Source organism: Globicephala melas, chromosome 10 (assembly GCF_963455315.2).
Source record: "Globicephala melas chromosome 10, mGloMel1.2, whole genome shotgun sequence".
Taxonomy (NCBI): Eukaryota; Metazoa; Chordata; class Mammalia; order Artiodactyla; family Delphinidae; genus Globicephala; species Globicephala melas.
The window spans coordinates 101,730,315-102,018,672 of record NC_083323.1 but is presented as its reverse complement, the minus strand read 5'-3'; the positions used below and the strand labels follow the sequence as shown (position 1 = coordinate 102,018,672).

General features: G+C 46.9%; 4 protein-coding genes and 1 long non-coding RNA gene across 18 annotated transcripts in view; 3 read left to right on the top strand and 2 right to left on the bottom strand.

The window, feature by feature from the left end:
- BCL2L13 (BCL2 like 13) overlaps positions 1-30,774 on the bottom strand; it is an 85,892-nt gene extending 55,118 nt beyond the window's left edge. For 8 of the 9 annotated variants that reach the window (XM_060306656.2, XM_060306657.2, XM_070046570.1 and 5 more), the window contains exons 1-2: positions 30,511-30,763; positions 19,277-19,447 (exon numbers count right to left, since the gene is read on the bottom strand). In XM_060306656.2, coding sequence (XP_060162639.1) covers positions 19,277-19,397 — 121 coding nt within the window. In that variant the 5' untranslated portion in view covers positions 19,398-19,447; positions 30,511-30,763. Of the gene's footprint in view, positions 1-19,276; positions 19,448-30,510 lie in introns of all 9 variants that reach the window. The other variant, XM_060306658.2, reaches the window with a different exon arrangement.
- Positions 30,775-36,924: 6,150 nt separating this feature from the next.
- On the top strand, positions 36,925-56,653 carry ATP6V1E1 (ATPase H+ transporting V1 subunit E1). Its single transcript, XM_030834847.2, has 9 exons — positions 36,925-37,084; positions 42,600-42,665; positions 44,392-44,501; positions 44,904-44,970; positions 50,913-51,002; positions 51,571-51,639; positions 52,759-52,853; positions 54,834-54,921; positions 56,090-56,653. Exons 1-9 carry the CDS (start codon positions 37,052-37,054, stop codon positions 56,150-56,152), a joined length of 681 nt encoding a protein of 226 aa, XP_030690707.1. The 5' UTR covers positions 36,925-37,051; the 3' UTR covers positions 56,153-56,653.
- A 15,507-nt stretch (positions 56,654-72,160) lies between these two features.
- Positions 72,161-226,615, bottom strand: CECR2 (CECR2 histone acetyl-lysine reader). 4 transcript variants are annotated; one of them, XR_009565572.1, is made up of 19 exons: positions 226,460-226,615; positions 136,067-136,161; positions 119,274-119,457; positions 118,098-118,237; positions 117,114-117,218; positions 114,544-114,593; positions 113,548-113,717; positions 102,715-102,868; positions 90,648-90,777; positions 90,160-90,197; positions 89,982-90,073; positions 89,638-89,764; positions 88,621-88,997; positions 88,027-88,155; positions 87,083-87,899; positions 77,646-78,948; positions 76,382-76,493; positions 74,976-75,777; positions 72,161-74,471 (listed from the first exon to the last, which is right to left on the bottom strand). XR_009565572.1 is itself a non-coding variant. In XM_030834844.2 (18 exons), the coding sequence occupies exons 1-18, from the start codon at positions 226,583-226,585 to the stop codon at positions 75,772-75,774; spliced, it is 4,155 nt and encodes a 1,384-aa protein (XP_030690704.1). In that variant the 5' UTR covers positions 226,586-226,615; the 3' UTR covers positions 72,161-75,771. The 4 variants fall into 4 exon arrangements, 3 of the variants coding, with proteins under 3 accessions (XP_030690704.1, XP_030690705.1, XP_060162631.1); XM_030834844.2 differs by having other exon boundaries at positions 72,161-75,777; XM_030834845.2 differs by having other exon boundaries at positions 72,161-75,777; positions 77,646-78,945.
- LOC115841114 (large ribosomal subunit protein eL42-like) lies at positions 216,061-216,448 on the top strand. The gene has a single exon (XM_030834846.3). It carries the CDS (start codon positions 216,084-216,086, stop codon positions 216,402-216,404), a length of 321 nt encoding a protein of 106 aa, XP_030690706.1. The 5' UTR covers positions 216,061-216,083; the 3' UTR covers positions 216,405-216,448.
- Positions 226,616-277,504: 50,889 nt separating the features above from the next.
- Positions 277,505-283,743, top strand: LOC132597923 (uncharacterized). Of its 3 annotated transcripts, XR_009565431.1 has the most exons (4): positions 277,505-277,610; positions 279,480-281,972; positions 282,603-282,948; positions 283,317-283,743. It is a non-coding gene; the product is annotated as an uncharacterized lncRNA (long non-coding RNA). The 3 variants fall into 3 exon arrangements; XR_009565429.1 differs by lacking the exon at positions 283,317-283,743 and having other exon boundaries at positions 282,603-283,184; XR_009565430.1 differs by lacking the exons at positions 277,505-277,610; positions 283,317-283,743 and adding an exon at positions 277,624-277,750 and having other exon boundaries at positions 282,603-283,184.
- Positions 283,744-288,358: the final 4,615 nt, after the last annotated feature.

Genomic DNA, 288,358 nt, shown 5'->3' with positions numbered 1-288,358 from the left:
CTGATTACAAACTACAAAATATTTGAGGTAGTCCCTTTGTCCTAGACTTGGGTCAAGTAAGGACTAAAAAAGTACACGAATACTTGATAGCAATAGCTATCACTGTCACTGTGATGAAGACTCAAAGCATTACGATGTATAACACAACAACTCTGCTGGAAAGAAAGGACACAAGAAAAAGACAAAAAAAAAAGTTATAAATAGATTCAGAGGAATTAAAAAAAGTTATCAGTATATTCTGAGGCTACCTCAAATGACAAAAGTTAAAAGAAATAAAGAAAATGAGTAGTCATTTTATGTAAGAGAGTAAGAATACAGAACAACTACCTACACAGGACGGTAATGAGAACATTTATTTATGGTGATGGATTGTGATGGAGAACACTGAGGAGGAGGAATGGAAAGAATAAGACCTCAACCGCCATCTCCAAGCTTATGAGAGTTTTCAGAAATGACTTGCCCAAGCTCAAATAAATTATACAGAAAGAAGATTAGAAAGTAGATATTCTGATAAGTAAAATTATTACTGAATTCAAAAACATACAATTACAATTTTTGAAGTACAATGAATGAAAAATAAGGAATATATGAATGTTTTATCTGCCATCTGCCCCTTTCAGGAAAATCTGCACACCTAAGACACATACACACCCTCATACCCATCACAGCACCACCAACACCAACACCAGGCCGCAAAGTAAATGACAGGAATGTCTTGGTTACCGCATGCCTCATCCTGCCCGATTAAAGAAAAGCAGCTGATTAAAGGCGTACCTATTCTCATGAGACTAATGTGATGCTAATTACACACGACAAGTTGTCATACTTGATAATAAGCCATGTGGAAAACCTAAACCAGAAAAAGTCTACTGCTGTCAGGATACAAAAGGCTATTTCTTTAATAACCAATGACACAGACAGATTCACTGCTTTTCATTCAACCAGCCCCCACCCCACCCTGATTTTCAAAAGCACAGAGCTATGCAGTAGTACCAATGCAGCATAAATCCTGCACTATAAACCCAGAAAAATATCTCAAAGATAAACAGACTTTAGTACACTAAATCCCACCCACCTCCGTGTCAAAGGAAGGGTCAGGTGAGTCAGCAATCATCATACTCCAGCCCTGAAATGCACTCAAAACGAATATCAGACCAACAAGCTGAGAACAGCTCTATGTATGGCCTAGACCTTCCAGAGCAAATGCTTTCTAAATCTATGGTTCCCCAAACTGGGGCACATTAAAATTACTGAGAGAATATTAAATAATAATGAAGTAATAATTAAAGATACAGATTCCCAGGACCCAGTATGGAGCATCTGGTTCAGTAGGTCTGGGGCAGGGCTCCATAACCTTTGTTTTAGTAAGTGTTCAGGCAATTAGACTTGACAAATACTGCTCTTGACAACCCAAATAATTATAAGTAAATAATTATAATCAAATTATAATCAAATCAGATTATAATCAAACATCTACTGAATAGTACAGACAACACAGTTCAATTATTCATTCAACAGAAAAAACAAATACTCCAAATGATACCATACTGGACGAGTAAGAAACCAGATTTTTAAGAAACAAATTCTACACTTCCCCAGTGGTGCAGTGATTGGGAGTCTGCCTGCCAATGCAGGGGACACGGGTTTGAGCCCTAGTCTGGAAAGATCCCACATACCACAGAGCAACTAAGCCCGCACGCCACAACTACTGAGCCCGCGTGCTGCAACTGCTGAAGCCCACGTGCCCAGAGCCCATGCTCCACAACGAGAAGCCACCGCAATGAAGAGTAGCCCCTGCTCGCCACAACTAGAGAAAGCTCACGCACAGCAGCGAAGACCCAACACAGCTAAAAAAGAAAAAAAAAAAAAAAGAAACAACGAAATTCCAAAATAGTCAATCATAACAGTAGTTTTCAGGCTCCAGTGTTACCACATCCCCAGCTATCCTGCAGATTAGGGGAGAGATTTGAGGAAGGACGGATCTAAAGAGAAGAATGCAAAGAAAATCCAACGAGCACCCACTCAAACTCTGGGTTCATAGTAGTCAGGATCAAACATCTCCTGTTCCTGATAGAAAGAATGTAAAACAATTAAACAGTACACATCTCTGGAAATAATGAATTGTGAACCACTATTGGGATCGGGTTATGAGAACCTGTCTTGAAAAATTGATTTGAGATGGTGATACTCCCCAAAGTGATCTACAGATCCAATGTAATCCCTACCAAAACTTCCAACTGCAGGGCTTCCCTGGTGGCGCAACGGTTAAGAATCCGCCTGCCGATGCAGGGGACACAGGTTCGAGCCCTGGTCCGGGAAGATCCCACATGTCGCAGAGCAGCTAAGCCCGTGTGCCACAGCTACTGAGCCAGAACTCTAGAGCCCACGAGCCACAACTACTGAAGCCCATGCACCCTAGAGTCCGTGCTCCACAAGAGAAGCCACCACAATGAGAAGCCCGTGCACCGCAATGAAAGTAGCCCCCGCTCACTGCAACTACAGAAAGCCGCACACAGCAATGAAGAACCAACGCAGCCAAAAATAAATAAAATAAATTTATTTAAAAAAAAAAAGGATGTTCAACATCATTAGCTACTAGGGAAATGCAAATTAAAACCACAATGAGGTGCCACTGCACACCACCAGTATAGCTATAATAAAAAACATGGACAATAGCAAGTTTGGCAAAGATGAAGAGAAACTGGAACCCTCATACACTGCTGGCGGGAATGGTACAGCCACTTTAGAAGACAGCTTGGTAGTTTCTTACAAAGCTAAACATACTCTTACCACACAATCTAGCAATCATGTTCCTCGATATTGCCCAAATGAGTTGAAAACTTATATCTACATAAAAACCTGCACATGAATGTTTATAACAGCTTTACATACAATTGCCAAAACTTGGAAGTAACCAAGATGTTCTTCAATAGGAGACTGGATAAAAAAACTATGGTACATCCACACAATGATATATTATTCAGCAATAAAAAGAAATGAGCAACCACAGTGAGATACCACTTCACACCCATTAGGATGACTGTTACAAAAAGAGCAGGAAACAACAAGCACTGGTGAGGGTGTGGAGTAACTGGAACCCCCGTGCATTGCTGACTGGAATGTAAAATGATGCAGCTACTGTGGGAAAAAAGGATGGCACGTCCTCAAAAAAATTAAACATAGAATGCCCCACCAATTCTACACCTGGGTATATGCCCAAAAGAACTGAAAGCAGAGACTCAAACAGATTATTTGTACAGAAATGTTTATAACAGCATTGTTCACAATAGTCGACAGGTAGAAATAATCCAATATCCATCAGTAGACAAACAGATAAACAAAATGTGCTTATGCATACAATGTAGTATGATTCAGCATTAAGAAGGAGTAAAATTCTGAAACAGGCTACAACATGGATGAACCTTAAAGACATTATACTAAGCAAAATAAGCCAGACGCAAAAGAACAAATATTGTGCAATTCCACTCAAATGAGATTCACAGAGACAGAAAGCAGAATAGTGTTTGCCGAGGGAGGGAGAGGAGGGGAGAATGGGGGTTAGTGCCTAACGGCTGAACGAATAACAAGCCAGCATCACGACATGTATTTGACAGTCACATTACTAATTAACAGACATGAACTTACTCTCCTTCCTAACCTAAGAAATGTCTTACTAAATCCCTATTAATGACTACAACATCAAGGTGCTCTATATTAAAAGATGCAAAGTTGAACATAACAAGTTACCATCTGGCATCATATATGCAAGTCAACAGGACTTCTACTAGTCAGAATATATAATCTTGAACGTATTCAACAAACTAACACAGTCTGGAAGAACTGACAACTTCTGGAAAAGTTCAGAGTTAACTATTTATGGAAAAGTACGTACCCAGCACATGACTCACTTAGGAAAAAATGAAAGACATTTAACGTGACAGAAATCTTGAGTCACGAATAGGGTCACATCCTTTAGCCTCTTCTTTTCACACCTATTGCTTCATGAATTTGAAACCAAACCCTAACCACGTTGCACCAATGCATGCTACAGCAGGCCCTATTTATAACAGCATGGCATAGAAGGGAGTTCTATATCACATTTTAGATAACAAATCGGACAGCAAAGCAGCAAAGACAGCAAGTAGAACCTAATTTTTCCTTCTAAGAAGTTAGCATACACATTTGTATTTATGTATTGACGTAATACTCTGTACTTAGGCTTAAGGAAACAATACAAGGATAACAACCAAATTTCAAAAACAAAACAAAAACGTCAAAGCAGGTAAACTCCTCAGATCCTACAATGTTCAGGTAGAAAAAAATTCTATGCTCAAGCAGGGGGGAAAAAGTTGATCAACACAGGTTTATGTAATTGCTTAAGGTCCTCACAAACTTAATAAACCACAGGGGTTGAAAAGGCCTGGTTTTTTGTGAGCATGAAATCTGTTACAGTTAAGAAATATCATAAATAAGTGGAATTTGGGTAGATGGGGAAGTACTTTATGTATTAGGGTGACCAACTCACCCAGTTTGCCCAGGATTTTCCCAGTTTTACTCACTCCTGGGCAAACTGGACAGCTGGTCACCCTGATGTGTAAATATGGGAGATATGTTAATTAGGACAGGGTAGTCTATGCGGCAGTGATAAATAAAGCCAGCAATTTCAGCAACTTAACCCAAAGGTCCCATCTCTCCCTTGTGCTCCATATCTAACCCAGGAAATTGGAGGCGAGGAAACTGTCATGCAGTCACTCAGCAATCCTGCCTGATGGTGGTCCTGCCCTACTACAGCTATGCCCTTAGGAACGTACATCCCCCTTAAATCCACAAGGCAAGGGAAAAAAAACGGGGAGGATGCATACTGGCTCTTAAATGTCACAGCCTACAAGTGCCACAAACCCCATGCACTCACATTTCACTGGCTAGGACTAGTCGTATGGTCCTGCCTAAATGCAGTTTCCCAGGGGCCCGGGAAGGAGACAAGAACAGACAGAGGAAGCAGCAGGAACCACTACCAGAGAAGTCTACTATTCTAGAGCAGCTCAGCTCAAGGGGAAAAATACAGATAGGAATAAGCATAGCTTGTTTACAGTCCAAGGCAATGACAGACATGAGACACAACAGGTAATAGGATCAGGAAAACCAGCGGAAGTCTCTTCTGTAGAACAGCCTGAGGGAAAAGGGAGGAACTGTGGGTTCTCCATGTAAGAGGCAATATGAGGAAGCTCAGTCTGCTTGTAGCATGCAAAATACATGACGGAGAAAACATGAAATGAAGAAGAAAAATCAGGAGACATTTGCAATACTTTGAGGCAGGACCTGAAGGATAATGGGAGAATCGTCACAAAATTGAAACAGCTGATAACAGTCGACAAATAGGGAAGGAAGCAGAGATAAGAGTTAAAGGATGACCCCTGTGCTTCAAGCCTGGATAGCAGGTGGTACCCTTAACAAATCACTGTAAGAACAGGGGCTAGCTTAGAGAGGAAGATAAAAAACTGAGTTCTAGACCTGTGTGTCTAATAATATTACAGCCACTAGCCACATGCAGCTTTTTAAGTTTAAATAAAAATTAAATAAAAGTAGGGCTTCCCTGGTGGCGCAGTGGTTTAGAATCCGCCTGCCAATGCAGGGGACACGGGTTCAAGCCCTGGTCTGGGACGATCCCACATGCCACTGAGCAACTAAGCCTGTGCACCACAACTACTGAGCCTGCACTCTAGAGCCCGTGCTCCACAACAAGCGAAGCCACCACAATGAGAAGCCTGCGCACCGCATCGAAGAGTAGTCCCCACTCTCTACAACTAGAGAAAGCCCACGCGCAGCAACGAAGACCCAACACAGCCAATAAGTAAATATTTTTTTAAAAATTAAATAAAATTAAAAATTCCGTTTCTCAGTTGCACTAGTCATATTTCAAGTATTCACATGTGACTTGTGACTGTAATACTGAAAAGAGCAGATACAGAACATTTTCATCACTGCATAAAGTTCTATTAAATAGTGTTTTTCTAGACCTATCAGGCTATAACTAGCAGGGGAAGGTTATAGAAACGTAAATGAAGCTAGAACTGGAAAGAAAGTCTGCAGGCTGACAGATTGCCTTCTACCAGCAAACACTGGTGAACCACCTCCTACAGTAGGAGACCGTAGATATCTATTTATTGATGTGGACAGATATTCAAGTCTATTGTTAATTTTTTAAATGTTACAAAATGGCATGTACATGATCTCAGTTTTGTAAACCATAAATTCAAGTTTATATGTATCTATAAAAATGGGAAAATGTTAATATTTCATTATTTCAGTTACTGGATTATAGGATTTTTTTCTTTCACTTTTTTACCTTTCTGAATACTTTCAAATACACATATATAACTTATACAATTAAAAAGAATTATTTTAGTAAAAAAAAGAAATATGATTAAAGGAAACGGATTTGGGCTTAATACAAAAAAAGAACAGGGACTTCCCTGGTGGTGCAGTGGTTAAGAACCCGCCTGCCAATGCAGGGGGCACGGGTTCGATCCCTGGTCCAGAAAGATCCCACATGCCACGGAGCACCTAAGCCTGTGTGCCACAACTACTAAGCCCATGTGCCACAACTACTGACGCCCGCGTGCCTAGAGCCCACACTCCGCGACAAGAGAAGCCACCGCAATGAGACGCCTGCGCACCGCAACCAAGAGTAGCCCCCGCTCGCTTCAACCAGAGAAAGCCCGTGCACAGCAACGAAGACCCAACGCAGCCAAAAATAAAAGAACAAAAACACAGCATTTAGTTTTGTGCATAAATAGACTGAGCTCCTCAATAATGAGAAGAACAATGTTCCTTCTGCACTGTCATTGGGGGTTAGCAAATTAGGGCCCATCAGCCAAACCTGCCCCCTGCATATTTTTACACAGCCCACAAACTAAGAATGGTTTTTACGTCTTTACATGCCTGAAAAAAAGGCAAGATTAGTACTTCGTGACATGTAAAAATCACAGGAAATCCCGTGCCCGAAAATAAAGCGTAACTGAGCCACGCTCACCCAGCCGTGCATTCCCCACGCAGCTCCAGCGACAGTGGAGACGAGCCGTCCACAAAGCCCGCGCAGCAGGGACACGGCAGGGGCACAAGGGCACTGTCGCACCCCCAGACTCACTGCACCTGTGCACGAGCACATGCCAACACAAGAACAGAGCTGGACTTGGGACGTCGCGCTCCTCAGACACAGGGGAGCACAGATCATCCTGTCACCACACGAGACGGCACAGTCCTGGGTGGCCTGACTGTGCGAAGGAGCACGACGTGCGCCACTGTTGCCAGGCTGAAGGCGCTCATCACCGGATTCCCAACTCTGGACAGTCCATCAGAAAAATCAGAAAATTTTAAATGGAACACCTCATCACAAATTTCCTTGTGAAATAAGCAACGAAAACGAGGCCACAACCAAAGTTCCTAAGGGGCTCCACTGTTAGCCAAGGAAGGAACTTGTGTTTGACTGCAGCAGCTGAAGAAATGTGTCCAGAAAAAACAAAAGTTGAGTACTATTCGTCTTTTGAAGAGAACAGCTGCTCCGTGAGTTCAGGACACTGAGAACAACATCAACAATTAACTGAACTACAAGGCGACGACTCTGAGGGGCCTTCCTCGGCCCCGACAGATGGCTGAGGCTCAGCGGTCACCTGTTCTAGGGGCAGCGCCGCGCCGGAACCGACTCAAGAGCCGCCACAGCCTGCAGAGAGCAACCACGCACGGGACGCCCGCAAAGAAGCCGTGGAGACGCGGATTCACCACACCCCGGAGCGGAACCCGCCAAGCTGTGTTACTGATAGTGGCAAAACTGTGTGGAGCAGAAAAAGACGAATTTACAAGGACTGAAAATGCAAGGTATTTAACACCTATGCTCATTCACTGTATTCCTCAGTAGGTACTCTGGAAAATATTTAAATCCATCCTGTATAATGAACCAGGAGTTTCAACAGTGAACTTCACTCGCTGTCATGGACTTAATCATTAGCTTCATGAATTTTGGTCAGAAGTCTAAGCTGGATATCCTGACATACCCTATCACATAGCAGTTCAATGTCTAAAGAGTGGTAGCATTTCACTGCAATTTTTTGAGCTCAAAAGTGACACCAAGGTTTTTCTGAGGAAGAAGAACTGCCCTCAACCACTATTATCAAATGATGAGTAGCTTTGGAAACTAGCTTTCACTGCAGACTTGAAAATGTTTCTTAATGAACTAAAGCTAAAATCACAAGGCCTGCTGTTTGCCAACCCTGCCCTGGACAATGTCCCTAAGAGTCAATGGCACCCCCATGGACTGAGAAGGCCATCCTACCCAGGGACACGCTGACTCCTGGGTCCACTGTTCCCTGGTGTGGGAGTTCATGTCACACAGGTAACAACCAGGAACCTATCCTTATCTTTAGCTACCACAGCCCATGAGACGGCAGCCCTAGGAGATCAGGTTAGTCTAAATGCCCTTGTGTGGAGTACAAGAGACTGGTCTTGGCCTACATCCTGGATGAAGAGGGAGGAGGACGTGTGGCTACCAATACCTCCTGCTGAGTTGGATTATTACTACTGGTTAGGTGGAGCAATCCACACATGCTAAGGAAGAAAAATAAGTGATTATCTGAAAAAAGTCCTGCTAGTCCCTGTGGGACTTACTCGCTTGGCTGAATCTGGGGTCCCGAGGTAGATGGCTGGGATCAACACTGCAGAATTATTCTCTCCATTACGCTCATTTGGGTTCTGTGGATGATAACCTTAATCAGGTGTTACATGAAACAAATGAATGGATTTCACTGCATGTAATCTGAGGGGTGGATGGCTGGGAGCGGCAGCCTGCTGTGAGCCCCAAGCATCCCTGTACGGCCTTGCTGAGCATGGCAAACTGAAGGCCTGACTGCCCTTTGACCCAGCCCTCTCCACAGCTGGCAGTGAAGGCAATCAGGCAGCTCCAACGACCACGTGACTGCTCACTCCTCGGCAAAGGGAACTTGACTTGCTTACTGTCTGCTGCAGAAGGTGCTGAGCCCTCAGGACCGGGTTCCTCAGCTGCACCACGACTCCTGCTTGAAAGGCCACCACGTGGGTTCATGGCATTGCCCTATGGTCCTTGAGGGCAGGGGAACCACTGCCGCCACAGTAACACTCCTGCTGTTTGCTGGGCTAGAGTATTAAACTGTCTGGCTCTAATCCACTGAGTCCCGATGTCTACTCTGGGCATCTACGGAATTAGGAGGTTGAAGTATAAAAACCACATATGTTTCATAAAATTAATTCCCAGAATCTTTCTCCCAAGCTGAAATATTGAAGACATAATCCCTGCCTCAGGGGACCTAACCATTTACGGAGTAAACACTATCAACACAGCTACTCAGCTGGACGCCCAGCAAATCTATTATGATGGATGCTCACTGAGTCTAAACACCTGAGTCTTAAAACAACAGAATCCAGCATTCTCAGAAGTTACAGTTAGTTCTTAAGACAATGTTTAGGGACTTCCCTGGTGGTCCAGTGGGTAAGACTATGCACTCCCAGTGCGGGCAGGGCCCAGGTTCAACCCCTAGTCGGGGAACTAGATCCCGCATGCATGCCGCAACTAAGAAGCCAGCATGCTGCAACTAAAGAGCCCGCATGCTGCAACTAAAGAGCCCGCGTGCCGCAACTAAGACCTGGCACAGCCCAAAAAAAAAAATATGTGTAAAAACTTAAAAAGATGTGCTACATGGTATGACAACCTATAGGACACATTTATTTTAAATGGCAAGCTCCTCATAAAAATATTACTCTGATTCAGCAGTTTGACTCTAGACAATTTAGAAAAGTAAGTAACTGGGGAATAGTAAAAAGCAACACATAGAACCTCTCTTAACTACCCTCCACAAGTGATGTGCTGAGTTACAAGACCCACTGCGGGCTCAGCACATGTGTACAGGGCGTGTGCCTACCAAGAATCAGTTATCGTTCTCCCAGCCTGTTTAGGAAAGTTATACTGGGAATACTGGGACTTCCCTAGCAGTCCAGTGCTTAGGACTCTGTGCTTCCACTGTAGGGCGCACGGGTTCGATCCCTGATTGCGGAACTAAGATCTCACAAGCTGCACAGCACGGCCAAAAAAAACCCATTATACTGGTCACTGAAATTCTGTAATTTATTTAAAATCACAGATATCATTGAAAGATGACATGCAAAGAGGCGTGATATTTCTATGAAAGCTAAATTAAATGTTTTGAGAAGTGGCTTTAAAAATACCACATCAAATTGGGTGTGACAGAAACAACTAAAAGACTGGGGAGAATCATAAAAGTTTAGAATGACTCTTCACAGAAACTGCTTCACAAGTGTCTCTATGTTCTTGCTCCACTTTAAATAAGCATAAATTTAAAACAATAGGTAATAGATATAGAGGTACGGTTTATGGTAGAAAGATGACATGGACTTCCAATCAACAGACCCATATTCAAAAACAAAAAAGCCTTGGCTGTACACCAAAATTGCTATGTACATTCATTAACATTTTAAGTTAGAATTTCTTATGATAAACTCTTTATTTAGGATACCCTTTTGCCTTGACTTTTTCAATTAAATTCCTACTACCACTGTTAGTCACCTAGGTGGCCCGGTGGATAAGACTCTGAGCTCCCAATGCAGGGGTCCAGGTTCAATCCCTGATCAGTGAATTAGATCCCACAAGCCGCAACTAAAAGATCCCACACGCACAAGGAAGATCATGTGTGCCACAACTAACACCCAGCACAGCCAAATAAATAAATAAATATTTTTAAAACATTTAAAAAAGGGGGCGGTGCTCTGTGGTAAACCAAAAACTGTACACAGCAGTGCTACTGATGTTTAAGATGACACAAACATGCAACAACGGAGATAAAATACACAAACACGCAAACATGTTTCAAGATAAAACAGTGAAAAAAATCGCAAATAACTGACTACAACTATTTGAAAGCCATGTGCATATACTGATTAATATCAGAGGACAACAGAGAGTAAAATAGCTGCTGTGTGAGTTTGCTGAAATAATCAATGTTTCATATCACATTTTCTTTTATGAGTTTGTTTGTTTTGCGGTACGCGGGCCTCTCACTGCTGTGGCCTCTCCCGTTGCGAAGCACAGGCTCCAGACGCACAGGCCCAGCGGCCATGGCTCACGGGCCCAGCCGCTCAGCAGCATGTGGGATCCTCCCGGACTGGGGCACGAACCTGCGTCCCCTGCATCGGCAGGCGGACTCTCAACAACGGCGCCACCAGGGAAGGCCCTTTTATGAGTTTTTAAAGCCATTTTGAAGTAATTTTGTTTAAACAGCAGCCTACCTCGGGGTACTTAAAATATGATTCGAAGTTTAAAAACAGAACACACCCACTAGTTACAATGTCAGCATTTCAATGAACTTTCTTAGGACATCTTTGGTCATCCCTTCTGCTAGAAAGGTACTGGAGCCCATCATTTCTCAATCTCAACATTACCCTTTTTTACAAATTTTATTTATTTTTAAAATTTTATTATTTTTTAACATCTTTATTGGAGTATAATTGCTTTACAATGGTGTGTTAGTTTCTGCTTTATAACAAAGTGAGTCAGCTATACATATACATACATCCCCATATCTCCTCCCTCTTGCGTCTCCCTCCCACCCTCCCTATCCCACCCCTCTAGGTGGTCACAAAGCACCGAGCTGATCTCCCTGTGCTATGTGGCTGCTTCCAACTAGCCATCCATTTTACATTTGGTAGTGTGTATAAGTCAGCGCTACTCCCTCACTTCACCCCAGCTTACCCTTCCCCCTCCCCATGTCCTCAAGTCCATTCTCTACGTCTATGTCTTTATTTCTGTCCTGCCCCTAGGTTCATCAGAACCCATGTGTTTTTTTTAGATTCTATATATATATGTGTTAGCATATGGTATTTGTTTTTCTCTTTCTGACTTACTTCACTGTGTATGACAGACTCTAGGTCTATCCACCCCACTACAAATAACTCAATTTCGTTTCTTTTATGGCTGAGGAATATTCCATTGAACATATGTGCCACACCTTATCCATTCATCTGTCGATGGACACTTAGGTTGCTTCCATGTCCTGGCTATTGTAAACAGTGCTGCAGTAAACATTGGGGGGCGTGTGTCTTTTTGAATTATGGTTTTCTCAGGGTATATGCCCAGTAGTGGGATTGCTGGATCATATGGTAATTCTATTTTTAGTTTTTTAAGGAACCTCCATACTCTTCTCCCTAGTGGCTGTATCGATTTACATTCCCACCAACAGTGCAAGAGGGTTCCCTTTTCTCCACACCCTCTCCAGCATTTATTGTTTGTAGATGTTTTGATGATGGTCATTCTGACTGGTGTGAAGTGATACCTCACGGTAGTTTTGATTTGCATTTCTCGAATGATTAGTGGTGTTGAGCATCTTTTCATGTGTTTGTTGGCAATCTGTATGTCTTCTTTGGAGAAATGTCTATTTAGGTCTTTTGCCCATTTTGGGGTTGGGTTGTTTGGTTTTTTGATATCGAGCTGCATGAGCTCCTTGTATATTCTGGAGATTAATCCTTTGTTACTTTGTTTGCAAATATTTTCTCCCATTCTGAGGGTTGTCTTTTTGCCTTGTTTATGCTTTCCTTTGCTGCGCCAAAGCCTTTAAGTTTCATTAGGTCCCCTTTGTTTATTTTTGGTTTTATTTCCTTTTCTCTAGGAGGCGGGTCAAAGGAGATCTTGCTGTGATTTATGTCATAGAGTGTTCTACCTGTTTTCCTCAAAGAGTTTTATGGTGTCTGGCCTTACATTTAGGTCTTTAGTCCATTTTGAGTTTATTTTTGTGTATGGTGTTAGGGAATGTTCTAATTTCACTGTTTCACATGCAGCTGTCCAGTTTTCCAACCACCACTTACTGAAGAGGCTGTCCTTTCTCCAATGTATATCCTTGCCTCCTTTATCAAAGATAAGGTGACCATATGCGCGTGGGTTTATCTCTGGGCTTTCTATCCTGTTCTATTGATCTATATTTCTGTTTTTGTGCCAGTACCATACTGTCTTGATTACTGTAGCTTTGTACTATAGTCTGAAGTCCAGGAGCCTGATTCCTCCAGCTCCGTTTTTCTTTCTCAAGATTGCTTTGGCTATTCAGAGTCTTTTCTGTTTCCAAATTGTGCAATTTTTGGTTCTAGTTCTGTGAAAAATGCCATTGGTAGTTTGATAGGGATTGCACTGAATCTGTAGACTGCTTTGGGTAGTATAATCATTTTCACAATGTCGATTATTCCAATCCAAGAACATGGTATATCTCTCCATCTGTTTGTATCATCTTTAATTTCTTTTAAAAGTGCCTTATGGTTTTCTGCATACAAGTCTTTTGCCCCCTTAGGTAGGTTTATTCCTAGGTATTTTATTCTTTTTGTTGCAGTGGTAAATGGGAGTGTTTCCTTAATTTCTCTTTCAGATTTCATCATTAGTGTATAGGGATGTGAGAGATTTCTGTGCATTAATTTTGTACCCTGCTAGTTTACCAAATTCATTGATTAGCTCTAGTAGTTTTCTGGTAGCATCTGTAGGATTCTCTATGTACAGTATCATATCATCTGCAGACAGTGACAGTTTTACTTGTTCTTTTCCGATTTGGATTCCTTTTTCTTTTTCTTCTCTGATTTCTGTGGCTAAAAGTTCCAAAACTATGTTCAGTAATAGTGGGCAACCTTGGCAACCTTGTCTTGTTCCTGATCTTAAGAGGAAATGGTTTCAGTTTTTCACCATTGAGAACGATGTTGGCTGTGAGTGTGTCATATATGGCCTTTATTATGTTGAGGTAGGTTCCCTCTATGCCTACTTTCTGGAGAGTTTTTATCATAACTGGGTGTTGAATTTTGTCAAAAGCTTTTTCTGCATCTTTTTCTGATCATATGGTTTTTATCCTTCAATTTGTTAATATGGTGTATCCCACTGATTGATTTGCATATATTGAAGAATCCTTGCATTCCTGGGATAAACCCCACTTGATCATGGTGTATGATCCTTTTAATGTGCTGTTGGATTCTGTTTGCTAGTATTTTGTTGAGGACTTTTGCATCTATGTTCATCAGAGATTCTGGCCTGTAGTTTTCTTTTTTTGTGACATCTTTGTCTGGTTTTGGTATCAGGGTGATGGTGGCCTTGTAAAATGAGTTTGGGAGTGTTCCTCCATCTGTTATATTTAGGAAGAGTTTGATAAGGATAGGTGTTAGCTCTTCTCTGAATGTTTGATAGAATTCACCTGTGAAGCCATCTGGTCCTGGGCTTTTCTTTCTTTTTTTTTCTTTTCTCTTTTTTTTTTTTTGTGGTACGCGGGCCGCTCCCGTTGCGGAGCACAGGCTCTGCACGCGCAGGCTCAGCGGCCACGGCTCACGGGCCCAGCCACTCCGCAGCATGTGGGATCTTCCTGGACCGGGGCACGAACCCACGTCCCCTGCATCGGCAGGCGGACTCTCAACCACTGTGCCACCAGGGAAGCCCCTGGGCTTTTCTTTGATGGAAGATTTTTAATCACAGTTGCAATTTCAGTGCTTCTGATTCATCTGTTTATATTTTCTATTTCTTCCTAGTTCAGTCTCGAAGTTTGTGCTTTTCTAAGAATTTGTCCACTTCTGCCAGGTTGCCCATTTTACTGGAATATAGTAGCTTGTAGTAATCTCTCATGATCCTTTGTATTTCTGCAGTGTCAGTTGTTACTTCTCCTTTTTCATTTCTAATTCTGTTGACTTGAGTCTTCTCCCTTTGTTTCTTGATGAGTCTGGCTAATGGTTTATCAATTTTGTTTATCTTCTCAAAGAACGAGATTTTAGTTTTATTGCTCTTTGTTACTGTTTCCTTCATTTCTTTTTCATTTATTTATGATCTGCTTTTATGCTTTCTTTCCTTCTGCTAACTTTTTTGTTGTTCTTCTTCTTCTTTCTCTAATTGCTTTAGGTGTAAGGTTAGGTTGTTTGAGGTTTTTCTTGTTTCTTGTGGTAGGATTGTATTGCTATAAACTTCCCTCTTAGAACTGCTTTTGCTGCATCCCATAGGTTTTGGGTAGTTGTGTTTTCATTGTCATTTGTTTCTAGGTATTTTTTTGATTTCTCCTTTGATTTCTTCAGTGATCTCCTGGTTATTTAGTAGTGTATTGTTTAGCCTCCATGTGTTTGTATTTTTTACATTTTTTTTCCTGTAACTGATATCTACTCTCATAGCATTGTGGTTGGAAAAGATCTTGATACGATTTCAGCTTTCTTAAATTTACCAAGGCTTGATCTGTGACCCAAGACATGGTCTATCCTGGAGAATGTTCCATGAGCACTTGAGAAGAAAGTGTATTCTGTTGTTTTTGGATGGAATGTCCTATAAATATCAATTAAGTCCATCTTGTTTAATGTGTCATTTAAAGTTTGTGTCTTCTTATTTATTTTCATTTTGGATGACCTGTCCATTGGTGAAGGTGGGGAGTTAAAGTCCCCTACTATTATCGTGTTACTGCCTATTTTCCCCTTTATGGCTGTTAGCATTTGCCTTACGTATTGAGGTGCTCCTGTGTTGGGTGCATAAATATTTACAATTGTTAAATCTTCTTCTTGGATTGATCCCTTGATCATTTGTAGTGTCCTTCTTTGTCTCTTGTAATAGTCTTTATTTTAAAGTCTATTTTGTCTGACATGAGAATTACTACTCCAGCTTTCTTTTGATTTCCATGTGCATGGAGTATCTTTTTTTTTCCATCCCCTCACTTTCAGTCTGTATGTGTCCCTAGGTTTGAAGTGGGTCTCTTGTAGACAGCTTACATATGGGTCTTGTTTTCGTATCCATTCCGCCAGTCTATGTCTTTTGGTTGGAGCATTTAATCCATTTACATTTAAGGTAATTATCAATATGTATGTTCCTATTACCATTTTCTTAACTGTTTTGGGTTTGTTTTTATAGGTCTTTTCCTTCTCTTGTTTTTCCTGCCTAGAGAAGTTCCTTTCGCATTTGTTTTAAAGCTGGTTTGGTGGTGCTGAATTCTCTTAACTTTTGCTTATCTGTAAAGGTTTTAATTTCTCCATTGAATCTGAATGAGATCCTTCCTGGGTAGAGTAATCTTGGTTGTAGGTCTTTCCCTTTCATCACTTTAAATATGTCCTGCCACTCCCTTCTGGCTTGCAGAGTTTCTGCTGAAAGATCCCCTGTTAACCTTATGGGGATTCCCTTGTATGTTATTTGTTGCTTTTCCCTTGCTGCTTTTAATATTTTTTCTTTGTATTTAATTTTTGATAGTTTGATTAATATGTGTCTCCGTGTGTTTCTCTTTGGATTTATCCTGTATGGTACTCTCTGTGCTTCCTGGACTTGACTATGTCCTTTCCCACGTTAGGGAAGTTTTCAACTATAATGTCTTCAAATATTTTCTGAGACACTTTCTTCTTCTCCTCTTCTTCTGGACCCCTATAATTCGAATGTTGGTGCGTCTAATGTTGTCCCAGAGGGTCTGAGACTGCCTTCAATTCCTTTCATTCTTTTTTCTTTATTCTGCTCCCTGGCAGTTATTTCCACCATTTTATCTTCCAGCTCACTTATCTGTTCTTCTGCCTCAGTTACTGTGTTATTGATTCCTTCTAGAGTATTTTTAATTTCAGTAATTGTGTTGTTCATCACTGTTTGTTTGCTCTTTAGTTCTTCTAGATCCTTGTTAAATTTTTCTTGTATTTTCTGCATTCTGTTTCTGAGATTTTGGATCATCTTTACTATCATTACTCTGAATTATTTTTCAGGTAGGTTGTCTATTTCATCTTCATTTATTTGGTCTTTTAGGTTTTTAACCTTGCTCCTTTGTCTGTAACATATTTTTTTGTCATTTCGTTTTTTTTTTTTTGGATGATTGGTGCTGTATTCCTGTCCTACTGGTTGTTTGGCCTGAAACATCCAGCACTGGAGTTTGCAGGCAGTTGGATAGAGCTGAGTCTTGGTGCTGAGATGAGGACCTCCAGGAGGCCTCACTCCAACTGATATTCCCTGGGGTCTGAGGTTCTCTGTTAGTCCAGAGGTTTGGACTCGGAGCTCCCACCACAGGAGCTTGGGCCTGATATCCAGCCTGGGAATCAAGATCCTACAAGCTGCATGGCACAGAAAAAAAAAAAAAGAAAAACAAAAGGAAGAAAGAAAGACAAAAAGGAGCAGTACAATATCAAAAAATAAAAAACAAAATAAAATTAATAAGATAAAAAATGTATTAGGACAAATAAAACTATAATTGAAACAACTGCAATAAGGTAAAATAAAACCACAGCGGAAAAAAGAAAGAAAAAAAAAGTGCCTTGGCCTTGGGGGGGTAGTTTAGGCGGGGCGTGAAACTTAGGCAGGGCTGGGGTTTAGGGTAGGGTGGGACTTAGGCGGTGGGGGGTGGGGGTGTGAGCATGGGGCAGAGCCTAGGCAGGGCGACCTTCAGTGTGGGGCGGGGCCTCTGCTTAGGACCTGCCCAGAAGGGGAGAGGCAGCATGTGGAAAGGAGGGCCTCTGGAGTGTGGGGTTCTGGAGTCTGGAGGTAGGGCCCTGAGTGAGCATGTGTGGGTGGGGCTTAGGCCCAGCACATTGGAGGGGGTCTCAGGGGGGGTCTCTGAGTGTAGAGGTGGGGCCCTGGCTGGGGGTGCAGGGGCGGGGCTTGGGCTCTGCACGGCAGGAGGGAGGCTCCGAGGGCAGAGGATTAGGCCGGGAGCCCAACAGGCTCCCCAGTGCCTGAGTAGACAGGGAAAGTGCTGGCCCCGTTCCCATCCATTCCTTCGTGCCCCTCCCCCACCGTCTCCCCCAGGGTCTCCCCAGTTGCTGCTGGACCCCTAACCGTGGGTGGGTCCCGCTGGGTGGGTGGACCCCTAACCGTGGGTGGGTCCCCTCCCCCAGCCGCCCCTCAGGGGTGCCCGTCCCGGAGGTCCGGCCTTTACTTTTGCTCCCCCTTCCCTGCCTCCCACTCCCTCAGGACCCGCGTGGCTGGAGGGGGCCTGGGTGGGCAGAGGATCAGGCTGGGGACCTCAACAGCTTCCCAGGGGCCCAAGTGGACAGGGGAAACCTGGCCATGCCCCCTTTTGATCCTCTGTCCTCCCAATGGTTCCCCAATTTCCCCCTTCGGGCGTGGGATCCCTTCCCCTCCCCCAGCCACCCCTCAGGGGCTCCTGTCCCATCCGGCCTCCACTTCTCCTCCCCCTTCACTCCCCCTATGCCCACGTCCTCCCCAGTCGCTGGGGGTTCCTCTCGTCCCCTTAGGTGTCCGTGGTCCCCCACTGGTGCCTGGTAGGTGCCCTAGTTGTGAGTAGACATGAATTCCGTGTCGTCCTAGTACCAACACTACCCATTCTTGAGCTAAAATAGCAGCAAATAAATAAGAACTACCTCCATGGCTGTAGTAAAAATCTATGGATAAGAATATTTAAGATGATGATGTTGCATCTTAACGAAGAAGATTAATTCAGCCTCTGGTAACTGTTTCAAGCTTCGTTTGGCAAATTATTTAAAGAAGGACATATACAACTTCGTGATACAAAGAACTGCGCTAAAAACTCTCTAAGTCTGATCGACTGTTTACATCTAATATCCCTATTACTATATATAAAATAAACAACAAGGACCTACTGTATAGCACAGGGAACTCTACTCCATATTCTGTGATAACCTATAAGGTAAAAGAATCTGAAAAAAAAAGATGTATATATATATAACCGAATCACTTTGCTGTACACCTGAAACTAACACAAGATTGTAAATCAACTATACTTCAATTAAAAAAAAATAATAGCCTTGAAAAAAGGTAATTTGAGGAACTCAACTGTGTTATAAACTTTAAAAATAATTATATAATTCTAATCTATGGCTTGCTAAGTATGAAATCTCTAAAGGCAGATGGGTTTCTGTTTATTTACATTCTTCCCTGTACCAATGGCAATCATTTAAAATATGGAGCTCTTGGGAATTCCCCGGCAGTCCAGTGGTTAGGACTCCAGGCTTCCACTGTAGGGGCCATGGGTTCAATCCCTGGTCAGGGAACTAAGATCCCGCAAGCCGCATGGTACGGCCAAAAAATAAATAAATAAAATATCGAGCTCTTAAAAAACATGAAAAGTCATGCTTGTGGGAATGGATGAGGGGATGGGAAGGGATGGAGTGGCTCTTATTCTTTAAGAGCCTATTAGTATTATTCAATCTTATAACCAGAGCTATAAGTTACTTAGATACATATAATTTTGCACACATGAAGTAATTATTACTACTTAATACAACCACCACAAGCCAAAGATAGTACCTTGGGGTGAGGAAAGATGTTGCTCCTGCAGCTTCTCCAGAGAGAGGAGTCCCAAGTAGCTGAGGACAACATACTTTGTTTCATAGTGAAATCCTAGAGGCACAGTAGTAGAGGACGCCATGGGGTCGGCTGGCAGAGCTCCGGAAAGGTCTACTTACAGATGTGTAAAACCTAAAAACATAAAAGTATTTTTTCAGTTTAAAGTTTATTACAGGGGCTTCCCTGGAGACACAGTAGTTAAGCATCCACCTGCCAATGCAGGAGACATGGGTTTGAGCCCTGGTCCAGGAAGATCCCACATGCCGCGGAGCAACTGAGCCCATGCGCCACAAATACTGAGCCTGTGCTCTAGAGCTCGCGAGCCACAACTACTGAGCCCACATGCCACAACTCCTGAAGCCCGCACGCCTAGAGCCCATGGTCTGCAACAAGAGAAGTCACCACAACGAAGAGTAGCCCCTGCTCACCACAACTAGAGAAAGCCCGTGCATGGCAATGAAGACCCAACACAGCCAAAAATAAAGTAAAAATAAATAAACGTATAAAAAAGAAAATAAATAAAGTTTATTACATGCCAGTACATTTTCCCATTGACTCCAACTATTCAACTAAATACCAAAATAAATATTTCTTGGCCTTTTTTTCCTCAGTAATCTTTAAAAAACATAATTTAATTTATTGACAAGTAGGAATTTATTTATTCGGATATCAAATCAAAAGCAAATTTCTGGGCTCCCCTCATGAGGCAGTAGTTAAGAATCCGCCTGCCAACGCAGGGTACATGGGTTCGAGCCCTGGTCCGGGAAGATCCCACATGCCACGGAACAACTAAGCCCGTGCACCACAACTACTGAGCCTGTGCTCTAGAGCCCGTGAGCCACAACTACTGAAGGCCACGTGCCTAGAGCCCGTGCTCCTGAACAAGAAGCCACTGCAATGAGAAGCCCACACACCGCAACGAAGAGTAGCCCCTGCTCGCCACAACTAGAGAGCGCCCACATAGCAACAAAGACCCAACGCAGCCAAAAATAATAAATAAAAATAATAAAGTTCCCTTAAAAAAAAAAAGAAAATTTCCCTTTCTACCTCTCCCTAGTTACTCTATTTTCACCTGTGTGGCAAAAACACTAGCTCTGCCCTCTCTTTACCTTCCCCCCAGAGCCAGCATATGTTCTCTTATTTCTTTTACTAGTAAAGCCTACTAAATTTCAGCTACGTCCATGGCCACACAGCTGCAAACAACATTTCCCTGTTTCCTTTACAGCTTCGTGTGCTACAAGGTTAGCCTGAGCCTGAGGAAGAAGAGCAGAAGTTACATGTGCAATGTGGTGGTGGCGGGGGTCTCTCCTTGAAGACTTCCTCTTTCCTCCTCTCTGGGTTTGAAATGTGCATATGGCAGACACCTCACTCCGACATGCAAACAAGGACACCACTCCAGGGGACAGCACGAGACAGAAGGGACCTGGGTCCCTGAATGACCCCGTGGAGCAGAGCTGCCCTGCCCGCCTTGACCACTAGCCTCTGACTCCTATTCAAGCCACTTTATTCTGAATCTCTTCAATAGGTACTTTAACTTGTATCCTAATCAATGCAAGTAAAATTCACTTCTCCATGTGGACTTAACAGCTGTTTTACATACCATGTACCCCCCTTTTTAAAAGACATACTCTCTTAGCAACTTTCAAATATGCAAGGCAGAATTGTATACTATAGTCACCAGACTGTACATTACATCCCCAGGACTTATTTATTTCACAATGAGAAGTTTGTATCTTTTGACCCCTACTACGTACCTTAATAGTTGTTTCAAACCAAAATGTCTTATTAAGAAGTTTCCAAATAATTGTTTTCTACTGAAAACAATGATACAGACTGTTTTAAGATCTTAAGAAATATCTGTGCATTGGGCACAAAGGCTTAAGCTCAATCGCCTGCCCTCAGGAGTTTTCTATCAAGTAGAGGAAAACAAAAGCATAGAAACAAATAAGAACAATAAAATTCTGTGATACGAGTCAGTATACATGAGTGGGAAGGGCAACCCAAAACAAGGAACAGGTAATTCTCTCGAGAGAAAGAAAAAAGAAGTGGAGGGCTTCCCTCGTGGCACAGTGGTTAAGAATCTGCCTGCCAATGCAGGGGACACGGGTTCGAGCCCTGGTCTGGGTAGATCCCACATGCCGCAGAGCACCTAAGCCCGTGCGCCACAACTACTGAGCATGCGCTCTAGAGTCTGCGAGCCACAACTACTGAGCCCATGTGCTGCAACTACTGAAGCCTGCACACCTAGAGCACGTGCTCCACAACAAGAGAAGCCACTGCAATGAGAAGCCCATGCATTGCAACGAAGAATAGGCCCCGCTCGCTGCAACTAGAGAAAGCCCGCACACAGCAACGAAGACCCAACACAGCCAAAAATAAATAAATAAAATAAATAAATTTTTTTAAAAAAAGTGGAAATCAGGAAAGGCTTTATAAGGTAAAATCTGAGCAGATCTTGGAACGTGAGTGATTAGTCACCAACTGACCCAGCTGGGGAATGGGACGACGTGAACTTTAGATGTCAAGTAGACCCGGAAAAGGCACAGAAGTGTTTTGGAACAGCAGGGAACAACACAAAAATTACCCACTTGACATGGCAAAGTCCTATGATACAAGGATGGGGCTCACAGTAGTCAGCATGTGGCCTGCCTCGTATGCTACAGGATGCTTGGCAGCTCGGGTTTTATCCTGTAAGCTGGAAAATTATTTTAACCATGTCCATTAACGAACCCGCAGAACTGTATGCAAATTCTGTGCGCATGAGCATTTTTTCTGGAGGGAAAAAAAACCACTCAATTTCTTTCGGTAGCCTCTCAGATTAGATCATGATGCAAAAAAACGCTAGGAACTCTGTAGAACACCAGTAGGAATCACTGAAGGGTTTTGAGCAAGAGAAGCACATGAACAGATTATATTCTAGAAAAATCATCCTGGAGGCAGTGTGGAAGCCAGAACGGAGACTGGAGGCAAGGACACAAGTTAGGGTAATACTGGAAAAACCTGAACAGGAGCGTATGAAGGCACGACCCAGAGCAGGAACACAGGGAAGGAGAAGGGGACACAGGGAAAACTTGCAGATGCGTTTGAAGATCTGTGAACCAACTCAACGGCACTCACCAGGCAGCTGTACAGAACGTGGCGCTGCTCCTACTGCCCAAGTCACACAGTACAGCAAGAGCTGCTTGGGGGAGAGGATGACCAGTTCACTTGGGGGCGTACTGAGCTGTAGAATGCCCACAGCCGGCAAGGTGGAAATGAACAAAACGCTAGACATACAGGTCTTCAACTCAGAACGAGGTCTGCACTGGAGATAGAAAGCTGTGGCCTGCGTAGAGGCGGGTCTACAGCATCACCTACGGAGAGTGGACGGACAGCAGCGACGTCCAAGGGGAGGAAGCGCCAAAGTTTCCAGGAGGTGGGAGAAGGGGTGGCTGGGTTTGAAAAAGCATATTCATGCTTGGAAAAGCAAACATTACCTACTGTTTTCAGATTATAAGGTATAGAAAATAAATCTGAGTAAACCTTCAATCTTCTTTGTATCACTGACTCTCAGTGAGAGGATGGGAGGGAAGAATCACATACCCCCCGCCCCAACCCCGAGCACCACCAGAAGAGGAGCCAGAGATTTTTATTTATCAAAGGGAAAAAGCGTTTTTAAAAAACATGTTGAGAAACACTGGTTTAATCTGAAAAAGAAACCCAATTAGAATTCAAGGCAAAACTACCATTTCAGGGCTGGCCAAAAAGATGAGAAGCTGGCAGAGGAGCCCGCTAAGGTCTGCAGTGGACAGGCAGAAAGGCATAAAGGGGACAGGAGGGTGTGCTCAGAGTCGGGGGAGGCGCTTCGGGAAGAAGGCAGTACAAACAACACACCAAAAAAAATGCAACGTCAAGATGATGTCCCCGACAGGATGGGCTAATCTGACTGGCAGGGCAACGGCAGAGGCCAGGGACGTGATGAGCGAATGGAGGACTTCCCTGGTGATGCAGTGGTTAAGAATCCGCTTGCCAATGCAGGGGACACGGGTTCGAGCCTGGTCTGGGAAGATCCCCCATGCACCACAACTACTGAGCCCGAGTTCTAGAGCCCGCAAGCCACAACTACTGAGCCCACGTGCCACAACTACTGAGCCCAAGTGCCTAGAGCCCGTGCTCCACAACAAGAGAAGCCACCTCAATGAGAAGCCCACGCACGGAAACAAAGAGTAGCCCTCGCTCGCCACAACTAGAGAAAGCCCGTGTGCAGCAACGAAGACCCAATGCAGCCAAAAAATAAAATATAAATTAATTAAAAATAAAAAGGAAGAAATGAGCAGAAAAGAAAAAAAAGAGTGAATGTAAAGTGAATCAGTAGAGAAAATGGGTTTTAGTCTATTCTTTCATGGTTTGAAGGGAAGACAGGAATGGAGGCTGGGGAGAGAGACAAAGGGTCTGAGAGTTCATTAATTTTGTTTTGTTTTATATACAATGAAAGAGACTTAAGCACGTTTACATTCAGTGGAGAAGCCAATGAGATATAAATAGAGAGCAAGGAATAAATGATTAAGTTCCAAAAGAGAGGAGAAAAGAGCAAATCAGTAACAAAATTTAACGTATAAAAAGTCTCAGAATTTTTTGGTAACAGGAAAAAAGAAGTACTCATCTTCTGAATAATGCTTTATATTTTAAATATATTTTATATTTAAAAAAATTGATGTTCTAGAATTTGTTATAATCAAATTTCCTGTATTTATCCATGCACCCCAATGTTGGCTGCGTACTATTTAAAGTAGCCAAGACATGGAAACAACCTAAATGTCCACTGATAGATGAATGGATAAAGAAGATGTGGTGGCAATAATGCCATTTGCAGCAATATGGATGGACCTAGAGATTATCATACTAAGCGAAGTAAGTCAGACAGTGAAAGACAAATACCATATATCACTTACACGTGGAATCAAAAACAGGACACAAATGAACCCATCTACAAACAGAAACAGACTCATAAACATAGAAAACAGACTTGTGGCTGCCAAGGGTGAGGGAGGTGGGGGAGGGATGGATTGGGAGCTTGGGGTTAGGAGATGCACACTATAATATCAAGGATGGATAAACAACAAGGTCCTACCGTAGAGCACAGGGAACTACATACAATTTCCTGTGATAAACCATAATGGAAAAGAATATGAAAAAGAATGTATATGTGTGTGTGTGTATATATATACGTATAACAATCACTTTGCTGTACAGCAGAAATTAACACAACATTGGGAATTCCTTGGCGATCCAGTGGTTAGGACTCGGCGCTTTCACTGTCGTGGCCCAGGTTCAATCCCTGGGTTGGGGAATTAAGATCCCACAAGCCTCGCAGCCAAAAAAAAAAAAAAGAAAGAAAAAGAAATTTACGTAACATGTAAATCAACTATATTTCAATAAAACAAAATTTTAAAAAAATTTCTTGTATTTATCAAAAATCCGTACCTCTTAAGACACTTTTAGTTACACACCAATCCAGATGCTACAGACAAAGCACAGTTTACCAAGTATCCAAACTGGATTTTTAACCTAGTGCTCTTCAAATTTTCTTACAAATCCCTATCAACTAACCATAAATACCATCTTTTTTCCCTTAAATTTTATTTATTTATTTATTTTGGCCGTGTTGGGTCTTCATTGCTGCACACTGGTTTTCTCTAGTTGTGGCGAGCAGGGCTACTCTTCATTGCAGTGGCTTCTCTTGTTGCGGAGCACAGGCTTCAGTAGGTGTGGCACGTGGGCTTAGTTGCTCCGTGGCATGTGGGATCTTCCCAGACCAGGGCTCGAAGCCGTGTCCCCTGCACTGGCAGGCGGATTGTTAACCACTGAGCCACCAGGGAAGCCCCATAAATGCCATTTTAATCATGGATTTCATAATTCTCCACTATAAAGTCCTCAGCTCTAGTACACATGTTACTATCCATACGTCCACACAGTTGGTGACTGCTTCCATGACACTCAACCATTCTCAATGACTCACACTAATGGAGAAGCTGACCATACATACTTCCATCATTTAAGTTTAGTGCATGGTCTTTAGGCTTCAAATTTGTCTCTGACGTTCCAGTCATAAACAAACGAGACCCGCAGGACATAACATCCTTCCAACTCCTCTAACTTCACCTGAGCTGCCAGCTTATAGCAGCGAAGCAGCTCGTTCAGGCCTGTGTTTAGGTGATGGGGCAGGCAGACCTCAGAAACACTACTATGTGTCTACAACACAGGGAATATAGCCAGTATTTTATGATAGCTATAAATGAACTATAACCTTTAAAAACTGTGAATCACTATGTTGTACAACTGTAACATACAACATTGTACATCAACTATACTTCAATTAAAAATAAATAAACAGAAAGAAATGCTATCACAGGTCTCGTGCATTTGTATTAAATTACAATTTCTCAAAGGCACTGAAAATATGCCAAGTGTGAACTCTGCAGCACTGCTGCAGGGTATTCTGGGGAGAGAGGGCATCACTCCCTCTGCATACTCGGTGGTGACTAATCTGCATATTGCACAAAGAGCTCTTGCATTTCTATAAGATACCATAAATAAATCACCTCTGCACGAGACCTCTATTTCTGAAGCACTTTTCCACGTGTTGTCACAGTAATCCTGCACACCAGAAGGAAAAGATAACAGTCTCAACTTTATTGATGGACAAACAAGAATAGACAATTTATTTGCCCAAAATCGTAACAGCTAGTTAACAGTGCAACCACTTGGTTGAGTACATCCTCTTCCGCTCCGAACTCTTAGGCCTTAACTGTATTCATTCAATACACATCTCCTGCAAGCCAGGCAACGTGCTGGGTGAGAGGAACACAGAGGTGGAAACACTAACACTAATGATAACAGGAAAAAATGGTAGAAAAACAAGGCAATTTCCCAAATATCAGACACCCACAATACCAAAAGAAGCAAATTTGTCAATTTTCAGAACGGGACAGGGGGGCAAAAAGGAAAAAGACAGGTTAAAGAAAAAGTAAATATGATCTGAGACCACCACCCAGAGCTTTCCTGGAAGCAGGGGACCAGGCTCAGGTCCACCCCACTACTTACTCACCAACCAGAGGACATTTCATGCCTAAGACAGCTCAAGCTTCCTTTTAAATGATGAAAAAGACATAGCTACTTTTACTCTTTAAATTTTATCTAGAACCCTATAGAATTCAAATTAGGTATAAGTGTTCTTGGTATCAAGAAGTGATTAAATACAAGAGTGATCTTCAATATAAAAACTCCTGCTTTTTACACAATTCTAACAACCTACTGAATACAGCTGTGTTACCCAGCTGTTTCTTTCTCTGCCTTACACCTTTAATTTGCTCTTCTCTCAAGTTACAGGTAGCTGTCAGCCAGATGGACAGCCTGAGGAAGCTCTGGGTAACTTAATCCTGTGTTTATACACACATTTGGTGGCATCTCCGAAACATCCATGAGCCTTCAATAACAAATGTAATATCCACAATCTTACAATAAATCGTCTTTCTTTAAAACCAGATTTCTATTCTGAGTACCAGTGCAAATCCCAGGATGTTAATAGATAGTACTGTGGGAATTAGGCACATTTTATGAACGGTAACCAGAAGGTATACAGCAACTATTACATTCTACTTTAAATTCTTATGAAAAGCAAATCCGCAGCAACATGAGTTTTTTGTAGTTGTTTCCCAACCTTGTCTGATCATAATCATCTTGGAGGCTATTAAAAACAAATTTCTAGGGCTTCCCTGGTGGCGCAGTGGTTGGGAGTCCGCCTGCCGATGCAGGGGACACGGGTTCGTGCCCCGGTCAGGGAGGATCCCACATGCCGCGGAGTGGCTGGGCCCGGGAGCCATGGCCGCTGAGCCTGCGCCTCCGGAGCCTGTGCTCTACAACAGGAGAGGCCACAGCAGTGAGAGGCCCGCATACCGCAAAAAAAACAAAAAAAACAAATTTCTAGCACCCACATCAGAAATACTAACTTAGAATATCATACCTATATTCTATTTCTTAACCCCATAGAACCACAGCAGAAAAATATTACAATCTAACATGATGTAATTATTTCAAGAAGCTTTGTATTTAGACTATCTCCTCCCACTAAAATAAAATTGTAATAAGATTGTTAAATACTGCAATAATGTGGAGTTGAGTAGATATACAATCCCAGTTTACAAAGAGAAAAGTGAAAATCTACAGATAATTCAGTCACAAATGAAAACTCTGGAGTTTTAAGCACGGACAAAGTTTTTGATTCCCCGATCCCAGTCTCCAGACCCACTGGTGGTTTTAGCAAAGAATTTTTAAGCTCCACGAAGTAGCATGAAGTCCAATGACTTTATTTCTTCAATCTGTACTTTATTAGGTATCATACAATTCTAGGGCTTTCTGCAAAAGAAAAGTTACATAATCCTAATTAAAATTGTGAAACTGTAAAAATTTCACTGGGTCCAACTGAGAAATGCAACTAAGCATTTGAAAACTCAGCAGACACTAACTATTTCAGTGTCCACTGTCCCTTTCCAACTGGAACGTGCCTAACTGAAGACGCCAGTTCAATCCTGTGCTAAGGGCCGTCCAAAAATGTTTCCATTCAGCAGCTGGCACTCCAACATAATGTACTTAAAGAGAAATGCCTCACTCTCACTCTCCCCACAAACACATAGTCAGGCTTCCCATATATGAGTAGATAACGCACATAAAAGGGAAACATGAAAGTCAATTTCTCTGTTCCACTCCTACGTATGTGCCACAGAGAAATGAAAACACATTGTCTATGCAAAAACGTTCACATGAATGGTCACAGCAGCATTACGTATAACAGCCAAACAGTGGAAGTAACTGCCCGTCAACTGATGAATTTTAAAAACGTAGTCTATTCATACAATGCAACATTATGTGGCCATAAAAAGGAAAGCAATGCCACTACCTGCTACAACATGGAGGTAAAAGCCAGTCACAAAAGACCACATATTGTATAATTCTGTTCATATGAAATATCCAGAACTGGGGGATCTACAGAGAAGTAAAACAGTGGCTGCCTAGGTGGGGGAGTGTGGGAATAAAGAATGACTGCTAATGAGTACAAGGTTTCTTTCGGGAATGAAAACTGCAGTGATAGGTGCACACTCTGTGACTACACATGTGAACAACTTAATGGTATCTCAATAAAACACTACTTAAAAAAAAATCAGCAACTCTGAAAATAGCCCCCTTCCTTCAACCCTGTTAACATATATTAATTAAGAACTCTTGGGCTTCCCTGGTGGCGCAGTGCTTAAGAACCGCCTGCCAATGCAGGGGACACGGGTTCGAGCCCTGGTCCAGGAAGATCCCACATGCCGTGGAGCAACTAAGCCCGTGAGCCACAACTACTGAGCCTGCACTCTAGAGCCCACGAGCCACAACTACTGAGCCCGCGTGCCTAGAGTCCGTGCTCCGCAAGAGAAGCCACCACAATGAGAAGCCCGCGCACCCCAACGAAGAGTAGCCCCTGCTCGCCGCAACTAGAGAAAGCCCGCATGCAGCAACGAAGACCCAATACAGCCATAAATTAATTAATTTAAAAAAAAAAAACAAAACTCTTGGGGGGGGACTTCCCTGGTGTCGCAGTGGTTAAGACTCTGTGCTCCCATTGCAGGGTGCCTGGTTCCATCCCTGGTCGGGGAACTAGATCCCGCATGCATGCTGCAACTAAGAAGTCCACGTGCCGCAACTAAGACTTGGCACACCTTAAACAGACAAATAAATAAATATGTTAAAAAAAAAAAAAGAACTCTTGGGAATTCCCTGGCGGTCCAGTGGTTAAGACTGTGCTTCCATGGCAGGGGGCGGGGGTTCCATTCCTGGTCCGGGAACAAAGATCCCGCATGCTGCGCAGAGCAGCCAAAACAAAAAAGAACTCTTGGTGACCACTTATTTGGAATAACATATGCATCAAAATCAAGTTTGAAAAAACTATGATTAAAAAGCAGGATGGTGGTACTGTGATTGGTTAAAACTGCTGCTTTGTATGTCTAAAATGTTTCATAAGAGAAACATGTTCTTAAAAAAATACTTATTGTTGCAAATCACTTGTCCTAAAAGCTGAGCAAGATATGTAATAAATATTGACTAACTGACGGGCTAACGAGCACCTTTTCTCTACAAAACGCCTTGGACTCAACCGTCTGTATCCCTCAACCGAACTCAATTACTGGGGTACGGTCCTCCGTAAGAAAATCCATCCTTTGGAAAAAAAAAAAAAATACTGAGAATGGTACCTGACCAATCAGAGTAAAAGAATTTTCAAAGTCCCTAACGGCCTATTATCAAACGAAGAATATTCCATAGTGGTTTAAAGATTTTCAATTTACAGTGTACATTTATTTATCCCGCGATGTACGTGAGGTATAAGCAGTTCACCACCTACACGAACACTTGCTTAATTTTCTGCGAGACTGAAGACAAGAAGGTACTAGAAGGGTGTGGCAACTCATCCAAGGTCACACAAGTCAGGGCAGAGACCAGCATTCTGGTTTACACCAAACCTCCCGGGGAAATCGCACTGACAGTTTCGCTGGAGGACTTGCTTGTTTTGCCCCATGTCGCAAAGAAACAGGGGAGAGGGGAGACCGTCAGTTTCGTTAAGAACTTGTACAGAAACCGGGCGCTGGCTGCACGGGTAACCGCGCGCTCGTGCGGGCATCGGGCCGACTCCGCAGGGCGGCGGCCAGGGCCCAAGATAGCGGGCCCGAGGCCCCGGCTCCCAGCGGGGAAGCCCCATCTCGGAAAGTCCCGGCACGAAGGAGAGACACTCGGGGTCGGCCTGGGATGGTGGAAGAAAGACCAAAGGAAGAAACGACCTAGCGCGAACCGTGCCTCCTCTAAGGGTGGCAAAAACGAACACGTGAAATAATAGCAACAGCAATGACAGCGGCGTCGGAGCCGCCGGGAGGGGCACCGGGAACCTTGGGTTGAAGCCGCGGCGCGGCCGGCTGGCGGGGACCCAGGCCGCGAGCCCCGCGCACGCACCCCTCGCCCGAGGCCCACGCCCGCCGACCCGCGCCCGGACGCGTCTGAGGGGCAGCGGAACGGCCTCGCGCCCGCAGCCTCTCACTGCCCCCCATCTCCCGCGTCGGCCTCGGGACGCCTCGGGCGAAGCTGGGAAAGGGCCCGGCGAGGCCTGCCCGCAACCCCGCTCCCCTCACCTGGTCCAGGCCCGTGTCCCCGAAGAGGTGAAAACGCGGCGGCGGCGGCGGCTCCGCACAGGATCCCACAGCGGCGGTGGCGGTGGCGGTGGCGGTGGCGGCGGCGGCTCCGACCCGCGGTCCTAATCTACCGCCGCCGCCATGTTGGCGGGTGAGGTCACCCGGCGTGCTTCCGTCAGCGCCGGCGTCGGGGCGGGGAGCCGGGCGCGCCGCCAGGGCGGATCCGCCTTTCCAAGAGGAAGCCCGGACCACGGAGTCCCGGAGGCCTCTTGGCGCAGGTGTGAGCCGGAAGAGCCGCTCTCTCCCGGCCTGCTCGCCTCTTGGGGAGCAGCTCTATGGTTCCGGGCGGCGGCGGCCGGGGACCGCTGGGAAAGAGGTGGACTCGGACGGGCCCACCGTCGTGGGTGCGGAGGCTGGCGACGCTCGCCGGAGGAGCTGTAGGCGAGCCGGCTGACCGAGCGTGGAGTCCCGGGAGCTGCGGCGCCGCAGCGCCGGGTGGGGGGCTGGGCCTTGAGGGTACGGAGCGGGCGGGGGAGCGGGGCGCCGTAGCGCAGCGAGGAAGGAACGCATCTGCAGCTGCCACTGGGAGGCGGGGCGGTGTCGCCTCCGCGCCCTGGAGGAGCCACTGTGTCCGGGCGCCTGACATGGTCGGGCGGAGGAGCTGAAGGCTGCCTGAGGACAAAAGGCCGATGGCCAGTGCCTGCTAGTGGGGTCAAGGGTTCTTTCTGGGGTGACGAAGATGTTCTCAGGGTGATTGTGCTGGTGGTTGCGCAGCTATGTGAATACAGTCACTTGAAGCCATTTAATTATACTCCGTTGTACATTTCAAAAAGGTGAATATCTCAATACAGCCGTGAAAAAAGAAGTGATAAAAACCTGAACTGATAATGAGGGTGGGTGGCGGAATCCGAAAGAAGGTTGGAGCTCCGAAGCTTTGGGCCCGAGTGACTGAGAACTCGGGTGGTGCTGTTCATAGTGAAATCGGACAGATTTGCCAAGGAGAGACTTAGTGAGCTAAGAAAACTATCAATAGTTCCCTAATAGTACCTATTAACCAGGCCATATTAAATCCCCCCGATTCTCCAAGTAATGGCTCTTATAGTTTTTTTTAACATCTTTATTGGAGTATAATTGCTTCACAATGGTGTGTTAGTTTCTGCTGTATAACAAAGTGAATCAGCTATACGTATACATATATCCCCATATCCCCTCCCTCTTGTCTCCCCCCTCCCACCCTCCCTATCCCTCCCCTCTAGGTGGTCACAAAGCACCGAGCTGATCTCCCAGTGCTGTGAAGCTGCTTCCCACTAGCTATCTGTTTTACATTTGGTAGTGTATATATGTCAATGTTACTCTCTCACGTCGTCCCAGCTTACCCTTCCCCCTCCCCGTGTCCTCAAGTCCATTCTCTATGTCTGCGTCTTTGTTCCCGTCCTGCCCCTGGGTTCATCAGAACCTTTTTTTTTTTAGATTCCATATAGTTTTTGATTTAAACCAGGATCATGCATTGCATTTGGTTGTTAAATCTTTTAACAGTCTTCTAGTCTTAATTTTTAAAAAGTTGACTTTTTGAATTATACAATGGAAATTAGCAATAAAAGAGAAGCTGACCGTTGTTACATGTGACCATATGGATTAATCTCAAAAGTGTTGAGTCAAAGAAGCCAGACATAAAAATGTACCTACTGTGTGGTTTATATGAATTTCAGGAACAGGCAAAATTAATCAATGGTTATAGAAATCAGCACTGTCGACTGGGAGTGTGGGATTGACTAGAAAAAAGCTTTCTCTCTAGGGTGATGGAATTAGTCTATTGTGGTGATCACACAGGTGTCGGAACTCATCTAATTGTACTTTGTAGGTCTATGCAGTTCATTGTATGTAAATTCCAAAAAAAAAAGTCATACGGAATAATTCTGTGTAGTTAGGTTGCCAATTTGATATATGGTTAAGTAAATTTCAGATTGCTTTCAGTTTTAGGGTTTGCTTTTTCCCCCTTTTTTAATTTTTTGAATAAATACCACAAGGATAGCATATGGCCCAATGGAACAGAATAGAAACTTCAGAATGGTCCACTGATTTTCAACAGAGACAATTCAATGAGGAAAGAGATAGTCTCTTCAGCAAATGGTGTAAAATATATAATGCTTTTACAAAACTTAATGACAAGCAGTTCGTGGGTTTTGGGGTTTTTTTTTTTTTTCTGACGGATCTTATGAGTGACACAGAGATCTAGACTGTAGCCTAATGTGATAATAAAATCTAAACTCTAGATTCCACTCATTCTCATTCATCAGTTATTGAATGCCTACTATGTATGTACCGGGCAGTATGCTGGATGCCGGCAAAAACCATGACGTCCCTCTTGTGAAGCTGACGTTTTCGTTGGAAAACCAGATAAGAACATAGAAATGAAACGAAAAAAAACAAAGTAGTTTAAAATTGTGGCATGTCCTGAAGTAAACAAACAAGGGACAAGAGTAGAAGATTAAGGTGACAGGGTGTTGATGCAAACCTCTCTCCAAGGAGGGGATATTTTAAGTTGAGACCTAAAGACTGAAGAACAACCCAAGGGGCAAGTGCAGGAAAAGATCTCAGGCAAAAAGCTAGAGAACAAACCAGTAAAGCTTGGAGCTGGTGAGAAAGGGAGGAGTGATGAGGTCAATGGGCAGGGCCAGCTCCTCCAGAGCACACAGGAGCCACCAGGGGTTACAAATTAGGGAGTGATTAGAGACCAGCTAGGTTTTAAATTACTTTCTGCTGTGCGGAAAACTGGTTGGAAAAGGCTAAAAAGTGCAAAGCACGTAAGGTAGACTTCCACTGCTTTCTGCCACCATTTGTCTTTTCTTTTAAAAATTAATTCCTCAACATTCAAAGACATGCTTTTCATCTACCTCCAGTTTCTGCACTCCCCAGCAGACAAACTGAAGCCTTACCTTATCTATTCTAGTGACTCAGTTTCCAAATAAACCACAGACTGAGGCCTTAGCTTGGGAGCAGGTAAATCCAGGAGCACGCAAACCTTCTCTTAAGTGACTAACCTGAAAGGAATTTAGGTCGGCAGTTTTGGTGAAGCCATAGTCAACAGGCTTATCTGGGAGTGGGATTTTCGGAATTTCTCTGAAAAGCTGTTTTAGTAAAACTTCTTCACAAGACCTAAGCTAGTATAGGAGGAAATTGGATTTGGAAAACTACTAACTAGTTAATCTTTGCATGGGCTCATGATAACTTTTTCAGTTGTGCTTCACTCTGTGAAGCTTACCACGTTCTTACCAGATAGCACCTGGCCTGTTCCTCGGTGAGTCAGCAGAATACTGCAGAAAGCAGTTGTAAGAGCGCTGGCATGGGGGAGAGGGAAGCAGCACAAAAGGCGATGTTAAGTGTGCCTGTAACACTCTTGTATTTAAAAAATGAAGTCCTAAGGCGGATGTGACAAATGGTCATTGTCAACTCTGGGCGGTGGCACACGGTACATAGACATTTGAATTCTTTGTACTTTGCTGTATTTTTTAATGTCTGAAAATAATGATAAATCATAAAAATCAGCACTGTTTTCCAAAGAAGCAGAAGCACATTGATCTCTGGATAGTATCACATCTCTTCCAGACATTGTTTTCATAAGTGATTAGACATGTATCAGATTGAGGCTCCCAGTCTTCAGCCTCAGATATTTGCAGAACACTGTAAAAATGAACAGGAGGAGGACTTCCCTGGCGGTCCAGTGGTTAAGAGTCCACGCTTCCACTGCAGGGGGCATGGGTTTGATCCCTGGTCGGGGAAATTCTGCATGCTGTACGGTGCAGCCAAAAATAAATAAACGGGAGGAAGGACTGTAATCCAAACGAGTGAATACCACCTCATCCTGACCTAGCTTGCTGGAGGCATGCATATGCCTGTCTTCTGGGATGATGAATGAAATCATTAGTGCAAAAACTAGTTAGATGAGAGAAACAAGCCTACCATCTGGTTCAGTTGATTAGACTACCGATCAAATTGCGATCAAATGCATGGATTTCTGTCGCCCTGTTAGGTTTACTGTTTTGTGGCTGAACCCTTCCCTTATCCAACACCACCACTTTTCTCAAATACGTGTACCAACTTGTCATACGCTACAAAGAACAGTGTCCACTAGCACAGCTGGACAATAATTTGGCATCTGTATTAAGAGCCTTAAAAATGGGTGTGCCATTCCCATTAAAAGGACATGCAATGCAGTGAGGACACGATATCACACATGTACTTCTCCTGTAATGCAGCACCTGAATGTAATTATGAGGAAACTATCAGATGAAACCCAATTGAGGGACTTTCTACAACTGGCCAATTCAAATGACTAGTACTCTTTAGAAACGTCAGTATCAGGAAAGACAAAGTTTGAGGAACTATTCCGTATTAAAGGAGACTAAAAAGACAAGGTAATTAATACAATAGGTGATGTTGGATTGGATCCTGGATCAGAAAAGAAAATATTGCTACGAGGAATACTAATGGAACATATGGCAAAATTTGAATATGGACTTACTAAATTTCCTGAATTTGACGATATACACCCTTAGTCTTATGAAACACACACTGAACTATTTATTGACTCATGCAATTTTATATATATATATACATATGAAAGTGATAAAGCAAATATAGAAAAATATTAATAGTTGGTGAATCTAGGTGATGGGAGTTTATTGCACTATTCTTACAACTTATATTTGAAATTCAAAATAAAAAGCTAGTAATAAAAATGTGTGTACCCTTTGGCCCATAATTCTATTATTAGGAATCTATCCTAAAAATAAGTTTTCAAAGTATTTTTTCTTTATAAAACGTGGGCTCGAATTTCTCCCTTAATTTTCTGAATAATTTTCTGTAAATGGATCCTGGTAATGATGTTGAAAAATTCACATGCTCATTCAGAATTACAAATAAATTCTGTAGGTAGTCCACCCTAAAGAAGGTGGAGCATACCTCCTCACTCCTTAAGTGTGGGCTGCACATAGTACATCTTTCCAAAGAGTTAAGTATGGAAAGGGGAAAAAAAGAGTAACTTTACAGTGGAGAAACCTGACAAGCACTGCTTCAGCCAAGTGATCACGGTCAACAGCAACAGTCAGAAACCAGGCTGACAGCATGAACCCTTGATGTGATGTGATGAAAATGGCTTTCCCTCCCCAAAACCCACAACCCCTGACCAATTATGTGAAGATCCCCAGAGGTGCATCTATAATATACCTAACAGTATCCCTCAAACTGTCAAGGTCAACAAAGAGGGAAGTTTGAGCAACTGTCACCCCCAAGAAGAACTTACGAGACACGTCAACTAAATGAAAGGTGGTAACCGGGCTGGGGTCCTGTAACAGGAAAAGGGCATCAGGGGTGTCACTGAGCAGGACCCTGTGAGGCCTTCCCAGAATAGACCCTCACCCATGTCTTCCGCCTGCCCTTTGTCTGCAGAAAAACTTCAGTCAAGGAATACATTTAATCAGACAAGTGGGAAAATGCAGAAAGGCAAACAGTCAAGCAAGCCAAAATAATAATACGTTAGCCATTACACAGTCAGGACCTTTAGCTCTCCCTCAGGGCTATACAGTTAATGTTCTCAGCCGGGTCCTTCCAGCTGTTCTGCAGACACTGAAGCCCCCACCAGGTGGGAGAGGTTAGCTGCTCGCTGCCCACAGCACACAGGCCTCAGACCGGTTGGAACTAGAAGGTTGATGATGCTGATTCCCGATTACCTCACCAGCAACCAATCAGAAGAAGCTCCACGAGCTAATCATGCCCTGTTCCTGGAACACTGTAAGACTCCTCACCACCCTCTTCAGGTGGGACACACTGTTTTGAGGGCATTAGCCTGCCGTGGCCCCCTGTGCCTGGCAAAGCAATAAAACTATTGTTTTCTACTTCACCCAAAACTCCGTCTCCAAGATACAATCCGGCACTGGCGTACAGAGGCCGAATTTCCGCAAGAGGGAAACTAAGGAAATTGGTTAAACTGTGGGCTTTTGTCAACACATTAGCCTCGGTTAATGAAATGTAACAAATGTACCCCAGAAAGGGAGGAGGCTAACAATATGGGAACCTGAGCTCAATTCCCCGTAAATGTAAAGCTGCTCTAAAAATAAAACCTGTTAATAAGTAAAATATTGACGCATTTGCTTCCATTAGGGCCAGGAAAGTAAAACAAATTCTGGTTGGCAGAAGTAAACTTTTTTAAAAAACGCAAGGGCTACAAGTCTCAGTTAAAGTCAGGGGCACGACAACAGACCTTCCCTCGCGCCTCGGAGCGGGCTGCTGGGGAAAAGACCGGGAGAGTCACGAGACGTCACGAGTGAGCGACAGGAGGCGAGGCGGGGCGTGGAGGGGCGTGACTTCCGGGCCGCTCTCTCCCCACTGGCTGGGCTGCCCGGCGACCTGCGCAGGAACCGGAAGCTGCGCTCACAAAACAGAAGAGGTCGGAAGCGCGTCTGGCTTTCGTCTCCCGTTCGCCTGCTGCCCGCGTCGGTTCTGAGCTTCGGCCGGTCACCCGCTGCCTCCCGTCGCTTGCACCATGGCCCTCAGCGATGCCGACGTGCAAAAGCAGGTGAGCGCCGGCCTGGACCCCGAGAGGTGGGCGGATGCCGCCCCGGGCCTGGGGGAGCTCTGCGGCGGCCTCGTTGGCCAGATCTCCCCGTCCCCGGGACCCCGCCTCGGGGCTGTGCGGGTCGGGGCCGCGTCGGGCTTGGCGGGCGAGCGGCCGGCCTGGGGTCGCGGCGTTGCTCGGCGCTTTGGAGTTCGCGGGCGGCGGGCGTTGACCGCCCAGGCCCGGACTTCGGGGAAGGGCACTCAGGCCGCAGTTTAGAGAACTCGTCTCTTTCTGGCAGAAGTTCTCGGAAAACCCTGACTAACGCTCACTCAGTGCCTTGTGAGCCTTCTTAGATGAGCAGTACGGTGTTTTTTCCTTGGATGTTTCCAGTTCCTTTAAAACGATTCTGCACTTTATTCGTCAGGTGATATGCTCTCGGAAGCGTGGTGGTTCTTCCGTTTAGGGGATCTTAGGCTGATCACGGAGGGTAACAAAAATAGCGTCTGTGCGGCACTGTAGGAAATCTTACCGCATGCTTACAGAACAGCGCGGGTTTTGAACATTAATCAGCGCTGCGTCTGAGTTTTACTGTAGGAAAAAGGACGCAGTGCGCTCCACGTAGTCCAGCGGTCACACCCCTAGTACCAGCTCTCGTCCTCCTCTTCTCCTTCGTTTTCCGCCTTGTGATGTATTGAAAACTAGGGCTTCCCCAGTTAGAATACACGGCAAAGGTAAAGCAGTGAAACTAGGCCAGAACCACGTTTTCTTTCTGTAAAATAGTAAGAACGAGGAAATGTATCGTCTGTACTCCTCCACGCTACGCGCGGTCCCCATCAGGGCGGTGCCTGTTTTCCCCGTATTCCCGGCAGTGACCAGGCCTGAGTATCGAGCACCGAGTAGACGTCTAGAAATCTGGGTTTCCTTCAACTTCTGGCTCTTTAGGAGTTAGTAAAATCTTAATATAGTTACTTCCTGCTTTTCATCACAGTTGATTTCTGGAAACTACATTGCAAAGCCAAATGGTGAAACTGTCTTTAGTCCTCATGCACTTTGGGTCAAGTCAAATCTTGTTACTCTCTTTGCTGTCAGATGTCTGCTTCAGTAAAGCAAAGTGCTGATTTCTGTAAACATCACTGCTTTTAGAGCTGGGAGAATCTGCAGACTTCCATGGATCCTGAGACAAGGGGGAAACATAGATGTTTTTCAGGCACCATTAGGTGTGGGTCAGTGAAACCCTAGGACGCTCTGTGAGATCGCACTGGAGCTGCCAAGAGTGCTAAACCAAACAGTCTCCTATAGGAGATATATTGTGTACATACATCAGAAATGGAGTGCTCGTTCTTGTTGGTTCTTCCATCACAAGTAGGTAATGTATTTAAAAAGAGCCCCCTAGAATCTACTAAATCTTCTTAAGGATGAACTTGAGTGCTGGAAATAAAACACTAATACTTAAATGTAAAAACAAAAAGAAATCCTGGGCTTCCTGATTTCTTCCCCCCTGTATTAAAGTATTTGTGTATGTTGCTTTTTTTGTCTGAGGAGTACGGTTATTTATTTCATCAAACTTTGAAAAGAATCTTGACTCCAGAAGTGTAGAACCCAGTAGCTTTATCAGGAAGAAGAAAAGTATATTTTAAGGGCAGATTTTTCTGCCTTAAGGGTGGAGTTAAATGTCCTGAAGGGGTTGACTTTTCTCCTGTTGGAACTCCTAAAGGCAGAATGTGTTCTTGTTGACTGTAAACGGGTTTCTGTGACCTGGGCTACAATGAGCGTGTTTTGCTCTAGGCTGTGCTGATCTCGTCAGATCTGGTAGCAGAGGGTCCGGCCTGAGAGATACAGGCAGGTAATGCAGGTTTGAATGAGGGCTCCCCTCTAGAGGCCAGTGTCTTGTAGCATTTGTAAGCACCTGAGTTGATTACTGTCTTTAAACTACTTTTAAAGTTCCAGACAGTGCAGTGTGAGTTTGATCTGAGCTTGTGACGATTCCATTCCACAGCACAAACAGAAACACACACACAGGCACAGATGTGTGGAGGTTGATCCATTTAGCAAGTTCACTGTGGTTTTTCTTAACAGTGTAGATTTGGGTTAGGCACCCCAATTTTTCAAGTCTTGAGATTTTATAAGTATTGCATGACCTATAAAACGGGCTCTGATTGTCGTCATTATTTTGGCTCCTCACTGGTAGGGAGCTCCTAAGAATTTTGACAAAAAATAAGTCTTCCCTTCTAAAACCGTGCTGTGTGTTTTCCTCAAGACTTTGATGCCATGAGGTTGTATTCTTTTTTTTTTCTTTTAAAGCACCTGCTCTTTATTTTCCCTTTTTTTTTAATATATTTATGTTTTGGCTGCATTGGGTCTTCATTGCTGCACGCGGGCTTTTTTCTAGTTGCGGCGAGCGGAGGCTACTCTTCGTTGCAGTGAGTGGGCTTCTCATTGCAGCGGCTTCTCTTGTTGCAGAGCACGGGCTCTAGGCACACAGGCTTCAGTGGTTGTGGCTCGCGGGCTCTAGAGCGCAGGCTCAGTAGTTGTGGTGCACAGGCTTAGTTGCTCCGCGGCACGTGGGATCATGGGCTCGAAGCCGTGTCCCCTGCATCGGCAGGCAAGCAGATTCTTAACCACTGAGCCACCAGGGAAGTCCCTAGGTTGTATTCTTAACTCACTTTTTTTAATTGTGTAAAACACATTACGTGAAGTTTACCTTTTTAACCATTTTTTGGAGTATAGTTGCCTTACAACGTTGTGTTAGTTTCTGCTGCACAACGAAGTGAATCAGCTATACGTATGCCCATATCCCCTCCCTCTTGGACCTCCCTCCCACCCACCCCCATCTAGGTCACCACAGAGCACCAAGCTGAGCTCCCTGCGCTATACAGCAGGTCCCCACTAGCTATGTCTTACACGTGGTGGTGTATGTATGTCAAACCTAATCTCCCAATTCATCCCACCCCCCCTTCCCTCGCTGTGTTCACATGTCCATTCTCTACATCTCCGTTTCTATTCCTGCCCTGCAAATGGGTTCATCTGTACTGTCTTTCTAGATTCCACACATACGCGTTAATATGCGATATTTGTTTTTCTCTTTCTGACTTACTTCACTCTGTATGACAGACTCTAGGTCCATCCATGTCTCTACAGATGACCCAATCTTGTTCCTTTTTATTCCATTGTATATATGTACCACATCTTCTTTATCCATTCATCTGTCGATGGACATTTAGGTTTTTTCCACATCCTGGCTATTGTAAACAGTGCTGCAATGAACATTGGGGTACATGTGTCTTTTTGAATTATGGTTTTCTCAGGGCCTTTTTAACCATTTTTAAGTGAATGATTTAGTAGTGTTAAGTATATTCACATTCTTGTGAAACAAATCTTAACTCACTTTTGTACAGACTCTAAAAAGTAGTTGGGGTACCTCAGAAGGCTTGAAACTCCCAACAGATTCTCACTCATTCACAAATGTTTATTGAGCACCTACTGTGGGGGAAGTAAACCCTTAACCCCGTGTCCTGGGTTTACAGTGGTGTTTACCTTTATGCGGGACAATTAATGTGAAATGAGTTAATAACCTAGAGGCTCTACATTAAATTTTTTTAAGCTGCTTTTTTTCCTTTTTAATTCACTATTCCTTTCAGGTAGAGCCCCTATGAAATGAAACTACCAGTGAGTTTGATTAGCTCTGTTGCTTGTATATTCATTTGGGTATATTTTACATCTGCCATTAGAGACAGTACTCTGTTTATGAATATAAATTAGATCAGTCACCCCAAGCCCCATTCAGAAGACTTTGGGGACTTCATTCTCCAATTGTAGCCAGAGATCTAAAACCCTTTAGCAAGTTCCTAGCCTTATAGTTTAGTTGAGGAGAGGCACAGGCAAGCAGGCAATTAGGACTGTGTGTTTAGGCGGAGAAGTGCAGTGTCCTGGGTGCAGATAAGTGAGAGGTTCAGGAGATTTTCCAAAGGAGGTGACAGTTAAGCGGGCTGAGGCTCGAGAAGAGAGCTGAGCTGGGGGTGGGGGAGTGTTCCAAGTAGAAGGAACAGCATGTTTGAAATCTCCAAAGTGGAAAGAATGGCGAGCTCAAGGAACTGAAAACCTGAAATGAGAGTAGCATGGGGACCTCCTTGGTGGCACAATGGTTAAGAATCCGCCTGCCAGCGCAGGGGACATGGGTTTGAGCCCTGGTCCGGGAAGATCCCACATGCCGCAGAGCAACTAAGCCCGTGCGCCACAACTACTGAGCCTGCGCTCTAGAGCCTGTGAGCCACAACTACTGAGCCCGCATGCCACAACTACTGAAGCCTGCACGCCTAGAGCCCGTGCTCCGCAGCAAGAGGAGCCACCGCAATGAGAAGCCCGTACACCGCAACGAAGAGTAGCCCCCGCTCGCCACAACTAGAGAAAGCCCGCGCGCAGCAACGAAGACCCAACACAGCCAAAAATAAAATTAATTAATTAACTTTTAAAAATGTATGATGACAGAAACTAGGAGTCTGAGGAGTGGCCAGTGGTGGAGGTTACATTTCATGTGATGCTGGAGAGATGAGCAGTGACCACATAGCAGACCTTCTAAAATCTCTGCACTTTATCCTAAGGGGGGGTGTGGTACGTGATAAGAGGGACATTTGTAAAGGATCTTCCTGGTTGCCAGGTAGAGCTGGTTAGCAAGGGAACAAGACTGAGGGCCCGGAGAAGATATGGACGCTGTTGCAGTAATTCCGCCAGGAGATGATGATAGCAAAGATGAGATTGTGGCTGTGAAGGTGGAGAGAGATGGACAGATTAAAGAGGTGTTAGAAGAGAGAGCTCGTAGGACATGGTGGTTGGACCTGGGGCCTGAGATACGGGAGGGGACTACTTGTTGTTGGTGCTGGTCATCAAGGCAGAGGTCAAGGGGGACATGGGAGCAGAGCCGTCAGTGTTCCTTACGGAGCGTGTGGGATTTCAGTTGAGCGTGTGGGATTTCAGTTGCCGTGGGTAGGGTCTCCTGAAGGAGCTGTCTGGGAGGCGGAGGAAGAAGCATATGGCCTCAGAGGAGGCTAAGGAGGAGAGCAAGGAAGTGGCGGGAGCAAAGGGAAGCATGTGCTCAAGAAGGGTGGTGGTCAGTGTACCAGGAGATGCTGCAGATGCAGTAAGATAAGGGCGAGATGGCCGTCATCTTACAAGTGATTTCACTGGGTTAGGGGGAGGGGAGTCAGGCTGGAGTGCCTTGAGAGTAGGAGGCTGTCTGGTACACTCCAGTAGAAATGGAGAAGGGGGAAGGACGGTCTGGCTGAAGGAGGCCGGAAGTAGAGGAGGACGTGTATTCAGTCCTTCCTCCCCATAGACTCCAAGTTCCTTGAGGGTAGGATAATGGCCTATTTACCTGTGTTGTTGAATATTGCATCTGGTCCATTTGCTGGAGTAAATTCCAGATTGTAAGTTACCTGAGAACAGAAAGGCGTTCCATAAATGATTGTTGGAAGAATCAGAAAACATAGATATTTTTTTCTTGTCATATTCAAAAGTAACCTTTTCCTTCTCCTTCTAGATTAAGCACATGATGGCTTTTATTGAACAAGAAGCCAATGAGAAAGCAGAAGAAATAGATGCAAAGGTGAGATTCCACTTGCTAGGTTTAAGAAGTTATCAAAGTTTCGTACTGTCTTGCTTTGCTAATTAGTACTTAGTAAAATTGTTTAACAGAGCATTCATTGCATAGGACCAGTAAGAATTTCTTTAACGTTAAAAGTAAATTTTCCTTTCTAAACATTCTTTAATTTTTTTGCCTGTGCCACGTGGCACGCGGGATCTTAGTTCCCCAGCCAGGGATCGAGCCTGTCCCCCTGCAGTGGAAGCATGGAGTCCTAACCACTGGACCGCCAGTGAAGTCCCAAAATTCTGATTGTCAATAAGTGTCCTGAAATTTTATGGTAGGGAGTAGAAAAGTAAGGGATGGATTAATTTTCTCATGGAATCCAAACTCAGACATTTAGCAACCGCAGCTAATTGATAGCCGGTCAGGGGAGGATGTAGTATTTTTTCATTGTTATGTTGCTTTTTTATTTGTGCTTGCTGCCAAAAAGGTAAATACGCAGTTTGGTGTATGTAAGGCATAAAATGAAAGCCCCTGTCCATCACGAAGGCGGCAGTCAGCATCTAGAAATTTTACAGATATTTCGAGTTGCACAGTGTTTCTGTACAGTATATAAAATTGTTCTTTTTTCTAGGTATAATCATGGTAGGTCAGAATATATCACCTAATACTTTATTTTCACTGTCCTTTTACTTTATTCTACAGTGGTTACATTTGTTACTTAACGGTAAAGCCTTAAAATTGTGTGTGCCTGGTATCCTAGGGCCAAAACTAAACCTTTGAACTGTTTGAGTAATTTATCATCTAAGAAAGAAAAGACTTATTTTGCCTGTCACTGAAGTAAAACAGTTGAGAGAGTATTGTTTTATATATTTATTGAAGTATAGTTGGTTAACAATATTATATTAATTTCAGGTGTATGGCATAGTGAGTCAATATTTTTATAGATTATACTCCATTTAAAGTTATTACAAAATAATGGCTGTATTTCTCTGTGCTGTACAGTATGTCCTTGTTGCTTGTTTAATATTGTTTTGATGGCCTTAGGAGCACTGCAGTTTCTCGTATGACTAGTTTCCTTATTTCTCTCTGGGACAAATACAGAACTTCTATTTCAGTTGGTAAATGCATTTCTATTTAAAGTAGTCTTATCTCATGTGATAGGTATAGAAACAAGCTGTTAGGCATTTATTTTAGAATTTGAAAGTTCCAGTGTCTGTGCCAAGCATTAAACATCTGAATCAGTCACTTTAGCTAGCTTCCAAAGTCATAATTTCTTACTGCCTGAAAATCACAGATGGCTGATACACTAAGATACCCTTTGTAAAAAGTGACTGCTCAATAATTAACACTAATAAAACTAATAACTCAAATTTATGTAGTTTATAATTTAAAAGGACTGTTAGATTTTGACCTACAAAGGAAAGAATACTATTTTTATTTTCTTATTTTATAAGGGAGGACACTTAGACAGATTACTTGACCAAATTTTTTAGACAGTAACTCATATCTTCTGACTCCAAATTCTGTGTCCTTTTCATTAGCCCTCTATTAAACAGATGGATCAAATTTAAAATACATAATTTTTTTCATACACAGAATCTTCTGATTCTGTTCATTGAAACTTGGTTAGTGGATACTAGACATAGAATAAGGTGAATATAAGCAACTACCCTGGTCATCAGCTGCTTAAAATAAAACTGTCAAAATCTGTATAATGAAGTAATAATAATAAATTCCTTGGTAGGCAGAAGAAGAGTTCAACATTGAGAAAGGTCGTCTTGTGCAGACCCAAAGACTGAAGATTATGGAATACTACGAGAAGAAAGAAAAGCAGATTGAGCAGCAGAAGAAAATGTGAGCTTTGAAAATCACTGGGACGAGAGGGTAAAGCAGGTGCTTTGGAGCCCAGGCAGTTACGGGTTCCGGTCTGAAATGGACCATTCACTGATTAACTAACCTTGGTCAAGTTACTTAACTTCTCTTTCCTCATTTGGGAAAACAGAAGGCTCACAGGATTATTGAAAGATATAGTTGAAATAGCTGATAAGAAAGTCTTGCCACTTCATAAGCATTCAATAAATATTTCCTTATCTTTGAAAATAAGTGGATAAAAACCGCTACATGTATTTCAGGGAGTTCTCTTTGGGATCTGTACAAAGAGAAGTGTTTGCACATATGTAGGAGGTTGTACCTTTCTTTCTCTACGTTGGTTGTTTTTTATGCTGTAATGATACTACTTTTCTGTGCCTTTTGCAGTCAGATGTCTAATTTGATGAATCAAGCGAGGCTCAAAGTCCTCAGAGCGAGAGATGACCTTATCACAGTGAGTAATTAGCCCCTTTAGTTATAGAATTATAAAATGTTTATTCATTTGTCTGTTATAGAGAATTCACTAGTTAATGTTAGATTAAGGAGCTGATGAATGATTTTTAGAGAGAAAACATTTGGTCAGCAAATCATTACACTAGGTATTGTAATAAATACAGAAATGAATAAGATGTGTGTCCAGTCTTCAAGGACCTGCTGCTCTAACAGAGCATGTAGCTCCTGGGTATATAGCACATGATGGGGGGACCATACAGTATCTGAGGGCGATGGGGACTAATAAGGCTAGAAAGGTAGGATGGAGTTACTGTGGGGCCATGAGTGCAAGTGAAGAGCTTTGCTTGCTTTCAGTAGAAAGCTGTTGAAGGTTTCATTTTATTTTATGAGGCATATCATAAATAGGGTTCATGATATGAGTACGTAGACTAAATTTAACAGAGAAGAGGTTAGACAGAAAACCATCTGGGGAGTATTGTCACCCAAAGGAGAGGGCAGAGACATACGTTCGGGCCCTGGTCGGGGAACTGAGACCCTACAAGCTGTGTGGTGCAGCCGAAAGAAAAAATTTAGAAACCAGGCGGAGGCCTCTGTTTCCACTGTTACTCATTGTTATTGTGGAGGCCCTAGATTTCTTACAAAATGGAGAGACAAGTTATATAAATATTGGGAAGGAAGAAACAGTTATTTTTTTGAAGATACGACTGTATATTAAAAAAAATACAACATCTCAAAAGAACTAAGAACTAGTAATTAGTTCAAAAAGGTGACTGGCTACAAAGAGAATATACAGAAATTGATAGTTTTACTACATGCCAACAGTAAGCAATTAGGAGTAAATGTTGGTGAATAGGAACTTTATGGAAAAGCTATAAAACTGAAAATATAATACTTGACTAAGCAGAAGACATACCATCTTCTTAGATGACTAGAGAAACAAACTAATATTGTAAGATATTGGTTCTTGTCAGGTGAGCCTGGCATGGTGACAGCAAGGACTGAGTTGGGTGTCAGTGGTGACATGTTTTATAGGAGGAAGCCCCGGACGTTGGCTACTGACTCCTCCACCTCCTCTTCTTTTTTTAAAAAAAATTAATTTATTTTTGGCTGTGTTGGGACTTCGTTGCTGCGCGTGGGCTTTCTCTAGTTGCAGCGAGCAGGGGCTTCTCTTGTTGTGGACTGGCTCTAGGCGCGTGGGCTTCAGCAGTTGTGGCGTGCGGGCTCAGTAGTTGTGGCTCATGGGCTCTAGAGCACGGGCTCAGCGGCCATGGCTCACGGGCCCAGCCGCTCCACGGCATGTGGGATCTTCCTGGACCAGGGCTCGAACCCGTGTCCCCTGCATCAACAGGTGGATTCTCAAGCACTGCGCCACCAGGGAGGCCCCTCACCTCCTCTTCTAAGGCTGACGCCAAACCCCCTAGGAGGGTGGTGGCTCTATTAGCATGATAGGAGGTCAGGAGGGCGGGGGCTCTTTTAAGAAGAACCACCAGATCACGTTGGACATTCTTTGAGGGGCCAGGAAGCCTTCAGATGGAAGTGTCTGCCAGGAGGTCGAGTGTGAGGACACACAGAGGTGACTCACTAACATAACTCCCATAACACTTAATAGACCCCAGAGTACCCAGAGTTGATCTGCTTCTAAAATTGTCACAACTAAATGTCTCTCTGCTTTCGATACTAACTTGATCTTTTAGTTTTCACTCTTCTATTTTCATTTCATAATTAGCTGGGTTCCTTTGGCAGTCAGCTGTTTGGACTGCAGGGTTTGCCTGTATTGGTCCTGCATTGGTGCTCAGTGCTGTAGGAGTCTGCTGTCTAACTGGGTCTAGACCAGAGACTGTATCTATACGGCAGCCTTTTGAGTGTGACTGTAAAGAATGTCATTACCTTGGAGACGGAATGGAAAGAGCAGCCTGAAACAAAAACAGAGGCCTGGAATTGACAACACGGGCAGGAAATGGAATTGTCCAGGAGAGCGGGGAGTGTAGGAACTGAGGCTGGAGAGAGACACTAGGGTTCAGTTGGAAGAGCCTTGAATGCCTGCTGAAGAGTGTGGGACAAATCCTTTGACCAACTCTCGTAACTCTAATAGGCATAGAGATGACCTGGAGGGCCTTGTTAAAATTCAGACTCCCGGCCCCATTTCCAGAGATTTTCTGTATTCTCATCAGGAATAAACAGCCCAGAGTAATCTTGTTGCAGGAGGTCTGAGAACCACACTGAGAAATACTGCTTTAGCCTTAGATTTGTTCTGGAGAAAGAGAACTGGTGACTTGGGGAGAGGAAATGAGGTTATGGCTTAACTTTGACTTGAAGGTCAAGACCACATGGCAGCAGAGGACATGAAGAGACGGCATCCACAGATGCTGAAAGGTGTGGTCTGTAGGACTTGGTGACTGCAGGTTGTGAGGCGTCAAGAAAGACCTAAGCTTTCTCACCAGGTCGCTAGGCACTTGGATAGGTGATGAGGGTTAGAAATACAGGGGGAGGAGCCGGTGGGGAATGGTGATGAATCTTGGCATTTGAATCGCCTTCGGAGTCCAGGCGAACTTAGGAGAGGCTGGGGCTTCCACTCAGACAGCACACAGGTCCCACGTGGAGCTGCGTGGCATGGGTGAGATCGCAAGCTTGTGGATGTAGAACTACAGGGCCAGGGGAGCAAACCGAGCAGCCTTCAGCTTACGGCAGGAAAATTAGAGACTGCTAAGGAACATGGGGGGAAGCAGTCGTGTTGGAGGAGAAGTCGTGAAGGAGAAGCCAAGGGGACAGAAAAGTTGAAGAACAAAATGGTAATCGAATACAGTGTCTCATGCTTCGGCGAGTCCAAGGGGGAAGAGCGCAGTGGTCTTTGGAGTTGGGGATCGAGGTTTCACTTCTGACTCGTACTAGAGCAGCATCGTTGGGCTGGTAGAGACAAAGCCTGGTGGTGAAAGCTGGACAGGCGAGCATGCGGTGAGGGGCTGAAGGCAGCGGGCGTGTGAACTGTCGGGGTTTCTTGTTTTTCTTTTATTTTTTCTCATTTTGTTGAACTGTCCGTGTTTTGGTAGACGGCAAAGCCAGTTATTCTGTAGCGTGCAACTCGGTTTCAGAGCACAGCCTGAGCTTTTGTTTTGCTAATGTATAATGAGAATTTTGTTAAAATAAACATTTCTATAATTTCAGTTGTTCTAAAGCGCTTCTTTCCTTAGTCCTTTGCAGCCTAACATCTTGCCGTCAGGTGATTTGCGGTTTAGTGAACCCCAGTAATGAAGCGGCACGGAGGGTGAGGAAACCGGCTGTGAGATGATGGGGGACAGGGCTACATGTGCATGTTTCTGTGGATTTGGCTCTTTTAAAACGTTTCTTTCTCCAGCTTTATCCGTAGAATAAGAAACTATGAAAGGAAGGGGATTTGTCAAGCAGTTGGCTAGAAAAGGATGTTGACAAAAGATAGAAGGAAGGAGGAAATACAGAACCAGGATGAAAATGAAAAGCAAACAGGCAAGCTATTCTGCTTCCAGAAGTGCACGGTTGCCTATAGTCCTTTAGTTACTTTTCTCTGCTGTCTACCCTTTTCCCCTGCCTGCCCTGAGGCTCTCCAGGTGTAAGAGCCCATGCTTTGGAATCCCTGTGAGGTGTGTTTCTATTTCACCACAATCTGCTGTTTGGTGGGCGAATTTTTTTTTTCCTAGTATTTCTTCATTTATTTATTTGGCTGCATCGGATCTTTTTTTTTTTTTTTTTTTGCGGTACGCTGGCCTCTCACTGCTGTGGCCTCTCCCACTGCGGAGCACAGGCTCCGGACACGCAGGCTCAGCGGCCATGGCTCACAGGCCCAGCCGCTCCGCGGCATGTGGGATCCTCCCGGACCGGGGAGCACATGGGTTCTCTAGTTGCAGCGTGTGGGCGCTCCAGTTGTGGTGCATGGGCTCTAGAGAGCGTGGGCTTAGTTGCCCTGCGGCATGTGGGATCTCAGTTCCCAGACCAGGGATCGAACCCGTGTCCCCTGCATTGGAAGGCTGATTCTTTATCACTGGACCACCAGGGAAGTTCCGGTGGGTGAATTTTTTAACCCTTTGGAACCTTCCTTTTATAAAATGGGGAAAGCATATACGTGAAGCTTCTTTAGAATTAAGTTGGTCCACATAGGAAAAGTGACCGTGCAGTGCCTCACACAGGACAGGCCTGGGGTAAGTAACAGCTCTTTACCGTCACTTCCTAAACCTCACACTGTGTAAGGTGTTGTTGTTGTCATTTAAGGGAGATAAAGAACAGACCGACCTTTAGAAATTCTGATTTGCTGGTCCTGAAGTAGAGATTTCTGGTGCTGCGGTTAAAGAGACGAAACAGAAATGTCTCTGCGGGAGGCCCCCTGACTCTACACCGGGCACGAGCAAGGAGACGTGATTTTGATGTTGTCGTCATAATCGGGTTTTAGTTTCTTGCTTTCCAGGAGCAGAATCTAATATTTTCAGGATCCTAGAGGCAGTTAGGTTCAGGTGGACAGATAACGAAATGCCCTTCCAAACTCTCAAAATACTGATCTGTAGGCTAACACGTGAGCGGCAGTAACCTACACCCCTCCCCACGGGGAGTCAGACTACAGCCAGAAAGCTGAGTTTAGAATCAAAGAGTGTCACTGGGGTATTACTTAAGTGACCTTCCTGACCTGTGGGGCATGTCTCTTAAGTGGACAGGAATGGTTTAGACAAGGGACAGTGCAGTTTATGTCGACTCGGTTCCAGCTTCCTTGGCTGGAGTTCAGTTTATTCCAAGTTCCTACTCCGTTGATTGGAGTTCTGGGTGGTGGTAAGAGTCCTCATTTGTCCATTTCCAGACTTCTCGTGGGTTATTTTTACCAGTGGCTGGCATCCCTCGGTACAGCTCCACTTGATGCTCACTCTTGTAGAGTAAGCCTGTCTCCGTACTGTTCGTGTCCACCCCGACCGGCATGACCAGTGTGGACGGTCAGTTCCAGCACAAAGAGAACTGTGCTTGAGGGGTCTCTTGGTGAGGAGGGGCTGAGGTTTCTTTCAGCCAGATATCTTATATCATAAATGCTTCAAATCTTCGTGCCGTAGCGTCCTAGATTCTAAAGGCTTCAACTGCTCGGGAGTCGTTCCGGGCTGGGTGCGGGTCCAAGGGAGACTCAGAACCAAATACAGGACCACTTCCTTCTCTCCACCCTCACTCCTCAAATTCTGATTGGTTTCTGAGCGAGCATGTATGTTCTCCCTCTTTAAATCCCCCAAATCATTCCAGAGATCATATTCAATAAGGGAGACACGTATGTGGAAGATTTACTAGGACGAACTGTTCTCAGCGGTGTTGGGTGGCCAGCAGTGGGATTGAGAGGCGCTCTCTCTGCCATTTAAAGGACCTCGGTCCTCTTTTACCAGTAAGCCTGTACGTGCTTACCACTTACGAGTAGATGCCAGCGTGCTCTTCTCAACCATGTGAGATTTGTCTCCGGAGTCCCTTTCAATGTCTGCTTTAGTTATAGAAGCCAGCATTTATTATAGACCATTGGAAAATACAAGCTAACATTAAGAAAATTGAAATCATTGATAGTCCAGCCTCCCGCAGGTAAACATTGATGACACTTTGTTCTCTGTGCAGAGGCTGCTTTTTCTAATAAAAAATGGAAGCATCTTGCCCAGCTGCCTCAGTAGCTTGCTTTCCACGGCTGTGTCACGTGGCTCTTTCTGTGTTGGTCACTCATGATCGGTAACCTGGGCGCTTCTGCCTGAGCGCGAGTCCCCTGGGAGCCGCGGTAGCGCTCTCGCTCGCATCTGTGTCCTTCGGGCAGCATCTGCTTTATCGTACCCCTCAGAGAGCGCGTGTGGAGAGAAAACACGGCCGTAAAGTGAGAAGTGATTGGACACGGGCTGGGCCAGCCCCACGTGGGTTCCAAGCTGACTACCCAGGTGTGTAGATAACTTTTTCTTTTTCCACTCTTTGTAGGACCTACTAAATGAAGCCAAACAGAGGCTCAGCAAAGTGGTAAAAGATACGACCAGGTACCAGGTGCTGCTGGATGGACTGGTCCTCCAGGTAAGCTTGTAGGTCGGATGCACCACTGAGAGCCACGTCCCTGCAGAGTCGACAAGATGGGATAGAAGCCGGCTGTTTCTCCTGTGTTCTCATTTTAGCTCTTTTCCTTGTCTGGCCGGGAGATGTGTGGGAGGACGGTGGTGTCTGGCTGGTGGATGAGACTGCTGTTGTCTCACTTGCCCTTTGTAACCTCCAGCTGTAAACTTTCCTGATTAAATTTTACCACTAAATGCTTGCTTTAGATACTGAGGTTCAGATCCCAGGCTGTGTACATTTTAACTGTTTGCTGTTCGGCTGTTAAGTACAATGCTTGTCCTCAACCTAGTTGATGTAAGACTCCCGTATGAATTTCATTCCATCACCAGAGCATTGGGTATATTTATCTGGTTTGTGATATGAAGATCTTGCCATGTTCTCATACTATGTAGGCCATCTTTGGGGGAACTTAATTAAACAAGAGGACTGCTTTCCCAAACTAGATGAAAGAGTTATGAAGACATTTTATTTACTGTTGTTTTATTTTATAGTTTGCAGTTTTTACTAATGGTATCTGATTGTGCGTTAATAGGGTTTGTACCAGTTGTTGGAGCCCCGAATGATCATTCGTTGCAGGAAACAGGATTTCCCTCTGGTGAAGGTAGAGCTTGAAGAAATCCTTTTTCTTTTTAAAGATCAAAATGTTAGGGATGAAATGCATGCTGTAATAAATGACAGCTCAACTATGGGGACTAGAAGAGTCTTAACATGTTATAGATACTAACTTAAGTGTACCTGAGCCTCTTATTTATTTTCTTAAACAAATCAAGTTGCCCTCTGAGTTAGTACCCTCCTCCCTTTCTGGAGAAAACAGTACCTACTGGATTGGAGCAGAGGATAGGCAATACCATCTAAATAAGAGACAGAGGCGGGGGGAGGGGCAGGTGGAGACCATGTTTAATGGAGACAGAGTTTCAGCTTGAGAAGGTGGAACGTTCTGGAGAGGGATGGTGGGAACAGTTGCACAACAATGAACGTACTTAAAGCCACAGAACTGTACACTTAAAGCTGATCACGATGGTAAATTTCATGTGCATTTTACCGCAGTTTTAAAAAGCAGTGAGCTGGGGGAAGTGGAGGTGTAGGACAGATGGAGGGGGGTTTCTCACGCTGCACTGCACTGTGTGTGGCGTGGAAGTCCCATCTTCGGACAGCACTGTAGGCTTCAGGAGACACGTGAGAATGTTTTCTTGAAGGAACTTTAGTCTTTTTCTGACACGATTACTAGTTGAACAGATTGACACATACATTGGGGCTCAGACAGTATCCGTGCTTTTGTGACGGGCTTATTTCACTTGGCAGTAATGTCTTCAGGGTTCATTCACCTTGTAGCGTGTGCCAGGATTTCTTTCTTTAAGGCTGAATTATATCTATAGACCACATTTTATTGATTCATTTATGTGTTAATAGACACCTGGGTCGTCTCTACCTTTTGAGTATTGTGAGCAGTGCTGCTGTGAACACGGGTGTACAAATATCTGTTGGGTCTGTGCTTGTACTTCACTTGGATAAGTATCCAGAGGTAGACTTGCTGGATCCTGAGGTGATTTTGTGTTTGATTTTCGAGGGACTACGATACCATCTGCCACAGCGGCTGTACCGTTTTACATTCCCACCAGCAACACGTCTGTTCTTTTACTTGAAAAATGCGTAGGAATATCTTTGTTTGTACAGACGGTTGCTTTTCTGGATACAACCTCTGTGTTTTGTGTTTTTCCAGGCTGCGGTGCAGAAAGCAATCCCCGTGTACAAAATCGCCACCAAAAGAGACGCTGATGTCCACATTGACCAGGAGGCCTGCCTGCCTGAGGAAGTGTAAGGGGCGCCTCTGCTTTTAGCCCCTGGGCTGCTCTGGCCGCGCGAACGGCCGTCCACCCGGCCTTGCGCATGTCCTCTGGGCGCCCCGGGCAGGATGGCGGTGTGGCCACCCAACGCGTGCCTCGTGCTGCCTCGTGCTGGCGCCTGTCGGTCTCCCCCTTGTTAACCAGCTTCTTGTGGCTCAGCTTGCCTAGCAGCAGCATGGATTCTGTACCCAGAACTTGAACGTGGGTCCACGTGTGTCCTAGGTACTGAGAAAGGTGATCACTCCCTCTGACAAGGAAGTAGCCATGTCTGGCTGGCAGATCCCTTGGTGTGGAACGCCAGCACCCGTGGTGCTTCTGCTGAGTGCGGGGAGACTCGGCGTGGTTGGGAGGGGCGGTAGGAGCTCCTGGCCAGGGAGAGCCCGGGGCATGTACCCTGTGCGCCTGCCCACTGGTCCACCCCACGGGCCAGCATTGCGGAGGCCTTGGGACACATGAATTTAGGATTGCAAGGCCTAGTTCTGAGTCCCGATTGGCCTGTTGCTCGCTGCAGGACCTCGAGCCCAAATCCCATCATCTGTAAGAGGGATCAATCTTGCTTGCTTCATAAACTGAGGATCAGAGATAGGGTGTGTGTGTGACGGTGCTTTCAAGCTGAGGGCCTGTGGGAGCCTAAGCATTATTGAGCATTACTGTCAGATCGAGGTCTGCTTCTCCACTCTGCCAGGTGTTGGCCAGGTAGGGCTGGACTAGTTACTTAGTCTTCCTCATCTCTGACCTGGGATAACAGCACCCGCCTCACTGAGCTCTTGGAAGCTGAAGTGGGGTCGTGTCTGTGCACCACTGACAGCAGGGCTCAGGATCCACAGTGACTCTGCTGGTGGGTAGTCGGCGCGTGGAGACCATGCGGGACTCGGCAGTTCCAGTCGGGACCACCGTGCCGGGTGCTTAGAGCAGCAGTCCCGTGCGTGCCCTACGTGTTTGAACGGAAGCAGGAGCGCTCACACCCGAGGGGTACTTACGCAGGGACACCAGCCGTTTGCTGACAGGTCACTGGAGCCCGGTTCGGGCCCTGGAGCCACTTGAATTAGATGGTTCTGTTTTCAGAGCCTTTGAGATTCAGGATTGCAGGTGAAGGACTCTGCAGATTTAAACTGGAGTTTTAGTCAGTAAATTGGTCCTTTTATCCACTCTTAAGCCTGTTTCCTGCTTTATAGGTCCCTGGGGAATAGGAGACACGGAAGGGCCTGGACTTGGCGTTCAGGAGTGCTTGGTGCACAGCAGACACCCCCCTTCCCCTGCTGCCCGCATGGGGACAGGGGCTGTTCAGAGAAACAAAGAGGAAATGGGGGAGGAGGATGGAGTAAGAAAATAATATTCACGTCAGAGCCCTTTGAAATTTTCTAGAGAAAATTTGCAAAATTTTTCCCAGCCTTTGCCTCAGAGCCTGCTTATTTCAAGAAATATTTTGTAAAAAGTAGAATTGTAATGTAGCAAAATAATTTCATACCTGAGGCTCCTTGTAGTAGGATGTGACCTATCGGCCTTGCACCACTGAGGACTGGGTTTGGCACCTGCTGGGATGGAGCCTTTTATCTGAGACACAGGCACTGAGGAGGACTGCCTGTCAGCACCCCTGGTCCCTGCAGCACTGGCCTTTAAGAAGCATTCAGATGAGGACTGTATGTATTGATCTGCAAACTGGGACGCAGTCTTCCCCCTTTTCGTCCAGTTGGGGAGGGCTGGTTGTTAGAGTAACGTGAAATCAGATTGGCACATAGTCGCTTGGTAATGAGTTATTATCAGCCTCTTTACCTTGAAGCTTCAGAAGCTTCTGAATTAGTTTCAAACTTATTGCATATGTTTATTGCCCCTAAGAGTGTTGAGACCATCCACACACCAAGACAGCTATTCTCCAAGGGAAGAAGGTAATTGTACAACGTGTGTCTGTTTCCCTCAAATCTATGAACGTTGTTTCCGGTGTTCTTTGTAGAGCTGGCGGGGTTGAGATCTACAACGGGGATCGCAAAATCAAGGTCTCCAATACCCTCGAAAGCCGGCTGGACCTCATAGCCCAGCAGGTGAGTGTGGGGACATGTCTCATCAGTTAGTTGGCCTGTGGTTACCTTGAGGAGGTGCTGCGGAGAACATGTCAATTGGCCGTATTTGGACTTCATTGATTCTTTCTACGTTTTTTGACATTTTCTTAAAAGGAGCAGGGATTCAGGCATTTAGTGCCATTTGCTGGGAGGATATGTTTACATGAGGGTGGCCTTGGGGTCAGAACGAGGGCTTTGTGTGTCTAGGTTTTTTTTTTTTTTTTTTTTTTTTTTTTGCGGTACGCGGGCCTCTCACTGTTGTGGCCTCTCCCGTTGCGGAGCACAGGCTCCGGACGCGCAGGCTGAGCGGCCATGGCTCACGGGCCAAGCCGCTCCACGGCATGTGGGATCTTCCCGGACCGGGGCACGAACCCGTGTCTCCTGCATCGGCAGGCGGACTCTCAACCACTGCGCCACCAGGGAAGCCCTGTGTCTAGGATTTTAATGTATCTATTTTACTGCATGTGGAGATGCTGACCCAAAGCCCCAGAACCCCAAACCGCAGCAGGAATGATGGAAAGTCAAGCAACTGCTCTTAAAGGAATTGCCACAGGGCGCCAGGCTCTTCAGGTGTTTCCGGGTTTGCAGGAAACCAGCCAGAAAACTTGAGTTGTCCCGAGTGCGGGGCCTCTTCCAGAGGTGTGGTCTGCTGCCCCGACCTTGACCGGCGTCTTCTGGTAACTTACACCTCAGAGCCATGCTACCCACCAGCCACACGTGGCTAATTAACTAAAGCTAGGTAAGGTGTGCAGTTTGCCGCCTCAGTTGCACTGGCCGCACGTGGCTGGTGGCTGCGTCCCGAGGTTGAGTGCTTGGGCTTTTCCAGTTGCTGCGGCGCGCCTCAGCGCAGACCTGTGCTGTCAGCTTTCCACCCGGCGTGCGCTCAGCACCCGTTGAAAGAACGAGTGTAGGTGCTCCAGAACGTCGCCTCTTCTCCCCATATCGGAGTGGGAGGGAAGCCTTACGGCCATGGCGCCCGTCATTGGTTCTCTTTCCCCCTAAGCAGTGGCCTTAAGCCCACGTTTGCGATCGCCGAGTCTCTTGGTCGGACTCGGGCGGTGCTTGGCCAACTACTGGGCTTCGTGACTTCGGGGCGGGGTTGAGGCGCGGGGGACGGCGCCGCCTCACGCGGGAGCTTCTTTCTTCACAGATGATGCCCGAAGTGCGGGGAGCCTTGTTTGGGGCAAATGCCAACAGGAAGTTTTTGGACTAAGCCTGAGGGAGGTGGCGTCCACCCACTGCGTGACGTGGACGTTTCTGACAGTTGAAGAGACAAGATGGCCTGCGTAGCTTCCTCTTTGCTGTCCTCCTGTCCTGCCCTGCATCTATCGGTGGAAGCCCTGCTGTAGCTAACACCCCGGCTGGTGGGGACCAACGGGCGAGAGTCTCACTTAGTACGATCAGGAAACCTTCCTCTAGCTTGTCTCAAAGTAACACAACTTGCCGCTGTTCTGCAGCACAGAGGCGAGGGGTCAGGTGGTGGGTGCATGAGTGTCCCCAGGCCTCCTGCTCTCCTGGGGTCCAGCCTTCGGGGGGGCGGAGTGGTGGGCTCTGGGGTCAGGTCTCCACTCTTTGGGCTTCAAGTGCATGTGGGGCCTCATTTCTTCCAGCAGCAGCAGCTTCACTGTTAACCTGTTTGGGCCTAGAAATGTCTATAAATGTGATTTAAGATCTAAGCCGTGAATATGCTTTATTTATTAAAATGTAACACGTACGTGGATGTCACTGATTTATTACACAAGGTGCTCGCTGCAGGTTGTGGTTTGAGAGGGTGAAGTTCTCGGGAATCTGGAAAGAGGAAGCATTTTCCAAACCCCTGGAGCATTTGCGGGTTGACAGCCATCAGCACTTGAAACCACGAACCCTCTCTGTGTCCCTCAGGCGCATCTGCCACTTTCTACCAAAGCCTCACCTAGAGGCGCCCTCCCAGCCCCTTAAGACTGTCCGCACACAGGTGTTCCCTTCCTTCCCGGGCCCCAGAGCACCTGACAGTCATGTGGGCCCGGTCCCTGCAGAAGGGCCTGGACTACTCTCCCAGGCCCGACCCTGCAGCCCTGCCCGGTTCTGCCATCCTGAGTTTGAACATCCTAGAAGAGCACAGAGGCCCCTTGGGGAGCCGTCCCTCTGGCCTTGTGTTCCTCTCCCTGTTCCCTGGGGCCCTTCTGTGTCCAGCTTGGGGAGAGGCCTCACCTGAGGAGGGCGGCTCTCAGCCCCCAGTAGAGCCCCACCAGGCCCTGGGTGCGGAGCAGCTCGCTGGCGATGAGGGCCGCGGCCGGGCGCCTGCTGGGGGAAAGGGGCCCCGCGGGGCAGGGCTGGCAGCGGAACCCTGGCCGCGGGCTGCGGGGAGGGAAGGCAGCCCCTCGGGCCCCGCCCTTCCTAGAGCTGAGGGTTGTCCTAAGGTGAGGACATCAGTTCTTGGCTCCAGGGTCTATATTATGTAATTAATAGGATGTCCCTGCTGCTTAGGCTGCTTCCCAAGGGCACGGCCACTGCCTGCCCGGCTTTCTTTATAGGAAACTGTGGTAGGACCCCCTCCTCCGCCACTTCCTTATCCTCCTGTTAAAACTGTGCTTTTGATCCTCCTTCCATTCCTCAACCGTCTCTCAACTTACCTGCAGAGTTTCACGGGGCTTGTACTTTGGGACACAGGAATGCCCGTATATCTTCTGCGTAATTTGTAGACCAGCAAATTATCTTTGTTCAAAAACTGCCCTTCAGACTTACTTAAGGGGCGCCTCCTTTCTCTAGAATTCCAAGACTAGGGGAACATGTCCCATTTTATGGAATTAGGTTCCGCAGACGTCAGCCCTTTTTAGTGGAGTAATTCAGAGCACGCGATCTGATGAGTTGAGCATCTAATAAACAGAACCGAGTTCTTCCCCTGAAAATTGGTTATTGATGCAAGCGTGTTGAATGTGGGTGAGTCTCACTAATGACCACAGCATTCGATGCACTGAAGTTGTGTGAATATTAATTTTTTAAATTCTCAGTGTTTGAGACACTTGGCCTAGATTTTAAGCCCTAAAAGGAAGCTACTTCTTGCCTCAATTTTGACTGGTATCCAGCAGAGAAACAATGCATACTAAGAAGGTACGTGCTGCCCCTTTTACCGTATTTCATAGGGTAGAAATCTAGGCACAGGTCTCAAACGAGCAGCTTTAAGAAGGTGGCCAATCAGTGAACATTATTTTCCGCATGGTCTGCCTTAGGTGTACATAATTTACCCATCCATCCATATCCTGAGTTTTACTTCTTTTTGAGTGTTGGAGGAGAACTAAGACTTCTCGTCCAGGTTGAAAAACGAGACGTGACAGAACCTTACCCTTTGCAGATCAAAACACAGCAGGGGCTTCCAGTGTCTGGACTTCACTCTCTCCGCAGTTGTTTGTTTGCTTCAGGCTGGTCTGATCCAGCCTGGAAACCTGGCTAAATTCCAGCTCAGCATGTGTGGCCAGCTGGTTGGAGGGGAGACGCACACCCAAGGCCTCACAGGTGCTGTGTCAGTCCCGTGGCTGACACGCCTCGCCCTGGGGAGACACCCTCTGTGCCCCCCGCTGGCCTCCTTTCATGGGACACACCCCTGTCCTCGATAGATGCTTTGATACCTGACCAGTGTGTCTTTGAGAGGACCCAGATTTAGGAAAGGGCCAAACTCCTTTTCCAGAGAAAAGCAAAAGAATAGGAATGGCCCTCTTCTCCCTTTCACTGCCGTCCCACGGAAGGCCAGCTTCCATAGCAACACTGAAGTGTGCATGAGCAGGCCACTGACGTTGCTTAAAATCGTTAGGAAATCGGGCCTACATGTTAAGGCAGCAGGACAAGAGGTAACAGGGAAACATTCTCTCCCCCTCCAGAACTGAGTCTCATCCCTGCTGTCTGTCCTACAGCTGGAGGTGTTGAAATCCACAAAAGACTTCTACTGACCTGGAGCGCTGACTGGGCCCCAGTCTGGCGGATGAGTGAGAACGTGGGGAAATCTGTTCTGACAGCCCCTTACCGATCCTGCGTGAAGGTGGGAGAGGCCTCACCCAGGCGCCCAGCACGCTGCAGCTGAATCTTGAGCATTTCCAGGGGACAGGTGACCACCGCCTGGCACAGCCCAGCTCCACACCCGGCGAGCATCACCAGCTTCAGATTCCGCTGTGCCCTGTGGGCCGGAGTCAGGCTCCCTCGGCCACAGGCAGCCCTGCTGCCCCACCCTGGCCCGTCTACCCTCCCCTAGGTATTTAGTCCCCCTGGGCTGGCTGCCACTCACCCCACTGGGTAAGTAGTCAAGCTCAGTCTCCTTAATGACGAGAGACTAAATTTAAAACAGGCTGCCAGGGAGGCTGAGACCAGGACCATGAAACAACCCATTGCAGGACTGCTTCCTTCCTGATCCCCCAACAACTGTCACTGGGGCAACGGGAAGCACAGAGAGAACTACAAAGTGTCTGCAGTTGATCTGTTTCAATTCATCAGCATAAAAACAGACACAGAAAGATGGACCAGAATCCAGAGCCCAGAAATGAACTCCTGCATAGACAGTCACCTAATGTTCGCCAGGGAAGCCAGGGATACTCGATGGAGAAGTGACAGCCTCTTCAAGGAACGGTGCTGGGAAAATAAACTCCTGCACAGATGGTCACCTAATGTTCGCCAGGGAAGCCAGGGATACTCGATGGAGAAGTGACAGCCTCTTCAAGGAACGGTGCTGGGAAAACTGGATATTCACATGGAAAAGAACGGAACTAGACCTCTATCTTATACCACTCACGAAACTATCAAAGTGGATTAAGGACTTACACGTGAGACCTGAGATCATTAAACTCCCAACAGCGGGAGAAGTTCCTTGACATCGGTCACCTAAAGCACAAGCAAGAAAAGCAAAAATAAACTAAAAAGCTTCTTCACAGCAAAGGAAACCATCAACAAAATGAAAAGGTAGCCTACTGAATGGGGGAAAATAATTGCAAAAATATACCTGATAAGGGGCTAATATCCAAAACATACAGAGAACTCATACAACTCAATAGCAAAAAAAAAATCCCAAATAATCCAATTTAAAAATGGGCAAAGGACCTGAATGGACATTTTCTGAAGAAGATATTCAAATGGCCAACAGATACGTGAAAAAATGCTCAGTGTAATTAATCATCAGGGAAATGCAAATCAAAACCTCTCAGCTATCACCTCACACCAATTAGACTGGCCATCACCAAAGACAACAAATACCAAAAGTTGGTGAGGACATGGAGAAGAGGGAGCCCTCATGCACTGCTGGTGGGAGTTGTTTAAGTTGGGTATTTTCCCAAAGAAAACAAAAACAGTAATTCAAAAAGACTTATGCACCCCTGCGTTCATAGCAGCATTATTTACAGTAGCCAAGACGTGGCAACAACCAAAGTGTCCATGGATGGACGAATGAATAAAGAGGACGAGGTGTATATCTATTTATTTATTACATACAACGGAATACTACTCAGCCATTTAAAAAAAAGAAGGAATTCTTGTCATGTGCAACAACTTGGATGGACCCTGAGGGCATTACACTAAGTGAGATAAATCACACAGAAAGAGACAAATACTATATGATCTCACTCATGCGTGGAATCTATAAAAATGCAAACTCATAGAAGAAGAGTTTGGATTTGCGGTTCCCAGAGGCAGAAGATGGGGACTGAGTGAACTGGGTGAAACGGTGCAGAGCTGCAGTTACAAGGTCAGTGCGTCCTGGGGACATGATGCACAGTATGGTGACTGGAGTTAACGACACCGCTGTGTATGTGAGGGTTTGCTAAGAGAGCAGATCCCAGGAGTTCTCATCACAAGAAACACATCTTTGTAAAAAACAAAAGGGTACTTCCCTGGTGGTCCAATGGTTAAGACTCTGGGCTGCCAATGCAGGGGGCCCAGGTTTGATCCCTGCTCAGGGAACTAGAGCCCACATGCAAGCTACAACTAAGGAGCCGGCGTGCCACAACTAAGACCCAGTGCAAATAAATATTTTAGAAAATAAAAGAACTCTTAAAAAAAACATTTTTGTTAACTCTGTGAGCGGATGGGTGTTAACTAACATCATTTTGCAGTATATGGATGTCAGGTCGTCAGGCTGAACACCTTAAAGGTACCCAGCGCTGAACATCAGTTGCCCTCAATAAAACTGAAAAGGGAATTCGTCTGCAAAGCCACCGCGATGAGAAGCCCACGCACCGCGACGAAGAGCAGCCCCTGCTCACTGCAACCAGAGAAAGCCCATGTGCAACAACGAAGACCCAACGCAGCCAAAAATAAATAATTAAAAAAAAAATTCGTCTGCTGGTTGATGACGGAGCATATAGATCCTATACGGCCTGTCTTTCCAGGTTAGAAGTCACCTTCCATCTGCCAAACCACACCAGCGCTCAGCCACCTCTGCACATTTACACACTTGCTGACAGGTGAGCCAACGCGTGGTTGCCACCCGCTCCCGCCACCTTCCAGAAAAGAGCGCGATGCACCCGTCCTCCAGGAGCTGCTGCCGGAAGTCACTGGCTGCCAGCTTGATGGCCTTCTCTGGGGTGACCACGGTCAGGTTCACCGCAGCTCCTGGAAGGAAACCGCGAGGGTGGGGCGTCTGCAGCCATAGGGACCCCTCCCCCAGCCAGTGAGCTTCCGGGATGAGTGAGGCCCCTGGGAGTCGGGGGGCTCCTCTGCCTATTTCACAGAAACGCCCTTTCTTTTCTGCTGCCCCGCTAGGACTGCGTGTGCCCAACGGCTCCTTCGTGCACTTCCCACAAGTCACCTGCGTCTTGTTCGTGCCACCCACCCCCCGACAAGTGACCAGTTCCCCAAATTCAGCCTGATCGCGAGGTCCTGCGGGGCAGGGCTGGCAGCCGTGTGGGTCCCAGGGCTTTGCCTTTACGCTCAGGGCCACTGGCGCATCAGCCTCTCTCAATCCAGCCTCGTGTCCATCTTGCAAGGCTCGACAGCCACGGTGTGCGGCCCTGGCTGGGGACACTGCGGGGGCGGGACCAGCAGGGGCTGGTGCCGGGGAGGAGCCCCTCCCTCTGCAGCTGTCCCGGCTCTGGGGCGGGGGGAGCAGAGAAGGTGAGGCTCACTGGCCTCCACCGCCACACACAGTGGTACCAGGACGGGGCCCCCGCGCCTCACCACATGCAAATGTGTTCCCGCTCCCCTCGCAGAAGCAAGGTCAAGCCCCCCAAGTTTGTGCCAACCCGGGTCCTGAGGAGCCCGCTTTGGTTCGTGCCCAGGAAGCCCTCCCCCCAAGCTGTCTTCCCCGGCAGCCCACTGCCGTGGAGGCGGAGGCCAGCAAGGTCAGGGTGAGCAGGCAGCCGCCTCGCCCTGCCCAGGCCTGCGGGGCCCCGCACCCCGACGCACCCCTGGCCCCCAACATCCATTCCTTTGTAGATTTCCTGTCCACGCTGGTTCTGTAGCCGAGCCTCGGCCAAGTCGATGGGAAGGTGGGTCACCTGGGGGATGGGTCACCCCCAGGAGCCCTGGCACGCCTCCGTTGATGAGCGTTGCTGTGGCACTAGGCCCAGGGTCGGGGGTGGGCACAGTGGGGGAGGCTGGCCGCACAGCCAGGATGGGACCAGGGGACGGAGGGCAGGACGGAGCGGGGAACGGGCACGAGAGGCTCCTCGGCCCCTGCCCCACAGGAGTTCAGAGGCCCCTCTCCTCGGCCCGACCAGCCCTGCAGGGCGAAAGCACCGCCCCCAGCCCCACGGAGAGCCAGGAGGCCGGGCGGGGGCTTCTGGGAGGGAGGCCAGCTCCGCACCCAGGGGGTTCAGCTCCTTCAGGGCTGCCTCCGGGCTCTCTGGCCGGTCCCCACCCTGGAACCACGTGTAAAAGTTTCAAATGATTTTTCAAGCAGTTTTATTTCCAGCTTAAGGTCAGGACTGAGTGTGAATCCTGGCCGTGCTGTTTGCTTCAAGCAGTCACCTGCCTCTGATCTCTCACCCCCAGTCCCCCAGGTGAGGCTGGCCTCACTCCAGGGTTTGTGAGGATAAAGAGGTTATGTGTTTGGTAAATGAGAGCCACAATCAACAATAAGAACACACGCTTCTGATAAAGGAAGAGAACCAGGGTTAGAGCTTGAGATGATCTGATTGTGGCCAAAAGGAAAGAAAGTCACACTATATACATCGTGAGGTCCCTCGTCCTTGAGTTTGGGAGACTGAAAATGGAAAACAAGGCTCCTCGGAACCTAGCACAGAGTCCCTCTGTCTCAGGCAGAGGCAGATCCTTGGAGGTAGATTACCTGAGAGAGGAGAACAGGACGTTTTTCTCAGGAGTGGACCTTGATAAACAAGCCAGAAACTGAGGCAACAAACAGACTGTGACTTAAGTTTTGCAGCCTGAGAAGATGCAGGGCCAACAATTACCAGTTCCATGGCGTCCAGGGCACCGGGGGACAGATGCTCTCCTTGGGACAGGGAAGGGAAGCCGTTCACCTCAAATCCTGGTCGGAGATCGTCGGGAAGCTCCCAGGGCCGCGGCTCCAGAGCAGGGGGAGGTCAGTCGCCTGGGAACCCGTGACAGCTGCCCACGTGCTCAGTCCGCTCTCTTCCTGGACCTCTTGGGCCTTGGGATCAAAAGGTCAGAAGAAAGCGGGTGAGGATGCTGGCGCTGGGAGTCCCAGCATCTGGAAGGCCCGTCCTCGTTCCCGGGCAGCCGACACGGCTCAAGCGTCTCCAGCGATTTTGTTTTGGGGAAGAAGAGATCAGCATCTCTCTTGGTGTGTATTGTCCCTTTCGGGAAAAATGGACTGAGTGCTAGGCGCTGGGTGCCCCAGGTCCGGGCGAGAACGCTGGTTATCAGGAGCCGCACGTGAAGAAGGAGACAGGCGGTAGCCAAAGCAAATCCTGGGGGACAGCCAGTGACCTGCCTCTGCCCAGAAAGACGCAGCAGGGAAGGCGGAGACTCCGGGACGGGGAAAAGGCGACCTGAGGCCCCAGAGGGCATGAGGGCGAGGGCTGCGGGTGTCCGGGAAGAGCATCCAGTGGGGCAGGCGCCGTCCCTGCGAGCAGGGACACCGAGTCACGGAGGTGGCGGGGCCGAGGCCTGACCTCCTGAGGCCTCTTGCCTTTGGCTTTTCTTCTGAAAGAGTCCACTGAAGAGTGCTGAGTCTCAAGGTGACGGGACGACCGGCCGCTGCGTGGAGAGCAGATGGCGAAGGTCAGAGGTGAGGGAGGACAGAGAGGATCCAGGCTGCACGGGAAGGTGGGCGGGGTGCGTGGGTCGGAGCTGGGACAGGGAGGCTGCAGGCACCGGGTCTGAGCGCTGGCAACATGGGAAACTGGGTCTGTGGGAGGAACAGGGCTGGAGGAGACTGGTGGGGGGGATGCTCGATCCCTGCCCTCAGGATCCCTCAGCAAACGAGGTCATTAGCACTGGTTTGCAGTGCTCCGGCCCCAGAGCCTTCATCATCCCCGACATCAGCAAAGGGACTGAGCATCTGCCAACCGCAGACCCGGGCCTGGAGTTGGGGAGAAGAGGGGGCCGGCGCCAGACTGCAGCCTTAGGAGCCCTAAGGCCAGGAGATTCGTGTCCTGGCTGTCCTTCCAGACGCTTGCTAAGCTGTGGAGAGGACGTGTTGAATTCCAGCTGCAGGAAACGACGGGCCGCACGGAAAACCCTTCCTGTCGGAATCCAGACATTCAAATAACTGAGAATCTTGCAGCCGTATCCCCTGCTGTTTGTGGAACTAAATTACTCGTTTATAAATTGTGGTTCACTGCCCACTGGAAGAAGCCAGAAAAACCAAGGGCACCCGGATCCCAGGGCCAGTGGAGCTGCAGGTGCCCCTCCACCAGACGACGGGCCCATGTCCCCAGCCACATGCCAGGTGCTATGGCCTGGCATCGCCCTCGAGCCGTGAAGGCAAGGTTTGTGGGTGGTGAGTGGATTCTCAACAGTCAGCAGAAAGAAAACCGGCAGCCAGGCTGCCCTGGAGTCACGTCGCACAGATGCTCAGCCCAGGGCGACCGAGGCCCGAGTGCCTGCCGCTCTGCCAGAGCTTGTTGGGTGCCTGCCGTGTGCAGGGGGAACTCAGCTGAGAACAAAAGCAGCCCCCCCCCACCCCGGCCCCAGGCAAGGGCAATTCTTCCAGAAAGCAGGCCTGAGGCACCCAGGGGCTCAGTGTGCACTGCAGGGACAAGGCCGCCCGGGTGCAGGCGCCTCCCTCACGAGAACCTTTCACCCCTTTGACTTGCAAGGCCCCCCACCCTCCTGGGACCTGTGTCGCTGGATCCCAGTGCCCTAGAACACCCCTCCCTCCGCACACCGCCTGTGTGAGCTGCCCGGCTCCCCCGTCAGCATCCTCCCCGCCTTCTGGTCATTCCCTGCCACTCAACACCCAACCCCCCAGCCCCTGGTGGCCTCTCCCTCCCGTCCCCAAAGCCAAGCAGTCTATGCCTTCACGCTTCCTCCGAAAAACAGGGCCCCGCACATGCTGGGCGGGGACTCAAACAGAAACTGGGTCAGTGCTGAGAAACCATTACGGCACCTTGAGTAATTTCATGTTTTAGAATCTAACAAAGATGTGCGCTTTTGTTTTCTTAATTCTATTTTTCTAGTAATCCATTTTTGCTGTATCTCACAAAATTACTGGTCCACAGTAGGCTGGGGGGAAACAAGCCCCTCTTCATGGGTAGAAATGCTGCCCAGAGGCCAGCTCCCGGCCTCCGCCCGGCACCCAGCCTGCTGCTCCCAGGACCCTGACCCTGCCTGGGGTCCACCTTATGGCACCCCCGCACCGTGCCACCCTTGAGCCCCCCACTCAGTCCCCCTGATGGGACGGAGGTCCTTTGGGCCTCTGCTCCCCGCATCGGCCCTTTCAGCCGCTCCCACCTTGGCCTCTGCGGGCCCACCTGACACCCAGGTACAGGCCCAGCCCAGGGCTCCAGCCACAGTCCGTGGCTGGCATCCCATCCAGATGCTTGGCCTGGGGGAGTGCCCCGAGCCCCATCCTGTGCCCCCTCCCACGGCCCTTGGCTCCCCAAGCATGCGAGGCCCTGACCACCTACTGGAGGCCTCCAGGATTGGAGCTCTGGCGCTGCAGCCCCCAGGGCACTGCACTTCCACGTGCGTACGGTGCCCGTGCAGCAAAGGAGACGAGGCCGTGCCACAGCCTCCTGTCTGGCAGAAGCAGCTTCTCTCCTCCTCACTCTAAGCTCGACATGGACAGTCACCCACCTTCAGCCAAAGCTTCTGCCTCTCTACTCCCTCGATAGAGGCCAGATCCCCGCCCGCTGTGGGACGACTGCTTTGCGAGACCCCCACTTGCCTACAGCAGCCCCTTCACCCCGAGCCATCTCCTCTCCTGTTTCTCCAACAGGCGGGCTTGAACGAAGCCCCAGAGGCTATTACTCGGGGGCAGGGGGCGGGGGGGGGGCAGCCCCACCTCCCCAGAGGCCTGGAGTTCAGGGAGGAGGACGAACAGCACCGGCCTGCAGGCCTGTTCCGGTGCTCTCTCCGCACGGATACCTTCTGTCCGTTTAGGGGGAGAGGGCGCTGCAGGCTGGTTTGCAAGGTCCCTGCACTTTGAAGAACATCACAGCTGAGCTGGGAACTCAGTGCTGCCCTAAGGATTCTTCCAACTCAGGGGCCGGAAAGCTTTAGAGAGGAATGTGATGGTCTTAAAGACCAGCTTCCCGAGCGGTCAGGCTGCGGCTCCGGACGCAGGGGACTTGTTGCTCAAGTCAGCACCCCCCGCTTTAGCCAAGTGATCTCACTCAGTGCGTCTCGTCTCCACGTCACAGCCTTGCTGAGGACCACGCAGGGCAGCGGGGCAGAGTAGGCTTTGCAGTCAGGCTGCTTACGAGCTGCATGATCTCATTTACCACTCACTAGCTGTGTGACCTTAAGCAAGTTACTTAACTTCTCTGTGCCTGTTTCCTCAACTATGAGACATACTCCGACGTAGAGAACCTGGCACAGCACCTGGCACATACGAGGCGTCCACTTAATGGTACTGTCCCTCCCCTTCCTGGTGGCAGTGGATGCTGACACAGGGTGTGAAGCTGGGTCCAGAGGGCACAGGCCAAGGACATTACGATAATCCAGGAAGAGTCAGGAGAACCTGCAGTGGGAGGGAAGGGATGCGAATGCTTTCTGTGAAGCAGCAGCATGGCCAGATGCCATGTGTGAACCCCCAACCAGCAGGAGGGGCATCAGGAGGGCTGCGGCGGTGAGGACACGGGGGCAGAGAGAAAAGCCTGGCTGTTGGCATGAACTTAAAGCATCGCCACAGAAGAGACACCATCGCACACCAGCTAGGGTGCTACAGACAGAGCTGGAGCTACTGGCTGGGCCTGGCGCCCTGTGGGTGGGAACGTGAAGTGGTACCGCATCCGTGGGAAACAGGATGGCAGCCCCACACGAAGTTAAAACCTGCGTTACCTTATGACCCAGCACTTTCACCCCTGGGTGTGCACCCAGATTTGAAAGCAGAGCCTCGGACATTAACTGTGCACCATGTTCACTGCAGCATTATTCACAGTAGCCAGAAAGGGGAACAACCCAAACACCCATCGACGGGTGGTGCATAAACACGATGTCGTCCATCCACACAGTGGAGTGTCACTCGGACTGAAAAGGACAGAGCTTCTAACACCTGCTATGACACGGATGCACTGGGAGGGCACTGCGCTCAGTGAAATAAGCCAGACACAGAAGGACAGATACTGCATGATCCCACTTATCCGAGGAACCTGGATCAGTCAAAATCACAGACACAGAGTAGTAAAAGTGGTTACCAAGGGTGGGGGGGTTAGTGTTTAATGGGGACAGAGTTTCAGTTTGGGATAAAAAACTTCTGGGGCTGGCTGGTGTAGTGGTTGCATGATGATGTGAGTATGCTCAACGCAACTGCAGCACACACTTACCAATGGTGAAAATGGAAGATTTATGTGTATTTTACAATAAGAAGCAAAACAAGAGGTGAGTAATGAAGGTCTTAAATTACATTTAAACATGAATGGGGGGCACTGGGGAGCGGAGGAAGGTGTCCACATTAATGTGAATTACAGTAAAATGGTTAAGAAAGGGTTTTATAAACAATATACAAGGTGTAGGAAATAAAGTCTGGAAATAAAATTGCCAATTGTTTACTAATTGAGGAATTTAAAACACTGGCAAACGAAAAATTACCAAACAGCAGCAGGACACATGGGTGTCAAAGTCCAACAGGAATTTGGAAAGGGGATCAGCGTCTCAGAATTGATGGAAGCGCCAGTCGGCTGCAGTGACAACTGAGGTTACAGGTAAAAAAGTCTGGTCGTCTGGAGGAGGCGTCCAGAGGAGAAGGGGTGGGAGTGGGGTGAGATGCGGCAGTGGGACAGGCCTGGGCCCTTCCGGGAGGGGCTGATGCACTGCCAGGGGCCACGAAGGAGCAGAGGGCTGTGAAGTAGGTGTGGCCAAGGCAGCAGCTCAGTCCCCACCTCCAGGAAGGGAAGGAGGAGCCAGATGCCAGGAGAAAAATGCCAGGTGAAGAGCTGGGATGAGTTGGGATGAAGGTAAAGAGAGGAGACTGGGGCAACGTTTATGGGGAGGGGACCCAGGGGAGGAGATGGGTGTGGTCAGAGGACTTGCGGGGCGTGGGGGGTGGAGCGAGGACAGTCCGGCCCCATGGACCTCGGGACGTTCCAACCCAGGGTCCAGGGTCTGATCTTAATGAGCCCTCACAGGATTCCTGTGCACACCGAAGCTGCAAGTTGTGGGGAGTGGTTTGCAATGCTGACGGCACAAAGGTCACCAGGAGAGCTCTGAAAAACCCCGGTGCCAAGGCTGCGCCCCAGACCAGGGAAAAACTGTGGGGAGGGCCCAGGCATCTGGTTTTTTTAAGTCCAGGTTTTTAAACCCCTAATGGGTGGCCTAGATTGGCAACCACTGGTCTAGGGCATTGCAAGGCCGAACATAAGGTCACTAAAATTTGTTGGATCAATCACAACAGCAGCGGCGGGAGACGCCACGGGGAGTAAACGGATGGACGGCAGAAAGGACTGGACAGCAGGTCTGCTGGGTTTAGACCCCAAAGCACCCACCAGTCCAAGGGTGGGACTCGAAGCAGAGACAGGCAAACGGGGGCAGGTGTCAGGAGGGCAGGGCTGGGGATGCAGGGGCGGCGAAGGGCTCATCAGCCCTGAAGCCACGCGCACTCGGCACCCTGCCTCAGGCCCACAGGTGCTGGCTGAGGCCCAGCTCGCTGTGATTTCTCAGGTCTGGGACAGGAAGCCGGAATCCGCACTTCTAACGAAGCCCCGGGCAGTGCTGCAGCCCAGAGCCACACTGGAGCCCCCTCCCTGGGCCAAGGGACACACAGGACTCCTCCCAAGGCCAGCTCCACCCCTGCGCCTTGGGGATCACTTCCAGAGGCTGTTTTCTGCACTGTGTCACCTTCACTGCAGTTCAGCCTGGCCGGGAGCAGAGCCGGGGTGAAAGGGGAGAGAGGGACTCAAGCCAGAACAGGGCTCAGAAGAGACAGAACGGAACAGGCCTGAGAGGGCCTGAGACCCTGCCCCTCAGGGTCTGGCCCTGCGCCGGCGTCTCTCCTGACCCACCATGGCAGCTCAGCACTGCGTTCTGCTCATATGTTGCTCTCGTGCAGCGTTTCTGCCCTGTTTTTCTCCCTTTACTGTGAAGTCTGCAGACAAAGTCGTATTTTTCCTTCTGTCCTGTTAGTAAGTACGTGAGCGCCAGGCACACAGAAGGGATTTAATAAATACTTACTGAGAAGGTGACTGCGAGTTAAGTCTGTTTTCATCTTAGTTCCTGGGGCTGGGCCACGTCCTTGCCTTCCTCCTGCCGACTCAATTCCTCCCCAAAGCAAAAGCTGTGGACACGCTCCAAGGAACCAACTGCAAGGCTCTAAAAAATAATAGCCAGCCTTAATTGGCCAGAACAGCTCCGCCATCCTGCCACTTGCTGTCTGGAATGAGGTTCAGACCCAAGCAGCTAGGAGCGGGCAGTGCTTTTCCAAGTCGGAAGACATCTCAAAGGCACCTGAATTGGTACCCACATCAGGGATGCAGAGGGGGTGGGGCTTCAGAACACAACAGCCAAATCGGGAGACTTTCCAGCTGCCTCCTTGGCTAGTATATCACCGTCCATCTTTCACTCGAGATTTTTGCTAGAATTGCCTAAGGAAACTAAAGGAGTGAACCCTGGTAGCAGAAAGGGAACAAAAACAGGAGCACATATGTTCCCCTTTTAAAAACCCAAAGGAAAACCATAAGGCCAGGAGACAGATCTCCAGGATGCAGTTGGGGGAGGGGACAGGGTGGGCTGCGGCAGCCTGGACACTCAGTCCGGACACTCGGCCCAGAGGCATTTCTCCCAAAGTCCTCTCCACAAAGTTTCAGGGTGAAGGTCGCCTCCAAGGGCCCGACCCTGGATTAATCTCACCCTGGAGGTGCCACTTGTTTATAAAATTAAGACATCTTCCCTCCCAATGACAGGAATAGGTTTAGAGAGAAAAGCCATTACTGTCCAAAAAGACCTCTGGATGTTTCCAAATGTCAAAATGGAAAGTTCCGGGCTTCCCTGGTGGCACAGTGGTTGAGAGTCCGCCTGCCAATGCAGGGGACGTGGGTTCGTGCCCCGGTCCGGGAGGATTCCCACATGCCGCGGAGTGGCTGGGCCCGTGAGCCGTGGCCGCTGAGCCTGCGCGTCCGGAGCCTGTGCTCCGCAGCGGTGAGAGGCCCGTGTACCGCAAAAAAACAAAAAACAAAACAAAATGGAAAGTTCTGTCAGTATTTTGAGACTAACCCGCATTGATCACTCATGGCTGGCTTCCTTCCTTTTCCCTAAATCTTCCCCACCAGCTTTCTTTTCACGCTCCCATCTATCTAAAGTAAGCACGGGTATGGTACCCATGGGGCTTAACAAGTGTAAATGTCAAACAATGATTCTGTAAACAGGGATAGATTAACACCATCTGATGGACCAGGTTTTGAAACAGAGTTGACCAGTGGAAGACACTTTGCTTTGGTCCCAAGGAGATAAATCTGGGAAACACCCTAAAGGCATTCAGCTAAGAGCTAAGTTCCTACTAAAAAGTCAATCTCTGGCTAAAACTGTCAGAACATTCTGGCCTTCATTTGGTGAGGAATTCATGTCATAGTAGGAGGGGTTCCAGTTGGGAATCCAAAAGTTAGAAATCAAACTTTACACGCACGTACTCATACGAGCACACACAGGTCCACACATCAGGATGCAAAGGGGGCCAGGCCAGGGTCCTGGCCACCTGCCCCCAGCCCCGCCCAGGCTGAGGGGACTGAGAGTCAAGCAAGACAAACACTCCGACTGGCATCACATCAAATTCGGGGTTTACTAACAACTTCCATTTTAAAGTTCATTTTTGGGGGGTTTCAAAAAAACACATGGAAATGCAACTACTCAACTAGAAAATGTGATTGACATAGTGTCTTATAGGATAAGTGTTTTGTATGGGAGACTGACTGCACTGTGAACACAGTTCTTAAAAAGGACAAGGGCTGAAGTCTCAAAAATATATACCAATATATCAATGGGGATAATGTTACAACAAACAACTGAAGGTCATGAAGGTCACGGCCCAGAAAGTGATAAACCTGAGGGGGAACAGATCTGGAAACTGGGGCTATCTGTGGTAGCATTTCTACTGAAAGGTATTACTTACAAGGATAAAACAGGCCAGGAATGTTTGTGACCTAAGACTCCAGCTAACTGATAACAGGCGGCTCCTCTTCATCTCTCCTCCCCCTCCCCCAACAACAAACACCCTCCCAGGAACTGGGAAGGAAAACTAACTTGGGAGGGAGGAGAGCACCGCCTAGGCTCCAAGCCTCCAGCCCAGGCGCAGGCGCACACTTCACTTACGGGACGGGTGGTCTGGGTTTGGGTGAAGCGCTGTTTGTGCAAGCGCCTGGGCTGGTGAGGATGGCCCTGGGCTAGGCGCAGAAGGTGGGGCCCACAGGCCTGGTGGGGAAGAGTGTGTGATCCCCAGACGCCGCCTGGACCCACCAGCCAGCTTGTTACTGCTCAGCTTCTCTGCAGAGTCCCCGTCACCGGTGCGGGGCCCACCCCGTCCCCGCCCCGTCCCCGCCCAGTGCGTGGCCCGCGGGGACCATGTGGGCTGAGATGGGGCTGCCTTTTTAGGTGACGGCCCTGGGGCCTAATTCAAACCTCTGTCCTGATGGGAGTTTGCCCCATGATGAAAGTGACACAGGACACACACAACTCACACGTATCACCTTGCTATTTTAAGAATGTACTTTATACAAAATAACCAGTTCATATGGAAATAAATCTACAGACCTCCACGGATCAAAAAGCTTTTGAAAAAGTTCTTTTAAAAAATTATCCAACACACAGTATAGAACTAACTATTGAGGTAAGTGTGGCTCTCAGTGAAACAGGGAATCAGCAGACCAGACAAAATATACACAATATAAAAATAAATAGCATTCCCCTTTCCAGTACTGGCCAGGAAAGCCCACGGGCTTCTGCAGCAGGGGAGCCGGGCACGAGCCCCAGCTGGGAGGGCAGCGTTCAGTAACTCACTCCCGAACCCACCTACCCTTTTCAAAACCACAGGTCAGCTAGCTGGTTTGAGGCGTTTCTACATCAGCCCCCAGGGCAGAACGAGGGAGAGACCAGTGTGCAGGCAGCCCGCCGCGGACGGACTGCTCGGCAAGGGCCTACAAAGCAGTGGGGATGAAGAGCGGCCAGCCTCACGCGAGAGGACGCAGGGCAGGGGAGGCCCGTGTCCCAGCAGAGTCCAGTCACGGGCTCAGCCCCTGGCTGGGGACCCCGCACCCCAGCAGCCGCGGCCCGACGCCCCAACTCCCACACGACCCGATTTCTGAGGTGGGCATCCCAGTCCTTCCGCTGGACTCTGAACGCCCTGGATGCCGCTGTTCTGTGACGGTCCCTGCCTCGGGGCGATTGGGTTAGGCTTTCACGGGACATTTCAAACCAGGACTTGAGAGCAGTGTGTAGCTGTAGATAGGAACTTCCTTTAAAAAGTGAGAAAAAAGCTCAGCCCAGGTGACGCTGGCTGTCCTGGACAGCACGCAGCCCACTCCCGGACCGGCAGGAACTAAGACAAGTGATGACCCAGCAGATAACCCGCGCGACAGAGACCTGGATGCCCAGTCTCGTCTCAGCCCAGACCTCTCACGCCCAGTCAGTCTCAGCCCAGTCACGAGAACGCTGCCAGGCTCTGTGGGCCAGGCTGGCTGAGGGCCGAAGGCTTTCAAGCAACATGTAAGTTTTCCTGTTCAGAGGCCCCCGGGGCCCCAGGTAGGGCGTCCTGCTGACAACAGGCCAGTGTGTCCCCCACCCCCACCCCCTGCAAGGGAGACGGTGCAGCAGCTTTAGTTCCACTTTTAAAAGGTGGGATGAGAAAAGTGTTACCAACAGGATCCTGTGTGTCTGTCCTTACTTAGTCTTATGTTTTTACTGTAATAAATTTTAGCCAAGAGCTAATTTTAAATGGACAGACTCTGAGGGGAAAAAACCCCAGGCCAGACACCTCCCCAAAGGCTCTACTTTTCTCTCTGGATCTTTTATTTCCCTGGGTCCTGGGGAGATAGTTTCTAACCAAGGTCAGCGGTGGACGTGAAGTCCTCCTGGCCCCTGACAGGCGGCAGTAGCCCCAGGGGAAGGTCCCTCTGGGACCTCCTCCCAAGCCACGTTCCAGCTGGGAGGAGCGCAGGGGCCCGGCCGGGGACGGCCCTACCGGCCAAGGGACACAGCCAGCTCACCACAGTATCCATGTGGGGCTCCACTCCCTCCACACCCCCTCAGTGTCCACTCACCCAGAAGGGAGGCTCCTGTCCTGTCCACAGCTCCTGGGGCAGCGGGTGATGGGGGAGGGGCTGCGGCGGGGGGAGCAGAGCGACCCGAGGCTGCGAGGCCCCCAGGCGGAAGGAGAGGGCGGAATCGCTGTGGTCCCTCCTGGCCCTGCCCCGGGCTGGTTCGGCTCAAGGCAGGGGTGCCCACAGCCTCGCACCCAAAGCAGCTTCAAGGCCGGCGGGGAGAAGGCTCTGGGCCCAGACCAGCTACACAAAGCTGCGGTCTCCCCTCCCAGCTGGCGCACAGACACGCGGGGAAGCACAGTGTCCTGGGCACGGTCCTTCACAGCTCGGGGGCCAACCTGGACCTGCCCGCAACCCTACCCCATCCTTCCCAAGGGGCGACGCTGACCTCCCCACCCTGAACCACATCACGCCCGTGACAGGGTTCTAACAAGAACCAGGATCCAATGAGAACACAGCCCCCAAACTCACTCCATCTAAAAGCACGCCAAATTTTAGTCTGGTAAGGAAAAATTCGTGTTTCTGTGCAGCGTGTCTGGGAGGCGTCCGCGTTCCCAGGGCTCAACCTGCCCAAGCCTCGTGCGCCCCGCAGGTCAGCATCCACGTGTTTGGAGCTGGTGCCTGGGTTCCACGTGGACAACAGGGATGTTTCCAACTTGTTTCTTTTCCTACTGAAAGCGCAGGTTTATTCCAGCTTCATCAAGGACGCTAGGACTGGAGGCAAGGTTTTCCCGGCCTCTCACACAGCTGAATTTATAAGAAACAAGTGCAAATCAACCAATCAATGTTTTATGGAAGCTTTTCTACTAACCGAAAGGCATGCTTGAAAAATACACTATTCTTTACAGAAACCTGTTAACTTGAGGGCATCTTCCTTAGTTGTTTTTTTTTTTCTTTTTTCCTTTGTGGGATATTCGAAAGTTTAAAACGTATGAGTCCTAACTTTGGTGGCACCTCAGCTAAAATCAAAGAATGCTAAACAGGGAGAATCCAGTGTCGTTGGCTTCTAAAACTGTAATAAAGTAACTTAATACTGTAAAACTGTTTCCTATCACAGACAAACAAGTGATTTCAAGAACTTGCTCTTGATAGCTATTTTAAATCACCATGACTTATTTTACTATGATTCACATAAAATGAATAAAAACTATATATACTGAAATATTCCTAAATTCAAGCTGTAAATCTATGGAATACATTTTCCTATTAAAAACTGTGCAGCTTCTTTATTGATACTAAACATATACAAACCTGAGTAGTCACTGCCACAAACTGGGATTCGTGCCAGGAAGCTTGTGGCGTCTTCTAGACCACAGTCCCGGCAGGCCTGTGATGGGGACAGGTCACCTCACCTTCTAACGAGCAAATGCCTGATACTGGTTCACAACTACCTGGCGGGGCAGCTGGCCAACCAGGAGGGGCGCCGCTGTGTTGGATCAGGACCTGGGCGCCAAGCCAGGGGGCTGCCCCTCATGCTGACAGGAAGAGCCCGTTAGAGGAAACACGGCGGCCTTGCCTGCCCTCTCCTCCAGCTCCCAAATGTGAGTGGGTCAGGGCTGTAAACAGAGGAGGGTCAGCAGGGCTGCAGGCCCACCAGCCAGACTCCATCCCCACCACCCGCCCTGCAGGCTTTATGTACAATACATTCACCACCAACGACAGAAATCATCTTAAAGGCAACATGAAAACTCTGTAAACTGGACCCAGCTCCAAACACATCCAACACGAGTAGTCCCTTCCCCAAACGTATACCTGAGTGCAGCTGCCATGACAGCCCACCAGCACCGCCCCCCCAGGTCAGGATGATCTTCCCTGAACAAGAGTCTCAGGGTCTGGAAAAGCCACCAGAGTCCAGCCCATCTGGTCTCCACTCTCGCCCAGGACCTCGCGAGCAGGTGCGTCGGTGAGGAGGGGCGTCCAGGCTCTGGGACGCACGAAGTGATGCCAATGACGGGAGAGGTGGGTGGGGCTGCGCCCCCCTCCTCCCCATTCTCCACCCTCGTCATATGCAGCTTTCTGTTTCCCTGGGGCTTGTTTCCTCCTTGGACTAGCTCTGAGGGAAGCAAAATAAAGACAATTTAAACAAAATTAACATGTGTTAACTGTTGAGAACAATTAAGCTCAAGCACTCCTCTCCGTCTGGGGAAACAGCCTGATCTGGCTTCGTCAGCCAGTTCTGCTGGAGTGCGGGCTCTGAATCCTGGACCGCCCGACTCACAGCTCAGCCCTGTAGCGCCGAGGACTCCTGCCTCCAGGGAGGCCGGGTCGGGGCAGGGGAGAGAGAGCAGGCACGGGCAGCTCAAGGCACGGCGCCCAGCACCGTGGACCAGCCTCTCCCAGATGAAGTAGGTGGGGAGGGTAAAACAGACAAGGGATGGTATCCAAGAAATGCTGGCAGCCAGTCTGGGAAAAGGGAGTTTAAATAATCCCCAAACAGCTGGTGCCGTAAGAACAGGAATAAGGGACTCGCCAGTACGGGAGGGAAGCTGCTTCCGAGGCCCCGTCAGCTGGAGTGCTTGGGCCGGGTCCTCCCCGGCTGCCCACAGGACACAAAGCCCTTTCTGGGGACAGTCTCTGCATCGACAGCAACAAACTCAAGTCCTTACTTCCTGCCACCTGGAAGAATGAGAAGACCTCTGATATTTCATCATTCTGACCTGATCGAGAGGAAGTGTTGGGGGCTTATGTGGTGGCAGCCCCTCCTGTGGCGCTGCTGGTGCCGGCGTCTTTGGGAACGAGGGCCGGGACTGGGCCGGGTGCATCTGCAGTCTAGAGACGTAAGTAAGGAACGGTTAAGAATGAGCGAAGACAGACTCAGTGCAAAGGAAAAAACCTTTAATTGTGAAAAGTCTCACACAGACCCTGCCTTGACTACCCAGGAGATCAACACTGCACACTGACACAGGTGCTTCCAAGTGTGGCGGGTGAGAGATGCCTGACACCACCTGTGCAAGACTCCTGACAAAGGTGTGCAATGTGACTCTGAACATGAGAAAACAACGAGAAGAATCCAGGGTCTGGGGCACTCTGACAGCAGAAGTGGCCTCCGGACTTTGAAAAACAAAGAAAGCAAAGCCAACGTTGTAAATTAAGAGACTACACAGGCACAGCAACCGAACTAGATCCATGAACCTCGAATGGATCCTGAATGGGGAAAAAAATCAAAAAGAAGCAGAGCTACAAGGACACTCTGCGGACAACTGAAGAAATCCAATAAGGCCTCCATCAGACCAGCTGACGCTACTTCCTTTGCTGGGGTAATGGCCTGGGGCTGCGCTCCAGGAGGACAGAGACAAAGATAAGACAAGAAACATAACAGGTATTCAGAGAGGCCTAAAGCAAATGCGGAAAGGTCTTCTGAGGCTGGCCCTGGGAGGGACACTCGGGTTCTTAAGGTGGATGGTGCTGGTTTTATGGTGAGGCTTTTTCAAGACTTTTGACTTGAAAACTTCCTGGATGACAGATTACCCGGGTGGGTCTATCAGAATTCTCATGGGGACAGTAATGTAACTTGCCCTAGCTCTGGATAAACCTAGTTTTTTCATTCAGTGTTAAAGGAAGAAATGAGAGGCAAGGAGTAAGCCTGGGACACCACCTGTGACCGCCCACCCCAGGTCTGAGACCCCTTCACCCAGGTGACAGCCTCTGCCTACAGCTCCCAAACGCTGGCCATCAGGTGTCCAAAATCTAACTGAACGGTCACTTAAATGCCAATTCACTTTCACGAGGGAAAAAAACACCACAGACAAAACTGGACTCCAAAGCTAGCACCTTCCCAGTAAGTCCCCAGCACCCACAACCCACGTGCTCTTCCCGCGCCCACACCACGCACACCACCTTCATTACCGAGGCCGTTTTTCTTTGCTAAAACTACCGTCTACTCTTTTCTCCCCTAGAAAACAGCACTCTGTGCAGCCTTACCCGGACGGTCTGTACAGCTCCTGGAAAGGCACCCTCACCCCACTTCCAGGGCCCATCTGTTCCATCATCACAGCCTGGAAGTGGCCCAGGCCCTCTTCTGGATAGCGGTAGAGGGGGCACTCAGGGGACAGGCCATTGGGCTGGGCCACCACTGGGCGGTGAGGTGGGTGAGCAGCCGTGGGGGAGGAGTAAGCCCTGGGCTGGAAATGCCCGGCCGGCCGCTGCGGCGGGTAAGGAGGCCCCGCGTGCAGCATCACCCCGTGCGGAGGGCAAGCAGACGAACCGAAGCCCACCCCCGAGCTCAGCGGTGCAGGGGGCGTTCCGTAGAGATACTCGCTGGCTGACAGCGAACTCTGCCGCTTGGTAGCTGCATTGTGGTTGTCCAGATCTAAAAATTCTTTGGGACTCTCTGGCCTCTCCATAGACTCATCCTGCTTCTCCTCTGGGCCGGGATTCTGCCCATCAGCTGTCTTGGCGACCACGGTGTCCACCCGCGCGGGGGAAGTTAAGGCAGCGCTCAGTGCCTCGCAGCCCTGCAGCCCAGCCCCAACGCTCTTATCGAGGAAGAGGGGCCTGGCAGGGGCAGGCTGAGCCGGCGGGGGCCCGCTCGGGCTTCCCGGGGCAGGGAGGTGTCTCTGCCAGTCTGAAAAGCCCTGTGGACACGAGTAATAAGGAGTCCGCGGGTAGTGATGGTAGGAAGGCTGAGGTGGCGGCTGGTAGGGGTACCTCATTCCCTGGTGGGGGCGGTACCGGGGGAAGACTCCAGAATGAGGGTCGTGGGACGGAAACGCCCGAGGGGGAAAAGGCTGAGGGTGCGGGGCTGAGGGCTTGCCCCCCATCACAGGGCCCACAGCCTGCAGGCCTGGGCCGACGTGGTACCGTGCAGTGGAGCTGGGGTACTCCAGGCCAGGCGCATACAGGGGGGCGCACGTGGGCTCGGCGGGTGGCATGGCCTCTGGTGGCGCTCTGCCCTTGCCCTCGGACCCACACGGGGAGGCTTCCACCCTCAGTCCGTTTTCAGGCAGTGCCCCCGGGTCAGCTAGGGCACACCCCTGGGCGGCTGCGCCTGCGAAGCCGCTCCCCGAGAGCCAGGCGCCCCTGCCCGCGCTCACTGGGCAGCTGTCTCCAGGCTCCGAGGACTCGCGCCTGAGCTCTGGGCCATCCGAATCCCTTCCCTGGGGCGAGCTCCGCCTGGCACAGTCGGCCTGCAGTGGGGGCGCGGGGTGAGGTAGCTGCTTGAGGAACGCCCCCTCCAAAGCACCAACACTGGCTGGTTTCTCCTCGAGCCCAGGCAAGGGATCTGCTGCAAGAAAAACGGAGACAAAGTTGCGCCTCGGGAGCTGAAACCTCAGCATATGATGGGCAGTCAGACAATGTGGACGTGGGGCCCCGGTGGCGACACCCTGATTCCCCCAACCCAGACCAGGGCTAAGGCTCTGCAGCTCCTGCAAGATCTGCCAGAGGCCTCGCGATCCCTCCCGCACTAGCAAGGGGGTGCAATCCGTGTGCCCAACTCCAAGGACATGTGAAGCATGGACGGAGGGCGCGCGGGCGCTGGAACTGCAGGCCTGGTTGGGAGGCTGTGGCCTGACAGTGAGAAAGAGGGACCCGGCACGAGGACACCAGGAATGCCGGAACCCGACCTCTGCCGTCAGGACACCCGCCCCAAGGGAGTAGGGACTAGGTTCTGTTCCCCACCACACACTCAGTCATTCACACAAAACGGGGCTCAATCAGTATCTGCTGAATGGATGAAAATACACGTCTTGTCTGGACATCTTGAAAACAGGATGCCGACAGTGTCAACACTCAAAAGGCACCTTCAGCATATTACAGAAATTTAATGAACAATCAGACTAAACTACTAGACTCAGTTGCTTAATTACAAACTCAGAATTCTTTTCCTTATTGTGTTTAGCCATAAACACGTCTTATTATTATGATCTCTGAGGTAGGGCAGAGTTGTTGCCCAGAGGTGGTCACAGTACGATTCTGGTGAGAGCTTAAGGACAAGATCAAGAATTCATGACTTTTAAGATCAACTAGGATCACAGGCTCCTGATAAACTAATGCTGGCTTTAAAGATCAAAGGTACAAGCTATACAATGATAATGAAAATGTGCACTTTTCAACATTCAGTCAACATAAAACACGGCAACACCTCACACCACACACAAAAATAAACAAGTGGGACCTAACGAAACTTACAAACTTTTGTACAGCAAAGGAAACCATGAACAAAACGAAAAGACAACCTATGGACTGGGAGAAAATATTTGCAAATTACGCGACCAACAAGGGCTCAATTTCCAAATATACAAACAGCTCATACAACTCAACATAAAAACAAACCAATCAAAAAATGGGTACAAGACATAAATAGACATTTCTCCAAAGAAGACATACAGATGGTCAAGAGGCACCTGAAAAGATGCTCAACATCACTAATTATTAGAGAAATGCAAATCCAAACTACAAAGAGGTATCACCTCACACTGGTCCGAATGGCCATCATTGAAGAGGTCTACCAATAATAAATGCTGGACAGGATGTGGGGAAAAGAGAACCCTCCTACACTGCTGGTGGGAATGTAAATTGGTGCAACCACTATGGAGAACGGTATGAAGGTTCCTTAAAGAACTATAAATAAAGTTATCGTATGATCCTGCAATCCCACTCCTGGGCATATATCTGGAGACAACCATAATTCGAAAAGACACATGCACCCCAATGTTCGCTGCAGCACTATTTACAATAGCCAAGACACAGAAGCAACCTAAATGCCCATCGACAGATGAATGACTAAAGAAGATGTGGTATGTGTACACGGTGGAATACTACTCGGCCGTAAAAAAGAACGAAATAATGCCATTTGCAGCAACATGGATGGACCTAGAGATTGTCACACTAAGTGAAGTCAGAGAAAGACAAATACCATATGATATCACTTACATGTGGAACCTATAATATGACACAAATAACGTTATCTATGAAACAGAGTCACAGACATAGAGAACAGATGTGGCTGCCAAGTGCGAGGGGAAGTGGGGGATAGATGGATTGGGAGTTTGGGATTAGCAGATGCAAATTATTACATACAGGACAGATGAACAACAAGGTCCTACTGTATAGCACAGAGAACTATATTCTATATCCTGTGATAAACCATCATGGGAAAGAATGTATTTATTTGTGTAACTGAATCACTGCTGTATAGCAGAAATTAATACAACATTGTAAATCAACTACACTTCATTAAGATAATAAAACGCAAACAGAACAAACAAAAATCCATGGCAACTAACAGACAGACTGCTCCAAGGTTTGGTCCTGGGACTTTTCCTCCAAAGCTGTGAATTCCAGACATGTCTGAAATCATTACTGGAAAATTTTGCTAAAGCTGGTATTCACGGAATGGGGCTTTCCTCCAAAGAAACACTAAATGCAAGTTTGAGTTCTAGGTCCACCCCCAACTTTACATGGAATCGTCATCATATTTTGCACAAGTCCAGGTGTCCCCCACTCTCTCACATGCAACACAGGCTAGATGTCTATCCCGGAAACAAGCACTGATCACACAGAGCAGTCCTGTCACCTTTCTCCTGCAGTTTTACGTTTACTTGCTTAAACGGCATTTCTGAGAAACCCCTTCAAGACTGGCTGCTCTCACTAACTACTCTTCATTCCCAGCGGCACAGATACGCACCCGAGGAGAGCAGAATGGAGAGGACTGGACGTGAAGTAAAACACTGGAAATGTATTTCCCATGGGTAACTTTCAGCACAGCAATTTTTAAGTGGGGCTGGATAATGCAGGGGTTGAGGACACGAACGCTGGACCTGGTGCGTCTGGTTCAAACCCCAGGACCCACCCAACCACCCCTGTCCCCAGAACTAGATGAAGGCAAATAGCCGTCTTTGTGCCTTGGAATTTCTATCTATAAAAACGACGATGATAATAAAAGCTCCCTCAAAGGCTTGCTCTGAGAATTCAGAGGGTCATTATGGGTACAAGTCTCAAACAGAGTGCCTGGTACAGTGAGCACTGCCCCCGTGCAGCGATGGTCACCACAAAAATCCTTCTGACCAGGACTGGCTCCACCCAGCGTAATTTAAGGAGAAGAGGCTGGAGGCCAGTCTACATCTTATACAACAGTCTGTCTTAAAAGGTGAGTCACTTTGAGTTCAGTGTCCTGTGTGGAGCTTCAGTGCACGTCCTGAGCTGAAGTGTCGGCTCAGCCATTCCACGAGGAACTCTGGTCTGAAGGGCCGGTGGCAAGGCCTCTGCATGGGGCCCGCTATGAGCAAGTGAATCAGACCAATAAGCACGAAGGGAAAAAGGTGGATGGGCTAGGCGTGAAGTGAGGTGGCCAGATTTATGTCCTTTCCAGATAAAATGGGGATCCTCTCTAGCAACAGGAGGTGTGAAGAGAGAGGACCTTCAAGATGGCAGAGGAGTAAGACATGGAGCTCACCTTCCTCTCCACAAATATATCAAAAAATACATCTACATGTGGAACAACTTGTGCAGAATAACTACTGAATGCTGGCAGAAGACGTCAGACTTCCCAAAAGCCGTGTGGCCGACAGGGTCTTCGTGCTCTGGCCAGCTGTCAGGCTTGAGCCTCTGAGGTGGGAGAGCCAGGTTCCGGACACTGGACCACCAGACCTCCAGGCCCCAAGTAGCATCCACCAGCGAGAGCTCTCCCAGAGATCTCCATGTCAACACTAAGACCCAGCTCCACTCAAAGACCAGATAGCTCCAGTGCTGGACACACTATGCCAAACAACTAGCAAGACAGGAACACAACCCCACCCATTAGCAGAGAGGTTGCCTAAAATCATAATAAGGTCACAGACACCCCAAAACACACCACCGGATGCAGTCCTGCCCACCAGAAAACAAGATCCACCCTCAACCACCAGAACACAGGATGGAAAAAGATATTCCATGCAGACGGAAATCAAAAGAAAGCTGGAGTAGCAATTCTCATATCACACACAAGAGACTTTAAAATAAAGACTATTAGAAGAGACAAAGAAGGACACTACATAATGATCAAGGTATCGATCCAAGAAGATATAACAATTGTAAATTTTATGCACCCAACACAGAGCACCTCATTACATAAGGCAAATGCTAACAGCCATAAAAGGGGAAACTGACAGTAACACAATCATAGTAGGGGACTTTAACACCCCACTTTCACCAATGGACAGATCATCCAAAATGAAAATAAATAAGGAAACACAAGCTTTAAATGACACATTAAACAGGATGGACTTAATTGCTATTTATAGGACACTCCATCCAAAAACAACAGAATACACTTTCTTCTCAAGTGCTCATGGAACATTCTCCAGGATAGATCATATCTTCGGACACAAATCAAGCCTCAGTAAGTTTAAGAAAACTGAAATCGTATCAAGCATCTTTTCCGACCACAACGCTATGAGACTAGATATCAATTACAGGAAAAGATCTGTAAAATATACAAACACAAACACACGGAGGCTAAACGATACGCTACTAGATAACCAAGAGATCAATGACGAAATCAAGAGAAAATCAAAGGACACCCAGGAACAGGGCTGCCCTGGGGGCGCAGTGGGCGAGAGTCCGCCTGCCGATGCAGGGGACGCGGGTTTGTGCCCCGGTCCGGGAGGATCCCGCATGCAGCGGAGCGGCTGGGCCCGGGAGCCATGGCCGCTGAGCCTGCGCGTCCGGAGCCTGTGCTCCGCGACGGGAGAGGCCACAACAGTGAGAGGCCCGCGTACCGCAAAAAGAAAAGAGAAAAAAAAAAACACAAACAAATGACAATGAAAACACGATGACCCAAAACCTATGGGATGCAGCAAAAGCAGTTCTAAGAGGGAAGTTTATAGCAATACAATCCTACCTCAAGAAACAAGAAAAATCTCAAATAAACAACCTAACCTTACACCTAAAGCAATTAGAGAAAAAAGAACAAAAAAAATCCCCAAAGTTAGCAGAAGGAAAGAAATCATAAAAATCAGATCAGAAATAAATAAAAAAGAAATGAAGGAAACAATAGCAAAGATAAATACAACTAAAAGCTCATTTTTTGAGAAGATAAACAAAATTGATAAACCATTAGCCAGAGTCATCAAGAAAAAAAGGGAGAAGACTCAAATCAGTAGAATTAGAAATGAAAAAGGAGAAATAACAACTGTCACTGCAGAAATACAAAGGATCATGAGAGATTACTGCAAGTAACTATATGCCAATAAACTGGACAACCTGGAAGAATGGACAAATTCTTAGAAAAGCACAACCTTCCGAGACTGAACCAGGAAGAAACAGAAAATATAAACAGACCAATCACAAGCACTGAAATTGAAACTGTGATTAAAAATCTTCCATCAAAGAAAAGCCCAGAACCAGATGGCTTCACAGGTGAATTCTATCAAACATTCAGAGAAGAGCTAACACCTATCCTTATCAAACTCTTCCGAAATATAGCAGATGGAGGAACACTCCCAAACTCATTCTACGAGGCCACCATCACCCTGATACCAAAACCAGACACACGTCACAAAAAAAGAAAACTACAGGCCAGAATCTCTGATGAACATAGATGCAAAAGTCCTCAACAAAATACCAGCAAACAGAATCCAACAGCACATTAAAAGGATCATACACCATGATCAAGTGGGGTTTATCCCAGGAATGCAAGGATTCTTCAATATATGCAAATCAATCAGTGGGATACACCATATTAACAAATTGAAGGATAAAAACCGTATGATCAGAAAAAGATGCAGTAAAAGCTTTTGACAAAATTCAACACCCATTTACGATAAAAACTCTCCAGAAAGTAGGCATAGAGGGAACCTACCTCAACATAATAAAGGCCATATATGACACACTCACAGCCAACATCGTTCTCAATGGTGAAAAACTGAAACCATTTCCTCTAAGATCAGGAACAAGACAAGGTTGTCCACTCTCACCATTACTGAACATAGTTTTGGAAGTTTTAGCCACAACAATCAGAGAAGAAAAAGAAATAAATGGAACCCAAATCGGAAAAAGAAGTAAAACTGTCACTGTCTGCAGATGACATGATACTACAGATAGAGATCCTACAGATGCTACCAGAAAACTACTAGAGCTAATCAATGAATTTGGTAAAGCAGCAGGATACAAAATTAATGCACAGAAATCTCTTGCACTCCTATACACTAATGATGAAATATCTGACAGAGAAATTAAGGAAACACTTTCATTTGTTACTGCAACAAAAAAGAATAAAATACCTAGGAATAAACCTACATAAGGAGACAAAAGACCTTATGACAAAAATTACGGATGACACAAACAGATGGAGAGATATACCATGTTCTTGGATTGCAAGAATCAACATTGTGAAAATGACTCTACTACCCAAAGCAATCTACAGATTCAATGCAATCCCTAGCAAACTACCAATGGCATTATTCACAGAACTAGAACAAAAAATTGCACAATTTGTATGGAAGCACAAAAGAGCCCGAACAGCAAAAGCAATCTTGTGAAAGAAAAACGGAGCTGGAGGAATCAGGCTCCTGGACTTCAGACTATACTACATAGCTACAGTAATCAAGACAGTATGGTACTGGCACAAAAACAGAAATATAGGTCAATGGAAAAGGACAGAAAGCCCAGAGATAAACCCACGCGCATATGGTCACCTTATCTTTGATAAAGGAGGCAAGAATATACAATGGAGAAAAGACAGCCTCTTCAATAAGTGGTGCTGGGAAAACTGGACAGCTACATGTGAAAGAATGAAATTAGAACACTCCCTAACACGGTACACAAAAATAAACTCAAAATAGATTAAAGACTTAAATGTAAGGCCAAACACTATAAAACTCTTAGAGGAAAACACAGGCAGAACACTCTGACATAAATCAGAGCAAGATCCTTTTTGACCCACCTCCTAGAGAAACGGAAATAAAAACAAAAATATACAAATGGGACCTAATAAAACTTAAAAGCTTTTGCACAGCAAAGGAAACCATAAACAAGACGAAAAGACAACCCTCAGAATAGGAGAAACTATTTACAAATGAAGCAACGGACAAAGGATTAATCTCCAAAATGTACAAGCAGCTCATGCAGCTCAATATCAAAAAAAACAAACAACCCAACCCCAAAATGGGCAGAAGACCTAAACAGACATTTCTCCAAAGAAGATATACAGATGGCCAACAAACACATGAAAGGATGCTCAACATCGCTAATCACTTGAGAAATACACATCAAAACTACAATGAGGTATCACCTCACACCGGTCAGAATGACCATCATCAAAAAAATCTACAAACAGGGCTTCCCTGGTGGCGCAGTGGATGAGAGTCCGCCTGCCGATGCAGGGGACACGGGTTCGTGCCCCGGTCTGGGAAGATCCCACATGCCGCGGAGCGGCTGGGCCCGTGAGCCATGGCCGCTGAGCCTGTGCGTCCGGAGCCTGTGCTCCGCAACGGGAGAGGCCACAACAGTGAGAGGCCCATGTACCGCAAAAAAAAAAAAAAAATCTACAAACAATAAATGCTGGAGAGGTTGTGATGAAAAGGGAACCCTCCTGCACTGTTGGTGGGAATGTAAACTGATACAGCCACTAGGGAGAAGAGTAGGGAGGTTTCTTAAAAAACTAAAAACAGAACTACCATACGACCCAGCAATCCCACTACCGGGCATATACCCTGAGAAAACCATAATTCAAAAAGAGTCATGTACCATAATGTTCACTGCAGCACTGTTTACAATAGCCAGGACATGGAAGCAACCTAAGCGTCCATCGACAGATGAATGGGTAAAGAAGATGTGGCACATATATACAGTGGAATGTTACTCAGCCAAAAAAAGAAACGAAATTGAGTTATTTGTAGTAAAGTGGATGGACCTGGAGTCTGTCCTACAGAGTGAAGTAAGTCAGAAAGAGAAAAACAAATACTGTGTGCTAACACATATATATGGAATCTTAAAAAAAAAAAAAAGGTTCTGAAGAACGTAGGGGCAGGACAGGAACAAAGACGCAGACGTAGAGAATGGACTTGAGGACACGGGGAGGGGGATGGGGAAGCTGGGACGAAGTGAGAGAGTGGCATGGACATATACACACTACCAAATGTAAAACAGCTAGCTAGTGGGAAGCAGCCGGAAGCAGCCGCATAGCACAGGGAGATCAGCTCGGTGCTTTGTGACCCCCTAAAGGGGTGGGATAGGGAGGGTGGGAGGGAGATGCAAGAGGGAGGGGATATGGGGACATATGTATATGTATAGTTGGTTCACTTTGTTATACAGCAGAAACTAACACACCATTGTAAAGCAATTATACTCCAATAAAGATGTTAAAAAAAAAAAAAGGTGAGTGCTTAATTGACAGCTTAGAGAGCCAAAGGGCAGATGAAGGTGAGCCTGAGAATTACCTCGGCCGTTCTCAGGCTCCAGTGTTTCCCTGCTGTCCTGTGTCCGCCCAGGGTCCCCCGAGGCAGGCTTGGGGGCCGCCACGCCCACTGGGGGGAAAGGGCCAGGCGCAGGGGGCGGCACGGGTTGGCGGGGGCGGTAAGGCATGCCTGCCGGGCACCCCCGCGAGGAGAGCTGCTGCATGGCGAGCATCTCTGGGCTGTCCAGCATGGAGTCCCCGCCCTGCATTCCCCGCAGGGCCTGGGCCGGTGCTCCAAAGAGAGAACCTTGCGTTGGTGCTGGAGGGGGCTGGAACCGATGTCCACCAGGTTTACAGGGTGGTCGCATGTACCCCGAAGAAGGAACTCCGTGAGGTAGGAAGCCTGATTGTTCTGGCCACTGGTTTGGGGGGAGGGGTGCTCTCATCACTCGGGAATCTATCATGTGACCCAGAGTGCGAGGCTGGTGAGAGGGTCCTGGCACCATGGGGGGCTTCTCATCTGGCCCCAAGGGTCCTGGATTTGTAGCACCGTGATTCCCATTCCAGACTGCAGAGTGTACTCGACTCAGGTACTTGTAGGATCGGTACATGTGGCTGGGAGGGATTTCTGAACTCTCAGGAAAGGCTGGGGGTCGGGCCGGAGCCCCACCGTGCCTGGGAGGGATAAAGCCTGGCTGGAAATGAGCTGGAGGATACATAGTCCCCTCCTGGCTGGGGCTGCTCATCTGCCCGAGCAGCGAGGGTCCAGGACGCGATCCCATGTCAGCAAGGGGCGCTAGGCCCCCGCACACTGGCTTCTCGTCGGGGGGGCCTCGGTGATGGTTAATTCCAGCTGGAGGCTGGCAACAAGAAAAGAGATGTGCTTACCACAAGGTAATGGGAAATTACAAGTCCAATTTAACCTGGGGAGAGACTGTATTTCTGAAACGCACCTTTGTACCTGTGCATGCTGAGCCGTTTGCTTACCTGCACTGCTAAAGGCTGGGGATGCTGTCCAGGCCCGCCGGGGTGCGGCTCTGGGGCTCCAGAGGAGACACGGATGGTGGCAGGATCCGACCCTCGGAGAGGACAAAACGTTCCCTGTCCTGCTGGCCTCTGGAGGGCACGGAGCAAAGGCAAGAAGAAGAAGAGAAGAGGCATACCCTTCGCATCCGGAAGACGAATGTCCTGCTGGAGGACAAGGCCGCCACCTGCTCCGTGCGCACACTCACCACAGGAGGGCCCAGAGCAGGGGCTTCCCGTCCTTGTCTCTCCCCAGAGCCGCCTCCGCCAGTGTTCTCCCCAACTGCTCCCCTCGTGAAGGGTTCACTTACATACTGTATGTACCTCTGTGCCTTGAACTTAAAAGGGGTTAATAATGCCCGTGCTGAGAATGTGTGGTTCAAATGATTTCGAAAAAGAAGGATTTAAAATAAAGGAAGGATAGAGGAAGGGCAGACAGGGAGAAGAGACCACCCATAAGCAGGACACCATGTTGGGAGAGGATCTACTGAGAAGGCTTCACGCCCCGCCCCAGCCCTCAACCAGGGGAACCCACGATGGGACAAAGCTGCTCCTCACCAGCTGGCTTGCGAGGGGCGCCTGGCTGGGTCCACCGTAATGCAGGGGTCCAGGGAGGCTGCGGCTGCTCGGGATGCCCACCTCGCCAGGGGGCTGCGCAGAGCCGCGGCTCTCACCGGCCGCAGAGGATGCAGTGCGGCGCCCAGGGGGCAGCGACTTCCCCCCGTTCTCCGCAGGCTGCTGCTTCCGGCCAGGCGCCTCCGAGTCCCGGGAGCGGGTGCACACGTGGCTGCGTGCAGCCCGACCACGCCTCTTCTCCCGCTTCTCCTCCTCTCTGACCCAGAATTCTTCGTCCGTGTCCCCATCCTCACCAGGAAAATGCTTCAGCATTGCGCGGTGGAAGCACCTCTCCAGGTTGTCCGACATCTTGGTGTACTCTGCGGGGGACCGAGGCCTGAGCCCCTCTGGGCAGGCCCCCAGACCTCCGCCCACAAACATGCAACGGGGCAGCCCCGGGCTCGACTGCGCGGCTGCCTGGGCTGCAGCGCTTCCTATGTTGTAGGGCTACGGACACGAGACCAGAACAAGAAACCAGTACACGGTTTTCTGGCCTCCAGCCTGTGTGGCTGGGACAGTGAGCCCAGTACCCCAAACCGGTAAAAATTGAATTCTTTAATGCCAAACCGCAGAAACATTACGTACAATCACTGAATCCGTCTAGTAAAAAAAAGAAGGCATCGTGAGCTCCAGTTTCAGCACCTGGCGCGACACGGGCTGTGTCATCAGAGGTCTGCTGTGTGATGCAAAGGTGGCTGACGGTGGGGGCCGAGGACAAATAGACCCAGGCGGGCCTGGGGGAAGACGAGGACCCGGGCCGCCAGCCACCGCTGCCCCTCTGGCCAGGTGGGGCGGGACAGGGCCCGGCACGCCCATCCCACAGCGTTAACACACATTCTCCTGATGGTCCCCAAGGAAGGTCTGAATCTCTGGAAGGTGTGTTTCTAAAAGAGGGGGCGTGTTGCTCTTGGTCCTACTGGTGTGCCAGCGTGCACCCACAGCCACCCCTCTTGTACTTACCGCTACTTTCCCCGTTATATTTTCGACAGTTCCTGAACATAGTCTTCATGTCATTCACAAACTCCTCCTTGGAACAGTATAAACCTCCATTCAGTTTCTTCTCCATGCTTGAAATATCCATGGGGACCTACAACAGGACACGTTAATTATCACAGGCTGGAGAACACAGCATCCTGCAGGTCCTGCGAGGCGGAGCGATCACAGCATTAGGAGCTGCTCAGAAGCCTGGGGTGCACCCAGCAGCCCTGACCCGTGAGGGGCAGCAGGTGAACGTACACACAGCAACACAGACCACTAAAGATGCACACACCACAGTCGCGCACAGCTGACAAGGCCACCTCTACCTTGATAATCTGGTAATAGTTAGGGGCATACGATTCATCCACTGGTTCCAAAAAGGGCCAGGAATCCTTGTGAGCCTTCACCACGTCCAGAACTGAGGGCCAAAGAGGAGAGCTGGGTTAACACACCGACGTGGGAACACACTTAGGCAGAACACGGGAGCTGAGTGTGGGAACTGACCTTTGTACATGGCAGTGAAATCGTCGTCCAGCTCAAAGCTGTAAATCAGAAAAGAAGAGATTAGCGGTAGCTGAGACCACCTTCTCTCCTCGGAGCTCTTGCTCCAACCTCACACACAGCTCACTTGCGCCCAGGTTTGGAACAGTCCTAGTACACCTTTGTTAAGGAAAGTCTGTAACACTGAGAACGCTCCTGACAATGCGACGAGGATGAGGGCCAGCATACGTCAGCCGAACAGGACCACCACCTTTTCCATCTACAAAATGATGGTTTCGTGAAACTCATTTATGATTCTGTAACGTTCGTGATTTAATAGCACACTCTTTGCCAGGTTTTACTCTACTCTAGTAAGTACTTCTGTGATCTAAAGAATAATAACCCAGCAAGTCAGACAGCAGCGGAAGGAGCTCACGAGCACTGGCCACGACCCCCACAGAGGGCTGTTCTAAGGACACGACGAGGCAGGCTTGGGGCCACTCAACACTCACGGGTCTCTCGTCCTCTTCTCTTCCCGCGGAGGGGAGGGAGGGTCCAAGTGGGACAACTCGGGGGGGAGCGCCTTGCCCTGAGCCAGCAGCCAGGCCCTCTCTTCCCTGAGCTTCCTTCTCTTGGCGCGATCTGCGTGAACACAAAGCACAGGTGCGTCGGGCTCCAGAGGGGCAGACGTCTGTTCTGAGAGGAGGAAACAGATCACCAAACGCTGACTTCTGCTCCCTTTGAGTCCTCTCTTTGCTAATTCGGATGGTGCTAGAGATGCAATGCTTTGTGGACCCACTTCCTCTTAGTCCTACCAAGTTCAGGTCGGGGGGTGAGGGAGGAAGGCGGCCCCGGACGGGGACGGGGAAGACCAAGAGAGAAGGAAAGCAGAATTACAGGGACAGGGAAAAGCAGAGCACTGACTGAGGGTCACCCTCTCTGACAACCCCAAGGCCTTCCTAACTTTCCAGCAAGAAGACAACATCCCCTTTTTAGGACCAGACCTCAATCCAAACACACCCAGGACGGTACAAGCCCATCGCAGCTCTCACACCAGCTATCCTTGCTCGGCGGCCACCCCACCCACGGCAGCTGGTGCACCCTTGCCAGTGCAGGAGGAGGGCTCCTGCGAGCGAGGGAAGAAGCCAGCTGGATGGGCCAGGAGCTGGAAGAGGGAGGGCGTTTTCTGGCTCCCAGCTGTGGCCACAAGAAACATACTTGACACTGCACTGCTGGCTTGCCTGGCCCTCGTGCCAGCAGGGCGGAAGAGAGGCAAGGAATGCAGAACACCATCAGAAGGCAAGACCCAACGACGGAGAGAGAGGCCCGGGAAGGTGCCCGGTGGGAGCACGACACAGCCCTAAACCTGCAGACAGCGTGCTCTCACCAAGCTCCCTCTGCTCCTACTTCATGCTCATTTATAAATAAACTTTTAAGTGTAAGAGAATCTGTATCTGCTTTAATTAATCAGAGGCACTTTGCTATGAACGACGTTCAAAACTGTTTTTTAACAAAGAGAATGATTTCAAGCTTAAAGAAAAGTATAACCAAATTAACGAATATCCGCATACCAAGCTGTCCAACTTTAACATTAGGACTCTGATTCTTTGCATCGTGAGAACCACCCTTTCGAGAGAGGCGCCTTCCCGAGCACGGGTGAGCCCCCCAGGGTCCACGGCAGCAGGGACCTGCCAGGTGCACTGCGGAGCCTTTACAGGCTCACAGCTACTCCTTCACAAGTGACGCAAGCGAGCTACCTCACTCTCACATCGAGGGGGACGTTTTTAGCATTTTTTCTATCCTGATACATATGACGTGGAATTCTGATGTTTCTGTTTGCCTTTTCCTGATTGGAATGACATAACGTATTTTCATGTTTATTATCCTCTTCTGTGAATACCCTGCTTATATACTTTGCCTTTTTTCCCTGTGGGTTGTTGGATTCCTAAATGATTTGGAGAAGTGCTTTTAAATAACGTGGATAAGAAGTCTTTATTAAAACTATCTTCTTCCATACCTGATTTGTCTTTTCACTTTGTTTAAGGTGTTTTAGTCATTTGTAAATTTTAAACAATTAATGTCATCGAGTATATCAATCTCCTTCCCCCGTAGTTTATGCTTTTGTTACTTAAATTCTTTCTGTCCCAGCATCTTAAAGACCCTCACCTATGTTTTCTTCAAAAAGCTTTTGGCCTTTAGCCCATCAGGCGGCAATGGTGCTGGCAGCGCCTGGTGAGGAACCAGGTCTGTTTCTGGCTGTTCACTGCCAGGTCTCACTACCCATCTCCAAGCCAGTAACACTCTCCCACATTCACGGCAGCTTTTATTCTGCTATCTGGTAGAATGAGTGTCCTGAACATATCGATTTTTACAATTATCTTGGCTATACTTGGCCCTCTGCTCTTCTGTATGAATTTCAGGAACATAAAATGATTTATTTAATATTTAACATCAAATACTGAGTCAAGGTCAAACTTACCCACTTGTTCAATAATTTTAAGTTGGTTTGCTCAAATCAAATCCAAAAAGGTCCAGACAGTGCATTTGGTTGGTATGTCTCTTAAATTTAGTGGAATGTGTAACAATGTCCTCTTCCAATTCATCTGGTGGAGAAATTGGGTCATTTTGTCTTGGTAGAATTTCCCACGTTCCGGATTTAGCAAGTGGCATTCTCATCACAGTGTTAATGTGCCCTGTGGTAGTTCTATTGAGGGCCTTTGACCAGACAAACGGTGTGTTTCTTGGCAATGTTATTCCATAGGTGATGCCTGTACTTCCTTTTTCATCACCTCAGCAGACACAATATATGGTTACCTTTTCTTCTGTGGTGTTAAATTCCATTAGTGTTTACCTGATCCTTCCATTATAAAGTTCCTATACTTAAAGATCAAACACAGTTCCAAGATAGAAGTAAACTGTAGAGAAAATAATTTGTGTGATTGTTTTCTCAATAATTCCAAGGTATATACCTAGTACCACGTGTAAATATATGTGGGACAGAAGTTAACTCAACACATGTAACTGGATGCTTTAGGGCCGAGCAAAAACTCTAGCACGCAGGGCAGGTAGCAAACCACACACACACACACACACACACACACACACACACACACACACACACACACACACACACACACACACACACACACACACACACACACACACACACACACACACACACACACACACACACACACACACACACACACACACACACACACACACACACACACAGAGTTTTATAGAAACACAGCCCTGCATGGCCGCCAGGGCCCTTCATAGAAAGTTAGTTGACCCCTACTGCAGGGCATTAGGACTCAGCAGTCTCCTGGAAGCTTGGTTGAGGAAAGCTTTGTCTAGATCCACCGTTTCGTTACTTGTTACTCTAATTCTAGTATTTCTGCTAAATTTATTGACCGAATTCTTCTTTTCTCATCAATTATTTTCATATTCAAAATAAAACATAAAGAGGAAACAAAATGCTTCATCCTTCGATTTTTACCAGTTACTGTTTAAAACTTTTATTCCATTCATTTAAACTAAACAGACAGACCAACATAACCCAGTTCTCTCACTTCCCCACCAACACTCTGCCTCCTGTGACCAACGATCTGTTCTATCTAATGAGCTTTTTTCTTTAGAGATTCCACATATAAAACGGCTCATCCTGTGCTTGTCTTTCTCTGACTTATTTCACTTAGCATAATGCCCTCTAGGCCCACTCATGTTGTGGCAGATGGCAGGATTTCACGCTTTTTTTTAATGGCTAAACATTACTCCATTGTGTGTGCACCAACTCTTCTTTATCCATCTAGTGATGGGCACTTAGGTGGCTTCCGTATCTTGACTATTATACATCTTGCTATGAACATGGGTGTACATGTATCTTTTATTATAATTAGTTTTGTTTTCTTCAGATAAATACCCAGAAATGGAATTCCTGGATCATATGGTAGTTCTATTTTTCGTTTTTTGAGAAATCTCCATAGTGGCTGCACCAACTTACATTCCCACCAACAGTGCACGAGGTTTTGCTCTAATCCACATCCTCGCCAACACTGGTTATCGCTTGTCTTTTTGATACTAGCCATTCTGACAGGTATGAGGTGGTATCTCATTGTGGTTTTGACTCGACATTGAGCATCTTTTCTATGTCTTCTTGGGGAAAATGCCTATTCGGGTCCTCCTTTTTTTTTTAAAATAAATTTGTTTATTTATTGGTTGCGTTGGGTCTTCGTTGCTGCACACGGGCTTTCTCTAGTTGTGGTGAGCAGGGGCTACTCTTCGTTGCAGTGCGCGAGCTTCTCATTGCCGTGGTTTCTCTTGCTGCAGAGCATGGGCTCTAGGCACATGGGCTTCAGTAGTTGTGGCACGTGGGCTCAGTAGTTGTGGCTCATGGGCTCTAGAACACAGGCTCAATAGTTGTGGTGCACGGGCTTACTTGCTCCGCAGCACGTGGGATCTTCCTGGACCAGGGATCAAACTCATGTCCCCTGCGTTGGCAGGTGGATTCGTAACCGCTGCGCCACAAGGGAAGTCCCAAGGTCCTCCATTTTTTAATTGGATTGTTTGGGCTTGGTGGTTTTGTTTTTTGGGGGGATTTTTGCTATTGACTTGTATAAGTTCTTTACCTGCTTGGGGTATTAAGACTTTATTAGGTATATGATTTGCAAATATCTTCCCCCAATCAGTAGGTTGTCTTTTCATTTTGTGTATGGTTTCCTTTGCTGTGCAGAAGCTATTTCGTTTGCTGTAGGCCCACTCGTTTATTTCTGCTTTTGTGGCTTTTGCCTTTGTAGTAAGATCCAAAAAACCATCGCCAAGACAGATGTCAAGAAGCTTACTGCCTATGTTTTCTTCCAGGAGTTTTATGGTTTCAGGTGTTACATTCAAGTCTGTATGTCATTTTGAGTTAATTTTTGTGTATGGGGTGAAGCAGTGGTCCAGTTTTGTTTGTTTGTTTGTTTGTTTGTTTTTTTTTGGCTGTACCAGGTCTTAGTTGAAGCCAGTGGGCTCCTTAGTTGTGGCACGTGAACTCTTAGTTGCAGCATGCATGTGGGATCTAGAGTTCCCTGACCAGGGAGGGATCGATCCTGTGTTCACTGTGTTGGAAGGCAGATTCTTAACCACTGCACCACCAGGGAAGCCCCGGTGGTCCAGTTTTTCCAAAACCATTTATTGAAGAGACTGTCATTTCTGCATTGTATATTCCTGGACTGGTCCTAGACTTTTGTTTGTAGGAAGGTTTTCTTGATGACCAATTCAATCTCCTTACTAGTAATTAATCTGTTATGGTTTTCTATTTCATCATGATTCAGTCTTGGTAAGTTGTATGTTTCTAGAAATTTATCCATTTCTTCTAGGTTGTCCAGTTTGTTGGCAATGTTAACTGTTCTCAGTAGTCTCTTACGATCCTTTGTATCTCTCTGGCACCAGCTGTAATATCTAGTGTTCACTTCTGATTTTATTTATTGGAGTCCTCTTTTTTCTTGTGAGTCTAGCTAAAGGTCTGTCAGTTTTGTTCAGCTTTTCAAAGAATCACCTCTTGGTTTCATTGATCTTTTCTATTCTTTTTAGTTTCCGTTTCATTTATTTTTGCTATGATCTTTATTTCCTTCCTTCTAACTGTGGGATTTTTATGTTCTTCTTTAGCTGGTTCCTTGAGGTGTAAAGTTGGTTTGTGTATTTGAGACTTTACTTTTTTCTTGAGGTAGGCATTTATCAAAACTTTCTTCTTAGAACTGCTTTTGCCGCATCCCATAATTTTTGGTATCTTACATTTTCACTTTTGTCTTAAGGTATTTTGATTCTCTTTTGGATATTCTTTTACCCATTGGTTGTTCAGGAGCACATTGTTTAATCTCCCCATGTTTGTGAATTTTCCAGTTTTCTTCGTGTTATTAATTTCTAGTTTCATACCAGTGTGAATGGAAAATATTTCCATCCTATTAAATTTATTAAGATTTTTTGGTGGCCTAACGTTTCATCTATCTTGGAAACGTTCCATGTGCCCTTGAAAAGAATGTGGATTCTGTTGCTTCGAGATGGAATGTTCTGCAAATATCTGTTAAGTCCATGTCTATCTGGTCTAACATATAATTTAAGGTTTGTGTTTCCTTATTGATTTTCTGTCTAGATAATCTGTCCATTGATGTCAGTGGGGTATTAAAGTCCCCCACTATTATTGTTTTGCTGTCTATCTCTCCCTACAAGTCTGTTAATATTTGCTTTATATATTTACATACTCTTCTGCTGGGTGTATAAATACTGGCAAATGTTATATCTTCTTGAAGACTGACCCCTTTTTCATTATATATAGCTCCTCTCTATCTCTTACTACAGTCTTCATTTTGAAGTTTATTCTGTCTTATATATGGACAGCTACTCCAGATTTTCTTGTGGTTTCCATCTGCATGGGCATCTTTTTCCATCCCTTCACTTTAGTCTGTGTGTGTCCTTACATCTAAAGTGAGTTTCTTGTAGGCAGAATATAGATGGATCTTGTTTTTTCTTTATCCATTCAGCCACTCTGTGTCTTTTGACAGGAGAATTCAGCCCATTTACATTTAAAGTAACTATCAGTAGGTATGTACTTATCGCCATTCTGCTAACTGCTTTGTGGCTGCTTTTGTAGTTTGTTTCTTTCTTCTCTTGCTCCCTTCCTTTGTGGTTTGATAACTATTTTTAGTGATATGCTTATAATTCATTTCTCTTTATCGTGTATTTACTGTAGGTTTTTGCGTTGTGGTTACCATGAGGCTTACATATAATAACTTACATCTACAACAGTCTATTTTAAGTTGTAACAACTTAAATTCAACCCCATTCTAAGCTCATCATTTTTACTCTCCACTCCCATGTTTTATACTTTTGATGTCATGTTTCACATCTTTTTATCTTGTTTATCCTTTAATTATTATAATCATAGTTATTGTTACTACTTTTGTCTTTTAACCTTCATACTAGCTTTATAGGCAATTAATCCACCACCTTTATTATGTATTTACTTTTCCAGTGAGATTTATCCTTTCATGTGTCCCTGTTACTAATAAGTGCCCTTTCTTTTTAATTTAACAAAGTTCCTTCAACATTTCTTACAAGTGGTGATGAACTCCTACACTTTTGCTTAAATGCAAAGCTCTTAATGTCTCTAATCTGAACGATGTCTTTACCAGGGAGAGAATTCTTGGTTATAAGTTTTTCCTTCAGAACTTTGACTATATCATGCCTGCAAAGTTTTGCTGAAAAATCTGCTCACGTTCTTATGGGGAGAGGGTGGGGTTTCCTTTGTATGTGACAAGTTGTTTTTCTCTCCTTGTCTTTAACTTTGGACAACTGAGCTATAATGTGCCTTGGTGTGGGTCTCTTTGAGTTCTTGGATGTCTGTTTCCTTCCCAAAGGTCAGGAAGTTTTCAACCATCGAGTCTCCGCCATTTTGGTTATTGTATCTCAGTCATTTTGGTTATTGTATTCTTCAGCTGAGACTTCTCTTTGGCACTTTCAAATATTTTCCTTCTCTGTTGAAGTTCTCACGTGTTCATGCATTCTTTTCCCCAGTTTGGTGAGCATCTTTATAACCATTACTTTAGCTCTTTATCAAGTAAATTAGTTCTGTCTCATTAAGGCTTTTTTCTGAGGTTGTAATCTGTTCTTTCATTTGGAACATATTCCTCTGTTTCTTTTTGCGGTACGCGGGCCTCTCACTGCTGTGGCCTCTCCCGTTGCGGAGCACAGGCTCCGGACGCGCAGGCCCAGTGGCCGTGGCTCACGGGCCCAGCCGCTTCGCGGCATGTGGGATCTTCCCGGACCGGGGCACGAACTCGCGTCCCCTGCATCGTCAGGCGGACTCTCAACCACTGTGCCACCAGGGAAGCCCCCTCTGTTTCTTCATTTTGCTGGACTCTGTTGACTTCTGTGCAGAAAAGGAAACAACCGCCTCTCCCAGTCTTGAAGGCGGGGCCTCATGTGGGAGATGAGCCTTTTTGTTTAGCTCTTCCCAGCTCTTGGTCGTCTCTCAAATCGCTGTGCTTGTCCAGGCAGCCTGATGTATTTCAGTGGCTCCCAGCAGTTGAGGGTGTGCCAAGACCTGTCAGTGTCCCAAAGGGGAGGGTCTCAGAACCCAGATTCAGACTGACTGGACACTTTCCTCTAAAGTTCACAAACATACAGGGCTGTGAGCAACTGCAAGCCTGAGTCCCACTGGCCACCAGTCAGGGACCTGCAGTGACCCCTGAGTGGCAGTCACAGACAAGTGTATAAACTCTCTTCCGGGGGCCCACCTCAGGGAAAGTGGGAGACAGCAGGCACTCACAGCCTCCAACCTATGAGAGCAGCTCTGCACACCCAAGCTAAGCCTGTCCCTCAGGCTGACGCTCCAGGACAAGCAGGGTGGCCTCCATCACGTGACAGCATGGAGTGTGCCAGCCTGTCCCAAACTGGCCCTCCGCTCACCACAGTCCTGTGGGACCCAGGAATACAAGCCCCTCTGGCCACCAGAGCCAGGTGTTCAAGGTGTGAACCATGGGTGTCAGATGCATGTAAAGCCTCCCTCCAAGAAATCTGGGCTCTGGAGGGCCCGCCCTCTGACATCTCTGGAAAGGATTCGGGGGCCCCTAGATGCAGGCTTAATTACAAACCTACCCCTCAGGCCGCAGCCATGGTGATCAGCTAATAAGTCTCCACCAGAAAGACCGAGCTCCTGGTCTATAGTCTTTTGCTGTGCCCTGGGGGTGAAGAATCTGCTGTATAAAATAAATAAAATTTAAAAAAAGAAAAACAAAAAGGGAACCCTTCTGATGTTTCCATATTAAGTAGAATGTTTGCTTACATTTAAGAAAATAGATATTGGTTTAAGGAAGTTCCCAGAGGAAACCAGAAAAGAAGGAACACAGGAACCACCAGAAGCTAGAAGCAGCACAGGAGAGTATGACCCCAGAGCCTCACCAACACCCAGATTTCAGACTTCCAGCCGCTAGAGCTGTGAGACACTTACTTTCTGCTGTTTTAAACCACCTAGTTGTGGTAATTTGTTATGGAAGCCCTAGGAAACTAACACAAAATCCAATCCCATTTCCTCCTGAACTCTACTGCTGCTCCTGAGAAGTCTGCTGTCTCTGTTACAGAACATTCTCTTTTCCCGACTGGAAATGGGCCATGTGTTCCATGATTCGGTCCCTTGGGTCTGTATTCTATCCAGTTTGTATCTCATCTCTCAACCATTCATATCTAATATTTCCTCTGCCCCATCACTTGATCCTTCCATTTTACAACAGTGGACAGACACACCCTGCAGCTCTGGTCTGTGACCCGTGAGTCAATTATCAAGCAGTTTCCCCACTCTCTGCCGGCTTTATATTCCGCCACAGGGAGCACTAGAGGGGACAGGAGACGGCGGGGAGTGGGGGGGGGGATGGATTTCTCCCCCCCTGGGTGCTCTTAAACAGCCCACCAGCTTGTCCCTCCTTAGGAAGACGTCCATCACTGGGAAGGCACAGCTGGCAGTTCCAGAACCGGGCTGGCGCCTGCCCTGAGACTAACATCCAGCTTGCGAGCCCCTCCTCACCTGCGGGTCTGATGACCCCAACCCTTCTCTTTATTCCCCCTGCCTCACACCCTTTCAGCTTTTGTATTTCTCTAACTTGCATTAAAACAAAGACCCACGTGAAATTCTCCACTGAAGCATCTCTGTGACCGCACACTGAACGATGGACCAGAGGCGACTTCTCCCGCCACGTCATCCCCTTTATCTCCGTGATGCATTCTGCACAAGCCCCACGCAGCTCTTCCAGTGTGGTTCTCTCCTCAGGTCTAACTAGGCTTTAGAGCCCAGTTATCAAGTTATTATTCCAATTACCATATTTACATTTCTAGAAGTTCCTTCAATATTTGTTTCCTTTGAATCTGCCTGTACTTTCCTCAAGGTTATTTCTTCCTGATGTTTCCAATTTCTTCTTTTTTATACCTGATAATGCTAAATATTTTTCTATTTTGTCTGCTGCCACCTACTAACCGCTGCTCACAGTGGTGCCTCCTCATGTCTATTCCTCTTCAGCACGGGTTTATCCATGGTCATCCTTCCCGGGGCAGAGATTCCCTAGACGGACCACTCCACACCCACAATTCGATCTGACAGTCTGTTTCACTTACTGCTGTTTTTAATCCCCCTAAAAGCAGCTTCTGATAATTTTCCTTACTTGGTTAAGATTTCAAAAATGTTCTTAAAAAGGGTATTTACACAATATCAGACAAAGTATTATACTGAATAACAAACAGAATCTCCACATAATTGAGGCAAGAAGAATTTTTAGGTTTCGCATCAACCACACTGAGAACAAGGAAGTCTCAATGTCCCCTTCCATACGGGCTCATTTCACTTAGCATGAGTATCTGTCAGACTCCAGTCTTGTAACATCCTTTTTATACAAAGACAATCCTAATAAATAGCAGTATATTTATTTGGACTTTTCCTTTTCTTTTTGCTTTTTAAAAATTTTAGTGAGAAATATAAAAATGTACCTTTATAACCACTTTAAGTATATGATTCAGTAGCATTAGGTACATTCACAGTGTTGTACAACCATTACCGTTATCTACCTCCAAAACAAAACAAAACGACACCAAACTCGCAGATAAAGAGAACACAAAGAAGGGGGGCCGGGGTGGGCGAAATGGGTGACGGTGTCAAGAGGTGCAAACTACCAGTGACAAAACAAGTCAGTCCCGGGGATGTGATGTACACTGTGGTGACCACAGTCCATAACACTGTACTGTGTATGTGAAAGCTACTCTCATTACAAGAAATCAAATTCTTAACTTATTGTGGTGACCATTTTGCAATGTACATAAATGTCGAATTGTGTTTACTCCTGAAAATAAGGGAATGGTGTATGCCAATCATACTTCAACTTAGAAAAAAGTCAAATGACAATGGTACCTAATAAGAACTCCATTGAAAATTACAGAACTCTATTGAAAAATATAAAGAAATAAAAGCATAGTTACTATTTTGAGGAATTTAAATCTAGCACTGGAAATAAATTACGCAAAATCTCAACGTATGATATACCACCAAATGTGGCACAGGCTACATTAGTAGATTAAATGCACTAAGCATTCTAGAATGAAGAAATGATCAAGGTCAGAATAGGGTTAGCCTATTAAGAATCAGAAGGCAGGGCTTCCCTGGTGGCGCAGTGGTTAAGAATCCACCTGCTAATGCAGGGGACACGGGTTCGAGCCCTGGTCCAGGAAGATCCCACATGCCGCAGAGCAACTAAGCCCGTGCACCACAACTACTGAGCCTGCGCTCTAGAGCCCACGAGCCACAACTACTGAGCCCACGTGCCACAACTACTGAAGCCCACGCACCTAGACCCCATGTTCCTCAACAAGAGAAGCCACCAAAATGAGAAGCCCAGGCATCGCAACGAAGAGTAGCCCCTGTTCACCTCAACTAGAGAAAGCCCGCGCGCAGCAACGAAGACGCAACATAGCCAAAAATAAATTAATTAATTAATTAAAAAAAAAAGAAAAAATCAGAAGGCAATACCCTAGGAATGAGAGGGGAAATCACATAAGGCCAGAATCCTTTAAATTTTACAGCCAAAATGTGTTTAAAGTTTGCATGTTAACACTGCATTAAAAAGCCAAATCTGGGACTTTCCCAGTGGTCCAGTGGTTAGGACTTGGCGCTTCCACTGCCAGGGCCCAGGTTTTATCCCAGGTCAGCGAACTAAGATCCTACAAGCCATGCAGTGTGGCTGGGGGAAAGAAAAACAAAAAAAGCCAAATCCGTGTTATGCTATTTTATTTAAACTTTAAAAAAGTTCAATAGGACTTCCCTGGTGGCGCAGTGGTTAAGAACCCGCCTGCCAATGCAGGGGACACGGGTGCAAGCCCTGGACCAGGAAGATCCCACATGCCTTGGAGCAACTAAGCCCGTGTGCCACAACTTCTGAGCCCACATGCCGCAACTACTGAAGCCCACGCACCCAGAGACTGTGCTCCACAACAAGAGAAGCCACCGCAATGAGAAGCCCGTGCACCGCAACAAAGAGTAGCCCCCGCTCGCCACAACTAGAGAAAGCCCGCGCGCAGCAACGAAGACCCAATGTAGCCAAACATATATAAATAAATAAATTTTAAAAATAAATAAAAAATAAAAAGTTCAATACATTTACTTAAAATACTGGTCTGTATTTAACAAAGCCAAAATGCTCTGCTATCCAGTGATTTATCAAGTTCAGCTTATAAACACCACTGCATCTAACATGTGTGCTTTAAGTACAAAGGTTAGAAACCCCGCACGCCCGCGCACACCGGGGCAGAGCGAGGCTTTTCTTAAGTACATCTCCTCTGTGCGTAAGGTTACTTCTGCGAGAGTCACCTTTTTTCAATTGCACACGGGGATGCAGCGGAGCCGAGAGTGAAGGCGGGGACGGAAGGACCCCAGGACGGCAAGGGCGAGGGCACTGCCGGGCCGGCCCCGAGCCAGCCAGACGGCAGGGCTCCAGGGACACGCCCACCCCCCCCTCCCCGCAGACAGCCCTGCTGCCGGAGCCCTGGGCAGAGCCCTCCTACCTTCCACGGCCTTGACCCTTTCCTCCAGCTCCCGTTTCCTCTCCTCCTTCAGCAGCTGCTCCTGCTCCTTCTTCTGCACCGCCAGGAGGATCTGGCGCTCCTCCTCCTCCGCCCTGCGCTTCTGTTTCTCTATCCTGCCGAGCACAGGGGTCTCCTGCGAGGGGCCAAGAAGTTCAGTCAACACACAGTAAAGCAAGACCACGCCTCTGAGTAAAGATTCCACGTTCTCTATTCAGCACATAGTGCCAGACAGCTGGGTGACTTACACCCCAGCTACAAGTTCATCTTCTCATCTGTACAATCAATGAACGGATGCAGACACACACTCACATTAAGACACACAGTGGGGATCAGAACAGGTAAAGGCTTGGCCCCGATGACGGCTCTAATTTGTAGTCTTTGGGAGATAATCTGGAGAGCAGACCGGAGCAGAGAGGCAACATCACTCTTAGATTTAATCTTTGATAAAAGTGGTACCTTAAAAAGCACCTTCGGGCTTCCCTGGTGGCACAGTGGTTTAGAGTCCGCCTGCCGATGCAGGGGACACGGGTTCGTGTCCCGGTCCGGGAGGATCCCACATGCGGCGGAGCGGCTGGGCACGGCTGGGCCCGTGAGCCATGGCCACTAGGCCTGCGCGTCCGGAGCCTGTGCTCCGCAACGAGAGAGGCCACCACAGTGAGAGGCCCGCTTACCGGGGCTGGGGGCGGGGGGAAGCACCTTCATCTAAATAACTAAGAGAAGGATGAGCTAGCACAATTTCAATAATGTGCACGCCTTCGAAACTCCCAACTTTTGCACTTTTCTTTACTAATCAAACAGTAAATAAAATGGAGGGTTCGGTGGGAAGGGCCACCGTTTTGCCTTAAGATACAGAAAAGAGATGAAGGTGACGGCACAGAAATGCACTGCTTCCCTCAGACTGGAGAGCTTTCCCCTCGTTTTTCAACCCAAACAGCATTAATACATAATGATTTCAGGTGGTTAGTGCGAATGCGATTGCCTAAGAAATTTAAGGAAAGAAGAGGAAAACAGGACCATTACCATCATAATTTCTGAAAGTTTTACTCTGGGTATTTCCAACACAGCTAGTTCTGAGCCATTCTGTAGCCCAGAACATGCAAACGAGGACTGAAATCGTTATTTTCAATTTCTTCCCTTGACTTCTGTGCTGATGTGTAAGGTAGAACTTTTTCTTTTTTAAAATTGTTATTGAAGAGGTAATAATTGTTGCCTGCAACAGAGAACACCTGTAAGTTGCACAGACACAGAAAAATGAATCAGGTGTCTACGAAGGGAAAATGCCAGTTCCCCTTACAGAAAAGATAATGCTGATTATCCCACGTTAGGCAAAACTAAATCAGGAATATGACTTTTTCTTAACAGATGTTTTCAGTAGGAAGAAGACCTAATAAGAATCTTCTATGCTAGATATCTGTATTCTGTGGAAATTACACAAGTGGTCTTAACGTTGGGGGAAAAAAAATGACAGCCGACTGCCATCTATACAAAGTCATAATTAAACACTGAAACCACTCTCGTTGAAATTTTCTACTATTTTTTTACGGTCCTTAAAACTTGTTTCGATTGTCATTTGACTCATAATTAGGAAAGCAGTCTTCCCTAGATAGTAGACCTTTTGAAAGTCAAAGGTTTTACTGTTCAAATTCTCAGCCTGACTTTAAAATTTAACGGTGGCTACTTGACAAGGTAAAAATATGAACTAAGAGAAGAGAGATGAAAATGAAAACAATGTTAACCATTATTACTGCACACATGACACTGTACTCAGCCACCCAAATAGAATTAAACGAAATTCCCTAAAATCTTTCTCCTATAACCAGAGTGGGCAGGGTACACGAGCTACATGTCCTTCGTGACACTGGGCTGTCGCTGGCGTTGCACACAGACAAGCCTCCTAAGGCTGGGGAAGCACCTTCCGGCGCTCTGCCCCCAGCTCCACAGGTCCCTAATTCTTCCAACTTTGGGGCAACATCTTTACCTAGTTGAGAAGTTACAGTGGAGCTACTGTTTACAAAGCAAAGCAAACCAGAAGAACATGCCTTTACTCTTTTCAGCTGTACAGTGACTCCAAGCAGATGCCCCTAAGATGTCAACTGATAGGGTGGCAGAAAGGCAGGGCAGAGAGGCACACAAGCCTCGCCAAACGAATTATTTCATTCAAAGAAAAGGGCACTGCTTTCTACGCATCAGACCCAATGAAAAAGCAGAAAAAAACAAGCACATATAAGGACCACTAGTTATTTACTGCATACAATGATGACAGCAATGTGTGTGTCCTGCCCCTGCCTAACAAAGGACAACATGAGGAATGCTCTCCCTTCAGCCAGAACAGAGACATACCAGAGAGGATCTGCACCTTAGTGAGGACTGAGGACACGCAGCCCCAGGGCTGCTCACCAGAGTCACCTGGTCAACACACAAGAGAGGCACTCACGCGTGAAGACAATGGAAGGAGGGGAAAAGGGAAAAATAGGTAATTACGCACATCCTAAGAATATCTACACAATTTTTTCAACAAATACAACGACGTACTATTCTTAATATGGGATGATGTCTTACAAAGCAGTTAACAGTAGCCCCCACCAAGAAAATGAAACATGAATACAAAATTCACAGAAGTAGGTAAAACACATCCATGATCATAAGGAAACGCAAAACAGCCTTTTCACTTACAAAACTGTACGAGATGAAACACATAACACGTCTGCTAAGACATGGTAACAGGGACTCCCTCAGTGAGCTGGGGACACAGATCTTCTGGAGGACAAGATGGACACACGTATCAGGAACCCTGAACAGAGTAATTGCACTGCTGTGACTTTATCTTAAAAGTGAGACAGCGAGGCAAAATATTTCTGAGTACGTTAAAGTCAACATTATTTAAAACAGTGAAAAACTGTAAATATCCTAAATGTTTACAAATAGGTAAAATTACATAATCACGATGCAATCATTAAAAATTGTTTTTTCTGAGGACTATTTAATGAAATATGAAAAGGCACCTTGATGTTAAATGAAAAACACATGTCACAAGACAACAGTCAGTGTGATCCCAGGTTTGTAATAAATGCACAGAGAAAGGGCCTGAAGCAAACACATGAAACTGTAAGTAGGGAAACTGTTACCACGTCTCCTGCACTTCTTACGAGAGTTTTCTGTAAGAGCGTGTAAATTCTTTCGGACACAGAACAGCCCCTTCCCAAATAAGCTGGGGAAATCACCCAGTATTACCTGCTCTAAAACGACCTAATTTTTATTAACTTCTTACCCCCACTACCATGTGATCCCTATTAAAAGTCTAACATTCAAAGGTTAAAGTACCAAAAGGTTACTATCACGTACAGATTTTATGGTGAGGTATTAAAATTGATTTTAAATAGCTTAAAATATTTCGATAACAATGCAGCAGGAATTTTTTTAATTAACTTTTTTATTGGAGTATAGTTGGTTTACAATGCTGTATTAGTTTCTACCGTACAGCAAAGTGAATCAGCCATACACATGTCCACTCTCTTCTAGACTCCATTCCCATATAGATCATTACAGAGCACCAAATAGAGTTCCCTGTGCTATACAGTAGGTTCTTATTAGTTATCTTTTATATATTGAAGCAGGAATTTTAAAACTTAGAAAATTATAAATGCCAAGGACTGCTGCTAAATCAGAGATTCTGCATCATTCAGAAATACATGTAAAGATACTGCAGTGAAATTCACAGGAAATGAACAACTTTAAGGTGCATAACCTTAAAGGGGCATTCAGTATATTCACCACGTGTGCGACCACCATCTGTGTTAAGTCACAGAACATTTCACCACCTGAAAGAAAGCTTCGCACCCAATAAGCAGTCACTCTGCATCCCCCACTCCCCAGGCCCTGGAGACCACCAAGCTATTCTTTCTATGGATTTACTTATTTTGGACATTTCACATAAATGGGATCATACAATTTGTTGTCTAGTTAGTTCTTTTTTAAATACATTAATATTTATACTAAGCACACAAGATGTAACAATTGAATAACTTGAATTTACAGCATCTTAAAAAAGCAAACTGTTATAACAACAGCTAACAATCCTGTGAAAAAATGGGCAGAGGATCTGAACACTTTTCCAAGGAGGACATACAGATGGCCAACAGACACATGAAAAGATGCTCAACATCATTAATCATCAGAGAAATGCAAATTAAAACCTCACACCTGGTAGAATGGCCATGATGGCCATCATCAAAATGACAGGAGATGGTAAGTGTTGGTGAGGGTGTGGAGAAAAGGGAACACTTGTGCACAGTTGGTGGGAATGTAAATTGGTGCGGCCACTATGGAAGAGAGTATGGAGGTTCCTCAAGAAATAAAAAACAGAATTATCATATGACCCAGTAATTCCACTCCTGCGTATCTTTCCAAAGAAAGTAAAAGCACTAAGTTGAAAATGTATATGGACTTCTTTGTTCATTGCAGCATTATTCACAACAGCCAACACAGGGACACAACCTAAGTGTCCATGGATGAAGAAGAGGTGGTGTATATACAGTGGAATATTACTCAGTCACAAAAAGAAGGAAATGCTGCCATTTGTGACAACATGGATGACTTGAGGGCATTCTGTTAAGTGAAATAAGTCAGAGACAGACAAATACTGTATGCCCTCACCTGTATGTGGAATCTAAAAAAACTGAACTCACACCAAAAGGATTAAAGACCCAAATGTAAGACCAGACACTATAAAACTCTTAGAGGAAAACCTAGGAAAAACACTCTTTGACATAAACCACAGCAAGATCTTTTTTGACCCACCTCCTAGAGTAATGGAAATAAAAACAAAAATAAACAAATGGAAAAAATAAAAAAAATAAACAAATGGGACTTAAACTTAAAAGCTTTTGCACAGCAAAGTAAACCACAAACAAGACAAAAAGACAACCCTCAGAATGGGAGAAAATATTTGCAAATGAAACAACGGACAAAGGATTAATCTCCAAAATATACAAACAGCTCATGGAGCTCAATATCAAAAAAACAAACAATCCAATTAAAAAATGGGCGGAAGATCTAAATATACATTTCTCCAAGGACGACAGATGGCCAAAAGGCACATGAAAAGATGCACAACATCACTAATTATTAGAGAAATGTAAATCAAAACTACAATGAGGTATCTCCTCACTCTGGGTCAGAATTGCCATTATCAAAATATCTAGAAACAGTAAATGCTGGAAAGGGTGTGGTGAAAAGGGAACCCTCCTGCACTGTTGGTGGGAATGTAAGTTGATAACAACCACTATGGAAAACAGTATGGAGGTTCCTTAAAAAACTAAAAATAGAACTACCATATAACCCAGCAATCCCACTACTGGACATATACCCTGAGAGAACCATAATTCAAAAACAGTCATAGGGCTTCCCTGGTGGCGCAGTGGTTGAGAGTCCGCCTGCCGATGCAGGGGACACGGGTTCGTGCCCCGGTCCGGGAGGATCCCACATGCCACGGAGCGGCTAGGCCCGTGAGCCATGGCTGCTGAGCCTGTGCATCCGGAGCCTGTGCTCCACAACGGGAGAGGCCACAACAGTGAGAGGCCCGCGTACCACAAAACAAAAACAAACAAAAACAGTCACGTACCACAATGTTCATTACAGCTCTATTTACAACAGCCAGGACATGGAAGCAACCTAAATGTCCATCGACAGACGAATGGATAAAGAAGATGGGGCACAAATATACGATGGAATATTACTCAGCCATAAAAAGAAACAAAATCAAGTTATTTGTAGTGAGGTGAATGGACCTAGAGTCTGTCATACAGAGTGAAGTAAGTCAGAAAGAAAAAAACAAACACTGTATGCTAACATATATATATGGAATCTAAAAAAAAAAAATGGTACTGATGAACCTAGTTGCAGGGCAGGAATAAAGAGGTAGACATAGAGAATGGACGTGAGGACATGGGGTGGGAGGGGGAAGCTGGGGCAAAGTAAGAGTAGCATCGACATATATGCACTACCAAATGTAAAACAGTTAGCTAGTAGGAAGCAGCAGCACAGCACAGGGAGATCAGCTCGGTGCTTTGCAATGACCTAGAGAGGTGGGTTAAGGAGGGTGGGAGGGAGGCTCAAGAGGGAGGGGATATGGGGACATATGTATGCATATGGCTGATTCACTTTGGTGTACAACAGAAACTAACACAGTATTGTGAAGCAATTATACTCCAATAAAGATCTATTTAAAAAAACGAAGGTGGTCAAAAGGTACAAACTTCCAGTTATAAACAGGTGACCGTAGTTAATAATACTGTACTGTGTATGCAAAAGCTAGTAAGACAGTAGATTTTAAAGGTTCTCATCATAAGAACAAATCTGTAACTGTGTGAGGTGATACATGCTAACTAGACCTATTGGTGATCATTTTGCAGTGTGTACAAATATCAGATCATTATGTTGTACACCTAAAACTAATGTTATAAGTCAATTACATGTTTAAAAAAAAAAAAAAAAGTCTGTGATTTGGAGAACTCAACAACAACAAAACTCAAAGCCCGCGGAGCGCCTAGGAGCAAGAAGGAAGGTCCAGAATCCGTGCTGCAACGTCCTGACCGCCCCCGCCCGCAGTGGCCCTTCTCCGGGGTTTCAATCCCTGCCTGGTCTCCAAATGCGTTCTCCAGACTGCCCCCACCCTGGGGTGCCTGCTGGCATAAAAACACCTCTGCTTAGTGAGATACCTCTTTGCCTCACAATTTCTCATGCCCTTTTCTCCTGCATCATAACGTGTTATAATTCCAGCAGTTCCCATCTGATGTGAATTCTGAACAATTATCATTTTATATAAATTGCACCACACACATTTGGGAAAAAATATGTACGTGGTGCACCAAGAGTCTGTTTTAAATTTCCGTGCTACTTTTCAGCAGTGGATGGGACTTACGACCTGAAGACACCTGTGGCAGTTCAATAGTTTAAACTCCAGTAGTTTAAAGAACAAGTACATAGAGTCGAGTCAACAAAAACCAAACAAAAAAACCTCGGGCCACGAGCTCTCTCAGGGGACCAACAGCAAAGGGGCCAGGGGGCTACCTCCACCTCTGCCGAGTGAGGCAGGTGCTGGTGCCAGACAGCGCGGCGGTTTCCCTGTCCTCACAACCACCTTCTATGTGACTTATCAACTTATCTGTTAAAGACCTGATATGTATAACACACCTGACTATCACTGTCTGTAACCTTAGCTAAAATGCTTTCACTAGTCTACACACCCTTGACTTTAATCTCGCCATAGAAGTTTAACTTTCATGTGGTCAAAGCGGCCTTCTGGTTCTTTCGTTATTTCAAAGTTTACAGGACTATCATACCTCCATGAGTTATCCCATCAGCTTTGCCTCTCTGCAGACTTGCAATTATTTTGGTAAGAAACGTGGATTTAGTTTTCTATCAAAATTCCTCGCCAGTTACAAGCCGCCAGAAACAATGGAGGGACCAAGTGTCAATCCATCGCTAAGTACTAGGCCAGGTACTGGACAATGGTCCTTCCCACAGAAACTGGGAAGTTACAGCACTTCATATTTTACTAATAAGAAAACCGAAATTCAGAGCTATCAGGAAGCTCATCCAAACGGGCAGCTGGAAGAGGGCGGCGCCACACCTACGGGGGTTCCTAGAGGAAAGCTCACGACGCGCAGCCCCCCAGACCCTGCGGCTCTGCGCTTGTCATGCTGCACTGTAACCTGTAACGGTGTCTATTCTGTTTTACTGGCATGTGATTTCCATTTCACATTCAAATCATAGGTGTGTTTATTACTAGAACAGACCCCTTTTGGCCAGTATAACTTGGATGGGTACTGGTAGGTACACACAGTCACTGTCAAAGGAAGAATCTACACAGTGTGTGTGTTTTAACTTAATGTATAAAAATGTACTGCCATTCACTAGTCATATGATGCAGGCCCACTGAGGGGGTTCCCGGAGATTCCCTCCCAATAATCACCCTCTTATACCTTTATCTGCCCTTCCAGTTTTGTTTTTATAATCGCAAGTGAGATGTTAATGATACTTGCAATCCAAATACCGAAACCATAAGATTGTAATGAATTTTTTTCCTTTCATTTTTTACTATTTTATCCTAATTTGACAGTCAACCTTTCAGAAGCAACTCACCTTTCATGTTTTTGTTTAATAAAAACTTCTTATAGAAAATTTTATGCCCTTATTTTGTTTCATAATATTTAATTGTGTAAATTCAGTAACGAGAACAACGGACACACACAAGTCTGTGAAAACATCAGCAGGATGCCCAGCTCGCAGGTTGTCATTTCCCGTGGGTGGCCTCTCGAATGAAGACCCCCCCGAGGGTGCTTCTGATGTCTGGCCTCTGTGCCAGGACAAGGCAGTGCTAAAATGGGTCACCCCACTGCCCCCACCCGCAATATCTACGTTCACCGGGTATTCTCGAGGAGAGCTCTGTTACGCTGGGACTTGGCTAAGGCGACAACAAACCTCAATTTATCTTGGTGACGACTGACATCTAAACTTTCCTTCAAGAAACAGAGAGGTCTGGCATCCTTACTCGAGATGTGAAGAGATACACGTCCTCACAGCTTTGTACCTTCTTCTCTCTCATCAATTCTGCACAGGCACAGTCAGATTCACAGCAGCACCTGTTTTGCGGCGGCGGCCAGTAACTGTTAACCTTTAGCAGGCACAGGAATGAATCACAGAGCAACAGAACTACCTCCAGCCATCCTGCCAGGCTGGGACGAGAGCAGGGCGGGATCCGGCGTCTAGCGCGCGGTCCCGGTGATGCCCACGCAGGACGTCGGGAGCCAGCACTGCTGTGGTCGCTAAGCAACAGACTTCGTTAAGCGCAATTCTATTCCCCCAGACGAAACGCTCTAAAATTCTGCCTCTTACTCTTTTCTTACGTCACACACACAAGACTTCCAAGACAGTATTCCCGTACCACACATGCCACTCAACCCCGATGGGTTATGAGTTATTATTCTTTTGATGAGGAAACGGTCTTTACTTGTTAGTGCACCTTTAAAGCCTTGACATTTATATTACTGAATGAAGAGCGTATTTAAATTCATCAGGAATGGGGCACTAAGATAACTATATCTCAATGGACACAGTAACCAAGCCACTTCTTTCTTTATTTTTGAACTGTTCGGAAATTATCTTTTCGTAAAGGTTTAGAAAATTTTACCTGTGAATAAATCTAAATGATTCTGGAGCTTTTGATGGGATGCTTTTGTGAAAACTCTTCTTCCCTAATTACTGGTCTGCTAAGGTTTCTGGCTGCATAATTTAGATTCTGGGTTTTTTTGGGGGGGATCAACACCCCATTTCACTAAGGCTTGCAAATTTACAGCACTGTATGGCTTTCAAAATATCAAATCTATTATTTCTTTTTTCAGCTTCTAATTTCATGGTTCTTGAAATTTGTATTTAAGGTTTACCTTATTTTAATTTTTTATTCTCTTGCAAAGAATCAACTCCTGAAATTTTCTGTATCAAAACCATCCATTTTATGCCTGTAAAAGTTTTTTCCCTTAGTTACACTATTCAAAAGTCTGAGGTTGAATATTGCAGTTAAAAAGACAGAATTATAAAAGAAAGTTTAAGCAGATTAGGTAAATGCCTTACAGATGATTTAAGGTGCTGTCATTAATCACATCAATAAAGTCATATACAAGGTTACGTAAAATTATAAAACCAGCTCTACTTAATAGCTACTTTAAGAAAACTAGATTACGTATTTCAAGTCCTGGAAAAATGGTCACAGTGCACTGTGGAGGACAAGATCCAAGTGTAATTATAGTCAACGGGATTAAGGACGTCGATGGGGAGATGCTCACCCATGAAAATGCAATTCCGTGACTTTCTACAGTTCACCCCAAAGCACCAACCTGCTCAATGGTTACAAATATCACTGGAGTCACGACAAATCAAGTAATGTATCTGTCACGTGACCCCCCCCGGGGGGTGCTGCAGTAAGAGTTTAAAAAACACTTTCTCCTCAAATGTCAGGGGCAGTGCTCACATTTTTCTGTCTTCTATTAAAAAGTATTAAGAATCAGAAGCATCAGATTTATGGAAACTGGGTGGTTGCCAGGCATCCACCACAGAACGGGTGTTCCAGGAGGTCACCTGTGGGGTTACAATGATGGGGAAGACATGGCTCCTGATCCAGAGTTGCTTAGACAACTCCCAATGAAATGAAGCCGGGAAGCACACCGGGGGGGTACACCCTCGCTTGGGAGAGGCAGGGGAGAGCTCACAGACACAAGGCCCTCAAGTGGGGCTTCTGAGAGCCTTGGAACAGGCGGGGGCAGGCGGGGTGCAGGACGAAGCCAGGGTTCGGTGCCCTGCAGTCAGAGGGGGCAGCCAGCACTAGAGCCACAAAGAAAAGCACCTTTAGAGCCTGCTGTTAGAAGAAGACAGACCAGAAGATGATCTTTTTTAAAAAGGAAAGAAAAAAAAAGGCAGCAGTCTATGTACAGGGAGAGGTACACACAGGGTGCTCTGCAGAGACACACCTGGGGCTCAGGGGGTGGTTCCCAGGGGATGCTGGGGAGGAGGAGAGCTGGCTCCCAAGGGTGAAGAGCGGTGAGGACGGGGTAGAGGCATGAGGATTAAATCACATGGCCCATAGTGAAGGAGAGTGGGGGCACGAGGTCCCATTTTAATGTCCCAGATGAAGAAAGATGAAGGCTGGACCAGCTGCAGGAGAGCGTGGAGTGGAGGGTGCTCAAACCTCTAATGAAGGAACCCTTTACCAGAGCAGCTTGACGCCACACACGGAGGACAGGGACCCTGTCTGCACACCTTCTGGGCAATCATGCTGCAGATCTCGGGCAGGAAGTCCTCGCTGAGGAGCTTGTAGAGCTGCCGCTCTCGCAGGGAGGTCCTCTCCCGGAAACTCTCGGTGACCTGTCTCCACTCGTCTTCTGTCTGGCACAGGAGCCACCAGGAGCCTTGGCCTGGCCCCTGGGACCCTAGAAGAGAAAGGGGTGGCTCAGTGAACAGATCCCATGAGACCTGTTTCTTTCTGTCTTCAGTTTCAGTTGGACCCTGGGTCATGATCAAAGCCAGGTAATCAGAAAAATGGGGGGCCCATTACCTTTTAAGGTTGATGCTGTGTACTTCCGATTTTCCTGTTACTATCACTGTTTACAACTAAGAGATAAGAATACGTAAAGGCAATACAAATGTAACTATTGTAACCTTCATGATAGATTCTAATATACTAGAAATGCTTTAATGTATTTACTTTTCTACAAAATGGTTTCGATTGAGCTTTTGCAGTCTCGCTTGTTGCACTGAGATACACTAAATTGCTATTTCTCCCCAAATTTATACAATTTGGATTCCAGAACCGAAGTCTAGGTAGGAACCCAGTACACTTCCTTATGTAGTAAAGCATTTTACTGGGTTGGCCAAAAAGTTCGTTCAGTTTTAAGTAAAAATAAGACACATTTTTCATTTTCACCAAGAACTTTATTGAACGTATTCACTAACCGAACAAACTTTTTGGCCAATCTAATACATTAAAAGAAAGCTCTCAGAGAAGCTGCTCATTCACTCCAACGTTGGGTGTCTATTCTGCTGGGCCTGGGTAAGGGGGCCCAAGTGAAAAGACCTGGTCCTGCTCTCAAGCTATCCATCAGGGGGAGAGATGGGCACAGGGAGACGATGTGTGAAGGGTGAGGAGGCTAGTCAGAGGCTACTGTAATAGTCGTAACGCTCTGCACTAGACTCTGGAAAAGGACACAAGTCAATCATGTTCATGCAATCCCTTCTGACCCCGACAAAAGCCATTACCATTTCTTGTCTGCGGCTCAGATGCTAAGGAGTTTTCTTCCTGCTTTTCACTGAAACACAGGAAAAAGAGGCACCAATTAAAACAAAGACATGGGGCTTCGCTGGTGGCGCAGTTGGTTGAGAGTCCGCCTGCCGATACAGGGGACACGGGTTCGTGCCCCGGTCCGGGAAGATCCCACATGCCGCGGAGCGGCTGGGCCCGTGAGCCATGGCCGCTGAGCCTCCGTGTCCAGAGCCTGTGCTCTGCAACGGGACAGGCCACGACAGTGAGAGGCCCGCGTACCGCAAGAAAAGAAGAAAAAAAAAAAAAAACAAAGACATGTCCAAAATTGTTGTGCTCCCCTGTAAGGTAGACCCATGACTTACTACCAAGAGTGTGTGTTGGCACAGAGAGGAAGGACAGATACACGGGGACACAGGAAAGGAGAAGTTCAGTGTCCACAGGTAAATGCCAAGAAAAGGGCTTCCTCCCAGACTGCACTGAGGGTGGCACTGCAGGCGAGGCATACTGAATTGGCCCTCACAGCAGGCTGGGGTGAAGAACACAGGTTCTGAGGCGGGGCCACCTCTATTCAAGGCTTGCCACCACCTACCCTGTGACCTCAGAAAAGTCACTGAACTTCCCTGTAAAATGGGGCTATTAATAATGCCCACCTCACAGGGATGCTGGAATTAAATTATAAAATACAAATGTGCTCATCAGCCCGACGGTGTTAAGTCTCCCTGAATCATGAACGACATTCTCTGGATTTTCTGGTCTCTTTTCAACCACCTAACCCAGCACTGCCCCGAACAGCCTCCCGGGAGAAGGAAAACGTCCTGTACTGTCGCTGTCCAACGAGGCAGCCACGGGCCACGAGTGCCTGGCTCAGCTGAAGTGTGTCAGGTGTGACTGAGGAACCAAACTTTAAATTTTATTTATTATTTTTAAAAAATAATTTGTTTTAGGGGCTGCCCTTTCTCTTTACTTTTTTTCCGCCTTCTACACATATCTTATTGTCTACATTTGTTTTTCATCATTCTTTAAAAAACGGAGGTATAGTTTTAGATGTACAACACAATGATTCACAATTTTTAAAGGTTATACTCCATTTATAGTTATTATAAAATATTGGCTGTATTCCCTGTGTCGTAGAGTATACACCCCTATAGTTTATTTATTTTACCTAGTAGTTTGTACCTCTTAATCCCCTATCTTGCCCCTCCCCCATCCCTCTCCCCGCTGGTCACCACTAGTTTGTTCTGTTTCTATGAGTCTGTTTCTGTTTTATTATATCCACTAGTTTCACTTTTTAGATTTCACAAAATTGTATTTAATTTAAAAATACGTAAATACTGTATTGGATACAGGAGTCTAAAGAATAGAACCACCAGCAGAGGGTAGCATAGGCACACACATGCTTCTTAAAGTGACTACAGCCCCACCACTAAGGCACTTTAATTGTTGGGACTCACAGGGAAACTGAGAGAGTACAGAACAGATTTCTGAATGTATCACGAGGTGTAGATCGCTAACAAAATCCAGAAACAGACGTCTTGTGTATAAAACATGATTATAAGAACATTTCTCACAAATACTGGTGGGAGGAAAGCCGCAATCTGTAGTCAGAATCCCTGGAAAGTGTGGCACTGACTGTTGCAGCCAAAAATCAAATTCTGATTGATTTATTCACAATCTGAGTCCTAAAAATATTTCTTAGTAGTTAATAAGCAGCACAGTGAAATCCGGTTCACTTCAGGCATTTAGGTTACTTAAGTAGTTCTAAAACACCGAAGGAAGCAGCAGCTTCTCCTGTGTTATTAGAATTTTTAAGACTATGACCTAACTTCCATAAGTGAATAATGACAGATCTGATCCTCAAGTAAAAGGAAGAAGTATTTCTACACAGAACAGGTCAGATTCTGAAAACTCTTATATTGAGATTCACATTGTGGGAATTCCTAAAAGGCAATGATACATTAAAATAAAATTTCCTGGGACTGCCCTGGTGGTCCACTGGTTAAGACTCCGCACTTCCACTGCACGGGATGCGTTCGATCCCTGGCTGGGGAACAAAGATCCCACATGCCGCACAGTGCGGCCAAAAAACAGTAATAATACAATTTCCCAATCGTAAGAGAATCTTTTTCTTTGCTAAAATTAAATATAAAATAAACACTATAAAAATGTTTAAAGTCTTACCTTTTCTTTATTGTAAGAAATTGTATTCTACATAGAACAAGAACAAAGCATGTTTACTACTAAGATCTCCTTACCAAGAAAGAATTAACTCCTAAACTCATACACAGTATTAACTCTCTCCGCACTCCTGTGAAGAAACGTGTGGTGTAGGGATGGGATTTTCAGGGCGCTTCCTGCAGGCGGGCTCAGTTCTCGGTGCCGTCCACTGTCACGTTCACTGTCAGAGTCCCCACTGTCCACTGAAAGCGAGGGGCCAGGCAGGAGGCCCCTGAGGACTGTGACGCAGGGCCCATGTCCCCCCCGAGGCACAGAAAGCAGGATGGAGGCGAGTCCCTCCAGCGTAAGGGTTCGCGTTAGGGACCTACACAGACTAACAAGATTTACTCACCTCACTAGAGTTTCCTCCTGCAGTTTTTTCCGTTTTGGGGGTCTTCCTCTTCTTTTCCCTGTTTTCCCAGGAACACTTGAGACATTTTTTTGTCCTTCAGTTTCCCTAAGAAATAGTACATTAAATAGAAATGTTCTGTCATAGGACTGATGCGTTACACATGATTTATAAGCTAGTGATTATGGGGCTTCCCTGGTGGCGCAGTGGTTGAGAGTCCGCCTGCCGATGCAGGGGACATGGGTTCGTGCCCCGGTCCGGGAAGATCCCACGTGCCGCGGGGCGGCTGGGCCCGTGAGCCATGGCCGCTGAGCCTGTGCTGCGTCCAGAGCCTGTGCTCCGCAACAGGAGAGGCCACAACACTGAGAGGCCCGCGTACCGCAAAACAAAACAAAAAACAAAACAAAACAAAAAACTGGCTTTAAGCTAGTGGTTAGCTTTTCTGGCCACGAGGTTATAAAAAGCAACAAAGGCAGCAGGTACAGGGAAAGAGCAGGGTGACCTCCCATTTTCCATTGTCAAAACGTGGAACCAAGGAAAACAACATCTCCCACATGAACATCTGAGTGAGGCCTCAGGCTTCGCTAACAGCAAAGGGCCCAGCAACCGGGACGTCTGGGGAAGATGCAGCATCGCTCTGGGATGCTGGAGACAAGCCCTCTTCCTCACTGAGGACATCAGCTCTAGTAGGAGAAGGGATTCTCCAGAACCCACTCTGCTGGAGGGAAAGGCCCCGGGGAGCACTTGTGCTGCTGAGAACCTGGCGGGCAGAACGGCCTCTGGGGTGGGGCCGCTGAGAGCTGGGCTAGAGATTAATTCCTTTTCACTTTTGTGTGAAATAACTCTTTGCCATCTCTTTGTAGACATGCTGCTACAGCTAATTCCTTCATGAGAAAAAATAACTTGTGCTGCGGAATTCCAATGTATTTGATTTTAACGACGCTCTTCTAACAGTGGCTATGGCAGCCCTGACCTTTAGGAAGGTACCTGCTCAGAGAGAGCTCGCCGTTGGATTTTCCTTGCACTGGGTCCTCCTTGTACATTCGCGTCCCATAGAAATACCAGTAGAGGGCCCCGGAGTTGTCCTCACCCAGCGGTTCCACACGGAGACTGTCTGCATCCAGGCCCTGGGCAGGACAAGGAAAGAGGTTTGGGCTCACAACGAACAAAACTAAAGAGACAACTGAAAGGAGGATTCTGAATTTATCCTCACATATCCCTCATATTAAAATGCTCAAGCATCTTAGGTAATTCTCAGGGTACCCGACACACGGGACGGGGAGAAGGTGCCTGCCTTAAGAGCAGGATACGGAAGTACTTCACACGAATCCCACTGCCACCATTGCCCCACCTCACCAGAAAAAGAGCAACCTGAAGGGATTCTGGTGAACATGTGACATACTTGGTTTAGACGTGTATTCTGTGTGTACCAACAAGAGGAAAGACAATTCCAACAGGAGAGTCTGCTGCTGTGGCAGCCTCGTCCCCCACGACGCTCTGTCGCCGCCGGCCAGTCCGGCCCGGGGCTCCCCACTCCCCCAGCCTGACCTGCGCTGCCAACCCTCGCGGGGTGGAGGCCGAGACCTCAGCGAAGACTGTGCTGGGCTGCACTGCGGTTTTCACCATGGTGCCCACCTGAGCCCACGAGCACCGTCGACGCAGTTCATTGTTTCTGACCGACCTCCCGGTGAGGGCAAAGCAGAAGACCGCCCGTGCCCTCCCTCTGAGACAGGATAAGAGGGAGGGGGAGGCGTCCACAGCCCCGCCCAGCACACATCTACAATGTGCACACGGTGTGCGGTGAGGATGGGTTAAAGTCCTTGGGAGGTTTCATAAACATTTCAATTATTCTAAGTCAAATTTCAGATCTCAGGAAATAAAACTCAGTGACTAATGTAACTGCAATTCTGACTGATGACAGAGCAAACAGGAACCTACGATTGTTCCCATGTCAGCGGGAACTCGGTAAACAGAACGAAGAACAAACCAAAGTAGGAGTTAAACCAAAATAAAATAACATGCAGTCATCTGAGCGTGTGGCTTGGATCCCCCTGGCAACAGTGGTAACAGCTGCATCCACAAGATTCCCAAGACCAGCACAGCATCCCAACGCTGGCTGCTCTAAGTTCTGCTCCAGGGACAGGGTGCCTGTCAGCTACGCACCTTGAGGAGATCGAAGACATCGTCTGCGTCCAGCCGGTAGTCACAGAGGCGGTGGAGGATTTCCACACGGGTGCGAAGGGGCAGGTCCTGGAAGCTGGCTTCCCTCAGGGGGTTAGGCTTCCCTTCTTCCAGCTCCCAGCGGTAGCTGATGATGTCCTCCAGGTAGCTGTGGAAGGTCTGAGGCCTAACCAGGCGGCCCCAGACACAAAGACACATGAGTACCACATAGAGAGGGTGGTGTAGAGGGCGGGGCGGGGGGGGGGGGGGAGAGGCGGTGCTGGAGGTGGTGGGTGGCTGGACAGCTGACAAATCTTCAACAGCAGCAGTAGTGGAAAGTGCCAGGAAGGGCCCAGGGATCCCTTGAGGAAGCACTATGTTATTACACCATCTCCTGGGACCTGACACCGTCAAGTCCCAAAGATCATCAATATTTAAGAAGGTTGCGGGACCTTCCCTGGTGGCACAGTGGCTAAGAAATCGCCTGCCAATACAGGGGTCACGGGTTTGAGCCCTGGTCCCGGAAGATCCCGCATGCCGCAGAGCAACCAAGCCTGTGCGCCACAACTACTGAGCCTGCGCTCTAGAGCCCGTGAGCCACAACTACTGAAGCCTGCACGCCTAGAGCCCATGCTTCGCAACAAGAGAAGCCACCGCAATGAGAAGCCCGCGCACCGCAACAAAGAGTAGACCCTGCTCGCCACAACTAGAGAAAGCCTGTGCACAGCAACAAAGACCCAACGCAGCCAAAAATAAATTAATTAATTTTTAAAAAAGATTAGGTCCACAACCTAGATGGCAAACAGCAAAGAATGGCAATGTCTGCCTGGCCTAATCCATTTATAGTTCAGGTTAAGATGCAAAGGTTTGAAAAAACCTTCTCCAGAACACAGGAGGCTACTCCAGGGAATTCCCTGGCAGTCCAGTGGTTAGGACTCCATGCTTTCACTGCCAAGGGCCCAGGATCAATCCCCACAAGCCGCGCTGCGTGGCCAGATAGATTAATTAATTAATTAATTAATTTTAAAAGAGGCTACTCCAACGTGTAACTATACTTTCATGTGCTGTTACACGTAAACTTGTGGGTGTGTTACGAAACACTAAATTTGAGGGTTTTTTCTATAGAAAACATTTAAGACAACTTAAATTTTTGATGAGTACCTAAATGTGCCTTGTATATAACAAGTGCTGTTTAATTGTTAGTTATTTCATATCTCAACTATTAAAGAATCTGGGTATAATTTCACCTAATGTTTGATTTAAAAATATTTTTCTCAGGCTTCCCTGGTGGCGCAGTGGTTGAGAGTTCGCCTGCCGATGCGGGCGACACGGGTTCGTGCCCCGGTCTGGGAAGATCCCACATGCCGCAGAGTGGCTGGGCCCGTGAGCCATGGCCGCTGAGCCTGCGCGTCCGGAGCCTGTGCTCCGCAGCGGGAGAGGACACAGCGGTGAGAGGCCCGCGTACAGCAAAAAAAAAAAAAAAAAAAAATTTTTCTCACTAAACAAAGAGCTCTAAAGGAATTATGTGTCAATATAATCTTTACAAGAGGCATGTATCATGTTAACTGATAATCTATGTAGTTATATTTGCAGAAAAAGTCAGAAGAAATACTCATAGAGAAAAAACAAAGGGCCTTAGGCAAATAAGAAATTAAACATTTTGCTTTTTCAAAGAGAGAAGAAACTTTATTTCCTTCCTGTTGAGACCTCAAATGCGGACACTGTGAATGTGGTTACCTTATCAAAATGCAGCATTACACCTGGAAACACAGGGCTCTCAGCACCATGACCTGAGCCCTGCTTGCAGGCACCTGCGGGAGCCTTGGGACCAGCCTGGCCTCCGCCCGCAAAGCCGGTGCTACCCCTTCAGGTGGAGGAGCCGACAAAGAGCAGCTCTAGCTGGCGGTGAAAAGCAGGTCGTGTGGCAAAGGAGAATATGAACATAAAAGGGGGTGCTTTTTCGTTTCACAGAATGTGAAGAAGACAACCTGCCTTTGGTAATAAACCCCTTTATCTGCCACATGCTTTCTAGGATTTCTACTGCACACCAAGTACCCTAAACAACAAGGTGTGTTCTTCCTGCAGTAAAATGAAACGTGGACTCCATGACATGAGATCATGACATGAGATCATTCCACGAGGACGCGGCAGGAGGCGAGGAAGCACAGACAGCCGCGATCTGCCTGAAAGCCCCTCCGAGTCCCAATAGCTGCATGTCTGAGATTCCTTTCCAACAGCCCTATTAACCTACTCAGTTCCAATTACATCACTTCTGCTAAAAGTTTCTTAAGTCATCTCCATACCACCTTACCAAGAGATACTAACGGACTTACAATTCAAGATCACTCCTTTGCCTTGTATACAGATAAGCCTCATAAAAATCTGTATCTTTCTTTTAAGGGTCAGATATTCGAGGGAAAAATTTTTTGAAGGCAGCGTGGTCAAGGGTATTTGAAACGAAAAGGCTCAGTAAGCCAACAATTAGGGTTAATACTCTGTACTTCGCGGTTCTTCATCTTCTCTAGGACACAAAACTCTTTCAGAATCTGGTAAGACCATGCACTCCCGCCCTCAGAAAAATGAGCGCCGTGATCCTGTGTGCTGCTCAGAGGAAGAGTGCGTGGCAACAGCTGCTACAAACTGATCCTACGTTGTAAATCTCTCGGCTCAGCTCAGGGCACTTCTTCCTGAGTTGTCACTAATCCTTTCAACAGGATGTAGGAACAAAAAGATGGAACCAACTGGAGGTTCTGAGCACAACCAGGTCAGAGCTCCTCGTCTGAGAAAAGTTCCAAATGCTAATTATCCCTTTATTTCTTAAAATAGTTTGCACAAGAGAGAGAAAAAAAGACAGAACTATCTTTCCACAGTCGCAGAGTGAGCATCTCTTAGGACCCCAGCAGAGAACTGCTTATTTTCCTTCAGACAGAACAGGCTTGCACTGTGAGACCCACATTCCCAGGGACAGCGCGGCCCGAGCGGAGCTGGCAGGACCCTGCACCACGGAGGAAACAAGCTGCCTGAGAAGATCACAAGGGAGAAGGCAGGCTCTGTGTCAGTTCTGAGACGTGAAAGTGTATGTGCAGCCCACACACAGGGAGCAAGGAAGACCTGGCACCACGGGTGCCATGTGGAGACTAAATGGAAAAATTTTATCTTCCCGTTTGCTATGGCTACTGGTGCAGCTAATGAAACACCCATGTTCACAGTTAGGCCACGTTTAACACAAGTACTGGGGGACTTCCCTGGAGGTCCAGTGGTTAAGACTCCGCACTTCCAGTGCAGTGGGGGAGGGTTCAATCCCTGGTCGGGGCACTAAGATCCTGCATGCCGCACAGTGCGGGCAAAAAGCTTTAAAAAAAAAAAAAAAAAAAAACACACATAAACACACAAATACTGGATTGAGATAAAGATTTTGGTTCCAAGTGAAGCAACAAATAAAAAGCTCCATAAGAAAATGTGATGAAGTGCTTATTCTTAAAGATCATAAAAAGATTCAGCCCAAAACAACTAAAATAATGTCTCTTCTATAGGACTATATACTGCCTGGCATATCCTGAAATATATCCTGAAATCAATGTGAGAGCCAGGATAAGTAAAAAATCATGACAATTTCAAATTAAAGGAAAATATGATTAAGATACAAAACATATCTTTTTAACTGGGAAATATGTATATAATATAGATTTTATTTGTGTATATGAATGTTTATGTTAAGTAACAAAGAAAAGTATTAAAAGTCATCTGGGGGATTTCCCTGGTGGCACAGTGGTTAAGAATCTGCCTGCCAATTCAGGGGACAGGGGTTCAATCCCTAGTCCGGGAAGAAGATCCCACATGCCGCAGAGCAACTAAGCCCGTGTACCACAACTACTGAGCCTGCATGCTCTAGGGCCTGCATGCCACAACTGCTGAGCCCACGTGCTGCAACTACTGAAGCCCACATGCCTAGAGCCTGTGCTCCGCAACAAGAGAAGCCACTGCAATGAGAAGCCTGCTCGCCGCAACTAGAGAAAGCCTGCGTGCAGCAATGAAGACCCAACACAGCCAAAAATAAATAAATTTATTTTTTAAAAAAAGTCACCTGGAAATCAACATGTATTAATCTTTAAATAACCCAAAAGAAAGCACTGAAGGACAAAGAGAGGAAAAAAGAAGGAAACACATGAAAAGACGCTCATTCGTCATTTGGGAAATGCAAACCAAACCCCCATAGGGTACCAGGTCACACCCACCAGGATGGCTAAAATTATAAAGACAGGTAAGAACAAGTGCTGACCACTTGTTAACAAGGACGTAGAGTGGGAACCATCATATACTGCTAGTTGGAATGTAAAATGGTGCAGCAACTTTGCAAAAGTTTGGCAAGCTGCTCAAAACTTAAACACAGAATTACCGTATGAGCCAACCATTCCACTCTTAGGTATATACCCAAGAGAAATGAAAACATACCTCCAAACAAAAACGAGTAGACAAATGTTCATACACAGCAGCATAATTCGTAACAGCCAAAAAGCTGAAACAGCACCAACGTCCATGAACTAACAGATAAATAAAACATGTATCTATACAACGGAGTATTTTGGGGCCATAAAATGAATGAGTATGTGATTCACGCTACAACACGGATGAATTCTGAAAACATGCGAAGTGAAAGTAGCTGGATACCTATATGTATGCATTCCACCTATAAGAGGTACCTAGAATAGTAAAAACAGACAGGAAGCACATTAGTTAGTGGGACTGGTGACTGGAGGAAGCAAGGAGTGACAGCTGATGGGTGTGAGGGGTCTTTGGGGATGATAAAATGTTCTGGAATTCAACACTGGTGATGACTACACAACCTTGTGAATATACTAAACACCAATGAATTGGACACTTAAAAACCCCCAGAACAGTGGGAAACCAACCATACCAGTAACTGCACTAAATGTAAATGGACTGAACAGCCCAGTCGAGCACTGCCTAGAAGGAAATTTACAGCTTTAAAATGCCTGTATTGAAAAGAAAAAAGGCTCATAACAAGTATTATAACTTGAGAAGAAAGAAAAAGAAGAGTATGCTAAAGCCAAAGTAAATAGAAGAAAATAATAAATCAAAAATAGAAAAAAATTTTTTTAAAGAAAACAGGCAAACAGTAGGTAAAGTTAAAAGCTGGTTCCTTGGGCTTCCCTGGTGGCACAGTGGTTGAGAGTCCGCCTGCAGATGCAGGGGACGCGGGTTCGTGCCCCAGTCCAGGAGGATCCCACATGCCGCGGAGCGGCTGGTCCCGTGAGCCATGGCCACTGGGCCTGTGCGTCCGGAGCCTGTGCTCCGCGACGCGAGAGGCCACAGCAGCGAGAGGCCCGCATACTGCAAAAAAAAAAAAAAAAAAAAAAAAAGCTGGTTCCTTAGTAAGCATTTGAAAAGTTGATAAACCTGTAGAAAGAATAGAGGGAGAGAGAACAAATTCCAACATCAGGAATGAAAGTGGAGAAACCACTGTAGATCCTACAGATAGTAAGAGAATATTATGAATAGTACTCTGGAAATAAATGTAAAATCTTAAATAAAATAGACAAACTCCTTGAAAAATGCCTAAATTACTTACCAAAATTGACTTAAGAAATAGAACACTCAGGAGAAAAGGGAGCCCTCCTACACTGTTGGTGGGAATGTAAATTGGTGCAGCCACTATGGAGAACAGTATGGAGGTTCCTCAAAAAACTAAAAACAGCTACCATATGATCCAGCAATCCCACTCCTGGGTATATATCCAGACAAAACTGTAATTTGAAAAGATAAATGCACCCCTATGTTTATAGCAGCACGATTGACAACAGCCAAGACATAGAAGCAACCTTCACCCATTGAAAGATGAATGAATGGATAAAAAAGACATGGTACATATACACAATGGAATATTACTCAACCATAAAAAGAGGGTGAAATAATGCCATCTGCAGCAACACGGATGGACCAAGAGATTATCATATCAAGCAAAGTCAGAAAGAGAGACAAATACCGTATGATATCACTTATATGTGGAATCTAAAATATGACACAAATGAACCTATTTACAAAGCAGAAACAGAATCACAGATATAGAGGTCGGACTACTGGTTGCTATGGGCAGGGGGAGAGGGATGGACTGGGAATTTGGGGTTGATAGATGGAAACTATTACATTTAGAATGGATAAACAACAAGGTCTTACTGTATAGCACAGGGAACTATATTCTATATCCTGTGATAAACTGTCATGGAAAGGAATATGAAAAAGAACGTATATATGTAAAACTGAATCACTTTGCTATACAGCAGAAATTAACACAACACTATACTTCAATAAAATTTTTTTAAAAAGAAACAAAACACTCAAATAGCCTTAATTAAAGAAATCAAATCAATAATACTCAATCAAAAACTTGCACACAAAGAAAACTACAAACCCAAAGGCTTTCAGTGGTGAACTGTTTGAAAGAAGTTACACAAACTCGGACTTCCCTGGTGGTGCAGTAGTTAAGAACCCACCAGCCAATGCAGGGGAAACGGGTTCAATCCCTGGTCAGGGAAGATCCCACATGCCGCAGAGCAACTTAAGCCCGTGCGCCACAACGACTGAGCCTGTGCTCTAGAGCCCGTGAGCCACAACTACTGAGCCCATGCACCACAACTACTGAAGCCCGCGCACCTAGAGCCCATGCTCCGCAACAAGAGAAGCCACAGCAACAAGAAGACTGCGTACTGCAACGAAGAGCAGCCCCCGCTCGCCGCAACTAGAGAAAGCCCACGCACAGCAACGAAGACCCAACGCAGCCAAAAATAAATATAAATAAAATAAATAAATTTTTTTAAAAAAGAAAAGAAATTACACAAACTCTTTCAGCAACGAGAGAAGAGAACACTTCTCAACGCTTGTGCCAAAACCTGACAAAGATTCATAAGAAAATAAAATTACAGACCAATATTCTTCATAAACATACATGGAGAAATCCTCAACAAAACAGCAGCAAACTGAATTCAGCAACAGACAAAAGGGACAGCACTTCATCACACTTGAGGGTGAAAGGCTGAACACTTTCCCCCAAGATCAGGAACAACACAGGAGTTGTGGCTGGCACAGTAATAAGACAAGAGAAGGAAGCTCTTGGGACAGAGAGCCGGGATAGAGGCTGGAACGGAAACAGACTACAGAAACTCCTCAGTCAGCAACAAGACCAATAAACTAAGAAGTGAAATCAGGAAGACTATAGTAACACGGTCAATATAAAAACCTCAATTGTATTTTACATATAATGGCAACAAATAGCTGGAAAATATAAAATACTTAGGCACAAATGGAAAGGTGTACGGTATCTTTACAATGAAACTATACAATATTCCTGAAATTAAAGAAGATAAACAGGGACTTCCCTGGTGGTCCAGTGGTTAAGACTCCACACTCCCAATGCAGGGGCCAGGGTTCAGTCCCTGGTCAGGGAACTAGATCCCACACGCCGCAACTAAGACCCAGTGCACCCAAATCAATAAATAAAAAAAAAAAAATTTAAATAAAGGAAGATAAACAAGTGGAGAGATACATATCATGGTCAAGGACTGGGAAACTCAACATTGCTCAAAATGTCCATTTTCTGTAGCAGGCCTTTTTTGGGGGGTGGGGGAGTTGACAAGCTGATTTTTAAATTTGTATGCAAAGAACCCAGAATAGTCAAAAAAAGCAAAACTAAAATATAAAAAGGTAGAAAACTCACCAATTTCAAGACAATCTGGTACTTGTATAAATATAAGACATATAGATCAATGGAATAAGGCAGAGTCCAGAAACAGACTGAACACAGATGAAATTCGTAAGGAAAAATGGACACTGATTGACCTTCTACTTCATACCATACACGAATACTAACTCAAAATGCATCATAATGCCAACTGCAAAAAGCGCTAAAGCTCTAAAACTAAGAGAAAACCTCAAAAAAATATCTTGACACTAAGGTATGTCCCGATTTCTTAGGAAAAAACATACTAGAAAAAACTGATAGATTAGACTTCAACAAAATTAAAATTTGCTATTCTTTAAAATACAGTGCCAAACAAATGGAAAGGCAAGCTACACATCAGAAGAAAATAGTCACAGCCCATTATATATCTAGTCATCAGGGAAATGCACATTAAACCCACAATGAGTTACCACATCACACACAACAGAATCAGTAAAATGAAAAACTGGGTAAAATTAAAATTAACAGATGTCGGGAAAGATATGGAGCAACTGGACTGTTCATGTGTTGCCGGTAGGAGAATAAAGGTCACCGCTGCTTAGAAAACAAGTCAATGTCAATCGTGCTCTCACGCACGACCCAGCGATTCCTGAGAGAAACGAAAAGACATCCACGAAAACATCCGTGCAAGTGTTTACAGCTGCTCTACTCTCAACAGCCCCAAACTGGAGGCAACATACAAGTCTACCAACTAGCAGACAAAAAAACTGTCACATATTTTTGCACTGGAATCCAATGCAGACCCCCTCCCCTAAAAGGAACGAAGAACTGATACAAATAGCAGTGTCAGTATCACACAGACCCTGTGCTTCCTCAAAGAAGCTGGACACGCAGAACCCACACTGCATGATCCCAGCCACACACACACGAAATTCTAGAATAAGGCAAAACAATCTGCATCAATAAAAATCAGGTCACTGCGTGGGATGCAGTGGGGTTTTGGGGGTGTGGGGAGGTTAGATTTAGTGCAAAGGGCACTTTCTGAGGAGATGGAAATGTATTATCTTGAGCAGCATGGTGACCGAGTTTGTGTAATTAGAAATAGGAACCTATTTAATTTTCTAAAAACAGGGGCAAACTATGGCTCATGGGCCAAAGCTGGCCTGAATGTCTATCTTTAGCCTGTAAGCTAAGAATGTGAAAATCATTCTTTTTTAACGGTTGGAAGAAAAAAGAAATCAAAAGAATACTATTTTATGACAAGAGAAAATGATATAAAATTCAAATTCCAGATTATGAAAATCTAATAAAACACAGCCACAATCAGTCACGAAGCACTGCTCTGGCCACTTTTGCACTGGGATGGCAGAGGGGAGTAGTTTAGACCATGTCACCCACACAAAGCCTAAAATGGTTATTCTCTGGCCCTTTGCAGAAGTCTGCCAACCCCAGTTCTGAGACGTGCAAACCGCAACATTTAAGACATTGGCAGTAGCCTGGGTCAATATCCACTTCCTACTCCACACACGTAGATGTTTCTGGTATCTACTAAAAGCTCAAGACTGTTCTAAGGCTGTCATGAGTGAACTCATTTAATTTCACAATAAATTTAGTAATAGGTATGGTTATCATTCCCATTTTACAGATGAGGCGAGTAACGCACTAAGAGATTAAGGAACTTTCTTAGCTCCACATAACAGGTAAGCCTTAGAACCAAGAAAGGCAAGCATTCATCTGTCCAAAATCCTCTTTCTTTAGGGTGGGATGAAAATAAAACTTCAGAGAATACCGAGCACAAATTCACTCTAAATGTACGTGGATACCACTGGAGGGACAGAATAGCAATCACTTTAGGCAATTCCTTTCAATGAAAAGTAAAATTCACCGTGATGTTTTCTCGTCTGAGTGATCACTGCGTAGGTGTATTCAGTTTGTACAAATTCACTGAGCTGTGTGATTAAGCAATATGCCCTTTTCTGTGTGTATTATAATATATCGACAAAAGCCAGTTTTTAAAGGGCTGAAGCCTGAGCCTCACTTCAGACCAATTAGTTCAACTTGGATCAATCAGACCCCAAACTTACTTGCCCATTCAGAAGTTTTTTTATTTCATGTATACTTAGCTGTTTTTAACACAATTTACAGATTATGTTTTCAGCAATGCTCTGACACCTCACAGGTATGATATGAAAAAGGGTGGAACCATCACTTGCCTCCCTGGCCCAGCACAGAACAGCAGGACCAACACTGCCACCCGCTGTCCCCAGGAAAGGGGGACGAGCTCGGAGGGCACCAGGATACCCCCACCAAAGGGGGTTGACGGGCCCCCCACTAATTCTGCTTCTGTCCATCTGAGACTCACAGTTTCCTTCAAAAGCAAAAAAGTCACAGAAGCAGCTGCCTGTAAAAGGAAGGGGAAAAAACTCTTCTCTCCTCCCGGTTACAACAGCATCTGAAATTTTATGACATTTATTTAACTAGGGTCATTTTTTTGTTTTTTTAAAATAAATTAACCTCTCGTTTCAAAAGAAATCATTTAGGAGTAACTGACACAGTGTGTCATAAGGAAGAAACTAGTGTTAAGAGGCCTGCCATCAGCACTGGGGAGGGCGGGCAGCTCTGCACCGTACCCAGAAGCAGAAGGGCTGGGGGAAGACATAGAAGACAGGGTGACACGGTTGTCTGCGGGTGTCTGACGAGCCAGCACAGCTTGATGAGACAGACACATTCTGAAATATTAAATGCTATTTGCACCTCTAGCTACACACGTGTGAAAAAGCAAACTGTCCAGAACAGCCCACCTGGCACCCCATCTTAAGAACGCGTTGGGTTTCTGCTCTATACTACTTTAGGCGATGCTTTAAAACTTTTTTTTTTAATTTTTTTTTTTTTATTTTTGGTCGCATCGGGTCTTCGTCGCTTCGCGCGGGCTTTCTCTAGTTGCAGCGAGCGGGGGCTACTCTTTGTTGCGGTGCGCGGACTCCTCATTGCGGTGGCTTCTCTTGTTGCGGAGCACGGGCTCTAGGCACGCGGGCTTCAGTAGTTGTGGCACGTGGGCTCAGTAGTTGTGGTTTGCGGGCTCTAGAGCACAGACTCAATAATTGTGGCACGCGGGCTTAGGTGCTCCACGGCATGGGGGATCTTGCCCGACCAGGGATTGAACCTGTGTCCCCTGTATTGGCAGGCGGATTCTTAACCACTGCACCACCAGGGAAGCCCAGAATTTATTTTTTTATACTGCTAAAATCATTAATTTTATGTAAAGACGACAGAAAACAAAGAGTCAGAGTTAGAGACTCAAACTGCAGATTCTATGAGGGATGAAGATCTGGGCTCCTGATCTCTCAATTCTCTGTAGGGATTATTCATCTTCTAACCAGCTACCTAAGTCTCTGGATTTCCTTCCCTGTAAAACAGGACCCGGTTAGCCTTTGAGGGGATCTCCCTCTACCTCTTCTTCACAGCCTCACAAGCAGACTGAGGAAATGAAATGTGCCGAAGTGAAAGTAGATGAGTGATGGGAGAAGCCTGCGTCTAAGCTAAGAATATCCTGTAGAACACCCGTTATCTTCAAACTAATTGTTTTTCTATGGGAGGTATTATCAATGTAAGTACATTTATAGTGGAGGCTAATGGTAAATATGGGAGAAAATTAAACTAGGAACAAGTTAGTTATAGCCATTTACTGAAACAAAAGGGAAAATCAAAACCTCTTGTTGACAATTCATTTATATAGGACCACATGTGACTATCCAAAAATCAACTGGTTCTTGTCCAAAAGCCTAGGAAAAAAGAGAACTTATGATACGTTGTTAATAACTAAGTACACGTGATTAGATGCAGCATAAGCCTCCCCACCAATATGCAGTTTTCCTCTGGAGAAGACAGTCACTATTAACAAGCAAAAGCATGTGCAACAGGCCCCCTGGGGTTCACAGCATGTGCTGGGCTCTCCCAAGTGGGGCACAGCCCATCTGGGGCTCGCTTCTGGTCACAAAACTGGGCAGGCGAGGGTACTCCCGCGAGCACGCCAGGTCAAGAGAGGAGACACAGCGGGGCCGAGAGGGCCGCATGGAAACAAAGACCTGGGTCCTACAGCTGCCAGGGAGACTCTGCCAGCAGCCTGAAGGACCCTGTGTCCCTCCCCAGCTAGGCCTCCAGACACGCCGAGCGGGGCCCCTGACAAGCCACGTGCAGACCCACAAAACCGACCGATACCAAATGCAGTTTCAGCTCTTCGGCCTGTGAACTGCGCTAAGCAGCCACAGGAAACAAACATAGGCCCTCCCGAGGGCGAGCCTGCGGTGGCCACGGTCCCAGCAGCATGGCCGGGACATCAGATTCCTGACCCACGGAAACTGATGTTTAAAGCTGCTAAGTTTTAGGGTAATTTGTTACATAGCAGTAGATGACGAATACAGCATGAAACAGGCAGAAGCACAAACACGGAAAGGAAGGGGGATGATAACCTAGAACAACAAGAGAATCAACTTTAAAAAATCAAGGTCAATAAACTGGGCAGATTCAAGATACAAACACAGGAATATGTTAGGAATATATCACATTCTACACTTGGAAGTACTTGTACGGTGTGTGAGTATCACTCAACTCTTAGCAGCAACACAAGTTACAGTAACCCAGGAACGGATCTGACCTACATGAACAAAGCTACAACTTTTTACTGAGCAACATCAGGACTTTTTTTTTTTTAAATATATTTATTTATTTATTTTTGGCTTCGTTGGGTCTTCGTTGCAGTGCGCGGGCTTCTCATCGCAGAGGCTTCTCTTGTGGAGCACGGGCTCTAGGCCTGTGGGCTTCAGTAGTTGTGGTGCAAGGGCTTAGTTGCTCCGCAGCATGTGGGATCTTCCCGGACCGGGGCACGAACCCGTGTCCCTTGCATCAGCAGGCGGACACTGCCACCAGGGAAGCCCGGCAAGCAGATTCTTAACCACTGTGCCACCAGGGGAGTCCCACAACATAAGGACTTTAATCAAAATAAGGAGATTCCTTATGGAATATGACAAGATTGTATCACTTTCTGGAAGAACTAACAAGCAGGATTAGTTAAGAGCAATGGTATCAGAGCCAAAAGAGACTGGCAGGTACAGCCAGGAAGAGCCGAGTGGATTCTCACGTGTCAAAAACCTGGTGAAATGTCAAATAGACACCACATGCCAACAGGGAAGGGAAGCTCTACTCCATAGATGGTATGAGCCAACTCTAGCTATTCAGACCTTCAACCGCAGCCTGGCCCCCATCCCCACCATCACACAGAAGGCAGGCGTGCGACACCTGCCCCGCAAATTTTAAATGGGCGTTTCTTGTGCTTGATCATCAACCAACACACCCGTGGAAGACACGGCCTAAGTATGTAACAGGAAGTTCAAGTCCACAAACCACGAATGTGCGCAGTAAGGCTGGAGAGACAGCCTGTCAGGCAGGAGACTCCAGGTCATCACGTTCACCCCCAACAGGCCTTCATGATGGGCTCGCCTCTGCCCTCAGGCCTGATCTACTCACTCGCCCCTTCCTGGTCCCCCGCCCTCCCTGCCCTCAGGATCACACCCCCGAACTCGCTGCTCAGCCTACAAGGCCTACTAGGCTCCTACTCCTGTTGTGCTGTGGCCACAGGATTCCTCGAATGGCTGTGCTTGTGGGAGACAGCAGGGAAAGAAGGCGAGCAGGTGGGCCAAGCAAGCCCCACAGATGCAGTGTGACAACCAGCCTCTGTGTCGAGAGCCACCAGGCAGGCTGGGGCCCTGTTTTCCCTCCAGCTGATCAGTGTCTTAGATGCTTTCTAAAAGCTACAAACTGGGTTTCAACATGAAGTCGCATTTTAGATGCTGGCGACGAACCAAAATTTAACACTCAGGGGCTAATAAGACTTTGGACTTTGCAGCTCAAATGAATCACATCTCTGAAACACATGGGACCTTCTGCTCTGCAACCCCTAGCCTCTGCTCCAGGGTGTCGAACCCCAGACACCCACCTTCCTACCTGCAATTTCGGGGGGGGGTCCGTCCTTCCTCCACTCACCCTCTTAATGGGCTCTGTAATATAAGGGCACTGGCTCAGGAAGCACCCCATGACAGCTCGGTCCACGGCCCCTTCTCACACAGGCCACGTGCTCTGTGGATGTCACAGCGCTTGCCATGGCAACTGCACACACTCTGCAGTGGGGCCCAGGACCGAGGGTCCCGAGGGCATCTGCCCTCCAGCACCCTGGCCAGAGCGAGGTGAGGCAAACAGACCCCCTCGGACACTGATGGTCATGGGTGAAATGGAGCAACCCCTGGGGTGAGCAGCCTGGAAATTTATTTTTTGAATCTTAAGTGGGCATTTCTTTTTACGGAGTGACTATACTTGCAGAAATTTAAGAGTATGATTCACTAAGGTGTGCAAACTTTTATGTCCAAGGCTATGTAATGTAACATGTTTATAACAGTTAAAAGCTGGGCACAAACGTCCATCTATTAAATCGGAGTATTTGACAATCCCATTTAAAGAAAAAAGTGGTTATAAGAAAAATTATCATTGTGAGGAAAAAAATGGAAGATATGAAAAAGTGAAATTATATACAGAGTATGACTACAACTGCTTAAAAACCACACAGACTCCCAAGTTACATCTCAAAAAGAAAATGGGAGAAAACATACTAAACCCCTTGTCATGGTGTTTAAGTGGTAAGATGGCAGATTTCTTTCTACTCTTTGTTTAGCACAACAGCCTAGATGCCCTGGGGACAGTCAGTACACTCGTGGAGAATGCAGGAGACGACGACTACAGCATGAAACAGGCAGAAGTACACACACAGAAAGGAAGAGGGATGATCGCTCACACACACACGCGCGCGCGCGAACACCGAGCTCCGCGCTCAATGCAGGAGCAGCTCGTCAACCCCTCATTCACCTTGTTACCACACGTCTACCCCCAGCCCTGACAAGCGTCCAGGAGTGGATCTACTAGCAGAGAAATATTTCAGACACCGTCTTTTTTTTAAACCGTGGCACCCCAGCCTCCTGCCTGCACGGGGAGCCCCATCCTGTCTCAGCTTCCCGGGAGCTGGCCTCACAGTCCAACTGTGTGGAAACGTAGTAGCAAGAGAACGTCTATCAACTCTATCAAAACAAGGGATGAGGCCTTATCGGGAAGACCCTTTATTTGCTGACAGAGATGAAATCTTGCTCCAAATGTCTACACATCTCAATGCACCAGACAGCTGTGTCCTTGGCAGCTATGGCGTGCGGGGGCCCAGAAGCTCCACGCTAGAAATGATGCTAGAGATACGTTCGGTAGATTACTCCTTTCTGCCCGTGGACGCAGCCGAGTAAGCATCGTTGACGTCTCCCCGCCCCGCACTGCCGTCACGTCTAAGTCAGGGTCTCCCAAAGAGCTGCACAGCTGCAGAAGCTCTTCGTCGGAGGTTTGAGCCTTGAAACAAGCGACGCGAGCCTGAGGAGGCATCCTGAGCGGCGGGGAGTGCGCACAGACTGTGTGGCGACGAGAGATCCAAGCACCAGGCACTCCAGAGGCTTCAGGGTTGTCACACACGCCACTGTGGAGGATGTGGGTGCGGCCATGAAAGCAAGGCCACACGAGGTGGATGGGAGAGTTGTGGAACCCAAGAGGGCCGTCTCAAGAGAAGATTCTCAAAGACCTGGTGCCCACTTAAGTGTGAAAAAGATTTTTGTTGGTGGCATTAAAGAAGACACTGAAGAACATCATCTAAGAGATTATTTTGAACAGTATGGGAAAACTGAAGTGATTAAAATCATGACTGATCGAGGCAGTGGCAAGAAGTGAGGCTTTGCTTTCGTAACCTTTGATGACCATGACTCTGTAGACAAGACTGTCACTCAGAAATACCACACTGTGAATGGCCACAACTGTGAAGGAAGGGAAGCCCCATCTCAGCAAGAGATGGCTAGTGCCTCATCCAGCCAAAGAGGCCGAAGTGCTTCTGGAAACTTTGGTGGTGGTCGTGGAGGGGGGTTTTGGTGGGAAGGACAACTTTGGTCGTGGAGGAGACTTCAGTGGTCGAGGTGGCTTTGGTGGCAGCTGCGGTGGCGGGGGATATGGTGGCAGTGGATATGGTGGCAGTGGGGATGGCTATAATGGGTTTGGTAATGATGGAAGCAATTCTGGAGGTGGTGGAAGCTTCAATGATTTTGGCAGTTACAATAATCAATCTTCAAATTTTGGACCCATGAAAGGAGGAAACTTTGGAGGCAGAAGTTCTGGCCCCTAGGGTGGTGGAGGTCAATAGTCTGCCAAACCCCGAAACCAAGGTGGCTGTGGTGGTTCCAGCAGCAGCAGTAGCTGTGGCAGTGGCAGAAGGTTTTGATTACTGCCAGGAAACAAAGCTTAGCAGGAGAGGAGAGCCAGAGAAGTGACAGGGAAGCTACAGGTTACAACAGATCTGTGAACTCAGCCAAGCACAGTGGTGGCAGGGCCTAGCTGCTACAAAGAAGACATGTTTTAGACAATACTCATGTGTATGGGCAAAAAAACTCGAGGACTGTTATTTGTGACTAATTGTATAACAGGTTATTTTAGTTTCTGTTCTGTAGAAAGTGTAAAGCATTCCAGCAAAGGGTTTTAATGTAGGTTTTTTTTTTTTTTTGCACCCATGCTGTTGACTGCTAAATGTAATAGTCTGATCATGACACTGAATAAATGTGCCTTTAAAAAAAGAGAAATGATGCCACTGTTCACATGAACAGAAGATACATACCCCAGGGGCAGAAATACGGTAAAAATCTAGTTTTAATTTGTTAGGCATCATTTTACCAATACTGAAAACAAAGATCAGAAAGAAAGCCCTACATTGAGAGAACACATTCCACACTTGAATATGGTAGCTGGTGGACCCAACAGTAAGGGATATAGATTTCTGAGAGTGAAATAAAGTCAAGAATTACAATAAAATGAAAACTCAGCTGCAGAAGGAGCCAAACACGGGACCTGGGAACCGTGTGTAAATGCTGTTACGTCTTGGCCGGTGATCTGCTCTGGTTTATTCCAGGAGACACGAAACATCACCAGGACTGGTTAATTCCTTCCCTCCGCCAGAAACGGTAAGATTGGGGTTACTCACGTGATATCCCTTCGCTGATAGCAGCCCTGAAGTAGGCAGGCGATCAGGTCACTGATAAACTCCACGTCATCTCTGTGAAGAGCTGCTTCTAACTCCTGAGGAGGAGAAGGGAGAGGGATTGAGCTCAGACACGGATGCAGATTTCCTAACGGCCAGCAGCTCATCCCTTCCAGGTCGCCACCACACCACCACTGCCGTCACCGTCTCGGGCCAACTGCCCTCCTTTTTGGTTTTCCAAGAGTTTACTCCCCCACTGCTCCTTACCAAGCTCCATTCCTTTCACCTGCACACACAGACATCTCTTTCTACAAGTCAATGCAGCACAGTCACAAAAGAGCGTAACTTATATTAATATACTGTTTTGCTTTCTATTGCTTTGCAAGAGTGTAAAGGAGCCAATACGTAATTACTCAGAAAGTATTCATTTACTGAAGAGTTTCAGCAGGCAAGCCAACCGCAACAGCTTTCCAGAGCCACGCTACCTTGAGAAGCGGCACTAGGAAGTGAGCAATCTGTGGTCCCCACAGGCCCGGGGAGGGGCTGCCAGCGCCAAGGCCGAGCTGACATCACCTGAAGGGAAGTGAGGGGATGCCGTGCTAAGCGGCTAATCCCAGGGGAGGTGCACGTGCTGTCCTTGGGGTTTAGGCAGAGATGCCAAAGATTTAGCTTGACTTTGCACATTCCCTGAACAAAGGTTCGTTGAGGAGCTACAGGGACAAAAGGTGACAGCGTGGAATTTTGGGAGATTCTATTCCCTTCTCAAGTTCCCACAGTGAACCAGTGTTTCCTGAGATGATGGAACATGCCCCAATCACCAGCTCCCGGGATGCAGAGAGGGCCCACGTCTGGTCCACCAGGATGCCGTCCACCCACCATGCAAGTCATTTCCCAAGGGTCCACTACGCTTGTGGTGTGGTCGGCTCATAACCAAAACTGCGAGGGTCTTATGAGTGGTTTGGAAAGCATGAGGTGTGCCAAATATGCAGCTTCTGCTCTGCCCACACCAAGTACCGGGCAGTGTACACAGGAGGTGGGGATCCACTTCTGCTGTAAAAATGGTAACGGTCTTTTTAAAGCTATTTTAATTGTTCCGTTTATTATTCTATGTTTAAAAGTTTCTAAGTTTGTAAACACGCACTCCGAAAACTTCACATGACAAAAAACTGCTAAACACACCAACTGATAGAAGCAAACAAAATACAAACTACCCTGAGAAGGAAAGGGCATAGACGTCTTGAAAGCCCAGGTGAGCGAAACTCAGAATTCAAAGACAAGGCCCAGCGTGAAAACCTTGTGCCTGCCCTACATACAAATTTGGTAACGATGAGCATGTCTATTACAATGGCTCTTATTCTTCTATTAGCTTACTAATTCCTTTGGGCAGAGCTCTTTTCTACATTCTACCAACCAAACATAACAAGGATTTGAACTATATTTGGTCAGAATTCATTTTATTCAACAAACATTTCCGGGGCACCCAGCACTTCCCGAGCCCTGGGGAGCTGGAGTCAGCGGGGGGAGTAGACGGGACACAGCACCGCTGGGCATAGAACCGGTGCTGTGGGAGGGACGGGCACTGCTCCAGGGGCCCAACACCCGGGGTGGGGCTGCACACGGGGCAGGTGGGCCCGGCCTGCCGTGGAGAGGGTGGGACCCGCCCGGCTGCTGCGGCAGAGGGTGGAGATGAGGCCACTGCTGCTCGAGCAACAGCCCAGAGGAGACTCTGAGGGACTTAGCTGAACGAGACAGACAGCAGGAGGGGAGACACGCACATCCAGAGCCCAACAGGAGCACAGGAGGGACAGAGCAAGGGAAGATTCAGGCTCCTACTGAAGCCCAGTCACACTGGGCAAGACCCCAAAGGAAACCGCAGTAAGAGAAGAGGCTGGACCCTTGAAGCACAAAGTCCCAGGCCACCTCGTTCAATAGATTAGCCAGAATTACTGACACTAGAACCGGAAGGAAAACATCCACAAACCAATGATGGGAATGTGTCATGAACCAAGAATTATGAAATACAACCTGTGAATCTGAGGTTTAAAAAAGGAAAGAAAAAACTGTTGCACTGTACTTTCTGCTGGCCTCAGAACCCAGGCTTCATTGGTGATTCAACCACTGTTTTCTTTTTTAATATTTATTTGTTTATTTGGTTGTGCCGGGTCTTAATTGCGGCATGCATGTGGGATCTAGTTCCCTAACCAGGGATCGAACTGAGGCCCCCTGCATTGGGCGTGCAGAGTCCCTTCCACTGCGCCACCAGGGAAGTCCCCAACCATTGTTTTCTTAACATTATCAGCAGAAAGTGAAGACTAACACCCCTATCTACATTTGAAAAAATTATTAAATGATCTGTTCTGTCCAACTCTGGCAGAGAGTCTAAATGGCACTGGTGAAAACCTATCCCCAGTGAACCTGGGCTTGCCTTTCTGGCACAACCATAATCTAGGTAGCCACTGGGAAGGCGGTTACATACGAGGCTGTGCATCGGGGATGCTGAATCAGCTCTTCCAAGGGCAGCTGGACAGGCTTGAAATGTCTCTCAAATGAGTACTGAGAAGGGCTCTGATATCATGAATGCAATCCCACCCCCTGCCTCCCATTTCACCCATGGGATACGGTGACTCACAAACAGTAACTCACAAAATATACAATTGCTTTTCATATGTATTTCTATGATATTATGCTTCATAAATCAGAAGCTACCTAGAAAACAAACCAAAATAGATGCAGGCCCCTGGTAACTTGTGAGGTGCACTTTTCCCTCTAGCTCGGCAGGGCTTGACCCACACAAGTGGTGGGCAGTCCGAGGAAGAAGGCACTGCCTCTGGACAGCCCGCTGTCCTCCCCTGCAGCTGCCACATGGTGACCAGGGCACCGGGCGCAGCCTCGGCACTCACGGCCCTCGGCCTAATGTTACAGAGAGACAGCAGAGGAGAAACAGGAGAGCAATTTCAATCCCGCTGAACAAAAAAAAGTGCCGGCTTATCGGTTAAAATGTTTTCACTTCAATGGATAGAGTTTCAGATTTGCAAGGTGAAAACGTTTTGGAGCTGATTCAGAACAATGTGAATATACTTAACACTCCTGAATTGTGCACTTAAAACGATGCTAAATTTTGTGTCTTTTACCACAATTTATTATAGGAAGAAAAAACTTTATCACATTAAAAGTTCCCCTGTGCAGGGGTTGTTGTGATGATTTAAATGAGGCAATGCTTATAAAAGCCAGACCAGCCTGGCACACAGCAAATGCTCTATAGCATGTGAGCACAGCAATTATCTCATCTTCCTTAAGTGGTGGTGTGTAGAAAAAAGCAGACTGAAGAGATAGAAAGCGGTCTTTTCAAAATTCAGGTTTCTGAACAACAGAAATTCAAACTCTTAATACACGGCCTGTGTGCATGAGCCAATAAAACCATCTCCAGATCCAGTTATTCAAAGCCTTACCACATACGCCTTCAGCCGGGAGCCTGAGGCTTAGGCTAAGGCAACGAGAAATAAACACCCTTCAAGCGCCCCACCCCCACTTTCCTCCTCCCCTTTTGTATTTCCTTTTCACTGTGGGCACTGAGCTGTGAGGACAGAAATCTGAACTTTGCCAAGATGCTCTGGGGCGGGGGCGGGGGGTGGTGGTGATCAGCAAATCAGCCGAGAAGGGACACGAGAAGGGCTCCTGGGCTCCCGCTCTTCAGAGGGGCCGGAGGGAGAACAGGGCTCGCCCTCTGTGCAGCTGGCGGCACAGCTCATTAGGGACGGGCCTGTTCAGCACCGGCACACGGCCCTGCCCTCGGGACCCAGCGGTGGCTGCTGGGAAAAGAACCCCAGGGTGAGCCAGGGAGGGAAAGGGGGCCCTTAGCCTATGTCGTGGAAACTCTTCGCCACAAACAGGGAGAATGTCCAGAAGAGACAGCCAAGTGCAGCACAGGGAACACAACTAACTCCTTCGACGCACGGCCACCACTTAGCACCTGTTCTCAAATGTCACTGCAGGGACTTTCTACTGTTTGATCTGCTCCTGAGCGCCGTACAAGTCTTCTTTAATCTTTTGCGAAAGAAGGTGGTAAAGAGAGAACAACTTTCCTTCCTTCAACTTCCAAGGAAGGATGAAGATCACAGAGCTGCACCCTCCGGGCACAAAGATCCTGCTGAGTGTACCTAAGGAGGGAAAAAGGGCTAAGGAAAACAGCCATATGTGCTGTATTTGATTTCAGAAGGTTACGAATCTTTCTCACCTGCACAGGAACCAACTGCAAGGCAGTAGGGGTCACAGTCAAAGGCGGGGGCTTCTGCGTGGGCCCCAGAACTGCACTCACACAAAGGAGATGCACAGCAGGCCCTCCGAGGACCATCCCAGCTGCTCTCCATGAGACCGCCTGGGGAGCGGGCTCAGCCTCCAGAAGGCCTCCCTGGCTCTGGCCGCTGATGCTTTCTAACGTGATATAAATTAATTTAATCCCAAAGGCTGCCCGGGCCAATTCAAACCGTGCGGTATACATCAGCCCAAGCGGGTTACCGCTGAGGATCCCCGAAGTGCTACCCCAACGTCCTCCCCGTGGCCGGCAGCTCTGCACCGCGGCTTCGCTGCAGACACACCTTCCTCTCGGCAGCCCACAACATGGCTGTCACTGGCTGTGATGCTGGGGAACAACAGAAAGGAAACCACATAGCTCCCCTCAGATAGGACTGCTACCCTAGAATATTAGATTACTGCAAAATACTAATCAAAGCAATAAATGTGTAAACCTACAAGAAACTGATTTTCTAAAAAGGTATACATTACCAAAACTGGCTCCAGAAATTTTTAAAAAGGCTCAGAACTTTCATGGATCTTCTCCCACAAGAAAGCCCCCACGATACACAAATAATTCCTGAGCACTGAAGAGATGGAAGCTTCGCAACACGTCCACAAAGCTGGTGCTGGATGAGCAGGGCCCTGCGGCCCCTACAAGCCTCAGACCCAGGTCGGCGTATGGACGTCATCGCAGAGACTGTGCCCCTCGGGCCCCACGGCGCATGGACGTGGCACAGCTTCCTAGAAAGCCGGGTTTACTCTGATTGTTTTGTTTTCATCGTTGTTGCTTGTTGTTTCGAAAGATTTTTTTAACTGAAACAGGAGACTTCATCAGACAAGTTATGCCAAAGCTACTTCAGACGGTAGAGCTCTAGACCCCTGAGGTTAAGCAACCCTACTCCCTGCTCACCACTGGACTGGCTGGAAATTATTTTATGTGGAGCCAGTGAAATGTGCGTAGAGAAGCAACAGTCAAGGCTGGAGGGTTAATCTGGGCGCGGTTTGCAGGACACAAGGTAAGAGAGACCCGGGGTGAGAAGGTCCCAAGCCCAGCCCAGGGAAGACGCCAAGGGGCCAAAACCAGGAGGACGTCAGTGAAATGGAAAGGATGGGGTGAAACGGGAGCGTTTCAGGAGCAGAGTCAATGAGATTTGCAACTAACTGTAGGTAGAGGGCAAAGGACAGGAAATTTTAGGTAACAAGTTTTAATCCTGCGTCTCCCGCCCCCCAACAAAAGATTATGGGATCGCTAAGTGATAAACAAAAAAGCTGAAAGGAGGCCAGGTGGGAGGGACAGAGACGACAAAGTTTAAACTGGGAAACATGCTGGTTGTTGGTATGTGACCACAGCCTGGTCTCCTGAGAGCAGCACAGAAAACTGCAGGCATGACTTGGGTGTGTGGGGCCCTCCTGACCGGTCCAATCAGCTCACCCCTCCGTGGTCACGTGACAGTGTGTGTGGGGCGGGGGGTGTCCACAAGTGCACGGTGTCCCTGCATCTGAAGACATGCTCCACACCAGGCTCTCTGTCTAGTGCTGAGTGTGCCAACAGGTCTGGAGACGCCCCCTCCGGCAGCCTCACATCTGGGAGGGGCAGGCAAAACGAGCAGTAGTCCCCATTCCCAGCTGTGGCTACAGACAGCAGTGACTAAGAATGAGCACCTCACGAGCACCTGTGCCGAAAGCCCTCGGGCCTCCGCAGAGGAAGGGCTGGAAAGAGCAGAGAGAAAACCAAAGACAGGAACCCCTGGGAGCAACCAGGCTAAAGGATGAATGTGTGACTGAAGGTTTGCAGCAATGCCTGCCATCGAACAACGAGGAAATCTGGATGTCGTTATAACTGAAAAAATAGTTCTGAATTCTCACTGGGAAAAGATAAAGAATGTTCTAACCAATCTGCATGCTATCTAAAGATGTCCCCAGGTAAAGAACTGGGCTGTGTTGACCCAGCCCCAACCCTGGTGGGGCAGGACCTTTCATCAGGCTGGGGAGAAATCACCCCCTCTTCTGATTCTCAGCTCCCTGACCAGTACGTGGGCCTGGGTGTTAGGAAGGTGGTGTGTGTTGAATGGCAGGTACCAATCCAATTTTAAATCAACGAACAAGGTCCTACTGTATAGCACAGGGAACTAAATTCAATATACTATGATAAACCATAATGGAAAAGAATATGGAAAAGAATGTGTATATATACATATAAGTGAGTCACTTTGCTGTACAGCAGTAATTAACACAACACTGTAGTTCAACTATACTTCAATTAAAAATAAATTTAAATAAATAAACAAAACACCATCGCGAGACCCTGGGCCCACTGACATTGTTACGGTTCTGAATCTACTGAGCTGAGCACCAAATCGATCACCTGAAAGGCCTCACAACAAAGCCAGCTACATACAGTCCCAGCAGGACCTCTAGGAAAGGAACACCTGAGAAGCTGTGCAGCAAGCAGGTACCACTCCTGTTGGGCTGAGGCAGACTCCTCAGCAAAATTCTCTCACAACAGAGTTATACAGAACGTCAATACTGACCGAGTTTCTTCTATTACAGGACACTCACTCAACTGTTTTATTTTGGGGTAAGAAATTAAGGAAGAGACAATAGCTTGAGACAACCTCAGTCAATGCCAGTTCTGGATGCCTCCAAAGGCCACTGACTGAATCATTTTACAAGGAGGCAAAAAAAAAAAAAAAACCTCGACAACGATTCCATAATGGTTCCGCAGGTGTGATAACAATTACAAGTGTTGAAAGTCACCTTAAATAGAAACATACAAAGTGCTTACGTTCTAATGACCATGACTATATACCCACAGAGCAACTAAAAACCAAACTATCTTACTATTGAGTGAATAGGGACTTGGGACAAATTTTTCAGAAATCAGCATTAAAAGCAGATTCAAAAAGATAGAAGTGAGGTTGAAGTATTCTAGAAAGCTGTTCTTGAGATCTCCAAAAGTGGTTCTAGTGATGATGAAGAAATTATTTCTGGAAATAAGGATGGGGAGAAAAAGCAATTACTTCTAAACTTAAAATTCAAATGTTTATGTAAAATCCCCAAAGTCAAATCTCCGAACAGAAATTTGACTATTTCATCTCTATTATTAAAGTTTAAATACACTATGATAAATCAACAGTCCCAAAGTTTTATTGAATCATCTCATTGGGAAGATGGGGTATCGCCTAAATTTAAGCATGTGTGGGAAGTTTTCATGTTAATACCACTATAAAAGGAACTGAGTCAGAATTCATAACTCCCACTCTTTCCACTTTACCAAAAAGGAAGAGACCATTAAAGTTTGGAAAGGAGAGGGACTTGCCTGGTGGTGCAGTGGTTAAGAATTCACCTGCCAATACAGGGGACATGGATTCGGGCCCTGGTCCAGGAAGTTCCCAGATGCCGCAGAACAGCTAAGCCCATGCGCCACAACTACTGAGCCCACGCACCGCAACTACTGCAGCCCGTGCACTCTAGGGCCCGTGAGCCACAACCACTGAGTCTGCATGCTTCAACTAACTGAAGCCTGTGCGCCTAGAGCCCACGCTCCGCAACAAGAGAAGCCACCTCAGTGAGAAGCCCGCGCACCACAACGAACAGTAGCCCCTGCCCTCTGCAACTAGAGAAAGCCCGCGCGCAGCAACAAAGACCCAATGCAGCCAAAACTAAATTTTTAAAAATTAAAAAAAAAAAGTCACAGCTACAATTAAAAAAAAAAAAAGTTGTTTGGAAACGGGAAAAGGTATGGAGAATAATACCGGACAATGACCTCATTTCTTCTAAAACGTAGCCTAACTGATTTCACACATCCCTTATTCAGCTTTCAAACAGATCAGAATCACTGCCCACCCCCCACCCTACTTCCATCCCACCACAGCCAGTTACTAACAAACATCGTCAGGTTCACTGGGCCTCACTCGAGATGCAGCTTTTTTGTCTCCAGGTCTCTCCTTTGTCTTTCCTCCCGTGTCCCCTCAGCCTCCATATAAAAACTGGACTTTTTTTGATCGAAGTGATGAGTAAAACAAATAAGCCAATATTTTCCAGTCAAGTTTTACCAATGTCTGTAGTAGGAAATGTAAACTTCACAGCAGGAAGGAGTTAAAAGGTTTTAACAAGAAAAAAAATTAGGACTTCCCTGATGGTGCAGTGGTTAAGAATCCACCCGCCAATGCAGGGGACACGGGTTTGAGCCCTGATCCAGGGAGATTCCACATGCCATGGTGCAACTAAGCCCGTGCACCACAACTAGAGCCCCCGAGCTACAAGTACTGAAGCCCGCAGGCCTAGAGCCCATGCTCCATAACAAGAGAAGCCACCACAGTGAGAAGCCCGCGCACTGCAACGAAGAGTAGTCCCCACTTGCCGCGACTACAGAAAAGCCCACGCATAGCAACGAAGACCCAACACAGCCAAAAATAAATTTATTTATTTATTTATTTATTTATTTTTAAAAAAGAATTAGGTAGGAGACTTTGGGTTTGATTAAAGATTTTAATGCAAACAACTTGGAGGATGGAGAAGTAATACAGGTATGCAAGGTAAAAAAGAAGACTACGGGCATGAAAAGGACAAAACCAAGGCACACGAACCCATATGCTTGGCGATTACTGCTGCTCTCTGGTGACCTGTGTGCGCAAGTGCCTGGGAGCACCAGGGCAGGCCAGGACACCAAACACAATAGAAAACAAACAAATGTTGGAGAGCAACATTTGCTTCATACATGCTTCATACATCCAATGAGACTTTTATTCCTCAAAAGCGTAATGAGCATTAGGTGACAGCTGACAAAATTAACTGACATGGGGCTGTGGTGAAGAGGCACCCAGAGCAGGCTCTCCTCTTCAGGAACACAGAGCAGATCTGCCGGCCAGGTCGCTTCTCCCACAGTGTACCAATCGGGAGTAAAAATAAAGGATGTGGACACCTTTAAAACTCCCTTACTAGTCAAGAAATTTCATCAGCTGTCCTTAAGCCTGGTTTTGGCCCCTTGGTGTCCTTAAGATTAATTACCGATAGAGCAGGAACCAAGATGGCAGAGCAGAAGGACGTGATCGCACTCCCTCTTGTGAGAGCACCAGAATCACAACTAGCTGCTGGACAATCATCAACAGGAAGACACTGGAACTCACCAAAAAAGATACCCCACATCCAAAGACAAAGGAGAAGCCACAATGAGACGGTAGGAGGGGCGCAATCACAGTAAAATCAAACCCCATAACTGCTGGATGGGTGACTCACAGACCGGAGAACACATGCCACAGAAGTCCACCCACTGCAGTGAAGGTTCTGAGCCCTACTTCAGGCTTCCCAACCTGGGGGTCCGGCAACGGGAGGAGGAAGTCCTAGAGAATCAGACTTTGAAGCATAGCGGGAATTGATTGCAGGACTTCAACAGGACTGGGGGAAACAGAGACTCCACTTCTTGGAGGGCACACACAAAGTAGTGTGCGCATCGGGACCCAGGGGAAGGAGCAGAGACCCTAGGGGAGACTGAAATAGACCTACCTGCTAGTGTTGGAGGGTTTCCTGCAGAGGCGGGGGATGGGGGCTGTGTCTCACCTTGAGGACACGGACGCTGGCAGCAGAAGTTCTGGGAAGTAATCCTTGGCGTGAGCCCTCCGAGAGTCTGTCATTAGCCCCACCAAAGAGCCCGAGAGTCTGTCATTAGCCCCACCAAAGAGCCCGGGTAGGCTCCAGTGTTGGGTTGCCTCAGGCAAAACAACCAACAGGGAGGGAACCCAGTCCCACCCATCAGCAGACAAGCGGATTAGAGTTTTACTGAGCTCTGCCCACCAGAGCAACAGTCAGCTCTACCCACCACCAGTCCCTCCCATCAAGCCTCTTAGACAGCCTCATCCACCAGAGGGCAGACAGCAGAAGCAAGAAGAACTACAATCCTGCAGCCTGTGGAAGAAAAACCACATTCACAGAAAGACAGACAAAATGAAAGGCAGAGGGGCTATGTACCAGATGAAGGAACGAGAGAAAACCCCACAAAAACAACTAAATGAAGTGGAGATAGGCAACATTCCAGAAAAAGAATTCAGAATAATGATAGTAAAGATGATCCAGGACCTAGGAAAAAGAATGGAGGCAAAGATTGAGAAGATGCAAGAACTGTTTAACAAAGACCTGGAAGAATTAAAGAACAAACAAACAGAGATGAACAATACAATAACTGAAATGAAAACTACACTAGAAGGAATCAATAGCAGAATAACTGAGGCAGAAGAACGGATAAGTGACCTGGAAGACAGAATGGTGGAATTCACTGCTGCAGTGCAGACTAAAGAAAAAAGAATGAAAAGAAATGAAGACAGCCTAAGAGACCTCTGGGACAACATTAAACGCAACAACATTCGCATTATAGGGGTCCCAGAAGGAGAAGAGAGAGAGAAAGGACCGGAGAAAATATTTGAAGAGATTATAGTCAAAAACTTCCCTAACATGGGAAAGGAAATAGCCACCCAAGTCCAGGAAGTGCAGCAAGTCCCATACAGGACAAACCCAAGGAGAAACACGCCGAGACACACAGTAATCAAATTGGCAAAAATTAAAGACAAAGAAAAATTATTGAAAGCAGCAAGGGAAAAACGACAAATAACATACAAGGGAACTCCCATAAGGTTAACAGCCGATTTCTCAGCAGAAATTCTACAAGCCAAAAGGGAGTGGCATGATATACTTAAAGTGATGAAAGGGAAGAAACTACAACCAAGATTACTCTACCCAGCGAGGATCTCATTCAGATTCGATGGAGAAATCAAAAGCTTTAACAGACAAGCAAAAGCTAAGAGAACTAAGCACCACCAAACCAGCTCTACAACAAATGCTAAAGGAATTTCTCTAAGTGGGAAACACAAGAGAAGAAAAGGACCTACAAAAGCAAACCCAAAACAATTAAGAAAACGGTCATAGAAACACATATCGATAATTACCTTAAACGTGAATGGATTAAATGCTCCAAACAAAAGACACAGGCTTGCTGAATGGATACAAAAACAAGACCCATATACATGCTGTCTACAAGAGACCCACTTCAGACCTAGGGACACATACAGACTGAAAGTGAGAGGATGGAAAAAGATATTCCAGGCAAATGGAAATCAAAAGAAAGCTAGAGTAGCTATACTCATATCAGATAAAATAGACTTTAAAATAAAGAATGTTACAAGAGACAAGGAAGGACACTATATAATGATCAAGGGATCAATCCATGAAGAAGATGTAACAGTTATAAATATATATGCACCCAACATAGGAGCACCTCAATACATAAGGCAACTGCTAACAGCTATAAAAGAGGAAATCGACAGTAACACAATAATAGTGGGGGACTTTAACAACTCACTTACACCAATGGACAGATCATCCAAAATGAAAATAAATAAGGAAACACAAGCTTTAAAAGACACAATAGACCAGATACATTTAATTGATATTTATAAGACATTTCATCCAAAAACAGCAGATTACACTTTTTTCTCAGGTGCGCACAGCACATTCTCCAGGATAGATCACGTCTTGGGTCACAAATCAAGCCCCAGCAAATTTAAGAAAATTGAAATCATATCAAGCATCTTTTCTGACCACAACGCTATCAGATCAGAAATTAATTACAGGGAAAAAAAAACGTAAAAAACACAAACACATGGAGGCTAAACGTTACTAAATAACCAAGAGATATCTGAAGAAATCAAAGAGGAAATCAAAAAATACCTAGAGACAAATGACAATGAAAACACGACGATCCAAAACCTATGGGATGCAGCAAAAGCAGTTCTAAGAGGGAACTTTATAGCTATACAAGCCTACCTCAAGAAACAAGAAAAATCTCAAGGAAACAATCTAACCTTACACCTAAAGGAACTAGAGAAAGAAGAACAAACAAAACCCAAACTTAGCAGAAGGAAAGAAATCATAAAGTTCAGAGGAGAAATAAATGAAATAGAAACAAAGAAAACAATAGCAAAGATCAATAAAACTAAAGGCTGGTTCTTCGAGAAGATAAACAAAATTGATAAACCATTAGCCAGACTCATCAAGAAACTCATCAACAAACAAGTCCAGGACCAGATGGCTTCACAGGTGAATTCTGTCAAACATTTAGAGAACAGCTAACACCCATCCTTCTCAAACTCTTCCAAAAAATTGCAGAGGAAGGAACACTCCCAAACTCATTCTTTGAGGCCACCATCACCCTGATACCAAAACCAGACAAACATACTACAAAAAAAGAAAATTACAGACTAATATCACTGATGAATATAGATGCAAAAATCCTCAACAAAATACTAGCAAACAGAATCCAACAACACATTAAAAGGATGATACACCACAGTCAAGTGGGATTTACCCCAGGGATGCAAGGATTCTTCAATATACGCAAATCAATCAATGTGATACACCATATTAACAAATTGAAGAATAAAAACCATATGATCATCTCAATAGATGCAGAAAAATCTTTTGACAAAATTCAACACCCATTTATGATAAAAACTCTCCAGAAAGTGGGCATAGAGGGAACCTACCTCAACATAATAAAGGCCATATATGACAAACCCACAGCAAACATCATTCTCAATGGTGAAAAACTGAAAGCACTTCCTCTAAGATCAGGAACGAGACACGGATGTCCACTCTCACCACTATTATTCAACATAGATTTGGAAGTCCTAGCCATGGCAATCAGAGAAGAAAATGACATAAAAGGAATACCAATTGGAAAAGAAGTAGTAAAACTGTCACTGTTTGCATCTGACATGATACTATACATAGAGAATCCTAAAGATGTCACCAGAAAACTACTAGAGCTAATCAATGAATTTGGTAAAGTTGCAGGATACAAAATTAATGCACAGAAATCTCTTGCATTCCTATACACTAATGATGAAAAATCTGAGACAGAAATTATGGAAACACTCCCATTTACCACTGCAACAAAAAGAATAAAATACCTAGGAATAAACCTACCTAGGGAGACAAAAGACCTGTGTGCAGAAAACTATAAGACACTGATGAAAGAAATTAAAGATGATACCAACAGATGGAGAGATATAGCATGTTCTTGGATTGGAAGAATCAATATTGTGAAAATGACTATCCTACCCAAAGCAATCTACAGATTCAATGCAATCCCTATCAAATTACCAATGGCATTTTTTACGGAACTAAAACAAATCATCTTAAAATCTGTATGGAGACACAAAAGACCCTGAATAGCTAAAGCAGTCTTGAGGGGGAAAAAACGGAGCTGGAGGAATGAGACTCCTTGACTTCAGACTATACTACAAAGCTACAGTAATCAAGACAATATGGTACTGGCACAAAAACAGAAACACAGATCAATGGAACAGGATAGAAAGCCCAGAGATAAACCCACACACCCATGGTCAACTAATCTATGACAAAGGAGGCAAATATGTACAATGGAGAAAAGACAGCCTCTTCAGTAAGTGGTGCTGGGAACACTGGACAGCTACATGTAAAAGAATGAAATTGGAACACTCCCTAACACCATACACAAAAATAAGCTCAAAATGGATTTGAGACCTAAATGTAAGACCGGACACTATAAAACTCTTAGAGGGAAACATAGGAAGAACACTCTTTGACATAAATCATAGCAAGATCTTTTTTGATCCACCTCCTACAGTAATGGAAATAAAAATAAAAATAAACAAATGGGACCTAATGAAACTTAAAAGCTTTTGCACAGCAAAGGAAACTACAAACAAGATGAAAAGACAACCCTCAGAATGGGAGAAAATATTTGCAAACGAATCAACGGACAAAGGACTTATCTCCAAAATATATAAACAGCTCATGAAACTCAATATTAAAGAAACAAACAACCCAATCCAAAAATGGGCAGAAGACCTAAATAGACATTTCTCCAAAGAAGACATAGAGATGGCCAAGGAGCACATGAAAAGCTGCTCAACATCACTAATTATTAGAGAAATGCAAATCAAAACTACAATGAGGTATCACCTCACACCAGTTAGAATGGGCATCATCAGAAAATCTACAGACAACAAATGCTGCAGAGGGTGTGGAGAAAAGGGAACCCTCTTGCACTGTTGGTGGGAATGTAAATTGATACAGCCACTATGGAGAACAGTATGGAGGTTCCTTAAAAAAATAAAAATTACCATATGATCCACATTTACCCAGAGAAAACCATAATTCAAAAAGACACATGCACCCCAATGTTCACTGCAGCACTATTTACAATAGCCAGGTCATGGAAGCAACCTAAATGCCCATCGACAGACGAATGGATAAAGAAGATGTGGTACATATATACAATGGAATATTACTCAGCCATAAAAAGGAACGGAATTGAGTCATTTGCTGAGACGTGGATGGATCCAGAGACTGTCATACAGAGTGAGGTCAGAAAAACAAATATCGTATATTAATATATGCATGTATGTGGAACCTAGAAAAATGGTACAGATGAACCAGTTTGCAGGGCAGAAGTTGAGATACAGATGTAGAGAAGAAACGAACGGACACCAAGGGGGGAAAACCGCGGTAGGGTGGGGATGGTGGTGTGCTGAATTGGGCCATTGGGATTGACATGTATACACTGATGTGTATAAAACTGATGACTAATAAGAATCTGCAGTATAAAAAAAAACAAACGAACAAAAAACAATACTAAAAAAAAAAAAAGATTAATTACCTGCCTCGAACTGAAATGAATCAGTAGCTCATGTACAGTGAAACTGCACTAAAGTGACTGAACCTCAGGGGTAGTTAAAAACAATCCGGCCAACATCAGTGATGCAAATGCACTCTCATTCTGACCAGTCTACTGCATCCAAGTCACATCTAAGGCCTGGGCTGAAAAGAGCATGTAAATTAGTCCATTCTTTCCTCCACCCAGACACCCTTCCTCCTCCAGGCCGATTCCCTTCCCTTCTCATCTCTGCCAGCTTCCCCTCCCCCTCCCCCTCCCCCCTCCCCTGTCCTCTGCAGGCCACACCCACCATCCTGCTGAGCCCCTCCAGCCATACATACTCTGTTCCTTTCCTCAGAATCCCAGGAGACAGAGCAAACCCAGCACAAGGAGCCTGAACTCCCGGTCCCTCGGCCTCGGACCTGCTTCCCCTTTGGCCGCCCGTCTCCAAATGGCAGCTTTGTTCCACTGCTCCAGCAGAAAGCCTTTCAGTCACCCTTGACCCTTCGCTCATTTCATAACTAACCCAGCAACCTGCCCTGCTGACTCTCCCTTCCAGGTGGATTCAGAAACCACCCTGTGTCCTCAATGCCTTCTCCTCCGTCCACTGTCTCAGCATCGACTTCCTCAGGCCCTCCCAACTGGACCCCTGTCCGTGCACATCAACGGGCTCAAGTCCCGTTGACACTCAGCCCTCTGACCCCAGCCCACAACAACCAGCCTCCTGCCCTCTTCTCGGGGACCCGCAGCGCTCCTGCCAGGGGCCCCCTTCCTGCATCTGCATGGCTTCCCCATCATTCCCCAATCCACCTACTGTACTTTATTTTTCTAATTAACTGATCACCTATTTATTATATGTTTGTTTATTTTCTTTCTTCCACTATTATGCAAATCCCTTGAGAAGCTTCCTGGGTTTTGCTTGTGGCTGTTTCCCTGAAATGCCCAGTGAGTATTTAGTAAATGTTTTTTGAAAGTTAGCCAGCATCCATAAGCCAAGATCTTAAACTTAACACAGTAAGACTGTATCACACACAGTAAGCCCTAAATTCTAGCTATTATAAGGGATAATAATTTAAAATATGAATATTGAACAGCATATTATGAATATAAAGCATCTGAAACATTTTATGACCACTCGGCAGTTTGGTCTGAAGTCACTTAACAATTACCTTCATCTGTGAAAACTTTTCTCTCCAAAAATTTAATCTGGAAGGATTCACTAATACAGCAGGCACAGGGGTTGGTCTGAGGTTAAATTAAGCTCACAGGCTGTACAGGAGCCCTTCTGGGGTCAGCCTCCCAGCCCCCACGGCTGCGGCACTTCTCCCCGCACTTCCGAGCCCATCTCCCACTTCCAACACAGACCATCTCCTCCCCTGCCCTGTGAGAGGTGCTCAAACTCAATTATTGTCACATTGCTTGTTCAGAAGCCTCCCAAAACTCCCGCAACTCACCAAACTGAGACACGCTCCAACCCCTGAGTATGCCATTCAAAGACCTCAAATGACCCTTTCAATATTCTCTCCATTAAAGAGACATCTTGTGGAGAACTAACCAGCTGTATTTTTCAAAAATAACAGGTATTTCCCAATCTTTACTCCTGTTTGTTTCTTCTGTTAGAATACAGGTCCCGCCTTCACGCCCACCCATCCCATCGCAGGGGCCCAAGGCCTCAGGGGGAAGGTGGATTTCCTGTGGTGCTCAAAGGTGGCCTTCGAGCTCAGCCCCAAGGACTTCTGCTAATTGCTTTCACCTGGACGATGACAGTCACGAGAGCCCTAAGCCCACAGTGCAAGTGTGGAGGGGGTGGACAACAGGGGCTGTGCTGTGTTTCTTTTTCTGCCTGTGGCGCCATCAACTATGAATGCTTGAAAAGGAAAAGGGGCTTGAAAAGTAACATCTCAACTGACTATTTAAAAGAGGATCAAGGAAATAACCTGTTTTGCTGGACAACTTACTGACATTGGTGGGAGTCAATAACTAATGTCAGTAAATTGTCCAACAAAACTAGTTGCACTGAAGGAAAAGAATAAACCCTGAACCACCGGAGGAGGAGAGACACGTTCCTCCTGTAGGATTAACTAAGACTTCTGCATAAACGCAAACTTCTGCTTCTGCTGACAAATACCAAGGGCCACCAGCATGGCAGCTCAGTTACATGCCAGCGGGAAGACCGTGTTTCCTTGATGTTGGGAATGAGGGGAGCACCCACAACCAGAAGGAGGGCAGCTTTCCCCAAACAGCTCTCCAGGACACCACAAAGGGCCAAGGAAAATGAAACCAAACCTGTCAACCACTGCCTGCTGGTTTGAGTGGAGATGGAAGGCTGCTAACACCGGAAGAGACCCAGAGGGGTGATGTCCTAGGCAGGAAAAGACAGTATTTGGTGCAAACGTGAGAGAATTTTCTCCTCCAAAAAGAAACATGTGATATGAAATACAGGATATAGCTCAACTATCAGGACACAGACTGAGACCCTCAGAGCAGCCGACAAATGACAGAGACAGAGACACTCTGTCACATCCAAGACTGTCTCTCTCCAGACATGTCAACTGCAAGCTTCACACTTCAATGAGAGGGGCAAGAAAACTGAGCCCCTAAATCAGGACCCCTCTCAAGGTCCAAAATGAGACTCCAAGTTACAAGTGTAAACAGACATGTCACAGGTGATGGGATACCGAGGACACCATATCGCCTTCTTGGCTGGAGGAAGAGGGTCAGTCCCTGTAGTAAACAAGTGCTGACCTAAGTAACTTTGGAAATGAGTAGAATCAGCGAGATTACAAGAAGCACTGTCCAGAAGCACTGTACTCTAGTTGGTAAAGCTGTTTCCCATGGGGATATGTGTCATAACAAGCCTGACACTGCTGGACCCGGCACTGGAACTGGACAGTCACCTGGTGGATGGCAGATGTGGGAGCCGGCTTCTCTCTCTGCTGCAGCTGCACGGGGAGCTCACAGAGAAGCGAGGACGGGCCACGAAGCAAGTGGCCTGGGAGACCTCAGTATGAACTCATGATTAGCCTTACATAGCGACAGTTAATACACAAATATTTATACACCTTAGTACACACACATACGTCTCCTTGCGCTATCAGCTGAGAAAGCCCAGAAGCAAAAATAACCCAAGAGCAAAGTGCACACCTAGCACCCAAATCTCAGTTTTCAATACCGTTCTCCAATAAAAGAAACCTGAGCTCCTTGGAGAAATGGCAGATTCTAGGATAGGGGCTGGAAATGTAGTAAATGGAGGACCTTTTAGTGTCTGAAAGTAAGGAAGCACTCAAAAACAAAACAAAACAAAACAAAGCCACCCCATAGGGCTTCCCTGGTGGCGCAGTGGTTAAGAACCCACCTGCCAATGCAGGGGACATGGGTTCAAGCCCTGGTCCGGGAAGATCCCACATGCCGCAGAGTAACTAAGCCCGTGTGCCACAACTACTGAGCCCGTGCTCTAGAGCCAGCAAGCCACAACTACTGAAGCCCACGCACCTAGAGCCTGTGCTCCACAACAAGAGAAGCCACCGCAATGAGAAGCCCGCACACTGCAACCAAGAGTAGCCCCGCTCACTGCAACTAGAGAAAGTCCATGTACAGCAACGAAGACCCAACACAGCCAAAAATAAATAAATTTTTTTAAAAAGCCACCCCATAGCCAAATGATACAGTTCCCAATGGCCAAAGCTGGAACAACTTGAGTAACAAAATAAACTATTGGATTATAAAAGCATAAAAATGCATAAAAGAATAATACAATAAATATTTATAAATATAAATAAATAAAAAGAATAAATGAGTCCAATAAAAAACTGTGCTGTGAGGGCATCATCTGTGGCTCAGGGAGGATCCCTCTTCAGTGCAGAGAGGTCTGGACTGAACAGAGCTCAGCAGAGGAGGGGTGGGGCCGCAGCCCCCGGGAGGCACCGCTAAGGAGCAGCCGGCAAGGTGCGGGGTGGGGCGGCACTCAGACCACAGGCCTTCAATGCGCCTGTGCTACATGGAGGCTATAAAGGGGTCCTAGTGGTGGAGGCTTTTTTGTTTGGGGGAAATTTGCCTCCCGTTTGTTTAGGCTACTTGTGCCTGAGAAACACCTGCAGGGCACACACTTAGTGGCCCTTTGTACAGACACCTTGGGAAGGCACGGGCTCTGCTCAAGGAGCTGAGAGGCTGGGACGCTCCTTGCCGAGGAGGTGCCTAAAGCTGCATGTGTGGAAAACCCATATGAAAAGCCAGGTCTCCCGCACTGAACCTTCAGAACGGGGGGAGGGGCTTCCCTGCTGGCGCAGTGGTTGGGGGTCCACCTGCCGATGCGGGGGACGCGGGTTCGTGCCCCGGTCCGGGAAGATCCCACATGCCGCAGAGCGGCTGGGCCCGTGAGCCATGGCCGCTGAGCCTGCGCGTCCGGAGCCTGTGCTCCGCAGCGGGAGAGGCCACAGCGGTGAGAGGCCCGCGTACCGCAAAAACAAAAAAACAAAACAAAAACAAAAAGGGTGCAGGGTGCACAATGGTGTCAGTCATGAAGAAGTTTAAGAATTTGAAGAGCTGCAACCAAGAGGCAGCGCCACTGTGTATCTGCCGTCACATCCGGTTCTGTGCAGGCCCTGCAGGTAAGAGAAGGAAGAGCTGGATTTAACCAGGACTGGCTGGAGGTGTCAGAGGAAGGGCAGCAGTGGTGGTGGCCAGCCCTGGCATTCCTCCCAGAGAACCCCTGCCTCCTCATCCTTCAGCCCCATGCCATCTCCCCTCCTCCAAGGCGAGCATCTGTGGCTTGCTTCTGACCCCACAAGACAGCAAGGGTCACGGGATGACGCCAAGGTGATGCTCAGTGTCGGTGCATCCCAAGATGTCTTGGAGGAAGCAAGCGGCCGCGTGGAGGGCTCCCGTGGCAAAGAATTGAGGGGTGGCTTCCCATCCACACGGCAGGCGATCGTGGCAGCAGATCCCCCCACTTCTGGAGTTGAGCCTTCCGAGGCCACCGCAGTCCCCACCAGGCCTAGCCGTGGCTCAGCGGTGCGCAGCTCCTGCCCAGGGGAATTGAGGTAAGGAGCACGTGCGGCTTTAAGACGCAGAGTTCACACCCGTTGCACGCTGTTACACATCAGTCTTATGCAAGAGAGGAACTGTAACCGACCATGAAAATGAAAGTGGGTCAGGAAGATGTGCATGTAGGGACCGAGAAAGCTGAGGAATTCGTGTGTGCACATCCGGGGAAGGAAGGCTGCCGGAGCTCAGGCGCCGGGAGTAAACGCTGGCGATCCTCAGAGTGCTGGGCTTCACGTTAAAGTCATGCAGGTTTTGCAGCTGTTGGTAAACGACAGGTCTAGGCTTTTTCTCACTGCGTCGCACTTAGAAGATACTAACACAAACTTGTACAGCCTTCTCAGGAACTAACAGACCTGTCTTTCCCTGCTCAGCTGCGGGATCAATTTCTCAGTTCAACTGTTCGTCATGACACCCCACACGCTAAGCCCTGGCCTGCAGTACGGACATGTCGCTAAGCGGCTTATCACAAATCATTCTGGTCCAGTCATCTTGCTACTCAAACCACATCACCAGAAAACTTAGTGGCTTAAATAACAACAAACGTGTTTTCTCTCACGACTCTGAATCAGGAACCTGGGAGCTGTCCGGCCTCGGGGCTTTCGTGAGCTGTCACCAGATGCTGGCTAGGGGTTCCATCATCTAAGGACAGGGGGTCATGTACACAGTGAGCACACAGATGCTGGTGTCAGCCAGTCGGTCCCTCCTACAGGGGTCTCTACAGGGCTGCCGGAGCGTCCTTGCACTGCGTGACACGCGACCCAAGAGACCAAGGCTGAGGCTGTTCTGTCCCAGCCTCAGAAGGCACACACCATCCCTCCCGCTGGGTTCCACAGGCCACGTGGGTCAGCCTGACTCGGAGTGGGAGGGGACAAGGACCACTGAGACATCTGGGAGGCTGGCTATTTCATACTCTTCTAAGTTGCAGTTACTGACGGCCACTAATACTAAGCTTGTCTCTGAAATCCAGCAACAACCTCCAAATTTCTATCTCCCTGGTCAAATAACAGCTTCGCTCTATTCAGATGGCTTTCTTTAAAAAAAAAAACAAAAAACAAAAACGACTGGGGGGAGGGGGGTGATTTTTAAATGTCACTTATAATTGACAGTTTCGACAGTCCTCTCCCAGTAATTGATAGAGGTAGCCTCCTCCCAGCAAATAACTAAAAAAAAATACACAGGATTGCTTGTTGACCAGATGGGTCAGCATTCTTATTCCTCAAACTAAAAAGAAACTATGAATATTGCTGAAATTCTTACTTACCTAGCAGTAAGAAGATAGAACAAAAGCTGACCTTTCCTTACAGTATAAATTTAAGTATAAAACTTTCTATTTTTTCAATTAAGAAGCACTTCACCGCACACCACAACAAAAGATCCCGCATGCTGCAACGAAGATCCTGTGTGCCACAACTAAGACCCGATGCAGACAAATAAATAAACAAACAAACACGAAGCCCTTCACATATTGGTGCAAAATATTAAAAGAAAAGTATAGTGTTTCACAACTGACGGCAACATTAGCTAACTCACACTAAGCTCTCGCTACGTGGCAGGCACCGCGCTGCACTCTCTACATCCATTATCTCAGCTGACCCATTTGACAAATAAGGTGAAAGAAAAAGGAAGAGCCCTCCTGAGGCAACCTAACGGGTTGACGTCCGGCACAAACACCAGACCGGAATTAGCCTGAGTTAGAGAACTCCGGGTAGGACTCTTGGAGGAGGAGCTCAGCTTGTACAATTCTGAGGTGCAGAAAATTTCATCAAAGACCAAAAATGTTATCAAAATTTAGATTCATATCAAGAAAATGTCTCTAAAATCCAACTATCATTCTTATGTCAGTCAGCTCCATATCCTTTACACAGAAAGGAGAATGTAGGGTTGATGCATCCATTTTGCACACAATAATAAACTACACTAAATGACAATGCTGGAAAGATAGCACTGGCCAAATTTTACGGAACAAACAGTCTCATAAATGGTACAAACTCTTTTAAAGGTAAGTTGGTAAAATTTATTAAATTTTCAAATGCACACCACTTCTATAAGTATGCTCACACATATTTTTATAACTGGCATGGAAAGACCTAAATATGAACCAGTAGCATTGTATGGAGGTGGAGGCAAGAAGATTTCTACATTTATTCAGTCAATAGACATCTGTGTGTCTACTCTATTTCATAAACAGGGAATTGACATGATGTATGGAAAGACTTCTCTGCTTTCATAACCCTTACTGCTAGTGGGGAACACAGATAATCACAATTTTAAGTTTTTAAAACATTTACAAGACATGATGAGTCATCTCTTTTCTTCTATCTCACTCCTCCCCAACCTCAACCCCAAGTGATCTCTCATCCTTTCTCGTGGCTTTAAGAAGTCCCTATACTCTGAAGGCTCCTAGAATTATCTTTCCAGCCTAGAACTCCACACTCTTTCTTCAACTTCCTATACAGTAACCAATGTATAATAAACATCTCAAACTTAGCATTTCCAAAACCTGAATACAGACAACACCCATCCCACAAGTGTTCCTCCCCACCTCAGTAAAGGTTACGTTACCTCCATTCCTTCAGATGCTCAGGACAAAATCTTTAGTCTCACCCTCAACCCCTCTCTCTCACAGCCCACGTCCAAACCAATCACGAAACCTGTCATGTCTACCATGAACACCTAACCAATTCTTGCCACCTACCCTCACCACCCAGCTTTCTTTCCCCTCTCGCTCTTACGCCTGAGATCTTTAAAAAAGACCCCTTATGCCAAGACTGCCATCACAATCAATAAAATTCAAACTCAGGTCGTGGCTTAGAAGGCCTAGATGCCCTGCCGTCCCAGTCTCAGGCCTCCCTCCTACTCTTCCCCCGTGACTCCCCCCACCCGCTGGGCTCACACTAGTCCCCTACACGCCAAGGCTACACTCGGCCTCAGAGCCCTGGTGCTCGTGCCCTCAAACCAAAATCCTCCATCATTTCCAGACATTTGCACCACCAACTCTCCTTCTTCCGGAGCTACTCAGACAGGCTCCAAGCGCCACGCTGTTACACTCTTGAAGGGAAGGCACTTCCTTCACTGCTGTATTCCTAATACAGTGTTTACTGGAAATAATCTGGGTAGCAGGAGGATAACTGGAACAGGAAGTCTAGCTGAGACAATGTTTAACCTGAGACCTAAAGGGTGTGAAACAGCCAGCCATACAGAAGGCACAAGCTAGAGGTTTCCAGGCAAATAAAACCACAGCTGAAAAGCCCTGAGGAGCTGCAGGGGCTTCTGCAAGGCAGGAGTGAAGCAGCACCTGAAGTGCACTGCGGGATGAAGCGTGCCTTTGTGCCTTGTAAACTGAGACAAGAAGAATCTATCTTCTTTGACAATGAACAGGAAGCTCTTAAGCGGGAAAATGACAGGGTCTGAATGTGTTTATTACTCTAGCTGCTGGTGGTATGTGGATTAGAGATGGGTTAGAAAGGAACTCCAGACGTGAGATGATGGTGGTTGGACTAGAGCAGTAGCAGGACAAGGGACGAACAGAAGGGGAGAGTTTCGAGATCCATGCCCAGAGTCGAACCAACAGAACTGCTGGTAGGTAGAAAGTGTGGAGGGCAAAGGAGAAGCAGGAGACTAAGACGACTCTGAGGATTTGGGTGTAGGCAAAACTTCAGCAAAAAATGACCTTTTTCATAGTGGATAAAATTCAATTAGAGGTTGGGGAAATCAAACTAACGCAGTAACTCCCTAGGGAGAGGGAAATGTATACACATAGGGGATAGTTAGATATGCACAAAGTGTTTTTGGAAAGATACATATGACCGGAAGCTAATGAGGAGATCCTTTCATTGCACAGGCTTTTGTACTGTTTCTTTTTTTTTTAATTTCTTTATTTATTTATTTTCGGCCGTGTTGGGTCTCTGTTGCTGAGCACGGGCTTTCTCTGGTTGCGGCGACCGGGGGCTACACTTCATTGCGGTGCGCGGGCTTCTCGTTGCCGTGGCTTCGCTTGTTGTGGAGCACGGGCTGCAGGCGCACGGGCTTCAGCATCGTTGCTCGCAGGCTCTAGAGCATGGGTTCAGTAGTTGTGGCGCACGGGCTTAGCTGCTCCGTGGCATGTGGGATCTTCCCGGACCCGGGCTTGAACCTGTGTCTCCTGCATTGGCAGGCGGATTCTTAACCACTGTGCCACCAGGGAAGTCCTGTACTGTTTCAATGTTAAGAAATTAAGCTAATGTATCACTTTTTTCCATTAAAAACTAATATTTTCAGCTTTAGAGGTATAACTGACCAAAAATGTAAGATATTTAAAGTATGCAATGTGATCGTTAGATACACAGACATTGTGAAAGAATTCCTGCCAGTGACTCATTAACACACCTGTCACGCCACGTATTTACGTACCCTCTTATGGGGGGAGAACGTTTAAGTTCTACTCTCTAGAAAATCTCAATTATACAATACAGTGACATCAACTATAGTCACCATCCCCAGATCTTACTCATCTTACAATTGAAAGTTTAAACCGTTTACCAACCTCTCCCCATTTCCCCTACCTTCAGCAACCACTTTTCCACTCTCAGTTTCTAGGAGTTCTACTTTATCGTTATTATTTTTTTAAGATATCATATATAAGTGAGATCATACAACATTTGTCCTTCCGTGTCTGGCTTATTTCACTCAGCATAATGCCCTCTGTGTTCATCCATGTTGCTGCAAACGGCAAGACTTCCTTCTTTTTAAAGGCTGAATAATATTCAACTGAGTGTATATACGGACCACATCTTCTTGATCCATTCATCCAACGACTGACACTTAGGTTGTTTCCATACCTTAGCTATTATGAATAATGCTGCAATAAACATGGGAGGACAAATGTCTCTTCAAGATAATGATTTCGTTTCCTCTGGATCATATGGTAGAGTTCTACATTTAATTTCTTGAGGAAACTCCAAACTCTTTTCCATAGTGTCTGTATCAGTTTATATTCCCACCAACAAGTGCACAACAGTGCACTTCTCCACATCCTCACCAACACTTATCATTTGTCTTTTTGGTAACAGCCATTCTGACAGGTGTGAGATGACACCTAATTGTGATTTTGATTTGCATTTCCCTGATGATTAGTGATGTTGAGTACCTTCATGTACCACGAAAATGGTCATTTGTATGTCTTTGGAATACTATTTATTCAGATCCTTTGCCCATTTCTTAATTGGGTTGTTTGGGGTTTTGCTATTGAGTTATACAAGTTCCTTATGTATTTTGGTTATCAACCCCATATTGGATATGTGGTGTGCAAATATTTTCTCACATTCCATAGGTTGCCTTTTCATTTTGTTGATGGGTTTCCTTTGCTGAGCAGAGGATTTTTAGTTTGATGTAGTCCCACTTGTTTATTTTTGCTTTTGTTGCCTCTGCTCTTGGTGTCAAGTCCAAAAGAGCATTTGCAAGACTGATGTCAAGAAGCACACCCCCTTGTTTTCTTCTAGGAGTTTTACAGTTTCAAGAAACATATTCCTTGTTCCCTTCTAGGAGTTTTACAGTCTATAGTCAAGTCTTTAATCTATTTTAATTTGATTTTTGTGTATGGTGTAAGATAGTGGTCCAGTTTCATTCTTTTGTATGTGGCTGTACTGGTACGCCAACACCATTTACTGACGAGACTGTTCTTTTACCATTGTATATTCTTGGCTCCTTTATCATAAATTAAGTGAGCATATATGTGTGTGTTTATTTCTAGGCTTTCTATTCTGTTCCACTGTTCTAGGTGTCTGTTTTTATGTCAATACCATACTATTTTAATTCCTGCAGCTTTGTAAGATAGTTTGAAATCAGGAAGTGTGATGCCTCCAGCTTTCTTCTTCTTTCACAAGACTGCTTTGGCAATCTTTCATAGATCTTCTGTGGTTCCATAAAAGTTTTAGAATTGTTTATTCTATCTCTGTGAAAAATACCATTGGAATTCTGATAGGGATTGCATTGAACCTACATAGTACTTTTGATAGTATGAACATTTTACCAATATTTATTCTTTAATTCATGAGCACAGAGTATCTTTTATTTGTTTCTTCAATTTCTTTCAACAATGTCTTATAGTTTTCAGTGCACAGATCTTTCACCTCCTTGGTTAAATCTATGGCTAAGTACTGTATTCTTTTTGATGCTACTGTAAATGAAACTGTTTTCTTAACGTTTTCTTTCTAATCAGTTTGTTGTCAGTGTGTAGAAATACAACTGATTTTTTTTTTAGATTTTTAAAAAATTTATTTAGTTTATTTATTTTATTTTTGGCTGTGTTGGGTCTCCATTGCTGTGTGCAGGCTTTCTCTCATTGTGGCAAGTGGGGGCTACTCTTCGTTGTGGCGCACAAGCTTCTCACTGCAGTGTCTTCTCTTGTTGCAGAGCACAGGCTCTAGGTGTGCAGGCTTCAGCAGCTGTGGTGAACAGGCTCAGCAGTTGTGGTGCACGGGCTTAGGTGCTCTGCAGCATGTGGGATCTTCCCAGACCAGGGCTCACACCTGAGTCCCCTGCGTTGGTAGGCGGATTCTTAACCTCTGTGCCACCAGGGAAGCCCAAAATACAACTGATTTTTGTATACTGATTTTGTATCCTGGAACTTTACTGAATTTGTTCATTAGTTCTCCAACAGTTTTTTGGTGGAGTCTTTAGGGTTTTGTATATATAATATCATGTCATCTGCATATAGAGACAATTTTACTTCTTTTCCAATTTGGATGCCTTTATTTCTCTTTCTTGTCTAAGTGCTCTGGCTAGGACTTTCAGTATTGTTGAATAAAATAAAATGATTGATTTTTTAAATTGTTTCCAAGAGTTTGTCTTTTATTGATATTTATTTTCTGTTGATTCAATTAGGCATGTAGCCTGTAATTTTGAAGCAATTCTGCATTTTACGTGGCTGAGTTTTACAAAAACCATTAATACAACGTAGGAAAAACTCAATCTCCTATGTATTAACTTGATTACTAGAATTAAGTTGGATAGTTTCATTCTTTTTTTTTAACATCTTTATTGGAATATAATTGCTTTACGAATGGTGTATTAGTTTCTGCTTTATAACAAAGTGAATCAGCTATACGTAAACATATATCCCCATATCTCCTCCCTCTTGAGTCCCCCTCCCACCCTCCCTATCCCACCCCTCTAGGTGGTCACAAAGCACCGAGCTGATCTCCCAGTGCTATGTGGCTGCTTCCCACTAGCTATTTATTTTACATTTGGTAGTGTATATGCCATTCTCTCACTTCGTCCCAGCTTACCCTTCCCCCTCCCCATATATTCAAGTCCATTCTCTACGTCTGCGTCTTTATTACTGTCCTACCCCTAGGTTCTTCAGAACTTTTTTTTTTTTAAGATTCCATATATATGTATTAGTACACAGTATTTGTTTTTCTCTTTCTGACTTACTTCACTCCGTATGACAGACTCTAGGTCCATCCACCTCACTATAAAATTGATTTTTAAATAAAAAATTTACACCATTCTTTTCCTACAAAGAATCTAAATTACTTGCATATACATTTAAAACTTAAGACTGGGCTTCCCTGGTGGCGCAGTGGTTGAGAATCTGCCTGCCAATGCAGGGGACACGGGTTCGAGCCCTGGTCTGGGAAGATCCCACATGCCCAGAGCAACTAGGCCCGTGAGCCACAACTACTGAGCCCGCGCGTCTGGAGCCTGTGCTCCGCAACAAGAGAGGCCGCGACAGTGAGAGCCCACGCACCGCGATGAAGAGTGGCTCCCGCTCGCCGCAACTAGAAAAAGCCCTCGCACAGAAACGAAGACCCAACACATCCAAAAATAAATAAATAAATAAAATTTTTTTAATGCCAAAAAAACCTTAAGACTACTCAAATTGATGTAAGAAAACAACAATAGGAAATTCAGACCACTAAGAGCGCGAGTTCAAAGAATCCTGTTTCCTACTGGTCTTATTCCTTAAATGCAGAATGATGTTTCTCACACAAGTCCAGGCATGTGAGGGTACCATCAGTTTATTCATGTTCATTTACCTTGTTTGATGTTTAAGATGCAGTGTTGGCTGAGACACGATCCTTGTTTTCAAAGAACGTTGTCTATTGGAATGCAGCTATGTATGTAAGTAACTGAAATGTGGTACCACTGACAGCAGTGTGGGTCTAGATTGGGGTAATAGCCACTGCAGGCAGGGTACTTATCAGACCACTGTAATTGTCCAGGCAAGAGACGCTTAAGTACTGAACAAGGAACAGATGAAAAAATGTTAAGAAGAACTGATCACTAGTTAAATGTATGCAACTATGACAAATGGGAGGACTAGGGAAAACTACGAAAATTCTTTCTTAACTAGAGATGGTGGTGCCAGTTACCAAACAGAGGAGACAGGTGGAACAGTAGGTTAGCGGTTAGGGAAAATGGGTTCACTGTTAAACATGTTCAGTCTGCCATGCCTGAGGAACAAACAGGTGAGGGCATCTTTAAGGAGCACAGGGCCCAGGAGACAGAGTTTATACAGTATTCAGGCCATGGTCTTTTGCTACTATTTAGAGATTTTACCACTCTGGGCAGAAAAGAGAATGCTAACATTTAAATGGTAGGTGAAAGAAGAGGAACCTGAAACTGAGGACTGAGAGTGCTGTTAGGAGAGGGGCATCTGGGAAGCCAGGACAGAAGGAAGGAAAGTGCTCGAGTTCAAAATGAACAGCAACTGATTGAGCATTAGGGGTCAACAGCCCTAGAAAGGACAGCTGACTCATGCAGGAGAAAGGAAGACAGCAGTGGATGGGGCAGAGAATCAGAGTAGACCTATTTAGTCCCCAAAGTATAAACACACACACTGTTAACAATGTGAGCTGTCTCTTAGCAAAAACCTGTGTACAAGGCAGTGTTTTAGAGCTTTATATACTCTATTTCATTTAATCCTCAGCAATACTATGAGGTAGGTAGTAATCTAATTAACCATGTGTTACAGATGCAAAAATGGAGATTCATCAGGGAAAAACCAAAGGTCACACATCTAGTAAAGGGAGGAACCAACTATCTATCGTATAACAACCAAGTTACCTTCCCTTATACTACTTCCTTCAATGCATCACACACAGGAAATTACGTTACTACACTTACAAAACTCTAACTTAACAATGTAAGAATTGTAAAGGGACAAAGCTGGACATTACACTGACTTGCTATATAAATAATCTAACTTGATTTTTCATACTAGCACACGTAGAAGTTTAATTACAGCAATCTCCCCTTAACTGCAGTTCCATTTTCCACGGTTTTACTGACCTGCGGTCAATTAACATCTGAAAATATTAAATGGAAAATTCCAGAAATAAGTAATTCTTAAGTTTTAAACTGTGCACCATTCTGAGTAGCATGATGAAATCTCACTCTGCCCCGCTCTGTCCCGATCAGGATGTGAATCATCCCTTTGTCCAGTATATCCCTGCCCATTAGTCACTCAGTAGCCTCACGTATCAGATGGACTGTGGTTATCACAATGCTTGTGTTCAGGCAACCTTTATTTCACTTAATACTGTCCTCAAAGTGCAAAGGGAGTGATGCCAGCAATTTGGATTTGCTAAAGCGAAGCCATAAAGTGCTTCTTTTAATTGAAAAGGTGAAAGTTCTCACTAAGGAAAGAAAAACAATCGTATGCCAAGGTTGCAAAGATGTACAGTAAGAAGAAATCTTCTATCAGTGAAACTGGGATGAAGGAAAAAGAAATTCATGCTGATTTTGCTGTCGTGCCTCAAACTGCAAGTTACAGCCACAGTGAACGATAACTGCGCAGTTACGATGGAAAAGGCATTGAAGTTGTCCAATAAGACATTCTGAGGGAGAGAGACTCAGTCACATAACTTTTATTACAGTATATTGTTATAACTGTTCTATTAATGTTGTTGTTAATCTCTTATTGTGCCTAATTTAAATTTTACTTAAATTAAATTTTATCAAATGATACAAACGATCTTATTTACGAAACAGAAACAGACTTACAGAGGGAATGAACTTACAGTTACCAGGGATGAAGGATGGGGGGATGGATAGATTGGGATTGACATGTACACACTGCAATATTTAAAACAGATAACCAACAAGGATCTACTGCACAGCACAGGGAACTCTGCTCTATACTCTGTAATAACCTAAATGGGAAAAGAATTTGAAAAAGAACGGATACATGTATAGGTATAACTGAATCACTCTGCTGTACACCTGAAACTAACATGACATTGTTAATCAACTATACCCCAATATAAAATAAAAAACTTTATCACAGGTATGTATGTCTAGGAAAAAGTGTGTGTGTGTGTGTGTGTGTGTGTGTGTGTGTGTGTGTGTGTGTGTGTGTGTGTGTGTGTGTGTGTGTGTGTGTGTGTGTGTGTGTGTGTGTGTGTGTGTGTGTGTGTGTGTGTGTGTGTGTAGGGTTCGGGACTACCTACAATTTCAGGCATCCACTGGGGGTCTTGGAACGTGTTCCCCCACACTGGGGAGAGGGGAGAGTTACTGTATTTGCCAACAGTAGTCATTCTAACACGCTTTTTAGAATCACAGAAATACACTACATATCTCACTTTCTTGTCTTTTGACCTGATTACATAAGGCAAATGCATAAATCATTATGGCTGATTTGATGTGAAAAACAAGTTTTAATCAAAATACAGATATTTTGCACAGCCTACTCATCTCTTAGTCTTTGAATGTATATTTGTATTTTCCCTGGGGAAAATAAGGATAGTATAAATTCATTCCCTAAAATTAAAACACTAAAAATTTAAAGTTACCCAGAAAGTTCTCAAAGTATTCAGACAGAGCTTTCTCTGATGATGGATCTGTTCCTGTTCTCTAGTTGCACTGCCCAATACAGCAGCCACTAGCCACATAATACATAGTTACTAAACATTGAAATGTGTCTACTATGACTCTGGCACTAATGTAAAATTTTTATATATGACATTTAAGACATAACTTACTACTAGGTATACAAATAGTCTAACAGACCCAAGTTTTTTTTAATTGAAGCACAGTTGATTTACAATGTTGAGTTAATTTCTGCTGTACAGCAAAGTGATTCAGTTATACATATATACATTCGTTTTTTAATATTCTTTGCTTTATGCTTTAATCACAGGATATTGATTACAGTTCCCTGTGCAAATCCAAATTGTTGATATGGAGAATTCAAAAGCATTTAAGAACATTAAACTAGGAAGAGAAAAATAAAATTTAACCTATTTGAGAAATTAAAGATCAAATCACTTTTTCAACAAGAAATCACGATACATTCTTTTTCATCTTAAGTAAGAATGCTTGGCGGTTTTTTGTTGAATATTCTTTTTAAGGAGCTACTGGTACTGTCTGCATCATCTTCCTAGGAAAGTACTGCTTCCATCTGAGATAATTAATACAATAAATTCAAGTGCTCTCTTACTGGAAGTTTTTACCAACCCTTTGATTTTATGTAAAAGGAAAACATCTCTTTTTGGTTAAACTCTTTCAGTTCTAGGCAGGGTTTAGAGGACACTTTTACTATTTCTCATTTTATATAACTTCTGCTATGGGAAACCTTATGATAGTGAGAGTGGTAGTTCAGAGGTATTTTGAGCTTCTCACCAGCCTGACAGCCCGAAAGAGTTGCTTATTCATGTATCACCTGGCACTTAAGATGCCAGCTGAGGATACTACCTGTATCAGCCAGCGACAACTTCACTGTCTGCAAGCAGCTATGGAAGCAGACTGTGAAAAGAGACCACCGCCAGGGCCTGGAGGAGAGAGAGACGAGAAAAGAGAGACCTCGGATCCATGGGGTGCCCCATGGGTCCTGTATGAGTCCCCGCAAAGTGTGGGTATGTGTACTTACATGTGCAAGTACCTAGGAGAGCACCCTGAATCCTAGAGGGTTTAACCAACCTCTGAGGAGATCTAAGGAAAAGCAGATGAACTATCTAAACAACTTGCTTGTAGTCAGTGCATTCTACTTCTTTAAGGTATGGCTGCATCATTTTTGTTATCCTTTGCCCCACATTTCAAAATGTTTTCCTAGCCTGAATCTTTGTGCCTCTATCAACTTTCATACCTGAGCTCCTGAATTCAGCCTGTCGGCCCAGGCAGGGCCTGCTACTTAAGGATTACACGCCCCAATGCCTCCAGGGTTGGCAGGACGCAGGCTAAACCAGAAAGGAGACTGGGAGGAGAGGGGAGCCAACAGAGTCTCTAAGAAGAACAGAGGGGCACAGAACTGCCGGGGAGGCTCTGCTGCCAGCAGGCCTTCACGGCTCCCTTCTGAGACTTTACCCTGTTTAGCAGAGAAATGGAGCTGCTGAAGAGTCTCTTCCCTATGACAGTTTTTCTCTTCTTCTGAGTCAAAATTAGAAATGAGTTAACACCTGGGATTGAACATGACCTTCTTCCTCCCTGCTGGGGCCTCTCCACCATCCACCTGGGCTCTCAGGGAGTCTGTATAGGATTCTTGCTTAAAGGGACTCTGCCTTTTCTTCCTTTCTAAATCTTCCAAGATTAATTTCAAAGATAATAAAACCATTTCAAATACGATTACAATTACTAACAAGTTACAGCGAAGCAGAATTTTAATAGGGAAATCACCCCGTGGAATACTACCAAGTGGCAAAATTAAACATGTAAAACTAACCTAAAATCATGCCAGTCTAACTTAACCATACAACTTTCTACCCGCTTTGTTGTTCTTATGTATTGCAAACATAAGGATCTGTAGAATGCTTGAGTAAGAGATTTGGTTTAAGAAAACAAGCTCAAGAAGAGAAGCTGAGAGATGCAGACAAAGGAATATGTACCACTAAGCAAGACTGGACAACAATTAAATTAAGACCAATTAAAGAATGGAAAAAAAGGTTCTTTAAAGTGAGAAAAGGGTTTTCCCGCCAAGTTTTTTTTTAAAAAAAAAAAGGACTTTGCTGGTGGCACAGTGGTTAAGAATCCGCCTGCCAATGCAGGGGACACGTGTTTGATCCCTGGTCCGGGAAGATCCTACATGCCGTGGAGCAACTAAGTCCATGCGCCACAACTACTGAGCCTGCGCTGTAGAGCCCATGAGCCACAACTACTGAGTCTGTGCGCCTAGAGCCCGTGCTCTGCAACAAGACAGGCCACCACAATGATAAGCCCAAGCACTGCAACGAGGAGTAGTGCCCGCTCGCCGCAGCTAGAGGAAGCCCGTGCACAGCAACGAAGACCCAATGCAGCCAAAAATAAGTAAATAAATAAGTTATTTTAAAAAAGAAATAAAAAGAAAGAAAGTTGGGTTTTAGCACCAGCACTGCAGTGATTAACAAGTTCTATGACTTTGTCAAGTCACTTTTGCCTCTCTGGGTTACAGTCTGAGACCACATCATCAAACTCATCACTCTTTTTAGACTGTTCTTAAGAAAACATAAAGACGTTAATTTAAGCAATGTCTTAGAGAAATATTTCTCCACGTAAGGTCTACGGACCTGCACCATCTCACATGGGCAGTAATTAAAAATGCAAATTGGGCTTCCCTGGTGGCGCAGTGGTTGAGAGTCCACCTGCCGATGCAGGGGACACGGGTTCGTGCCCCGGTCCGGGAAGATCCCACATGCCGCGGAGCGGCTGGGCCCGTGAGCCACGGCCGATGAGCCTGCGTGTCTGGAGCCTGTGCTCCGCAACGGGAGAGGCCACAACAGTAAGAGGTCCGCATACTGCCAAAAAAACAAAACAAAATTAAAAAATGCAAATTGACTCGGCTCCTACTGGATCAGAGTATCTCAGGCGGGGCCCAGGGATCTGCTCTTTAACAAACTCTCCTCATCGTTGTTCACAGGAACATCAAAGTAAGGAGTGTCAGAGGGGGACCAAACGCTGAACTCTTACACAGAACTCTTCTCCAAGTATAATGTGTTCTATTTTGGAGTTCTCTTCTTCTTGCCCTTCTCGCCTTATATCTTCTTCTGGATTCAATTAGGTTCCCTAATCTGCATAATTCTAAAGACAGAACAGTTTGATTCTATGTAGGTGTTCACTCAAATTAACGTCAATATGCCTGCCATGCCCCTTCTTCAAATCAACAGGTTTAGACCTAAATTTCTCTTTTCCTTTTGAGAGACAAACTAACATGCTTGGTCACAACAGATGGCCGGGTGTGATCTCCTTTTAGAACTTTTATTTTATACTTGAATATATTCCATAAAATTCTTACCTTAAGATGAGTTATACATAATATGTCAAGCACACCTCTGTAAAGTTTCTTTCATAAAGCTCTTTAACCAAACATTTACCCTCTATTCTAATCTTGTTTCCATATAAACTTCAACTTAGAAACAAATATTTGTTAAGACTAATCCATTCACAGGTCCAGGACTGAGCTATCTATCTAAGTCATCCTCTGGCAAGATCCTCAAAAAGAACAACATACACTCTTTCCAAAAGAGGGGTGGGGGTGGGGTGTCATGGAGTAAGACACACGGAAACTATTAAACCCTTGGTGAAGCACCCCAGGCAATTCTTTTTTAAATGATGCATTATTCTATATGAATAAGGGTAACTGGTTTTAAAAAAACATACTACAGGGCTTCCTTGGTGGCGCAGTGGTTGAGAGTCCGCCTGCCGATGCAGGGGACGCAGGTTCGTGCCCCGGTCCGGGAGGATCCCACATGCCGCGCAGTGGCTGGGCCCGTGAGCCATGGCCGCTGAGCCTGCGCGTCCGGAGCCTGTGCTCCGCAGCGGGAGAGGCCACAACAGTGAGAGGCCCGCGTACCACAGAAAACAAACCAAAAAAACCCATACTGCAGCACAAAAGTCATTTCATAAACTAGAATAAAACTAGGTGCCTCATGTAATAAGATGATCATCTAAGCACGCCCCTGCCTTCCACCATGTTCCGGGTTCTTCTGCCAGCAAGGAAGGTCTAACTCATCCAACAGCACCCCAGACCCCAACAACAGCCGGTACTGCTGCCTCAACACACACCATCTCCCTGTGTTATTAGACCTGACAATCCTCTGAATAACTACAGAATTAGAAACATAATCATCCAGAGATACACGGCACTAACTTCTTGGACATTAGTTTACTAAATAAATGTGCCAGACAACTCAGGCTGAGCCTCCGATGACTGTACACACGTAATGTTGAGCACCTCTGTTTTTCCACAGCTTATCCAAGATGCAAACACAGCAGACAGGGGCCAAGGAAGACTAGCTAGAAGTGCGTAAAAATGTACCTGGCTAAATCTAGCCCTGGGAATTAAGGTTTAAGGAATAATAGAAGCTATAGCCAGTCTTGGCTTCTCAGTCCCAGACTTGGCAGGGGCGGTGGGGGGGATGAGGGGGTGGGAGAAATTCATTCCTAATAAATCTTTTGAGGAACAACTGCAATAAAAATTTTTCCTTACAACTCTTTGCTATGTACCATTCCCTTCCATCTGTCCCCAAGGAAGGCCACATTCTGTAGTGGATCAGGTACCACATCAATAATCAACAGAGGCCTGAGGAGTCAACAAGCAGATGGAGTGGTGAACAGTGGGAAACACAGGATGGACCTGGATTCAACTCAAATGTCGGTTCCATCAGTTACTAGATGTGTGACCTAGAGAGTCTTTATTTCTCTGAGGCATCTTCAGTCTTTTCCTTGAAGTTTTGTGTCATAAAAATGGGGAGAAAAAGAGAGTTCAATTTCTCAGTCAACAGGACAAATAGGACAAGTAATCAGAGATGTACATAAAGGCAAGCGTATCTGAGGACATCAAGTTCAGGTGCTAGGAAGCCCTTTGACAAATCACTAGCGTTTCAAAGCAGGAATGATGGTGTTTGTTTTTCCTTTTTAAGAAACGTTGTAAATGATTATATGTACACACATATATATATACAAACACAGTTTATGTAAATTCAAAAAGCAATCATACTATTCATTCTGGGTGTTTCATAAATGCAATCTTTTTTCCTCCCTTCTTTATCCTCTACAACAGTAACATTTCATGTTCACAATTAAATATATATCCTTCCTTGTTTCTCTCAATGCACATAAAATCATATACATGATTCATGCAAATATGAATGCAGATATACACAAAAACATATGAGTGTTGGCTTTTTCTTAATTGATTATTATTACCCATACTTCTCTGCACACTGCTCTTCTCATTATCTTGTACAAATCCCTCCAAGTCCAAGGGTATAGCTCCAATTCATTCTTTTAAAGTCTACCTAGTATTTCATGATATAAGGTGATATATTGTATTCATCCACTCTACTACTGATGGACTTTCATTTTGTTTTCCATTTTTTGCTGCTTAGAACCATGTCACAATGAACTTTCTTGTTCATATGGCCTTGCAGTTGTTTTCCATTACGGGCTAAAATCCCAGCAGTGCTAAAAGACTGAAAGCGTTTGCTCTAAGATCAGGAACAAGGCAAGGATGCCCACTTTAACCATTTCTATTTAACACATTCTGGACATTCTAACTAGAGCAATTAGACAAGAAAAAGAAACAAACAGCATCCAAATTGGAAAGCAGCAAAATTATCTGTTTACAGATATGATCTCATATGTAGAAAACTCTAAAGATAACATTAAAAAACGGTTAGGGCTTCCCTGGTGGCGCAGTGGCTGGGAGTCCGCCTGCCGATGCAGGGGACGCGGGTTCGTGCCCCGGTCCAGGAAGATCCCACATGCTGCGGAGCGGCTGGGCCCGTGAGCCACGGCCGCTGAGCCTGCGCATCCGGAGCCTGTGCTCCGCAACGGGTGAGGCCACAACAGTGAGAGGCCCGTGTATCGCAAAAAAAACAAAAAAACAAAAAAAAAACGGTTAGAACAAGTGAATTCAGAAAAGTAACATGATACAAACACACAAAACTTAGCTGCATTTCTATATACGTGAATAAATTTTTTAATTACAAAAATAATTCCATTTACATGAGCATCAAAAAGTAAAATACTTAAGAGTTAACCAAGAAGGTGAGAGATGTGTACAATAGAAACTATAAAACATTGTGAAAGAAATTAAAGACGACATAAATAAATGGAAACACATCCCATGTTCACTAATTAAGACAATATTGTTAAGATGTCAATACTACCATAGATTCAATGTAATCCCTATCAAAACCCCAAAGACGCCTTTTGTAGAAATAGAAAACTCCATCATAAAATTCATACGGACTCTCAAGGGGCCACAGCCAAAACAATCATGAAGAGGAACAAAACTGGAGGACCCAGGCTTCCACATTACAAAACTTACTACACAGCTACAGTAATCAAAACAGTGTGGTACTGGCAAAAAGAAAGACATATAGGCCAACGGAATAGAGAGCCCAGAAAAAAATGTTTGCATATACGGTCAAATGATCTCTGACAAGGATGCCAAGGCCATTCAATGGGGAAAGGACAGTCTTTTCAACAACTGGTGGTGGGAAAACTGGATATCCACGTTGAAAAAAAATGAAGTTAGACCTTCACCTAACACCATATACAAAAATTAACTCAAAAGAGATCAAAAACCTAAATGTAAGACCTAAATCTATAAAACTCTTGGAACAGAGCATAGAGCAAAATCTTCATGACACTGGATTTGACAGTGATTTCTTGGATATCACAGGCAGCAAAAGAAAGACTTCTTGAAAATTTTGCACATCAAAAGATATCAACAGAGTAAAAATGCAACTCATAAAACGGGAGAAAATATTTGTAAATCATATATCTGCTAAAGGATTAATATCCAGACTATATGGAGAATTCCTAAAACTCAACAACTAAAAACCAACAACTAAAAGATGGGCAAAGAACTTGAACAGACATTTCTCCGAAGAAGATACACATATGGTCAATAAGCACATGACACTAATCAGGGAAGTGCAAATCAAAACTACAATGGGGTATCACCTCACATCCATTAGGATGGCTACTACTGGAAGAAAAAAAAAGAAGGTAAGTGTTGGCAAGGATGTAGAGAAATTGGAACCCTTCGTACACTACTAATGAGAATATAAAATGGAATGGCCACCATAGAAAACAGTGTGGTGGGTTCTCAAAAAATTAAAAACAGAATTACCATACGATTCAGCACTTCCACATCTGGGTCTATACCCCAAAGGATTGAAAGCATGGTCTCAAAGAGATATTTGAACACCCATTAACAACAGTCTTGTTCACAATAGCCAAAACGTGGAAGCAAGTCACATCTCCATTGATGAATGGACCAATATAAAAAATGTGGGGACTCCGCTGGTGGCACACTGGTTAAGAATCCGCCTGCCAATGCAGGGGACATGGGTTCGAGCCCTGGTCCAGGAAAATCCCACATGACGCGAAGCAACTAAGTCCACACGCCACAACTACTGAGCCCGCGTGCCACAACTACTGAAGCCCACGCACCTAGAGCCCGTGTTCCGCAACAACAGACGCCACCACGATGAGAAGCCCGCGCACCACAACAAAGAGTAGCCCCCGCTCATCACAACTAGAGAAAGCCCGTGTGCAGCAACAAAGACCCAACGCAGTACCTCCACCAAAAAAAAAAAAAAATGTGGTTTAGGGACTTCCCTGGCGTTCCAGCGGTTAAGACTCTGCGCTTCCACTGCAGAGGGCACGGGTCCCACCCCTGGTGGGGGAACTAAGATCCTACATGCCGTAAAGCATAGGCAAAAAAAAAAAAAAAAAGTGGTCTATACATACAGTGGAATATTATTCAGGCTTAAAGGAGGAGGAAATTATGACACAGTCTACAACATGGATGAACCTTGAGGACATTATGCTCAGTGAAATAAGCCAGTCACAAAAGGATTCCACTTATGTGAGAGGTACTTAAAGCAGTAAAAATCAGAGAGACAGAAAAGTAGAATGGTGGTTGCCAGGGGCCTGGGGAGGGGGAATGGGGACTTACTGTTTAACAGGTATAGAGTTTCAACTCTATAAGATGAAAAGAGTTCTAGAGATGGATGGTGGTGACGGTTGCACATTATGAATGTATTTAATACCAATGAGCTGTACACTTTAAAAATGGTTAGAATGGTACATTTTTATGTTATGTGTGTTTTACCACAATTTTAAAAATTGGAAAAAAATAAAAATAAATAAAACCACAATGAATTATCACTACTTCCCCAACCCCCAAATCCAAGGAGTAACATCTCTGGGACAAAGAGTGAGTGAGTGAGTGAGTGAGTGTGTGTGTGGTTTTAATTTTAGTAAGATGTCAGATTATTTCTCAAAAAGGCAGAATCCCATTTTCCAACAGCAATATTTAAGAGTACCCTTTTCTCTTCCAATAACGGGTATTGCTGACCTTCTAATTTCTGCCAGTCAGAAGGACATCTTTTCAGATATTTGTTGGCCATTTAAATCTGTTATTCTGTGACTTACTTCTTCTTATTCTTTGCACATTGCTCCAATGGGATATTGACTCTTTTGTCAACTCTTTTGCCAATATTTTGCTTTTAAATTTCTGTTTGTCCATTGACTTAACGGTATCTTTTGTTATACATTTTTTTTTAACTTTTATGGTCTAATGTTTGTGTTTTACACCTTAGAACAGGGGTCAGCAAACTATGGTCTGCCACTTGTTACTATAAATAAAGTTTTATTCAAACATAGCCTCACCCAAATATTACATAGCTAGGTCACGTAACTGCAACAGACAGTGTCTGGACCTTTACAGAAAAAACGTCACCAATGCTTGCTGTGGAATGTCAAGAAAATGGGGTGCCTGGTACGTCTCCTTCCCTGTCCGCCTCCAGAATTTAAGCTCCAAGAGAGTTTTTATTTGTTTTATTCACATAAACATACTGTGTAAAACAGTATCTGGCAAACAGTACATATTAAACTTTCAGAATTAATGCAAGGTCCCCTTGCTCTCACATTCTTAATTAGAAATGTAGCCAAGTATTAGTGATATTTGAATAGGACTGTTATAAAAGAAAGATCCTTTTTATTAGCAATGCATGATTTTATGAAGTTTTACCATGAAAATCAATGAGAACCAACCCACTACAGTTTTATAGCTGAAAAGTAGCCCAATAATAAGGACATCCCACATAGGAGAACATTTGGGGGTCACTTTGATGTTAAAAATCAATAAATTGTTTTAGAGACTCTTTATATACAGGCACCAACTCACAGCACTCAAGACAATTTACTGCTTATAAATTATTTTTCAGTTAACAAGTGTGATCAAGATGTCTAAGCATTTTCAACCTAAAGGACCTGCTGAGAAGGGGGAACACTTTTCCCACTAAACTTGATGATCAGCAACACATGCAGCTTTAGGCTCTGGGCTCGGCTTGCCTACAATAAACGCGAGACAGCAGGCTCACATCAGAATTCAAACCCTATGTGACACGTGTCACCTGGGGTACTTTTTTTCCCACGTTATCTTGTTTCCAAGCATAACTTTACAATGCCTTGTGAGACTACTATGTGTTTCGTTCAACTCGGTAAAACAAACAAACAAAAAACTGTTTTTAAGCCCCAAATATAATGTACAATCCTTTCAACCTTTGTGTTCGTGTGAAAGTTTTCTTAGTAAAATATTGGGGGGGAAATGTTCCAGGATCAGAGAAAAAAATTCCCATAACCCTCGTAACATTACAGTCTCATTTCCCTTACCCCACAAAATTAAGACTGTCCTTTTAAACTATGAAATTACAGCAAACAACATCTATCTTTCAGTGTCATGGTCAATGAAGACAGGCTAACATGCACACTACATCCCTGAGGCTAAGCACAGTTTTCCTTCTACTTCTTTAGACACTCTGGAAAACATGCAAAACCCTTAGTAACACGCAATACCACTCTCCTTGTACTTTAAAGTTTGACAAACTTTAAAATCTTTTTCATCCTTATACTATCTAGATAAAAAGCTGATAATGAACAGTGTGACAGCAGGGAAAAGGACACCTGGAATACTTAAAACATATCTAAAAACACTGTATCTGGTAAAAGCAGGAACTCCCTTACTAAATCTATCCATAATGACATACCACTCAGAAAAAGGTGCAATCGTAAAAGAAGGAAGAACAGAAAATGGACAAGAAATAACAAAGAGAAAGAAGAAAAATCTATTTCCAGGTTCTCAGTGACTGGGGCGGGGGGGAAGAACATAATGAAAGAAACCTCTCATGATGACATATGTATCCAGAAAATGTATGTGTGTGTGTACAGGGTGATTACAGTTCCAAGAAGCTGGAATTTAAAATAAAAGGTTGAAGCAGCAGCACACAGATGAAAGGCGGCCCCTTTAACATTTGCTCCTGGAGGCCAGCAACGCTCAGCAGTTGGCTGGAGACTAAGCTGGCCGATCCTGTGGAGCTCCAACAAAGGGACGAAACAAACTCGAGTCCCCAGGGCCCCCCTCCCGACAACGCGTGAAACAACTTGATAAATGATGGCTCTGTCAGGGGACCGGGAGATGGAGACGTCTGGGAGCAGAGGGGGACGTACCTCATTTAGAAGGCCAAGGGGGGAAGGGGGAAGGGGGAAGGGGAGCCGGAAGAGAGGCAGAGTGGCAGAGAGAAGCAAGACCACCTTATCACACCAGAGAACCCGAAGCAGTCTGGGATGGCCAGGAACTGAAGTCCTCGGAGTACAGCAAGAGACCGCTCAAGGGGCAAAGTTTTCATCTTCCGTGGCCCATTTTCCAGCCTCAAGGCCAAGCTTAAAAACAGCACTGCTCTCAGGTTACTTCATTCATTTGGGGACGACCTGAAATACAGACTCCACCCCCACCCAGCCCGTGCCTAAAGGCTGCCGATCTGAATGGAAAACCAGAACACAGAGTCCAAAGCACAGCTCAATCCAAGGAAACATTAATTACCCTAAAACAAAACCAGGAGGAGCTCACATCTGGGGTCCAACACTAAAATCCTCCTCCTTCCCCTCCTCTAGAGTGTGGCACGACCATTTACACAATCTCCTCCTACCAGAAGACTGGTGTCGGTCCCACAGGACTGCCCTGTGTGGGGAAAACTCAGTCAACACTGAGAAGCAGGCATACAAGGGATCTCCATCTGAGAAAAGAGCTGTCGGAATTAGTAGTGGAACAAATATAGGTTTTTCAAAATCAGCTACCCAAAGAGTAATTAACTAATTCAAAAGGGACATTAATTATTCAAAAGGGACATAGCCTAAGCATCTGATGAAAGACCATCAAGCAAGTTGACTAAAATACAACTCAAAGGTAGGAACAAACAGGCAGCAAGTAAAGAATTCTTAATTGACTCGAGTCTTTTCAAGTCGCTCCAATGTGCTGTGATGAACTAGAAACAGGCAATGTGAAATTCTGCATATTGCTACTGAATATAAACTTTATCTAAAGTTTATCTAATTCAGCTTTGACTGTAATTAAGCATAATTAAAAGTAACAGCAAACTGTACTCCAAGAAAGTGAAAATAGGGGATTTCTCTTTGCTAACGCCCAGCCTCCTAGGGGATTACTGATAATTCATACTTGATGGCCCCAAATCGAATTTATTACCATGTATTTCAGAACATCTGCTATACTAAGTCACGGTTAGAGACACTGCATAGTCTAAGGGGCCAGGACAACCATGAGAACGTAACCATTTCGGTGGGTTACGCTGGAGGGCCCTGCTCCCCGTAGCTGCAACCTCAGTGAGCGCACCAGCCTGCACGCGGACACGGCCCACCCAGTCCAGGGTTAACACCAGGCCCGGATGATGCTAGTCTCTCTGCTCTTCAGGTCGCCCCACACGGAAGAGAACCAATTTTCACCCCCTTTGGGAAAACATCACCTCTTTTAGAATGCACTCAACAGTGTGTGAATGTTAACAACAACGATGAAATGATGGGGAGAATGTCAGTCTAATGCTTAACACTTAATTTTAACTTCTCTGACCAAATCAAGACATGATTTGTGTTGATATGTGTTACTAAGTTTTAAATACCTTCATCAGTTCTCCACATCAACTTTCCCCAAACCCTGGGCATTATACTAACAGCATTCCTATAAAATCCATCAACTGTTATTGAAACAAACACGTAAAAGTATTTCTAAAGACTTTAGCAATAGCAATACTAGGCCTTCACATATGTATTGACTTTAACCAGCGATAACACTCTATCAGTTCAAAGAATTAACCTTCCAGGGACTTCCCTGGTGGCACAGTGGTTAAGAATCCACCTGCCAATGCAGGGGACACTGGTTCAAGCCCTGGCTCAGGAAGATCCCACATGCCGTGGAGCAACTAAACCCGTGCACCACAACTATTGAGCCTGTGCTCTAGAGCCCACGAGCCACAACTACTGAAGCCTGCACGCCTAGAACCTGTGCTCCGCAACAAGAGAAGCCACTGCAATGAGAAGCCTGAGCACGGCAACCAAGAGTAGCCCCCGCTCGCCACAACTAGAGAAAGCCCGCGCACAGCAACGAAGACCCAACGCAGCCAAAAATAAAAAACAAATAAATAAATTTATTAAAAAAAAAAATTAACCCTGCAGTTTTCCAATGATATATTACGCTTTCCACCCCAAAGTCAGAGTAGCACAGAAATAGCAGGGAAAACGCCATGCAGAATGCACCACATTTACAGACCGCCCTAAAGCATCTCCCGGTCACCCAAGCCGACATGTAAAAAGCCTATGAAAGCTATAATCAAAGAGACAGATAAAAGCAAGCGCTGGTGAGGGTATGGAGAGAATGGAACCCTCATACACTGCTGGTGGGAATGTAAAATGGTGCATCCATTTTGGAAAAGTCTGGTAGTTCTTCAAGAGAAATGAACACCTACATCCACACAAAAACTTATATTATGAATGTTCATAGCAGCATTATTCATAACAGCCCAAAGTGAAAACAACTCAAATGTCCATCAACTGATGAATGAACAAAATGTGGTGTATCCATAAAACAGAACACTCCTTAGCAATAAAGGGATGAAGTACTAATACCTGTACAAAGTGGATGAACCTTAAAAACATTGTAAGTAAAAGAAGCCAGTCACAAGAGGCCATATTTTGCATTATTCCATTTATCAGAAATGTCCAGAACTGGCAAATCCAGAGACAGAAAATAGATCAGAAGTTTCCAGATGATGGGGTGGGAGACAGGAGTAGAGGGTAACTGCCAAGAAGTTTGAAATTTCTTTTAGGGGTGATGAAAAATGTTCTAAAATTGATTGTGGTAATGGTCGCACAGCTCTGTGGACATACTAAAACCGTTGAATGGCATACTTCAAATGGGTGAACTGTGTGGTTTGTGAATATCTCAATGAACTGTTACTGGAAAGAAAAAAAGTCTTTGAAAAAATACCAGGAAGTGTAGTCTGGGTTTTTTGGTTGTGGTTGTGGTTGTGGTTGCTCTTCATTTTAAAGTAATGCTCCAATGATACCATTCAAAATGGAAGTATGTTTTTAGCGCTCATATTTTAATTCACTGAAGTCAGGTTGAACAGTAGTGTACAAAAGCAAAGGACTGATGGTAGTTATTCAGAATCTATATACGAATCACTTCATGCTGTGGCTCAAGATGGAATAGAATACCTTAGAAATGAACAAATTCGAGCAAAGGCTAGGAGGTTTTGGAAGATGCTCTAGACCATTAATTCACTGAGAACAGGAAACATGTCTGTATAATAATCGCACGGTCAGGCACTGTGCTTGATGCTTAACATATATACTAAGTGCAATCCTTCCAACCACCCTACAAGGTGGGTATCACTGTCTTCATATGAAATAGCCAAAACCAAATATCCTCAAGACCAGAAGACAACAGTCCAACTCAGTAGTCAAAGCTTCCGTCTACTGATCCATGAAAGCAGCACAGCGCTCCCTACATCAGAGTAGCTGTAAGAGCTCTATGAAATAAAGTGTATTAAGAGCCTGGCATTATTTGCAGCAACATGGATGGACCTAGAGATTATCATACTAAGCGAAGAAGTCAGAAGGAGAAAGACAAATACCATATGATATCACTTATATGTGGAATCTAAAATATGGCACAAATGAACTTATCTATGAAACAGAAACAGACTCACAGACGTAGAGAACAGACTTGTGGTTGCCAAGTGGGAGGGGAGGGGTGGAGGAGGGATGGATTAGGAGTTTGGGATGAGCAGATACAAACTATTATACAAACAATGGATAAACAACAAGGTCTTACTGTATAGCACAGGGAACCATATTCAATGTCCTGTAATAATCCATAATGGAAAAGAATAGGAAAAATTTTATATATATATATATATATATATATATATGTATGTATGTATATGTATAATTGACACGTTAAACAGTCACTCACATTTCTGTTTCTTTTACCCCAGCTTCAGCAAAAACAGATAACAACCTTCAGAAAGCCAGTAAAACGTATATAAGTGATGAGGGTTATGATCAATATTCAAAGATCACCAATACTGTCATGTTCACCAGGGTTCTCTAAGTAACAAACTAGGAAACAGCATTCACAGAAGTTACTGTGTTGGCTGAACAAACTAATCGTTAATCTGGCATACATTTAATGATGCATGTTACCATAATTCTGCTAAATAATAATTAAATATAAACGGTGGCAGTGATCGTCTGTAACTATTATGACTTACAGAGGCAGAGTAATTGTCTTCAGGGTCGTCTTTTAAAAACCAGCAGAGACGCTGCAGCCACAACCCACAGGGACAATAAAGCTTGCTCTCGTCCTCCTCGCTGCACACAGCGCAACTGGAGCTTAAGGCATAACTCCTATTTCCCCAGCATTAAAATCTGCTGGGCGGCCCAGCCTAGAGAGGGAGCTGGCAGGAGAGGAAAGGAAATCAATCACAGCCTGAGAGACAGGAGCACTGGGTGTGTGCTGGGGGCCGGGAGGGGAGAGGGTTAGAAATAACTGAGCGTAATGAACTGATGCAGGATAGATGGGCTCACAGAACCTCTTGGAGAACTCGGGGCAAAAGAAGAGTGACAGATGGAATGATGGCCAAAGGACCCATGGGGAGAGGGTCATGGACAGGGTGCAGAAAGGTAGGACCACACCAGCAGAATCCGTGTTCAGAAATCCATGTTCACGTTCACCATTTTGCTAAACAAATGTTAACACAGATCATGTGCATTTATCATACAGCACCCTACTGGGAAGTCTGACCCGTTTAACAGGCCTGACCTATGAAAAATACAGTGCAGATAAAACGGCAAAAAATGTAACAGTGGCCCAGTAGCTAGTGGTCTGACACGAAGTGAAGAGCTAGAAACAATCCTTTAAAAAGCTAGTTCCTTTAAAAAGCTAGTACAAGAGCCCCACCCCCAAACCTAAGTGTGGAACTACTAAAGTTAGGGCAGAGGCATACACTGCTCAGGAGAGATGAAATTAATCACCATGCTGCAGTGTAGAGCAGGTGTAAGGATGCACAGTTACTGGGACCAGATAAAAGCATGGCCCATACACTGTATTAGGCTGGGGAGGATATGAAGGAATACACATGATTCTGTTTACTTTCCAAGACAGGCAAATCTCATCTCTAGTGATAGAGCTCACCCCAGCGACTGCATGGGACCGGGTGCGCGCGTGTTTCTGGCGGGGAGACATCACTTGAAGGGGGATGAGGAACTTTTAGGGGAATGAAATCATTGGTATTTTGTTTGGGGTGGTGGTTACACGGGTGTATATAGTTGCTGAAACTCAACTGTACACTTAAAAATAAAGTTGATGAATTTTTTTTAAAGATTGGGAAGTTAAATACATTCTATCTAGATTTCTTCTCAAATAAATTTAGGCCATAAATTCGTAAATAGTGGTAAACTCTGCAATATATAGTAATCTTGGCTACCCAGAAGCTCTGCTTCCAAGGAAATTCCAGGAAGCCACAATTTTACCTTTCACCCTAAGCACAGATTGTAGCAAAACACTTTGCTACATCGTAACACTTTTTTCCTCACTTTTTACAAAATTTGACCAGCGAATTCATCAATGATACTTTCACTAACTACAACTTATTAAGCTGCTATAAAAAATTTTCCTTCCCTAGAACTCAAAGTAATTATTGCTTCTCGAAGAAGCAAGCACAGTACAGAAAATTTCCCATTTTATAAAGTGAAACTGAATTACCAAGAGGTGACCCTCGAAGAAAACATAATGGTAGCCAAAGGCTGCTGCTGGCCAATATTTAAATTTACCCTCTACTAAACTTCACACAACAGAAACTTGTTGAATTCATGTAAGAAAGTCCATCAGAAATTAAGTCTCAGGGCTACCCTGGTGGCGCAGCGGTTAAGAATCCGCCTGCCAATGCAAGGGACACGGGTTCGAGCCCTGGGCCGGGAAGATCCCACATGCCACGGAGCAACTAAGCCCCTGTGTCACAACTACTGAGCCTGTGTGTCACAACTACTGAACCCACGTGCCACAACTACTGAAGCTCACACACCTAGAGCCCATGCTCCGCAACAAGAGAAGCCACCGCGATGAGAAGCCCACGCACCCCAACGAAGAGTAGCCTCCACTCACCGCAACTAGAGAAAGCCTGCGCGCAACAACCAAGACCCAACACAGCCAGCAAGCCATCAATAAATAAATTAATTAATTTAAAAAAAGAAATTAAGTCTCTTCCTCAAGAATCAGCACGGGCAAAACACTCACCAAACTGCTAGCTGTGTGATGAAGCAATTTTAAATTCTTAAAAGAAGTTCCTCTGTTGTGAAAGAACACATCGGAACACTTCAATGTGACATTATATGGAGAGACTTCAAAAAAGACTAGCCCTCTCAGGAATTTATCACACGGAGATAATCATAAATGCACACATTTGATACCCTCTGGCACTTTATGACTTTTTTCAAACAAGGCAAAGAGCACTGCAACAATCTAATGGGCCAAACTGGAAAAGTAACTAGGTCCGTTCACAGCATGTCTGAGATCTGAATCCAGGCAGTTTAGAGCCCAAGCCCTTAACTAACATCCTCTTTTGCCTCACCCACTCTACCATTCAGAGCATTAATGAGGGGAAGGAACTGATCAATATTTGACAGCCAAGGAAACCAACACAAAAATCAGTAAGGAACAATAAAGTTCTAGAAAAATAAAACAATTAAAAGGGTATATATTCCATCTTCCTCACAAAATTAAGGAATTCTAAATTCAGTATTAGTAATCATTTTGAAGCATTTTAATAAAGATAAAAATCACTACTCCTTTCTTTGTGTCTCTAACTTACTTTGGACTCTACACATACCTTACTTGCCTAAGTCCAAACATTTCACATGAAATTCATCACCATTAAGGGGACCGAGTTCAAAGGTACTTCAGCAAACAGGGCACTCGACTCCCTCAGCACTAACTGCTGGCTTCATAATTTCACCATCTCAACCTCCCCAACGCAGAATGCGAAAGACTTGGAAATATTAAAAAGAATCCTAAAAAGTTTCTTCCCAGAAATCATCAGTATACTGGGCCTCAGGAAGCAGTGATGAGGCCTCAAATCTCCAGTGAATGAAATTTAAATGGAAGAAGAAAGTGTGCTCAGTTGGATGCTACAGATAGATGGATGGATGGATGGATGGATGGATGATTGATGGATAGATTAAAAGCTTCAAATTATTTGCAGTATACAGATAAAATGATATTGGTAAAGTCCACATTCTGACTCCAAATTCTGACTCACTTGTAAACACAACCATCATCTCAGGAAGATGTGCTACCAGGCGTCTTTCCTCTCCACCAATAAGGCAAGCCAAAAGCAAAAGGCAGAATAACTGCTAATCCACGGTGGCCTGGACTCAGATTTTCTGACTGCGGGAGGCTAGTCGACACCTTCTCGTCTTCTGCTCTGTGTGGTGGACATTTCAATGGTAGAAGGTATGGTAACTTAAATGAACTACAATACAACATATGCAGGTACAATTTTATTGAAAACATAGTTGATTAAATAATCTTACATTAAGAAATACCCATAAATATAAATAGAATTCTTCAGTACTGAAGAAATGGCCTGTAAAAGAGGATTTGTTGAGTGGATTAGTGTAGAAGCTGTGCTACATATTAAAGGGTTGTGGACCCTGAAGGGAGAACAATCTAACAAATCAGAATAAAGTGCAAGTTTCTTTTCCTATTTAAGGTAAATAAACATTACCCTTATGTATAAAAATTAATACCATACACAACAAGGTCCTATGTATAGCACAGAGAACTATATTAAATATCCTATGATAAATCACAATGGAAAAGAATATTTAAAAAGGAATGTATACATATGTATAACTGAATCACTCTACTGTACAGGAGAAACACAACACTGTAAATCAACTATACTTCAATAAAAAATTTAAATAAAAATTTATACCAGTCGATGTAGATAACCTATATTGAAATCCTGAATGGTCACATTTCTGTTTTTACCTTATTCACTTTATTAGTGCTGTTTTCTGGTGGTATATCACTAAGGTTACCCCACCCCACTATCACTACACATCTGCTTCTGGCTTGAGGCCATCATAAATTATATATGAAATAAAAAGTCAAAAGAGGGCTTCTCTGGTGGCGCAGTGGTTGAGAGTCTGCCTGCCGATGCAGGGGACACGGGTTCATGCCCCGGTCCAGGAGGATCCCACGTGCCGCGGAGTAGCTGGGCCCGTGAGCCATGGCTGCTGAGGCTACGCATCCGGAGCTTGTGCTCCACAACGGGAGAGGCCACAACAGTGAGAGGCCCGCGTACCGCAAAAAAAAAAAAAAGTCAAAAGACTTTGAGATAATCACAACTGAATATAGCATTTGACTTCCAAACTGCATTACATAAAATGGCAACTATATCAAGAATGGTAAAATATACTCTCCCATTCACCTAGGATGTATCACAATTTGTTAATGTCACTAGCAAGCCAAACAGTTCTAATAAATACACTCTACCTATCCACAACAAAACATATTACAATCAAAATCTCTTTGTACACCTAGTGGTTAGGACACAGATGCTATACCATCAGGATTTTCTGGAATACATGCTGAATTTTCAGATTTTTACTGTACTTTGATGTATTACATTATAGGTCACATTGTTTCCAAGAGTTCAGATGTATTTGGACACTAAATTATCTCCTTTCAACTGCAGCCCCAGAGAGCTCACACATGGTACTAAAAGGTAATGCTACTGTACACTAGCACATGTGAGAAGACGAGATGACCTTTCTCTTCTATTATAATGTACAAACATTTCACTTTCCCTTCTCTCTAGTTTATAGCAAAAGGGGTGATTTCAGACACTGTACAGTACCTTAGTTTTGTACCTTGTATCCTTTTATAGGGAATTATTTCTGTAGGTGAATTAAAATTTTATCTTGAGTGCCTTGAGTTTTACAACACCATGAAATAACTGGAGAACCTAGGATTTAGTGGAATTGGACACTGTAAAGTACTAATCTGGAATCACCCAGAAAACGTTGTCCATCTATGGGTATCTCTCTAGAGGAACAATATAAAATATGAAGGCAACTATGGGCCATGTCATACTGCCTGTGCTCCAATGAATTATGCCCAAAGTGCCAGTCATGTCCCAATTTACATCTGAATTACTCTATTAGTTATAAAATTCTTTATTTGAAATCTATAGCAGGAAACCAGTTCACCTAATAAGCAGCAGCATAATGAATGAAAACACTGGACCAAAAAAGCAGGGAAGAATGCTGAACCTTCTAAGAAGGCAAGAAAAGTGATACTGAAGTCAGTGACTTGGACTAAAAGCCAAGTGCCTGTCAACAGGTACAGTTCAATAGCAAGAAGAAAATCATCTCATCTACTGATTCATTTATTCAAACACTTAGGTGCCCACTGCTAGGCCTGAAAGGTACCAATACAAAGAGCTTCTAAGTGAACTGAGTCACCAGCTTACACTTTTCCACCATCTAAATAAGAGACAATTTAATAAAAAGTATTTTAACATCGTGTGTAGGCAACTCTCACTTTTAAAACCACACTTCCGGAACTAATCACTGGTTACAAACAGACTCCTTAAACACGTAAGCATGCTTCCAACAGGAAAGATCACCAAGAAGGGCTAAGGTGAATGATGGACAGACTCCGGCCCCTGCTAGCTGTGATTCACTCAACTCCTCACCCCAACAAGTTTTCCCCCATCCTAGAGGGTGAGAGAAAAGATTACATCTGCTCAAATTAATCATTTATGTGTATCCTTTGCCAACTAAGGTAATTCATAATCAACAACAAAGTACTTGCAGTACAATTCAAAACTTGGTCATCATGAGAACCTCTGTCTTCTAGAGACCTAGAGTGATTTTAGACTCCGTCCTCCAAATGCATATGAAACTTGGGCTAGTCTTAAACTGCACACCTAGGGCTTCCCTGGTGGCAAAGTGGTTAAGAATCTGCCTGCCAATGCAGGGGACATGGGTTCGAGCCGTGATCTGGGAAGATCCCACATGCCGCGGAGCAACTAAGCCCGTGAGCCACAACTACTGAGCCTGCACTCCGCAACGGGAGAGGCCGCAACAGTGAGAGGCCAGCGCACCGCGATGAAGAGTGGCCCCCATTCGCCGCAACTGGAGAAAGCCCTCGCACAGAAACGAAGACCCAGCAATCCATCAATCAATGAAAACGGCACATCTAGCTTACAGAACATCTGGAGAGGAGGGCAGGTGCAAAAGGCCAAATGGAAAACCGGACCTAAGGTCCTGCAACAGAGACGGTCCTCTGAGACCAACCATTCCACTTTCCTGCTGCTCAGACACGCAGATCCAGACAGTGCTGGGGGAGGAGCGAGCCCAACCACGGTCGGACTAATGAGTGTGACCACATGGGGCAACCACCGCCAAGACAGACCAGTTGCATTAAGGATCCGCTTACAAACAGTTAAAAGCAAAGTCTAAGCACAAACAGATACTATGGCCTCCAAGTGTGACTCTAGGTCTTGAAGGGTAAGTGCCTGGAAAAGAGAAACCTTGCAAAGGAAGAAGTCAGACCCTGCAGGTACACAACTCATTCCTGTGCTTCTCCACACTCCAGCTTCCAAGGTCAGAACTATAAGCTTCCTTTCATTTTTCTCCCCACAAGAATAATTTTCTGATTCTGACCCCTTTATACAAGGGTCCACAATCATCACAGATCCCCCTCATCTAAAACTAGCCTCACAGCTACCTACAGGCTCTGCAGAAGGTGCCCCCAACAAGGTCAACGGAAGGTCTGTGCACCCCACGCAAGGTCAGACCCTCGCCACCTGGGAGCAGCTTTACAGTGGGGTGTCGGGCGTTTCCCAAAGGAAACTGTGGCAACGGGCAATCAAAAGTCTGACTGCAGCCTATCAGCCAAAAGAGAACATCCCCCTCGAGGGACAGAGTGCAGATGCACAAACAGACCACGAGAAAGGGGCGGCTCTGGATGGCTCCGGCCCCACCCATCCCCACAGAGACACAATACCCCACTAATGGAGACTTAAGTCACTTGTAAGCTTCTCCAATTACTTCAAAGAGCTTTGAGGGATACAGAGGGACTTCCAGACGCAATCTTCCAAACCTCAGAAGTCCTCATTTGCCTTCAGCAGAGCCTCTGGAAAAAAAGGTTCTCCAACTTTTAGCTGACCCCACGGCAGCATCTTCCATCAGTTACCTCTGCTGAAGACAGCAGGGATTTGAAACAGTCCTCATATCCCTCCCCCAATGTGAAAATTAGCAAGTGATACACAATTTCGGACTGGGAGCCAAAGGCTTCTTCAGCCCTAAGAATGGGAGCTAAGCCAAAACCCAGGCCTGCTTTAGGCACACACAGAAGTAGCTGCAGGGTACAGGGGCAGGACAGGGAATTAAAATGCAAAGAAAAGCCAGAAACAGAAAATGAAGTGTAGCTCTAAGAAAATAACAGCATGACTTTATTAACTGGCTTTGGTCGCACCATTAAGACTCAATGGTGACAATTCCTACCGCCTTACTTTGGGGAACCAGACTGAATACACAGAAATTACCTTCCCCAATCGTTTCTAGTTATAATAAATAAGAACACCAAAACTGCAGCCACAGCTATGGAACATCACTCATTCAACATGCAGGAGAAATGAGGCAAGCTTCTAGAATATCGGCCATGACAATCAAAAACATCACTTAAAAAAAAATCAGTACATAACCATGAGTAGAGAAATTCCACTATCCTAAGGAAAGAGTCATGTACGCACATATACAAAGATGCCATCTTAGCACTGTCAGTGTATGTAAGATTGGGGAAAACCCAGATGTCCAACAACAGAGGAAGTGAGTAAATAAATGATAGCATAGTCACGTCTGATTGTAACAACAGTACAGATCTGCATATTAACATGGAAAATGTTCATTATATATTACTTTTAAAAAGAAATAAAACTATATCATATAATCTTATAATGACACCGCATATTTTATTTTTTTACTTTGAATTTTTAAGTAAGTTTATTTCTTAGTTATTTACTTTTGGCTGCATTGGGTCTCTGTTGCTACGCGCAGGCTTTCTCTGGTTGCGGCGAGCGGGGGCTACTCTTCGTTGTGGTGCACGGGCTTCTCATTGCGGTGGCTTCTCTTGTTGCAGAGCACGAGCTCTAGGCACATGGGCTTCAGTAGTTGTGGCGCGTGGGCTCTAGAGTGCAGGTTCAGTCGTTGTGGCGCACGGGGCTTTGTTGCTCCGTGGCATGTGAGATCCTCCCAGACCAGGGATTGAACCTGTGACCCCTGCACTGGCAGGCAGATTCTTAACCACTGCGCCACCAGGGAAGTCCCAGACATATACTTTAAAAATATGTGGTGGTGTCAGGGGTTGGGGGGGACTTCGTGCGCCACAGTGACTGAGCCTGCGTTCTAGGACCGTGAGCCACGACTACTGAGCCCATGCACCACAACTACTGAAGCCCACGCGCCTAGAGCCTGTGCTCAGCAACAAGAGAAGCCACCGCAATGAGAAGCCCATGTACCGCAACGAAGAGTAGCCTCCACTCGCCACAACTAGAGAAAGCCTGCGCACAGCAATGAAGACCCAACGCAGCCATAAATAAATAAATAAAATTTATTTTAAAAAATTTTTAAAGTATATGTCTGCATGTATATAAATAGACCTACACAGGTTCAAAATAACTAATTATAAATAATCATTTTATTTTCTTTTTTTTTGCCTATCTCAATCTTCTAAAGTTTTTACAATCAACTTTGTGAGAAAAGGTACTGTTAATTTTGACATTTACTTAAGTTTTCTTTTGATAAAAAATTAAAATTGGAACCAAGGTAACCAATGTTCTGGATTTTACTAGATAAGTGGAAAGAGATGTCATAGATTAGGAACTACCTAGTCCAAGTCTTCAGTTTTATGTATCCCGTCTCTGTATTGAACATTTCCAAATCTACCTAACCTAACAATTACTTTCAGCAAAACCCAGCTTTTACATCCCACGTCCATTACATCACATTCTCATACTCAGGGGAGGCCCAGATGGTCTTTCACACTGGACTGGAAGCAGGAAGCGATGGACTCACGCCAACAGCGAAGCCTCCATCTGCAGCCTTCTGTTAACCCTCCCGGTCTCATCTGCCCCATTCCCAATTCTTGTACGTACCCATTGCACAAGTAAGCAAGATGTGCCCTCTGGTGTCTCTTCCCATAAGGCAGGGAGAAATGTAATACTAAATTAAATTAATTCTCAAATAAAGCAATGCCCTTACATTATTCTCCTAGTCCAAAAACACAACTCTGTGCTTGGTGTTAAAAGCTATGTTGGGTGGGGTGGGTGGGGGGTCGTGAGGCTCAAGAGGGAGGGGATATATGTATACATATAGCTGATTCACTTTGTTGTACAGCAGAAACTAACACAACGTTGTAAAGCAAATACACTCCAATAAAAATAAATTAATTAAAGCTATGGAAGGTACTCAGAGTACAATACAGGGCCCCTGACTACAAGGAAATTAAGAGTCCAACTAATAAAACAGAACTCATAAATACGAAACAATGAGAAAATGATTCAGTATTGTTAACTGCTAGCCTTGGGTCTCGTTTCCAATCACAAAGGAACCCACTACCTTACCATATGACTCTGGGCAAAGTCCTCATCTGTAAAACTGGGAGTTAAATCTTGATGATCTTATCTTCCACAGTTCTAGAAACAACCAATCAGGAAAAGGCAAGATAAATGTGGGCTTCTAGAATGTGTTACAAATTACCTATGAGCAGACAACAACTGAGATTAAAAACCAAGTGAATCTGGCAAGAGGAAAAAATCTCCAATCTTATTATACAAGCAGAGTGATCTGAAAGCAAATGGAAGCAAAGTATACTCTCCTTCTTTCCATTAAAGAAATCCTGCAAGAGGGTTACTAGAGTGGTGACTGCGTGTGCAGCAGCTCTATATCAGGCACAGTTAAGAAGACAAATATGGGGGCTTCCCTGGTGGCGCAGTGGTTGAGAATCTGCCTGCCAATGCAGGGGATACGGGTTCGAGCCCTGGTCTAGGAAGATCCCACATGCCGCGGAGCAACTAGGCCCGTGAGCCACAACTACTGAGCCTGCGCGTCTGGAGCTTGTGCTCCACAACAAGAGGCCACGACAGTGAGAGGCCCACGCACGGCGATGAAGAGTGGCCCTCGCTCGCTGCAACTAGAGAAAGCCCTCGCACAGAAACGAAGACCCAACACAGCCAAAAATAAATAAATAAATAAAATTTTTTTAAAAAGGAGACAAATGTGCATTAAACACAGTCCCTGATGTGCAGAAGTTTATTTCATTTCATTCATTCATTCAATAAATATTTACTGAGCACCTACTATGTACACAGACACAAGGACATGTTCCAGGCACTAGGGGCTCAAGAGTCAACAGGATAGACGAAGATGCCTGCTCAAAGAAACTTCTGGGGAGTAAACAGAAAAGGTAACTGCAGAAAAAGAAAACTGAAAAGAGTAGTATGACAGAGACTGACAGGAAGAGAGGCAGGGCTACTTTAAACTGGGTGACCATGAGCAACGGTACGCGTAATAGGAATTCATTGTATTATTCCCTCTACAATACTTTAAATTTTTAAAACAAGCCATAGATAAACAGAATAATCAGCAAAGCTTCACCAAGATGACATTTGAGCTGAGATTTGAAAACCAGTACAAGGCATGTTCCCCTGTGCCTTCTAGATAGAGGCAACAGCTGTGCAGAGGCCTTAAGGAGCTGGGAGCCTTTATGAGAAAAAAAGCCTCTGTGGCCACAACAAGAGCTAGGGAGAGGATGGCACAGGCCAGGCCGTGAGAGCAGAAAGACTGTGGGGACCCTCCTATACAATGGTAAGGAATTCAGAAATTATTCTAAATGCAAGAAGTAGCCATTGGAGGGTTTTAAGCAGGAATGAGAATATAGGAATATACTTTGTTTGGGTTTGTCGCTTTTTTTTCAGTTACAAAGCAATACAAGTTAGGTGCTAAATTAGGTGACCCCAAATCCATTTACGTTTAGTAATGGGATGAATTTACTTCCCTAAACACTTCAGTCTCTAATTCTGAGCACATCAATGCAAGGATATTTAGTTCAGCACCTGGGAAGGTGGCTCAGAAGCATCCTGGGTAAGAAGTAGAATTTAAATTCTGTTACAGACATCCAACAAAAATTCTGAGCAAAAAGATTGTGGGCTAGAATTTCAGATTTTAAAGATCTCGTGTAACGCAGAAAAATATTCTGGGTACTGGGCCGAAAGCAACATAAATAAAGGGGAAACAGGGGCTTAGGTCGGGTGAACGCTTTGCCTCCATCACTGACAGTAAGAAAAGAATGGGGACCCCAGATGTCACGTCCACTCTGACTTCTTGTCCAGTGTTCTTTCCAAAGCACCACATAAAGAGAATTTAGAATCCACAGAGACGTAAAAATTAAATTAAAAAAAATAAAATAAAATCTACAGAGACAGAAGACGACTAGTGGTTGCCAGAGTTGGGGCAGGGGATGGAGTGTCCTCTAAAGGGTGTGGGGTCTCCTCCTGGGGTGATGGAAATGTCCTGGAACTACACAGAGATGGCAGTTGCGCAACATATTGAATTTACTAAATGTCACTGAATTGTACACTTTAAAATGGTTAATGGTTAACTTCATGTTAATGTGAATTTTACCTCGATTTTTAGAAATGAAGTTGAAAAGAATGAAACATAATAGCAGCTAATGATGAGTCTATGTAAGTCACTGGAAGCAGTTTTCGAGATCCAGGTTCTAATCAAAACTCAAGATCAACTGAATGCAGACCTTTCGTAAGCTCAGCAGTATGACATTTTGAGCCAGAGGACTGTTCTGTTCTGGGGATTGTAGGATACTTGGCAATTTTACTGGCTTCTACCCACTGGATACTAGTAGCCCCCATGTCCCAACTTGTGGCAAGCAAAAATGTCTCAAGACACTACCAAAGGCCTCAGAGGGGCACATCACCCCCTGTTGAGAACGGCTATTAGACAACCACTGACTTTTCTGCATCTTAATGTCCTCAACCACCGAACGTACATCACCTTATCCAAGAACTCTTCCAATTCTGAGATTCTAGTCCATATTTTGTTCACCCCCCATGACTTATAATCCAGTGCAGCCTTCTCTTTCACTAACCTGACTCTGTGTCTCACAGGCTGATGCAAGGATATGATGAAATAACCAAGGAAATGCTTCTACAGTGAAATCTCCTCGAAGAATAAAACTGGCTATGTAAAAGAAATGCTGGTATAGAAGCTTTTCCATTAAGACTCCAAAAATCAGTTAATAAAGGAATATTCAAGTTGTCAAATAAAGGAATATTCAAGTTGTCAGAGGACTAGTTTCTGAATCTGTATTACTTTTTGTTTTATCTTTATTTTTATTTAATATGGTCTTCTTGGGCTTCCCTGGTGGCGCAGTGGTTGCGAGTCCGCCTGCCGATGCGGGGGACACGGGTTCGTGCCCCGGTCCGGGAAGATCCCACATGCCGCGGAGCGGCTGGGCCTGTGAGCCATGGCCGCTGAGCCTGCGCGTCCGGAGCCTCTGCTCCGCAACGGGAGAGGCCACAACAGTGAGAGGCCCGCGTACCATTAAAAAAAAAAAAACAACAACTAAAAACTAAGGTCTTCTCTTGAAATTGACTGAAACATCTTTACCCCAGAGTTTTCAAGGATTTTAGGCTCTTCTATATTCATTAAAGAATACCCCAGGCATACTGGGCAATAAAGGGTTAATTTAATTAGTTCTGTGTATGCTCAAAGAATTACAAGCAACTTCATTTAATTATTCAGTAGCCAATCAGGTAATCTCTGTGGCTGCTTAGTGCACTGATGAAATAATGTCCTCCAGTTCAGAGCTGTCATTCCAATCAGGAGACTGCTCCTCAGTTAGTAGAAAGAGACGGCAGGATTTCCAAGGATTCTCACTATGAATCTGGGGAAAGAGAAATGAATCCATTTCTTATTTCACCCTTTTTGTGTTAAAAGATACAAAATTCCTGAACTGACATTCATAGAACACTCCAGACAACAATAACAGACTATGTATTCTTTTCAAGTACACACGGAATAGTTGGCAAGAGAGACCACATTCTGGGCCACAAAACAAGTCTCAATAAATTTTAAAGGATGCAAGTCATATAAAGTAACTCGTCTGACCAAAATGGAATTAAGTTAAAAAATCAATAACAGATTTGGAAGTTTTAGCCACAGCAATCAGAGAAGAAAATAACAGGAATCCAAATCAGAAAAGAAGAAGTAAAACGGACACTGTTTACAGATGACATGATACTATACACAGAGAACCCTAAAGATGCTAGCAGAAAACTACTAGAGCTAATCAACAAATTTGGTACAGGAGCAGGACACAAAAATAATGCACAGAAATCTCTTGCATTCCTATACACTAATGATGAAAAATCTGAAAGAGAAATTAAGGAAACACTCCCACTTACCACTGGAACAAAAAGAATAAAATACCTAGGAATAAACCTACCTAAGGATCCAAAAGACCTGTATGCAGAAAACTATAAGACACTGATGAAAGAAATTAAAGATGATACAAACAGATGGAGAGATATACCATGTCCATGGATTGGAAGAATCAACATTATGAAAATGACTCTACTACATAAAGCAGTCTACATATTCAATGCAATCCCTAGCAAACTACCAATGGCATTTTTCACAGAATGAGAACAAAAAATTACACAATTTGTATGGAAACACAAAAGACCCTGAATAGCCAAAGCAATCTTGAGAAAGAAAAACAGAGCTGGAGGAATCAGGCTCCTGGACTTCAGAGTATAGTACAAAGCTACAGTAATCAAGACAGTATGGTACTGGCACAAAAACAGAAATACAGATCAATGGAAAAGGACAGAAAGCCCAGAGATAAACCCACCCACATATGGTCACCTTATCTTTGATAAAGGAGGCAAGAGTATACAATGGAGAAAAGACAGCCTCTTCAGTAAGTGGTGCTGGGAAAACTGGACAGCTACATGTAAAAGAATGAAATTAGAACACTTCCTAACACCATACACAAAAATAAACTCAAAATGGATTAAAGACCTAAATATAAGGCCAGACACTATAAAACTCTTAGAGGAAAATATAGGCAGAACACTCTGACATAAATCAGAGCAAGATCCTTTTTGACCCACCTCCTACAGAAATGGAAATAAAAACAAAAATAAACAAATGGGACCTAATGAAACGTGAAAGCTTTTGCACAGCATAAGCAAGACGAAAAGACAACCCTCTGAATAGGAGAAAATATTTGCAAACGAAGCAACAAAGAATTAATCTCCAAAATATACAAGCAGCTCATGCAGCTCGATATCAAAAAACCAAACAATCCAATCCAAAAATGGGCAGAAGACCTAAAGAGACATTTCTCCAAAGATATACAGATTGCCAACAAACACATAAAAGGATGCTCAACATCACTGATCATTCAAGAAATGCAAATCAAAACGACAATAAGGTATCACCTCACACCAGTCAGAATGGCCATCACCAAAAAATCTACAAACAGGGCTTCACTGGTGGCGCAGTGGTTGAGAGTCCGCCTGCCGATGCAGGGAACACGGGTTCGTGCCCCGGTCTGGGAGGATCCCACATGCCACGGAGCGGCTGGGCCCGTGAGCCATGGCCGCTGAGCCTGTGCTCCGCAACAGTGAGAGGCCCGCGTGCCGCAAAAAAAAAAAAAAAAAAAAAAATCTACAAACAATAAATGCTGGAGAGGGTGTGGAGAAAAGGGAACCCTCTTGCACTGTTGGCGGGAATGTAAATTGATAAAGCCACTAGGGAGAAGAGTATGGAGGTTCTTTAAAAAACTAAAAACAGAACTATCATATGACCCAGCAATCCTACTACTGGGCACACACATGGAAAAAACTGCAATTCAAAAAGAGTCATGTACCACAATGTTCACTGCAGCACTATTTACAATAGCCAGGACATGGAAGCAACCTAAGTGTCCATCGACAGATGAATGGATAAAGAAGATGTGGCACATATATACAATGGAATATTACTCAGCCATAAAAAGAAACGAAACTGAGTTATTTGTAATGAGGTGGATGGACCTAGAGTCTGTCATACAGAGTGAAGTAAGTCACAAAGAGAAAAACAAATACCATATGCTAACACAAATATACGGAATCTTAAAAAAAAAAAAATGGTTCTCATGAACCTAGGGGCAGGACAGGAATAAAGACGCAGATGTAGAGAATGGACTTGAGGACACAGGGAGGGGGAAGGGTAAGCTGGGACAAAGTGAGAGAGTGGCACTGACATATATGCACTACCAAATGTAAAACAGCTAGTGGGAAGCAGCTGCACAGCACAGGGAGATCAGCTAGGTGCTTTGTGACCACCTAGAGGGGTGGGATAGGGAGGGTGGGAGGGAGACGCAAGAGGGAGGGGATATGGGAATATATGTATGCATATAGCTGATTCACTTTGTTATACAGCAGAAACTAACCAATGTTGTAAAGCAATTATACTCCAATAAAGATGTTTTAAAAAAATCAATAATAGAAAGCTCTCTGAAAAATTCCCAAGTATCTGAAACTAAATTAACATACTTCTAAATAACCCATAGGTTTAGGAAGAAATCAAAAGGAAAAGGGTGAAAGTCTGAATGCCTTCCCTCAGATGAAGAACAAGACAAGGACGTCTGCTCTGGCTGCTTCTACCTGATGTTTTATGGGAAGTTCTAGACAGAGCAATATCGCAAGAAATGTAAGAGGTACCCAGATGGGAAAGAAGCAAAACTGTCTTATTTGCTGATAACATTATCATCTATGTTGAAAATCCAATGGAACCTACAAAAAAAATGCTAAAAGAAGTGAGTTTAGGACAATTAGATATAAGCTCAATATAAAAAACTCAAGGGCATTTCTGTAAACTAGCAAAGAACAACTGGAATTTTTTAAAATGTACAACAGAATAAAAAAAGTATAAAATGCTTCAGGAGAAATCTAACAAAAGGTAGGACCTCAACTGAAAAATATAAAATTTTCCTCTGAGAAACTAAGGAAAATCTGAACAGAGAGAGAATACTAAATACTATTAAAAGGTGAATTTTCCACAAAATGATCTATATAGTCAACACAATCCCAATCAAAATCTCAGTGATTCTAAAATTTATATGGAGGGACTTCCCTGGTGGTCCAGTGGTTAAGAATCCACCTTCCAATACAGGGAACGCGGGTTTGATCCCTGGTTGATCCCACATGCCACGAGACAACTAAGCCCACGCACCGCAGCTACTGAGCCCACGCGCTCTGGAGCCTGAGAGCCACAACTAGAGAGAAGCCCGAGTGCCACAACAAAAGACACGACACAGACAAATAAATAAATAAATGAAAAAAAATTTTTAATTCATATGGAAATGCAAAGGACATAAAATAGCCAAAACAACAAAAAATGAACAAAAGAGTGAACATTACTAACATTATTTAATTTTAAGACTTATTACAAAACTACAGCAATCAAGATAGTGTGGTAACAGCCTAAAAACAAATTCAATAATGAAATAGAATAAACAGTCCAGAAGTGAGCCCACACATATACAGGCAACTGATTCTTGACAGAAGGACAAAGGCAATTCAGTGAATAAAGGACAGCCTTTTCAATAAATGGTACTATAACATACTCAAAACAAAACAACAACAAATTTGATTAATGCCTCACACCATACGCAAAAACCAATTCAAAATGGATCATAGGCCTAAATATAAAATCTAAAACAATAAAACTTCTTAAAGAAATCGTAAGAGAGGCTTCCCTGGTGGTCCAGTGGTTAAGATTCCAGGCTTCCACTGCAGGGGGTGTGGGTTCACTCCCTGGTCAGGGAGGTTCCGAATGCCGTACGGTCAAAAAAAAAGAAAACATAAGAGAAAACCTTTGTGACCCTGGGCAAGGAAAAAATGTCTTAGATGTGATGATAAAAGCACAACCACAAAAGAATAAATTGATAAATCAGAATTCATCAAAATTCTAAACTTCAGAAAAGACAACCCACAGACTGAGAGAAAATATATGTAATATAATGTTTTCTGATAAAGGACTTGTATCCAGAATACATACACTTAACAAACTAATTTTTAAAATGAGCTAAAGATCCTAATGGAAATTTCATCAAAGATATGTGAATCACTAATAAACACATGAAAAGGTACTGATCATCATTAGCATTAGGGAGATACAAATCAAAACCAAAGAGGTACCACTCCACACCCACTAGAATGTCATAATGTACAAACAATAATGAATACTAACAATGATGGGAGAAACTGGAACTGGTGCAGCCACTTTGGTAAGTAAATTTGGCAGTTTATTAAAAAGTTAAACACAACTCCAATCCCACTCCTGGATATCCACCCAAAAGAAAAGAAAATACATGTCCACACAAACACCCATGAGCAAATACACAAAGCTATTATTCATACCAGCCAAACAGTGGAAACAATCCAAATGTCTACCATCTCATGAAAGGATCAACAAAAAGGAGGAGTACATCCATGCAATGGAATACTATTCGGTCAGAAAGTATTCAAGGGACTTCCCTGGTGGTCCAGTGGTTAAGACTCGGCGCTTCCACTGCAGGGAGCTCAGGTTCAATTCCTGGTCAGGGAACTAAGATCCCGCATGCCGTGCAGACAAAAATTAAAGTATGCAAAACAAAAAATGAGGACATATCTAAAAGACACAGGCTAACGTGAAAGAACTCCCAAAGGCCAAAGCTAGAACAATTTGAGCAACAAAACTCACAGAATAAGATGAGTATCCAGAGTCTCCAGCTGACAGTAACAGACTGAGGAGACAGGATAACTAAGTGTAATGCGGCATGCAGGATTGAAACCTGAAACAAAGACACACGGGGGAAACTGCAGAATCCGAATAACGTCCGAGTTTAGTTAGCAGTACTGTATCAAAGTTAATATCTTAGTTTTGACAAGTGTACCATGGTTGTGTAAGATTAAATATTAGGAAAGCTGGGTAAAGGGTATTCAGCAGGAGTCAGCAAACTAATGCCCGCGGGCCAAATCCAACCTGCCATCTGCTTTTATAAAGTTTTACTGGGGGAGTTCCCTGGTGGTCCAGTGGTTAGGACTCAGCGCTTTCACTGCCACTGGTCCAATCCCTGGTGGTAGACCTAAGATCCCGCAAGCTGCATGGTACACCCCCCAGAAAAAGGTTTCATTAGAACACAACCACACCCATTCATTTACTCATAATCCATCTATGGCCACTTCTGCCTTACACTGGCAGAACTGAGCAGTTCCAAGAAAGACCACCTGTCCACAAAGCCTAAAATATTTACTATCTGGCCCTTTACAGGAAAAGTTTGCTGACCCTGATACACATGAACTCTCTGTACTGTCACAATAACTTTTGTGTAAATCTAAAATTATTCTAGGGACTTCCCGAGTGGTGCAGTGGGTACAGGTTCGATCCCTGGTGCGGGAAGATCCCACATGCCTTGGAACTAAGCCCGCATGCCTAGAGCCCATGCTCCGCAACAAGAGAAGCCACCACAATGAGAAGCCCGTGCACCGCAACGAAGAGTAGACCCTGCTCACCGCAACTAGAAAGCCCGCGTGCAGCAACAAAGATCCAACGCAGCCAAAAGTAAAATAAATAAATTCTTTAAAAATAAATAAATAAATTTTTTCAGTTAAGTGTTCACCCACCATGTTATCCAGCCATTCTACTTCTAGGTATTCACCCAAAAGAAATGAAAATTTATGTCTAAGGAATGGTACACAAATGTTCGTTAACAGGTGAAGTGGATAAACAAATCACAGTAAACCCATGAAGGAGGAAAGTATTCGGCAATAAAAGGACATGAACTACTTCATATGCCACAACGTGGATGAATCTCAAGCTAATTATGCTGAGTTGACTAAGCACATCGCCCCCTCTCCCAAAGAGTACATACTGTGTGATGGCATTTCTACCAAATTCTGGGAAAATGCAAACTAATGAGGTGACAGAAAGCAGATCTGGTGCTACCTGGGAAAGGAGGGTGGGGAGGGAGAGGAGGAGGTAAGGATCACACAAAGGGGCACAGGAAACTCCTGAGGGCCACGGACACCTGGTGATGACATACAAGTGTATACATACATGCAAACTCATCAAGCTCTACACATACGCAGTTTATCGTGTGCCAATTATACATCAAAAGAGCTGTTTTTCAAACTTAATTAAATCGATAAAATATTCTTCTGGTCTTCCAATAACAAGCAGTGCTATGGAGAAACAGACTAATCCACCATCAAAACCTCTTCAGCTGCCAATTTCCGCCATCTACCCCTTCCCTTCCCCCAGAATATTTTTTCTTTGGAGGAGAGGAGGGTTCTGAATCATAGCCACACTTGTTCTATAAGTCTATCCTGCAAGGACAAGGCTCTCCTGGGGTCCTGCCAACCACCTCTACAAAGACAGATGAGATTACAATTACCCAGATATGCAGCCAGCTACTTAGAGAACAACCAACCTCCATCCCCCTTCAGAACAACCTCTCCCCTGTCTCTAGCCTTCCCCGGCTTGCTGGCTCGCCTTACACTCCTAAACCTGGGAGAAAAGCAGATGGCAGCCAGCACAGGAGTCAGAATGCAGCCCCTCTTTAAAACAAGGATTTCAAAATGAAGTGACCTGCAAGAAGTAGGACATTCCAAAGGGCCTCCTAGGGGATGGGAAAGAAGAAGCGTTGGGAGGTGGTGGTCTCTGGCTACCTTAACCTCATTCAGCACCATTCAGCTACTTTCCACCTCACCATCCACAGAGAACACCCGCTTCCACCTACTCCAGCACATCTCTGTGGCTGCCTGTCACTGAGCTCTCCACTTCCCACATACCTTCCTTTGCTTTTTATAATACAAATCTCTTTTCCTCAGTCACTCAACCTGAGTTTGGCATAAAAATTGAGGGTAATCCTAAAGATTACACTGCAACTACATTCAAGGGGAAAAGATCTAGATTTTTAAACTTCAAAGAAGTTAATATATTTTTAGAAAAAATGTGTAAATCAAACACAAATAAAAGATCATCTGGCACTTCCCTGGTGGCACAGTGGTGAAGAATCTACCTGCCAATGCAGGGGACACGGGTTCAAGCCCTGGTCCGGGAACACCCCATGTGCCGCAGAGCAGCTAAGCCCGTGTGCCACAACTACTGAGCCTGCGCTCTAGAGCCTGCAGACCGCAACTACTGAGCCCACACTCCGCAACTACTGAAGCCCGCACGCTCTAGGGTCCGCGTGCTGCAACTACTGAGCCCAGGTGCTGCAACTACCGAAGCCCACATGCCTAGAGCCCGTGCTCCACAACAAAGAGTAGCCCCCGCTCAACGCAACTAGAGAAAGTCTGCACACAGCAAGGAAGACCCAACTCAGCCAAAAATAAATAAGATTTAAAAAAAAAAGTTGCTCGCCTACATTTAGAAATAAATAAAATGTCATCTAATACCTAAGCACACTAAAATGTGCTTATTCTAGACATCATCCCTGTAGGTACAAAGAAGTAGTAGACACTGTCAGTGCCCTCAGGAAGTTTAAAGGAAAATGAGGAAGCTCAGACAAATGTGGAGCCCAAATCTGACTTATAGACTTTTTTTAAAAAAATAATACTGTTTTAGAACTTAATATAAAATATATCCAAATATAATGTTAACTTGAGAATTACAATAAGCCAAATAACGAAAAAGTAATTATCACATGAGCATCAGCATGCCAGCATTAAATTTAAAGACATGCTTCAAGAACGTATCTCTTGAATCTGAAGATTTCTGGACAAAATTCAGAAAGGATGAAATTATACTAAAATATATTTACTTTAGTAAAATCCACCGTTTCCATCCATGGTATACTCATTCCTCAGTGTACTTCTGCTGACCCTCCTACCCAGATCACCACTTACCTCTCGCATCATCCAAGCCCTAAGCCTTCTGCAGAAGTAGAAGGCCCGGAACACAGAACCATAAAATGTTAGAGCTGAAAGACAACTTGCCTCACCTAAAGATGAAAAAACTGAGGTCCAGAGAATGAAAGAGACCTGCCAAGGTCCCAAAGCTAAAACTTGGAGCGAGGGACAGGGCCCAACCTGGTGGTCCACCGCCTGAGCCTTCTACTATACCACCTAACAAGGCTTCCTCGTTTTCTACCCCTGCTGAGTTAGACCAGCTCACATCTCTGAGCCCAAAGCTTCTCATGCTTTAAGGGGCACAGGAACCACCTGGCAGCTTTATCTAAATTCAGAGTCTGACACAGTAAACAGAGGGTGAGGCCTCAGATTCTGCAAGTCTAACAAGCTTCCGAGCAATGCTGATGCTGCCAGTCTGAGCATCACAGATGGAAGAGAAAGACCTCACAGCATTTGATTCGATCCTATCCAATTTAGGCTTATTACTTACTGTACAATTTAGGACTCCCAAATCTACAGTAAATCTCCCTAAGCCTCAGTCTTCTCATAAAAATATTGTTTTGTAAGGACCAGATGATATAATTCATATATTAATTTGTAATTCTTGGCACTTACTGAATTTTTGGTGAATAATAATAGCTAATCTGAGTACAACTTTTTAAGTTGGCACTATTCAGGTATTTGACTTGTTTTAAGGCACTTAATTCCCACATGAATTCAATGAGTAGGCACTATTATTCCCATTTTTAAAGATGAAAAAACCGGGTGTGAGAGCAGTCCATGTCAATGTACAATGTCACACAGGTACGGAGCAGGGTAACAGGAAACAAACCCAGGCTGGTTCCACAACCTGTTTCTTAACCACCTCACTCTCCATAAACGTCAACTGTTATTTTCCTCCTGATCTCCAAATCCCCATTTACAATTTCTACCACACATCTCTACTTTAAGGTTGCATGTAAGCCCAGCCTCAGCGTGCCCCACACTTACTACCTTCACCCCAGACCCAATCCTCGTCTCAATGAGTAACGACATGCAGGCAGTCCCCAAACCAGAATTCTAGAACTCATAGAAGACAAGAGATTCTTCCCCTGTCAGACCCTGCACTCCCCTCCTCATAGCACAGTTCTGACATGCCCCACATTATCCTGATGTAAAATTCATAGATAATAAAGCCTTCCTACATCCATCATTTTTAGGAATGTGACTGTTCTGAACCAAGAGAAGGTTATACTGTTCTGTTTGGAACATTGCTGAGAGTTTTTCACCATTTCAGAACATCCTATATCATATCTTACTCATCACTGGTCATATATAACATAATTGATATATTACCTCAACTGTAATCAAGAGGAGACACAAAATGAAATATGTCATAAAATACATTTCAGAATGTAAATGCTTAAGCATGGACTCACTACAAGACACAACAGTCAGTCAATTGTTAAAACAGAACCCAAAGGTAAGAACACAGACCGACATACAGCTGTAGTGTAAGCAATTCAACTATGACCGATGATGAGTAAGATATGATATAGGATGTCCCGAAATGGTGAAAAACTCTCAGCAATGTTCCAAACAAAACACTATAAGCTTCTCTTGGTTCAGAACAGTCGCATTCCGGGACTTCCCTGGTGGTCCAGTGGGTAAGACTGCACTCCCAATGCAGGGGGCCCGGGTTCATCCCTGGTCAGGGAACTAGATCCTGCATGCCGCAGCTAAGAGTCCATATGCTGCAACGAAGATCCAGTGCAGCCAAAATAAATAAATACTTAAAAAAAAAAGAACGGTCACATTCCTAAAACTTTTGATAATTGTTAAAACACTGAAAAAATTATCTTGTGTTTACATATAAAACGGAAGTTTGGATTTAGATTCCAATTTTTTTCTTCACCTACGTGAACGCTCTTAACCTGGGGGTTAAGTCCTCATTGTGGGGATGTCCTGAGCCCTGTATGACATCTAGGACGCCGCCCCCATCCACGAAACACCAGTACTGCCTTCAGATCTCTGGGACCAAAAATGCCTCCACATATTCCCGGAACACTCCCTGGGGATGACGTGGCACCGTGGGTGGGACTGGGACCGCTGTGCTAGATATTCAGCCACTATCCAACCGTCTCCAACCCTCATATGCAGCCTCACTCGATCTAGAGTTCAGGTCCCGTCAGCTCTCACCTAGGCCACTGCCACAGCCTGGTAATGTGTCTTTCTGGTTCCAATTTGCTCATTCTATATTGAGAACAACTTTTTACTCTCCATTCAATCAACAAATACTTACTGCACACAGATTATATGCCAGACCTGCTCTAAACACTAGATCACATCATTCTCCCCTGCTCAAACTATAATAGTTCATCACCTACGGCAATTTTCAAACAGTGCTCCATTTTTATCTGTTTTATATATTGAGTTCCTGCATAAGATTTCCTTTTAACAAAGTGATTCACAGCTTTAAAAGTTTGAAAACCCCAACCTTCAGGATAAAACCAAATAATCTTCCTATCTAACCATCGCCTCAGCACTAACCTAAGCCTCACCTCCTGCACCCCCATCCACCGTGCAAAGATGGTCCTACAATACTCATATTCCCTCCCCTCTCTGGCACACTGTCTCTCTTCCGTGCTTCCACACAGGCTGTCACCCCTGCCAAATGACCCTCTCTCTATACCTACCCACCTGCTGACTCTGCAGCCAGCCTTCCAGGCTCTGGGGAAGCTGTGAAACCTTCCCAATTCCCCTCGACAGGCTCAACTATTAGCTTTTTTTTTTTTTTTTTAAAGCTACTAGCTTCTGCTGTATTGTGCACACTTCCATTTTAACAAACATCTTATTGTACTACAACAGTCTGTTTGAACATCTATCTCTGTAATACCTCCAACTAGCTCTTCAATTTTGTGGGCAGTGACTACATCTTTTGCCTCACTTTCTGGTACCTGTCAGTGTACAGAGCTATCCTCTCAAGGGTAACTTGATTGAGTGATGTTAGTAGGTTTCTCTTCTTCTCAATCAAAAAGATAAATTTCCTTACCCAAGTGATCAAAATAAGTATCACTAACAGTAAACAACTTGAAACTATGCAGCTTCTGATGTGAAACAGTATGTACCCCACAACACATATGAAGTAGTCTTAACAAAAATGTTTACCTTGAATCTAATCTTGAGTTAACAGAAAAATCTAAAACACGGAATATTCTATAAGACAACTGACCGAGACTCTTCAATGGGTACGAAAAGCAAAAAGTCAAGGGACTACTCTAGATGAAAAGGAATTAAATCATATCCAGGTGCAAAGCATGAAACCTTAACCAAAACCAAACCAACGATGAAGGATATTTTTGTGATGGGGGCAGGGTGAGGGTCTGAATATTAGATTAGATAATGTTATGAAATATTATTAAGTAATATCATGAAACAGTTTTTAATTTTCCTTAGGAGTATTAATAGTATTGTGGTTGTACAGGAGAACATTCTTATTTTTATACTATTCTTAGGCAATGTATGCTGAAGTATTTAAGAGTGAAAGATCATGATGTATGCATGACAAAAAAGTGAATATTTGTGTTTATATATAGTGTGTATACACACATACAGAGAGAGAGAGAGGGAAAGAGAAAAGAGAAACAAATGTGGAAAATGATAACTGTTGAATCTAAATGAACACTGGGTGTTAATTGTACCATTCTTTCAAATTTTCTGTAGGTCTGAAATCTTTCAAAATAAAAACTAAATTAAAAAATAAATTCACATAATCAAGTGATTTGTCTACACAACATCAAAATAATGGACTTACTGATTCCTCTTCTCCACTGAACAGACTTTTTGACGTAATTCAAGAACATTCTAATCTAAGCTTCAGATGAAGTGTTTAATCTATACACTGAAAACACCACAGCCAGGGACTTCCCTGGTGGTCCAGTGGCTAAGACTCCTTGCTCCCAATGCAGGGGGCCTGGGTTCGATCCCTGGTCAGGGAACTAGATCCTGCACGCCACAATGAAGACCCAACACAGCCAAATAAATGATATTAAAAAAACAAACAAAAAAAAAAACACCACAGCCACACAATGAAGTACAGGCTCCAAACCTCAAACTCTCCGAGGCTGCAAGACCTCTGCTTCTAGTTCCTGCTTCTCTTTCATGTCCTGGTTCTGTATTAACTGCTCACGTGGACAGTCAGTCAGAAGAACTAGTCATCTCACTCAATGCTGCCATTAACTAGCCAAGTAACCTTGGGCGAGCTACTTAGTCCACATTTTCGGGTGTGCATCACTCACTTGAGGGACGACCACCAAATTACCTTCTGGCTCTGAGGTCTTGAACCCAGTCTTACTTTCTTAACTGACATTTTCATAATCACAGATTCATTTGCAGTTCTAAGAAATAATACAGAGAAACTTGTGCACTTTGCTCACTTTCCTCCAGCGCTAACATTCTCCACAACTATAGCATTACCACCAGGGTATGGCAGTGATTTCAATACCATCCACTGATCTTTTTCCAATTTCTCCAGTTTTACTTGTACTAATCTGCATATGAGTGCGCATTCACAACTTTTTATCCCATTAATCATTAAGGACTGGAGGAAGCGACTGTAAAATAAGCAAACTGATTGCTTCTGCTTCGTAAATTATCTTGTACCAACTATTTCAATAATCTACTCTTTATTTTCATCATCAAATTCCTTCCTTCAGAGGAAAGCTAACACGCACGATGCCAATGCTTCTGCAGCACCACTGCAGCCAACTTTTGAGGAAAATCCCCTTTCAACAACCTAGAAGGAAGATTTGTCTTTTCCAACACAGAATGATTCTCTATGCTGCAGAATTAAGCTGGAAAAAGAAATCAGAACTTTACTTCTAAGGATTAGTCCTCTAGACTGTCCCAGACAAAACGGTTCCATGCAAATAGAGAAATACCACTTACTTCTTAGAAATTAAATGAAGAGCAATAAAAATACTTCTCATACACTATCAACAAAACATGTAAAAAGCAACTATAAAACCTCTAGAAGAAAACACAGAAGAAATTCTTGGTGATCTTAGGTTAGGCTATGATTTCTTAAATATGATGCCAAAAGCATGATCCAAAAAAGAAAAACTGGATAAATTTGGATTTCTCAAATTTAAAATGTTCTGCCATTCAAGAGACACTTTTGGGGGATTCCCTGGTGGCCTAGTGGTTAGGATTCCGGGCCTTCACAGCTGTGGCCCACGTTTAATCCCTGGTCAGAGAACTGAGATCCCGCAAGCCACAAGGTGCGGTCAAAAAAAAAAAGAGAGAGCGAGACACACTGTTAAAAAAGACAAGCCCTAGAATAGGAGAAAATATTTTCCCAGTGTGTATCTTACAAAGAACTTCTATTGCAAATAAATGAAGAACTCTCAAAACTCAATATTAAGAAAACAACCCAAGTTTTCAAATGGGCAACAGATTTTAAAAGATACTTCTCCAAAGTATTAAGGATGGCAAATAAGCACATGGAAAAACTCTCAGTACAATTAGTCATGAGATCAATGTAAATTCAAAACACAATGAGATAGCAGTACACACCTATTAGAACAGCTTTCAGAACAACACTGACAGTAACAAACACTGGATGCAGAGGAACTGAGAGGCTCACACACTGCTGGGGGAAACACCAGAAACTGCCAGACTGTTCCCCAAAGTGAACCGCGTATCTACCAGGACTCAACAACCCTCCTCCTAGGTATTCAGGCTAACAGCTGTGTGTGAATGCTCAGGCAACTTTATGTGTGATCACCTGAACTAGAAACAGCTCCAACGTTCTTCTGCTGGTGAATGGATAACCAAACTAGTTTGCTCCAACACTGGATTATTTGGCAATAAAAGGAACGAAGCGCTGACACATGCCACAACAGGGACTAGCCTCAAATACACTCTGCCAAGTAAAAGACACCAAACTCAAAGGGCTGCATACTGTACGATTCCACTTATACGACAGCGTAAATGACTGCATTTCCTAGAGGAAATGGTCAATTACCAAGTGGCATAAGGAAAATTTCTTGCGGGATGAAGCTGTTCTATACCTTGATTGGGGTAGTGGTTATACAACTGTAAAAAGCCACAGAAATGTACACCAAACATGAGGGTGTTCATATATATAAATTATACATCAATTAAAATAATTTAAAAGGAAATTTGTTTGGAAAACAATTTGGCAGGTTCTTATAAAGTTAAATATACACTTACATACAACCCAGCAATTCACAGCTACGTATTTACTCAAGAGAACTGAGAACAAATAACCACACAAACACCTGTGATATATGTCTATGTGAATATACTCAGCACTTATATTCAGTTGTCAAACCTGGAAACAACCCAAATGTCCATCAATAGGAGAACAACAGGAAATTGGATAAGCTGCAGTACAGCCATACTATGGAATACTATTTAGCAGTGAAAAGATTAACCACTGAGACACACAACTATATGGATGCATCTTAAAATCATGCTGACTGAAAGAAGCCAGATACAAAGGAACACAGACTGTAAGATTATTTATGTGAAATTCTAGAAATGGCCAACTAATCTACAGTCACAGAAAGCAGACCAGTGACTGAGACCAAAGTGGGAGTCAACTGCCACAGGACACAAAGAAAATTTGGCGGGGACACAAATGTTCCATGCCTTTTTTTTTTTTTTTTAATTTATTTTTGGCCGCGCTACACAGCTTGCGGGATCTTATTCCCTGACCAGGGATGGAACCTGAACGCACGCCCTCGGCAGTGAAAGCACAGAGTCCTAACCACTGGACCACCAGGGAATTCCCCCAAAATGTTTGTGGTTTTTTTTTTTTTAATAGATTTATTTATTTTTGGCTGCATTGGGTCTTCGTTGCTGCGCGCGGGCTTTCTCTAGTTGCTGCGAGCTGGAGCTACTCTTTGTTGCGGTGTACGGGCTTCTCATTGTGTTGACTTCTCTTGCTACAGAGCACAGGCTCTAGGTGCGCAGGCTTCAGTAGTTGTGGCTCGAGGGCTCTAGAGCGCAGTAGTTGTGACGTACAGGCTTAGTTGCTCCACGGCATGTGGGATCTTCCCGGACCAGGGCTCGAACCTGTGTCCCCTGCATTGGCAGGAGGATTCTTAACCACTGCGCCACCAGGGAAGCACCTCCCCCCGCAAAATGTTCTATATCTTGATTGGAGTAGTGGTTGTTACAAGGGTGCATGCGTTGGTCAAAACTCAAACTACACATTTTAAAAAGGTGCAACTTCACTGTATTTAAATTAGAATTAATAAAATTGATTTAAAAACACAATGTTAATGAACAATCTGAAAATGAAAACAATTCCACTCACAAATACCATCAAAAAGAAAATATTTCAGAATATATTTAACAAAAGCACAAAAACTTACACTCAGAAAACTGTAAAACATTGTTCAAAGAAATTAAAAATGGGAAAACACCCCATGTTCATGGATTAGAAGACTTATTGTTAAAATGGCAATACCCCCTACACTGATCAACAGATTCAACCAAATCCTTATCAAAATCCCAGCGGCTATCCTCGCAGAAACTGACAAGCCGATTCTAAAGGGACCTGGTGTAGCCAAAACAATCCTGAAAAAGAACAGAGGACCCACACTCCTGAATTTCAACACTCACTACAAACCATCATTAATCAAGACAGTGTTAGTACTCGCACAAGGACAGATGTATAGATCAGTGAAACAATTCAGGGTCTAGAAATAAACCTATATATATATCCATGGTCAACTGATGTTTGACAAGGGTGCCAAGACACTTTGATGGGGAAAGAACAGTCTTTTCAACAAATGGTGCTGGGCAGCTGGACAGCCACCTGAGAAAGAATGAAGTTGAACCCTTACCTCACGTCATAAGTAAAAATTAATGCAAAGTGGATCAAAGACCAAAATACTATAAAACTATGCTACATGTTATAAAACTCTCAGAAGAAAACATGGGGTATAATCTTCATGACCTTGGATTTAGCAAAGGATTCTTAGATATGACACCAAAAGCATGAGCAACAAAAGAAAAAATAGATCAATTTCAAGTTTTTGTTCTTCAGGGAATTCCCTGGCAGCCCAGTGGTTAGGACGGGCGCTTTCACTGCCGGGGCCTGGGTTCAACCCCTGGTTGGGGAACCAAGATCCTGCAAGCCACGTGGCGCGGCCAAAAAGAAAAATTGAAAAAATTTTGGGGAAAAAAAAAAAACTTTGTTCTTCAAAGGACACCATTAAGAAAGTAAAGACGACCCACAGAATGGGAGAAAATATTTGCAGATCATATATCTGATAAGGGACTTATGTCTAGGATATATAAAGAACTCTGATAACTCCACAATAAGCAGACAGCCCAATTTTAAGATGGGCAAAGATTCTGAATACATATTTCTCCAAGAAAGATACATAAATGGCCAATAAGCAAATGAAAAGACTCTCAACACCATTAGTCATCAGGGAAATGCACATCAAGACCACATCGAGATACTACTTCACACTAACCAGATGGCTAGACTCAAGGAGTCAGATAACAAGAATGTGGAGAAACTGGAACCCTCATATACTGCCGGTAGAAACAGAAAATGGTACAGCCTCTTTGGTAAACAGGCAGTTTCTCAAATGATTAAACACAGTTACCATATGACCCAGCAACTCCACTCCTGGGTATATACCCAAGAGAACTGAAAACGTGTCTGCACACAAAAAAGTACACCAATGTTCACAGCAGCACTGTTCATAAAGCCAAAGATGGAAACAACCTAAATATCCATCAACAGGTAAATATAGCACCACATATCCATGCAATGGGATGTTATCATTCAGCCATGAAAAGGAATGAAGCACTCATCTACAACATGGATGAGCCTTGAAAAAATGATGCTGAGTGAAAAAAGCCAGTCACAGAAGACCCTATACTGTATGATCCCATTCATTATGAAAACTCAGAAGAGGGTATCTATAGAAACAGAAAGTAGATTAGTGGTTGCTCGTGGCTGGGGAGGGAGATGGGACATAGAGGTGGTAACAGCAAAGGGTATGGGTTCGTTCTGAGGTACTGAAAATGTTCTAAAATTGACTGTGGTGATGGCTGTACCCATCTATGAATACACTAAAACCAAAATTATACTCTTTAAGTGGGTGAATTGTATGGAATATGAATTATGTCTCTATAAAGCTATTAAAAACCTGTACTCAGCAATCACTTTAATCCACGTAAGCATGTGACTGATTTTCTTTTTACAATTTTATTGCCTTTTGACTTCAAAATAAGTAAATGAGCAATCTCACTAACATATCTTTATTATTTAATTCCTTTCTTCCAAATGATTCTGTTAAAACATTATCATAATTCAAAATCTAAAATGAGAACTTCCTAGTGGTCCAGTGGTTAAGACTCGACGTTTCCACTGCAGGTGGCACAGGTTGAGCCCTGGTAGAAGATCCCACGTCTCGCAAAAAAAAAAACTAAAAGGAGAAAAAAACCTTAATGATAATAGTTACCAGGTGTAGAAATCTGTGTGTGCCAGGCCCTCCTATGCCTCAGCTCATTTGAATCTCAGCATAACCCTATGGAATAAGCCAGTAACTTGCCAACGAAGAAGCTGAGGCTCAGAGAGGCAGCTTGCCCACACCTTAAGCACAGCCTGGACTGGAGCCAGTATTATTCCAATGAACTCTCTTTTTTCCTTATTATTTCACCTAATATACTTGCAGCTTGAAATTTAAATCATTTTACCAATTTTTCCTTATTACTAAGATAAATGGGTTGGCTTCAACCTGCTTAAAAACTATCCGCCTGGGACTTCCCTGGTTGTGCAGTGGTTAAGAATCCGCCTGCCAATGCAGGGGACACGGGTTCAAACCCTGGTCCGGGAAGATCCCACATGCCACGGAGCAACTAAGCCTGTGTGGCACAACTACTGAGCCTGCACTCTAGAGCCCGCGAGCCACAACTCCTGAGGCTGCGTGCCACAACTACTGAAGCCCACGCGCCTAGAGCCCGTGCTCGGCAACAAGAGAAGCCACTGTAATAAGAAGCCCGTGCACTGCAACCAAGAGTAGTCCCCGCTCACTCCAACTAGAGGAAGCCCGCGCGCAGCAACCAAGACCCAATGCAGTCAAAAATGAATGAATGAAAAATTTAAAAAAAAAAACAACCCCCTAACAACCAAACAAATGTGTGATCCGGGATAGAGGTGAGGGACAACATCTCTAAAAGTCACTGTGGGGACAAGTGAGGATGTCTGGATATGGATGTTATTACAAAATTATTGTTAATTTTCTTAAATGTGAACATGCTGATGTGGTCATGTGGGAGAGTGTCCCTATTTTTATGAAGCACATGGCAAAGTATTTTGGGGGGGAGGGAAGTAACATCACATTGCCAACTTACTGTCTAATGGTTCAACAAAAAAGGGACTTCCCTGGTGGTGCCGTGGTTGAGAGTCCACCTGCCAATGCAGGGGACACGGGTTCGAGCCCTGGTCCGGGAAGATCCCACGTGCTGTGGAGCAACTAAGCCCATGCGCCACAACTATTGAGCCTGCGCTCTAGAGTCCGTGGGCCACAACTACTGAAGCCCGCGCACCTAGAGCCCGTGCTCTGCAACGAGAAGCCACCGCAATGAGCAGCCCACGCACCGCAACGAAGAGTAGCCCCAGCTCGCCACAACTAGAGAAAGCCCACGCGCAGCAACGAAGCCCCAACACAGCCAAAAATAAATTAATTAATTAAAAATAAGTAAATAAATCAAAATTTAAAAGAAAAGAAAACATAAAGCTAATGTGGTAAAATGTTACCAACCGGTGAATCTAAAGAAAAGGTATGCAGGGCTCACCTCTATTTGTCTTCAAACTTCACTGTATGTTTGAAACTTCTCAAAGTATAAAGAAAAAATAAGATCTGAAGCTTTAAAAAATTATTTCACTTTGTGAAAATTACTATATCAAATGCTTATTCATTTAGATGAAATTTCCAAGAAAAAAAATGTATAAAATTATACTCTTATCAGACACCAGAAACAGTTTTGAATCAAACACTTAAAATCTGTGAATGAAAACTATGAATGCCAACTTATAAATGTAAAAAGAATGATGTAATTTGAAAATAACTATTTGGCAACTATGATGTACTGATTGACTCAGGCAAAGAAGCATGCAAGGATTAAAATGGGTGAAATTTTGATGAGAAACAGGATGTTTACATAGCCTCTCCCCACCAGCTATGTACTAATTATAAGAGAAAACCAGTAACTTCACAGAGGAGAGAGCTGGCAGACACCACCTCAAACCATGCAATGAAAGTTAATAATAACCATCACCATGGGACCAAGTGACATCACGTGACTCCTGATATGATGCCCTAAGGACACACCACTTCTTTAGTACACCTGCCAAAACACAGAACCTGAATCTCATCATGAGAGTGCATACAACAAACCCAAATTGAGGGACTGTCTCAATTCCAAAAGGTCAAGGTTATGAAAGACAAAAACTGAAAAACCACTCTAGGCTAACGGAGCCGAAAGAGACCCGATAGTTAAATGCAACACATGATCCTAGATTGAAAACCCTAGCCAGCAAAATAATTTCTAAAATAACACTGTATTTAAAATCATAAAAATATGTAAATTATACATTAATATTTTGGGGTCAGCTGACAATATGATATACTATTATCTAGAAATTTTATTCAGTATTAATTCCCTGATTTTGATAATTATACTATGGTTATGTAAGAAAATGTCTGTATTTTTAAGGCATAAAAACACAGAAGTGTTTAGGAGTAAGGGGTATCATGTCTGCAACTTACTGTCAGGGAACAGACCGGTGGTTCCCAGAAGCAGGGGTGGGTGTAATGGGTAAAGGGGGTAAACAGGCACAAACCTCCATTTATAAAATACGTAAGTCGTGGGGATGTAATGTACAGCATGGTGACCACGGTTAACAACACTGTACTGTACAAGCAAAAGTTGCTGAGAGTAGATCTTAAAAAGTTCTCATCACAAGAAAAGAAATTTGTAGCTATGTGCAGTGTGGGATGTTAACTAGACTTGCTGTGGTGATCAGTTCTTAACATATGCAAATACGGAATCATTATACTGTTCACCTGAAACTAATGTTGTATGTCAATTGTATCTCAATTTTAAAAAAGGATAGGTGGATGCATGAGAAACACCAAGCAGTGCCTGGAGTGCCCACAGTGGGCACCAAATTCATGTTAGCTTTTGTCATGAAATGCAAGATAAAAACTGACTATGAAGAAAATTCAAAACTTAAGACTTCGATTATAGAGGGTAATAAGAGAAGTCTAATGAACAAAAACACTAATTCTATCTTGGGAAGAAAACAATCTTTCTGTTCATGGCTGTTATGATAGTAAACAACTAAAAATAACCTCAATGCTCCACTGAGGATTGGTTAAATAAATCAGAGCATGAACGCTCCACAGCTATTAAAGTCATAACGTATGCTATGAAAGGGCATCCTGTGTCATGTAATATTGTTAACTGAATAAAACAGGATTCAGAAGTCTAAGTAAAAGTATGAGCCTACGTTTATAAAATATTTAATACACACACATGGAGAAAAGGGAGGGGGCAAGGAGTACAGAGTCCCTCAGATGCTTGGGGGTTCCTGCAGGATGGACACCAATGTGTTGGGGCTGGAGCCTTCCTATTAATTCCCCTAATGCTGGGTCTCTCTCCAGTTTCTGCTCCTTCACATGCAAGAATTTGGTTTGCATCGAGGCTTCTCACTGTGACTTTTTTTTTTTTTTTTTTTTTTTTGCGGTACGCAGGCCTCTCACTGTTGTGGCCTCTCCCGTTGCGGAGCACAGGCTCCGGATGCGCAGGCTCAGCGGCCATGGCTTATGGGCCCAGCTGCTCCGCGGCATGTGGGATCTTCCCAGACCGGGGCACGAACCCGTGTCCCCTGCATCGGCAGGCGGACTCTCAACCACTGCGCCACCAGGGAAGCCCTCACTGTGACCTTTTAACTGCTTTTCCACACTAACTTGATAACCCTCGTATTTCCTAGGTTACAATCCCAAGAATGGGAATTTGATTGATCCAGTTCATCTTTTCTTGCAAGATGTGTCAGATTACCAGCCAGGATATAGACTTACTTCAGCCAGGAGGAGGGAAAAGGGGCAAAGGGCAGGTGGAGCAGCCAGATAACCTCCAAAAATTTTTGTAGAGCTAGGTGGCAGATAAGACAAACAAACAAACAGAAGAACTACTCCTTTCTGTTGAGCTGTCACTTCCCCAGGTGTGGGGAACTGTGGTTAGAATGAAGCACCACATTGATACCTATCTTATTTGTACATAAACTCCCATTATGGAAGAATGAGTCCCATTAAGTAGTAGTCATACAAATCATTAAATACTTAACAGAGAAAAACTACAAACTGAAGAATTCCAAACAATCAATAGGTAAGCAAAAGTAAATCTAAAATTCTAATGATAAAAGGGGTACACTTCTGGGCCCAGATTTTCAGTTTCATTTTCCTATATAGGAAGCTAAAACAAGGAGCAACTGGCAATCCTAGGTGGGGTCACTACCACCCCACTCCCAACAATCAGAAGGGGATAGAAGAGTGAAGAGGACTGCTAGTATAAGACAGGGAGGAGAATTTGGAAACAAGCTGACTCTTCTTTAAAAAGCAGGGGATAGGCTTTCTGTGCCGATAGCGCTCTCGCAAACATGGTGAACGTTCCTAAAACCTCCCGGACTTTCTGTAAGAAGTGTGGCAAGCACCAACCCCACAAAGTGACACAGTACAAGAAGGGCAAGGATTCTCTGTATGCCCAGGGAAAGCGGCGTTATGACAGGAAGCAGAGTGGCTATGGTGGGCAGACTAAGCCGATTTTCCGGAAAAAGGCTAAAACTACAAAGAAGATTGTGCTGAGGCTTGAATGTGTTGAGCCCAACTGCAGATCTAAGAGAACGCTGGCTATTAAGAGATGCAAGCATTTTGAGCTGGGAGGAGATGAGAAGAGAAAGGGCCAAGTGATCCAGTTCTGAGCTTCATATTTTGTTTTGTTATGAAGGCAATAAACGTTTGAGATTGTCTTAAAAAAAAAAAAAAAAAAGCAGGGGATAGGCTGTCCTACAATTGACCTCTTCAGTACAGCACTAAAACATTAACCTAGGAGGAACTGGGGTTTCTTTTTATAATATTACATATTACTCGTGAAAAAGTTTTTCTAAAAAGTTCATTCTTGGGCTTCCCTGGTGGCTCAGTGGTTAAGAATCCGCCTGCCAATGCAGGAGACACGGGTTCAAGTCCTGGTCTAGGAAGATCACACATGCCGCGGACCAACTAAGCCCGTGTGGCACAACTACTGAGCCTGCACTCTTGAGCCCATGAGCTACAACTACTGAGCCCGTGTGCCACAACTACTGAAGCCCGCGCGCCTAGAGCCCATGCTCCGCAACAACAGAAGCCACCGCAATGAGAAGCCTGCACACCACAACGATGAGTAGCCCCAGCTCACCGCAACCAGAGAAAAGCCCGCGTGCGGCAACGAAGACCCAATGCAGCCAAAATAAATAAAATAAAATAAATATTTTTAAAAAGTTCATTCTTTTCCACCATTCTCTTAAGCCTCCTAGAGAGCTCTTTTCGTCTCTCATTCCAGGACAATGTAGTTTTAGCCTTTCCCTCTTCCTTTTCCCAACAGCCTTCTCTGAAGTCATCTCCAGCCTCTTCAAATCACCAACTCAACATACAATTGATTTTCAATTGTAATTTTCCTGTACTTCCCTGCATCACTCAGCAATGCAGACCTTGGAGCTATGCAAACCATCCTGTAACCACTCGCAGACCACTGCCTGAGCGCTTAAGGACACTGTCACTGAGCAGCATACCTGCCAGGATCCTCCAGACCACGTGTTATAGGACAGTCCACAGAGTTTTTTAAGTCACTGTGAGTACAGCATTCCATTACTTGCAGCCAAAAACATCCTTACCAGATACCACCCTCTCTATGCACCCAACACTGTCAGTCACCTAGTCGCACTATTCAAAGCCAGTGACGAAGGTCCTTTCCTGTTACCGCTACCTGCAGCATTTCACAACCACTCCACTCCTAGAGTTAAGCCCAGTTACCAATACCAGACTTAATCTAAAACATTTAGTACCCAGGACATTCTTAGTCTAAAACTTTGTTGTCATTCTTGCCCAAAACTTCACTGCCTGAATAAAAAAGATTAACACGGGGGCTTCCCTGTGGCGCAGTGGTTGAGAGTCCGCCTGCCGACGCAGGGGACACGGGTTCCTGCCCCGGTCCGGGAAGATCCCACATGCCGCGGAGCGGCTGGGCCCGTGAGCCATGGCCGCTGAGCCTGCGCGTCCGGAGCCTGTGCTCCGCAACAGGAGAGGCCACAACAGTGAGAGGCCCGCATACTGGAAAAAAAAAAAAAAAAAAGATTAACACGAGTGGGCCTGGCATTCCAGGCTTGCTGCAGCGTCCCACCTCCTGTCTGTCAACCTCATTTTTCACTAGCCCTCCAAATGAGAGAACTCTGATTGCAATGCGCTTACTCACTGTGACCCCCCCACTCCCAGCCCTGCCTTCCACAAGAAGCACGTCATTCATGAGCCCTGTGGCCTCTGAGCTCCTGCAGCCATCGCTGCCACCCAGCCATTCACCCTTTCCTCCCTCACAACATACTCTAATTCCCCAGGGCAGCAGAAGAGCCACCTGGTCCCATACCTCTGCAATTATTCTGGGGCCGTTAATGTTAATAAAGATGACAATAACAGACAGAAGGGAGACTGGGATTTTAGATTCCCCTTTTGTTTGTAATTCCACTATCACTTTGAAGGCTTGCATAGTACAGAAATCCAAGTAGAGTTATAGATAATGAAGAGGGCTCCATCACCAAAAGTGATGAAACTCTAGTGGTATAAGGACACAGGCATCCTCAACATTGTTTCTGAGAGACACGTTTTCCATTATGTTGTTAAAGCAGGCATCCAGCCTCCCTTACCGGATGTTGGGGACCGGGAGGGGAACGTTCTAACAACATGTGGGATACTAACCCAAATCATACCAGCCTAAGAGTGAAAAAAATTAAATCCCTTAATTATGGCACAAGTGAAATTTCTCTAAGTCACCTTCCCCCTATATAACAGTGTCCCCTAAGCAAAGAACTCCAGGACACCGATTATAAAAATTGTCTCCCACACCTAAAAGACTGCAAACACAACCTTCAGCGAAACAGAAGAAACACAATGGGAATGGGGGTGAGAAAAGATCTGCTAAAGAAGTAGGTCTGCTAATTTAACACATTTTCTGTCAAGCAAATCACCGTCCTCAGTGCACTGCTGCTGAAACAATGACGACTCAGGGAGGGGTGTTCATGAAAAGCAACTGGCCTGGAGAAAACACTCTCCACTCCAGCTGACCAATCACACCACTCTCAGCTGTAAGAACTTACTCCGTTCTCGGCAATTATTAACGGGAGTTGATTTGAAGGTTCAACATTAAAAACATGAAGAGTTTAGAGTAACCGTGGCTCCATCACTGCCTCTGTTTTCACTTAACTTGGGGGTTCATGGGGGGGCAAAGAAGGAGGCACAGTTTGTGGTGACACCATTCACACGTTCAGTCCAGGGGCCACACTCATGCAGCCAAGCCACCCGCGGAAAGCCGTAGCGGCTCGGCCGGGGGCCAAACCTGAAGTGACCATGACAGTGTGAGACGTACCAGAACACGACCATGTGCCTGGACCAGCCAAATGCCCATCTTCCAGTCCACGCGAGATCAGGACACGAAACTTTCCGTACATTTCTACATAAGCCGCACCCCGTTTCCCACGGGAGTGTGGATAACCTGCGTCACGGAGTCACTGCCGGGCAAGGTGGCGTAGGGGCCAGACCCCACACCGCCGGCCGCCGGGACTCCTGGGCGCCCGCGAGCCCGCAGCGTGTCCTGCACACGGCTCGGGCCGCCACCACGCAACCTTCGCTCCCGACCAAAACGAAGCCGCGTATGCACCCACGACGCGCGCGCGGTGCCACATGAGCGGAGACCCCACGGGAAGGCGAGCGCCCCGCGGAACAGTTACACACCTCTTACAGCCTGAGGGGCTGCATCCCGGCAGGCGGGCGCGCACACGCACGCACGCTAGCCCCCCTCCCGCTGCCGTCTCCGGTCCTGGGAGGCCCGAGGGAGGTCCCCGCTTCGTCCCTCAGGAGTCTCAGCGCCCTCTCCGCAACACCCCCCCCCCACCAATCCTCTTCCCCTAAACGACTCCAAGAAAAGAATTAACAAAGCATCTGTTTCCCAGATTTCTGACGTGCAGTTGCTGATGACGGCACACCAAGCACAGCTAACTCCCTTCAACCCTACACGTAAAAACATCACAGGTTCGCACCCAGGACGGGGACTCCCTGTAGGGAGGGGCCCCCGCCCGCCTCAGGGCCCGGGGTTCTTCGTGTGACCGCGGAGGGCGGACTCTGGGAGGCACCACGTCTTTGGGTGCACGCGGCCCCGCCACTCACGCGGCTGTAGTCCGGCCCCGAATGTCACAGCGCGAGGTTGGGAGAATCCTGAGCTTGGTACCACCATCCAACTACTCCTGTCTCGATCTAAGAACTACGGTAAAAAACCTTCCCGAGTTTTCCGGTATAAACTAGTATTTGTTAGAGGCTCCTGTAGAGAAGACATGATGAAAGGATCCAAGAAAGAGCCCAATGAAACAGGAAAATACAGGGAAGCAGAGTACAGATACCTGCAAAGTTTCACCGTCAAATGAGAGGCAAGCCCCAGGTCAGAACCTTCAACCGGTCTCCACTCAAAGTTATAAGTGTGAATGCTGTTCAATTTAAGTGAACAAACAGAAGCGAACTGAAAAGAACAGAATTCAAGACCTTCATCCTCCTTTATGAGTTCCTCATAATCTCAAAATACAAAATCTTAGTTTGAGGACCTCGAAGACAGTGAAAACATCAATTAAGCTACCCTCAAAGTAATGTATATGCAGACAAGATCTCCACAGAAAAACAAATTCATACAATCCACAAACACATCAAGTATGGATTTGCAGCTTTAGTTTGGTACAAAATTAATTTGTAAGACACGGACCCCAACACAGCTCATAACTTTGGTCCTAACCAGGGAGGTCGGTGACTTTCTGGATCAGATACCTGTGCCCTGCATGCTGAGAAACATCCGAAGGGAATCGTAGCACGCTGACAGAGGAAAAACCCAGGAATCACCTAGTCCACAATTGCCTTTTTATAGATTGGGGCATCTGAAACCAAGTGATCTGCCTAAGATCACAGCTCCAGTTAATGACAGAGGTGGGCCCACAGTCCAGGTTTTTGGCTCTCTCTGCTTGATCCCTTTTGAAAGTATTTTCAATTCCATCAACTAGATCTAAGCCCATCTAGTCAGAAGCTGTGCCCTCTGTCCCCGGGGCTCTGCCCACACCCACTTTTCACCTGACCCGCCCTGCACACTGGCGGGTTTCCCAGCACTCTGCCAGAGCCCCTCATGCTTACCGCCAGCCCAACACACCACAAGAATCCAGCACTCAGCTTCTCCTGATCGAAGGGCAGATAGGCGGTGGTACCAAATGCTGCCATGCTGCCAGGTCGTATTTTAGGCTTCCCCTCTGTGTTCCAGAAAATTAAGCAAGACCAAACTGAACTTCCGTGGTAGAGCAAGCCAGGTGCTAACATGGGCTGTCCTTCAGAGATGAGAGGTTATTACCCTTTCTACAACTGGAGAAGCTCCCAGTTTGAAGCTTTGAAGCTTCACATGCAGCCAAGTGAAGAAGAAGAGGACTTCCTCTTCAAGACACTGGTCTAAGCAGAAAAGGAGCCAGTGTTCACTTTGGGTTGAATGACACTCTGACGGAGCAGTCCCCTTTTTAGGGTTTCAAGATCTGCCCCTCTGGAATTCCCATCCTGTTCTTGGCCTTCCCTCCTCAGAGAAGGAGCACACCCTGAGTCTTAGAAGACATTTATCATCTGGTATTTTCCATTCAATACGTTACTCTGACAAACTACTAATTTTTCTTTTTTTGGCAGCGCCGCGCGGCATGCAGGATCTTAGTTCCCTGACCAGGGATCGAACCTGCACCCCCTGCAGTGGAAGCGCAGAGTCTTAACCACTGGACCGCCAGGGAAGTCCCACAAACTACTAGTTTTTAAATAATCTTAAATCCCCTATTTCCTTCAGTCCTGCTCAAATGCCATCTTCTCAATGAGGCCACCCACACCTAATCACCCTATTTTAAATTCCAACAACCTACCCCCTCAACTTGGCTCTCTCTATGCCAATTAGTTTATTATTATCTGTCTCCTTCCACTAAAGAAGGCAGGTATTTTTTTGTTATGTTCACATCTGTACCTCCAGCACCTAATAAACTGCATCTAGCACATAATGGATGCTCAATAATTATTTGCTGAAAGAAACAAATGAAATCATGAACTTGTCCCTCTGTATTCAGCAGAAGTTTTTGTTTTTCTTTTAATTATTTTATTTATTTATTTACTTTTGGCTGCGTTGGGTCTTCCTTGCTGTGCGTGGGCTTTCTCTAGTTGCAGAGAGCTGGGGCTACTCTTCATTGCGGTGTGCGGGCTTCTCATTGTGGTGGCTTATCTTGTTGCAGAGCACGGGCTCTAGGCACACAGGCTTCAGTAGTTGTGGCTTGGGGGCTCTAGAGCACAGGCTCAGTAGCTGTGACACACGGGCTTTGTTGCTCCGCAGCATGTGGGATCTTCCCGGACCAGGGCTCGAACCTGCATCCCCTGCACTGGCAGGCGGATTCTTAACCACTGCGCCAGCAGGGAAGTCCCAGCAGAAGTTTTAAAAAGGATCTTCTGTACCCCACGTTATTACGAACCAAAGAACTGTACATTTGCACTGTGGAATCTTGGCCATTACTTCTATGTCTAGCCCTTCATTTTATAGATGGTGAAAATTAAAGTAGAAGCAGTGCGATGTAGCAGCAGTAGCAAAGAATTTGGTATCAAAGAACCTGAGATCCAGGTGAGAGTCTGTGCCAAGAAACTTAGCCTCTCTAACCTTCCAATTTCCTCATCTGCAAAATTAAGATAATTCCTACCTCCCAGTGATGGTTAAGGATGGCTATGAATAAAATAACATTTGGAAAATGTACAAAGTACTATACAAGTGTCCTTTTTCATTAGGCTGTTTGACCTGCCGAAGGTCACAGACATAGTTAGGGGCAAAGCTAGTAATAAGAATTCAAGTTTCCTAACTCCTGGTCCAGGGCATCTTGTGTTGTGAAACTAGCCTTCTGGTTCCCCTACTCAAGGCCAACTTAAATCTTTCATCTAGTTTAAGGCCTTTTCACCTTCCTATGGTTGGAATCTCTTTCAAAATTTGATGGAAGTGACAAAGTACACATACGTACACCAACACAAAGTCTCCTATAACCCATCCTTGGGCCCCAGGCTCAGAGACCACTGATAGGCCTGATGTACTAATAAGTTACCCTCAGCAAGTTCTATCACTTATTTTCATGTTTAATAATTCATGCCTAGAGCTCTTGATTCAAGAGGCTGGATCCAAGGAAACACCAACAGGAACCCGAATTAAAGACACTGCCCCCAGATCATCATGCTGATGAGGTGAGGGACTTAACCCACATACAACCACAACCAGGAAGGCAAAGGATTCTGTACTCAAAGCAGGAAGCTCAAGAAAAAAAGTAGACAGGACCATCACATTATTTTCATCTTGCCGCTACTATATGAACCAGGTAATTCTACATGACCATTTTCAAAGAACCACCTGGAAGCCCCATGGTTGGTTTCTTCTCTAGAGAAAATATGCCCAAAATGTTTATGATGGGATTCCCCCTGCAACCCACCCTACACCCACCATGATTAACTCCAGACCAGATTACTGAAGATGGTCTATCGTCCCTTACCTTACTCTGGTTAAGTAAGACAAGCTACCACTGTAAAGATCACTTGGCTGGCGGGAAAAAAATTAGTACTAAATCTTTTTTTTTTCCCCTAATAAATTTACTTATTTATTTATTTTTGGCTGTGTTGGGTCTTCATTGCTGCACGCGGGCTTTCTCTAATTGTGGTGAGCAGGGGCTACTCTTTGTTGCAGTGTGCAGGCTTCTCATTGCAGTGGCTTCTCTAGTTGTGGAGCACGGGCTCTAGGCATGTGGGCTTCAGTAGCTGCAGCACGCGGGCTCAGTAGTTGTGGCTTATGGGCTCTAGAGCGCAGGCTCAGCAGTGGTGGCTTCCTGGCTTAGTTACTCCGCAGCATGTGGGATCTTCCCAGCCCAGGGCTCGAACCTGTGTCCCCTACACTGGCAGGCGGATTCTTAACCACTACACCACCAGGGAAGTTCCAGTACTAAATCTTTCGGGAGATCAATTCACCATTCTTCACTCTCGAATCAGGACAAAACATAACCAGCCTAACCCACTAGAATGTTAAACAATTACAGAACACTTGATATAAATGAAGTGGCTCTGAATTTGATAATTTTCTGAGGCAAAGAAGGTGTGCCATGAGCTTCTTTGGTAATCCATCCAGTTAAGCAGCTAGTTATAGATATTTCATAACACCAACTACTGAATTCAGTATCATTAATCTACTGTTGTCCAGCTACACCTCAATCTCCTCAACTGAAAAATTAAACCACCACTTAATCCAGGGCACAAAAACACGTGTGAGCATGTTTGGGAATTTCTAAATATGTTAACAGCTAACAGCTTTTATCCCTGAGTGGTGGGATACAATGTTAACAGTTAATAGCTTTTATCTCTGAGTGGTGGGATTATGGGTGATTTAAGTCTCTTACCTATATTTTATATAATGATTTTCAAGTCTTATATAATGATTATGCATTGTTTTTAAAATCAGAAATTTTTAACTTAAAGCATACCTACACATTCGCAGATTTTTGGTCTGATGATTACAGGACCCATACTTGGGGGGCAGCAACATACAAGTCCCTAAACATATCCCAAGAAACAAGAATCTGGTACGTTGACATCTAAGGAAATCCTGTACATTCAAGGCTAATTAACAGTAAAAAGGTTTTCTTACATGCAAAAATAAAAATATCCATGCTTTGGGGATCAGTTCTCTAAGTGGGAGGTCTTGACCTCTTGCAGAATTGCAGCATGAATGCTCCCAGACCTTCAGCTATCTAAGAGATTGCCTTGCTTTAGATAAATAGAAGCCAAGTCCTTGAAGATTCTGCTTCCTAAATTTTCTATAAATCCATGGGTTTACCTTGGTGGTCAAGGGTAAAATTAGTTCTTTCCCACAGCTGAAAACTGGTTTCCTAAAAAAGCTGATACCCAACTTCTACCACTTGGTATTATTCATCATTTCTATCTTTTAAAGTTGCAGTAAATTAAGATTTTATAGGGCCCTTGCAGCTGTCCAACTGAGCAGTAGTATTGTTTCTTGTTTGTTTGTTTTTAAGAAGGCTCTTCCAGTGCATCATAAACTCTAACCAAGGGATTGTTTGTCAAACTTTCAGGACAATAAACTATTAGATTAAAAAAAAATCACTTAAGCAAAATAAAAATAATTTACTTATTTAATTATACTTAGAGAATCAAAATTGACCATGTTCTCAGTGAATTCTGCGCTCACGGAGTCAAATTTGCTAGAAGCCTAAAAATTACTTTAAAATTTTTAATTTCTGACAATTACTGAAAACTTTAAGTTATTAAACTTTGCATTCATCAAAACACATGTGAAAAGGATTACAACAAGAACTGCAGAGGTAAAAGTCACTATCCTTAGGTATCCATCTAGGGAACAACATCTCCAAATTATAAACAGATACGGATAATTACCAAAATACGTACACGTTGGATTCCAAATATTCAATCGTGTCTTATATACTTCAAATAGCACACATTTTAACTACAACAACCACCAAAAAAGTGTCACTTCCAAGAAATACTGGGCTCCGAAGAGAAAACACTCATCTCAAGTGGCCCTGATTATTCACCTGTAACAACGATTTTTCATTTCTGTTATACACACAGATTGGACCTCTCAGATCAGGTTACATTGCCTTTAGGAATTCAAGCTGCTAATACTTAGAAACCACAGGTTCATTACTTAGAACATAAAACGTTATTTATAGATTACTCGACTTCTGTAACAACTTCGGGCAAGATTACTTTCTTCTATTTTTCCGTCAGTAAAATCGGAATACATGGATTTTTGCAAGATGAAATTTTTCCACAGTATTTTTAGACGGGGTTCTTAAACTCTAAACCCGTAATTCAGCAGCACCTCAGTCCTATTACGTTTCAGGGAGAAAATGGGGCAGGGGCAAGTTTAGCGGCACCACCACGGCATTGTCACCACAACACCTCCCACCGCAGCCACCATTTTGAGCAGCAGAATTAAAGTGCTGAGGATTTTCACCAACTAAAAGGAAACACGGGGTCCTCGGGACGGTTGGGGCACAAGTCCTGACGCTCGGCATTCCCTAATCTGTCGTTTCTCCTCCTCAGGCGGCGGGAGCCATCGTCCCGCTCACGTTTTTAGAAAAAGCCGTGCTCGTCCGAGTCACGTCCCAACTTTGAAAACGGCGTGCGGCGCCGAGCCCCCCGCACCCGGAGGCCGCCGCATTGTTGCCGCCCGCCCGCGCGCACCCTCCGCCGCCGGGCGCGCCTCCCTCGGGCGGCGGACCCACGGCCCCGCTCGCCCGCCCGGCCGCGCCGGTGCCGCACCTTTGTCCGGGGCCGCGGCACCGGCCGGCCGCGCGCGCTCGACCCCAGGCGGCCGGGGGAGGGGTCGGGGCGCCGGCCAGGGGCGCCCGCCCGCTGCCCGGCCCCACAAAGCCCGCCGTCCGCTCCCCCGGCCGCCCGGCCCCGCGCTGCGCTCGCAGGGACGCCGCCGGGAGTAACGGCCCAACTTTCCCCGCCGCCCGGTCCCCTCAGCCCGGACCCCGACCCCCGCCCTCCCGGGCCGCCCTGGGGCGCTCCCCGCCCTCAGACCCCCACTCAGCCCCTCAGACTCAGCCCCTCAGAGGTCCCCGCGCGCCCCCGCCCCCCAGAACCCCACCCGGGTTCCGACCCCCGACCCCGGCCCGCGCACCTCAATCTCGAAGTCCGGCAGGCTGAACGCCGTGCGGAAGAGCGAGCAGAAGTGCGCGATGGCCGGCACTTCCCACCACGAGCGCAGCTCGCCCAGCCCGGCCGCGCCGCCCTCCTCGGGGCGCATCTCCGGCAGCGCCGCCGCCTCCGCGCCCGCCGCCCGCCAGCTCCCGGCGCCGCTCCGGCCGAGCTACCGAGGCGGCTGCCCCGGGCCCATCGCGCCGCGGCCCGGCCGCCCAGCCCGCACAATGTCGCCGCGGCCCGCGGGGAACAGATGGGCCGGGGGCGGGCGGGGGCGGGGCTTCGGCACAACAACAACCCCGCCCCCGCCCCCGCCCGCCGCCCGCGGGCCGCGCACGGGCGGGGGAGGGGCGCCCGAGGGCCGGGAGGAGGGGCCGCGGACGAGCACCGCCCCCCGCCCCCGCCGGGCCCCGCCCCCACGTGGCTGGGGGTCGCGCCCCTCTGAGGCGGGCTGGCTAGAGGCGCCTCGTGGGGCTGCGCGCACGTGGGGCTGGGGCTGCGGTTGAGAGGGAAGGGCAAAAGGGGAAGGGGGGAGGGCGAGGGGGGCGGACCCCGCACGCGGGCAGAGCCCACGGGCCGCCTGGCCCCCGCCCCCGCCCTGCCGGCTGAGACTGCGCCTGAAGGCGCACGTGCGACGCCCGGGGACGCGCGGGGCGCTGCGGGCGCGTCCTGCCGGCCCGGGGGGCACCGGGCGCCCGCGCTCCAGTCCCGGCCCCGGCTCGGCCGCTCGGGGATCCGCGCGGGGACCTTCGGCCGCGGAACTCGCCCGGTGGCCGCGCTCAACTGGGGCGCTGTGGAGTGCGCCTCCGGATAATTCTCTCCCTCACTTTATTCCCGTCATTTTGGTAACCTGTTTTTATAAGGCGGCACTAAAAAAAAAAAAAACTTCAAATGTGTATTTAACTGTATCTTTCATGAAAGAAAATACTTCATCCAACACTGGCTCACTCCGCCTCCCCCCCCGCCCCCTGCTCCAAGCTTACGCAGTTCTGCTCTTCTATTACCTGGAACTATTGGCTGGTTTAAAATTCACCCTCAGATTCTACCGTGTGTTTTAATCTTTGACCAAAATGAGCCCATATCTAAACGCCCCCAGAAGCAGGGGCTGCATTTTTGTGTGTTGAACGCGCGGCTCCTCGGCAGATGCCCTGTTGACAGCTGAGGTGTGGGAAGGGTGACACCCTTGAATTAGACGTTTTCGGGACTTTCTTCCCCTGTACGTCTTCATTTCCCCACGGGTCAGCCTGACTTGCACACCTTTCCCTCTCTTTTGTGTAAGCTTCCTGCTTCCCTTCACGTTTGTTTCTAATCCATTACCTCCTGCCTCTGCTTCCCCCCCTTTTCCCGGATCTCCTTCCGGCTCCTCCCTCTGCCCTTCATCCTTGTCCTCCTTCCCTGCCTCTCCGTGGTCCGGCCGCCAGCCTGGTAGTCGCAGCGCCTAGGCCGCCACATAGCAGGAAGCAGAAAGGTGACATACTGGGTTACTCTCCCCACACCACGGCCCCGTCCTGGAATCCAGCCAGACTCTCCTGGAGCCGGGGAGCCCTGGTGGTGGCCGAGGCCCCCTCCTCAGCACCCTCGCCCCCAGGCTGCCTTCTTCATCTGAGGGTCGCCTCGGCGTCCACATGGGCCTCTTTCTTTCTCTCCTTCTCTAGCTCTGGTCCACTGTGCTCTCACCGGGCCAGAGCCGGTCCTGGCCCTCCAGCCCAGAGGTCTTCTGTGTCTCCTCGGGGTTCCCCGCGCTGGGGCTCCAGCTAGAGCCTCGCGTTTGCACCCACCCCTCCCTCCTGCTCTGTTGGAACCGATACCCTGAACCCTTGAACGTTTGCCCCACCTTTCCCCCGCGCGGCTTCCGCCTAACCTCCTGGGACATGGATCCCTAACCCTGTGCCTCCCCAGACACCGGTCTCCTCCCTTCTCCCGCGGACTCCGAGGGCTTCCTCCCACGCCTTTTCCAGCCCCGCCCACTCCTCACCCTCCAAACACCAGTTGTATCCTATCCTGTTCCCAGAAGACACACGCAGCTCATACTTTCTTTCCCTTTCTCTCTCTCTCGCCTCTTTTCTGTTTGTGAGCCAGCGCTGTTGATCTCAGATGACATTGGAAGAATCTCAGATGACCTTGGAAGTGCCAAAAGAAATTCTCTTCCAGATTCCCCGCCACCTTCAATTCCATATCATCTTCCAATTAAATGTTTCCCATTAAAAACACACACAATACTTAGTCTGGCTAACTTGTTTTGCTTTTTAATTAATGTGACAAAAAATATTTGTGTTTCTCTTTGCAAAATGTGCAGTAATTTCAGCTATTATGGGATTTTTATAGGTTCCTGGAGGATGGTCTAGGAAACTAACGACCGTTTTCTAACACCATTTGTTTGGGAAATACAAATTCTGTAAGATCAGCTAAAAACAATTATTTGAACCTTGGAAGGGGTGTGACAAAAGTGGTTTCTTCCATAAGCCCCGCTAATCAGGACTAGAATTCAAATCTAACTGTTCATCCAGGTGGATTACGCTGCTTCTCTCTCCTACTCAAGTTGCCCTTCCTACCCCTTTGCCTGACCACGCTGACGTGGGTGCTCCTCTCAGCCCAGGAACCCAGCTGGAGCTGGAGTGACACAGAACCATTATTCTCTCACTTTAGTTGTCTGCACACCTGAAGTCCAGGCACCTCACAAAGTCTTAGCACACCCTCACACACAGCCTCCTGTCTCAGTAGAGAGCTGCCTTCCATAGTGTACCTATTCCCACAGAGGGCTGTAAGTCAGGCTAATGTTAACATTTTAGAAATTGTGGAAGCTGAGTTATATTAGTTGGCTGTCTCTTAGAAAAAGCTTAATCTCTCACGTTTGTATTTCACCTGCGAGGAGGGGCTGAACTAATGGTCCCTGAGCCCTATAACTTTCACCTTTAAAGTAGAGCCAGATTAACGTTCTAAAATTTAAATTCAATCATGTCACTCACCTGCTCAAAACTCTATGACCCTCCCTTGAGCGTGAAAGTCCATTCAAGTCTTACTAAAGCCACAATTTGGCTCCCACCTGCCTCCCCAGCCTCACCTGCGATCCCCACCCCCACCTCATCCAACCAGTGACTCCTTCCCTCCTGCCAAACTGGTTCACTCGCCTGCCGGGATCTTCCTCCTCCTCCCTTTTGATCCCGCCCTTTCAATTGCCTGCAAAGACAACTCAACCTCTCCAATCATGACCCACTCAAAACTCACCTCCTTCGTATGGCTTCCCTGAAACACCCTAGCTTGGGGGTATCTCTCCAGGTACTCTGACTCAAGAAACTACAGTTTGTATGATTCACTTATCAGCCACCTCCTTGGGTCATCTTTCTGTTCTTAATTGAAGTACCACTCAAATCTCTTACTGCAGCTGGGGGTGTCTTCTCCACCAGATTAGACTTGGGGTGCACGAGTGGAATCCTCCCTAATACACAGCAATTAAATGATGAATTTGATTATCTAATGATGACATAAAACCATAAGAAATTCAGAACTCCTTCAAATGCCTGGTGTCGACTTGCTTACCTTCCTTCATCCCTTCCTCTGCCTTTCAGCTTTCTCCCTCCTGGACCTCACTCAGGCAGTCTCAAAGGTCATGCCCTTGTCCATGCAGTCGTATTGTCAGGGGATTGACTTCAAGACCCCCTCGGATAACAAAAGTCACCAAAGTCCCTTTTATAAAATGATGTAGTGGGGTCAGCCCCGTATCCGTGGTTCCGCGATCGCGGATTCAACCAAGTGCAGACGAAGAATCCATCCTCAGCTTAGTTTTTCTCCTGAGCTCCAGGGTCATTTCCCCCTATGCCAACTGGATGTTTCCCATCACCTTAAACTCAACATGTTAAAAGGAAGGAGGAAAACTAGCTCCGAATTTTTCTCCTCAAGTCACACACCCTTTATTTATTTGGCTGCTTGGGGTCTTAGTTGTGTCATGTGGAATCTAGTTCCTTGCCCAGGGATCAAACGCCGGGCCCTCTACATTGGGAGAGCGGAACCTTAACCGCTGGACCACCAGGGAAGTCCCCCCACTTCTTTTTGACACCCCCAGTCTCCACCCCAACCGGAGTCCTTTCATCTCCCTATTTGAGAAGCCTCCTAATGGTTCTCTTTCCTCTGGTTTCTCCCCAACCTCCTCTGTCTCGCCAGCATAGCTGGATTTGTCTTCTTAGAACTGTACGCCAGTTCCGAGAAGGTAAATTTAATGTTTTCTTAAACCCAGTATACCCACAATATTATAATTTCAACACGTATTATCAGTATTAAAAATATCCATGAGAGGGACTTCCCTGGTGGTCCAGTGGTTAAGACTCTGCCCTGCCAATGCAGCGGGTACAGGTTCGATCCCTGGTTGGTGAGGTAAGATCCCCGCATGTCTCTCAGCATGGCCAAAAGATTTAAAAAAAAACAAAAAAGAGTGAAGGAAAAATTGCGACTTCCCTGGTAGTCCCAATGGACCACCCAATGGAGCTTCCCTGGCTCCACACTCCCAATGCAGGGGGCCTGGGTTCAATCCCTGGTCAGAGAACTAGATCCCACATGCCACAACTAAGACCCAGCGCAGCCAAATAAATAAATAAATCTTTTAAAAAATATATCAGTGATGGGCTTCCCTGGTGGCGCAGTGGTTGAGAGTCCGCCTGCTGATGCAGGGGACACGGGTTCGTGTCCGGGAAGATCCCACGTGCCGCGGAGCGGCTGGGCCTGTGAGCCATGCCCACTGAGCCTGCGCGTCTAGAGCCTGTGCTCCGCAACGGGAGAGGCCACAACAGTGAGAGGCCCGCGTACCGCAAAAAAAAAAAAAAAATCAGTGAGATACTCTACATGCGTTTTTCTTCATACCAGATTTTTTGGAATCTGGTGTGTATTTTACATTTAAATGCGCATCTCAGTTAGGACCAGCCGTCTCTCGGTGCTGCATCGGGCACTTGTGGCTTGTGGATGCTGTGTTGGGCGGACAGGTCTGCGGTTACCCACGTGCCCAGGGCTCACCCTGACCACTCTGAACCTCTGGATCACCGGCCTCGGCGGGTCCACACCCTCCCTCTGCCTGCACCTCCAGGCAGGTCTCCCTGAACACTCTGGCCTACGGCAGCATTTCCCAACCTACGTCTTTCATGTATGCTTGATTTCACCGAAAAAAATCCCAGCTCTTCCCTAGGGAACAGCCCATGGACTGTCCTCCTTAGAGCAGGCTACAAATAATTGGTCGTGAATAAGTGTTTGTGAAATAAACATATGTGTATGTTACTAATATGTTCACAGGAAACACTAGTTACTCTCTGAACATATTTTTTTACGGTGTAGAATTTTTTAAATTGAGATATAGTTGATGTACAATATTATATAAGTCACAGGTGTACAACATAATGGTTCACAATTTTTTTAATAATTGTGATGTGTAATCTTTTTTAATATTTATTTATTATTTGTATATTTATTTGGCCACACCGGGTCTTAGTTGCGGCATGAGGGATCTAGTTCCCCAACCAGGGATCGAACCCAGGCCCCCTGCATTGGGAGCAAGGAGTCTCACCCACTGGACCACCAGAGAAGTCCCCTGGTTCACAATTTTTAACGGTTATACTCCATTTATAGTTATTATAAAGTATTGGCTATATTCCCTCTGCTGTACAATATATCCTTGTAGCTTATTTATAACATATGTTGTTAACCATAAAGAAGGTCAGTAGTGGAAGATTATAATTTTTTTTTTGATGTTGGGGGTAGGAGTTTATTAAGATTATAATTTTTAAAGTGTCAGCATGGTTGCTATTACTGTGTTATGTAGTTAACCACCTAATTTTCTGATTACTTTCAAGCGTTTCATATAAACTTGACTTTCTATTTCCACTTCATTTCTCTGCTTTCTAGTGATTTCTATACAAGTTTTTGAGATTGTTTTCCCCAGTTCTGATTTTTCCCTTTCATTGTGTTAGGCTTTTGGTTTCTGGCAACTATCATAATATCAAGTTCATTTCACATGACACCAAGCTAAGTACTGTACAAATGAAATCACACAGGTAAATGTTCATCATTTTCAGCTGAAGGCCAGCAACGCTGCCCTGGTATAGAGGGCAGCTCGGCAGTGAGTGAACAAAAGGTGAGTTACAAAGAGATTAGATAAAATGTCACTTTCCCTGCCACTGGTGCTTATCTTAGGTCTCCTTCGTCTACCAGCAGCCGTCCAGCTTCTGCCCCGACTCTCCTTCCCAGCTGCCCTGGAGCCTGTGGTTCCCACATTGTGTTCCCTACACCTTCCCGGGGAAGCTTGTCACTTTTGAATATTCTGCAAGCAAGTTTCAGAAGTGAGGACTCAAAAGGAGGGGCTGGCCACTGGATGGGGAAGAAGGTGACAGAGGCAACAGAGGAGAGAGTTGACTGGGAGAGGACATGGCAGAGAGTGTAATTTAAAAAAAAAAGTTTAAATTAAAAAAAAAATCTCTAGGGATTCACAGCGCATAGAGAATGGGTCAGAAATTCTTTGGCTGACCATGCTGTCCTCTGTGTAAATGTCCCTCCACTTCCAGAGGCTCCTCCAGTTAATTTCCCTTCCTAAAAGCCAGACTGAAGTGGAAACCATGCTCAAAGCAATGTGGGTCCCCTCTTTACCTGCGCACACCTTTCCCCAAGCTCCTTAGCGTGGGCCCCGTTCCCGGGACTGCGGTGCCTGCACAGCAGCTGCTGGGCTGCCTGAGACCAGGGCCGCGTGAGCCACTCTCTTTATTTTTGACCTTAAGGCTGGTAATCTGTTACCTCCAGGAAACCGCAGCGCCAGGCTGGAGGCTCCGTGCAGCCCAGCCCTGAGGAGAGGAGAGGCTGCCATCTCGAGAGGATGGCTTCTGTCTGCTCGGGCTGCATCCTAGCGAACGCCATTCTAACACCACATGCAGCCGTTAAGGAGATTGTTGCAAATGTTAGCTAACCTGGTTCTCAACAGGGGAGACTGAAAGGGGGTGGGGGGAGTCCTTTCTACCGTGGGCCCGTCTTTGATTTAGGACTCAGAACCTCGCCCGACTTTACTGCCCATTGAAACTCTTCTTCAGCTGTCTTCTAGGAACAGTGTCTAAGAATCTTGTTGCCTCCGGGCTGCTCAGTCCGTGTTTATGCTGTTCTGCTCTGAAATTCCTTTCCGAATTCCTGGCGTGTCCATCTCTGGCCTATCTTATTGTGGCATCTCCCCTTGTTCTTGACACCAGGTCAAATAGCTTTGTAGCATCTCAATTCTCCCAGCCATTCAGAAGCTGGTGAATCTTAATGAGTTCTTCCCTTAATCTCTTTTCAAAGGGACTACAATCCTTAATTTCTTTAAATTTCCTTTTTAATTATTTTAGCTCCTTGTGTCATTCCTTTGGCCTCAAACCTTCCCTACTCAGTTTAAAGGTCACATTATTTTGGTTGACAAAGTGCCCAGGGTTGTGTACATCTGGCCTCAAACTCCTTAGCCGGCCCGGTGTTGTCCCTCCAATTTGATCCATTTGACACAGAAACGTGTTTAGGTAGAAAACTCAGTCTCTGGCCTCAAGGAGTTTCTAATGCAATTGATAAGATTATCTGTGCGGTATGGCACCTAAGTGCGCTGTATAATATGAAAGCTATAAAGGGGTCTAAGAAGTCATTCAGTTCATCTGCTCCTTTTGGAGAGGAGTTCAGAGTGGAATGTATTTAGCGTGAGCTGGAGCATTTGGGGAGCTGCATGAGGAAGGTGTATCTTGAAGTGGTGAGAAACACAGCTGGCTGTCTTCATTCACAGCTTAAATCTATTTCTTTCTTTTCTTAAAAAAATAAATTTATTTATTTATTTTTGGTTGTGTTGGGTCTTTGTTGCTGTGTGCGGGCTTTCTCTAGCTGTGGAAAGCGGGGGCTACTCTTCGTTGTGGTACGCGGGCTTCTCATTGAGGTGGCTTCTCTCGTTGTGGAGCACAGGCTCTAGGTGCACAGTCTTCAGAGTTGCAGCACGTGGGCTCAGTAGTTGTGGCTCACGGGCTTAGTTGCTCTGCGGCATGTGGGATCTTTCTGGACCAGGGCTCGAACCCGTGTCCCCTGCATTGGCAGGCGGATTCTTAACCACTGCACCACCAGGGAAGCTCTCATTTCATTATTTTTAAACCTGTTCAACCCAAAAGTGATGCACTTCCTTAAAAACATGAACTTTCCGATTTATCTGGACAAGTTCCAAGTGAGTTATTTTCTCTGTTGATTTATATTTTGTGCCCACATGTTTGAGATGGAGGTGGGGAAGACTGTAAGATAGATAGGTAGATAGATAGACAGATATCTGATATATGTGTATTACATTAGAACAAATATCATCTTCTTGAACGTGGGGAGCTCTGTCTTCCCCTGGTCTCTCATTGGGCACCAGGCATCTACTTAGTGCTTCATTGGTTTGATTGTTGAATATCCCTTCAGGCTGCAAAGTTGGGCACAGAAAATTGAACAGGCTGAGGGGTATCCTATAATAGCAGTGAAATCTCCCTCTAACAGGGTATGCAGGAGCCCATTCCTTTATTTATTTGGTGGCGCCGGGTCTTAGTTGCGGCCGGCAGACTCCTTAGTTGAGGCTCACTGACTCCTTAGTTGCAGAACGTGGGCTCCTTAGTGTAGCACGTGGGCTCCTTAGTTGTGGCATGCGAACTCTTAGTTGTGGCATGCATGTGGGATCTAGTTCCCTGACCAGGGATCGAACCTGGGCCCCCTACATTGGGAGCGTGGAGTCTTAACCATAGTGCCACCAGGGAAGTCCCTAATTATTTATTTTTATTAATTTTTATTGGAGTATAGTTGCTTTACAATGTTGTGTTAGTTTCTACTGTACAGCAAGGTGAATCAGCTATACGTATATATATATTCCTTCTTTTTTGGACTTCCTTCCCATTTAGGTCACCACAGAGCATTGAGTAGAGTTCCCTGAGCCATACAGTAGGTTCTCATTAGTTATCTATTTTATACATAGTATCAATAGTGTATATATGTCGACCCCAATCTCCCAATTCATCCCACCCACCCATTCATTTAATTTATACAGCGTATTTTGAGTACCCATCATCACCTTCAATAACAAGATGCAAAGTGAAAGGGTGAAGAGTGTCTTAGTTGCCGTGACCGTAAAAACCATTTACTGGTGTGCTCTGGATTTCTTTCTTTTTTTTTTTTTTTAAATTTTATTTATTTATTTTTGGCTGCACTGGGTCTTTGTTGCTGTGCGCAGGCTTTCTCTAGTTGCAGCGAGCTGGGGCTACTCATCGTTGCAGCGTGTGGGCTTCTCATTGCGGCTTCTCATTGCAGAGTACAGGCTCTAGGCGCGTGGGCTTCAGTAGTTGTGGCATGCGGGCTCTAGAACGCAGGCTCTGTAGTTGTGGTGCACGGGCTTAGTTGCTCCACGGCATGTGGGATCTTCCCGGACTAGGGCTCGAACCCGTGTTCCCTGCACTGGCAGGCGGATTCTTAACCACTGTGCCACTAGGGAAGCCCTGGATTTCTTTTTTTAAGCTTTATTTTTATTTTTTTTTTAACATCTTTATTGGAGTATAATTGCTTTACAATGGTGTGTTAGTTTCTGCTTTATAACGAAGTGAATCAGCTATACATATACATATATCCCCATATCTCTTCCCTCTCGCGTCTCCCTCCCCACTACCCTCCCTATCCCACCCCTCTAGGTGGTCACAAAGCATTGAGCTGATCTCCCTGTGCTATGCAGCTGCTTCCCACTAGCTATTGATTTTACTGGATTTCTTGATCTGAGTGGTTGTGTTTTTTTTGACTGCATTGGGTCTTTCCTGCTGCGCGCAGGCTCTCTCTAGTTGCGGCTAGTGCGGGCCACTCTTCATTGCGGTGCGCGGGCTTCTCGTTGTGGTGGCTTCTCTTGTTGCGGAGCACGGGCTCTAGGTGCGTGGACTTCAGTAGTTGTGGCACACGGGCTTAGTTGCTTTGTGGCATGTGGGATCTTCCCAGATCAAGGATTGAACCCATGTCCCCTGCATTGGCAGGCGGACTCCCAACCACTGCGCAACCAAGGAAGTCCCTGGTGTATTTTTAAAAGAAGAATATGGAAATTAGCTTCCCTTGCTAATTATCTTTATTTTTTAGGAATAAAGAGTAAACATGTATATAGTCTAGAGTAACCTTCAACAATTACAATAAACGCTGTTCATTTTATTACAAGGTCAGATTATTACTTTTTTAAGCTAACCTCAATCTTGTACCAAAAAAAAAAAAAAGAAAAGAAAACCAAATTTCTACTTTTCTTGAATAAAACTGTGAGATTAGCATGGTTTCCTAATCTGACTGCTCCAGGCCCTCAGCCAATGAAATGTTTATTGAGCAGCTACTATGTTCTAAGCATGGTTGTAAGAGTTGAGAAGCTAGAACTGCCTAGAGCTTCCAATCTATTATGTTTATGGTTTCATCACTTTTTAAATTCACAAGCCTCCCCAGTCACCTGCCTCACTAGGAAGCAGAGCTTGTGACGTTGTTGCCTTTGTTTGGCTAAAGGTCTGAAGGGAATGGGAACTCCAGGGGGAGAGGCCCTGTCATAACCACTATATGGTGTAGATTCGGAGGTGATTGCACTGCTCGGTTTAGTCACGTCAAAGAACGAGACATACCTGGTAAAACATAGACCGTGCAGAAACTGGCTTTATTTCTATCTTGTGCCGCCAAAACAGTAGCCAATACGACGGCCTCAAGAAACATTCTAATCTAAAGGCACATCCCTGCTAGCAAACAGCAGGAGTTAGCAAGCTTCCCAGTTAACACAGAAAAGACAGGTCTCCTGGCACAGTTGTTACAGCTGAGGTTAGGAACTCGGAAGGCATCTCTAACCCTTCTGGGTCCATGCAACACGCGCATCGGAAACCCAAATTCCAACCAGGCTTTCTAGCTAAAGGCTGGGTGGTCAACTGTGAAAATCAAATCGACATCAGCAATCCCTTTGCAGAGCCACGAGTGTCTGTCTGCACCCCAGACCCTGTCACACGGGGCACAGTGCTGCATTTCTCATTGGCACTTCTGACTGAGGCTAGAATGGGGGCGACAGACCATCTGAGGCTACTGGGGGACGCTGGTGGGATGGGGAATGGTGGGCAACGGTCAGGGGGAGCGAAAGAATTGGACACAAATGAGAAACACTGCTGTTACTCGGTTAGGACTGGAGGCCGGTGGCTGGGCAGGTGACAGGTGTGTCCTGCCCTCTCGTGTGGAACGGTGACGGCTTAGTCTCGGTATCTGCACGGCTCCCGTTCTTTCTTCATGTGCACAAGCTCTTCTGTTCGAACAGGTAGGAAGGAACCTTGTGCACCTGCCGTCTGGGGCGTCGGCACAGGTGGGCCTCAGCCTGCAGTTTGCAGTCACTTTGAGTGGCAGCTGCTCTGGCTGCTTCCCGTGGGAACCGTGTGAATGACACCAAGGGACACGTCCTCGGCGGCTCTAGATCCCCGTGATTCTGTTTGAGATGGAAGGATGGTTCCCACCTGCTGGCCGTGTTGCCGACCCAGGCGGGGTATGGACCCTCCTGCGGCTCTTTCAGGCCCCACTGCGCCACCGCCCGGAACGAGGGCTCCACCTGGACTGTTGGTGAGGGGCCGAGGGAGCAGAGGCGGACGAGCTGGGGCTGTTTGCCTTCCTCTCTACACTGTCATCGCCAAGGTGCTCAGACCCTGGGTCATGGAACTTTGTAACTGTGAATCTAGAGCCCAGGGCTGTGCCCGGAGCAGAAAAAGCCTTCAGCACAGGACTCTGCTTCTGTTTGGTTTGGTTCAGCTCCCACACCGGGCCGCGCTCTAGATGCTGGGACATGTTGTGACAGAAAATAACGTGGAGGGAGAACAGTGTCGTTAAATCATCACAGTCAAGGCGTTAGTGAGACAATGACCGTCGCTGTACCAAAGAGGTCAGCAAGATGGGGCGTGAAAGGAACGAGAGTGAGAAATGCATCCTGGACTCGTGGTCCAGAGACGCCCCAAAGGCCTCTGGGTCCCCCTCCCTCCCCGAGGAGTGCCACGCCTTCCCTGGTCACTCTCCGTTTACAGGATGGGGTGTCACTACATCGTCCGCCAGACTGCTCCAGGTTTTATTGATTGAAGTTATTCAGGGACTTCCCTGGTGGCGCAGTGGTTAAGAACCTGCCTGCTAATGCAGGGGACACGGGTTCGAGCCCTGGTCTAGGAAGATCCTACATGCCGCGGAGCAACTAAGCCTGTATGCCACAACTAACTGAGCCTGCACTCTAGAGCCCGTGAGCCACGACTACTGACCCCACACGCCACAACTACTGAAGCCCACATGCCCAGAGCCCGTGCTCCGCAACAAGAGAAGCCACCACAATGAGAAGCCCGCGCACCGCAACGAAGAGTAGACCCCGCTCACCGCAACTAGAGAAACCCCGCGCGAAACAATGAAGACCCAACATAGCCAAACATAAATAAAATTAAAAAAAAAAAAAGTTCCAGGACTTAAAAAGTTCTGGAAAAAAAGAAATTATTCAAAGCAGTGCTATCTATGTCTCCGTGACTGTCTCTCAACGATTCTTAATTTAAGAGCAAGATAAAAATGTATCACTTTCTCTTCTAACGGTCCCCTGAAGATTCTAGTCATCGCCATGCTGAGTTCTCTTTTCTCCGAGTAAATACGCCCAGTTCATTTAGCCAGTATTTATTCACTTATTTATTGTATTTATTTTTATTTATTTTATTTTATTTTTTGGCCGCACCAAGCAGCTTGCGGGGCCTCAGTTCTCCGACCACAGATTAAACCCGGCCCCTGGGAGTGAAAGCGCGGAGTCCTAACCGCGGGACCGCCAGGGAAGTCCCTGTTCATTCGTTTATTTAGAGCAGGACCCAGACGTAGATCTTCATTTCGTAGTCCCAGCATCTAGAGCGCTGCCCGGTGTGGGAGCTGAACCAAACCAAACAGAAGCAGAGTCCTGTGCTGAAGGCCTTTTTTGCTCCCGGCACAGCCCTGGGCTCTAGATTCACAGTTACAAAGTTCCATGACCCAGGGTCTGAGCACCTTGGCGATGACAGTGTAGAGAGAAGGCAAACAGACATGTTGAGGGGCTCGGTTTTTCAGTGCTGGTGCGACGTGGTGTGGAGCCCAGACAAAGAATGTCCAAACTGGAGTGGACCCAGCGAGGTCTCTCCCGACGAGGAGGTGCTCTTGGAGCCTGAAAGGCGGGAGGAGGCTGGAGCAGCGCCCGGGCTGTGGGAGAAGGAGGCTGGAGGCTGGAGGCCGCCCGGAGCCCGGGCAGCGGGGAGGCTTTGTGCTAAAGCATCTGGAGAAGCCACGGAGAGCTTTTGAGCGAGAGCATGACATAAACTGATTTTAGAAAACCGGCAGACGTGTGGAGGTGGTTTTGAGGAAGCAGACGGAGCACCCAGCCTGACGTCACCAAGACCAAGTCCAGGCATCCAGCCAGGTGCAGTGCAGGGTGTGGAGCGGGCAGCGGGCAGCACTGCGGGGCTAGCACCTGTGCGCTCGGAGACAGGTGTCCGAGCCGACAGGACGGCCTCCAGTGAGGACGGTCACTTTCGAAGGAAACTTGACACGGACTGCGTCCACATGGTGACCTCGAGGCCCTGTGGGCGTTCAGGGGTCCCCGGGCAGGCAGAGCGCTCTTGCGGCGCCATTGGCTTGAGCCTTTGGGATGGCTCCCTGGGCGGGCTGCGCACGCGCGGAAGGGAGGGTTCAGGATGCAGCAGTGGTCCTTCCCTTCCTCCTTGCTCACGGGACACCGACGTAAGTCTTCTTAGAGTCGTGTTGAAGCTCTCTGCCGAGGTTCTTCTTGGGATTGTACAAAAAAAACACGTAGAAACAGAAGTGGCCTCACCAATGCGCAGAACGGGGGCGCCGCGTCCCTGGATCTGATAAGCACGTTTATATTGTGACGAGCAGGACAGCTGCGGCTTCTGGGCAGCTCATCACACCGCTGGTTACGTTGAGCTAATGGACACCAAAACGTCCAAACTTTTACAGAAACTGTGAGGCCAAATGCTCCAACGATTTCTCTGGAATCGATTTTTGGAAGCTGATCACCCAATTCTCCATTTACCTACTGGAAGATGACCCTCTCAGCCCGCACTACACAGGCCTCTGCTGCCGGCGGACAAAGCTGCCACGTGTATCGTGCAGACACTGAGGAAGTTGCAGAAAAGCGTTTTAAACTAGGATCCAGAGGAAGAGGCTGATGAGATTGCTGTCTCATTGCTGCTAGAGAAAAAATCATGTTAAATGTGCTAATTGGCTCCCCCAGGACAATTACGATTCTTCAGCCTCATCTGCTTAGAATCCTCTCCTGAGACCCTGGTTAGGGTCCTTTCCTACCCCTCACGTGGCTGTGCTACCTGCCCGCACTCACCCCAGACCCCAGTCTGGACCCGGGCTGGCCCTCCCTCTCTCCATCAGCCAACCCCTCAGCTACTGCTGAGAGCAGAGGCCCAGCGGTCACCTCCCTGGCTGCTCTTCCCCGACCTTGAACTTGGTTTGCATCCTCCTGTGTTCCTCCTCCGGGCTCTGCCGTGCTGGCCTCGCCCTGCCCCCCCCGCCCCCACCCCCGTGTTTCTGAGTTCATCCCTCTCATGTCTTCAAGGCAGGATCTGATCCTGTCCCTCTCCTCACCTCTCCTCCACCTGGAATCGCACCCCTATGGCTTCCCTTGCCTCCAGGCCCTTCCTGCCAGGCCACCCTCCCACTGGGTTTCCGAGGATCTGGTCCTGTCATTTCCCTGCTTCAGGACGTTTCCTGCCTCCCCACTGCCTGCAGGGTAAAGTCCAAATTCTTAAGCGCTGCTCACAAGGTTCTCTATAAGTGGATGCCAACCTACCTGTCTAGACTCTCACCTGCTTCAACAACACAGCCCTGACACCCGCCTGCCGCTGCGTGTCCTGGAGTCCTCTTCTGCATCTACACTCTGTGAACCTGTGCTCCTCCTTCAAGACCCGTCTTACAGCCGACGTCTTTGTGCTTCCTCCCGATCGATCCTCGCCCTGCTGTGGACACCCCGTTAGGTGTGCGTATTCACTGCCCCGAAGCACTGTCGCAATCTGCGGCCCTCTGGTGCTCTGATGGAGCCTGCTGCCGCATGAACACAGGGGCGCCTGCACGCATGTCTGCCTTTTGCTCAGCTAACCCACTAGCTAGCGTTTCTGAAGCATGTTACGCGCTCATTGCGTGCAGGGCACCGTGGAGTTGCCAAAAGCCTTTCAGTTTGTTTTGTTTAATACAACAAAAAATTTTTGTTGAGTGTTGTTATTTGCTGTGAGAATACCAAAGAAGTAAAAGGCATGGCTTCTAATCTTGAGAGACATTCAACCAGACCTCACTGGCGGTCCAAGGGTTAAGACTCCACGCTTCCACTGCAGGGGGCAAGTGTCCCATCCCTGGTTGGGGAACTAAGATCCCACGTGCCACGTGGTGTGGCCGATATATATATATGTATCTATACACATATATATGTATCTATACACACATATATATGTATATATAAAAGAAGCAGGAAGTAAGCAGGAGACTGCTGTTAAAAAAAAGTTTCAACCTTCATAGGGAGATGCAACTTTGTTCCATGAAACACATGTAAATAATACCAGCAAGTTCCTCTTAAAGTAGAAAGTGGGAGAGAAATGGCCCCAGACTAAGAGCTGGGTCTTGGTTCTTCCTGCTTTACCACTTTGGAGCTGTGTAACCTTGGGTGGGTCCTGCCATTATCTGGCTGAATCTGTCTCTTCATTTGGTGGAATTAATGCGTTGATTTCTTTGATGGCTAAGGCTCCTTTCAGCTCTTTGACTCTGTGTCTCAGTGCCATGGATACGTGGAAGGCAGCAGTGATTGTAGCTTAGGACTGTTGAGGAAAGCTCAGGGTGAAGGTGAAATCCTAGCTGAACTTGAACCATGGGTGAGATCAGGATAGCCAGAGAGAAGGAAGCAAGGCACTGCAGATAAACACCCGGACAGGCCGGGCAGGTTGGCAGCGTGCTTGGGAGGAGGATGGACCAGGCTCCCTGTGGCAGAAGGAAGCAGCAGGGGAGGCGGCCTCGGGCCAGGAAGGACTTAGGAGAGAAGCACTGCAGTCGGTGAGGCTATTTTAGGATACTTGCAAAAGGCAGGACGGAGGTGATAGGGTCCAAGATGAGCTTTGCAGTAGTGGGAAGGCAGAGCCACTGTCAAAGGGAAGATTCAAAGATAGAATTAGGACGCCGGCTGGGCTCTCCAGTCTACAGGAAAGGGTGAGTCAAAGACACCATTTAGGTTTTAGACCAGAGAGAGTGAATAAACCAGCTCTGATAGGCTCCAACGCCTCTCGGAGAGGCTGGGCCGCCCAGCAGCCTGGGGAGATTAGGGCCAGGGCAGTCCTGGCCCTCCTACACACCACACTCCTGAGGGCTTTCACTGAAAACAGCCTAAACTCAAGTTTTCTTTTTTAGTAAGAATGTTTAGTATGCTTTGAAGTTCTTTTTTTAAAAAATATTTATTTATTTATTTAGCTATGCTGGGTCTTAGTTGCAGCACACGGGATCTTTAGTTGTGGCATACGAGCTCTTAGTTGCAGCATGCATGCAGGATCTAGTTCCCTGACCAGGGATCGAACCTGGGCCCCCTGCGTTGGGAGTGCGGAGTCTTAACTGCTGGGCCACCAGGGAAGTTCCCCAAGTTTTATCTTTCTTTAATCAAGAAACTCATACGTTTTCCTCCCGTCTCCTGAAAAATTAAAAGTATATTAAATCAGTGGTGTCCAAATTTAAAGATCGGGAGGAATATAAATACTGGTTTTATGTATATATAAAACCAGATTGTATTAAAATGACATTCCAAACATTGTTTCCTTCAGGAAGGGGATCTGGGTGGCTCGCAGATAGAGATAAAAGGAAGAAATGTGTTTTATTCCAAATAAACTACCTAAAACAAAAAATCTTAAACTATTACAGCACACAAGGGAGATATTTTGTTGATTTCTTATAGTTATCAATCAACATGTATTCACTCTTCAACTAACACCTGTACTCCTGTCAAAAACCATGTTATGGGACTTCCCTGGTGGCGCAGTGGTTGAGAGTCCGCCTGCTGATGCAGGGGATGCGGGTTCGTGACCCGGTCCGGGAAGATCCCACATGCCGCGGAGCGGCTGGGCCCGTGCGCCACAACTACTGAAGCCTGTGCTCTAGAGCTTATGCTCCGCAGCAAGGGAAGCCACCGCAATGAGAAGCCTGCATACCGCAACGAAGAGTAGCCCCTGCTCACCACAACTAGAGAAAGTCTGCACACAGCAACGAAGACCCAACCCAGCCCAAAATAAATTAATTAATTAATTAAAAGAAAGAACAGATCGCTCCACACCAGTAGATTTCTAATATAGACACACACACACACACGCCCAGTGCTTACAACCCAAGGGTAACACTCGTGTCATGCAAAGCTGGGCCTGCCTCATGTCCCTTATGCTCGAAAGGCAGTGAGGTGAGGCTCCCCCCGCACCACCTGTTACATAAAATAAAGGTGGAAGATGCCAGAAATTGCCAGAGTCAACGTGAAACTGGGGCAGGCATGATTTGGGAGGAAAGGAAGGTGGGACCTCGCTGTCAGCACGAGGCTCGGCTGTCACCGAGGATGACCCTCCCCTGACGGGCCAGCTCACGTTTGGGCGGAGCAGCCCTGATGCTGGGTCGACAGCACAGGGAGATAGGCAGCCCCCCTTTGCTCACGGTTTGCAGGAGGCGCCCCTGTTCCCTCCCACCTCACCCTTTACCTCTTACTGGAGCCAGAGCCAAAAGGGAAGGATAGAGTTTCAGTTCAACGGATTTTCTGTTCCCGTGGGACTCAGAAGCACAGCCTGAAACCCAGCCTCTGGTCCCCAGGGAACCACCACGGTAAGATTTAAGAATTAGAACAGAACTGAAGTTACTGTGAAGAATTTGAAGATGTCTTTCAGTGAGTACATGGCTGGGACTGACAGACCAGGAACAATGCGGTCCAGCTCGGTTCAACTCAATTTAATTCTCCTCGAAAGACATAAAAGCACCTACTACGTGCTAGGAGCTGTGTGTCTCAGATATGGGCGCTGGCCTCCAACAGCCTGGAAGGTCAGGAGAAGACAGAGAGGAAATTCAAACGAACTGTGAAGATCCTCTGCGAGCATGGCGGGATCTCCAGAGATGAGTCTAGTGAGTTATCCTAGGTGCCGCAGGAGGTGAAGCAGGGAGGAGCCCTCAGCCCTTCTGGCGGGTCTGGGTTTTCTTAGAATCACCCAGGAGATCAGGCCTCACCCCGGCGGCCCTCCCCTCTGTAAGGGCTCAGCCCGCAAGGTGTGAAGGCAGGACCCCAGGGGCCCTTACCAAACAGGAAATGGCTTGTGAGTGAGTTAGCCATTGTCAGCCTGAGCCCAGCGCTGTCTGTTGAGTCCTTATGTCTGAGTTTCCCTTGTTTATTTTCCTGTTGGCTTCCCTTAATTTTTAGGAAAGTTCCTTTGGCAAATTCCCACTAGTCCCCAACTGTGTCAGGAGGGAAAGGAAGAGGAGTCGGTATTTTTCCACACTTGGGCCAGAGGGAAATGACAGATAACAGGGAGGCCAGGCCCTCCCTGGCAACCAGACTCAGCACCACTGGCCCAGCCCCGCGGGGGCACCAGCTGAGAGAGGGTCACCCTCCGGACGGGGACTGGACGCTCCGTGATGGATGAGGTGCGGCCTCTGCAGAGGGGGGATGGAGGCCCCCGTGGCTGCCTCGGTGGGTCCAGTCCCTAGTGCAGGGCAGTGAGGCCGAGTCCAGCGTCACTCGGCTATTTGATTAACGAGGTAGAGCTTGGGAAGTAGAACTAACAACACCGGTCCTTTAAATACACTTTAGTCAGTAATTGATTTCATTTATTCCCTGCGTCTGAAGGAGCGCTATGACAGACTTGTTCCTGAAAGAGTTGTATGAGAGTCAGTCGTGTTTTAAACATTTGAGAGAAAAACAGATGCTTAAAATGCAAAGAAATGCTGCAATTACTGCTTGGATGAGGATAATCACTTAAAACTTTCTTCCTTTACACTTTTCTACTTTCCAAATTATTCACAGTCAGCATACGTGACTTTTACACTATGGAAATATTATTTGTAAACTCAAATAATTAAAAAAAATAGCTCTCTCTTTTTTTCAGTATTCTACTTTTCTAATTTTTTAATATAAGCATGTATTATTTTTAGAGTAAAACGTTTTAAAAATCACCCCAAACTTAAGTGTTTTATAAATTTGAATTTGTAAAGGTGAATTAAGGGTTGCACGTGTATTAGATGTCCCTGCACATCACCTGGCTGTGTCTGTATATCCTTAATACTCAAAGTTGACGCTGTCAGTAGGTACCATCCAGGTGTGTGAGTGGGGCTAGGGAAGCCTGACCGTCACTCTGAGGCCAGGAACCAGTCAAGACTGGCTACCCATTGGGTCTGGGGTTCAGCCCGCATCCATACCAGGGACCGTGTGCAGCCCATCCTCCCCGCTCTGTGCCCCTGCTGCCCCCACTGCTCCTGTACAGACCCTGGCCGACGCCGAAATTGCGTGGACGACTCCCTCCACCTGCCACCCGCTCACCGCACAGCTGCTGCACGTGTGTCCCCTTAGCCACGATCCCCGAGGTTGCTCAGCTGTGGAATTGCCGAAGTCTCTCTCCTGTGCAGGTGAAGCAGGTGTGTTCTTGCACCTTTCTTGTTGGTGAGGTGAGTCTGACTCAAGGACCAAGTTGCTGAGACCACTGAGGAAATAGACTTGAGGCCCAGGCATGGCAGAGTCAGACAGACGTGCAGCCCAGTGAACCCAGGCCTTTCACAGGCTGTGAGGTTACAGGTCAGCTGACGCCTGAGGGCTGCACCGCCGGCTCCCGAGAGGCGGTGTGCTCTGCCTCTCTGTGTTCCCTGCTTACAGGGACTTAAGTTGGGCGACTGTTTCTCCCATCTGAGCTGCTTGCTTACTAATGTCCTAGGCTCTGTGGAGGCGTTTCCTGACATATCTCATCATGTCTCCATGTGTTACTGTTTGTCTGGCCTGCCTATTCAAAACGGATCGCCACTGTCTGATGACCAGACTCTGAAAGCCCAGCGAGGAGGTGGCTAGAACGAAGGGTGGTTTGGGGAAAGAACAACCAACGGCAACTCAGACGCCAGGAATGTTGGCCCAATGTTCCCCCAGTATTTTATTATGAAAAATTTCAGACACATAGAAAAGTCGAACGAATCGTACAGTGAACATGTATATAGCTGCCGCCTGTATATTACTCTACAATTAATATTTTGTTCTGTTTGCTTTATCACTTATCTACCCATCCAGCCAGCCATCTAGACCTATAGCACATGATCTTATTTTCTGATACACTTCAGACATCAGTGCATCTCGCCTCTGAACACTTGGACATGCATAATGATAACTAGAGTTCAGTAGTCGTTTATGGTTCCTTTTATTTAGGTAACATTTACGTACAGTGCTCTATCCAGTGAGCTTTGACAAAGGCTTACGCCTCTGTAACCCAACCTTCTGTCAAGACACTGGATGCAACCTTCATCCCACAAAGTTCCCTCCTACCCACTGCAGTCGATCTGAACGCCCACTCTCCCGGAAGCAACTGCTACCTTCATCCCACAAAGTTCCCTCCTACCCACTGCAGTCGATCTGAACGCCCACTCTCCCGGAAGCAACTGCTACCTTCATCCCACAAAGCTCCCTCCTACCCACTGCAGTCGATCTGAACGCCCACTCTCCCGGAAGCAACTGCTACCTTCATCCCACAAAGCTCCCTCCTACCCACTGCAGTCGATCTGAACGCCCACTCTCCCGGAAGCAACTGCTAGTGTGATTTTTTCACCATGGATGTTTCACCCGTTCTAGTACCTTATCTAAATGGAATCGGACTGTACGTACTTTTTGGTGGAAGGCTTCTTTCATTCAGCAAGTGTTTTTGAGACTCATCTATGTTGCGACCTCTTTTTTCTTACTGACTAGAACCCCACTGTTTGAATACCCTACAATGTGTATGCCCATTCTCCTGCTTATGGAGACTCAGGCGGTCCCCAGTCTGGGGTCATCGTGAAGAAAGCTGCTGTGGACCTCGTGGCACAAGTCTTTGGGGATGCGTGCATTTATTTCTGTTGGGATTATAGGAGAGGTGTTTGTTTAGTTTTAAAAGAAACCATTACAACTTTTCCCCATGTAATTGCACCATGTAACATTCCCACTAACAGCGTTTGAAAGTTCAAGTTGCTCCTGTGTCCTTGCCAATATTTACTGTTGTCAGTCTTTCTAATTTGATGGGCATACAGTGGTATTGCACTGTGGTTTTAATTTGCGTTTCTCTAATGACGAATGATTTCGAGCATGTTTTCCTGCGTCTTTTATATATCTTTCTCTGTGAATTGTCCCTTCAAATATTTTGTCCAGTTTTTAATTGGGTTTTTTGTCTTTTATTGAGTTATAGGCTTTTTTTTTTTTTCTTTCTTTTCAGTACGCGGTCCTCTCACTGTTGTGGCCTCTCCCGTTGCAGAGCACAGGCTCCGGACGCGCAGGCTCAGCAGCCATGACTCACGGGCCCAGCCGCTCCGCGGCATGTGGGATCTTCCCGGACCGGGGCACGAACCCGTGTCCCCTGCATCAGCAGGCGGACTCTCAACCACTGCGCCACCTGGGAAGCCCGAGGTATAGGCATTTTAAAGATGTCCTGGATACAAATCCTTTGTCATATATATAATGTAAAAATATATACATATCTTTATTATATTTTTAAACATCTTATTTTGAAATAATTTCAGACTTCCAAAATATTGCAAAACTGGAGCTAAGGATTCCTGTATACCCTTCACCTGCTGTCCCCACATGTTCCAAGTTTACCCTGCTTGCTTTATCAGTTATTCTCTCTACATACACATACATATATGTGCATATTCATGTATAAACAGATGGACAGATATATATTTTTTTCTCATATGTTTGTGAGTAAATTGCAGGCATGATGTCTTATTAACCTTTAAATTCTTCATCGTAGGGACTTCTCTGGTGGTCCAGTGGGTAAGACTTTGTGCTCCCAATTCAGGGGGCCCGGGTTCGATCCCTGGTGGGGGAACTAGATCTCACACGTACGTCGCAACTAAACATGCTACAGTGAAGATCCCACGTGCCACAACTAAGACCCGGTGCAACCAAAATAAATAAATAAATAAATATTTTTAAAAAATAAATAAATTCTTCAGTGTATATTTGCTTTTAAAAAAAGTACATTCTGGGACTTCCCTGGTGGCGCAGTCTGGTGGCGCAGTGGTTTAGAATCCGCCTGCCAATGCAGGGGACGCGGGTTCGAGCCCTGGTCTGGGAAGATCCCACATGCCGCGGAGCAACTAAGCCCGTGTGTCACAACTACTGAGCCTGTGCTCTAGAGCCCGTGAGCCACAGTTACCAAGCCCGCGAGCCACAGCTACTGAAGCTCATGTGCCTAGAACCTGTGCTCTGCAACAAGAGAAGCCACTGCAGTGAGAAGCCAGTGCACTGCAACGAAGAGTAACCCCTCTCGCCACAACTAGAGAAAGCCCGTGCGCAGCAACGAAGACACATCGCAGCTGAAAATAAATAAATAAATAAAAATTTTAAATAAATAAATAAAATGAAAAGGTACATTCTGTTATATACCAATGGTATTATTATCAAATTTAGGAATTAATGGTATAATACTATGATCTAAACTTTGACCTCATTCAAATTTCATCAATCATCCCATTACAATCCTTTATTTGATCCAGGATTCTCTCTAGGATCACATAGTCTCCTGTAATCTGGAACAGTTTCTCAGTATTCATCTTATATAACTGTGAAAGTTTTGAAGAGTATGAGACAGGTATTTTATGGAATTTCCCTCTTTTTGAGTTTGATGTTTCCTCACGACCAGATTGAGGTTACGTATCTTGTGGGTGCCTTGCACTGCCTGCCACGGCCTCCCACCAGGAGGTGAGTGAGTGGCGTTGGTTGTCTCATTACTGATGATGTTAACTTTGCTCATTTAGGTAAGATAGAATCTGCCCGATTTCTCCAGTGCAAAGTTACTATTTTCCCCTCTGTGACTCACAGCCATCTATTAGCTACATATTTGCAGATATTTTCTCAGCCTGTGGCTTGCTTATTCTTTTCTTAGCACTATCTTTTGATAAGTAGAAGGTTTTAATTTTGAGGAAATCTAATTTGTCAATTTTATGGCTATAGTCTTCTGTAACCTCTCTAAGAAATACTTATCTATCCCCAAGTCACAAAGATATTCCCCTTTGGTTTTTTTCTGAAAACTTCACAGTGTTTTACGTTTAGTCTTTGTGAATGGTGTGAGGTTGGGGTCAAGGTTTATTTTTCTCACTTGGATATCTAAATGTTCCAGCACATTTGTTGAAAACACTTTACCTTCCCAGTTGGTTTGCTTTGGCACCTTTGTTGAAAAGGGTGCCTCTATGTTTGATTTTTCTGTTTTCTTTCACTGATCTATTTGATTATCCCTATGTCTAGGCCCAACTTTGTGCACGCTAATTGTGTAAGTGGTCAATTCAGCATAATGTCTCTGGGCCTCCATTTCCTCATCTCCACAGTGAATTACTGGACCTCCCGGGTTTGTGAGGCCCCTTGTGTCTGTAAGGCCCTGTGGTTCCTGGTGCTGCGTGCTGCACTCTCTGTGATCATCATTTCTCTGTTGATTCTATAGCCTGCTAGTTTTGAGAGAAGTTTTACTGACGTGAGGATCTGCCTGAATTCCCTCTCTCTGCATAACTCTGGGGGCTTCTTTCTGTCTCATGATTTCAGAAGAGTGGGCCCCATTATTTGACCAGAACTACTACCAACCTGCAGGTTTCTCTGGTAGGAATGTCTTGTAGACAGAGACACCTGCCTTAGGACCAGCCATGACAATGAGGTGTCCTGTAAATAGGGTAACCATATACTTTATCTTCCAAATAGGGCACTGTGGAGATTGAAAGGGGTCATTATTCACAAGGATGCCAGGACCACAGGTGTAAACCAGGACTGCCCTGGGGCACACAGCAGCCCTGTCAACGCACCTCTCAGGACTGAGCCAACACCCACTCCTTCAACAGCCATTGTTCAAAGGCCTATGTGCTGAGGGAGAGTCTAAGACAATAAATAAACCATGATTCCTGCCCTAAGGAGCTTGCAGCGTCACTGGGGAAGCAGACAACAGACAACTTACAGGGAGGGATGTGAGTTCCACAGTGGGTACTTGCACAGGGTTCCTTGGGAAGCAGGCGGGAAACCAAGGATCGCTGAGCTGAGGTTTTAAGGCAGCTCAGTTTTTAAGGTCGTGTGCCCTGAGGGTTGGGGGTGGCAGAGGGTATGTTGCAGAAAGCTTTCAGGTGCCAGGTGAGCAACTGGGGTAATGAACATGACAGCGTTAATAACAAGCTGGGTTTGCACAGCCTTTTAGAGAGTCATCGAAAATGGGACTCTTGCATGGACGGAAAAGAGGCAGCCGTGTCCCCACAGCCAGAAGAAGCAGGAGCAATTCCTGGGAGGTGAGCATTTGGCTCGTCCTGCGGTTTCCTGGAAGAGCCTCTTCTCCACCCACTTATCAGCCTACGCTCGCCCTGGATGATCTCATGCTACCAGTGCTGGCGCCTCTGGAGAGGGAATTCCAGCCCTGGGCTCTGTGGCTCCTTGACTCTCTCTTCACCCCAGACCTGCTCTCCTCCTTTTCTGCTTTGCAGAATGATCTCTCTGTTGCTTACAACCAGAAACCTAGGAAGCATCCTACCAGTCGTCTTCCCAGCTCACTGTCCTTCTGACTCCACCGTCCTTTGTGTCTCCTGAACCCCTTCTTCCCCCCACTCGGTGGTGGCTCTTGTCACTTCCCATCTGGAGGACCACAATGGCCCGTCAACCTGCCCTCCGTCTTGCAGCCAGTGTGAGCTTCTAAAATGCAACCCACGACCCTCTCTCCCCTGCCCACTGTGCTTACAGGTCACTTCCTTCGCTAAGTAACCGAGGCCCCTGGGATCACGTCCCCAGCTCTTCCTCTGGCCTCACTCCACGGGCCTCGTCCACACAGCTTCATGTCTAGCCATTCACAACCACCCAACTTCATACTGGGCTTCACATAGTTCACGCCCCCCACTTGTGCCCCGGCCCTCCCTGTCCCCTTCCTCTCGCCCATCCTCCCTCCTTGACCAGCTGTGGAAGCCAGCTCCAGCCTCCACCCCCTTCCTCCGGGCTCCAGGAACACAAGTGTCCACAGCACCTGGGAGCATCCATCCCGAAAAGGTACTTCTTCACTGTGTCTTCAGAACAACGAAGTGAAATTGCCCCAGTTGAGAACCACTGCCCCCGATGGCCAGCTCCTTTGGGGCAGAAAGCATGTCTTATTTGATGTTCATCCCTAGAGCTTTCCCTGGTGCCTAAGAGGCAGTAGATGTTCAATAAACACGCAATGAATGAAAGAGAAAAGGAACCAACGTTCTCTTTGATTTGCCAGCATGACAGTCAAATGGTACAACCTCTGGGGAAGACAACTCAGCACTATCTATACAAATTACAATTAATACACCCTCTGACCCAGTCATTTTTCTGTAGGAATTTCTTCTACAGCTATACTCATACACATGTAAAATGATCAACGTTCCAGGTTATTTATTGAAGCTTTGTTTTAATAACAGAAGACAGGACGTTTCCTTGCCCATCTGTGGGACACATTAAATAAGTCATGGCCCTTCATGCTGTGGAATGAATGCAAGGCAGCTGTAACTAGGATGAGAAACCCTCCATGTACTGATGTGGAAAGACCTCCAAGACACTTAAGAAATTTTAAACAGCAGAACGCAGAGTGGACTGTTTGTACTTAATCGTATATGGATAAAGGAGCTCTGGTAGGAGACACAGGTGCTGGTAATAGTACCTATGTGTGTGTGTGCATGTGCATGTGTGTGAATGTGCGTGTGTATGGGTGCATGCGTGTGTGCGCGCGCGTGTGGGTGTGTACGCATGTGCGTGTGTGGACGTGCGTGAGTGCGTATGTGCGGGTTGCATGGGTGTGTGCGTGCGCGTGCGTGGGTGTGGGTTGGGTGCGTGGGTGTGTGCATGGGTGTGTGTGCGTGGCTGCGTGCGTGCGTGTGCGTGCGTGCGTGTGCGTGCGTGCGTGTGGGGGGAGGATGAGGTGGGTCTGGGCGGAGTGAGGGCAAAAGGTGGAGGAAGACTTTTCACTGCATCCCTACTTGTGCTTTCCGATTTTTAAATCTTATAAATGTATTGCCTACTTGAAATAATTACTTTTATAAGGAAGAAAATTATAATGGAATTTACGTGTAATAAAATGGGTACCATTATAACTAATAATTGGTTAATTTAATAAAATTTTATTATAGTTATTGCTGCAAAGACGAGTTCTATATTAAAATACAGTAAAACCTTTTTCAAATCCACGCCCATTCATGTCCCATTTAAAAATATTGGGCATTTCTAGTTTTAATAAAGTGTCCTCTAAAGAAAGGTTCTGTGCAACAAATGTTTTCTCTAGTCCAGTGTAACGGTCAGTAGTATTTTTCCCCCAATCGTAGCTTCAAAGGCACTGCCCCGGTGTTCACCGAGAGGCTACTTGGTACCTGACACAGAAGTCAATGCTCTGAGAGGCGTTAGATGAACAGGGCGCGGCCCCCGGTTCCGAGCTGTTTACAACCTAACCAGAGCGCGTCCTGTCTGGGCCTCTCACTTTGCTTCAGCCTTCGTCACCTCGCTCTCTGAGCCCCTTTCTCTTTTTTTAAAAAAATTTTTATCAGAGTCTAATTGATTTACAATCTTGGGTTAGTTTTTGCTGTGCAGCAAAGTGAATCAGTTATATGTATACATAGGTCCACTCTTTCTTAGCCTCTTTTCCCATAGAGGTCTTTACAGCGTACTGAGTAGAGCTCCCTGTGTGCTACAGCAGGTCCTTACTGGTTATCTGAGCCCCTTTCTGAAATAGCTCCACCACCTCTTCCCTCTCCAGTCCCTCACACTTGCCGATTTTCCCTCGTGTCTCTCATCGGCAGCTCACAGATTACATGTTCATTTGATCATCATTCATCTTCTCCAACTAGAACAGTACCTGCCCCATAGCAGACTGTCAATAATTACCTGTTGAACAAATAAATAAATGCGTTAAGAAAGGAGGGGCTGAGCATTCCATGTTACAAAGGCAGTGTAGACAGTACACAGGGCCAAATAAAGTCGAGAAGAATCAGGGATCCTACACATGAGTTTGGGGCGGGGATGGCTGGAGAGTCATCCTAAAGACAGCGGATCCGAGGTCTCTTGTGTTCCTCACTTGGTCAGAAATAATCCCAAGCATCCCTGCACGGTAACAATTCTCATCCTCTGGGCCTGTCATCAGCTCAGCACTGTGACCACCCCACCCTGAGACGCCTTCATCCTCCATGTCGGTGACCCCGGCCTGTACCCCTGCTTTCGAGGCAGAACAGCTGGGGGCCCAGGATGCGGTCTCGGCTCTGGGCCTTGCTGGGGGCTCTGCAAGCTCCTCCAGGTCTCTGACCCACAGCGTTTCCAAGTGGTGCTTCCCTCTGGATCATTGTGGGAATTAAATGAATTAATACTTCAGAGACACTCAGACTAGTGCTTGGAAAGTAACAAGCACTTAATCGACCTTAGTTGTGGTCGTTTCATCTTTGGATTCTCCATCTCCTTCTCTGGCTCCTTTTCCGGTTCCCTGAAGATGACTCAACTTTGCCCACTGACCTTCTTTTCTCTGTGTGTGTGTGTGTGTGTGTGTGTGTGTGTGTTCTTTCTTTATCACGTGATCCTTCCGAGCTCCATCCAGCATTGGCAGGGGGCTCTGCGCTGGTCCTGCTTTTCCTCCGAGCTCCAGCCAAGGTCCCAGCGCCCCAGACCCTGACTCAGTGGTCCTGGCAGCAGCAACATCAACGCTCCTGGATCTCAGCTCATCTCTCAAAGACTTTGATGTCTCCCCGGACTTTGATATCCAAGTAGCTGGTGAGTCCATTGCTTGTGTGCACCCTTCCGGCCCCAGTGACCCTGACTCAGAGCTCTCACCACACCCCTGGATGAAGCCAGTCACCCCACTTCCTCCCACCCGCGTCTCACTGCCAATTAACCATAAATTGTACAATAATCTCTGCTCAGCAGCCTTTGGGGTCTCCTCTCGTCCAATCTACTAAACTCCAAATCCGCACGTGAGGCTTTCCGGCCCCCAGCTCCCAGTGAGACCCCTTTCTCCCCGATTCCTCTGCCCCCTTCAAGCTCTTCAAGCTCTGTGTCCTCCTCACATCACTCAGCTCAGATGGCTCTTCACCAGCCTCAGCTACTGAAATCCTAAATCCTACTCACCCCCCAAAGCCCAGTGTGCGTGACGCCTACTCCAAGAGACCCTTCCAGGCTTCTTGGTCCTCACAGGCCCTTTTAGCCTTTCTACCATTTTAACTCTACTTATCACATAGTGCTTCGTGTTGTAATTGTCCATTTCCATGGCTCGGTCCTCCTGACAGATCACAGATTTTGTGGGCGGGGACCCTATGCTGTGTGTGTCTGGGCATCAGACTCGCTCAGTTCAATACTGTTCCCATAGTAGATTCTTAATAAACGTGAATGAAAGAGTAAAATCATAGTGTTTTGAGCCCAGTTCTGTGTGTAATTTTTCCACAAGGTTTGGTGGCTGCCACCCAGTCATAATCTAAACCAGAAAGTACACTTTAGAGGATAATTTAATTTCCTTGTCTCATTAAATCTCGTAATTTGGGAAGTGGCTTCAGTGATGTGGTCATTTTCCTGCTCAGCCCCAAACCCAGACCATCAGCTCACGAAGAGTCAACATGTGGAAATGTTTATCAGCCTCTAAGTGCCAGTGCAGAGGGTCCCGCTGCAGCCAGCAGCCAGCCGATCAGAGAACACGGCTCTTCAAGCGGCGGCGGCCGGACACTCAGCAGGAAGGACGAGAGACACAAAAGCCAGCTAAGGTGTCCTCACTGCCTGGGGGCTTTTCATCTGATTGTGATACAAAGTCAGTATCCCCAAATGATTTAAAAATCAATAAGGCTAGGGAGTTCCCTGGTGGCCCAGTGGTTAGGACTCAGCACTTTAACTGCTGTGGCCCAGGTTCCATCCCTGGTCAGGGAACTGAGATTCCACAAGCCGTGTGGCCAAAATAAAAATAAACAAATGCATACGGTATTGGTAATAAGTGTCACGGGAATTTAGAGACGAGAAAGATAAAAATAACACCATTTGAGGAACTTCCCTGGTAGTGCAGTGGTTAAGACTCTGTGCTCCCAACGCAGGGGGCCCAGGTTCGATGCCTGGTCAGGGAACTAGATCCCACATGCATGCTGCAACTAAGAGTTCCCATGCCACAACTAAGGAGCTGGCGAGCTGCCACTAAGGAGACCGCCTGCCGCAACTAAGGAGCATGCCTGCCGCAACCAAGACCCGGTGTAAACAAATAAATAAAATAAATATTTAAAAAAAAAACAGCATTTGAGGGCTTCCCTGGTGGCACAGTGGTTAAGAATCCGCCTGCCAATGCAGGGGACACGGGTTTGAGCCCTGATCGGGGAACTAAGATCCCACATGCCACGGAGCAACTAAGCCCTCTCCCTACAACTACTGAGCCTGCGCTCTACAGCCCAGAAGCCACAACTACTGAGCCCATGTGCCACAACTACTGAAGCCTGTGTGCCTAGAGCCCGTGCTCTGCAACAAGAGAAGCCACCGCAATGAGAAGCCCCTGCACTGCTACGAAGAGTAGCCCCCGCTCGCCGCAACTAGAGAAAGCCCACGCACAGCAACGAAGACCCAACGCAGCCATAAATAAATAAATAAATTTATATATATTTAAAAAAATACCATTTGAGTGCTTAGTATTTGACAATTTATTATCATTATTACATATGATTTCCCCCCAGATCTTATGAGCTAAGCATTAATATTCTCATTTTAGAAACGCAGAAACCAAGTTTAAAGTTTAGGCGATTTTCCCAAGGTCTAGAAATGTAACCAGAAGATATTGTCCTTTACCAGTGGGGTTTCAAGTACATGTTCTGCCTCCATCTGGGCCCAGCTTTCTGAAGCCGCCTCTGAAAGTGAATTGCTCTTTTGCTTGAAACATCAGTCGTTCTTTCTTTACTCCTTAAGCAACGTGACCCCGACTTCTGTATGTGGCAGTCGGGGTCTCCACGATGTGTCTCCAACAACCTGCCCTTCCAGCCTGGTGGCCAAGCACTTCCCACCTTGAACTCCAGGCAAAGGAGAACATCTCAGACCCCGCCTCTTTTGATCAATTCCACTGTTTCGGCCGCTGTGTCTTATTTAAACGCTTTTGATGCTAAGTAACTGAAAGACACAAGCAAGCAAAAAAAGAGAAAGCTTATTATCAGGATTTGAAGAAATCTTATAAAACCCACAGGTGTAACATCTGGTCCAGCTGCTCGAGGGATTGGGGCCTGGACCAGGGAGGTGCTGGCCCCCTGCAGCCCAAGCCACACACACACACACACACACACACACCCTCTTGTCTAGAGGAAGAAACTCACCAGCACCTGCGAACCCTGACTTCAGATTCACAAGTGAGGAAGCTGGCCAGCCGCTTGTGCGGAGGGTCCAGGGAGGACAGGGTCCATCGCACACACGTGGCCATCACAGCCCTTCCCTCTGTGAGGGGCACTTGCGGGGGAGGGATCTTGAAAAACTCAACTAAAAATGAATCCAATCAAACTGACCCGCTGCAATCTATCAATACCTTGCCCACCTCGCCCTAGAAAAATCCCCACCCTCCTTCCAATCCCAGCTCAAGTGCCATGTCTTTGATATATTTTTTTCCCTTAGAAAGACAAAAGCTATATATTCTGTCCAGCTTCATGACCTCCCGTATCACAGTTCCTCGCCGAGGACAGCTGCTCCAGAAATGTAGGTGGAATCGTGCACACGCAGAGCTATGGGAAGAGAGAGCAGCACGCGGGTTTGGGGCCCAGGGGCTGGCAGGTGACCGTGCGGGGACTCGGGTGTGGGCAGGTGAGGCCAGATTGGAAGGAACTGCAGGCCTGGCATGCCCGCAGCCTCTGCTGTGCATCTCCTTGGTAACTGGTAACAGCGCACCCCTACTTGTAAGCAGGTAGCTGAGGTCGCACAGTTTGGGCTGATGGTACAGGAGAGAAGCCAGGAAAACACCCTCGGGGAACCAGGGCAGGTTGATTCACCAGCAAACAGGAGGGCGTCTGACTTCTCCGAGGCTTCACCGGCTCCTGAAATCATCCCCAGGGCGGATTGATTCACCAGCAAACAGGAGGGCGCCTGACTTCTCTGAGGCGTCACTGGCTACCGAAATCATCCCCAGAGCCGGCTTCTGGAGCACCACACAGACAGCCCCAGAAAAGCAACCACGTTACTCCCAGCTAGGTGTTCTGATATATTTTCCAGCCCAATGAAAAGAGACAATTTACCTCAAACCTGCTCCCTTGTGCTGGGTGAGTGTGGCGCTTCCTTTGCTGTTTAAGGGAACTCTTAAAGGGGGCAGTGGGCCTGTCACCCAGGAATTGCCTTTGATTAAATAAAACAGCTGGACTTCCCTGGTGGCGCAGTGGTTAAGAGTCCATCTGCCAATGCAGGGGACACAGGTTCGAGCCCTGGTCTGGGAAGATCCCACATGCTGCGGAGCAACTAAGCCCGTGCGCCACAACTACTGAGCCCGTGTGCCACAACTACTGAAGCCCTCGCGCCTAGAGCCTGTGCTCGGCAACAAGAGAAGCCACTGCAATGAGGAGCCCACGCACCACAATGAAGAGTAGCCCCCACTCGCTGCAACTAGAGAAAGCCCGCGTGCAGCAATGAAAACCCAACACAGCCAAAAATAAATAATAAATAAATAAATTAAAAAGAAAATCTTAAAATACAAACAAAATACTCACTTGGTCAGATACTTCTCTGCCCTTTTATTTATTTTTCCTTTCCTTACACACAAGCATGTTCACAGAGAAAACTGAGGGACTCCTAACCCCTTCTTAATACACAAATCTCTCTGCCTTTTTCAGTTAAAACTTTGAGCTTCCTAAGAACAGGCCTCATAGGTTAAAGTGTCCAAAATTATTAATCAGAGGCAGAGGCCAGTAAATTATGAGGTGTCATTCTGTTTCTCTTCCAGACATTTGGCCTTTGAAGATGATACCAGACTGTTACCTGAACAAGCAAAAAAAAAAAAGCAATTAACTTTGTTCCAAAGAGGAGATCAAATGCTAGGAACAGGCAAGAGATCAGCCTGACAGGTAGGGGGGGTGTGGGCAGGAAACTTAGATCAGAGTAAAGAGAAGCCTCCCCTCCCCCAATTCTCCTTCCGTTTCTGTTCTCTGCAGGTGGCACATGGCACCTGCAAGGTGGTTTGGGGAGAACAGGTGAGCCGTGACCTCCAAAGCCGGGCTGCGGGTCGGGCGTTGACGAGGCCTCCGTGGGACCGAGATGTGCTGCTGTCCTACCAAGAGCTTTCCTGTGAACTGAACTTGACAAACCTGAAAACAATTTAATAAGAACCGTTATTAAGCCGGCTTAAGTGAACTTAGAAAGAGTTTCACTTGAGGACATCACACGCAGCATGGTGACTCTGGTTAAGAACATGCATTGTACACTTGAACTTTGCCAAGAGTCGACCTGGGGCATCCACACACACAGGAAACGGTGAGGCAGTGGGTGGATCCCACAGGGGCATCAATCATGGTGGCGTCCCCCTTTAGAACATACCAGTTTGTCAATTATACTTCAGTTATACCTCCCGTCCCCCAGTAAAGCTGGGGGACTTGATTAATTATACAATCAGAAGATTTTTAGATCTGAAGCGGATTTCAAAGGCATCTAGTTCAGTCCCTTCGTTTTACAGAAACAGGAAAATGGGGGTGAAGTGACCGCTGACGACCGCCCAGCAGGGGGCAAAAGGATGCCAGGTGCCCCATCACAGGTGAGTCCCAGGGGCTATTCTGGCTGCGATGGCCTGAGCTCTTCAGCAGACTGGACCTTCCTTTCCTGACCCTCGGCCCCTAAGGCCCAGGAGTCTTCTTTTCCAGAGCCGGAATACAGTGGGATTTCCTCTGCCCGGCAGGTGGGCGGGTTTGAATTTGCTGAGTGGAAGCAGGGAGAGGTGAGAGAACTGGTTATGGTGGGCCTGCAGCCGCGAGCCCAGAACGGTACATTTTACACTCTGGCGGCTCTAAGTTTGGGGAAGGGACCCCGTCTTAGTCCGTTTGGGCTGCTTTGACAAAAACACCATAGACCGGATGGCTCATCGACGGCAAAGCCTGTCTCTCACAGTCTGGGCGCTGGATGGCCAAGGTGCGGGTGCCACAGATTCTGAGTCTGGTGAGGGTCCCTCCCTTCGTGGTTCTGAGACCCCCTTCCTCCCGTGGCGTCCTCGCTGGCGGGAAGGAGGGAGAGCTCTCTGGGCCTCTTCATAAGGGCACTCATGCGCGTGTGACCTCATCACCCCTGTGTCCCCATCGCCTCTCCAAGGCTCTCCCTTCACACTGGGGGTTAGGATTCAGCATGTGAAATTTGGAGGGACACACGCTTTCAGACCATCACAGACCCAGTCCCTTAAAGTCGTTTTATTTCAAGGATGATGGTTAGGTACCAGTGCAAAGCATTGCTCGGGCGCGGCAGTGGCAACATAGATGGTAACCTCCGTGGCCCCAGTTACAGGGCCGGCCTCGTCAGCAGCTCCTTCCAATAGAAAGAGGAGAGAGTAAGCGCGGGCAGAGAGGAAAGCAACACGCGAGGAAGAAAGGCTCCCCCTCGGCCCTGGGAGAGGCACAGCCTCAAAGAATACTTAGGATTCGGACAGAATCCCAGGGGCAGAGCTGGGGAAGCCCCGCGAGTTCAGAGTCAGCAACCGCGCCCTGAGCGCCCTGTGATGCAGGGTGATAGACAGTCGACTGTCAGGGCCAGTCCCAGGTCACAGAGTGTCCCCCGTGCCGCTCTGACTCACGGGAGCTGGGACTAGGCGCTGCCAGAGAAGCCACCAGGGGGCCGCGGGTGGGCCAGGACATCAGACACACACCCAGCTTCTAGAGGGGCTCCTCCATGTCGGAGAGAAGGCGGCTGAGGACATGGCCCCCCTTCCCACGGGCTTCAGAGCTAGGAAAATGCAGGGGAGTCCATCAACCAGCGTGCCTTAGATTGCGCCCATAGGACCCCTGCAGCTGCGCTCAGGTGAGCCCCCTTCTCTGCCCTTCGTGGGCGGGACTGCGTCTCCCAGGCCGACGGGAGGCAGGAACAGGCCAGAGCTGCTTCTCCTACAAAGGCTGTGTGTCCTGCAGAGGCTGTGCCTCCCGCCTGAGCCCACCTCCAGCTGGACAAGGCTCCCCCCACGGCCTGGCATCCCCCCAGACACTAGCACTTCAGGAGTGGTGATGTCGCGTGGCCCTGCGTCCTTCTAACCCTCAGGCAGCAGTGGTTCCAGCTACTGCTAATCCCAGGGGACTCGCAAGCACCGCTTTGGCCCCTCGTGCGTCCAGCTTCCGGTCCTGGGATGTCTGCCTCCCTGGATGGACAGACTGAACCCCAGAGCCAGCCCACTGCTGCTACGGGCAGTGCCTTTGCTTAGAAGGCCATCCGTGTCCCAGAATATATCTGTGTGTTTTCATATGAAAATAACGTTTCCCACAAATCTCAGTGTGAATCGAGCACCTCCCTCTTTCCTGCTCCTTCGTGGATGGACGGGGATCCCCCAAGTGGTCTTTGACCATCTGTATGAGTCCACTCGGGCTGCAGAGCAGAGCACTGTGGATGGGGGGCCCTCTCACCATTCTGGAGACAGGTAGCCCCAGATCAAGGTCCAGCAGGATCAGTTTCTGGTGAGGCCTCTCGTCCTGGCTTGCAGACGGCCACCTTCTCACTGTGTCCTCACCTGGCCTCCCTCTTTGCATACACTCCTGGTGTCTCTTCCTCTCCTTGTAAGGACACCAGTCCTACTGGGTCAGAGCCCCACTCTTATGACCGCATTTAACCATAATTACCTCCCTAAAGGCCCCATCTCCAAGTACAGTCACACTGTGGGGCTTCAACATGTGAATTTTGGACAATTCAGTCCCTACCACTGGCCCTGTAATCTTCAGACAGAACTGCAGAAAATTCATCCCTATTATGAAGATGCTTATTCCAACATTTCCAGGCTTTTAACAATCCCAGGGGGCAGAGACAGTGTCTCCCCAGAGGCCACTACTGAACTCCCAGGAGTCTAAGAGCTACCCGCCCCTCCCGCCCAGAGTTCTCCTTAGCGTTGACAAACAACCACCCACACTGACCACACCGAAGGCACCGAGAGGGTCCTCCTGGGAAGAGGCTGCCTGGGGGTTGGGGTGGAGCGGGGCGTGGGCTAGAGTTGCTCAGGCCACAGATGCCGGGCGGGGATCTTCTTAGGCTCTTAGCTATTATAGTCGTGAGGCAGTGAAATCTCTTCTCCGTTTCTGCTCCCATTTTTTTTCTCCTTTGCTCCCTGGTTAAGCCCTGGTGTGAGAAGTAGAGCCCTAAACAGGGAGGCACCGGGTACTGTTCCATGGGGCCGTTCACGGGCCGCTCGCTCTGGGCACAGGTCGTGGCCGCACCCCTGGCTGTTCCCCCTCCTGTGACACTCACAGTCCCGTATGGAACTTTGAGTCCCCTCAGCTATTCCAGTAGCTCATTTGAGTCACAATTTGAGAAAGTCAGCAGAGGGTTTGTTACCACTATGAAATTGACCATATCCACTTTGGGGGGAAATTAAGCCAAATAGAAAAAAATACAGGGACTTCCCTGGTGGCACAGTGGTTAAGACTCTGCACTCCCAATGCAGGGGGCCCGGGTTCAATCCCTGGTCAGGGAACTAGATCCCACATGCATGCCACAACTAAGAGTTCACACGCCACAACTAAGGAGCCCACCTGCCGCAACTAAGACCCGGTGCAACCAAATAAATAAATACATAAATAAATAAAATACCTAAAAAAAGAAGAAAATAATACAAAGTCAAATAACACAACAAGCCACCTTCTCCACCCTGGACCAGAGCCGACCAGGCTAGGTTTCTGGCCCTTATGAGCCACTGCCCCTTCTCTGCTGTTTTGTGCCAACCACGCCCCGCGGGTCTGGCTGCTTCTCAGTATTGGTATTAATCGCAGACATATTTGTTTATGTGTTTTCTGCCTCCACCAGTTATTTTTCTATTTCTTGCTGTCCCCATTCTACTGTAGAAAAGCTACAGAATTCTCCACGCCACATGTGTTTGCGGTGGGACTTCCCTGGCTGTCCAGTGGTTGGGACTCTGCGCTTCCACTGCCGGGGGTGTGAGTTCCATCCCTTGTCGGGAAACTAAGCTCCCGCAAGCCACACGGTGCAGCCAAAACCCAAAACAAACAAACAACAGCTTAAAAAATGTGTTTGAGGTGAAGCTGCGAAATGCATGTCTGCTGCAGGCCCCCAGCTTTCGGGAGCCCCCGCCATGGTCCATCACCCGAAATGCCCCTTAACTGCAGCAGCCATGCTGTCTTTTTGCGACAAAACGTCTCTTCCGTTTAACCACGTGTGTGCGTGGTCACCCATCACCGGGGCTCCGCTGGACGCGCTGACAATGACTCCCTTCCTGGAGGAGGTGTGAGTTATAACCCCACCTCTCCCCATCCTCGTATTCCGCTTTCACTTGTCTTTTATACATTTTTTATACTTTTAAATCAGGCTGGGTAAAGTTAAATTTGTGCGCTTCAAGTTCTAACCAGAAAAATAAAAAGGAAAAGGAAATAGCATTACTTAAGCCCGTGCACCATGTGAGGTGCCTTCATTACGTCGCCTCTGTTTAATAATCCCAGCGGTGTTGGGAGATTTGCCTGACCGCCTGGCAGTGAACACACAGTCCCAGGAAGGTGAGAGGCACTGGGACCCGGAGCCAGGACGCGCCGGCAGCCAATCAGACCCCGGCCCACATTCGCATCTGCTTTCGCTGCAGCAGGATCCCTGCCCCAGCCCACGCTTTGCTTCCGTGTTCTGGTTCAGCCCCATCACCAAGGTCACACAGCTGGTGAGCGGCAGCACACGAACTGTAAAAAAAATCAGGCCGCCTTTTTTTTTTTTTTTTTAATATTTATTTATTTATTTTGGCCGCGCCGGGTCTTAGTTGCGGCATGTGGGATCTAGTTCCCCCACCAGGGATCAAACCTGGGCCCCCTGCATTGGGAGCGCTGCATCTTACCCACTTGATGGCCAGGAACTCCCAAAATCAGGCCTTCTGACTCCCCATTTGCCATCAAGCTTTAGGATGCAGAGGATCTTCCTGTGGATGAACTCTGACCTTCCGGTTTTCTGTGTGGAAGTTACTGCGTCTCCCCGACGGGCAGCAGCTGCAATGGCGCGTATTCCCACATTTCAGAAGAGCCACAGTCTCTCTGTTCTGTGGTTGTTTTTCTGTTATTGACCAAAATATCGAGACCAGCTTTTCTGTAGAGTAACAAGCAGCATCTGAGTACTGGTGTCATATTCCCCAACTTCCCCCTGCTCTGTCCAAGCATCTTATGTATATTTGGGGAGGGTGTTGAATGAATGTTAATTTGTATAATCCTTCATATTGTCAATTAAATATAAAGGGAGTATTTACCTTTTCTCCCCTAAGGAAATGCGCCGAAGCAAAACAAATCCATGATTGCCCAGTGATCATGTCACACAGCGTTTTGAAGCCCCGAGAATACTCGTGTGTGGTGTCTTTATCCTAAGAGAATGTGAGTCACCTCATCAGCCATTTGTTTTTGCTGGTTTTGTGGGGGAATAAAATATTAAAAATTGAGTCCCTCAGGACTTCCCTCGTGGTGCAGTAGTTAAGAATCCACCTGCCAATGCAGGGGACACGGGTTCAACCCTGGTCCCGGAAGATCCCACATGCCCCAGAGCAGCTAAGCCCGTGTGCCACAACTACTGAGCCTGCGTGCCACAACTACTGACGCCCGCGTGCCTAGAGCCCGTGCTCTGCAACAAGAGAAGCCACCGCAATGAGAAGCCCGCGCACCGCAACAAAGAGTAGCCCCTGCTCGCTGCCACTAGAGAAAGCCCGCGCGCAGCAACAAAGACCCAACGCAGCCAAAAATAAAATTAATTAATTAAAAAAAAATTCAGTCCCTCAACATGCAGGAGCGAGCTGACACCAACAGCAGGTTGCTGTGGGAAGCGGCCTCTCCACGGGGGCTGAGACCCCACAGGCCATTTGATTCCAGACCCCACTGGCCACTCGGCCGCTAAGCCCAGAGGGGGCAGGTGGTTTGATCACTGGGGCACGAACCGACTTTGGAGTGTGCTGAAGCACAGGAAACTCCCAACGATCCTTGTTTCAAAAAAGAAAACCAAACAAACCTAGTGCTAACCTTAAAAAGCCTATAGCAGCATAGTTTAAAAAGGGAAATTATACATACATATGCGTGTATGCACACATATGACAGAAGTCAAATGTATATGTATATGTGTGTATATATATCTATATATAGTCTGAGTCTTTACTTTTTCCCTTTTTGCAAAGCTGAGGTTAAAGTTTTGCATCCAGTGCTTTGTTTATAAGTAACAGCAGTGGATTCTTGCTAACTGGAGGCGGGGAAGGAAGGGACTAGGGAGGGGTGTTGGAGGACGGCTCACAGAACCAAAGGAAGGATCAAACCCCCTCTTTGAAAGGAGTCTCGGCACTTAGGTGGCTCTCGGGCGCTGGTTCCAGCTTGCCTCGAGCCCCCCGGTTTCTGCTCAGTGTTTACATTCGAGGAGGGAGCTACCGATGGGCTTGGGGGGTCAAGTGCCTGCGTGGCGGGGTGCGGAGCCCTGAGATTGACGCCCCACCTAAATTCGATGAAACGGGGCTAGTAGGGTAGGGCAGTTCCCCCAAAGGGAGGTTGCTGGTCAGATAAAGGAAAAGCCCAGATGTCCCCTGGAAGTGAGGCTGGGGGTGGCCACTGGTGAGGCCAGAGGAAGTCTGGAAACAATCTCCCAGTCCAAGTCGTCAGGAACTCAGCGTCCAGGGCCTGGACACGCGGCCTCTCCACGCGCTCACTCCCAGCGTCCCGAGAGCAAGGACAGTAACCAGCTTTGCTCCTGTCCCCTGGGGACGAGGCTTGGCTCTGCGGCAGGGATGGGGTGACGGTGCGGGGGGAGGAGCAGCTCAGAAGGGACCCCATTCCCACATCACCCAGCCGCCGACAGGCACCAAGGGGCGCATGGGCGGGGGACCCGGAGCCCCTTTTCACCTTCACCTTAATACTGAGACGGGGCTGCCCAAGAGCAGCCAGGGGCCACCTGCAGCCTGGTTGGTGGGAATTGAGACGCGCTGTGTGTGCAGAATACACGGGATTGGAGGGCTTACTATGAAAAAAGGAGAGCAGAAGACGTCTAGTGATAAGTTTAAAATATTTACAACATGTTGAAACAATAACGTTTGGATATATTGAGTTTAAGAAAACATTCAAATTAATTTCGCCGGATTCTATTTTTTTGGCTTATTAATTAATTTATTTGGGGGCCCTGCACCACGCGGCATGTGGGATCTTAGTTCTCCTGCTAGGGATGGAACTGCGCCCACTGCAGGGAACGCACAGAGTCTTAACTGCTGGACCGCCAAGGAAGTCCCCTGATTCTTTGTGTAACGGGGCTACTGGAAAGTTCTAGATTGCACGTGCAGCTCACAGCCCTGTTCTGCTGACCAGCGCTGCACCCTCACGTCCAAGGCGGGTGTTTCATTCCTTTCCACACGCTCCTGAGCCCTCGCCAGTGCCTTACACAGGGCAGGTGCTCGATGCCAATACACAGATGACGGCACTCACCCGAAGCAGAGCTGGGGCTGTCCATGGAGCTCTCCACCGGAGAGAGAAGAAGTGCTCCAGAGGGTCTGCCCTTGTCTTCTGGTCGTGCAGTTCTATCCCAGGCCCAGGGTTGGGACCTCGTCCTCTGGATCCCAAGGCCGGCGTGTGTCAACCGCGGGCCTGGCTCACCACGGCCCTTTCTTATTGTCCCCTGGACTCGCTCTGCCCCAACAGGCAGTCCCTTCGAGGTTTGAACAGCTTGGCAGGAACGTGTGCTCTGTGGCAAAGATGAGTTTTTATGGGAACAAAGTCTCCGTAATGAGGTTGCTAGGTTATCGGGGGTACAGACGGGGTGTTTTCCAAGCATTCTGAGGCCTGGGACATTGGTTCCACAAGCAGCTAAGACAGGGAGGCCGGTCACTGGCAGGGCCAGAGCTGGACCCCCAGACAATCTTCCAAGTTATGGAGAAGAGAGGGTGTCATGCGTGAGGCGTCCTCCCGGGCTTCTGTGACGCCTGTGTCTGCGTCCACTCGCCCGGAGGAAGGAGGCTGTCCCTGCTCCTCCGCAGCTGACCTTGCCCCCCACCCCGGGGCCTCGCTGGACTCCCCCTCCTGTCCCTGAGGTTCCTTCTCTGCCCTCGGCCTTCCCATCAATACACCCAGACCTCCTGCCCCAAACCCAGTGCCCTTGCCTTGGCCCTGGGACCCCGGCCCATCTCCCTCAAGTCTGCCCGGCCACCCCCCTCATGAGCCTGTCCAGCTGCACCTCCTGACTGATTTCCAACTTCCTGTTAGTCGTTTCCACTCAAATGCGTCACAGGGACCATGGGTGTAATGTGTCTGAACAAAACCCATAGGCTGGTCCCCCAGATCTACGACCCCTCATCTGTGTCCTGTGCTGTTCACTCCTGGGCTCTACATTAGACCCTTTAAAAAAAGAAAATAAAGGGAATTCCCTGGCGGTCCAGAGGTTAGGACTCCGTGCTTTCACTTCCAAGGGCACGGGTTCAATCGCCGGTCAGGGGAACTAAGATCCCACAGGCCGCGCAGCACAGTCCAAGAAAAACCAAAAAACAAACAACAAGAACAACAACAAAAGAATCCTTTTACTTCTCTTTATTCTCGCATTTACCCCATCCTTTCTGCTGGCCGCTGCTCCTTCCTCCTGCCTCTTCCAGACCCTATATTTATCCCGCCCTCAGGAGACTGACTGGGCCCAGGGCGGGGCTCGGAGGGCATCATGGTGCAGAGACGGGCCTGCGTCCGGCCCTCGTGGGCTGCAGGCTGAACCAATGGCAGCTGTGACACCGACACGGAGGGACAACGCGGTGATGGGCGGGCGCAGAGCACAGTGGGCGGGGGACGGGGGGCCAGCAAGGCCACAGGAGACAGCTGGACCCAAGGACTCACCTGGGAACCGTCGGGGGGCGGTGGGGGTGTGTGTGGGAGCTAAGCTGGCAGGTCACGTGGGCCTGTTATGCTAAAGAGTTTGGAAGTCTCTCCCAGAACACAGTGAGCGTCCCGAGGGCCAGGAGTAGTGTGATGGGAAGGTCAGTCCCTGCGGAGGCCAGGCTGGAGGTGGGCAACCGCTAGGCGGGTGTGGCCCTAGCCCAGGAAGTGGCGGTGGGTCTGCAACCAGGGTGAGCCGTTCATTCCTTTCTCATCTTGACGATGGCAGGCTCAGGCCCTGGAGCGGATGAAGGCTGTTCCTACACCGAGGAAGCTCATCGTCTGGTAAGGGAGACACACCATTATCCGCAGAGTAAATACGGGCTGCAGTACAGTGTGCGGGGTGCTACTGGGGTGGGGCAACGGCAAACGGGAGCGAGAGCTGGGCCTCGCGGTCCTGCAGGACGTGGCTCCCGCCCTCCTTCCAGGGACGGGCTTGGCCTCCCACCCCTGGAGCGGGCGTTCTGACCTCTCTTGGAGTTCACGATGTGAAGGTGAGCAGTGGGCGCAACCAGGCGCTACTCCCCAATTCCTGGGACCCTGGGCTTCGCGAGGCCAGGAGCCCAGGTCACTGCTCGCTGGAAAGGCCACACCTGGGACCACACCATGAGGCCAGTCCCGAGTCCACAACTAGCCCCTCTGACAAGCATGAATTTGTTCCAGAGCTTTGGTCCCAGAGGATGTGTGACTGTATGTTTAATATGAAGATTTTCTCTCTTTTGCCTGCCCAGCTCCCCGTGTTACTCCAAACCAAGTTCAGGGCTTCCCTGGTGGCGCAGTGGTTAAGAATCCGCCTGCCAGTGCAGGAGACACGGGTTCGAGCCCTGGTCCGGGATGACCCCACATGCCGCAGAGCAACTAAGCCCGTGCGCCACAACTACTGAGCCTGCGCTCTAGAGCCTGCGAGCCACAACTACTGAGCCCACGTGCCACAACTACTGAAGCCCGCGTGCCTAGAGCCCGTGCTCCACAAAAAGAGAAGCCACTGCAGTGAGAAGCCCACGCACCACAACAAAGAGTAGCACCCGCTCGCGGCAACTAGAGAAAGCCCGCGTGCAACAATGAAGACCCAGCGCAGACAAAAATAAATTAAATTTAAAAAAACAGTTCAGATTCTTCTCCACCTGCTCTGCCCTGCTGGCTTAGATGCCTGAGTCTTCGCCACTCCGCAGCCCATGAGTCTGCAAACCCCACCCCCCCGTCTGCTTTCGGGGCCTGGAACACACAGTGGGCGCTGGGTGAGCAATAAGGGAACTGATCCGCCCGTTTCCCTACCATCCCATCCTCGGCGACCCCTGTGGCGTCCCACAGGCTGCCTCCTTTCCCAAGGAAGCGCTGAGGTTTCTGATGCCGGTTTGTTCACCCATAGATGTGGTTTTGCTTAACAGCAGCGTCTGTCCCTTTTTTTTCTCGCATATTTGCATTCATTCATAAATGCAAATCTGACACCATCACCCCTTGCTTAAAATCTGGCACGACTGCCCACCTCCCAGGAGGTAAACCTAAGCGCCATGTGGCACAGACCCTTCAAAACAGGCTCCCCGCAAACTTCTGCCTTATCTCGGGACTTCATGTGCACCACAGACCATGCTGTGGCCCCAAAAGCTCCCCATCACCTTGTTCAACCGAACTCTTCCTCACCACTCAGGCTCATCCGAGAGGCCTCCCTCTGCCGCAGAGCTCACGCCCTCTCCTTCGCGAAAACTCTTGCTGTTAGACAAGAGATGCCACACTCTTACTGCTTACGTTGCTTGTCTCCATCATAGTCAGCTTTCCGAGGGCAGGGCCTGTATCTCTGAGGTTCCAGGAGTTAGAGACCGTTTACAAGTTTACAGGCAGATAACTCAGGAGGGTCCGTTTGGCTATCAGAGGTAGAGGCGCACATGTCAAACCACGATTCATGGCTCAGTAGCTGGTCGTGAGAGCTGCTTAGTGGGTCTCAACCAGCATTTTTTTTTTTTACAAAAGGAAATAATATTTTTTAAAATACTGTGCTAGGGCTTCCCTGGTGGCGCAGTGGTTGAGAGTCCGCCTGCCGATGCAGGGGACGCGGGTTCGTGCCCCAGTCCGGGAAGATCTCACATGCCGCAGAACGGCTGGGCCCATGAGCCATGGCCGCTGAGCCTGCGCGTCCGGAGCCTGTGCTCCGCAACGGGAGATGCCACAGCAGTGAGAGGCCCGCGTACCGCAAAAAAATACAAATAAAATAAAATACTGTGCTAACAACAACAAAAAACTTTTGCAAATCCAATACAGCTCATGGGTCATCCATTTGCAAACCTTGAAGTCTATACGTGGACTCAATCTCCACTTGGTCCCCATTATGCTTCCCCCCAGGGCACTGAGTCAAATCTCAGGTACAATTTATCTCTGAAAGTGAGCAGATATTTTCTCTTATAAGAAAACAGAAACGGTTGTACACAACATATATTGTTTTTGCATTTGCTGCCAGGGATGTTTGCCACGAGTTCGGGGCCAGGTTGTAGATAGTGCTCTGTGACTCTCAAAGCATGACGGTGTCCACTCTTCCTGAGTCCATACCTGGACTCAGTCTCCACCTGGCTTGTTTGGGTTGTCAACCAGCATTTTTTTAGAAAATGAGATAAAATAGAATAGAAAATATCGAAGTGCGTGCTCTAGTAAGAGTGTCCTTTTAGGGACTTCCCTGGCGGTCCAGTGGTTAAGACTCCGCGCTTCCACTGCAGGGGGCGCGGGTTTGATCCCTGGTCGGGGAACTAAGATCCCACAAGCTGTGCAGTGCGGCCTAAAAAAAAAAGTGTTATTTTATAAAACTTTTATTTCCGTCTCACGTGTGTTGCTGGCCTCCCCACGTGAAATACACTCTTTACTGTGAGTTGAGATTAAAGACGTTTGAAAGCCTCGATGCTAAAGTAAGCTGCCCTGGTGGGTCAGGCACGAGGCAGACCGCGGGTTATCCGTGCCCGGGAGGTCGGGTCCTAGAAGAGAGAGGAGGGGGTGAAGGCCCGGCTCCCGAGCGCCGTGCCAGCTGGTCCCGCGTCATCGTGGCTGCCTCGAGGGCTGTGTGGTGTGTGCACCAAGTCTGAGCAGAGGAGTACTGGGGGCCTCGGGCTCCTGGACGGGTGGTCAGGCCTCCTGACACAGCTGCTGCTCAGGAGACACCTTTAATAAAGGGCATCGGGAAACGACACCTGAGTTCAGGTGAGTGACCCTCTCCTGGTTCACTTTAGGCATCAGCGGGGGAGGGTGGGGGAGAGCCCAGCCCCTCGAGCCCCACTGCAAAGGCAGCCACAAGCCTGGAAGTAAAACTCGCCTGCATGGCCGGCTTGTGTGGGAGGCCGTGCAGGGCCGCTTCGGGCTGAGCAGGAAGCTGTGGGAACATTGGCTCCCAGGCTGAGGACAGCCCGAAGGTCACCCAGAAGCCGCCAGGGAGGGGGCCTGGACAGACACTGAGGTGAGGCAGCCTGTCCTGGACTCCTGAAGGGGGTCTGTGCACCTCAGGTGACGCTCACAGAGCCGGCTCTGGGGGATGGGCCGGGCTGGCCTCGACTGGGTTTCCAGGCTGGTCCTGAAGGTCTGGGAGAGCAGAGTCCCCACTTCGTCTTTACAAGTGAAAAATATGAAGAAGGCATTCTGAAAGTTCACTGAAACCTTTCTTTAACGTGGGAAACTTCGTGTTTCTGTGATATTTTCCTTAGTTGATTTTGTAAGTCACGTGGACTTAAATCTGAAAGTATTTCTCGCACAATTCAGCAATGAAAGTGTGCTTGTAATTTTATCCACATAAGAACCCACCGGGGGGACTTCCCTGGTGGTCCAGTGGTTAGCACTTGGGTGCTCTCACTGCTGGGGCCTTGGTTTGACCCTGGTTGGGGAACTAAGATCCCATAAGCTGCTTGGAACAGCCCAAAAAAAGAAAAGAAAAAGAGCCCATCAGGGACTTACTGTGTTTGATTTCAAAGTAATTTTACAAATACAGCCTCTGTTATTTTGTACCACAGCCCTGGGAGGTGGGTATTGTTTCTCCATTATATAGGAGAGAAAACCAAGGCTCATAGAAGGAAATCACCTGTCCTAAGACACACAGCTTAGATCTCCAAGTCCATGAAATCAGAAAAGCCCAATGGACAGCTTAAGGAGGGAGGGGGGAGAAGGAGTGTTTGTTTTGCTTTGAGGATGTTTCCACAGTATCCCATTCTCAGGGCTGATAACCTGGGTCAGGAACAGGGATGGAAAGAAAGAGGATGCTGGTCAGAGAATGCACATCAGAAAAACCTCAAATACATTTTTATTCGTTTTACTTATTCAAGAAAGATACGCTCCATGCTTTAAATGCATATTTTCCCCCAAAGATATTTTAAATCCAGTTCAATATTAATGGTTGAATCTTTCTTTTCTTTTTTAAAAATTTATTTATTTTATTTCTGGCTACGTTGGGTCTTAGTTGCTGCCCGCGGGCTTTCTCTAGTTGCAGCGAGCGGGGGCTACTCTTCATTGCAGTGCGCAGGCTTCTTATTGCAGTGGTTTCTCTTGTTGCAGGGCAGGGGCTCTAGGCACGCGAGCTTCAGTAGTTGCAGCACGTGGGCTCAGGAGTTGTGGCTCGTGGGCTCTAGAGTGCAGGCTCAGTAGTTGTGGCGCACGGGCTTAGTTGCTCCGTGGCATGTGGGATCTTCCCAGACCAGGGCTCGAACCCGTGTCCCCTGTATTGGCAGGTGGATTCTTAACCACTGCAGCGGTGGCTTCTCTTGCTTTGGAGCACGGGCTAGGCACGTGGGTTTCCATAGCTATGACATGCAGGCTCAGTAGTTGTGGCACACGGGCTTAGTTGCTCTGCAGCATGTGGGATCCTCCCAGACCAGGGATTGAACCTGTGACCCCTGCATTGGCAGGCGGATTCTTAACCACTGAGCCCCCAAGGAAGTCCGAATCTTGTAAAATTAATAAAAGTACCTGGTAATTGCTTTATTTCCTAAAACAAAATAATACAACAAGTTGTCAGTTCAGGAAAAGAACAGAAATCATTTAAGTGTTTCCTAAAACTGTTGAGGTAGAATTCTGAATATTCTCTAGGTGGTATTGTCAAATAGAATATGAATGTGTTGAAGTCTCTTCCACCAGCCCCGAGCCTCTAACCATCGCCCGTTAACTGTGTTTCATCCTATAGGCTTCCTTTGGTTTGCACTTTTTTAACAAGACCAGAGGGAGGAATGTCAGGTCTCTGGAGTCACAAAAGCTTCTGCACTCAATTCTGCTGTGTTTTGCAAAGGATCCATCCATGAATAAAATGCTGAGATTTAGTTACCGTGCCAACAGCCCCTTCCACAGAAATCCCTATTTGGGGAATGGGTTCCAGTTCACAAACCTAAGACAGTAGTTTTCTGTGTGTTTTTGTTTTTGTTTGTCGTGTGCAGGTGTACTTAAATATCCTTTATTTGGGGAGCCGGCAGTCAGAGAGAGAGGTTGCTGAAATTCTCCCTTGTCAGTGAGATAAAGATCAGTTTTTGTCACCCAATCATCTAGGTGGCGTGACAGATCTCGTGAAGGGCAGACCTCCGGGAGCTCAGCCTGAAACAAGTGAAGGATTCTTGCATCAGGGTATTTTAATTGGTTGTGGGCACTGTGTGGGCTCATCAGGTGATTGCCACCTCCTCTGTTCTGTGTTCCAGGGACCTGGTGCAGAGGATGGGCAGGCGTGGAGGAGAGGCTCCTGGGCAAGACCACAAAGTGGAGAGGCGAGGTGGCCTCTCCACTTTGTGGTGTGGGGTGGGGGGGACGACGACGGGGGGCTGCAAACTAAAGGACCCCTGACGGGAGGCCGTCAGCATAGTGGAGGGTGCAGAGGCTCCCTGGAGGGGCCCCAGAAACTCCCTCGGAAACCGAGGTTCAGAAGAGACAGTGATGCGGACGTGAAGGAACAGGGTCAGGACAGAGAAGCAGATGTCCCAGGGGGGACTGGCGGGTGGGCTGGGTGAGGATGAGACGTCCCAGTGGCTCTTTGCCCAAAGGGTGCCTGAGAGAATGGGGGGCGGGCAGAAACATGAGCCCGGCCCATACCAGATGGAAACAGGGAAGTGACGCGTCCCCCAGGATCAAGATGGGGCTGGGAGGTGGGCGCTGGGCAGGGGGCGGAGCTCAGCGTGGCGGGAGTTCGTCCAGCCTGAGCAAGTGGGCCAGCACTAGCCACGGTGGAGTCTTTGTCGCGCCCTGTTGAAGAAGGTTCTCTAAAGAATAACCACACCTGCCTTGTGAAGAAGGCGCCCAATGTGTGATAGCCAGAAAAAGGGAGGGGGACATCAATATCCAGCCATAAGGGGAAAATTAAACAAGTCATGACACCCAGACGAAGTCATGCGGTGAAGCAGCTAGAAACAAGAGCCGAACACACACCCTGGAAGAGAAGCCCAGGGTGAAAGCGTGGTTCCAGCAGACGTGCGGGCGCGTCCAAGCGAGGTGACGCCTGGGCGGTGCACCCCAGCTTTGGGCCACAGGCTGGGGGCGGGGAACAGGGCCACCACGCCCAGGAGGAGGGGACCTGGTTTGTGCCGAATGTGTGTATTGTTTACTTGTGAAAAAAGAACAAGTCACCAAAAGCCACGATGAAGATGTCAGTGAAGCAGAGATGGCCGACCTGGGAGTGGCTCTAAATCTGCAAGGTCAGCACGGGGCGAGGGAGGATCCAGAAGGGTCCACGGGAGGAGCGGGGGGACACCTCTGGCTGGCGGGTCTAGCAAAGGACCTAGCAGCAGCCCCACGGAGCAGGCAGAAAGGAGAAACGACAGGCGTAACTGATGTAACAGTGTGTTGGGCTTGTCTGGGGATCTCAAAACGCTCCTCTCACCCTCGGGAGCCAGGCCGACAGCATCGTCACAAGGAAGTCAAGGGCTGCCGGCCAGGCCACACGGCGAATCATTAGAAAGACCAGGAAGAGGCCTGGGCGCGGAGCCGGCCCGGGCGCTAGCGCTGCACCTCTGTGGCCTGTGCTGACTGAGGACCTTAGCTCGGAAACCCGGTCCCGCCTCACCTCTGCTGTCTCAGCCGGGATGCCCTTTCCTCAGAGCCGCCCCCCAACCTGGGTTGCTTCGCCCCTGCCATTGCCCGTTCCCGAGAACCCACCTTTGCCATCACGTCTGCACTGGGCTTGCTACCGGCAGCGTCCACCCTTGCCCCACCTCCCCGACGACCTCCACACCCCTACACCCACGTTTCCAGGACGGAGAGCCCAGGCTTCCCTGCGCCCCCGTCCCAAACCCGGCATCGGAAGCTCGGTGCTCGGGAGGTGGGCGGCCAGGCGGGCTCCGGAACGAACCCCACGTGTCCCAAGCAGGTCAGCAGGTAAAGGCGCCAGTCCCAGCCGCAGCCCCTGTGCACCCAGCTGTTTGGCGGGATGGACGGCTGCACACGCCCAGACCCTGGACTCCGCTGCCGCCTGGTGCTTCGACATGGCCCTGGGCAGACCTGAGGGCAGGGAGGGACTCGGGAGCCGCTCAGCCTCGCCAGGCTCAGGGGAGCCAGAGGACGCCCAAGGAGGGAGGCTGTCTCCCCTCGTCCTCCAGCCCACCCACGGGAAGGACCCCCAAACATCCCTCTCAGCCTCTCCCGGGCACGTGGGAGGAGGCATCCCAGCTGCTGTGGGCGTGTGACGCGGCCAGGCTCCCCGAGGCCGGGGGGAAGGACGGCAGCTGCAGGTGTTCACCCCAGCTGCTCCGTGTGGGAATCAGCACAGGGGGCGGAGAGAAGGGCGAGGCTCCAAAGGCCCCTGGCGGGGGCTGGGCAGGAAGGCCTGCGTGGGAGCCGGCAGCCTCCCCCCAGCTCACCCTCACCGCATCCCCATGCCAGCATCCCAGGCCGGCGGGTCCCACCTTCCCTGTACGGCTGCCTCCACAGCACGGGTGGTGCCTGGGCCCCCCTTCCTCCTGCTGACCACGCCGAGGCCGGGCGGACTCCGAAGTGCTGGGCCCAGGCCACCTCCCTGTGCCCTGACCCAGGCTGCGTCCCTGGAGCCGCAGGGAGCTCTGCTGGCTTCACTTCCCTCGGCTCACGGCACAGAGTAACAACGCCAGAGGCCTCCAGCTTTAGGGTCCTCAGGGGCACACCTCTGGCTGCTCAGCTAGGAACTCCCTCGGACCGTATGGATTTCAAGCGAGGACCACCTTACCGGCCAAATAAGTCCCAGAGCAGCGCAGCCAGCAGGGCCAGAGACCAGCGGGCAGCGGATCTGGGGGGCCGGGCACATTTCGGGCGGCATCTGAGGAAACGAAGACTCCCTTGGGGTCCTGGGGAAGCTGGGTCCCAGGTCCCAGATGCTCCTTGGGGGTGAAGGGCCCACTGTCTTCCTCGTGTGGGGTTGGAGGGACCCAGTTCCCCTCCCCCATCCCCCTGCTGTTCATGGGAGGGTGGCAGGGATGGCAGAGCTCTTTTCAAAGTTACTCAGGAAACTCCCGCATCACAGCACTGCCAGACATGGGGACCAAAAATCACTTTTGTTTTCCATCCTTTTGGGAGAGGAAAACGAGGCCAGTTCTCAAGAAATGCACATTCTCTCAGAAAACGATACAACGGAAGCGGCCGGCATAAAGCATGGATAAAGCAGGGACCAGGACCATCGGGCCAACAGTTCCACAGCTCCTGGCCAGTGATCACGGGTTCCAGAGCTGAAAAAAGCAGCCGCTGCAGACAGCCATCCGGGCCGACTTCCTCCGCAGGAGATGGCCGGGCTCGGCGCTGAGGTTCAGGCCACCCTCCTGGTGTCATTCTCACGCTTCCAGGCCGCGAAGCAGCCCCAGACTGATGAGACCGAGGCATCCGCCCATCGCCCCAGGGCGGGGTCTGCTGTGCATTCGCAGGCTACTCCCCACCCTCTCTGAGCCTCAGTTTACTCCTTTTTTTAAAAAGTTTATTTATTTATTTATTTTTGGCATTGGGTCTTTGTTGCTGTGCGCAGGCTTTCTCTGGTTGCGGTGACCGGGGGCTACTCTTCATTGCGGTGCGCGGGCTTCTCATTGCGGTGGCTTCTCTTGTTGCGGAGCACGGGCTCGAGGCGCGTGGGCTCAGCAGCTGTGGCGCGGGCTCTAGAGCGCAAGTTCAGAAAGTTTACTCCTTCTTATCTGAGGCGTCAGCAGATAACTCACGGTTAAGTGAGGTAACGTTAGTACGGATGCCCCCGGGGAGGCACTTGTCCCCCCTTCTTCAAGCTCCCCCCAAAGCAAAGTGGGAGTGTGGATGGACCACCGTCTGACACTGGATGCCAGCTGCTTCCTCCTGAGGGTCTGCCTACTTCTGCTGTGGGGAGAAGAGTCCCCACACCTCCCAAGAGTCTAGACAACTGTCTCTGTTTTTTCAGCAAAGGAAACTGAGGCTCAGAGGAGTGGACGGCTCGTCCAAGGTCACAGAACTAGTCCATCAGTCCGTGCGGTTAACCCCTGGACCCCGCGCCCTGCACCAACAGCTGCTCCTGCACTCAGACTCGGAAGGATTTGTGCTGCGTAGCTGGGGGTGCCCAGCCGGCCCCGCACCGACCGAAGAGGCTCAGGGTGAAGGTGGGGCCGGCTGGGGACGGGAGGTGGTCTCGGGCCGCGTCTTAGGCTGCGATTCCCTCAGGGATGGGGCTGAAGCCCTGGCTCTTCCCGAGGGGGGCCTGGGGGTGGGGGGAGGTGCGAGGCTGCTCAGCAGAGGGTGGGGGGCAGGCCCTCCCGAGCTCCCAGATCCGGTGCTGTTCCCCTAGACCAGCTCAGCCCAGCTCCCGAGGGCCTGGGGGCAAAGGAGCATCTCAGCCTCTTCCCGCAGCTTCCGGAGGGAGACGCCCCGCCACGTAGCCACGTGGAGCAGCCCCGCTGGAGCCGCAGGAAGTGGAGTTGCTGGGATCTCTTCTTGTCCGCACCTCCTGCCGAGAGTGCCCTTTGTGAGAGCACTTCCTGGCCTAATTAAGCAGGGTAATGAGCATCTGGGGGAGGGGGGATGAAAGCCCTGGGCGGCCTGGAGCCTGACCGTTTACAACGACGGGGCGTCTGCAGCTGGTGACACTCGGGGAGTCAGCTCTCGCAGCCCTGGGAGGCGGCCCGCGGAGCTCACAGTGAGCACAGGGGACGCTGCGTCTCAGGGGCCCGGCGGGGGTCCTGCGGGGGCTTGGGTCTGGGGGAACGGCCCGTCTGAGCTCCGGCTCAGGCCCTGGCTTCGCCCAGGCTGGGCGTCCTTGGTCACCACGTGTGACCCTGTTTCATCTGACGCTGGGAGGGACCATGGGGCGGCTTCCTAACACTGTCGGCTCAGAGTGAGGACATCTGAGCACCGGGGCGGTGGGCTGGAGGAGCCCCCCGGCAGGAGCCCCGGGGGGAGGGGAGGCTGACCGCAGGCCTGCCTTTCAGAGACACTCGGGGCGACGGTCAGCTGCCACCACCCCAACCTCTGCCCACAGCTCAGAACCCTCCACGCCCCAGCCACAGCCGCTGCTTCGCACCGGGGTCCATCTGTCTGTTTCCATTACTCTGCTGTCACTGGTCAGTGCCCAGGGGAGGGGCACAGAGTCGGCCGTCCGTCACTGAGCTGTCACCTTCCCGGGCACGGTGAGGGTTTACAGGTGCTGCCTTCCAGTGTGCTGTGAGCCCAGCACCAACGGCGAGCCCAGGGAGGCTCCCAGGCCCGGCCCCTCCCCAGGCCTTTCAGACCAGAAGCCTGGTGAGCATTTGCCCCCCGACCGCCCTGGGGCGGAGCTGTGTCCACTGAGTGTCACTGAAGCGGGAGGCTCAGACCCGACAGCCCACACTCGGTGCTTCGATCTTTTCTGATTTTCTAAATGTGTCCTGTTCGGGGCCAAGTCCTCAGAGCCCCGACCCCTCACTACACTCCCGCTGGCCAGAGTCCAGCCCACAGGGACTCTGCGGGGATCCCTGCTTCCCCACCCGCTTCGCTCTGCCCTCTGGGCCCTCAGAACCCTGTGGATTCTCCTGGCCTCTTGTTTCTCTTTCTTTTTCCCCTAGTTTTACTGAGAAACAATTGGCCTGTAACATTGCGTGAGTTTAAGGTGTGTAACATAAAGATCGGATATACGTGCATGTTGTGAAATGTTCCTCTTTCTAAACAAACACAGTCAGGACTTCCCTGGTGGTCCAGTGGTTAGGACTTCACCTTTCAATGCAGGGGGTGCGGCTTCGATCCCTGGTCGGGGAGCTAAGATCCCACAGGCCACAAGGTACGGCCAAAAGTGAAAAAAATTTAAAAACAAACAAACAAGGACAGTCAGGTCGCAATAGCCGCCTCCCGCTTCCCCTCCCACTGTGGGTGTCCGCGGAGCGTGGTCCGTGGAGCTTGGAGCTGCAGCAGCCGGGGCCTGAGCTGCCCGCACGAGCCCGTGGCCCTGCTCGGGGGCTGCTCCCAGCCTCCCCGCATCCCGAGGGAAGGGGGCCACGTGACGCTGCTGAGAAGCCGCGTGCAGAGGTCTCAGCGTGACGCATGAGGAGCGGTTCTTTCCTTCCTGACCTGGAGCCTCGGGGCTGGTCCGCCTCGTCTGGAGACACAAAGCTGCATTTCGGCTGAAGGCCGGAATCTGGGGAGGCCGCTCTGGGCAGGCGGGTTCTGGGGGCTCAGGGCCCAAGGCAGAGCCCCTGCCCGGAGGTGGGTGTGTCGGGAGCAGCAAACGAGACCCGTCCCAGGAGGCCCAGTGCGGCCCAGGGAGTGTCCACGGGGACCTGGGGCCTTTGGACATGCTGCTCTGAGGGAGACAAGCTTGCGGCCCTGCAGGTTCGGGCTTCCTTCGCACCCACACACTTGTGTGTTTCACAGCTCGCTTATTTCTGTATTTACAGGCCCTCTGTGTTCAGAAAGGATTCCAGGCCGTTCTAGGTGATGGCGCAGCTCCACGAAACCCGAGCCGGGTGAAGGATTGAGGTCCAGGCTGTAATGCAGGCTGGGCCCAGAGGATGATGACAGCTTCGTCGTCAAAACCCAGGCGAGGGGGCTTCCCTGGTGGCGCAGTGGTTAAGAATCCGCCTGCCAATGCCGGGGACACGGGTTTGAGCCCTGGTCTGGGAAGATCCCACATGCCGTGGAGCAGCTAAACGTGCGGGCCATAACTACTGAGCCTGTGCTCTAGAGCCCATGAGACACAACTACTGAAGCCCATCGCCTAGAGCCCGCGCACCGCAACGAAGAGTAGCCCCCGCTCGCCTCAACTAGAGAAAGCCCGCGCGCAGCAACGAAGACCTAACGCAGCCAAAAATAATAAATAAATAAATTAAAATTTCTTAAAAAAGCCCAGGTTTGGGGAAATGCGGTCACATCTGAGCCTGACAGTCAGCCCAGCCGCCTGCCTGGCAATGGTGTCAGAAAGGGAAACAGCGTGTCTGATGGAAAGGGCTCCCTTCCCACCACTGTCCCTACACTGGGCCTTGCTCAGGGGCACTCAGCTTCGCCTGCATGGGCAGCCTTCCACCTCTCTCACTGGGCAGAAGACCACTGGCCCTGCTTCCAGACCCAGCATGGATGCCCCTGCCAGCCTCCAGCGTCAGGGCCAGATGCCTCCCCAGAGTCCGGCCAGCCCCCCAGGGCTCCTGGGGCGGCCAGCTGAGCGGGAGCCCTGACCTCACCTCCCGGTGCCCTGGGCCAGCGCAGAGCCCGGTGCCGAGAACCCAGTAAGTATTTGCTGCTAACAAGCTTGTTGCACTTGATTTTGTGCCACCGCCTCGCTACGTCTCCTACACGTATCCTCTCGTTTCACTCTGACAGTTAGGTGGTGACGTGGGGGCTGTCGTTACTCCCACTTTACAGATGAGGAGACTGAGATTGGGGGTCTGGCCTGAGGACACCTCCTAACTCGGGCCCCTGGAGGCTGTGAGGCATTTTCTGTTTATGGCCTTCTTCTGGGATTCTTGTTCTCCGTAACCAGATGGTGAGTCCTGGAAGGAGCAGGGAAACGCCGTGTCCACGGCGCTCCCCGTGTCGGGGGACCCTGTGGAGCAGCTTTGGTCGGTGGCAGAGGGGGCTTCACAATGCCCTCGTCAGCGGTGGGCTTGACCGCAGTGGAGGCGTCCATGGCCCAGGACTGCGGCCGCTCAGGCGTGGGGCTCCCCTCAGGCCACGGCCCCTTCGCCACAGAGCAGAGGGCGGAGCGGAGCTGCCTCCTATCCCTGCCTCGTTTTCCGTTTACTAAAAACCTTCGCCTTGGGCTTCTCTGGTGGCGCAGTGGTTGAGAGTCCGCCTGCTGATGCAGGGGACACGGGTTCGTGCCCCGGTCCGGGAAGATCCCACATGCCGCGGAGCGGCTAGGCCCGTGAGCCATGGCCGCTGAGCCTGCGCGTCCAGAGCCTGTGCTCCGCAACGGGAGAGGCCACACGGTGAGAGGCCCGCGTACCGCAGAAGAAAAACAAACTTCGCCTCTGTTCTGCAGACAAGGTGAGACCAAGGTCCCGACGTGGGCACCTCCCACCGGGGCAGCACCGGAGGTCCCGTGGGTGGCAGGCCCGCGTCCCGGCCCGCCGTCTCCTCCTCGACCACGTCTTCGTCCCAGGGCTTGTCCGAGCCGCTCGCCTCGCTGGAAGGTCGGGGAGCCTCCTTCTGAGCTTGCTGCTCCGTATACCCCGGGCGGCCAAGCACCTCGGCCCAAAGCGGCGACTTTCAGCCAGGGGCACCGCGTGCTTCCCCTCTCCACACTGGCCGGGTTGCAGACATCCTGATGGTCGTAACTGGGGCCACAAGGAGGGACCGCTCAGCCCCAAATGTCGGTAGCGCTGGCTGAGGACCCTGCCCCACAGCTGCAAGGAGGGAGGCCGCCGGGCCCGCGTGGACCTCCTCGGGCACCGGCTTCGGCGCCCTTTGCTCCTGCCACTTCCACCGTCCCTTTTCCATCTGTGTTTCCACCTTGCCTCCCTCAGGATATTATTATTGTTGGGCACCGGCGGGGCCACAGCAGAGGGCTGGTGTTTTATTGTGGACATTACCTTTTTCGCCTTACCTAACCGCACCTGGAAAATGAAGGGGAGCTAAAGCTGTGACGTAGATAGTATCCAGTTTACCGATGGGAACACCGAGACTCAGAGAGGCTATGTAACATGTCCAGGGTCACACAGCTGTCCGGTTTCCAGCCCAGCTCCGAGCCTTGCGGTCTGGCACTCCCGCTGCCCCCCACAGGGCGGCATCGGGCTGTGCAGACAAACCTAACACAGTCGGCACGCAGACGGTACCTTGCTTTCCTCAAGCAAGTCCATTCCCCGCCTTGTGCTCTGAGGGGATGTGGAAGCTTCGGGGTGAGACGGGCTGGTGCGTCTTCCGAGGTGCAGCGTGTTCAGCTTCTCAGAGTGAAGGTGAGCCGGGAGTAACCCAAACTTAGACTCTAAATTGCACAGGAAACCTCTGGGGGGTCCTCACCACCAGCACGGGCCCCCGACTCCAGATCTCCCAGGACCAGCCTTCGGGGGTGCAGCCGTGGGCGCTGGGGGCTTGTTACACACACCAGCCCAGAGTCTGTTGTCACAACGTTTATTTCGTTAATGAGACCGTGTATGTGCACGTGTCTGTGAGTGTGTGTGTGTGTGTGTGCACGCACATGCTACCAGAACAGTGGCCTTTGCTCAGGGTTTCCGCTGGGCCTTGGCCTCTGGGCCTCCCTCCACCCCCGGGCACCCTCCCCTGCAGTCGGGATGGGGGCCCCCTCCAGGCTCTGCACAGATAGGCCCCTTCCTCTCAGCTTTCCTGGGCCTGGTAGCCTTGTGCTCCTCGGGGACCCTGGGCTGCACAACTGTTGTGCTGGGAGTGGCTGGTGGGAGGGGTGCAGGGCTCCTCCGTGGCCACGTCGGGGTGGGCTGCAGCTGCTGCCCCCGGGGCGGGGGGTGTGTGAGTGTGGGGAGGGGGAGGAGGGAGGCCAGAGGGGGCGGGGCTTGGGGACCAGGGAGTCCAGGAAGGAGGAGCAGCTGCTGACTTGTTTATCTGCTCAGCTGTTTGTGTCTGGGAGCCCGAGAGAGACAGAAGCAGCTGGGGGCGGAAAAAGCCACACGGCGGGACCGGCGGTCCTTCTGCCTCTGCCACAGGTTCTGACACCGGAGCAAAACCACCAGAGAGAGATTGGAAGGGGGTCGCCCTCCCTCGCCCTACTCAGAAAGGCTTCTTTGGGGCCCATAGGCTCGTCTCTCTGTGCGAACACCTGCGATGCCGTCCGCGCCGGGTGCAGTGGCCATGTGGGCACAGCGCCGTGGTGGGCAGTGCCCCTGCTCTGGGTTGGCACTGGCACAAACGCACATCGGTGTTCCTGGGCCTCTGTCTGCCGTGTACCCTGTGTGAGCCGTAAGTCCTTGGGGGCCAAGGACGCTAGGTCCTGGGCTTGCCATCAGCTCGACCAAGCCCAAGACATTTGTCCCCTGTGGGAAGAGGAGAACTGCCCCAACCTCGCTCCGCTCTCCCCAGGGCCCTGCTGCTTGCCTCTTGGACTGCCCCAGACCCAGGCAGCCTCACTCACTGACGCCCTTTCCCGCGGGGTTAGGTCTCATTTGCCGCTACATTGTTAAGAGTCTGCAGCCTAATTCCCCCTGATGCTTTTTTTTTTTTTTTAATAAATCTATTTATTTATTTTTGGCTGCGTTGGATCTTCATTGCTGCATGCGGGTTTTCTCTGGTTGTTTTCTCTGGATGACTGCCTGTTTTCCTGAACCCAGGTGCTCCCGCTGAAGCCCGGTTAAAACTTTTTGATCGTGAGGGAGCTCTGGAAGCTTCCCTCTTATGGGTCAACGGCTCCAAAGGGCAGAAGTGGCAGAATCGTCTCGAGCATTTCCTGTGATTTCTAGGGAACAAGGGCCCCTCCACCAGACTTCCTCCCTCCAGGCATCTTCCCTGAGCTCCACTTGATAAAAGTAAGGCCAGGGGCCTTGGGCATCAGATGGAGTTCCCTTCTATTTACCAAATGTTTCCTGAGCACTTACTCTGAGACTGACGTTGCTGGACCCAAAGGAATACAGACACGACCTAGTCCGGGGTGAGCTGGAAACCCCTGGAGGACACTTCTGTCCTGTGTCTCCCATCTCCCCGCAACCTCAGAGAACATGGCAAAAGGGATCATTACATTGACTGACGAATGCATTTCAAAGGCGGTGGAGGAATTTCTTACTCATATTTAGGAAAACTGGATCAACTGTACTTCAATAAAATACTTTACTTTATCTTATCTTACCTGATTTAATTTTATCTTACCACGCCACATGGCTTATGGGATCTTAGTCCCCTGACCAGGGTTCACCCTGGGCCCTCAGCAGGGAGAGCTCGGAGTCCTAACCACTGGACCTCCAGGGAATTCCCAATAAAATAAATTAAAAGAAAAAGAAAACTGGCAACGAGAAACTTATTCAGGTGGAAGTGCATTTGCAATCCTAACAATAATCACACCAACTGTTGTCTGCTAAGCACCTGCTGTATATCCCGTGCACTTTGGCAGGCATTTACCTGTATTGCCTTATTGGTTTCTTTTATGAGAGAGGGGCTATTGGAATCTCCATTTTAATGAGGAGATGAGGAAGTGTATGCTCACATATCCAGTTTTTGGTGGAGCTGGGTCATCTCCCCCAGCATGACGGGGAACAGAGGTAACGGCACGGTCAGATGGAAACGCATCAGTCAACACTGGGTACACCTTGAACTTACACACTGGTTTGCGTCCGTTGTACCTCAATAAAGCTGGACAAAGTGAATGGCACAGCAAGATGATGAGCAACGAGGCTGGGCCCAAGTTAAGACCGTTTACCAGAGTAGAAGGTCATTCCCGGCTGTACAGATAAAGGTGCGGTTGGCATTCCCCAGGCCAGTGAGCAGATGTAGCACAAGTTCCACAAACACCAGTGAACAACTTTATGGAACTTGACAAAATCAAAGCATGACTGTTATGGAGAAAGAGGTGGGCCCAAAACACAGACTGCAAGAGTGCATTTGGAGATGGTAAGCTCCTTGAGGAGGAGAATCACGCCCAGATTGTCTGTTTCCCCAAAACCCTATCACTGCCACAGGGGCTGCCTTTCTGTTCATTCCCAAGACACCTTGGTCGTCCAGCCCCAGAGCGAGTGCTCCCTGGTCTGGGGGGTAGGGGTTCCAGTCTGCGAGCTCATTCAAGCCTCAAGGAGTCCAGGCTGAAATGTCAAGAGAGGGCACCCGGTGGGCAAAACGGCACCAACAGCGGCCCCAGCTTCAGGTCATCATCCGTCGGTCATCTTCACTCAGATTGTAAACTTTTCATCCTGAAAAGGCTTCCCCCCCCCATTTTTATTACATTTGAAACCCATACAGAAAAGTAGAAATAACAGTACAATGAGTATTCATAGATCCCCCACCTAGATTCAACAATGGTTGACATGTTGTCGTATTTGCTCGCTATATCTACCCACCTGTTAGCTACCTATTGACCTACCTACCTATTATCTGTATACCTCTGAACCCCTTTAAATTACAAACATAGTGAATTTTCTCCTTCAAATACATCCCCAGAAAGTAAGGATAGTCACCTGTGTAATCACAATACCATCCTCACACCTAACAAAATAATGATTTCAATCTAATAACAAGGCTATATTCAAGTTTCCCCACTTGCCCCCAATATTCTTTGAAGCTGGTTTCTTGACATCGAGAATCAGGCATTGCGTTTTGTTATCATTTCCCTCAAATCTGTTTGAATCCAGAACAATCGTGTCTCCTTTCACTGTGTCTTTGACTCTTGAAGAGACAGGTAAGTCACCTTGTATAATATCCCATGTTGTGTGTGGGTAGGGGGGTGGGATGAATTGGGAGGTAACACAGGGAACTCTACTCAGTGCTCTGTGGTGACCTAAATGGGAAGGAAATCCAAAAAAGAAGGGATATACATATATGTAGAGCTGTTTCCCTTTGCTGCACAGCAGAAACTAACACAACATTGTAAAGCAACTGTACTTCAATAAAAATGAATTTAAAAAGTCCACACTGTGAATCTAATTATGTCCCCATTGTGCTATTTCACTTGTCCCTTTATCTGTATATTTTTAAACTGAAAGTTAGACCTCAGAGGCCTGATTAGATTCTGATGAAAGCTTCTTGGCAAGAGCACGTCCTAGGTGCTGCCTCTGGTTCTGTTACTAACGGGGGTGTCATGGGGGGTGTCTCCAGGGAGGGGGGTGGACAGGCAAGAAGGAGGCGGACGTGGGCTGGGAGCAGCCTGGCCTCCCCTCGGCAGGCCCTACGATAAGTCTCAGCACGTGTGCGTGGGCAGAAGGCTCTTCCTTGACCAACTGGGGGCCTAAGAGGAGCTCAAGCTTAGGGCTCTGGTGCAAAGGTCCCGTCGCCAGAAGGTAGCGGTCCAGAGAGCCCTGAGCTCCGGCCCAAGGCCCCTCCGGGGAGCTCGTCGGGATCAGAGTGCAGTGGCGCAAGGAAGAAGGGCTCAAGCAGAGACAGGCAGACCCAGCCCTGCAGGTTCTCAGCTCTTTGGTCTTGGGCAACTCACTCAAACTCCTTGAGCCTTGGTTTCCCTGTCCGTGAAACGGACGCCATAATCATCCTCCTTAACAGAGGAGTTTCAGGGATTCGCACCGATGGACAGAGACACTGGCACACGGGGGTGCCCAGCAGATGGGAGCTCGTGTGTGGGGAGAGCTGTGTGCACAGCAGAGGGCCGGGGCCAGCGCGAGGGGCTGCCCCCTTTTCCCCCAGGTGTCGGGGGAGGTGAGGCTTGGAGCAGCTGGAGCCTCCCCGGCATAAGCGACTCTTAATTCTCTAATTAGGAGAAGCCGGTGGGCGGAGGCTGGCGGTGCACAAAGCCATGTCACACGTCCTCAGGGCCTACGGCCCTGTACGCCTGTGAGTTGCTGGCGGGGCGACACCTGCTGTTCCGTGCGTGTGCTGTTTGAGTCCTTGGTGAACCCCTCGGCCCTCTGTCATCCAGGTTTTCGGGCATATCACTTACACACTAACTCTGGAGTTGAGGGAAAATTCATCTCTTGAGATCTAAAGACAAATAAACATTCAAACATAAAATGGTTGAGTGTAGCTTTATACATGAGAAACCCACCCCAAAATACGGGCAATGAATAGAGCACTGCAGGTGCTGGAGGGAACTGGAGGTGTCCTGCTGTCGGTCACACACTTGGGATGAGAATGTTACACTCCAGCCGGGATGATTTTGGTCTCACATAACAGAATACGTAAGTAGGAGTGGCCTAAACAATGGGGCGTCTAATCTCATGACAAGAAGTGCAGAAGGAGGCATCTGGATGGGCGGGCAGCTCAACACCCTCAGGGCTCTGTCCCAGCTTCCCTGTGGTTCTCATGACCCCAAGGTGGCTGCTGCAGCGCCCAGTGTTACACACCATTGTGACAATAAGCAAAGATGGCCAAGGGGGGAAGGGTCTGCTCCAAGAGCCCCAGCCAGAGTCAATGTCCCCCCAACCAGAGCAGGCCACACGCCTGCTCCAAGCCAATCACTGTCCAAGAAGATGCGTGGCCCCGGCGTGGCTCCGACCAATCGCATTTCACCCTTCAGAGCTCGGCCCACCTCCCCTGAGAGTATTACATTCTGAACAGAACAAAAGGAGCAAAGCAGGAGTTGGTGGACAGCCAGCAAGGTCTACGGTGGTAACTAAGGAGAGTCATCCTCTGAGCCACTGTCACGAGGTCCCTGGGGAGAGAAGCAAGCTTTAACAAAGGCCCCCTGTGTGCAGACAGCGAACCCCAAAGGGAGCAGAGACGGGGCAAACCCTAGCCGTGAAGCGGCTTCGCTTTCGGAGAAGGTCGCCCAAGTCAGAAGGTCAGCTCCTCGTTGGTGAAAAGCAGGGACTGCTTCTGTGACAACACACAGGCCACAACGGCTGTGCCGTCTGCCGTGAGGATGAAGCCAGGCGTTGGGCTGTGGGCCGGGACCCTCCTGGGCCCCTCACTGCTTTCCTGAGGAACTGGGGGAACAGGCTTGTCTGAGAGAGGCAGCTGGTTTTGCCGTGTATGAAGGAGGGTCCGGGTTTGCCCAATCTTCTGATCATTCCAGAGAAGTCAAAATTTAAAAATGTTATATGAAATGGTCTCATTTTAAAAAACTAGCAAATTTAGAAAGTATATATTTAAAATATGGTGGACCAAGTACATCTGTGGGTCAGATTTGGACCTGCAGGTAGACGGGCTTGGGGAATGTTGCTGGGGTGACGGAGGTGCTCTCAAATGTATTTATGGTGATTACTGCACAACCTGACTTTTAAATTTACTAAAAAATCATTGAATTGTACACTTGAAATGGAGGAATTGTACGTCAACATGCCTCCATAAAGTATGACGAAAATGTGGCCTGCAGGCTGTGGGTCTGCTGCCTGTGAGCTGGAATATTCTTCCCAAGGCCTCTCCTGTCCTGGTCTTGGGCTTGCACCCACCTGCCTTGGGCGCTCTTGACAGTGGGTCAGGACGGCCTTCCCTGGTTGCTCAGGTCAATGTTGCTGGAGACCACCAGCTCCTCAGAGCTGACGCCCATCGATGGGGGGCGGCAGGACAGCATAGTGGTTACCTCACCTGGGTTCACTTCCCCTTTTTTCGACCCACGCTGTGACCTTGGGCACGTTCACCCTCTGGGCCAGTTATCTTAGTTTCCTCACCTCTGCGATGGGAATGGCAGTATTAGCTCCTGGAGGATTAAATGAGATGATACACGTACGGCATCCGGCACAATGAAACCCGCGGGGGATTATATGGTTATCACTGGGCGGTC

What these genes read in the sequence shown, in the direction of transcription:
- ATP6V1E1 (XM_030834847.2), top strand. Translation starts at nt 37,052, where the DNA reads ATGGCCCTCAGCGATGCCGACGTGCAAAAGCAG. An exon ending in ATTGAGCAGCAGAAGAAAAT is followed by an intron (nt 44,502 to 44,903) that starts GTGAGCTTTGAA and finishes TGCCTTTTGCAG; the next exon opens with TCAGATGTCTAATTTGATGA. An exon ending in AGGATTTCCCTCTGGTGAAG is followed by an intron (nt 51,640 to 52,758) that starts GTAGAGCTTGAA and finishes GTGTTTTTCCAG; the next exon opens with GCTGCGGTGCAGAAAGCAAT.
- LOC115841114 (XM_030834846.3), top strand. Translation starts at nt 216,084, where the DNA reads ATGGTGAACGTTCCTAAAACCTCCCGGACTTTCTGTAAGAAGTGTGGC.
- CECR2 (XM_030834844.2), bottom strand. Translation starts at nt 226,585, where the DNA reads ATGCGCCCCGAGGAGGGCGGCGCGGCCGGGCTGGGCGAGCTGCGCTCG. An exon ending in ACTATTACCAGATTATCAAG is followed by an intron (nt 89,765 to 89,981) that starts GTAGAGGTGGCC and finishes GTCCTGTTGTAG; the next exon opens with GTCCCCATGGATATTTCAAG. An exon ending in CCCAGCCTTTAGCAGTGCAG is followed by an intron (nt 87,900 to 88,026) that starts GTAAGCAAACGG and finishes TCTTGTTGCCAG; the next exon opens with CCTCCAGCTGGAATTAACCA.